Source organism: Hirundo rustica, chromosome 2, assembly GCF_015227805.2.
Source record: "Hirundo rustica isolate bHirRus1 chromosome 2, bHirRus1.pri.v3, whole genome shotgun sequence".
In the NCBI taxonomy this organism is placed as follows: Eukaryota; Metazoa; Chordata; class Aves; order Passeriformes; family Hirundinidae; genus Hirundo; species Hirundo rustica.
The window spans coordinates 23,149,795-23,387,662 of record NC_053451.1 but is presented as its reverse complement, the minus strand read 5'-3'; the positions used below and the strand labels follow the sequence as shown (position 1 = coordinate 23,387,662).

Sequence of the window (237,868 nt, the reverse complement as noted above, 5' to 3'; positions counted from 1 at the left end):
CATAATATTGCTTTAATCCACTATTCATGCAGCAACTGGTAACTTCAACTAAAGAGTTTCTAGGTTTATTTTAAAATTAAAGGAGTCAAATATATTCAACACATCATTCTAGCAAAGTCATATCAGGAGAAAAGTAAGTCATGTTTTTAAAATGCCAATTCCCCTAGAATTATTCATTAATAGCTTTTAAAATAAAAGAGGCCAGTTCAAGATAAGCAGAACCCTGCTACTATAACACTGTTCTTCATGTTGCACATGATCATAATTTCTACTACCAGACCTACATGAGCTTCACTGACTTTCCCTGAAGTCAGTGAACTGAAATTTTTGTGCACAGCCACATATGCCCAAAGAAACTTTTCATGTTTCCTGTAGGAAAAGGGGTGTAGCCCTGAGGTAAGCAAACCAGTCATAGAACCATAGAATTGTTAATGTTGGAAAAGGACTCTGAGATCATCGAGTCCGATCATTAATCCAGCTCTGCTAAGCCCACCACTCAACCATGTCCCCAAGTGCTACATCTGCACATGTCTTGAACACAACCAGGGCAGTAATTCCACCACTTCCCTGAGCAGCCTGTTCCAGTTTTGCCTCCCTTTTAGTCAAGAAGTTTTTCCTAATATCTAATCTAACCCTCCCCTGGTACAACTTCTGGCCAGATTCTCTCATCCAGTCACTTGTTACCTGGGAGAAGAGACTGATCCCCACCTGGCTACAATCTCCTTTCCGATAGTTTTAGAGAGCTATGAGGTTCCCCTTCAACCCCCTTTTTTTCTAGATCCCTCTGCTGAGCCTTCTAAATACTTTGTTAACCGTATTTTAACACCCCAATTTACACATTTGTCCTCGACTATTTTTCAAAAAGCAAAGAACATTAAGATACTTTCCTTGGGAAGTAAATACACTACAGCCTTGAATATACTACAGCCTCATAGACAAATGCTTTAAAACAGAAATACATCTGAGCAATGTGAAGTGTGCTTTAGTTTGGTATCTGTAGCAAAGTTTCATCTAAAACATTCCCTTCTTACAAAATATGTTGTGTTTTCCTCTTTGAAAGGGTAGGGAAGAAGGAATATTAGTGAGGCATAGTTGTCTCTTCATATTGGATGTTGCTTTTCTGCTGTTTCCTACCTTCAGTTACAGCTCCAAGTTTGTTCCTCTTCCAAAGTGATCTACTTTTGATTGGTTGGTTGGCATCAGCTCCCTGTAAAACGCTGGAGGGTAAATGCTCTTCCTAAATCAAATTAATAGTATGGGGGTAAGGTTATATGATTTGACTCCAGCATCTCCAACGCCAGTGAAATTCATGAGAGAAAATCCAGTGAAAAGCTATTTTGAAGGGACAAATTCTGTTCTGAATTTCTATCAGTGCAACCTGTATTGGCACTTTTGGGATTGCATGCATGTTACTGCCCATCAGTATACTCCCTTTGAATAGTTTAGCTGGGATTCCTTTTAAGAAAAGCATATTCTAAAAATATCCTTTTGCTGCAGCAATACCATTACACAAACAAAAGAACTACCAATATCTCATCACATGTGAGAACTTCTACCCAGTTCAGCCCATAGGGACATTCTTGTTTTCACTCCTCATGCAAACTTTATTGGCACTTGAGCCCTCTTTCAGCTGTGAAATTTCCTTCACAGCCTTGCAGCCACACCCCAAGCCTCCCTTATAAATGCTCTCTGTCACGTTGGGCTTAGGTATTACAGTAACCCATATGCTTTCATGAGTTCCCCAGTGGAGCCTTTCCTGCTGGAAATTCTGGTGCCAGTGCAACAAAAGCATTGCTTGCTTTAGGTGTTTTCCAGACAGAACTGCAGACTTCTACAGTGTTCAGTCTTCCTACCATTGACTTGGTGATTTTTTGCCAAGTTCACAGTGGCACTTGAGGAATGTGCAGAGCTTAGTTAGGTACTTACTGTTGTGCTCAACTGTCTGATTCTTCAGTGTCCTGTTCCTACAAAACAGGCAGATATCTTTCTGAGGTCTTTTTCCTGCAGAATGGACAGATACCTTTCTGAGATCTATATGTTAAATAGGAACCTTTTCTATTTCACTTTGCTTCTTCTCTTTTTGCCACCTGGATATTGCCATATTCTTCATTAAAACATATAAAGCCCCTTAGAAGTTCAGCCCTCATTGTTGAATATATACTTGATTAGAGAGGATCGTTGCATTCAATAAATAGGATTAAATTTACCCAACTGCCCAACTTTCTTTTAATTCTTTCCATTTAGTCCTTAACTTTCATTTGTCACATAGGCTGTCATAGGCTGTTGGTGCCTATGGGATCTTTTGAGTGAAATCAAATTATATGGCATGTGTGTGTGTGTGTGCATGCAGGTGTGTCTGAGTGTGTATGTGGATGTGTGCACGTGCAGGGACAGCCAGATATCTCTTCCTGGCTTTACAGAGAGCCTGCTAACTGGGTGTGTGGACATGCATGGTTCAGATGCAGGGAAGGCTTTAGATGAAACAGGGATTACAGCATGAGCTGTGAAGCATTAGTACATGACTCTAATGACAAGCAAGTACACTACTCATTCACTGTATATGCACACATATATTCATTAAAAGCATTCTATTAGCCAGATGCTCTTAGTTAGACGTTTGTCCAAATTAGATGTTTGTCCTCACTGAAAATGTGACACCCAAATTTGGTCCGGGACATTTCTGCAAGGACCCATTCTGAAGGGAAAGCTGAAGTGTGCCTCCCAGAGCCTTGTGTGGTCTTTCAACCACAAAATAAACAAAACAGTCCATCTCAGCAGGCTTCACTAGCAGAGAGAGGCATCCATGGGGGATGACAGCCCTGAAACAGTACTGTTGAGTTCAGCCACTCATTTCCATTGAAATTCAACATGTTTACCTGGCAAAGGAATAAAATCCAAGCAAAATAACCCTCCTGTTTCCTCTCTTAAAAAGAACAGTAAAAAATTATCAAGCCTTTAAATAGTAGCACAATATATTGATAGGCTCTAAAATATTCCAGGCCTGGAGTGTCTAGTTTCCAAAATGCCATGTCAAACAGCTCTTTCCCCACCTCACGTACTCTGAAGCACTTTGGTTGAGTAATCCATTCCAAATGTGCAGTCACTAACAAATAACAAGTGACGTTCTCTCACTTGGTCTTTGCCAAAATCTTTTCAGGATCATGGTTAGTATGTCTAGATCAGTAGATATTCAGGAGGAGAAGAAATTGGTCAGTAAGATTATTCCGTATGTAATCTATGAGAGCTGCAGGATTTCTAGAACTCATTTTGTACCCATTTAGTTAGTGGGATGAATATGTTTAACTACAGCAGCCTATTTCGGTATCATGCTAGCCATGAAAGCAGCATTTTTTTCTTTTAAGTGTTTTGCCTGACTAGGGGGTTTTCCTTGTTTCAGAAAGGGTAATTAAAGATTTAGTAGGTGCCTTTTTCTTTCATTTTCAGTCATAAAAATGTGAGTAAATAGTCTTAGATTGGTGGCATATCCCTTCCCCTTTTGAATAAGACAATAATGCAACAGTTTTGGCTGGTTGATTTTCGGGTGAGATTTTTATTTTGGTTTGGGGTTTTCCTTTGGTTAAATGTACATTGTCTCTCTATAGTCAAAATGTCTGTGACTGTAACAGTATGTATTTCTTTTACTGGAGAAAATAGACTTTTTGGTTTTTGTTAACAGTACTAGTGACTTTGTGGAAAATGACAAGTTGCTATTTAGATCTACTTAGTTAAGTACAATACACTACAATACAGTATTTCTGAAAGCTAGAACATACAGTACACAATATATATAGCATTTCTATATCAATATATATACATAGTATAATCATTTAACTTTTGCATCTGCCTACAATCATAGAAAAATAATTTTTCACATGTATCATTCACAACCCAATCAACTGCTGCAGCTATTTGAAGCATTTACCAATAATTATTACAGCTCTATTGTGCTTTTTCATATTATTGGCTTCTTTATTGTCTTTACAAACATTTTTTCAGGCTTTTTTTAAATCTCTATGTAGTAAGATGTAGAAAAGTAATTTTTTTGAAGAAAAGGTAAAACAGTATTAGGCTCTACAAAAAATTAGAGATTGTTCCCTACTACCCTTTCATATCAGAAGAACAATTAATCGAGGCAAATATGACCGATATCTATTAGCTCTCTTCTAAAATGTCCTGCTATTTCATTTGTAAAAGTGTATGTCAGACTTTTCCATTCCTAGCATTGGAGAAAGATGCCAGAAGTTGTCTTTCACTCCTTCCAAATCATGTTTCTTTAAAGTTTTAAGATTTCCTAAAATTGTCCTCTGGGTGGGGTAGAAGAAACATGGTTCTCTGTATAGAATGAGGCCAGGAGTTGAATAAGAAATACCTCCATCCACCACTATTAATATATTCCAATTGGATCCTTACTTATCCACTTGATCACCCTTTTTTCAAATGAAAGCAACCTCTGAAAGTTTTAGTTTCAGTTCATAAGTTTTTCTAGGTGAGTGTTCCCTTTACCATCTTCATAATACATTCCTGTTGGTTTTGAATTTTGAGTTAGTCCCACTGGACTTTGTCACCACAGAACTGCTGAAAAAGATGTCACTAGGGATATGTCAACATCTAGATCCAAATAGCCTAGAAACAGCTGATTGACATCCAAGCCTCATGGCTTTGGGCGTCCTTTCTGTATTCTCACCTTGCAGCAGATGGCCCAGGCAGCAAGCCTTGGTTCAAAATTAGTAAGAGTGCAAACTTATGAGAGCATGGAAATTTATGTTTGCTTTTGTAATTCAGGTACATCTAATTCAGCTGACCTTCATTCCTTTGGTGGATAACATATCACTCCTAGATGAGAAAGTGCAAAATCGAGTGGATGAGGGTTGTGGAGGAGGTATTAATTTTGTCTTGTTTCTCCTAACTGTGAAGGCTGAAAGAAATGAGAGATGGTCACATCAGTTACAAACTATTTTCACTGAGAATGAGCAAATCTGTGTCACTGCAAATCAATTAAGTTATTTTGGAGTAAGAAGAGAGGGAAAGAGTTACCTATGCCACAGCTTGGGATATTAAAATGTGAACTTCAAGAATGGGAAATATCAAGTGCCGGTGTTGCTAACAGTCTCCTGTCATCTGCCATTTGCATGTACATGGAGGCCACTACAACTTTCTTTTTCTTTCTACTTGCAGTTTAAAAGTTATGGTCTTCCAGCAGTGATTTCTAAGTCTGGCTTTTCTTTACTCTGTATATACCCATTTGTAAGGGAAGGAGGAGACTATCCTCTCAATATTAGTTACACAGGTAACAAAACTAGATTATTACATGAAGGATGGGCTTTGTCCCATTAAGCCAAACAGGTGCCATTTCCCAGATTAATTCCAGTTAGCTGCTGCAACAGAGTGCTGATCCAGTGGTCCACATTTTCTGACCATGCTCCTTGCCTTTTCCTTTGACTGAATGCTGAAACATACATATTTTTGTAGAGTGTTTTCTCACTTGACTGAGAATACCAGATCATTTAAATGGCTGCATACCCATTCCACTCTTGCCCTGCTAATCCTTTGTAAGGTTCAGTAATTCATTTAGCATAAATACTAGTTTAATGTGTTTCTTGATTTAATTTCTTGGTTGCCTTTTATTTTTCCTAATGCTTTTTTAAACACCTCAATTCATTTTGCATGTTATACAGTTTACAGTTTATATTTTTAGGCTAAGAAGTGGTTTTACAAACAGGATGGTACCAAACAGGTAGATTATCCACACTAGAGATTGTACTTTTAGAACGCAGTGTGTACAGATACAATTGCCTACAGGAAAGTGAAACTAATAAAATAATCAGCTGGTGAACACTATTTTAACATATTTTCTACATAAAAGACAGTCAGTCATTTGTGATTCCAGAAATCTTGCTTTTTTTGAACATGTATCCTTTCTTTTTCATTCTCTGAAGAAATACTGATCTTGAGAATTGCAATGTTCTAAGAAACTTGTTTCATATGTGCGTATTTTCTGCTTATTTAAGGAGAGAGAAAACAGGAGGTGGTATCAGTTTTACAGATTGCATTGGTGACTTTCCTTGAATGATATAAACATCAAGGGAAGACTGTGTCCATATTAGCTTTATTCTAGTATATGGTTTTCATTATTACTTTCATTTTCCATCTCCTCGTTGACCAAGTAGACTTCCAGGGCTAATGCAAGCAACGGTCTTACATTTCTGTGGTCAGCAGCATTTATATTCAGCTCCTTTTTGCACTTCTTTTCTTTTTTGTACAGCTTTTGAGGAACACAGCAGTTGAAGTAGGTGACACTCACCACGAGAGGGAGAACCTTGTACTAAGAGAATGTTGCTCTGTGCTACTGTGCTGGGAGAGAAAGGGATTTTAAAGTTTTTTGCTGCAAGGTTAAATAAGAGGGGAGTCCCCAACTTTGGGGGTGTTTGCACCAAAGACAGGGGGCCTCCCAGCAGAGGGAGATTCTTGAACTCCATACAAGGGACTTGCTCTTCACCTGTGCCACTTAGAGGAAAAGACTGAATCTCCAGTATCTGCTGCTGCCTTTTTTTTTTTTTTTTTTTTTTTTTTTTTTTTTTTTTTTTTTTTTTTTTTTTTTTTTTTTTTTTTTTTAAGAATAACTTGTAAACAATTTATTGTTCCTATTTATTGGTGAAAGAAGTGTCACCACATTTATTGCAGTCAGAACTACTTCTTCACAAGTATCTTCAACAAGCTTTATTGTCTTTCGGGGTGTCCTGTTTCCATTGTCCTAATGCCAGGATGTAGCTTGGACTGCTGTGAAACTCATAGGAGTCCTTTAAATCTAGAATTTATTCCCAATTTCATATGTTCTGAACAATCAGTTCCCTAGATCCTTGCTCCAAAGTTTTTTCAAAGAAATCCTTGCAATGAGTTGAATTGGAAAATTGGTGGTTTCTCATTCACTCACCCATAATGAGCTTTTGTTTGTCAAACATAATATAAAAAGGCTTCTCAGTTCAGGCAGGATGTACTGCATGACTTTGCTTGTCAGCATCACTGAAGTCCATGCTTAATCCTGAAAACTGATTGGACCAATACTCTGTGGGCCAAAATCTGCAGGCAGGACTCGTCTGCCCTTTCGTTGACTTGAGTCCATTTTCTCTTACAGAGAAAGCATATGTAGTCCCACAGAAAGCTATAGTCCTAAAATATCATTTCATATGCATTATTTAAGATGCCACAGGAGTGTTCTCCAAAATTTAGCCTGTTTCTGCCCAAAGTTTTTACACCTCATAAAACTGACTCAAGATTTGATTTTACTCCACCAGGCAGATTTTGGCTGTGTTAAGGGCTATGTGATTACATAGTCTCTCCTTCTTGCTGGGAGACTTAATTCAAAAAAGTCCTACAAAGCATGACAGTTGCTTCCCTTTATACAATTCTTGGAACTTGCTTTGTTCAGAGAGTCCTAAGTAGCTTTGAGTCTTTCTTTGGGTTTGATTGGTGATCGTATATTTATCTTAAGTAATTAAATAGTGAGCCATAATAGGTAGCATAGATACATGATTCATAGCAATCCCTTTTCTGTAATTTACACCCTTGATGTGTCCCTTTTCTCTTGCCAGAACAGTGTAAAAGCATTTTGGCATTGGGTGTTTGGAGTTGTTTCCAGGTTTCTGACTGCTTTACCGAGAATTGCTCTGACCATACCTTTTCTGTTATGGTAGTCATACATTCATGTGGATAAAATAAGGTTGTTTCTTTATAATATCTGATTACATAATTGCAAATTCAGACTTACACATCAAACTTCTTGATGGAGTTTTTAGAACTGCTACTGCATTGGGTGTGTAGGAGAATAGATAACGTGAACAGCAATTCAGCAAAAAGGTAGGACCCCCTTGAAGTACATGCAGCTGAACAGCAAAAAAAAAAAATTCATTGCTGCTGATTATAGTGGCTAAATTGAAGTTTGTAGACTTTACAGGACAGCTGGCAAGTGTTACTCATTTTGTGTGTCATGTGTACTCGGGCATGGGATGCACTACAGTGGTGCTCTGCACCCAGAGGCAGTGGGTTTAGGTGCTGTCTCTTTGCTATGCCTAGGGACTCCATTATGTGCGCTTTATTTTTCATGATAGTCTCATTGGTGAAGATAAACAGCAAAAGTCCTTGAAGCATTTTTCTGTTTTAGAGGTAGATATTCAGAATCCCTGCACCCCTATTTAGATTCTTTCTGTGAGGTTCTTTCCTTGTTTCTGTGCATGTGGATGAAACACTGCACCTGCCTGGAGGGAAGGACACTATCTTTTCAAGAGAAAGAAAAATGAGAAAATTGCTTCTTGGTTGTCATATGGTTTATCTGTTGGTATTTGCTTTTGTTTACATTCTGGGGTGGGCTGCCATCTTCAACAAGGGACTGGGAGTGAGGGAAGAGGCAGAAGCTAAGAGGAAGCATGTGCCTGGGCCCAAGTGAAGCAGCATGCAGTATTCCTCCATATATTGAGCAATTACAGTGAGATTAGTATAGCGACAACAGCACTGCCCTGATGTGTTCCATTTTCCATACATTTCCCTTTCTTCCTCCTCCTTCCCTGTTATGGCCTCTTACGCTGTTTTAGTGGTTTCCCGCACTCCTTTCCAGTAGTTACAAGGGTTTGACGGAGGCTCTTGTGGCTGTCCAAATTGAAGTTATAACCTCCAAACTGGTGAATAACCCAAAGTCTTTGTTGTGTTTTCTCAAGTGATATCTTAACGACTGGCAAGCCCTGGCAGATGTTTTATTTTGGTAAAAGAGATGGATAGGCTAGGAGAGGTATGATCTGATTGGGATTCAGTAACCTGCTTGCCTTTGTAATTAGTGAGCTTTATTTTATTTTCCTTTTAAGTTTTCATTTTGAGGTACCTAAGAGCTTATATGCCTGTCATTAAAATTCCTGCTTTTTCCACCATAGCCCTAGATGGGCTGTGAAAAAAATACTTTAGAGATATATATCCCCAAGTATTTGCAGGATGGAGTAGGGAGTTGTTCATGCGCGTGTGTGCTTATGTGAATAGGAGAAAACTGAAGTTAGTGTTGATCTGTCCAATTGTATTAGGGTGGCCACAGACAGCTGCCACTTTGAAAAGTTAATTGCACTACAGAACCTTAGCTTGGGCACTGTTAAAATAGGGACTGTATATTTGGAAAATGGAAGCTTTTTTTTTTTTTTTTTTTTTTTTTTTTTAATCCACACACATGCCCTTTGCAAGGTGTACCCCTGCAAAGTTTGCGTCAGACAACTTTGTGTAAAACCACTACTGACCTTTTTCCTGTACCCATGTTGTTCTCTCTTGTTTCTGCAGCCCCCAAACAATGGCTTGTCTCCTTTCTGATTTCTGTCATTTGACTTTGTTTTGGATAAATGTCTTATCTGTTAATGAGTTCTCCACATCAACTGGGAGGAAAGCAGAGCATGCGAAAGTGTGGCTGGGAGACTGCAAATCCCCCCTTGTTTAGGGGCATTCATATACTTTTACTGAGAGCTGATTTCATGGGGGCTGGGTTGGGTGGGGAGGGAGTTTCTGCTTTTTTGGTCTGGAAAAGGCTTTTTATTTTTGCACTAAGTATGACTGCACTGCACTGCATTGCACTACTGAAATGTATTTACATGTGGTGGGATTGGAAGGGGCCAACTAAGCAGGAAAGGAGAAGAGAAAGGGATATGGACAGAAAACAGGATGTACCATAAACCTGACCAGGCTGAAAGAGAAGTGAGGTTACCTTAATTTTAAGCAACTAGTCAGACACTGAGACAGCTGTATTGGATACCATCTGTCAAAACAAATAAATAAAGCACTATCATAGAAACTGAAGAGGTATCACAAGTTTCTGGGTGCTACAGATCTTTTCTCCCCGTTTTGTAGAGAGTTTTCTTCAGGACTGTGAGAAAGTTAAGAGAACTGCTCATTGTGTAAACCAGCATAAGTACAGCATAAGGCTTCACCATAAATTCCCAGTTTCAAAGCCAAAACTTGCGATGTTGGATAAAATCTCTTCCAGAGGTTTGACTTTGATTAGCATCCCTTCAGTAAAAGCAGGATCTCTGAGCTCAAGAGGTGAAGTCACAAAGCAGACTTTACCAAAGGGGCAGGTCACTGAAATGAAGCACGTCTTTCTGAGGCTGTTATGGGAACAGTGCAATAAACAGTCATCCTGAACACTCAGTTACAGGTGTTCCAGTCAAGCCTTTGGCGTAGAGAAAACAGGAGGGACATTTGGGCAAAAAAAAAAAAAAAAAAAGGGTGGTGTGGAATTTAGTACATACAGAAATATTCCTGCTTAGGCAAAGGTGCTGTCTAGCATTTTAAGTTCTTCTGTCTGATTTCTTTCCTTAAACAGATGGTCTAGCATTGTGAAGGCTTTCAGCTGGAACCAAGTGGAATCCTAAGTTGGAAAATATTTTTACAGTCGAGATGCATTGGCCTATGCTTTAGTCATTAATTTTGTAGTAAGCATATTATGAGAAAAACTAAAACAGTAGCAATGTGTGGCAAGATCCATCTCTGCTGTAGCTCTTTGTGATCTATGAACTCTCAAAAGTTTGTGTTGAATCTCTTCCATAAGACTATAATTGCTACTTTAGCCAGATGGCAAAGCAGGATCCTGGAAAATGTTCTGTAGGGAAACTGGGAGAAGAATGTAAAACAGGAGTGCATCTGCTTTGGTCCTGTAGGGGAGAGATTGCCTGTCTAATGTACCACAGGGATTCATGGACAAAAAAGGGGAGGTACTCATCCAATTGCTAAGAAAAGGCTAGAGTAATTGGGGGACTAGAAATCTATTCATGCCCTGAATTTCAGCTTATATTTGAAACTAAGGTGTTTTGGCTTCATTAGTACCAAGACAGTAGTCTTGGGTAGTACTGACCTTTCACAGAGTGCACAATGCAAAGCAGATTGCTGCTGCTCCGTCTCTTAGGCTGCCTCATTTGACAGAAGTGTCAAGAACTAGAGAAGGAGTGGTATGCAAGAGGCAGGTGCTGGGTGGGAAGAAACAAGTCTAGGACCAGGAGAGACTTTGGAGTTAAGGATGTGTTGTTCTGGTGAGCTTTGAGATTTCCACTCTCAGATTCCAGCCATCCTATCTTGAAAGGACTGGAAGAGAAGAGCTGTTGTATGCCCTGATGTACTGTTAGATTAACTACTGAATGACTCTTTCCTGAAAGCAAGTGGGACAGTAGAACATGCAGCCTGTTTCTTTGCCATCTGCAGGAACCCTCTAAGATGAAAACCACTGGAAGGTCAACTTCGAGTAATGAGTCAGTGGATGCCCATCAAAAGCACAGTTCATTTGAGAACCAGCATAATACAGAGGCAGGAGAGCACCTTAATTTTGTAAAGTGGCATTTGCTTCCGTGAGAGTCGTGACAGCTACAGAGCTGTGATAGGGGTGGAAATGAAGTCTGTCTGCTGAAGTTAGTTCATGTAATGAGCCAATACGCCTGTGTTTTGCTTAAGTGAGTTTTTCTTCGTTTCCTGGTTTAAGGCAGCTGCATATATTGCTACTGTCAAAGTGGATTTGTGTTGTCATAGAGGAGTAGTGGTCTGCTCCAGAAAAAAAAGTGAAGCTGAGGGTTTACTGAGCCTGCTGTGTCCAGAGTGCCTTTCCTGCTGTGGTAAAATAAAGAACTTCTGTAGGTTGAGCTGTTCCAGCTGACTGATTGCTGCATATTCCTCCCTTCTGGTGTGACCTGATGGCAACCATATTTGGACAAGGAGAGGAACACTGCATGTTTGCAATGCTGTGATAAGATGCCATTTGCACTAGTTTTTTAGAAGTACTGCAAACTGAAGAAGTGGGCTTCAAGCCATGCTCTAAATCTGGGTTTGAATTCAGCCTGTTTAAACCTGATTCCAGCTGATTCAGTTTCAACAGAAGTCTAAAAATGTAAACAGGAACCAAACCGTTTTTTAAAAGCCGAATTCCAGCTTATGTTCCCACTCAGTTACAGTGCTCAACCACACCAGTTCCTGGGCATAAGTGTGATTGGATAGTTTCAATGGCTTTTAAGTAAGTTGTTCCTTTTCACATGGTCAGTTTGAAACTAGTTTAACTGGAACTACATTTAAATACAGCAGAGACTCTTTTCTTTTTTCCAGCATGGTACTATAGCCCCATGTAGACAGTGCTTGACTGAGAAACCAAGGATAACTTGAGGTCTATTTTAAGAAGCCAAAACATATGTTGCTGACTAGAGATGCCGCATAACTTAATGCCCTATTTTTTCTCCAGATGGAGAGACACTAACTTCGTAATTCTCCTCCATTTGTCAACCTGCTTCATTGTTGCACCTTTTCTCCTGAGCAAAAATCCCTTTGGCCAGTGGACTAGATCCAAACCAGAACTTCTCTGTACTGTTTGATCATCTTGTTTCTGTATGTTCTTTTCCTCAACATTGACAAGCACTACTGAGGATCAGCCGGAGTTTTTGCTGGTACTGTGACATAGTTATGATTCAAGAAAATGCTAGTGATATTTTCAGCATTATAGTAATTTCAGAGCTTACCCTTGAGGAAAATGTCACATTTCAGAAGTTCCACAGGAAAAAGAAAATGCCAGGATTCACGATGGAGCTTCAGTCACAGTGCTGTAGCCAAGTTTGTAGGGAATGCATTTCTGGTGGCTGGGGATGCTGATGTTTACAAAGGCAATTCAAAAGCAGCAGAGAACGTATGCTTTCTCATCCCTGCTGAACTAAGAGAATTTATACTAATGGAATGATCCCAGGGTAACCTGTCAGTGTTCATCACTTCTCCCCTAACGGAGGAGGTTAAGCAACTGTCACCTCACCTTAGATAGTCTGAGTTCGCTTCAAAACTGCTCCACAGCGACCTGCCAGCCACATGCCCTTCTCACAGTGATCCTGGTATCCCACTGGTGAGGACTTGTCCCATCAGCCAATGTGACCAAGAGAAACACTTGGCCTCAGCTAGGAGCCTTTTACTTTTTCTTTTCCTTTTGGTTTTCCATCGAACCAGGTGTGCATTTAGAGGTGAAGTAGATGTCAGGTTAGCTGTTGCTCCAGATGAGAGGATTGGCAAAGCCGCATGGCATCCTGAACACTCTTGAGCTACTGTTGTCCTCAAGGACATTGGTAAAGGTGAAGACCAGGCTCTGGCTGGTGGTGTTGTTGTAAATCTACAGCTTCTGCTGCTTGCCCCTCCAGACTTGTTTTGGTCAGCTGTGCTGTTGCCCTCGAATATGCTTTGTGTGTGAAAAACTGAATGCAGTTGTTCTGTTGTCTGTCTTCTTTCTTCTGCATCATGGATGTGGCACCAACTTACTCTCACAACAAGCTTGAGTTTTGTTTTGCTGTTGTTATTAACATGTAATTCTACTGTAGACCAAAAAATATGAAAAGGAAAAAAAATCAGTTTCAAGACATAAAAGACCAGTGAGTGAAAGGTGAAAAACTTAGGAAGTGAAGGTGTGAGAGAAGCAGTGGTTAACTGTGTTAAGTTAGAAATCTCAGAATAGCCTTACATATTTCTTAACCAATGCTTACCAATCATCCAGTAGTGGGGTTAGATAGCTTTCTTGGCCCATTCGTACCTGTATCCTAATATATATATATTTTTTATTATTTTTGTTTCTTTGGTATTGCTGTTGCACATCATGTTGTCTTTTATGATGCCTGATTTTTATTGTATTGTACTTTATTGGTTTGTTTTGGTTTTGTTTCCTTTTGAAGGATGGGAAAAGTAATGTTTCCTTTTTGTTTTGAATTTTTGAGAAAAAAATGCACTGGAAGTAAACACAAACACATTTTTTTCCATTTGATAAAAGGAAAACACACAGCCACACAGTGGAAAAGGCTAAGAAAAAGATCCCCTCTTCCTTCTTGTTATGGAAGCATCCTTTAAAAGATATAGAAAGAAAACAATCTCAAACAGAAGAAGAGAGAAGCCTTTTTGATCCTAGCTCTGACATCTGGAGTATTCTAGCACAGTGCTCTGGAGGGTTGGGCTCCTACATGGCCAACAGGCATAAAATCCAGACCCACATGGGACAAATTCATCCCTGGTGCAAGCAGATGTTTTTGCAGTGAAGTCAAAGGAGGTACACAGAGGATGGATTTAGCCACATGTGTGCAAAATACAGCTGCCTTCCCTGTAGTATCCAGCTCCCTGCTGCTAGAGATTTTTGCTGTCAAAACAGTTGGTCTTTTGGCTGTGTTAATCGCATAATATCTCTTGAACATTGTTCAAGGTAGGCAAAACACTTTCCCACTGAATAAACCAGTTCTGGATGCACCTTGGTGTGACACTTTTTGCCTGCCAGCTTTCAGCTGTTACCCACTCCCAGCCACGAACTGATGTGAGCTATCTCTGGCTTGCCCTTTGCCAGAAAAATGGACTTGACTATTAAGCAAAGTAAAACTTTTGCATATTTAACTACTATGATCCAGAAATGGCCCTTGCACTTTTAAGGCATATGGAAACATCCTCTCTGTCTTTCAAAATGGAAAGAGTTCTTTGCAAGTGAAACGCCACGTGCGCGCACACACCCACGTGTGGTCCCTGGGCTCCTGACCCCAAACTCTTCCCAGACCTTTCTATGCCCGGCGATGTCCTGTCTCCATAGTGCCTGGTCATTTGAGTACAGCGGGGCAGAGACTCGTGCTGAGATGAATGCAAAAAGCATACATTTTAAAAGACAGATGATTTTCCTGTTATGCCAGCATCTTTGAATCCCCATATCAGCTGATGGGTTTCCCTAACCTGACGACTTTCAATCAGTTGTTGAAACATTGGCTTTCTCTGTTTTGTTTTCTAAGGAGGGAATGTGGGGTGGGGAGAATAATGAGGTGTTGTTTGTAACTTCGCAGTCCTGATAGTTGGTTTTTATCTTCCATATTTTATGCAAAAACAGACATTATAAGTCAATAAATAATTGTGCCCTAGGTTGAAAGTTAAGTGTTCAGGAAAGGAAAAAAATGGTTGGCATTTTTCTACGTTTTTGTGAAGACTCTTTTGGAAAGGAAGGGTACATATTTTTGTTGTGTAGTATTTTCTATTTTTGAATGCATTTTCTTGGTACAAGACTGTTTTGTGGAATTTTTTTTCTTTTTGGTGAACACATTATTTAAAAAAAAAAAAATAAAAAAAGAAAAGAAAGAAAAAAACTAATTGAAAAGTTTGCCCTTAAGGATATGCTGCAGTTTTGAGGTTTAACATTAAAAAAACATTCAAGGCGCGTGTTAAAAGTTGGGGAATTGTATTGTTGGGAGTTTTTTTGTAATTGTTACAAGAAGAAGTTTGTAGCCACTGCTGTTTATTTTGTTTCAGATGAGTAAGTAAAGGGATTGTTCTTGTGTTATTCTTTTTTTAAAAAAAAAGTTATTTATGAAATGTCACAAACACTGGACTGTGAGTTTGTAGGGAAGCATTTTACCACCCTGTGTCTTCATAGAGCTGTTGGTGATCCTACTTCTCATTACTCTGCCTTATGATCTCCTGAGCAAATTTGGAGGGGATGGCAGGAGAGGGGGAGAGAAACTGAATGCCTTTTTGACTCAGAGACTTGGGGGGAAATTACGAAACAGTGTTTTGGAATTCTAAAGCTGGACCATCAGCTCTACTCCTTCTGCCATGTACCACAGGAATGAGAAAGGCTTGCAGTCACTGGGGGAGACAGAAAACTTATGGTCCCTAGACATGGCAACGTGCAAGGGAAAAGTGACCGAGAGACGTGATGCTCATCATGGCCTCTGTAAATGACATCTGTTTCTCAGTCAACAACTCCCTTGGTTTGCCCTCATTCTGACAGCGGCTTTTGTGAGCAGCTCACCAACCCCACTGAAACCATGAGGTTGGTTTGCATTCTCCATCGCTGATCAAGCCTTCTTGGGCACCCCAGCAGTGGGAGTGACCAGCAGGGAGCACTACTCAGTTTGATCACTGGTCTGGATTTGAGGAGGAGTAGAGGCTGAGGGTGGCCAAAGAGATAAGCCACGTTCTCAGTGTTTTAAGAACAGGCTTAAAAGACTAAGGCAGAGCTCCAAGTATTCATAGGACTGGAGAAAAGGGAAAGAGGAAGACACCAACAGCCATAACAGAAACTGGAGATATGTAACTGGGCTACATTTGAGACCAACCAGACTCTTTTCCTTCCTGGACAATAATGCAGCCAAATCTTGAGACTGTCAAGCAGACAGAAAGCTGAATGTGGCCTTCATTTCTCCTGCCTTTCCTTTTTATTCTCCCGCTTCCTTTGCCCTGAGATTTCTTCTCAGTGAGCACCCGCTCCACTGAGCACTTTTTTGCCCTCCACCTAAACTGCCCTTGCTTTCAAAATGTGGGTTCAGTCAGGACTGAGTAAAATCATGTGCCTTCTTTTTCCCCTTTTGTAATTATACCAGCCTCCTCCCCTTCCCCAACTTACGCACGTGAGAGACAACAGGAGGAGGCTCTTTAGAAGTGCTACTTGTCTGCAGGTGTCCAGCAAAACAGTAAGATGGTGGTGAGAGGAAGGGGAGCTGGGAGATACTAGGAGCTCCTTTCCCTTTCTACACGTAGCAGGTCTTCCCAAGGAGACACCCTCCACCACCACCTCCTCAGATGCTCCTCTCTCTTACAGTGCAGCCGTAGTGAGCATGTGGTGGCTCCTCTCCCGTTTCAATCCCAGCTTTGTGAAGCACTCACTCAATTTCAATTCACGCCATTTTCAAGCAGTCACATTGACAAGACAAATGCAGTTTGTGGCCTTACCAAGATGACTTAAACCGCTAAAAGAAAAAAAAAAAAAAAAAAAAGGCAACTCATTTCCCTCCCAAGGTTTGTGTCACTTCTAAAAACCCAGTCCATAGCAGTTTAGACTCCTTTAATCTCAGTCCATTTTGATAATGGTGGCTAAAGTGAATAGCCTAGAACTTAAATGCTGGACTGTCTGGTCTCACGTTTTCTTTGCTATTACCCCTACTTGTCTGCTTGCTTTTCTCATTGTCAACTATACTCTGCTTCGTGAGGCAGCCCTAGCCTTTGGTGAAAGGTGAGAAGAGCCAGTGGGATCCTGGCACAGGGAAGGTAGTTCAGGGACATTTTAGCAAGAAAAGGATATACTAGCTACCACAGCAAATGCACGTTATGATGGGCTGACTGCAGTGTTTTTAGGGCAAATGAACCCCACACAGTTACTGGAACATTGCTTGTTCCCAGGTCAGAACCATGGGGAGAAAAGAGCACATTGGCACAATGGAAAAGCAGCTTGCAATCCACAGCTGCTCACGGGGAAAGACAGGGATCCAACTCCCACCCAGCTTCTCTGCACACTTGCCCACTGCAGTCAGTGTCTCTGACTCCATGGAGGAGCTAAATTTGCTGGAGAAGCTTTTCTGATTGTAAGAATCAGCACCAAGCAGCCCTGAGAGGTGTCTGTCTGTCTGGCAGGCAAGGCTAAGTGTGAGTGCCCACCTGTACTGTTTCCCTGCAGAGCAGGAAGCTCCATGCAGGCCTTCCTGGAGCATGCCCTTCCAGAAATCCACCTGTAAAACCTGTAGCACCTGGGTGGTGGAATGAAAAAAATCCTCAGTTGCTTCTATAAATGATCCAGTTAATGTAAACCTTGTGGACGGGGTGTTGGAAGTTTATTTTTTAGGCTCGGCTCTAAAGCCCTTGAGGAGCAGCATGGGAATGGTGTCGTTATTCCCCCTCTCCCAGTTGATAAAACTGCATGTGTGCACATACATACAAAAGAAAAGGTGCATTCCTACCCATCTTTGGTGCTGATGGTCTTAAAACATTTGTCCAAAGCCTACTTTTGACACACTTAGAGAACATAAGAATAGACTCTTATCACATGCAATATTTCCCCCCAGAAAGGGGAAGGAGGGGGAGGAGAGCAGCATGGGCAGTTGGGATTGTTAGAGTTGGATTATTTTGCATCTTTTGTAAAACTGTAATTTTAACAGTGCCTTATTCCTAATAGATGCTGGCACTTGGGATACACACACACAATAAAAGACAGAACTAAGGAGAGTCAGATGGGTACATCCATAAGACAGAGGTCATTAATCATCATAAAGGAAGCTGTATTGGGAATGACACAGCTGTGTCAGAATTGGAAACAGTTCAAATATTCAACCTCTAAAGCAATTTCCCTCCCACCACCTCCTGCCTTCCCTCCTTGCCAATGGTGCTGCCCAAGAATAGCTGCCTACACCGAGGCTTGTCACTGCCCCATTTGCTTTTGGCGTTGTCAAGTCCAAGGAGTTTAGCATGGTCGTGCTTTCCACTGCAATCATGTTTTCCATGGGGTATGTGAATGCCAGTTATTTTGCTTTAAATGCACTTTAAAAAAAAAAAAAAAAATCAAATCAAAGCTCCAGACTGTTTCAAATACATAGGGGAAGACAGTGCATATGTGTTTGAACCCAGTTGACTTTATCTCCAGTTCCAATGTACTCCATGCAGTGTGTATGTATAGAACAATGTGTATGCATACAAACACACATGTCAACCTTAAATATCAGCAGACTAACCTTTCTCCTTAAGCTCATGAAACCAGATGCTACACAAACACAGCAGCAGCAGAGGAATTATGGTTGGGCTCTTGAAACAGATCACAAAAAATAAAAACAACTACTTGGTCCTTTCTGTATGTTCAGTAATTACAGGAGGAATTGGGTTGTAACCAGAATAAAAAGGAACGGTGCTAAACGAATGAATGGGCAAAAAAAAAAAAAAAAAAAAAAAAAAAAAAAAAAGAAAGAAAGAAAAACAAAAACTCAGCCCAAAAACACAGTTAAACTTTTATACTAATTCACACATTGGGTTGGTTTGTTACTTTTTTTTTGGTTTATGTGAAAATAAAATTGCATCTAAACCAATCTACCACAAAGATAACAACAAAACAACAAAGCAAGCAAACAAAAATGCATCCTGCCCTGAGGAAGAGCTTATTTATGGAGGATGCTAGAAATCTCAAAACTCTCGGCCTTGCTCTCACATACCACATGCTCAATCAGTCCTTTTTTTAAAATGTCTGAAACTGAAAAAAAAAAAAAAAAAAAAAAGGAAAAAAAAAAACTTTTTGAAGCACCTTATGTGGCTTCCCATTCCAGGAGTGGGAGCTGCCTTTTTTTCTTTGAGCACCTTACTGATGTGTTAATGCTATCTGCTGTCTTTTTGTTCCTCGTGGGCTGAGTGGCTGCCGTGAGCACGGGCAGGGCCATGCAGGGGCCGGGGGTGCTGCAGAACGCTGCACGGGCACACTTGGGCGCATCCACCCTCATTCCCGTTCCTCATGGTGCTGGCTGGGACCCAGACGGAAATTTCTCGGGTGGTCTTTGCTCTGTGGTGCGGATGGGAGCTAAATGGTGGAGGGGAGAGCACACGCTCTTGTGCGCGGATGTGAAAAGTCAAAATTGGACATTTTCTTCTTGGGGCCAAAGGAATTCCCAGCAGTCAATAGATGCCGAGCAAACGGGAAAATGCACCCAGGCCTAAATCCTAAAGTCTTTGTGCAGGCAGCCAGTGACGATGATCTCGGGCATTGTCCTGCTAAAGTGGAGACTTCAGGATTTGGCTGCAGCTGGCAGAGGTCCCCGCGCAGGGCATGGAGCTCTGCCCGTGCGATGAGACAGCCACCCGCCCGCACAGCCCTGCACGCACCGCTGTGCACACACACACACAGCACACACACCCCACAGCTGTACAGGCATCTCTCCAGAAACACGGTTTGTGATGATGTGAAGAGCAGGTCGAAAGTTTTGAGGGGTTAAGTTCCTTTTTTTTCTCTCATTATACTCTGTAAATGGTATGTCAGTTATCAAAAACAAGCAAATAGAAAATTGTTAAAAAAAAAAAAACTTGCATACGCCTTTTCTATCAAGTGCTTTAAAATATAGAATAAATAACACACATCCTGCCAGTTTTTTCTTACAGTGAGAGTATCCTTACCTGCCATTTAATATTAGCCTCGTATTTTTCTCACGTATATTTACCTGTGACTTGTATTTGTTATTTAAAACAGGAAAAAAAAATAAAAAAAGAAAATTAACTGTAGCGCTTCATTATACTATATTATTATTATTATTATTGTGACATTTTGGAATACTGTGAAGTTTTATCTCTTGCATATACTTTATACGGAAGTATTACGCCTTAAAAAAATACGGAAATAAATTTTACAAGGTTTCTGTTTTGTGTGGAAGAATAATTGATGTTGCTAAGAATGATGTTTGGGGTTTTTTTTGGTTTTTTTGTTTTTGTTTTTTTTTTTTTTTTTTAATGTTACCAGCACTTTTTTTGTAAGTTTCACTTTCTGAGGTATTGTACAAGTTCACACTGTTTGTGAAGTTTGAATATGAAGGAATAATTAAAAAAAAGCAAAAAAACAAAAGAACGTGGCAGGTGTCTTTGTGTGTTTCTTTGTGGAGAACATGGAAGGCGGATGGCCAGTGTCCTGTGGACCTCTCTTAGCTTTGACGGGGCGTGACAGGAGTCCTGCTGGCACCTGTCTGCAGGGTCAGCCGCAAATATTGCTGTGTTGGGATCATTGTCAAAGCTGAACGTCAGCAGTGGTTGGTGTTGGGGCCACACGGCTGCCACTCTGGGGTACTGGTGTCTGAGATACTGCTCAGACATAAGATTAGAGACTTCCCATTCTTCTGATTTTAAGCATCTCTGCACCAAGTCTATGAAAGCAGGACATTCCACTTGCTCAGCCCTTTCCAGCCGCCTCAGTACCAGAAATGTACTCTGCTGGTCAGTTCAGGCCCTGAAAGAGCAAAGTGCTCCTTGGGAGCACTGGGATCCACACTCACTTTAAGGGGTCTCACGTGCCCTGGATTTCAACTTCTTGACAATGACTAGTCCTCAATCTTCCAGTCTCAATATTTTTCTTTCCTCTATCATTGCATCAAATGCATTTAAAAAAAAGTTACAGCAGAAGTGATGTGTGATGTGAAAACCAGGGCACAGACACTGCTAAGCTTGGGTTGCTGAGGCTGAGAGTTAGTACTGTTGCACAAAACAGAACTGAAAATGCAGCTGAGCACCTGCTCACTTCCCAAACACTGCTCCCACTCAACCAAAACCATGTTCGGTCCAGAAAAGCCGCAGATTTTGTTTCCAGGTCATATACTACAAACAGGTTTACTTTAGGATAACCAGCTTTGAGCTTGGAGCAGGGTAAGACCCCTGAGAGGAAACCACAGTTTTCCTCTTAGCTCTTTCTCCCTGTGAAAATTAGGACCAAATTTGGCCTTTTGTTTGCACGGCATGCAAAACAATGATCTTAATTTTCCATAATGGATGAAGAACAACTATCCCAACAGTCCTCTGACCCTTGAGTGTTAGAAGGGAAGGAATCCTGAAAAGAAACCATGTTGGATAAACTGCTCCATCAACAGCTACAAGGGAAGTTTTAGCATGGAACTAAAATGCTGTTTGTCAGCCCCCTTTAGCAGAAATGCCAAGTTATCACAGGTCTAACTCCTCGCACCTCCCTCTGAGTCACAAATGCACAGAATTCAACTCTGGATACTGAGGTTTGCCGGGCTACCGGTGTCACAAACCACAGCCTTCCCAGGCACGTCCCCTCGTGTGTCCCTGGCAGTGGCCACCCTGGGTGAGCTGAGACATCGAGAACCCGGGCTCAGTCCTACCTGAGCTCTTAGGTGAGATACCTTGCTGTCACCTTCATTTGTGACAGACCTGGGAGGAGCCAGAGAGGCCGAGGCACAACTAGTGCCGGGAACAGCAGGGTCGATCTCACGTTCACACGCTGTGCCCTCTCAGCCTCACCTTCATCCCTCTTCAGCCCACTTTTGTTGCAGCATTCCCACTACTGACCAGAGTTTCAGTGGGCTTGGGAGATGGACTGGGATGACCACACCAGGGGTCTTACTGTCTCGGGGAGGTTTGGGATGGGAACTCAGCAGAGGAGTAAGATGGAACAGAGGTGATGTGGGATGTGCCTCTGTACCAACCCCACAGGCTGCAGTGCTCCTCAGGGGTGTCACACACAGCCGATGAGGGAGAAGCTCATGCAGGAAACCTGTCACCACTCAAGGAAGAAATAAAGTCTACCAGACTGTGCCCTCACATTTGGTAAGTGGAGGAAAGGTTGCTCCCGTCTGGCTTCTCTGGGACAGGGTCGTTGCAGCTGTAGGATATTCCAGCACACTTAGACACACAAGATAAGGCTAAAATGAGAATCCTGACATGAGCCTCTCCTCAGAATCACACCTGTAATAGCTGAGTGGGAGTGGGAAAACTGGGAAAATGCCTAGAAATAGGCTTCTGAAGAGCCACTGCATGTCCTCAGTAAACACTTAAAAGGACACAGGACATCTCACATGGCCACTTATGGGTGTGCACATGCGGACATTCATTTCTGCCACCACAGAGAGTCTTCCCCAGGGGACCCTGGGTCATGGCCTCAGTTCAGCGCTCTTGGAGACTTTGACCTCACACCCCAGATTGTATCTGAAGAAGAAGCTGAACACAAAAGCACAACATTAGGGTGGGTTCAATACCCTTCTTCAGAGTTGCTAAGGTCAGAAACTTCTGGCCAGGAGACATTTGTTTTAGTTTGAAATGCCCAGCCAAGAGCCTGCTGGCAGGGCTATGCACCGGCTGCCTGCCAAGAGCTGGGATGGCAAGGTGCCACCCCAGGGAGATCAGCCATGACCTGGGTGTGTTCCTTGGCCCAGCCCGGGATGCTGGATGTGCACCAGTTGTCCCCCAGCACGGTAAGAGCCATGTGGCTGCATGGTCTCCTCACCTCACCATGCACTTTGCTCACTCAGAAGCAGGTGGCAAACATTAGTGAGCCCTTTATTAGTGAGTTATTTCATGATTATAATAATCACAGATGGGCTGGGCCACAGCCAGAGCTCTCCCTTACCTGCTGGAATGACTTAGCAGCCTGAATCTACCAGCAGCGCATGTACTCCCTCTCCAGACTGCAAGACTGTCAAAGGAAGTGCAGGATTGCTTTCCTGAGCTAAACACGGCCCCAAGAGTGCTCCTTGCAGGCCTTTTCCCCCAACCCTCGAGCTCTTTGGAGCCATGGAACTGGGCAGTGGATGTTATTCGCAGTGGTAGCCTCCGTTCTTGAGAGCTCAGCTCCCCACGTGTGCCTGACACCAGACATGGCTTGAGAGCACGAGGCACGTGCAGGCGGCTCCGTGCAGGAGGGATGCGTGGCTCGGTGTGTTGGTGTGCAAGGGCTGTACATCAAGCCATGGGATAAGGCAGGGCCCACGACAAAAAAAACCCCTCCAGAGTGGCCACAAGCAGCCAAGAGCCTTTCCCAGCTCATCAGCAGGGAGGTGAGGCTGCACTGCCAACTGGCAGAGAGGCATCAGCTCTGTCAAGACCAGTCTCAAGTTGCTATTGTTGTGTTGTTGTTTGTTTTTTTCCTAAAGACCCTTTGCTGCAAGAGTCAATAGCTAAATTGCCCACACAAGAAAATGTTCAATCCCATTAATGTGCAATTGTTTACAACAATAAGAAAGTAATGCAAGGTTTGCACCTGGAGATTTGTGGCTCAGTGTTCAGGCAACAGCACCACTCCCAAATCGGGATTTTCAGGAATATTTATTTAATAAATATTAAATATTTATTAATCTATTTTATCTTATGCATATTTAAAGCTTCACACTTGCATATCTCACAGTATGGAAAACAGAACATATTTTTTTTTAAAAAAAGAACAGGAAACTCGAAGTTTTTTTGGGCCAATATTCTCAGAGAACTAGAAATGCCTCCTTGTGCCAAAACGAGGATGAATAATCCCTACAGAAAAATGTAGAAAGTTCAAGTAATTTTTATCAAACCTGCAACTTTTTGTAAGCGCTGATAAAGAAATTTAATTAAATTACAGTCAGATTTCATTAAAAATAGCTTGAGTTCTTCAGAAGGGCTGCAGTCCTAATGTTCCCAGCAGATACCCATGGGATGTGGAACATCTGCAAACAGTAACTCTGATTTCTGGAGCCCGCATAGATTTGTGAAGTGCTGCAAGGCCAGGTCCATGGGGATGATTCTGTGACTCTACCAGAGCTCTGTTTCAAAGGAGGCAAAACATCTACACAGCTCCCCAGAGCTGAGCTCCAACCCCTTTTGAAAGTGGGGTGTAGCTGCTTTTGCCTTGCTTGTCATTGCTCTCCCGCAGTTTTCCTTGGCTGACCTATTCACTGGTGAGTCTGCACTGAAACCCGAGGCTGAAGCACAGCAGGAGAACGAGATATCATTTCACCAAAGGAACAAAAAAATGTCATTTCCTTTGGGAGACACAGGAGGATGCCCTTACACAACTGTATGGAGAGAGACCAAATAAATACTGGCATCAGTGCCCCCACTGCACATCTTTTTGAGGGTCAGACATATTCCCTCTGGCCCTGGTGATGTGGGGTTGACTATGCTTCAAAGCCTTGGCATAGGTTCTTCCTTTAGCAATGATCATTATCCTTCTCCTCATCAACATCACCAATGACAACTGCAACTCATACAAACACTGTGCAATGTACCCTGCAGACCAAGTCCTTATATAAGAAGGGAGGGAAGACATAAATACCATTGATCCAAGGAATTAAAAGTATCTGTAGAAACTCAGCTGTACCAAAAAAAAAAGCTCTCTGTGCCTTACAAACCAGCAGACAAGGGACCCACATCCACCCCACTACAGGCTTCAAACTCCAGCGTGGGTGGAGGAAAGTATTCAGCTCACATGGCCCACTTGTGCCATTAGAAAATTGTAGGCAACAACATTTTAGCACCTCTTTCACCCAGGGACTGTCCTCACAGCACAGCCCTGATGAACCTCCCTCCCTCCACGGCTGAGCCTTTCCACGGCTTTAAATTCACTGGCTGTTTCACAGGGATTTCACGCCAGGCTTTTCTGCCCAAGCCAGAAGAAATGCATGATAACAGCACTGGCAGTATTGCTGACCACAGTCCCATCTCTCTCATCTTGTCTCATTAAAATAAGCAAGCGAAGAAGAATCCTGCTATTCACACAAATTCTATTTTCCATATAGCCACGTTGTCCATCATCAATTAGCCTGATGAATGAGGCAGAGCCAGCTGTCTGGAAAAGACTAAAAACAAAGCAATCAAAGGAAAGAAAGAAAACAAACAAACAATCAAACAACAGGAGCCAAACTTCCCCAGACAACAGCACAACTCTCCTTTTTGTTGGGTTTTTTGGTTTTTTTTTTTTTTTCTTGCATGATTTTGAGGGCCTGTAGCATTAAGGGACAAAGTGAGTGATAAAAGCAGCTTCCCCCCACTGCAGATGAATGGCAGTATTTCAGACCAACCCCAGGATTTCTCATTCCCTGTCTGAACCCCAGGAAAGCCATCATAACCCAGCGCCGTCCTAGGACCGTGCCTGGACCAGCAGGGATGGAGGTTCTGGTCACACACCAGCACAGCCCCCTTGGCAGGAGCAGCCAGGACACTCTGCCACCAAGCCATGAAAGCAACAGCTCTCACAACTCCCACTCCAGCAGACGTGGCTATCACAGAGAGAATTTAGGGAACTATTTTAAAAGCTATTCTCTGAAATGAGCATCAATAAGCATGCCACCAACCTGCAGTCAGCTGCATCTGTCTGCAAATGCATTTCTGGTCCCCAGTTCAGCAGCTACAGGGAGGGAGAAAACCCCTCCTGTATCCCCTGTGGTGGAAATAAGCCAGAAGGAGACCGCTATGATGTTTTGCTGGGGAAGGAAGAGTGGAAAAGCACCTGCAAGCTCATGGCTTTAATGATGACGGGAGGAAGAAAGTCTCTCAGCCCAACAGATCCTTGTGCTCTGAAGTTTATGACCTGCCACCCCATGTCACAAAGCTCTGAGTTTTGTGGCACCTCTATGCCCACGCCAGCTCCCAGCAGAGAGCAGCTCTGCAGCCCACAGGAGTTCAGCCTGCCCCAGGGATTTGGGCAGCAGGTGCTTTGTCTTTGCCTTAAGCAAGCTGGCAAGGCACCTCTAAAGTTTGCAGCTTCTTGTGTTTCCTTGGGTCTTGAAATTCCCTCAAAGCTTTACAGAAGTTGTTGGCACATCTCTGCTAAGTCAGTCGCACAGCTGAGCCCTGAACGCTTGTGGCAGCCCTGCCCAAGGCCTGTGCTTTGAGTCCTCCCTGGAAAGGCTTGCTCCAGGCTGCCCAAGGGCAGCTTTCCAAACTTTCAGAGAGTGACCACTGCCTTGGAGGATGGGCTTGCCAGCTGGGAGTTCTCCAGCATCAGTCAAATTATATTTTTTCTTCACTCCAATTCTCAATCTACATCTCCTTTGATGCATTCACCTCCTCATGCTGCCAAACAAGCTCCAGGACAGGAGCTTGGGCAAAGCCATGACAGGGGCTCCTTTGGTCCTGACAGCAAATGCAGCTTGTGCTGCTCACACCTCTCACCACCTCCTTCCCCAGGCTTAACAGAGCACCAAAACTTCACGTGCTCTTAATTTTCCTGCTCTTAAATTTTTACCTCTTGCCTGCACAAGCTCTTTTTAAAGCTAAGACAGTCTTGCCTCGAAGGGCATTTACAATCCAGCACACTGAGGTCAATAGCTTGACTTCAGAGCTGCTTCTGGCTTCCAGGATGGCCTTCACAAGCCATGGTGTGACAGCTCAGAGCTGAGGCCTCCCAAGTGCCCCTTGGCTCAGAACTGCATTAGCAACCTGAGCCGACCATAAATACAGGCTGCTGAGTTTTAGATCTCATGCATGCAAGGAACTTCAAGGCATTTAAATCCTGTTTCCTCTCCACGCTTCCCCGAGGTTTTAGATGACACCTACCAGAGTCCATGTATTTTCCCACCCACTCCTTTTCATCAGACCTTTCTTTGGTCCATTTTCAATCTCTTTACATGGCTTTTGGGAAGATATTTTAGTGGCTGTGTTTTATCACAGTGCCCAGGCTAATTTGGGTTTATGTCTTTGGACGGTCTCCAAAGGACTTCATTCAAGCAATTTAATTAGTAACCATTAATAAAATGTATAAACAGCTGCTTAGGAGAAAAATCAGATCATAAGCCCAAGTATTTTAACAAGGCCATTAGTCTGCAATTATATGTGAGACAGAAAAATGTTATGAAACCATCCTGCACCAGCCTGGGGTGATGTTTGAATAAACACCAAAGAAGTTTAGATCCTGACATCCTCCTAAGTTCCTGGCACTGATGGTGGTACTGCAGAGCTGCTGCTCTTCTTGGTGCCCTCTGCACCTTCTCTCTCTTGAGTGTCTGGAGTTGGGATGTCTGCAGGGACTCAAGGGTGGCAAGCACACATGTGTCAGCTACATGCATGGTTCATAACCCATGGACCCTGCGAGGCCTGATCTTGAAAACGTTCCTCTGAAAAATATGACTGAGTATGCTCTGGAGAGGACTCTTTGGGAAAGGCCACCGAGAAACACCTCTCCTTTTGCACCTACTCTTGAACTATCCTCCAGCTAAAACAGCTATAGACCTATCTGGCCAGCCCATGGGAGTGATCTCTCTTTGATGTGCACGTTAAAGTCAGAGCTTTCATTCCCCTGTTGCCCACTTGAAGTATGTGCTGGCTGGAGGTCTGGTGAGAGCCAGCAGCTTTCTCTTCCAGCAAAAGAACCCCAACAGGGCAGCAGCAAACTGCCATGAGTTCATGAGGCAAGCTCCATCTTGAGCCAGCTGGTGTGGAAAAGTCCAGCCTCACAGCCAGCACCGTCCCAGACAGGACCAAAGCACCAGCACCTTTTCCCAACTGCAACAGGAATGGGTCAGCAGCTGCTGCATGGCAGCTTAATCCCATTTTCCCCCTTTGAGGGGGAAAATATACATATTAGATTCTCCTGAATCTAATATATATTTGTTATCTTTATCAACTACATCTCCTGTGGTTTCTAAAAGTTCATGGTGAATTCTCTAAAGTATTATCTCCCCTTTTCTGTCATCACCGATCCAAGTCAGCAAAAGACAGGAGACCACCCCTCACTCCTATGCACCAAAGCATGTATTACCTTCACTGCAAATGTCCTGAGTGCTTGAAATCATTTGAACTTTCCCTCGGATATGTTGATGCACTTTCAGAATCCATAGGGAAGCATATACATGGCAAGAACTTTTATGGAAATATTGAGTATCCCAAGAAAGGCGTGGACAAGAAATTAATTACTGGGATTGGCCCAGAGTGACAAGCACTGACCCATCGAGACACAAGCAGCTGGCAAGTATGAGTAAGAGCAGTTTAGTTCTCTCCAGCCCTTCCCAGAATGAAGTCCAGTCTTGCACAGTGCGGCAATAAACTCTGGACATTTAGAAGTTTCACAGCCTTTTTTTTGCTGAAGGAACAGCTCATGTGAAACTTCCATTGTAGGGAAAAAAAAAAAGGAAAAAAAAGGAAAAAACAAAAGAAACCTACCCAAGAAATAAAGCACAGAGGATGAAGTCAGACCTCCTCTGGCATAGAGTAGGGACCTTGCTGAGCCCTGATGTGACAGTCCCAGGCTGGGCTGCAGGACACCCTTGGCCTTCCAGCCCAGCTGTGCCCCGAGTCTCCTGCACAGCTGCAGAGCGATGGTGGGACAGCGGTGTCACTGGTGTGAAGGAGCCCTGACCCCTCCCAGAAGGCACGCTGGAACAAACTCAGACACAGACACCTCTAATGAGGGACTGAGAAGATTAATGTTCTGCATTGAAAGGGAAAAGGTTAGAAAAACAACTAGTTCTCACACTGCATTTGGTGTCTTGCCTGGCTTTTGGGGATATATTTATAGTTAATTAATGTTGGAGCATTTCTTCTGCGTATCTGAAAGTTTCCTTCCTTTGGCTAACACGTTCATCCCATAAATGCAAAGCCCCCCCATGCAAACACACTGTGGCTGGTCCACGTCTTTCTTGGAACTGTAGCATAAGCACAAGGCCATGGGGCAGGCACCGAGAAGCATTAACATCATTTTGTGTCTCTCCTATGCCAAAGGCAAAGCCACACAGAACTAGGATTTTTATTTCCTTATTTTTGCCTTTTGGAGTGAAACTGTAATCACCCTGCTCCAGAGCAGGAATTGAAATTGGACATGGGGATTGAGCTTGCAGAGCTAGATAATCTTTAAGGCCCCTTCCAACCATTCTGTGATTTTTATGACTGCCTGGGAGGGCTGGCTGGGCTGCAGGCTGCTGGAGAAAGCCAAGTGGACAAGCCTCTGGGATGAGCAGTGCCTGAAACACTCTTCAGACCCTTCATGTTTACAGAGGGGGCTGGTTCTGGAAGCACCAAAAAAGCTTGAGGTTGTGTCCCCCAGAGGCTAGCACCAGGGAAAGTCTGTGAGTAGCCAGACCAACGCAGGAATATTCATTATGGCACGTGCTGCTTTTGACATTTGAAAATATGTCAATTTTCTTCACAGTAGCTGGTATGGAACTGTTTTTGGATTCGTGCTGGAAACAGCCTTGCTAACACTGGATGCTTAGGTTCTTGCTGAGCAGCTCTTACACAGAGTTGAGTCCTTCCCTGCCTCTCACACTGCCCCACCAGAGAGTGGGTTGGGAGGGGACACAGCGGGGACAGCTGACCCCAACTGAAGTGGTGAATTAATTCCTTGTTTTGTTTTGCTTGCATATGCAGCATTTGCTTTACCTATTAAACTGTCTTTATCTCAACCCATGGGTCTTCTTGCTGTTTTTTCTTCTGATTCTTTCCCCATTCCACTGGAGGGAAGAGAGTGGCTGGCTGTGTGGGATTTAGTTTAGGCTGGGGTTGAACCACAGCACAGCAGTGAAAAAGGGCCCCTAACCATAGTGCAGTGATGAGCTCTTGAGAGCTGTACACAGAGAACCCATTTCTGAGAAAGCCTCTCTTCAAGGATATTCAGTGGCATTAATCTTCCCTCATAAGAAGGCAGTGAAATTAAAAGGGAAAACAGCACTGGCAAAGATTGGTTTTTAAACACCATCATTATCCTGTGTGAGTCACCGCCACACCGTTATCATTGCCACCAAAGAAGTTAGATATTGATTTTTAACAAAAAAACCACGACGGTGTTTATATGAGTCAGAAGACAGTACACAGCTGTATTAGACAGGGAAACCAGTGCAGGATACCTCTTTCTTTCCTTGGGGCATTGGTCATGAGCAGGATTAGGAACCTTCTCTGTAATTCTGCATTTTCTGAGTTGCCTCTCTGGTTGAGCTACAGGGGTGCTCACCGTGCTCCCACCCAGAGGGCTGGGGTCTGCTCTAGGGCAGCTGCCAGGATACAGCAGAGGCTGTAGAGGGAGCACAGCCCTCGTGTGGGGCCAGGCTGCCCGTGGGCTGTGGGTCTAGGGTGCTCAGACCCTCCCGGTTTGCAGCTTTGTCCAGCACCACCAGGACCAGACAGAGGGGCTGCTCCAAGAGGGAATGGGGAGATGCTGCTCCAGGGCCACCCACTGCTGTGGGACACAATCCAGCCTCGCCACTGGCAGGAGGGATAAAAACAGGATATCAAACACCACAGAGCACCTGCTACACGGAAAATCTCTTTTCAAATACATTTCCAGAGCCATTGTGCATCCATTCTCACTCTGAGCAGCAACACCTTGTCCCCTAACATCCCACAGACAGGCCTGTGGGCTGTCATCCCTGCTCTGTCCCCTGTGCCATCACCCCATGTGCCCTGTGACAGCCTCCTGGGCCCCCCATCTCCCTTGCCATCCACAGGAACAAAGTCTCTGCCACTCCAGTCACAGTCATCCCGTGCTGTAGGTCTTGCCTGTGTACTGGGAAGTAGCTTCCTCTTATTCCAGGAAAGCCCAGTGCCCAGCTCAGGATGGTGCTCCTCTCAGCTGGCTCTCCTGGATGCTGAAATAATCCAAGTGACCTGTCCTGGTACTGCACAGGAGCTCAGCAGAACCCACAGACCCCCAGGGCTGGTCAGAGCACTCAGCCCCCAAACCTGCTCATGAGCTGTTACCTGTATGTGCAACCTCAGCTCTGGGTTGGGGCACATCAGACTAACCCCTACCTGAGCAGAAGAGGTCTCCTCCTGCAGGAATTCCTTGTCAAATCTTGAGTATGAGCTCTAAACCACAGGAGAGTTCCATTTTAAGGGGCAGGGCTTCAACGAAGGTATTTTGTTCCCCTGTGTTCTTGTTCCAGTTTAACACTTCTGAAAGTGTTCAGCAGGAATCAGGCCACTGGCATGGAAAGTTGCTGCGTGCAGCATAATTAAAAGGAGTGAAGAAGAAGGTCATACCTTCTGCAGTGGTGTTGGGCAAAGGATCGGTGAGGGTTGCTGCAGGACAGTGAAAGTATTACAGGCCTTCAGATGTTTGAAAGAATATCTGTTGTTCATCAGATCTAGCAAGCCAGATGCTCTGGGCTCTTGGCTTTCAGGAATTTTCCATGGTGAGACGTTCCCTCACAAACCCCCATTTGCTCCTCTTCACCAGACCCCAGCCACAAGGAACCACCCCGTGGCTCCAAGGAGCTGTGGTGGCCCACAGTACTCACTCCACAACTAAGTCCTGCGAGAAAATGGCCTCAAAGTTGAAAATAACTGCACACAGGAATTTCTAATTTCTGGCTTTCAGAGACTTGGCTTAATAGGATTAAATAAATTAGCCTGGAGCTACATAACACTTGTGCGACTGTGAGTGCACTGCAGATGACTCTGATGAAGCTGTTGTTTGCTTCTTCAGGAAAAAACACTTGGTGTGAGGTTTTAAAACCTGAGCAGCATGTAAATGGCAGTGAGACAGGAAGATGCTGTTCTGAGAGACACCTTACACTGCTACACGTCTTCTAGTGCGCTCCAGGGATGCAGGGGAGAAAACCAGGGAGGCAGCAGCAGTTCTCAGCATTTTCTGTCCCAGCAGACAGCCCAGAATAGAGGCTGGCTTTGAAAAGTTCACAAGAAACCATAGGTAAAGCCAAGTTCACTGAGGCAAGTGGATGAATAAGACTCAGGGCAGGTACTTGAGGGGGTGAAGGAGAGAAAGGGAAGGTCTGGAGGAGGTAAGAATTCCAGGCAGACAACAAGCAGAGAGACTTCAATTCACAGCCAAGGAAATGCATAAATGCTGCATCCACCCCAACAATTTTCACTTGATATCACTTCATGGTGTGTCTGTATATAGCAGTTGAAGTACCTCTGAAAGCTATAATGAAGAGTACCAGAATGCAGCCTAATTTCTTGGCTCACTGTTGGGGCTATAATTTTGTCGGTCTTGCCTCAGCTCAGCGTTCCAGTGCTTTTAAGTAAAAATGGTTGAGACGTTTTTAGCTTCGTCGCTCTTCGAAGGAAACGTGAACTCGTGCAACTGAAGCATCTCAATCGCACTGCAGAAAAGACTTTGACCCCAGTGACCTAAGTCTGACGGGGGGAGGAGCAGCAAACCTAAAGAGGAATACATTCCTCCAAGCCCCATGCAAGCCAGCAGCATGAGGAAGAAAAAGGCAACAGCCCAGGGTCCTGGAACAACTAATTTTTGAAAAAAAAAGGTGGAAATGGGATCTTCTGCTGTCTTTCTCAAAATAGAAGCTAAATCTCCTGGAGGGTTCTTGCATTGCTCCTGGGTCACGCCTCCAGGCTAAAAAGTCAAAATTTGGCAGAGGTAACACTCCTGGGTGAGACTTATGTGCTTGGGATGTGTGTTGTGGGATACACAGGCATCCCAGCCAGAGGCAATTAGGACTGTCCAAGTCCATTTAGGAATTTTTGGGTCTCCCCAGCGAGCATCCTCCCCGAGGACACAGATGTCTGCTGCTCAGTCACTCCGCAGCTGGAAAAGGAGAGGTGGCCGGTGCCACTGCCTGGTGAGAACAATCTGTGGGGTGACAGCACTGTGCCACACAAAGGGAGAGGTAACTGATGGACACTGGGACAGAGGCCAGTGAGTGACAGGAGGGAGCCACAAACAGCCCTATCAACTCACCCCCCTGCACATGTGTGCGAACATCCTCCTGCCCCAGACAGAAAAAGAGGATTAAAGACGCCTGCTAGCTGTGAGATGAGCGTGCTCCTGTCACCAGCTGCGAGAACAGCCCTGAGCCAGACAGCCAGCCAGCTTGGAGCAGGAATCCCAGACGCACGATGAAAAGCATCGGCACTGATGATGCCAAGACCACAAAAGCCCTTCGGGGTAGAGGTGGTGGGAGGGCAGAAGAGGGGCACAGACACCACAGAAAGGGCTGATGCTGCAGCAGGCTGTTGCTCAGGAGGGATCCTTTTTGCTGAGGATCCTCAGGCTGGGGCGGTGGGGAGAAATGGGAGAAGGGCGGGCACCGGCTTGAGAAGGTAATAGAGCGTTAGCATTTGGGTTTGGCTCGTAGAACCCCTCCTCCTGTTCGAATTGAGCAGCTGTTCCCGCAGCCAGCCTTGCCTCCAGGGCGCTTTGCTCCCTTCCAGTAGTGCAGAAGGAAAAGAACGCCCCCCTCCCTGCCCCAGAGGTGTCCGCGGCAGGCGCTGAACCATCACCAGCCCCTTTGATGAATGACTTTACAGCCACAGCTTCTGAAGGGCCGTGCCTCACGGGAGGGCACGGCAAGAGCCCCAGCAGCACAGCTCCTCACAGAGGAGACAGGGTCATTTTCTGGGAAAGGAAGGAGGGACAGAGGTAATGACAGCCCTGCTGCTCCATGGCTTCACAGCATGAAAATATGAATGGGTTACTCTGAAAAGCATAATGGCACTTTTGAAAATTGATGCCCTTTTTCTCACACGGATATTTTTCCTCTCTTATCTCCTGAAACTGCTCCACCCGGATGAGCCCTTTGGACTCCCTGTGCATGATGCAGTGTGAAGATTGTGGGGAGATACCACAAGGTGAGGTATGGCAGTATGATCCTCTGGCCCCCTTCCTCTGTCAGGCATCCCTGCAGAAGTCACCCTCCCCAGTTTAAAACCCCCATCTCCTCTCCTCATGAGCAGCACCAATTGCCCAATGCTGATGCAAAAGAAAAGGATCCGTCCATGTGGCAGGATCCATCCTTCCGGTGACACACTGCAAAACTTGTGTTCTAACATGACCAAAATGTAATGAAAGCAAAACAGGATCAAAACTGTAATTTTTGAGAGGAATTTGGCAGGATGCTGGCTTTATCCAATCAGCCTGCTTTATGGGATACGGTGCCTGAAGTCACAGTTCTGCCAAATAGAGAGAGCTCCTCTAAACCAGATTATGCCTGAGGTAAAGCAGAAGGAAGACTTGGACCTGAAAGTCCCGGTCTAATACCTAACCAGCAGATGAGAGAGTTATTATGCTACCACCCACCCTTGGAGTCAGGATGTTTTGCTGCATAAAATCCATTGCAGATGTGATTTGCATGGCAAAAATTCCCCGCGGACGAAGCTCACATCCTATGGACTGTGCAGGTTTTAGATGTGCCGCCTCTTCCCATACTTCTGGGAGAGGGAGCAGGGAAGGTAGAGGCTGGGCAGAAGGGAATCACTATCAGCAGGATCTGAATCTCACGTGAGCCTTGTCTGAAGGAGCTGTGGTCGCCTCTCCGAGGGGTCTGTACTGATTCTGCAAGCTGCTGTGCATAGGTAATCCTGAATCTGAGTTCCATTTTGGCCACCACTGTGAAAAGAGGTGAGTTTTGTAACAAATTAAAGCTACCGCGGCCAAGCAGGCATATCCTGCTTAGATGGTACGGGCATGAATTAAAGTTTTGTTGGAAGTTTGCAGGTTGTGCCAGCCAGAGAAGTTCCGTTTATTTCACATCCAGCAGGCAAGGTTATTTTTCACCTCAGTGTAGGATAAGTCAGCTTGGGAAGAGTCCCCAGGAGGTGTCTAGTCCAGCATCCTGCTCCAAACAGGGTCAGCCTGAGGTCAAATTAGCACTTTATTTTCAGGTATTGAAAACCCCCATGGATACAGAGTATTTTAACAATACCGACATGAGGATACCCTGGCTTGCAGGAAGCAGAATGGAAGATTTATTCCACCTGAGTGGCTCATTTGAGTGCACCTCAAATACTGGCACCTCAAATACTGGCTGTAGTGACAGCAACTGTGGTGTGAAAGCACAATAAATACCTTTTGCAAGCAATCCTTTAAGCCACAGGAGTGGAGGGCACAGTAAGCCAGCCAGAGATGGTAACGTGGAGAGTGAGGAGCTGAGGAATCAGCAGTAGTAGGGAAGGACAAACAGGTTTGAGAACTGGACAGGATGCTGGGACTGTGGCTGGAAACCTAAGGAAGAAACTCCAGTACAGGCTGGAGAGATGCATGAGGGAACATCAGGACTCATGGGCAAGGAAGTGGGGGGATATTAAGAGGAAACACTGGCATTTATCCAAGTTATTTGAAGATTTTTCCAAAGAGCTGGAGGACAAATAGGACCAAAAAGAAGAATTAAGGAGTTGGTGCTGGAGGCAAGGGCAAAGAAACAGGCTGGGAATGAATCAGGTTTGGGAACTTGGCACCTCTCCCCTTTCTGCTCGTGGGGCAGAAAGCCTGGGAAGGAGTGGGAGAAGCAGGAGTTTGAGCAATGCAATGTTGGCATATTCTTTGATTTTGATGTTCTAACAACTTACTGCTGACTTGCTTCTCTGCCTTGCTCCAGCGATACCGTGTCGTGACAACCAAGGCCTGCAACATGTCCAGTGTTTCACAAGGGCAAATATACACCACACACTTGATTTTGGGGTAGGAAGAAGGAGAGGATTTTGTGAGAGAGACATTGCATTAACCACTGTATTAAAGAAGTTGTACTGTTAATAAAACCCACTGCAAATATCACAATCTAGATTGCTTATGCAATTTTCATTCAGCCTTGCCTCTGTGTGTGGTGCAATCTATTCTAAATTAAATGATCACATGGATTATTATCTTGCTCCACAAGACCTCTGCTGCAAAGCAAACACAAGAAAGTCATTAAGTCCCTTCCCCGAAGAGCTTCCAGTCTTGAGAAAACCAGACAAGGGGGTGTGAAGGGAGCCATTCCAGGAATGAGGTGGGGGGGAGCACACAGGATAATGAGCTTCAATAGAGCAGAAGCATTCACAACTGGATTATTTTTGGAGAATTGCATTTGGACAAGAGAAGCTTCGATGAACACCCTATAGAAACCTTCCAGTGCCTAAGGGGGCCTACAAGGAAGACAGACAGACTTTTTACAAGGGCACATAGTGACAGGACAGGGAGGAATGGCTTTACACTGAAAGAGAGTAGGTTTAGATTAGCTAGTAGGAAGATATTGTAAGGGTGGTGAGGCACTGGAACAGGTTGCCCAGAAAAGCTGTGGATGACCAATCCCTGGAAGTGTTCAAGGCCAGATTAGAATTAGATGAGTTTTAAGGTCTCTCCAACCCAAACCATTCTATGATTCTGTGAGACTTTTTTTTTTTTTTTTCCCCCCCCCTCTGGAGTCAGAATAATGTCAAGAAATGAGATTAAAAATAATTAAAAGCCAGAAACAAGTTTCACAAGGGAGACACAGCCAGGGGATCCACTGACGCACAAGGCAAGGCAAAGGGAAGGTTTCAGCACTGGAAGATAAAAATGTGAAGCAAAACGACCGTGATTTTGTGGTTAAAGCAGTGCATTCCCCCTGCTGCATCTCCCTTACGTTCGAGGAGGCCAGGCAGTGTCTCTTTATCGATCTGTGGTTCGCTGCCACATGGAGCAGCTGACGGCAGCGCAGCCTCTTGCCATCGTGCCTTGTGGCCTCAACCCCCTCGAGCCAGTGCGAGCGCCTTGCCGGCCACAGCCCTTTGGGAATGGCACACGAACAAGCTGCATTTAAAAGCTGCTAAAAGGAAGTAAAAATGCCTCCACGCCTCTGCCAGCCCCCCTGTGAGGAGTCTGCACCCGGCCTGTGACCTGCACAGCCCTGGCTAGTCAGGACATCGCAGTGCGCGCTCTCCCCGCCGGCTGGAGCCACGCAAGTGCCGCGGGGTTGTTGGACTCTCTCCAAGCTCACAGCTAAAAAGCTTCTGCTGGACAGGGGCTTCCCCCTTCCTTGACTGCCCCAGGCACGTTTAGATAGTGCATCTCCCCAAAAGTGAGCAGTATGGTTCAGAAGATGGCAGAAGCACAAATCTAGCGTAAGCATGGTAAAGCATGTCACACCGTTTGGGGGCTCCCAAGGGAAGGAAGGAGCTGGAGAGCCCTTCACGGGTCATTTGGTCTCCTAGCCTGGCAGCTATATCCTCCAGCAGGACACAGATGTGTCACCCTGGGGACCGGGCAGTGACCCATCACACTCCTCCAGCGCCATCCACAGAGCTGCCGTGGGGCAGCCACAGCCTCGGGTACAGGCAGTGGCGCTCATCAGTGCCATCAGACTCTGTAGGGGCACCTTCACCATCCCCGGCCAGGCTAAAGGTGGCACTCTCACCCCTCGCACCCCATGGGTATGAGGGCTTTCTACAGCGCCTCTCCCTCCTGCCACTCTCACCCGCAAAGAGATCAGGCAGGAGAGATGATTCAGGCAGCCCAAGTCCTAACACATACTTCTGAAGTAAATTCTTAAAGATAGATGAGATAAACTCTGCTCTACGCGGGTTCTCCTCTTTTCCTTGCCCAGGTACAAGTCAGGCTGTGGCCACCCCGACCCGTGGGTGCGTAAAGAGGAAGGGTCACAAGTCACACGTGCAGTGAAGGGAAACCTCGGCTCTGCGGCTGAGCTTCCTGCACCCTCCTGACAGCTCCCTGCAAGCCCCATTTGCTGTGCCAGAGTGGGGGGTGGGCACAATCCCACCTCCAGAGAGAGGAGATCCACTGGCATCACTCGTACCCCAGCCAATACAGTCTGAGGAGAACTGAGCCTCAGAGACTTGGATCTCAGACCTCAAGAGAAGCCACATCGCAGAGATGTGGCAGAGATGTAGCCGTGCCCTGGCCCTCCGTGTTGTGCCTACTGGCAGTGGTCCCAGTGGAGAAGGACGCTTCCCAAAATTAGTCTCCTTTCCGGCTTCCTCCCCTCTTACCCGCACTCTTTCATCTCAGGTTTAAGGTAGTTCACTTAAACATATATATATATTTAAACGTCCCCCGTCTTAAAATCATCTCTGCTTTCATAATTTTTTTTCAACTGTTTTTTCGGGGAGGGGGTGGGGGGGTTTTGTTGTTGGTTTTGTTTGGGTTTTTTTGTTTGTTTGTTTGGTTGGGGGGGGGGGGGACGGGGGGGTTGGTTTTTTTTGTCTTTTTTTTTTTTTTTTTAGGTGACAACTTTCTATCTGCTGGTCAAGCAGCCCCGGCCGAGGCCGCAGCCCCGGCGCCCCGTCTCCCAGCGCCCCGGGTTCGCAGCTCCCCGCTTCGCGCCCAGGCAGGGGCAGGTCCATCCCTCAGCAAAGCGCGTCCTCGCTGCGGACCCCGGCTCCCCAGTTCGCCCGGACGCCTTCCGCTGCGTCCCTTTAGGAGAAGGGCAACCTCCCGGGCGGGCACCCGAGGAGGGATCGGCGAGCGCATCCCCGGGGCCTCTCCCCTCTCCGGGCACCGCGGGGTCCCGGGGCAGGGGGCGGGCGGGAGGCGGTGGCCAGCCCGGTCCCGCCCCGCGGCTCCGCGCCGGGAAGGCGGCGGGAGGGAGCGGGTCGGGCCGGGAGTCAGCGGGGCCGGGGACCGGGACCGGGAGCGGGCTCTGCTCGGCGGCGGCGGCGCGGCCCGACGGGCCGGGGGTAAGTCCTGGCTGCTGCCCCCCGCTCCCCTCCCGCCCGGTGCCGCCGGTCCCCCTTTCCCGCAGCCCCCCGCCTCCCTCCCTGCCCGGTTTTCCCCAGCCCCCGGAGCCCCGCGGCATGGCCGGGGCACACGGCAGCGGGACCGGGGGCACCGCGGGTGCGGGGGCAGCGGAACGGCGGGAGCGGAGCGGCACCCGCGGCTGGAGACGAACCCAAAGCCGCCGCCGCGCCTGGACCCTGCGCTCGGACCGCGAACCCTGCCCCGCATCTGGACCTGCCAGTGCGGGCCGGGACAGGCACCGCGCCCCTCCGAGGCGGAGACCCACGGGAGGAGCGTCCCTTTCCCTCCTTTCCCCTCCCTCTGCTCTTCCCCACGGCTGCGACCCTTGTCCCCATCGCAGTTTGTAATCATGTTACCCAGGGCGGTGGGCGTCCTGCCACCCCTCTGAGGGTATCCAGGTACACTGTACGTGCCTGGACTGGCAGCATCCTAGCCAGGTGCGGAGTGAGCAGGACTGGTTGGGGGGCGGGGGTGGAGGAGAGTCCAGGGATGAGGGATCTGGCAGGGCTGGGAGGCATCTTGGTAGGGAAGACTGACTTTGGGATGAGAGTCGAAAATAGTGCTCATGGATATAAGAAACAGAAGACTAGACAGGAAACCCACAGCCAAACTGTGTATTGGGATGCCTTATGCCTTCTGGTTATATATATATTATGTGCGATGTTTTGTTCATTCCCTGTTCTGGCCTTGCTTATCACCTAGGTAGCTGCTTTTTTCCAGCTCTACCGATCAGCCTTTCCTGGCTCTAGACAATCCAGAATTCCCAGAGTGGGAACTGTGCCCGGGCAAGGGACGCAGTAAAATGAATCCTGTCTTTGGGTGGCTGCATCTCAACTGTTTTGTTAACAGTCCTGGACTCGGCAGCAGCGCTTATGCTACAAGAGATCTTCGTGATCCAGTGGAAGGCTTAACTTCCTTGTCAGGGTCAGGCAGAAGAAAGATAGAGGAGACAAGCACAAGCCATAAGAGATTGTTTCACCCCTGTTCTGAGGGATCTGTGTTCACAGGACACGGGGAAGTTCAGTTTCCATCTCACCCTTGTCCTCTCCCAGCTACAAAACATCAGGAGAGGGTGGGACCGGTTTTAAGGATGCGTATATCCCAAGAGGCTGGATCAATTTACACCTATCTGCACAGTTACTCTTCCAGGAGTGTAGCTGTGCAGCAGCTGTGCATCACAGATGCTGCTGTTCAAGGGGTGAGGTGAAACAGTAATATTTATACCACTGGCACTGCAATGTTCTGTCCTTGCTTCTCATACCTGTCATACGGATGATGAGTTCAGCAACAGGGGCAGTAGCAAAGAAAAAAAGATACAAGACATTAAATGTCATAGAACAACCTTGGTACAGCAGCTTTCATATTTCTGGGGGAAAAAAAAAATCATCCTTTTAAATCAAGGAGGGGTAGGTTACTGAGAACAGACTTGAATCTATTGTAAGAAAAAGAAACGCAGAGCACCCTGCACGCATCTTTCCATTATTTCATCCCAAACATCAAGCTGGATTGCTTTTCAGCACAGGAAGCACATCTTCTGGCCAGGCGTGGAAAACACAGAGCACAGTATGGAGGGAATGGGAACAGCACCAGCAGTCAACCCTTTACAAGGCAAGCAGGGCTTGGGACATGCTGCAGGAAAGGAGGAATTCTGGAGGTGGTGCTTGCTGCCAGGCAGCCAGGGATCAAGAGGCGCTGCCAAGCGCTCGAGTGTGTGAAGTTATTGAAGACATTTTTTGATGAGAGAAGGAAGAGAATACTTCCCAGAAGAAAAGATATAAGTTCCGAGTTTTGGCCAAGCCCTAGTGTGTTTGAGTGGCTGTTTTGCGTCTTCCTCATCATTTCAAATTGTTGTCTTTCAGGCTGTACTCTTGCCCAGCTGACTTGTACTGTGGTGTGACTTTGGTGCTTATCAAAACCATTGCCCGCTTTCCAAACCGCTGTATTGGTTGCTAAGATCCACCTTTCACATGCACACAGGAGATGAAATCTTGCATTCTTCCCTTGGGTTAGATTCAGTGAAAAACAGAACAGACCAAGCAAGTCTTTAAGCAAAGCTCTGCCCATATATGAGCAGAAAAAAAAGACCTCTCTGATTGGCTTGAAGGAGAATTTATAGGGAAAGTATAAAAATCATACCAGTACCCAAAGGAGGTACTGTTCTCCACAGTTATTGCAGAGCTCTGATTTTCAGTCCTCTCTTTCCTTCCCTTTGCAGTGGCAGCCCCATGGCCCTCTTCGCCAGAGCCAGCAGCCATCCTAACACAACAGACCCCGTTCCCTGTGGGGCAAACAGCACCACAGAGCCCGAGCTGCCCCATTCGCACGCCTACTACGCCCTCTGCTACTGCATCTTGATTCTGGCCATCATCTTTGGGAATGTGCTGGTCTGCCTGGCTGTGCTGAGGGAACGCGCCTTGCAAACCACAACCAACTACCTCGTGGTGAGCCTGGCCGTGGCAGATTTGCTGGTGGCTACTTTGGTGATGCCGTGGATGGTGTACCTGGAGGTGAGTACCTCTCAGGAATGATGAGCAGAATCTGACCACACCACTGCCTGCGTGGTCCTGTTCCTAATGAAGGCAGTGGCAACATTTAGACTGATCTGTGTGGAAGAGCCCCGGAGCTGTCCTGCAGGCTGTGTACTGCTTGGGTGTGCTGCATGGAATGATTAAAAAGAAAAGGAATAAGTGTGTATGTGTGTGTGTGTGGGAAGCCATCCCAGCAAGATAGAATTAGACTCTTCAGTTTGATTGCAACTAAAAAATATTATTAAAAGTCGAGTTTTATTTCAGACTGGAATAGTCTATCAGCTCAAGTGCATTCCAATCCTTAATGAAATCACATTATGCTTTGCTTTAGAAAATGGTTGGCACTCGTTCTTGCTGTGGACAGGGTGGGACTGAGGCACTTCTGTGGAGCAGCCTCTGCCCCATGCAATGCCTTGGTCATGATTTGTGAGCACAACAGTAGGTCCATTTCCTAGTCACGTTTGTAGACCCATTCAAGACTAATTTCCATCCGTGGAGCTTGGATAATCAAAGCAGCTGATACGAGAGTCATCCAAACAACAGAGAAAAGAACTCACACACATCCCAAATCCTATCTACCAATCCTGGCATTGCACAGTACTTCCTATCAAACTGGACTGTCAGACTCCAGCAAGACTGAGATTTAAAAAACAGTCCAAAAAGCCCCAAAGTTTTTTCAATATTTGCTGCTGTTTATGGGTCAGCGATGCCATCAATGAAGCAGAAATGGCATCATGCTTCAATAACACCATGAGCCTGGAAATTGCCAAAAAATCAGTCAGTCCCTAAAGCCGTGTAGAATACCTATTCATTTACTGAAGGTTTGCCAAACCAGACTTCAGAACTGGCCCTTATTTATGGAGAAGCTTAAGGTGGATGAATGCCTCAGATTTAAATGCCGCTTGTGAAGTTTGTGCTTTACGCTCCCTTTTTAGAGTCATCAGTGGCCATGAAATGTGTTATTTTATCAATCATGCAGACCAGAACTGTCTCATTCTGAGAATGAGACTTCCTTTGGGGAAGGCTGTGACAGAACAGCAACAGGAACATTTTGTAGCCTCAAAATCCTCATCTCCACTTAAGGAGGTTTCTGGCACAGAAGTGCTATTCAGCAGTGTGTCTAGCAGCCTTCTGGGGGCCAGCGTGTAGGTCTGACACTGCAGTCCTGCTGCCCTCTTCTTTCCTGATCCCTGGTACTGCAGCTGCTGAAGCTCACCAAGGTTTCCAAGACAGTGGCATCAGGGTATCCTGCCCACTGGAGTTTGAGGGTGTTAAATACCATCATGCTTTGTAGTCATGGCATGGATGGAGGAGGACATGCATGGCTGGGAACACCCTTCTCAGTCTCCTCACAACATCCAGTTCTACCTCCAAAGGGGAAGAAAGCTCCAGGGGAAGGCTGTCACTGAGGTCTAATCAGCTGATACCATGCAGGAGTCACCCTGTCTCCTCCTCTTGTCTCTCACCTGGGAGCAGTGAGACCTAAGCTGCTCTGCGGGCTCCAGGAGCTCTACTGGACTGGTGTCAGAGGGAGGAGGGAGCTGAGTTTCTGCAGCTCAGCAGCCCTGGCTACGTGAGTGCTCTTTGTACTCCCACTTTGCAAACCCACGAGCAGCCATCTCACAGCTGCAGGAGCCAGCAGCAGCCCCAAGCACCAGCTCTCAAACACAAAACCCTTCAGGGAGCCTGCTTAGATGCACCACTACTTTCATGCCTGCCACTGCCTGGTGCAACTTGGCTTTCCATCCATGTACTCCTCAATGTGGCATCACCACTTGTATCTGAATTGTGGAGAGATTTTGTTGTTTATTTTAAGAATTCGAGAGAGTGGTGGATGTGCATAAGTTTAAAAAAAAAAATCATTGCACATTCATAAACTGGAAAGCTTCCTACAGAGTTTAGAAGTTAAAAAATAATAATGCCACAATTTTGTAGATAAAGCAGACTGGTCATCAAGGAAGATTAGGTGAAAAACTGACTATGCAACTGACCTGAATAGTCCACAGGGATTGTGTTTGATAGAGCCAGGATTTCACCCTGGACACCCTTCTGCTGCATAATCACTGAGTGGTAATGAGAGATTGTATCAGCTCATCTCTCTGTAGTTTGCTCTCAGCAGCTGTAAGATAATATTTGACCGTCCACCTCACCCAGGCAGATGTGAGAATTCGTTCAATTAATACCTGGGATATCCTTTGAGATTCCTGGACAAAAAGCACCAGAGGGATAAAGAGGTACCCTGCCAGCACATGAAAACCAGAAATGCAGACTAGCAGGTTCTAGCTGCTGTAGCAAAGATGATTAGAACAGAGCAATAAAAGGAAGAGCAGAAATAGAATTTTAAACATTTTGAACAAGGCATACAATAAAAAGATGCTTCTTCACTGTTAAATTATGGAATAAATTCTGGGTTCATATACCCCACAGGTAAATATTAACTACTTCACCAACTCCAGCAGAGCTACTCCCCATTTTAGAAGTGGCAGGTGAAAGTGAGAACGGGTTTTAAGCCCAAACATTTTGATCTGTCAAGCATCCTCTTAGACAAGCTACAGTCTAGTATGCAGGTGTTGTGATCTGATAGCGTCATCCTGAGAGGGCTCACTTCTGAGCCAACCTCACCAGCACCTTCTTCAGTTTTAATGGTTCACATTCTTGAGCTCAGCATTTTAATGTGCTCAGGACCTTGGAAACTCCCTCAGTTAAGTGCCTGTTCATCTGCTGGGTTAGCAGCAGCTGGCTTTCATGTGAACACCTGCCACTGGTTTGGTGAAATATTCTTCAGACCCCACTGCTCACACAGAAACTGCATTGCTCTTTGCTGCAAACTGCAGAAACATCCATTACTGTGTTCCACTGCAAAGGCTTCAGGCATTTTTTTTTAATATATTTTGAGGTGGTCAAGCAGATCTCAAAATATGAAACTAAAGTAAAACCAACGTAGTTTCTTTGGAAGCTGAACCTGCCTCTTAAGATCCCTAATCTCACATGGACAGCCTTCAGTTTGCATGTCTTGTAGCTCACCTAACTGCGCAAAAAACCTCAATGGTTTTGGATTGACTTCCTTTCCCCCTTTACAAAGGAGCACCACCATTATCAAGAGAACGGGAGAAGAAAGCACAGTTCCCTTCTGCAAGCCAATTCCCATTTCCCTCCCCTGCATTCATTCAGGGTCAGAGGGTCTAATGGAAGACTGCCTCATTCAATACCTGATTTCTGAAATGTAGCAGCTGGGTCCAGCAGAGAACATCTTAAAGACACAGCTCACCTCAGCAAGTTTCTGTGTGGGAATGCTGCCACTATCAAAACCACTTAAATTTCTCAGGATTATTTCTTTAACAATTCTCACTGAGTGAATTTTGTATTTATACAAGTGCTTCTCTGTGCAGGGAGCTGCATCCTTCCTAGGTGCCAACACTCAGGGTTGACCCACTGCCTAGCCAAGCTTACTTGTGGCACCCTCTCCAGTATGGTCTGGGATGGGTATTTTTGAATGGGTCTTGAAAACCTCCAAGGATGGATCCTGCACAGACTCACTGAGAAACTGGCTCCACTGTCCCTGCAGTCAGAAAAGAAACCTTCATAACCAGTTTGCACCATTCTTCCAGCTCATGCCTGTTGCCTCTTGTCCTCCCCACCACACCACTGCTGTGAAAAACCCAGCTCTATCTTCTTAGCTACTTGTATTCACCCTTTTCAGTGACCTCCCACTAGGTGCTCGAGGGTTGTTAAAAGCCGTCAAAGCCATCTCTTTTCCAGAGTGAAAAAGTCCTTCTCCCTTAGCTGGTCCTCACCTCTGCCCCAGCCCCTGTGGATTGTTTTGGTGGCTCTCCACCGGACTGACTCCTGTTTATCAATGTCTTTCCTCTACTGATGCCTCAAAAACAGGTGCAGTATTCCAGATGTTGTCTAAATGTAAGCAGAGAAATGAGTGGCAGTTTCTGACAGCTTCCCAGGATCCAGCTGAAACAGCAGGATCTACAGGGCTGAAGGCTACAGTCCAGGCTCTCTCCCAGGCATGGACTTTCCCCCTTTTCTCTCCTCCTCCCCCACTGGGCACGGCACTGGGTTTGTTTGCAGTTGAACAAGGAGGCCGGCTGCCTCCATCTCCTAGAAGGAGTGGGCACTGAGGCAGACCGCCTCCCTCGGGATCAGGCTGTCATGCCAACCCCACGGAGAGCAGGGCCACACCGTGCTTGGAGCGTGTTTGTCAATCAGAAAGGTCCTCGTCAAGAGCTTGGTGGCTGCTCCAAACCCCACTTTCCTCCGTCGCTGAGACTGGCTGCGGCTGAGCTTTCACAACCACACACTTCAGATTAAAGATTCCAAACAACCAGAACAACAGCTTGGTAGCAACTCAAGCCCCTTTATCTGGGTAGTCTGTGAGTTCTCACTCAGACCTAATAATCTAAATCTGTAGCTGAGATAAGAATTCAAATAAGGTTTTTGGGAAGCCTCAGTCTCAGATCTCAGTTTCATACATAAATGCAAAAAATTTGCAGCACTTTTCCAGCTTGCTGCCTGCAAGAGCACTCTGGCAGCTAAGCTGAGAAAGACTTTCAGCCCTTAGACTTCCTCAGATAACCATTAATCAAAGGATAAATACAGTGATATCAAATTTAAATCAGTTTATCATGCTAGGTCTTGAGAGAAAGGATAGCTGCTGTTTCTTCTCCCTCTCTCCTTCTGCAAGAGCAAATAAAGGATTGAAATTAAAGTGGGGCTCCTTCTCCACGACCTGCTGCTGTGTTATCTTGCACACAACACAGGTGCCTCACTTTCCCTCTGCCCATCACTGTGGACACGAACTCCTCCAGCTGCTGAGACACCTGGAGGGGAGCAGCTCCTTACACATAACTGGTCAGGACCCGGTGCAGAGCAAGGCTGACCGTTCTGTGTCACTGGTGCAGGTGACCGGAGGCGTCTGGACGTTCAGCCGTATCTGCTGCGATATCTTCGTCACCATGGACGTAATGATGTGCACAGCCAGCATTCTGAACCTCTGTGCCATCAGCATTGACAGGTGAGACGCAACAGCATCCAGGGGGGCAGCCTGGACATGGGGGCCAGCCCTGTGCCCCACTGGGGCAGGGACAAAGAAGAGGGGTGAGCACACACAGCATCGGTGTCTTTAGGACAGCAAGCCTCTGGAGGTCTGTCCCTGACATTACTGCTGTTAATGTGGCTCTGCTCACATTGTGCAAGAAGAGGTCTGCGCTGGAGGGCAGGGAGACACAAGCAATAAAACATCCCCAGGAGATGGTCAAACACGTCCTCGAGTTTTTTAAAGGCAGGAACCGCAATTGGTCATCCAACTCCCGCTGAGTGTCAAAGAGGGTTTCTCCTTCTGGAGATCTCACTCATGAAGCTTTAATAAACAAAATCCTGCCATATACAGAGGGAGAGATGAAGATTATTGCTGTGTAATCTTGAGCTTTGCTCTGGTTTTCCGCCTTTGAAAACTGAGCCTATTTTAAGCAATGCTGAGGGCTGGGAGCCAAGACCTTGGCACATGTGATCCTACTGGGACCAAGGAGTGGGAGAAGGGAAAAGTACTGCATGCTGTACCTTTGTAACGTGTAGCTCAAGGATAATAATGCAAGGCAGCTCTCAATGCTGCATTGGTCCGGTGTTCCTCCATGGGACTCTGTATCCCCGTTTCAGTTTGGCTCTGTCTGCAGGGAGCAGCACCCAGGCTCTCCTAAAGAAGAGACTTCTCCAAATTCTTGCCCTGCTGAGCTTCATCTCCTGGGGCACCCCAGCAACAGAAGGTCCTTGACACCAACCCCTGGGCAACCCTCTGCCTGTCAGGCTAACACCAGACCAGGCAGCTGAGACAGAGTTTAGTAGTCTGTGGTTGCTTCAGAGAGTGCCCTTTCACAGCATTGCCCATGTAACTGTAGGGGCTTGAGGGTCAGAGATTTCCTGGGGTCTCTTGATCCATCTGGTAGCCCAAACCTTGTAGCTTTGCATGCTGTGAGTTCTGCTGAGTGTTCCTCTGCACTGCCGCCAACTAACTGTGATTTCCTGTGTTCCTCCCCCCAATGCCCCACTTACCATTTCTACAAATTGCTGATCCCATCATCTGATTTTTTCCTCTACTTTCCTCTTCTATTTCTTCACCACATTCACCATCATGTTTCCCTGTGCTGCTTTCACTTCTCCTTTTAAAAACCTGGTCCTTTCCCTCCCTCCTTCTTCCTCTGTCTCCTCTTCCCGGCGCTGGTTTGCTCTGCAGGTACACCGCAGTGGTGAAACCAGTTCAGTACCAGTACAGCACTGGGCAGAGCTCCTGCAGGAGGGTCTCTCTCATGATTGTCATAGTCTGGATGCTGGCCTTCGCAGTGTCATGCCCTCTCCTCTTTGGCTTCAATACTACAGGTGGGTGATATCCTGAACAATAGCCCGCAGGAGGGCTTGGCAGAGGAACTGCCCTGTGTATGACCAGCTCATTTAGCAGGGGTCCTGCCCATTTGCCAAGGTACAGGAAATTTTAAGGAACTAGAAAGCACACTATGAAAGGAGAGAAAAATCCCCATGTGCTCTTGTCTATAAATTTGCCATTTGCTCAGGCAGACACTAACTGTTGCTCTAAAGGGCAAACCTTCCTGCTCTGCTGCCAGATCAATGCCCATCAAGGTGTCCAGGTCTTCAGATTCCCATCAAACAATCACTTTGAGCACACACAGCGAAACGTGCAGCACATACAGCACACACACACACCAGACTTAACCGCACCCTGTCGATATCAACAGGTTCAGAAGCACAGTTTTGACTCTGACACAGAACACATTTCTAAACAGCAAGGATTGCATATTAGCATTGCTTGTTAGAGACCTCCTTGCTATCCAACTGGCTGTCTGCTTCCCTAACTAATCCCTTGAGGAGGGCAAACAATTTAGCCTCCACCTTGGAAGCAGGTTGGTCTTTTTCCTCTCCCTCAGCTAGGGCAACACAGTTTCCCTGGAGGCAGAGGAGCAGGGGAGCCTTCCTTCCCTTCCCACTGAATCACGGGCAGAATCCTCTGCTCCCCATCCGTCCTCTCTGCAGTGCTTGAGGGAGGAAAGGGATGGAGTGGGAAATTCGGCTGCCCCCTCTGACTGGTTCAGACAGATAGGGGTGAAGGCACACTCTGCATCTAGACAGCTCAGAGGCTGTCAAAGGAATGGGAGAAAGGATGGGAATAGACATGAGAGAAGAGAACAGAGCTGTTGGCCAGAAAAGCAGGCAGACGCATGCTGGCTAATGCTAGATGGCCCTGTGCTGGGTTCATTTTAAGCATCACTTAGGTAATTGGGTAAGCCAGAGCATGATCTGCACTCCTTAGGCTGCCTTTGCCCCAGCCACCTTTTGTCTGGCTTTTCCAACACGCCACCAGAGCCTCCTCGTACTAAGCCGGTCAGCTCAGCCACTCCTCTCTCTTTCTCTCTTCTCCTCCCCAGGGGATCCCAGTGTCTGTTCCATATCCAACCCCAGTTTCATCATCTACTCCTCCTTGGTGTCCTTCTACCTCCCCTTCATGGTGACCCTGCTGCTCTATGTCCGGATTTACCTCGTGCTCAGACAGAGGCAAAAGAAGCGAACCCTCTCGCGGCAGGGCAGCCACAGCGCCAGCACCAAACCGTGTTATGCACACCAAGTAAGAGCCACATGAACCCAGCAGGGGCTGCCAAATAGGACAGGAATGCATCATCTCTTCTCCTCGAAGGGTTAAGACACAGAACAGAAAGCATAAGGAGGGGCGTGACATGCTTTCATCCCATCCCTCGCTCATACACCATGATATCTGAGGTGCAGAAGCTCCAGTTAAATCCTTTTCAGACCTCTAGAATGAGGATATTCCCTGTGTATCTCTGCCCTCTAGAAGTGGAAGTTGAAAAGAGCACAGCCTACTTCAATATTTCTTCAGAGCAGGGTTTTCTGAGCCGTGCATAAGTCTGGATAATTTCTTCATTTATTGATTTTAATGTCTTTATTGATTTTTGCTCTATGAAGCTTCATTCTCAGGGCTTCACAGGCTTTAGCCTCTGTTATTAAAATAAAAAACCCTCTTCATCTGACAGACTTAAGAGGTCAAAATACTCGTGGTGCATGCAACATTTGTTCCGCTGACCTTTCTAGATGAAATATCTGCAACCATGGGAACCAACACAACAGTTTGAAGAGAATTACCTGATCATGCATATCCACTCCTTTTACCCATTTTTGCACAGTGGAGCTGCTTTAAAAGGGTGGGGATGCTGAGGGGAGCGGGGCCAACACAAAAATAGAGATGGGAGGTTAGCAGAGCAGGTATTTCTGCTCTTGCTGCTCTCATGCTTCTCAGTGGTGGGACGGAGGCAAAGAGTTGTCAGTTTCTGGCTCACCCTTAGGTCAGTCCAGAGGACATGGTGCAGTGTAAGAGGCAAGTGAGGCTAAGGACAACTCCTACAACTTGCCTCATCATCCTCTGGCCCTGCGAGCAGTTTGGATGGTTTCCAGTTCCTCTGTGGCATCCTCTTTTGCAGGAACACATGGAGAGGAAAGCTTTGCCAAACAGATGCCGAGGCACGTTCTCCCCCTGTCTCTCGCTCAAATGCGCAGGCCAGGAGATGTCTACAAAAAGGAGGTTGCTGACTGTCTTCAGCCTGCAGCGGTACCGGAGCTTCTGCCACGAGGCATCCCTCACCAAGGCGCCAGGGAGCACCCACGAGAGCAGGTGGGAGGAGAGGAGGAGGAGCACGAAGCCAGCGGTGGAGGTACGGAGGCTCAGCAGTGGTAGAACCATCAGCAGCTTGAGGCCGGCACAGCAGCAGCCCCGGCTGATCCAGCTGCGGGAGAGGAAGGCTACACAGATGCTGGCGATCGTCCTGGGTGAGTGAGAGCCATTCTGCCTGTGGCGTGCAGGGGGTGATGGGTTGGGGCTGCCAGGAGCGCAGAGTCTCCTAATACAATATTGAGACCTTTTAAAAAATGCAAGCTGGGCCTTGGCCTCAGCTGTCAATGCTTCACAAACTCAGGAGAGACAGTAGTGGGACGTTTAGGGATCTAGAATAATGCTCCCAAATGTTGAGAGCCACGTACGTTGGTGTTGTATTTACCATGCTTTGTTACCCTTGTGTTTAAAATCAGTGGCCAACAGGCCCTACTAGAGGGAGCAATCCTCAGTTTCCATACATGCAGAAGCTCTTAGATCTGATTACAGAAGGGGAAACTGAGGCAAGGAGCTGCAGAGGAACCAGTTCATAGAGCTGTATAGAGAAGCCAGGAGACTGATGTCCCTGTCACCTGCTGTGGTCACCAGATGCACTGTTCCCCCCATTGACTCAGCAGTAGCATGGAAAGAAAGCAGCCCTCATCCTAACTGATTAAAGCAGCTGAGGCTTTCCCTCAAAGTTGTGGCCACTGGCTTTTGTCTGTCATCAGACCACTTCTGAAGCCCCATCCATTCACAAGGCTGGTCCCAAGGAGCCCAAGCTTTTGCCAGATCCCTCTGTGTCAGGAATAAATGTGGCCTTCAGTGTTTGTGAAATATAGGAACATCATGGAAATAGTGAGGGGGTGGAGGGAGGGCTCACCAGTGCAGGCCCCTTTCCAAATAGTTGCTGCTCTAAACTCACGGATTGTTTTCTGCCTCTCTCTAAACCCAGGGGCATTCATAGTCTGCTGGCTGCCCTTCTTCTTGATTCACATCCTGAATGCCCACTGCCCATCCTGCCACGTGCCTCCAGGGCTTTACAGTGCCAGCACCTGGCTCGGATATGTCAACAGTGCCCTCAACCCCATCATCTACACAACCTTCAACACCGACTTCCGCAAAGCCTTCCTCAAGATCCTCTGCTGCTGACTGCGGGGCCACACCGGGCTGCGCGGGTCTGCAGCAGCCCCCCGGGAGGAGAAAAGGACAGGGACAAGCCAGTGGGTCCCTCAGCTGGGCACAGCCCCGGGGGTGCAGCAGCTCAGCCACCACAGCGCGTCGCTCCTGGAGCTGACGGGCTTGCGGGGCACACGCCGCAGGCGGCATCTCTCATCTCGGCTGCCTGCATGATGCAAATGCATTTGCCCTGCCACAGCTGGAACCTCAGCCTGCAGAAGGCACCCAGCTCATGCACAGCAGTCCTAGTAAGAGGACGGAACTTGACCTCTTTGATAAGGACCCTGATCTCTTCAGTCAGGAGCCAAGAGTGAAAATTGGGCAAGGAAACTTAGAAAAGGAGCACTGATGGAGAAGTAACAACTTTCCTGTTGTTTCCATCAAAAGGTTTGCCCGAAAAACTGGGTCAGTCAAAGTGCTCGAGAAAATCGCCCTAGTTGCAAATGAAATCTTCCCTTGTGCTGCCAGCTTGTATTTTCCTGCTCCTTGCACGGCAGAGTGGTGGCTGCCCTCCCTCTGGTAGGTCAGCTCACACGAGAAGTGCGGCACAGCCCCGGGGTCCCCTCTCCTCCTGACCCAAGGACCTGTGACAGATTGGCCACTACTTCACTGCCACACGCCCCAGTGATCTACAGGGGCCACCAAGAGAACAAGGCTCTTGATTCAAACCTGTTTTTTCAGCTGGTTGCATGCTCCCTGTCTCGAAACTTGTTCACTATCCCTTTGGAACCAATCTTCACCTGTGCTCCTCTCCTGACAGGAGCCCTGCTGGATTTAGGGTCTGTACCACCTGGCTGCTGCAATCGCTCTGGTTACAGCCCATGCCTGAGGGAGAGCAGTTTCACAACATTCCTCCCAGTAAGGAGGGGCATTTGCCTTGGCCTCAGCCCCAGGACTCTCCCTAACATCCCTTTCCAATACTCTCGGCATCACATATGGCATCTGTGCATCCCAGCATCCAGGAGCTGGCCAAATACAGCGCGGCCATGGTCTCCTTTCCCAGCAGTATTCTACAAGGCCATCTCCAGTAGCTCCTGGATGAGGAAAACAGACAAGTCCTGATGTACCCTAAGCTGCTCTCACATCAGGACACTGTAATGCTCTTCCCCTCATACGGACAAACCTGGCACAGGCCAGAGAGCCTCAGCACAGTTCTCTCATTTTGCCCCCTTGCTGTGCTGGATCAGAGGCTTCTGCTCTCACTCCCAGGACGTGGCTTAGTGTGCTGCCAGCCGTGCTCGTTTGATAGCTTTGGGCATAACTCTGTGTGCTGCTCTTGCCTGTGTCCATGCCACAGCTTCTCCATCTGGGAAGGGCTTCCTTTCTTTCCGAATATGAAGCCAAAGCCATTGTCCTCTGCCTCCAGAGCACATAGCAGAGCTCTAGCTGCTGCTTTGGTTTGTCTGGGCTTTGGGAGGAGGATCTTGTGGGGAGCATGTGTCATTTGCCTGGGCAGGTGCCCTCCATACTGCATTGTAACTGCCTTAACCCAATAAAACACCAGTGTAATTGGAAGTTTTGGTATCTTTGTGGTGAATGTACCTCCTTCCATAAGCCTTTTGTCACCTGTAGCCCTCTTAACGCTTTCCCTGTAAAAAATTATCATCGACCTGAATGCTCACGAGAGGTCTTTATTATTACTTGCATTTTCCTTGCAACTGGGAAAGAAAACGAAGGCTGCTGTAAGCACTTCCAGCAGATGAATTCTGGAAATGCAGTCAATTAGTTTCCCAGCTATGCCAGGCAGACATGCAGCAGTGTTACTCCATCTGCGCAAAGATGCTGGATAGCACGGGAGGCACTCGGCACACAGGGTGGTGGAGGTATGAATCGAGTGAACCAGCCTGTGGTTCACTGCCACTCAAGGAATTCTCATTAAGATGCTTCATAATAGAGATCAACAGTCCAGTTGCTTTATATAACAATTGTCAGAAAGGAGGAAATTGAAAGATCTTTTAAAGAATGAGTAGGTCCATTTCAAGACCTGGCCTAGCATCTCTCGAGTCAGTTTGATCTTACTTGAATTTGAACAGGTTCTTCAAGGAGTGATCCCCACAATGATTTAGGATAGAGGTAAGAACAGGAGGTGTGGCAGACGACTAAGCAGCATTTTGGTGTCCACACAGCTATAAGGGATGGGGAAAATTCTGTATCTAAACATATGGTGCTTTCTTTACTAAGATCTGAACTATCAGATCACAGAACTGACGAGGGACAGGAAAAAAAAAAAAAAGAAAGACAGCACAAAACCCTGACACAATTACAAAAACTCAACTCCAAACAAAAACAATCTCTGTCTCCCCTTCCCTCAAGTGCTGCTTGAGCACCATGCCCAGTTTGACTCTGTCAATGTGAACATAGGTGACTCCATAGAAAATGCCATGGAACAGAAGCAATCAAAGGCACACAAGGTTGATGTCCCTCCGCCCTCTCCAGCAAGCCAGAGAGATTGCTGAGGGCTCCCCCAAGACACACCCCCACTCATTATTTACAGCAGAGTAATCCACATTCTCCTTTTCCAACTGCTCAATGTCTCCCACTAACCTTAATTTTCTGCCTTTCCCTCCTTGGTGTTTTGTTTTCCCTGACTCCACAACTGGCTGGGAGAGGTGAGCCGTGTGACGCCGTGCTCTGCATTCTGTGGGGATTCATTTACACACTGATATTCCCATTAGAAGAGCCTTTGGATAAGGCAGAAGCCTCCTCTCCTGCAGGGAGGAGAAGGGAGCTCGGCGACAGGCACAGGTGGCTCTGGCAGCAGGGCAGGGGCGCTGCAGTCTGTGCTCACCTCCAGGCAGCTGGAATGGCACACCTCAGCTCCCCTGTGCTGGGAGACATTTGTAAACGAGCCGGGGGAGACAGCAGCCAGGAAGCAGCTCCGCCGTGGCTGAGGAGAGCTAAGACTCTTTGGAGATGAAGGAGAGCTGGCAACACACGCGGGGAGGATCAGCCCCACCCCCCGCAAGGTACGAGGCAGCCATCCAAGTTCTGCCTGTCTAGACACATTTACAGCACGCCTGAGAAATGGACTGAAAAACACCATCTATCCCCTGCATCCACCAGCTCACAGAGCCATAGGCTCCGGCTCAGCTGCAGGAACCCAGATGAATGAGCCCCTGAGCCTACATAACCCACAGTTTGCTATTCCACCTGTACCTGGGGCTCCCCATCTGTAACAGATGTGTCACATGTGTTAAACTTCAGGAACAGGATGAAAAGCACAGGTTACCCGAGTTACTAAAGTCCTAAACGGTACCAGGCACTGAACTGAAGCCATCCAGGGTTAAAACCAAAAGCGCTTATGGTGAGTTTTTACACGGTAAAATATAAACAGAGAAGAAACCATAAAAAACTCTACCTTGTCAGAGGCAGCACCAGGCACAACAGGCACCAAATCATGCAAGAGTCTTTAAGCAGAAGAGCACAAAGGTCCATGGGGCAGAAGATAAAACAATCTTCCATGAGAAAAAAAGCTGATTCCTGGGAAGGCAAGGAAGATATGGAGGAGGTGGGCTTCACCTGCCATCACAGACCAACGCTCTGCAGGTGACACTGCCCTGTGAATATTCTGCAGGTACCTCGCAGCAGCTGTTGGACATGTTGTTTTAACAATCCCAGCTGCAGCCACACCTTAAAATCCACATTTGCCAGACTACAAGGACAAAGCAAAGTCTTACAGAAAAATCTCACTTCCCCAGGTAACCCCCCTTAGGGGCAGGCCTGGCCTGGCCAGATATTCAGCTGAGCTCAGCTCAGCTCTCCCAACTGTGGGGCTAAGCACAGGGAGCTTCCCCCTTGGGAAGAGGAGGGAGTACACCTGGAGTCTGCCTCTCTGAGGGAGCAACAGGGGGTTCTCTGTTCTCAGCTGGGGCCAGCACAACCTGCTCAGGATGGCAGCTTCCCTGGAAAACAGAGCTTATTGCTGCAGCTTATTGCTGTTCCTGATGTGATGTCTTCTGAAGAATGTCTAATCAATGCCAGCATTTCAAGGAAACATCAACAGCCTGCAGGCTGCTGATATGGAGACACTCAGAAAACTACAAATAGGAATTGTGGACAACCCAGAGGACACCGGTAGCAATCTGATTAGTTTCAGCTAAGTGTGGGATGGTTTGGTCACAAAGTGACAGACCCTGGCAGCCTTCAGTCTGCAAACACACCTGGCTGTGAGGTGTCTCACCAAACAAGAAGAATGGGCTCATCAGTTCTTTCTCTGACCAATGCCTGTGCCCCAAATCTGCATGAACCCTTGAATGAGCTGTTGAAGTGAGGTTTTCCTTATCTAAGGGTAATAAAGAATTAACATAACATTGTCATCTCCTGGCAGTATTTTGCCACCTGACCTATGAGCAAAGGAAGGCTCCCAAGACTGTAGGAATTTCAAGGTGTGAGGGATTCAAAGCTGTACTTCAAAGTCAGCATCAGTTGCTTTGTACCTCTTGCTGAATGACATTGAACAGGATGCAGAAGATGCACCCCAGACCAATGCTGCTTTCAATCTCAAAAGCCACTGATCCAGTTATTCTCTGTTACTCCCCAAACAATCAATCTTAAGACATAGCAGTGACCTTTCTTTCACGCCTTCCTGATATCACTCATGCCATCTTTCCTTGGTTCCTTGCTGCCTCAAGTATCAGATCAGGAGCCCACCAGCTCTGATGCCAACCACACCTCTCCACAACAGGGATCCATTTTCTCCCAAGCCAGGAATTCTCCTGAGCTTCCTTCATGGTTCTGGAAGTGAATCTCTGCCTGCCAGACACTGGTCACATCTTATCCCTGAATGCCTCTGGAAATGTGAGGTAAAGAAACCCCTGGGGCCAAAGACAAAAAAGAACATAATTAAAAATTAATTTCAGCATAATGATTTAAACGTCTCAGTGAGACAAGCATCAGGCTGTTGTATCTTTGGTGGTGTGGGGAAGAGCTTTCTGGCTTCCTGCCCTGGGGACTCTTGTCGGTTTTAACAAGTTTTACCGCACAGCTGTGAGCGTGGCAAATTAAACAGCCCAAATAAAGACCACTTTTCACCGGACAGAAGCACAAATACTCAGGGAATCACGTTGCCTTCTGCCACCCCGTGTCATGGCAGAAGGGCTGTGGTACAGGTGGACCTGTACAAGGTGTACCACCTCGCTGTGCCTCAGCTGAGAAGGCAGCAGCTCTCTCTGTGGGGGTCAGGTCAAGGCACATACGCAGCTGGTTGATGCTACAGCACTCCCTTGAATATTTGTGATGGCACTGGCTGTGGGCAGCAGGAGAGCCAGGGTTGAGTCCAGCAGTAAGTACTCCTGTGAGCCTCAGCTCTGAAGGCTACCAGCATTACTCTGTAGCCTTTTGCAGCCATTGCTGAATTCCCTGAACCACAACAGAGCGCTTCTTCCTCCTCAAGATGCGCACAAAACAAGGGATGGGAAAAGGCACGTGCCAGTGGCTTCTGCAACTTGATGTTGGCAGTGCTACCCATGGACATACTGCACAGCTCCCACTCCTTTTTTTCGCTGGCCTTGCCAAATCCTAATCATCCTGTTTGCCTGTGTTCCTTCCTCCCAGACGCTCCATCTCCTGTTCCCTTTCTTGAAGAGGCTGCATCTCTTTAAAGGCTTCAGCTGCCTGCCAGTTTGTTCTCTCTCATCCCAGTTCCCTCAGCTTTGTCTGAGGAAAGCATCTGGCTTTTCTAAGGGTTGGTTTCTTCAGCTGTTTTTAAGCACACAGTACCACTGAAGTTGACATTACTTTGTAGATGGTTCCATTCTGGCCCAGGAAGGGCGGTAGAAAAAAGCTCAAGACAGGTCTGTAGACTCTGCTGACTTCCTGCAAGATGCTGGCTGCATCAGTACCTCCTCTGATTACCTCATCAGAAGGCAAACCAGATGTTCTCTTGTGGAACGAGGGAGCAGTGAGCACAAAGCAAAGCCACCTTCATGTCATGGTGGCAACACATCCACCAGCTCAGGAAGGCAGCCAGCTCAAGAGCACAAGGTGTCACACACAGAGCACAGGAATGGGTCCAGGAACTCTGGCCAAGGACCCTGGAACCACTCCTTTCTTTGTGAAAGTCTGTGCCGGGCAATTGCATATAAGAGCCATAGTTTTCAGATCTTTTCTTGATCAGCACCCTGCAAGATACACCTTGTCCTGCAGAGCCTCTGGCATGAACCACTGCCATTGCCTTTCCTGTGCATTGGCCACTCCCTTGAGCCAGAAAATGCTTTACAGAGTAGCAGAAGGATAGGGACGACAGAAAGCTGGTTAATCCTGAGCTGTCTGGCAGATCCAAATGCCTTTATTTATAATTCCTTTACTTTTGATCCTCACTAAACAGATTTTTAGATTTTCAGGCTTCAGAAGTTTGCAATAATCCTGGTTAACCACATAACCCCTTCTCATCCAAGACTGCGCCCCAAAGACCTCTGCAAAATGTTCAGACACACAAATAGCAGTGAACAGGGCAGGCTTTCTCCAAACATTTTGTAATGATGGGGAGTAAGCAAGGCCAGGAGCTGGAGGAGCTGTGTCAGAAGCATGACAGAGCATCCCACTGTGCTGCACCTTCACCTGACCGATGTAATTAAAACATACAGGCAGCAGATGTAGATTAACCAGGCAGTCCATCATCACCTCATTGTGAGGCAGGAAAGGTGTTGCTTTTCCAAGTCAGTATGTTCCCAGGGAGGAGACTGTGTACTCTGACAGACACCGTTCATGTTGGCAACATCAACAGGGAAGCAAGAACATTTTGCCGCATCATTTTTGTGCCAGCACCAACTTTGCCAGCCTAGATCCAACTTCTCAAAGGGATTTAAATTCATTCTCTTTTTGTTTGAAAAGTCCTGTCATGCCTATAGAATGTGCATAAGAAAGGATGGTCATGTGCTTGTACATCTTCAAAAGTCTGAAGGAGTGCTGCTTTACCAGAAAAGAGATGAGGTCCCTAGCGAATTATGCAGATCACTCCAGAGCACTACAAATAAAACCATTAAACTATCCTGCACCATCATATATTTCATGCATGCCTTCCACATCACAGAGGAAACAGCTCTGAAATTACTGAGAGAAAGGTTTAAACGTTTCATTGGAACCCTTTGTCTGCCACCTCAGGTTATGAATCAAAAACCAACAGGGTTCGGGATGAAGAAAATTTAAAAAGCTGCTCAGTGCTTAAAAGCACCTCTGAAACCCACCTGGAACTCATTTTTTTATGCATAAAAATCCCATGGTCTGAAAACCCTCTGGACCTTAGAAACATAGAAATAAATTGAACACCCTGCTGGAACATTTCCAGTCCTGGGCAGCTCCTGTGATCCTGCAGAGCGACAGAGGAGCAGACCTAGAAACTGTCAGACAAGGCTGGATATACACTGTGTGTGTCGTGGACACTGTGTCCTAGTGATTTACAGGATGGGATGGATAAACAGCAGGAGGGAGGCGGGAAATTACAACCCTGAAGGAAAGGAGAAAAGTTTTTTGTGAAAAACCAGTTTGATTTTTTTCTTAATACATTTCAAAGCATACCTTTAAAACCGCTGAAGAGCCTGCAACATTAAAATAGCTCTGGAAGGAGGAAGTTACTGAGCAGAATACTGATTAAGTGGTCAGAAAGGCACAGGACTTAACACGAGGCCCTGACAGTTATTCTCATCAGCGTGAAAGGTTTTTCTTTATTAAGGGGAAGATTACACTGAGTTGCTAAGGAAAAGATATTTAAGGGTCTAATGTTTTTGTAACACACCATCACTTTTGTATTCTGCTCTGCTCTTTTATATTCTGCCCTGCTCTTCTATATTCTGCCCTTTGGGGATGGATGGCAGTCAAGGATGTTTTTGCAGTCTTCTGTGCTTAGTGAAGTTAATTTAGCACAGGCATTTTTCCACTCCTTATTAATTTCAATTTTCACTTCTCCATGGAAAGTTTAGCTTTCTTCATGCAGTTTTCATCCCCGTATTAGGGCAAGAACTCTGTTTTTAAAAGAAATTAGATCTCTGCCTGGAAATAAATTAAAAAACTTAAGTTAGCATGAAAAATGTTGCTGATTTTTTACAGTGTGAACGAAGAGGACTGACATGTTGAGAAGTTGCATAAATACAACACATTAAGATGGTTTCAGGGTTAGTGATGTTTTAACAGTGTTTGTTAGATACTGAATGATGTAACTGGTCAAGTTCTGCCCAGTATGAAATGGTTTACTTTGTGCAGCTGTGGTACACACACGTGCACACACATAAAAACTAAGCAGAGAACTGTAACAGGAAAGCCTAACGGGTAGGACTGGAAAGAGAAACATAACAGAGCAGTATGGAAGGACTGGAAAGCCAGAAGAGAAGGGTTATTGAGAATAGCATGTTACTGGCACTTAGCTTAGCAGGCCACTAAGATCCCAGTACAGCTACATTTATCTCCTGAGAACATCCAGGCTGGGAGATAAAGAAAAATTAATAAATCTGGATGATTCACAGAGGTGCCGCAGGACGGGGAGACTGACTGATCACAAGTAGCCCCCAAAAGGTATAAAACAGCAATTCCAAAACTAGCAGTAAGGGTACCGGCCTAAGAAGGATGCAGGAAATGTGAGGAGGACACAAGAAGACCAGCACCCTTTATCCTCCTGTGCCATCACAGAGCAACCCTGACTGACCTGTTGGACACAACCATCACGGTGCCCGATGGGCTGACCCAGGTATTTCGGTGATTCAATATGTGGATACGGGAGTGTCAGTGAAGCAGAAGATTGAAATCCCCTCCCAAAAGATTTTTTTGCACAGCACATTTTAGAAACAGGCACTGCAGAAACAAGCATTGCAAGGTCCCATGCTACCACTGCCTTCCTCTTGACAAAAGCATAAACCATTTTTGTTTCATTAGAATTCCTTTCCTTTAAGCTAGGCAGACCTTCTACCTCATGCTGTACACCCAGGACACCATGTCCAAGTTTCCCAGTGCTGCAACAGTTTTACCCACCACAAAGTACTTCTTGGAGTGAGGAAGATAATTCTGTATTTTATGTCTTTTCTGTGGCTGAATCACACCCTGTGATGTGTTTGAAGACAACAGTAGAGCAGTATTTCCACCATTTCTTTAGGATCCTGTGGAACAGAAGTGTAGTGAGTGGAACAGAGTGAATAAGGCTGGAATGGTGAAAAGGACTATGACAACTTTGTGCAGCTGCCCAAAGGGACAGGGAAACTAAACACCCCTTATACTCTATGGTAAAGTCATTCTGATGGGAGGTACTAAAATCTTAAAACATTGCAGAAATTGTGAATGGTTTTAAGGCCATTAAGTGTAGTATTTTTTCAGGCTTAATTAAGGTAGTAGAGTTCTTATGGGGAGAGGGACAGGCAGTTGTCTTCAACACTTCCAAGCTCACTATGACATTCTTTTGAAGCAAATTACTTGGAAACCTGCTCCGTGACAGGATCCTACTCCTAGATAATGTCTTCCATCAAGCTGCTGGGTCAAGTTTTCAGGAGACATCTTGAGCTCAGACTCTCTGGTACACCACCTCAGTCACACATTGAGGAGCCAGTGTAACAAACAATAAATTTCTTTTATTGTTGCTTTGTAATATAAAATGATTGAATCCATGGTTCCACAGTAAGGGACAGTAAAAAAACCCAACTGAATAAGAGGAATGTGACATAACTAAGTCATATTTTAAAACAAGGACCCACCAGAATGTTTTCTACAAGTCCTTTCCTATGACACTTTCCTTCCACAGCTCCATCTCACAGTGACATCTGTGTAGCCTGCTCTCTGACCAGTGCTTGGGTGGCTGGAAAGAATGGTACAGACATTGTCACCCATGTGCTAAAACGAGAGTGAAATCTAGGAAAAGTGCAGAGTTTAAAAGAACACCTAAAACCCTAAAAAAACACCTCTACAGCAGAACATGGATTAAACACGTTCTTTTCTCTCTGGCTGTAATGTCACTGAATGGGACTCCTGAGGCAGGGGTGTACAAGGCCAGGTCGAGGTGGGAAACATCTCCCAGGCCCAGAGAACATTCTGCATTGCAGGTGGCCTGAGAGAGGAGTAACACACAGTCCCTCGTACCACTGGACACAGCAGCGCTTCCAGTCAGTTCTTTCCAAGGACACAGATGCTGGCAATGGCTACAAGGACAATGTGTTAGACTGAGGTGGGATTTCTCACCAAGGAGATACATGATGAGAGACTAGCACACCACTAGGTTTTTCTAGAAAAATAATTACTGTCAGGTATGGAACAAGAGTCCCAAGCAGCTGCTGAGTCTCCAGGCAGCTGGATTAATTTAAAGTATACACCCTGCTTTATTTTATCCTCAATCACAAGTTCAATTACTCTGTCCTTGCACATGGGAAACCTGCAGTGAGTATCTGAAAACAAACCCATCCATACTGGTCTTACTGGTCTTCCAGGCTCTTCCATCCACCAAGAATGCACCAAACCAATCAACCAAAAGAGACATTTGAACAAGATTGTCCTTCCCCACCAGGAAGCGAGATCTTCTTCAAACGTCTCCCTCAGGTTCCTCCAGGAAAGATGGCATTTTACTACTGCCAGGCCCAGGTGATAGAGTCCCACTGGATGAGGATGCAGCCTGCAGCCTCCTCTGTCCTCTCTGAGCTCACAGTCTCAGCGTCGCGTTTGCCGGGCCTTGCGGCGCCTGCCTGAAGACAAGCTCCTTGAGTTGATCCAGTTTACTGTCCCTTAAGGCATCCCGAATGGCACTGAAGAAACCAAAGTAGTGCTGGAAGTTGTGCATCATGAGCAGGACACCGGCCAGCAGCTCGTTGGTCACCAGGAGGTGATGGACGTAGGCACGAGTGTGCCTCTGACAGCAGTAACAGCTGCATCCTTCCAGCAAAGGGCCAAAGTCATCGTGGTATCTAAGGAAGAAGCAATGGTGGGTAACGTCAGAGCTAAGAAGACCCATCCAAGCAATAAAGAGCACCCCTCCAACCACCTGGTCTGAGCTTTTAAGTCCTGAGGTCCTTAATCCAGATTTGCTGACAACTCAGACCAGCACCACTGGCACAAAGGACTTCAGATATCAGAGATGGTCTGGGTTGGAAGGGACCTTGAAGAACACGTAGCTCCCACACCCTGCTGTGTTGTGGGACCATGGCTGCTGAAAGCCCCAGGCCTCCTCATGCCAGAACTTGCTTCAGAGCCAAAAGCTGTACATTTAAGTGAGAATAACTCTGACTACACCACTGCTAACAGAAGAGACAGGCCTCATCTCTGCCTTCCCTGGCAGAAAAGCTGCAGTGCAAGGCAGCTATCACACAGTTTATGAAGAAGAAAAGTCATCAAAACCACAGATTTACTAATCCCACTATTCACAAAACAGATGCACCATTTCACAGAGAGAGCAAAGCAACACAATTGCCTACTCAGACAGCCTGGAAGTACCTGTGACAAAGAGAAGGAAGGACAAGTGGTAACAATAGCCAAAGTTTTTGTGAAGTACCCAGAAACGGCAACACTGCTCTGCAGCCGCCCAAACTGAGTCACAGAGTAGAGGGTCTCCATAGTTTAAATAAAATCTAATATCTCAAGATGACCCAAGTGAGACATGGAAGACCAAAGTGATTCCCAGACCACGTTCATGAACCTATGGTCTTTCAGCTAATTATGACCACAGAATGTTTGCTGGATAAATGATCAGAAAACCCCCGGCTTTAGGTCAGGCAAAAGATGACGCTTTCAGAGATAGGCTGTTGCCTGATAACAGGCTAGAATGCTTGTCCAACACTCTCCACTCAATGTCCAGAAGTACTCTCTTCAACAGCTTCATGTTTTAGGAAGTCTCTCCTCCAGATGCTGACCAGTTGCAAATAAATACAGAGGACAAACGCATCATATTGAGTCATACAGCTGCAAGTACCCTCCCCACAAACTCACATACTTTTTATCCTTCAGAGATATCTCAAATGGTGTCATTTCTGGATCAGCTTTGGAGATTTCCTCCTGGTTTTCTTGAGCACCATTCTTCTCCAGGTCTTGGGTCCCATTTTGTGTTAAAACTGATTAAATTAAAAAGAGGATAGCATTAGAACAGAGAGCAAGAGCAGAGGAAGGGTAGCAACCTTAGAGTAGATATTTCTGCTACTTTTTTTGCCAGCTGAAAACTGCCACAAGTTTCCACCTCTTTCTTCCAGAAAGCAGATATTTTACTTTAATAGCTGCAGGTTAGTTAACACAAATACACTTTTAGATGATCAAAACAGCAAGAGACAAGTGAAAACTAATCAACTAAAACTAATCAAAAGTTAGAGCTGAAATAACAGTATAACTTTTTGCTGCTCTACTGAGCTGAATTCTTTATAAAATGTCAAAAGTATTTTGTCTGAACTGCATGCTGAATAGAATGCAATCACCTGAACAAATGGATTTTATTGAGATTTTGTTAGAGTAGACAGGCAGCTCATCTGCATTCAGTCATTCTACTTTCCATACTGTGATCACTCAGGGATTTAGATGCCTCTTGGTTTGTTTTTTTTTTTAAACAACCCTGGAATCAAGAGGCTGGTAGCACTAATTCAGAAGAGGTAGGTTCCACATCTGCTTTTCAGCATCTATCTGAAAAATAAAGAACCATCCCATGATTTTATAGGTTTGCATTTTTAAGTTTGTTCTTAAGGAGAAGGAGATGTATCTGGAAATACTAATATTACTGTCTGCATAATCCATGCCTACCATGTTTAAAATAGACACAGGACAAAACCACTGCCATTACCCAGAGCCTTATCATTTAAGAATAAAGTAAGACAAGACAAAGAACAACAAACAAAGAAAAGGGTTAAAAAAATAGCAGCAAGCACAAAGAAACAAGATGTTCTGTTCTATTCAGTTGGCTCTACCCAGGCATGAAAAGCCACTATGATCTACCCAAGAGAAAAAACGTAAAATGTTTCCCTGTATTAAAAACATTTAATAGTCCAAAACAAAACAGCTGGTTGAAACACATTTGATAGGTGCTTTAATGGGTGATACACATTCCCATCTCACAGTGTAATGAGTTATGAACAAAGCATTTTGGTTTTGATATGAAACTACGAATACAAGGACTGAGAGGAAAACTGCCCAAATAAATGGGAAACTTCTGACAGCTAGAAAAAAATATATGTTACTGCAACAGACACATATTAATTTAATTCTAGAGATCACTTAATAGGTCCAGCCTTCACTGCCAACGGTAACAGAAAATTTGCCAATGGTGTCAAAACTAAAACCCCTCTATTCAGGACGTATTTAAGAAAAACTTAATCATCACATTTCGGCTAATGAGACATTCAGAGGCCTCAAGTTTTACTCAACCCATTTCACACCAAAGCACCCCGCCTCCAAAAGTAACATGTGGTAGTGGAACCCCCGTTTTTCCAGTGGTCACTGCATTTTATTTCAGGAACAAAGCCCTCAAGTACAGATTCCTCCCAAGTATGAATTATGCTTACCACAATACAAAATGTAAAAACTGTAGCAACCATCAAGAAGCTTACCTGTTGCTTCAGGATCTGGATGGTAGTTGTAACTGAAAACCAAGGCACAGCCTCGCTCTGTCACTTGGAAAGGAAAGAAGCTCTCAAAAATGTCCACTCCCCTTTCAATGCACTCAAGCACCTCATCTGGTTTGCCTACACCATGGATGATTCTGTAGGAGACACACAGGAAGACAAATCTACAATATTCTGAGTAGAAGCAAGCAGGTACCTGAAGGAAAAGACCTCCAGGTCATGTGCAGCACATGTAGCTTTTCTCTGCAATGGCTAACAGTCATTATTCAGAATTCCATGTGCTTCTGAGACATTAACTTTGAAGAATTAAGGATTTTTAGGAAAGTTAGGATAGTAGTTGCTGAATTAGCTGGAGTAGGTAGATAAGCTTTGCTTGCAGTTAACAGAAGCCGGATCTTAGATAAACTATCCCAGATTTAGTAACTCACTGCTTGTCAGCTTTATGTTTATGTAGCTGTGCTTGTAACGAAAAACAAATGTGGTAAATAAGATATAAGATAACTGCAGACTTCCTGCTTAAAGAACCCATTCAACACAGGAAATTATATGTTCTACCAAGGACTCATTTATCATGAATGCATTGAAAAGGTAGAAAGGTCAAGATGAGGAAGACTCATCTTACTTCCTCATTTTTGGTGACCCCTCCCCAGAACAGACCCCAGACTCATTTTAGGAAACAAACTACGCATGCTTAATAGCCTTTTTGCCAGTTAGCATATGAGGCAGGGAGTAAGAAGTAACAAGGGTATAAATATGCGTTTGTATAAATATACATTTGTATTTTGGGTATTCAACACTTTTGTAAATAAAAGGCTTTGTAATTACCTGTGAATTTCGCAGTGCGTATTAGGGAGCTATCCCAGGAGCTGCCCAGCCGTAATAAACATACACTTTCTAACTTTAAGCTGTTAGAGAGTTTTTGTCTGTCACAGTTGGGTATCGATACGAGATCAATACCCATATTTCTTTAATAAGTCACTTCCATTTCCCCACCTCCAACCTATCCAGTGCATAACAGGCTTTTCATTATTTGCCCTCTGGAAGACAGCAATAATCCCTGATTTACTGCAGAAAAACACCATTCTGTTCACTGTGTTTGAAACGATTTGCATGTGATTTCTTTCACATACACATAAATACAATTAGATTCATAACATCTGTGCCATAGAACAGATATTTTCCTCACTCATGTTTGCCCCCCAATGAACTACCAATTCCCAGACACATGGACACCCTTTTTGCTTGTAAGCTGTTTAAAAGACAGTCTAAAAAGAGTCTCAACAGAGACAGCAGTTGATGGCTGGTCCAAGATACAAGTCCTTCAGGTGACAGACACATTCCATTGCACTTGGGAAACTGCCTGGGAGAGAACACGCTAATGACAAACGTCATTAGAAAGAGAAAACCTCCTTGCAGGTAGAAAGAGAAAACCTTTGAGCAGATAGAGGGTAAAGAAAAGGGAAGAGTCTTCCCTTCCCTTTAATCTCTACCAGCTCAAATGATTTACCCAAAACCATGGGCTGTAACATCTCCTGAGACATGGCATTAAGAGCCAGGAAGAGCCTGGCTGGATTGCCATCAGTGGTAATCGAGATCCTGCTGGCAGCCAAATTCAGTTGGCAGCTTTGCTGGGAATGGGTGAAGTGTAAGAGAGTGGAGCAGTGCCTGCTCTCCTGCAGGTGCATGGCGGAGCTGACAGCAGTAGAAGTTAATGTAGGGCAATGAGCTAAACAGATAATTAGGAAAATACACAGGGGCTGATAAATGAAGTCACAAGGTGCCATTTTTAGTCACTTTTCTAAGTACTCCAATTAAACTGATGAGCACGGAATAAGGAGAAGTTTACAGCGCAAGTGTTTTATGTTTCAGGTTCCCATGACAGGCAGAAAATGATATGCAAAAGTCAAAACAGTAGCTCTGCATATATGATCAAAGCCTTGCTGAAACTCATCTCTGCACAGGTAAGGACAAACATTTGCTCTTGCGAGGGTTCCTACACTATTGGAAAGGAAAGCAAATTTTGTCAAGAGACTTCAGCCCCTGTAGGTACATGAAAGGACCCTTCATAAAAAGTACACTCCTAAGATCATTTTACCATCACATAAAAAGCAGCCACTACTTGAGTGAAGCACAGAAAGTGTTTGTCTCCTAGAGAATTTCATGCTGGGATAGAACAGAGCTGAAAAACTTCTCCAGCCAGAATGGCAAGGGTGATTCAGGAGCAAGGACTGCCTGAAATTCACTTGAGGTACCTTCAAGACTCCCAGCAGCTAACCAAGTCTCTTCCTATCAAGAGGTCAGAAACACTTGTCTTAACAAGACAAGCAAACTATTTGATAGATGAGGCAGATGCACTGGTAGCCACTGAGGCTGGCTGAGCAGATTGGATTCTAATGCTCCCAGGGGATCTTTTAAGTAGCTCAACCAGACAGGATAGCAACAACACAGCAAGCCTCCTAATGGTCAGGGAAATTCAAACCCCAGGCACCACTAAGCAAGAACAAGCTGCAACACCAGACACAGTGCTCTTGCATTTAATTTCCTTTTAAACACCATTAGGTCAGAGCAATGCTCTGCTAGCAGAGAGAAGCAGGAACACAATGGGGCCCCAGTCATTCTCTTCAGGAAATTATGAAAAAGGCAACATTATTATTTCTGTAGCAGTTGCTCTGGTAAGAGCAATCCAGCGAGCTCAACCCAGTAAAGAAACCCATACGCTTCTGAAGCGCTAGCAAATATTGGCACACATTTTCAAAAAGTCTTTAGTAACTGTTAGTCAGTTGTAAGGCTCAAGAAAGCTGCCACACCTGTCCAGTCCTTGGCATGGTTCTGATGGGCACAACTAACAACTCAGATATGCAATAAGCCCCGCACTGTCCAAGAAGAGAATACCACTGCTCTGGGCCAGCCTGTACCACCCCAGGTAGTGCACAGGCTCAGTGCCTCGGGCACTGGGACAGAGCTGACTACCGAGATTGTGTAGCAAGCACTGGCTGGTTCTGCCAGCACCCCTCTCTGCCATCCACCAGTTCAGGCCAAAGAGAACTGGAAACATGACAGCTTTACTGAGAAGAATACTGCAAAATACCTCGATAACAACGTTCTTGTTAGAGCTGAACCTCAAGTACGCCATGGCCTCCAAGACCAAATGCCAATAACCCTTACATATCCTACCTGTAACTCTTCCTAAAAACTCTTCCACAAACTCACAGCATGAGCAAAGCCTGGTACCAGCTGCAGGTAAAAAAGTGTTGAAAACTGCAGCCTGACAATGGTAAAATTTATGCAGCCTGGCACACACAGAGCTGTGCAATACAGCGATTATTTCCTACAGGGAAACTGCACAGCAGCCTGTAGATGCTCCTCATAATAGGACAGATGGATTTCTTGGGATATTGCCCACACAACTTACCTTGGTTTATCCTCTGGCAGCTCTGCTGTGACAGAAGCTATCAGTTTCAACTTGGTCTCCTTCGCCATGGCACTTCCCTGGAAGCCGTCTAGCAGAAAGCCACCCACGGGCCGCTTGGCAGTCTCCCTGGCTGATCTGAGCCTCTCTTCCAAGATATCTCCACCTTCAATTGCCCCAAACATTACACTTCCTTGTAGTTCCTGTCCCAGGAGAAAGCTACAAGTGTTAGAGCAAGCTCTGCCAAAGACATGAAAGACATCTCACAGCCCAGACTTCAGATGCCTGCTCCTTAAGCCCCACATTCCCAGGAACTGGCCAGAACCACAGAGTTTCATCTCATGTAAGACTATTCCCCACACAATGCCATGAAGTCCATGTGTAAGAAATGGGACTAGTAGAGACAAGATTCTATTACTTGCCTTGACACTAAACCACTGAGAATTTTGATGCCACTCTTCCCACCTCCCTACAGAAGGCAGTAACCACACACCATCTTTGTACATGGCTTTTTATAGAGGGAGTCTCAGCAATAGATGTTTTAGTGCAAAATACAAAGCAGGTGCCATTATCCTGGCTGTCACACAGCAGATGTCACAGGGAATTCCCTTTCAGGAGATACAAACACCAACTCCTGTCACCTGCTTCCCTTGTAGTGCAGACTCAGATAGTATATCTCCTTTCACTAAAAGGGAGGGAAGTTTCAAAGCTGCTGGAAGAAAAAAAGAATAGCACAGACTAATTCTATCAAATCCTCCTTCACTTGGAACCAAGGGGACTTCAGAGCAAAAAGATGGGTTTTCTCAATCTGAATAAGAAGATCCCACTTTGCCTATTCATCTAATAATAAAGTAAGTGAAAGAAATGCATCACAACCCAAAAGCAGAAAGAAAAATCCTAAAATGTAGTTCTCCTCAACTAGCAGAGATGAGGGGTGATGCCGGTGCAGAAGATAATTTACTAAAGGAAGGAAGGAAGGAAAACTCACTGTGCTACTGGTTATACCTCACCCTGGCCTGTAATTCTCTGATACACGTGTGACAATTTCCTACTAAACCACACCCTGGGGCTGGTCCAGGATGCAGCACAGACCAAGAAGCACATGCCGTGAAACTGCCTCAGTATCTTGGGGACCTTACCGGTGATTTTTCTTGCAGCTGAAGGCACATATCCAAGAAGGAAAGTGACCTATCCACAGATTTCTTGGCTCTTTTTCTGCCAGCTTCCCCAGAAATGGTGTCTCCATCAGAGATGCACTGGAACCAGTCTGGCTGGATGGCCCGCTGGATGTCCATGAACTTGGAAGCTGTCACCTCCATGCGCCCTGAGCTTCCCCACAGGGAAACCGTCTGTACAGGAAGAACAGGGATGAACAGCAGTTGCAAAGGACAGCAGATCTTAAGGGTGAAAGGAGAGAAGGAATTGAAACACCAGATACTTGAATGACAGCTCATTAGGTAAGTTCCCCATGAGCATGGCTCAGATAATCAGCTGCACTTGGCGCAATGAATGAAAGGAAATAAATGACCGAACCGGAATTTCTAAGACACTCTTTGGTGAAACCGTCCCACTTAACACTGACTTCTCCATGCTTAAAAATCTGAGATAGAGCAGCTGGCCTCTCATCAAACAAATTAGTGGCAGAATTGGGGGGGGAAAAAAAAAAGCTTGAATTCCCACCAAACATGTCTAGCAAGCAAAAGCTTATAAAAAGCAGCAAAGGCAGTAATGGCAAATACAATTCACTAGTTTTCTGTACAAAATGCAAACCAAAGAAGCTACTTCCTCTTCTGAGCACTCAACTCATACAACACACATGAATGTACGTGTTTATATAAACCATACAGACTGGGAAGAATATAAAAGCTTGTTAAGCACTCAATCTTAAAACCCAATGTTATTTTATGTCCCAAATCCAGCAACTTTAGAAGGCACTGAAGTAGCCAAACCGAACCCCTGTAAGGAAGAGCATATGCTCATCAGGATTCCACACACAATCTTCCCTGTCTCTTCACATGCTTCCCATACTGCCAGCACACAGAGGAGCTCATCTTCCATCGTTACTCCGTGATACCCTCAAAAGAATTTAAAGCAAGACAAAAGCACATGGACAGAGAGGTTATCTTACCTGAACACCTCCAGGCTAGCAGATGTCACCATTCAATTCACTAAACGTTCAGATTCATAAAATGTTCACATGTTAACCTATTTTACAGAATCTGTAATTAGCCTGTGAGCGCAGCTTGGCCATTGCTTTGGTTGTATTATTACTAGGCTTGTGAAACTGCTGCTCCAAAACTTTAAAGGGGTATTCAAGTAGGTTAAGTAAAGGCTCGAGCCCGTTGGAAGTCAGCTCTTTTCATCTGCAATTCTGTTCATGCTTTTTAAAATGAGAATGGGTTTTCAGCCATCAGAAATAGCATATAGCTTGGAGTGTTATGGGCACTTTTTGGGGCCTGAGGGCTTAAACACATTCTCCTAACCTAGGCCAGACAGACAGATTAAGCAGTGCAGTTCTCATGCATACTAATTTGCAAATAGAATTTCATCAGTGAAAGCAAAAAATATGAGCAGAAGCTTTTTTTTTTACCCAAAAGGATTGCACAACTATACCACGTGCCTGCTGACCAACCATCCATCCTGATTACTTCTGGCCTGATCAGCCAATTTCACCAAATTTGAATAAAACCAGAAGTCTCCAAAGCAATAAAATTTTTTGTAAATTTCCAGCTAAAAAATAGAGCAACTCCAAAAGGAGTTCCAAAATTTGTCTCTACAGAAGAACTGAAACACAGCAGCTGTATGTTATTCTGCAGCAGCATGTTGTTCAGACAGTACCGGCTGCCTCTTATTGTGAGAACATCAAGCAACAGCTGGTGAAGGCAGGCAGAGGAAAGTCAGAGTTGCCTGAGCCAGAGTGTAATCACATCTAGTTACCTTCATTCTGTTCTCGAGAGGAAAAAAGCTGCTTTAATAAATAAAATAGCCATGCAGCTTAGAGAGATAAGCATTATCCTGTGATTATTTAAATCCAGCCAGTGTCAGGCTTTCTGGCACAAAGCTTTCTGTCCCATTGCTTTCAAAACCCTTTCATAAGTATTTGTCAGCACAGATCCAGCTGCAGAAGGCCTTACAACAAGGTGACAAGTATCTTCACCAGCCTGTTTAAAAACCCAAGAAAGTCTGAATCAAACTCCCAACACCCAGGCTTAGATTGCTGCTCTCACCTCAAAGCTGCACAACAGTGGGACAAGCTTCAGCTAATTCCTTCCCTGCAGAGACAGGACTCAGCCTGGACCCCAGCAGCAAGGAATATACACAGATAGCGGTATGGCAGGAATTATCCTCCCTCACTCAGTGACCTTCCACCAAATGTGGCCATACCCCAACAGGCCTTGGGGCTGACAGTATCTGAGCAGGTGGCAGGAGCTCCAGCACGAAGCTGTGTCAGGCAGCAGGCACTGTGTGGATTGCACAGGCAGTGTGTGTTCCTGCAGGGCGGAACAAGCAAATGTCTGCAACTGTGAACTCCTGAACTGCTGAGCCACCACCCTGCAAAATTCTGATGTCCTTCCCCTTTGTTGGGGGGCTGCAGCAGGCTGTATGTAAACGCACACAGGAGTTCAGATTTACTATTTATCAGTGGCATAAGCATAAGCTTGTACAGCAAATATGGCAAAACACTGGTATTTTCTTTTACTGCCATTTAAACCACAACAAGGTGGTACTCCAGAGCTCTCCTTTCTACCTGAACTGCCACTTAACTGCTCAGGAACCATTCAGGGAACATGCTGCCAAGTAAGAACACATACAGCTTAATTTAGTTGGAGGTATGAGCATGTAAACGACAATCCTCTTCGTGCAAAGATATATTTTGCTAACCTTGTGGCTGTCTGAGCACACCCACAGAGAGGAAGGGAGGACTGGCAGATTTCCTTTGGGAACTTTAGGTGGGCCCTTTCAAGTCTTTACAGCTACTGTACCTTGTTAGTGTTGTAGCCAGAGGGGCAGGGAGTGACTGGGTCATGAAGGGAGCAGTAGAGCACAGCATCTGGCATACCTGAAAATAGAGACAGATCCAGAGCAGAGTCTCATGAACCAAAGCAAAGCTAATGCAAAGATGTAGCTTGCAGATCTGAAAGAAGGAACAAGCACATCTGATGAAGAAAATACTGTCCATCTATCTCTCAGCATCAAAGAAGGCAGACTTCTTCCCCAGCTTTACCATTTGCCTGGAGAAGAGTGCAGCAGCAGGACAAACCATGAAACAATACCCTTTGGTTCTGCAGCCTGCACAGCTCTTTTGGGATTTATTCATGTTTCTTCTTGATTAATACTCCACCTAATAAAATTTGCCAGACCCAATAGCTGCCTCACTTGACCACTCAACTGATATGTGATACACTGGAGACACCTGACACTTGACACAAACCAAACCAGCAACAATCCCAGGCCTAGGACTTTTAAGGAAGGACAAAGTAGAATCATAGAATAGGGTTTGAGTTGGAAGGAACCTTAGAGATCCATGCCCCATGGACAGGAACATCTTCCACTAGACTATGATGCTCAAAGCCCAATCCAACCTGGCCTTAAACATTCCCAGGGATGGGGCATCCACAACTTCTTTGGGCAACTTGTTTGAGTGGCTCAGCACCCTCACAGAAAAGGAGTGAGATAACGTATCAATTACACAAATGAGAAAGTTATCATCCCTGCTGGACTGGAGGTTTCAAATGTCAGAAATCTAGGCAGTATGTCTCAGCGACATACAGCCTTCTCTTCAGAGATAGTCACTGAAACGGGTAAAGCCTCCTGGAAGTTCCAGACAAAGGCATTTTTCAACTTTTCTTGAAGGAGTAAATTGCTCCAAACAGGTAAAGTTTATTGCAAGCTGGGTGCAAACTTCCCTTGGAAAGCCAAACCATAATTTTTTTTTTTTTTAATATAATGAAATGCATGTCACAAATTTCTATGTGTTTTTTAAAAAACCAAAACAAACAAAACAAGCTTTGGCAACTCATGTCTTTTTTCTTGCAAAATGTGCTAGATTCCATACACAAAGAACTGTCTGCAAATTATAGAAATTACAGATACATCATCACTTTGTAGCCTGACTGAAGGATTTTTGGCAATACCAGTGACAACATACTATTTCAAGTCTTCCCTAGTGCCACTCTGAGTGAGAAAATCTCTAAATGTGCAAAGCCTACATCTCTCTGCCTACTGTACTGCCTGAACATGCTCTAGTGGGATCCACCTTCATTATCTCTTGGATATACAAGCAAATCCTTGTACTTTACCCATAAATTTTGCAGCTCCTTCTTTATATTCTTCCAGGACGTCATGAATTTCTGCCCTGCAATCCAGATATAGGAACACATTAACTAAGCAGACAGCTAAAGAGACTGGTGGTTTCATGACTAAGGCTTTTTTTTCTCCATACTTATGCATTGTCTGACACTAAACTGGTATTTGCCATCCAGGCAGTGAAGCAGGGACAGACAGATGGAATGAAATGCCAGAGTCACAGAGCTCAAGAATCACAGCTCACAATCTGAGGCATTCATAATTCTGTGGCAAAAAAGTAAAGCACTGACCAGGGACCACTGACTTGATGGAGAGCACAAAGCTAGACTGTGACTTTTTTGAGGAGCATCACTAACGTGTTCACATCATTCAACAACTGCACAAGCTTTACCACGTTAATCTTTCCTTTTGGTTTCAACCTAACTAGTTTTGAGAGCGAACTGTTGCTCCAATTCTACCTTAAATGTTTTCAGGTATTGGGTACCTACCACCTCTCTGGGCAGCCTGGTCCAATGTTTCACCATCCTCATTACAAGATGTACCCTCTTATAGTTTAATAAACCCATTACTTCTTATCCTACCACAACAGGCTCGGTTAAAGATCTGTCCCCATCTCTCCTATAATCCCCCTTTAGGTACCAGAAGGCTGGTAAAAGGTCTCCCTGGAGCCTTCCCTTCCCCAGGCTGAACACCCCCAAATCTCATTGCCCGTTGTTACAGGAATGATGCTCCAGCCCTCTGAACATCTTTGTGGCGCTCCAAAGGACCCGGTCCAACAGGCCCACATCTTCGTTACGCTGCGGGCTCCAGAGCAGCATACAGCACTGTCAGAGGGGCGTCAGTAGAGCAGAGGGGCAGGATCAGCTCCCTCGCCCTGTTGCCCACCTCAGGAAGACGGCTGTGCAGTCACCACGATGGGTTTGGCCTAAACACGCTAAAATCACGCAGCCCCGCGGCTCCCCTCCCCTCACCCTTCCCAGCCCGGCGCCGCCGCTCCCTCGGCCGGGGCAGAGGGCCCCGCGGTACTCACAGGGCGGGCAGGGCGATGTGCGCCACGCCGGGCACGCCGCGCACCTCCCGCAGCGCGTCGTGGCTGAGGTGCGGCGCCGCGCCGGTCCGCGTGTACAGCAGGCAGCCGGGCAGCGCCAGCGCGCCCGCCCCGCCGCGGCCCAGCCCCGCCAGCGAGCCCAGCCGCCCGCCGCCCGCGCCGAGCAGCTTCAGCCTCATCCTCGCCCCGCGGCGCCGCCGAGGGAAGCGGGGAACGGAGACACGGGGAAAACGGGGACGCGGAGAACAGATCCGCCCCTTCCCGGCCCGGCTCCGCGCCCGGCGTCATCAGCGGGCGCCGGCGGGCGGGCTCCGCCCTTCCGTTGCCACGGCCGAGAGGGGCGGGCGGCGGTGCCCGGCGGGGCCGTGGCCCTCACGGGGCAGCGCCCGGGGCTGCGCCCCCCGCAGGTAACGGGGCACGCCGGGGGAGCGCGGCCCGCTCGCCCTCAGCGGCTCGGGGGGCGCCGGGGGAGGGACGCCTCCCTGGGATCCCGCTTCCTTGGGATCGCGGGCGCTTAGCGAGGCAGGGTCGGGATCGGGGGTGAGGTTTCCCAGGGCTGTGCGGTTTGCCGGCGGGTGGGAAGTGCGCGCCGCACTCGAGCGAACGGCGCTGGAGTTGCACTTGTGGAACTCGCGTTCGGGAAGAGGCACGGGAGGTCGGGACGCTGTGGTTTTCCTTAGTCCCTGCCCGGGTTTGGATCGGGTAGCTTGGAACAGTGGGCCAAGGCGAAATAACTCGCGCAGTGACGTTCAGGATCGGGTTAGACGGGGCTCTGGGTAACTTGAGGTGTTGAAGATCATAGAATCATTAAGGTTGGAAAAGACCTCTAAGATCATGAAGTCCAACCATTAATCCCAGCACCACCATGTTCACCACTGAACCATGTCCCCAAGTGCTACATCCACGGGTTGTTTGAACACTTCCAGAGATGGTGACTCAACCTCTTTCCTGAGCAGCCTGTTCTAATGCCTGATCTCCCTTTCAGTAAAGAGATTTTTCTAATATCCAGTCTAAATATCCCATAACAAAGCTTGAAGCTGTTCCTCCTTATCCTGTCACCTGTTACCTGGGAGGAGAGACCAGCCCCTGCTTGGCTACATCTTCCTTCCAGGTGGTTGTCGAGAGTGATAAGTTCACCTCTGAGCCTCCATTTCTCCACACTAAGAAATCCCAGTTCCCCCAGCCGCTCCTCTAGACCCTTCAGCAGCTTTCTCTATCTTTCTTGAATTCAGTGATCCAAAAGTGGACGCAGGATTCAAGGCAGCCTCACCAGTGCCAAGTACAGGGGGACAATCACTGCCCTGGTCCTGCTGGCCACACCATTGCTGATCCAGGCCAGGATGCCATTGGCATTCCTGGCCACCCGGGCACACACTGGCTCATGTTCAGCTGCTGTCAACCAGCACCCCCAGGCCCTTTTCTGCCAGGCAGCTTTCCAGCCACTCTTCCCCCAGCCTGTAGTGCTGCCTGGGGTAGTTGTGATGTAAAGGCAGGACCTGGCCCTTGACCTTGTTGAACTTCATGCAACTGGCCTCAGCCCATCAATCCAGCCTGTCCAGACCCCTCTGCAGAGCCTCCCTGCCCTCAAGTAGAGCAACACTGCCATCCAGCTTGGTGTTATCAAAGATGTCCCTGCTCATGGCAGGGACTAGAAGACCTGTAAAGGTCTCTTCCAATCCAAACTCTATGAAGAATAAGGTGGTTTGTTGCTGTGCATAAAACTCAGCACACAGAACCTGCTGTTGAGGAGCGCTGCAGGATTTTTGGGCAAGTAATACAAGAGATTTACCCCAAAGCACTGTGTCGTGCACCCACAACCACCTGACACCAAAGGAAATGAATTCTAGGGTGAGGTTCCCTTTGTTTTGCTTCCTTGGGCACACCCATGCTGCCACATTCAGCCTGCTTCTTGTGGCAGGTAGGAGTGTGTATCTGCTTCCTCAGGCAGCATCCCGGGCCTCTGGCAGCAGCAGAGGGATGGAGTTCAGAAATCCGGACTGTCTGGGGCACAGGTGTTACTTGTGAAAACATAGTGACACGTCAGGACCATTAACATTCCAGAGAGATGGATATGGGACAGGAAGTCTCTCAGCCTGGCTATGACAAAAAGCTGATATCAAATTTCCTAGTTGCTGGTTGCTGGGCACTAGCTCAGCAAGTCTCCATCCAGCCCCCAAGGGCTGGGTGTTCCCATTCTCTCTGTGTTCTCCAGTCTCTGTGTTTGGCACTAATTGCCAAATGAGTGTTTATTGCCTAATGACTTCTAAGTCTAGTTTATGCAATTAAGCAGTTGTAGAAATGCATTTTAAAAGAAGTCTATTCCTTATAACAGCCATGCTCTTTTGTGTTACATTCCCACTGATGTTTGCTCTCTGGAGGAGAAATGTGCATATAGGAAGTGTAAAAATGAATATCCTTAAAAATGTTTTCCTTTCTTTAATTTAAGAGAATGGACCAAGCCTCTGAGTATGCTGTCTCTGAGGCTTTTTCCCTTCAAAAGTCAAGATGTCCACAGAGGCCTTGGAGTCCTGTGACAAGTTTGGAAACTGCAGATCGGCTGCAAGTTCATCCTGAGGCCTGTGAGGAAGGTGAGGTGAAATTCTGCTTGCCACAAGGTGCCTAAAAGGAGCTGTTCTTGATCCAGCTTTGTGGTTCTGACCTGAACAGGCTCTTGCAAAACTTGAGTTCGCAAGAAACAGTAAGATGGATTTCACCTAATGGAGAAAGGCATGAGAAGGATCAGTTGCTGGACTTCAAGGCAGATCCTGAATGGCATACCTCAGAGAAGGATAAACTCTCTGTCTCCTGGTCAAGACAAGGATAAGAACTGCCCTTGAAGATACACTGTGTGGTCAAAACTAAGTTAGTGTGCTATAGGAGACCAGGTGAAATTACCTGACATATTTCTGATAGCAGATTAGTTGTGGAAAGGGAGTTGCTCTGTGTAAATTTCACATCTGTGAATAACAACGTGGTTTTGTTTTGATTCCCATACAAAATTTTCCTCACTAATTACCTAACTAAATATTTCTTTCGTAAAGCCTGCACCCAAAAGGGCTTGCTGAAGTTTGAAAGTAAAGCTGTGGTAGATTTAAAAAACAAAAAAGAGGGAAATTATCACCCATCAGTGCTAGAAATATATCTGCAGTGTAAAAAGCTGATAGGAGACGGGATTTTAAAAAGTCAGTTAACCATTCTTTTAAGAATCAGAAGTCAGCATTACAGAACAAGATGATGATGCATCTTAAGATCGTCTATTTCCATCCAGGAAGTCAGCTTTTTTACTTGTAATCATCAAGGTTCAGCTAACAGCGAGGAATACACTTACCTGCTTACAGTCCACTGTCTGTATGCATTATACAGCCCATGGCTCCAAAGGAGCTGTCTTTGCTGTGCTGGAAAGCCTTGTCTTTTCCTTTGGTGGAAAGGTTGCTTGCATTCCTCATGTTTCTTTATTATTTTTGTCTGCCCTTCTCTGCTAGGATTTTCCTTTTTATAGCTCCCAGTCCCTCAGAATTGTTCCTACTCGACTGAATATTTCTCACCTGGAATCCATTACTACAATACTTAATGGTAGTGACTAAACAAAGCCCACTTTGTAAAAAAAGATATCGATAAGAGAAGTGCCAGAAATCTTTTACTCTAGTTACGAGAATATCACAAATCCCAGTCAAAAAAGTAACTCTTCCCCAAGTGGCACATTGTTTTCTGCTCTTCTTCCTATTATCAGGTATATTTCCCCAGGTATATATCTGGCTGGAGAGATTATGAAAGAGAATAAAAGTGATTGGAAGGAAAACAAACATTAGATTTATGTTTTCTTCAACAAACTCACTGTTTTCAAAGGAAGTTTGAAAAAGACTTTATTTCCTTAGAAATACCAGGGAGCATCTTCACTTTGTGTTAGGAGTAGATTTGGGAGCAGCTGTTTGCTCCTGTCCATTGACTGTGTGTCTTGCACTGTGTAATGACTCCCGCTGGAGTGACTGCTGAGATCCCAGCTCTTTGTCCATCCTCACCGCACGGATGGCTGAGGATGGCTCCACTTCTCGTGGGGCTGCTTCTGATGCCTTGCAGTTTACAGCCCTGTGTCCAGCTTCAGGAGCAGCTTGGCCACCCATGCAGCAAGGCCCGCTGGTTTGGTGAGGCAGCAGACACATGAGCTGACCTTGCTTTTGAGAAGAAACTCTGAAAAAAGAATTTTTTTCGTTTTTCCACCAAAGAATGGAGATGCCAACAGTCCACTGAAGGACTTCATACCCAGTTCATAGGCATTTGAGCTTACTGAGGAGTACCACATCCATCATCGGTACATTTCTGTAGCTGTAGTCTTTAACCTGAGTCCCAGGTGAAGTTTGCCACCTGACAGATTTGTAATTAGACTCACCAGTTGTTTCTGTGGTACTTGCAAAGGGTTACCCTGTACACATGAAGCAGAAGTTTGTCCCAACAGTGGTTCTTTTGAATTCAGCACATGACAGCCTTGGCTGCATATGTGAAAACCATCTAAGTGTCTGCAAGTGCAGTGGTAAAACTTATGAAAGCTATCTAAATTATTAATTACCTCATGTGAATTCCATCTCCTTGATAAATGCTAGAAAATAATCACAAGTGATCCAAATGCCTGCAGAATCATAGTAAAAATGAGGTGGAGAAGAATTAATTTCTGATGTACGTGATAGGGAAAGTTTGCCACCTTCTCTTCCTGTTCTTTTACAGATCAAGAAGATAAGAACAGGACTACTAGCTTTGTTTCATTTTCTGTTGCAGATCAGGTTTAAGTCATTCTTAGCATGTGATATAACTATCCCAGACTATTGCTAGTTTACACTTAGCCATGTATTTTTTTTAAGCAAGTGAAGTCATCAGTCTCTTTCTTCATGGTAGCCCGGGAGCTGCTCAGTAACTGGATGAAATCCCAACTGCAACTGGAGCTGAGCGATGGAGAAGAGGACGCTGACTCTGTCCTTCAGGAAAAGCCTTCTGCAGCCCCTCCAAAGTATGAGCGCTTTGATGGTGAGAGCACTGCAAAGCAGGTCCTGGTTTCCTCTCTGAGGCCGTGCTGGGGAAGGAAGTCAGGCCTTATGGTTTGCCAGACTGAATGATAACAGTTTTTTGAGGTCAGGACAGTGGACTCAGTAGGAACAAGATTATATGTGATGATTTTTGTCCCCCAGATCTTAGAGCATCTTGTTGTAAGGCTGCATAAATGCACCTCATTAACATTCAATGTCTCCCTTTGTAAAAGAGAATTTGGTTTTTTCTTTTGTGAACAGGTATTTTTGAGGTCTGTCAAGTTTATACAGCCGTTTGAGGTGCTCAGAGGCAAGCCAGTAAAAAATGGATGAAACATTGTTACTGCTCTAGCGTGTTCAATGGGGGACTGATTAAGGCTCTGGGGATAAATGGAGTGCAAGTCAGTGTGTCCACGCTCATCAGAAATGCATTCACAGTCTGGGAAAGTGATCCCTTTAATTACATTAGGCTTTCTGGTCTGAGACAGAAGGGTTTATTCATTTCAGACTAGCCTGAGATAATCTGAATTTCTCATTTCAGACTTGTGCAGCTATCTGGAATGTGAAATGGAAAGTTCCTCTGTCCAAAAATACCTGCAGCATCTTTTGCAGAGTGAAGCTGTGAACTGTGGGATAGTGAAACACCTTAGACTTGAAGAGATCAAGGAAAAAAAACAACTTGCAGATCCACGAATAATCATGGAGCTCAGACACAAGCAGGTGAGCAGGCAAGGCAGCTCAATTAAAAGGAATAAGGTGGAGGATTATAGGATTAGAGTAAATGCTCAGTGATGCCTCCCCAGTATTCTCTCAGAGCCTGCAGTAATATCTGACTTGGAAGCAACTATCCAAAGATACTCTTGCACAGGTCAGCTGAAATTTTACTGCATTTCCATGGGCACATCAGCCATTCAGCAGTAGCTTGCACAGTCAACTTTCACTAAAACTGTTCAGGTGTTTCCCCTTTTTCTGAAGACTGACAAGAAGAGCTGCAGTCAGTTCTGAGTTTGTTCCCATTAAGGAATATTGATTTAATTTCACTCTCTCACATGGGGTGTTTTGCTGGTCAAGAGCACAGGCTCTCCAGTCAATGCCCACTATGGATGGGGTTTCTTGCTTAAAGGTGGATTGTGACTCACCCTGGCAGTGTACAGTGAACTTCAAATTCTTCAGCCTTTGGTGTTTGCTTTGACTTTTGCCAATTTTCTCTTGCCTAGGTGAAAGAAAACCGAATGAGGCATCAGAAGGCTTTAGAGCTTCAGAGACAAGAAGAGTCCCTGAAGAAAGCAATTCTGGCTGAGGCCAGGCTCCGAGCAAAGGAGGAGGACAGAATGAAGGCCCTGCAGGCTAAGAAGGAGGAGGAGGAGATCCAGAGGGAAATAGTGAAGCTGCGAAAGGAAATGGCTGAGAAGAAGCACACTGTGGCAAAAGTTTGGAGAATGTAAGGAAGGGCGTGGGGGGTGTGGAGAGATGAAAACCACTTAAAAGGTCCTTTTGTTAAATATAAGAGCGGTGGTGACAAAACAGCTGTTACTGACTTTGACCTCTCCCAAAACCTTTTAGCCCTCTGTTACCAACATCAGTGGCAAAGTTTTTCCTGAGTGGGAAGGTGGGCTAAGAACACTGTTATCCTCCCCTCAGCCATTACAGTATTTGCACTGAATCACTAAGTAGCAGTGTGTTTGCACCACTGTGCATTCTCTCCATCAACTCCCTGGCTCCATCCAGCCTTCCTAGCATCTAATGCCACATGAAAGCCAGGACACAGAAAAAAATGAAAGAAAAAAGTCTGTGTTGAAAGTCTAGCACTTGCAGTACTTTCCTACTATGAGAGAATAAAGAGCATTCTTGGCTGAGAATTCTGCAAACATCATTTTTTTCTTCTGCTGAGCTTGTATTGTTACAGAGATGCCACTTTTAGGGATGCCATTTATTTACTTAAGCAGCCCTGAGATTGCAAATCTTCTTATACAAGTGCTTTAATGAAATATTTACTGAAATAATTTCCTGTTTTCTTCTCCCTTCTATGTTTAGGAAATGCACCACACTGGGTAATCTCTGGGGTCCCAAACCATTACAGAGGTGGTTTTTAAGAAAGCTGAGTTAAACTAATCCTCAAATTTCTAAGCTGTACAGGTGGTTCTCTTACAATTGGCCAAAAAGAGAAGGTATTAGATTGGATATCATGATATTAGATCTGTGTGTTTGTTCACTTTGCATGCAGGGAGGGGAAGAGACAAGAAGAAACAAAGAAGCTGTCAATGCAGGAGGTGTCTGCTGTGTCACCACCCCTTGTCCTGAAGAGAGAAGACCAAAGAGAGGAGAAACAGAGAAAGACTCAGGAGTTGCAGCGCAGGATTCACACCAGTAAGCAGAGAGTGAGCATCACCTTTCTTTATCTGAGACTCTGAGCTATCTGCCCTTGGCTACCACTTGCAAACCTGAAGTAAAAAATCCTGGTTATGCAGAATTTTTTACTTTTTTGAAGACCTCCTGATACCAGGAAAGTAGGAAAGCAGGGCCAAAAGTGTCTTGTAAGACTAGGAGCAAGAAATCCTGAGGTGCCAACCCCACTGGGCCTGTGCCTCAAGTGTATTCAGTGGGACTTTTCACTTATAATTGTGGAAAAATCATGGCTCTCAAGACAGACGAGACCATAAAGGCTTCGGCAATCAAAAATAAGGAGAGGTACAGGAGGAAGTGGAGTGAGGTTTGTTTTCCCTCAAGGAAGGAAATAAAGGGGGAAAGTGTCAGAAAAAAGGCCTGAGAAGCCCCTATTGTGTGCATGGGAAGGCATTTTAAAGATTGCCTTGCACAGTCTAGTTCAGGAACAGGGAGAGGAAAGAGAAATCCTGCAGCCTGGGATGAATTTTGAGCTGTGGCTCTGAGAGTTGATGCATGCCAGTAGGATATTCTGTGTTACTGCAATAGCTCTTTCAAGGCAAACAAACTTTAATAATTCCTAGCAGGAACCTTTCTGTTTCACCTTCATTTTTCTGGTACATGGTCAGCTCTGGGTTAAATGTGTATCAAATATTCACAACTAAAGAGTAATCTTTTAGTACTGAATAATTTTATATGGGCAGTCTCAACAAAGGAAATAAATTTCCTGAGTGCAGGTATGAATGCCATCCATCACATAATGTTCTTAATTAATAGAGCAGTCATCATCATTGATGTCTATAGATCTACATCTAGGGTTTCTTTCAGCAGAAGAATCCTGTAGATTTTATGGTGACTCTCCTCACAGCTCAATCCATCTGCCCATCTTCTGGATTTGGGCTTGGCTGCTGTTTAGCAGTACACAACCTCTCTCCAGCACAGTCTAAGCTGTGGAGATAAGCCTGAATGAAACCACAGAACAATTCAGGACTGGCATAATGTGAAAAGACACAGCTTGGCTGAGCTAAGCAGTAGTGACATTTTGATTACTTTCCTAAAGCAGAAAGAAACAGCTAATGCATTGACTTTTTGTAAGTCGCCATTTGAAGATTTCAGCGAGAGAGGAATGCAATTAACACAAGGCACTATGACAAAAGGGGAACAGCAGAGTCCTGTAAGTTTGACCTACTTGGAGGATCAAAATGAACAGTGTCTACAGTGACAGGGCTAGAATTATGGGGTAGATTAGATAGCAAATTGCTGCTCTGTACAATGTAATTTACTCCCAAAGGCAGCAAGTCTGATTACACAATAGGGGAAAGGTTTGGCTTCCTGCTGGAACAAGGATGAGCTAAGGCCATGTCATAAATTCACTCTAGGAAATGTCTTGATTTATGTCTAAGTTAGGGTTTTTTTTAAGCAGCAGTTATTCACAGATGTGTTCTTACCTGTCGTATCTTAGATATTTCTAGATTTGAAAATATTTTCCCTATCTCTAGAAATTGTATGTTCCTCACCCATTTCATTCCTTTATACTTGGTGAACTAAGTGTATTTCACTCCAAAGCATAGAGCCCCTTGATATGATGTCTCTTTCTAGACCCTTTCTTCTTTTCGTAGACCTGCACATGGTTCTGCAGTATTTCTTTTTTAATCCTGAAGATAATTGTTGAAAATGAGGATTCTGAAAAGAATCTCCAAAAAAGCCAGGATAGGCAAAGGGCAGAGAGCATCAGTATTTGTGTGACAGGCCATACCTTGCTCATTGGTTTTCTGGAACTCTCCCGTGCAGTGCTTGCAACGACATTTCTCTGCTTGGCTGAAAGTCATTCTGGAGCACAGAATTAAAATGGGAAAAGCCAGAGCCCTTGCTGACTGGAGATGCCAACTGAAGGCCCTGCGAGCTTGGAGAAACTATACTTGGGCCCAGAAAGTAGAGCAGGAGACACAGCAATTGGAAGTTCATCTCCAAGATCAAAACAGGTAGTGCCCCTTTACTGTGGAATTCCTGCTACTGCAGCCGTCCTTGGGCAGAGCAGAAATCAGGGACTGTAAAAGGAGCTTGTCAGTTATCCAGCAGGAGGGAAACAGCAGCTTTTTGAGAAAATTGCTACACTGCCTGCAGTCTGCCGGAGGCGTTGTGGCACAGATGAAAAGGAGCACAGATACAAACAAGAGCTTTAGCACTTTCCAACAAGCCTGTGTCTCAGTCTCTGTAGGTATCTTTCCTAGAAAACTCACCCTGGCTCGCTTTGGACTCCAGAGAATATGAGTTGCCAAATTTATTCCTGATTAATATATTTGCTGTTTCAGTAGAAGTATAGCTGAGAACATTTTGGCCAGTGCATTTCATTAAGGAGGCTGTTGGATGAATTCCCTATCATCCAGAAGAAATACTTCCCTTCACAGGTGTCTGGCAGGCTACAGTGGTGAGACACTGTCACTTCCCCATATGCAGCTGGCCAGGGAACACGATACCTCTTCTGCAGCTATCCTGCATCCCAGAGATGCCACAGGAAATGGCAAAGTGTGAACTAGTGAAATGTAATTCAGAATAGCAGGCAACCTTTCAGCCCTCCCACTCCTCCTTGGAGGAGCTCTGTGCAGCTTCAGAGGGCCTTCAGAGTTAAGCAGCAAAAAGACTCAGGCATCGATGTGGCTTCGTGCCTGGGCAGAAGCCTCACTCCTGCCATAACACAAACGCTTTCTCATTCAGGAAAACCCAACTGGCTGTGGAACACAACCAGCGACGCCTCCTGCGCTGCTGCTTTCTGGCCTGGCAGTGCTGGAGCCGAGCGGAGACGGAAAAGCGAGAGCTGCAGATGAAAAGGGAGCAGACAAAGAGAAAGATGGAACAGCTGCTAGAGGCTGTGGCGCTGGGGAAAGGTGGGGACAGGCCACTGGAGCCTAACAAGCCTGGGACAGCAGAAGTAAACCATCATCAAGATTTACAGCAAGACAAGGTAAATCCTTCTCATATAGTTTTGCCTGTTGGCATAGCAGAACTCTCTTAGAAAGTATGTAGTTCATGCAGTCTGAAATTAAAGAGTACATTGTCCCAGAGGAAAGCTGCTTTCCCAGGATGACCCTCAAATCCCTGCCTGCAGCTGTTCAGGAGAGAAGTCTAAAAATCAGAGGCAAATGTGAAGGACAATGGATGAGTTTTAAAAATAATCTCTAGTGCTGCCAAAGAACAACCCTTCATGTACTCTGAGTTGCAGTGAGCATCCCACCCCCAGATCACTTTTACTGAGAGATTAGTTACAACTTTGATGCCAGCTTAGACTTAAAAAGAATAACTTGACTGTGTGACAAGAGATAGTTTTCATGCCAGTGCAGCTTTCCTGCTTTTAACTATGGGGGGAAAAAAAAAGGTTGTCACTGCCTGTTTCAGGGTATTGCATATCACAGGGAGGTAAGAGAGGAGCATCAGAGATTGCTTCCTTAAATTGTCATTTGTCAGGTTGGATCCCCACCTTCCCTTCTGTCTATAAAACCTGTACCACATCAGTGCCCTAATGTCAGTATTAGAGCTCACACACACATATTACAAGTCAAGCTTTCTGTTTAAGTGTAAGCGTTCATTTCTTTCAGTGCTTATACTGTCCTAGTAGGCCCATATTTTTCCTCTACTGCACTGGTAAAATTTATGCTCAAGGAATGGGACTGAATTTAGGGTTTGACCTAGGAATCAGAACGCAGACCTTATAGCTGATGGCTCTTCAGAGAATGACCATGTGTCAGAAAGGTGCAGCCTCATTCCCCACTGTGCACCTGTTTTGTGGTAACATTTATCAAAGCTGGAAAAGAGGCATGAAGAAGCAGCACCTTGTAGACTTCTGTTCCATCTAAAAGGGGACTGTTCAGAAGATCAGCTGTGTAGATCACTTCAACAACTGTTTTTAATTTTGTTCTCCACCTGACTGCTGAGCAGGGACAACACAGTTCAAAAGGGAGTGTGCTAATCCCTGAGACACGAACTGTCCTAAGATGTGCTCCCTGACAAAATAGTCAGAATGTATTCCTGCCAAAGCTCTTGCCTAATCAGGATTCCTTCCTCCTGGTGAAATGGCACTCAGCTCCTTAAGAGTTCTTTTCAACAGCCTCCATTTTGTGCATAATGGGGCCCCTCTCGCCTGACTGGATAAAGATTGCATAGCTTTGCAAGCATCTCACTAGATTTGCATTAAAAAAAACTCACTATGCAGGAAGGGCAGAAGAGTGCTTGGTTTCAATCAATGCCAAATTTCCCTCATTTCTTTTTGTTTTTCTCCTAGCCAACTGAAACTCGCCTCATACAGAAAGAACCTGATCAGACCAGAGAGCAGTCTTGTTGGGATGTTGTTCACACATCTCATTTCTGCAGAAACCCCCAATTTGCCTGGGAGATTACCATTAAACATGCAGCTCTGAGCACCCAGGACCAGGCTATGTGCAGGAATCAAATAGCCACAGTCCTCCAACATTTACAGGCACCTAGTCCAAAGACATCTCCTGCTTATGGGAGTCGTTTTGAGCACCGTCACGCCTTCCAGCAGCGTGTGATTGAGGAGCAGAGGCTGCAGCTTCAGAAACAGCAAGAGCTGATCCTTAAACTGCAGGAAAATCAGAAGCTGAACAGAGATAAAGAAGAGACAGCAAAAGCTGTGGCTGTAACCCAGATGTTTAACAATTCTGTTTCTCAAACCAGGGAGGAAAAACTATCCAGATGGAAGAATACAACCCCTTTGAGGTATATGCCCTCAATAAAGCAGGGGCAGTTAGTCATCATGTCTCGTTCCCACTCAAGTTGAGCCAGAATTTGACAGGCACATTTCAATCACGCTAGTGCTATCTGCTGTTCCTCTCAGCTGTGACTTAGCCTCAAAGGAACTGGCCGCACTCCCTCCCTGCACTGGCTCAACACCAGGTGTTCCATGTAGGATCTACTTAGAAACAGCAACACCGGTGTCCCCCATAGTAGCAGCAGGGGTCTGTTTAGTTATGAAAAGAGAGAGCATCATCCTCTGCATTTCAGACCATGCAGGAGCCCTGGAACTCAGTTCCTGTGCAAGGATGCATCATCAGTCCCATTTGAAGCAGAAGAAAGGTGTATCAGGGATAATGCAGCACCATGGAGAACAGAAACTACAAGCCCATAGGTGGTAGGTGTGAGATGTAGCTTGACTACATTTACTGAAGAATTTCCTTACTCTTTTCTTCCGTAGCCCACCTGATTCTCGTGGGCCAGAAAACACAAGGACAGCAATGCAAGGCAGGAGGCCCTCCAGCCGGCTGACCTCACCTCATCCTATACTGAAAGGTATTGTTCTAGATAGCAAACACCATTCCAGACAACTTTTTCTCCACAGCTTGTATGGAAATGTCTGTCTTTGCCTCAGCTTTGCTGGTTGATGATATTGTGCAAGTGAAATTCTGCACTTTCTTTCCCAGTCTGACAAGCACTGTGAGAGGAGAGGGTGAGCTTTTTTCCTTTCTGAGTCAGGCATCTGTAAAACCTGGGACACTGCTGTCCCACTTAGTACACTGTCCACACTTAGTACACTCTTGTGGCAGTTACTCCTAACACCTGTGGTTGTCTCTGCTGTGACAAGACTCGGAGAAGCTGTACAGGGGTTTTTGCCATCAGTTTCGTTCCCTTCATTATGCATCCAAGTAACACTTAAACTTGCCAGTCATTTTCATTCAGCTTTGACAGAGGTGTTGAGATTTCAGAGGGACTTAAGTGCCTAGCCAAGGTTTTGTGAGACAACAATAGCCAGGCTGGGGAAGGAACTCCAGATCCCTGCCTTTTGTAAGATATCTCCCCTTCTCTGGCCACACTGGAACACAATAAACATGAATATAGCCTTTTCATCAGTCAACTAGGATCAGGGTTCTGTTATTTTTCTAGGTCAAGTTCTTCTGTATCAATGCAGGGTAGTGACAGTCTGCATGAAAGGTTGTCTGAAATATAATCATTGTGATGTTTCAATAGTTTTGGGATCAGCAGACCCTTTTGGCCATGACAGTTGGGCATTAAGAGTCATAATTCACTACCTGTGTTCAGCTCCAATGCTACATAGTCCAAGCCATCATTTACCCTGATTTGCCTGAACTTTGTGCACCTTAGAGACAGCTAGCATATTTTTCAGAGCATTCAAGTACTTGTGTTTAAAGACCCCAAAAAAATCAGTGAAGAAATTATCACTGAATGGTTTTCCCTTGGCAGAGAATCCTGGGACAGCTGAGAGGAGAAAAGAATCTGAGGAAACATGCTGAGGTCAAAGCACTTCAATGCCTCCCAGTTCTTGATTGCTTCAGGCTGTACTTTGTTTGCAACTGCAGAGGAAGCAAGCCCAGGTTCCCAGCTCCTCTGCATGTGCTGTGTGTAACACCTTCGCTGATAGCCAGCCAAGATCACTCCATTGCAATTTATCTTCCAAAAGAAGCATTAAGCAGTGATTTCTTACTAGCAGGACCAAGAACCTGTATGTCACTGTGACAATGATGCTGTCATGAAATTGCTTTTAAATAAGCAGAGCTTATTGGATACCTCAGAGCTATTGCTGCTGAATCACGTGCTCTGAGCCTCAGCCCTCAATCAGGAATGGCAGGGAGGGACAAACCCTCTGAACACAGCTTCATTCATAACTGAGCCTTATGGTTGTGCCTGTCAACCAAGGAGAGTGGAGAGAACGTAATTGCCAAGGGCCTGAGTCATCTCACAAATATTTGCGTGTTCCTTGTTCGTGACACTGCCAGCTGTAAGGGGCACTAGGAAGCAAGTCTCTTTGTGTTGGCATTGCCAGGGCAGTGGGAGCCTGGCATAGAGTGATGCATCCTTGTTCACTAAACTTCAGCCATTACGCCATAGCTCATTTCCACTAAGCCTTATGTCCTTTGTTTCCGTAGGGATGGAGGAGAGAGCGATTCAGCGGGCAGAACAGAAGAAGAAAATAGAGGAAGCCAAACAGCGAAAAGCAGAGGAAAAATTGGTAAGGGAAGCAGAAAGTGAAATACAGTGTCTTTCACATCATTCCAGTTATAAGAAAAGCTGGTTTAACCCCAGAGTCAGGGACTGAGAAAAGGCCCTTTATCCAAAGCAGGAATTTATGACTTGTGAGAAAGCAAATGTCCATTGCACATCAAAAGAAGTAGTTACTGCTGCTTTTGCAGTACCAGCCCTGCTGTATCATAGGCAGACACTTCATCTTGAAGTTGCAGTTCTAGAAACAGCCTCCCTTAACACCCCCAACACTTCTTTCATGCCTACCCCATGACTGTCGCTTGTCTTTGCTGAGAATGGTATGGGTGGAAGCACACACAGAGATCTACTTGATGGGACCTGCCAGCGGTGGGGTTCCCCTCCCTGCCTTTCCTCTCTGGTCACCTGCAGCTTGAGGATATGCAGTCTCACCTAGTAAAAATCTGCAGCTTTCTAGCAAATCTCTGCTGAAGAGGGAAGATACTGACAATGTTTGTATAGTTAATACACAAATTCTGTAATACACATCCAACAGAGGAGCCTTCTTCAAGTCAGGGTATTAAACTAACTGAAAACATTGCTAGTAAATTGCATTAGGATTAGAAAGTGTGACCTTCTGATCAGAAAGTATCTGGTGAAAGAAAGTTTGGGTACCTGTAATGCTGCTTTGCATGTGGAAATGAAACTTGAGAGCAATGCATAGGGATTCAGAACTGACTTCAGTAATCAAGTTCTCAGTAAATGAATTGGTATATGGTTTACATTTTTTTAGAGGAAGAGTGGACAAATACTGTAACTTAGGGCAAAGAAAGATATACATGTACATACATAGAAAAATAGATAGACAGAGATATGTATGTAGGTCGTAAAAAGAACAGTCCCTCCTCCCTGTCCCTTCCACAGTTCACTCTTGAGCACAGAGCATGTCTAGTATGTGAAACTTCCCCTCTGAAGTTTCAGGTGCTGGTCAATATCAGAGGAATACTAGGAAAGTTTAAAGATCTGTGGTCTTGTAAAACATCAGGTGAAACAAATTGAATTTCACCTTTCTCCATTTCAAGGCTCAGCTGAAGGCTGAAGAGGAAGCACGACAGAGGAAGGAAGCCGAGGAAAAGGAAGCACAGCAAGAAAAGCGCCGGGAGGAGAGAAGGCAGCAGAAGCTGGTGACCAAATGCCTCACCTGTTCCTTCCCCTTTAGCAGGGATAGGGAGGAAGGTCCTTTGCCCATTGGTACTCATTCAACAGCCAGAGTAATGTGAACTGAAGGTCTTCATTGGTAGAGCAGAGTTGCACAGCACAGCACCCACAATACAGACTCACAATCTGCCCCCTTTCTAGCAGTGTTTGGGGAAGGGCTTTGTCCCAAACATCCTGTGAGGTATATGTTGTCTGTCTCCTCAGCACGACTAGAGGCCCCAGCTGCTGGACATTCACTGCTGAGGTACAGCCACATAAGCCCCTCACAGTGGCAGCATGTTCAGTCTACTCTCAGATTCCTTCCACTCTTGTCACCCCTCCAATGTAAACAGTGATACCAGTCACAAACACATGATTCAGAAAGAAGTAAACAAGCAGGCCAGTTATATCAAGGGCACCTTTTCCTCTTGGAGCTAACTTAGGAATATCTGCACTTCATTATTGTTACTTGGAAATGAGTTGTCCTAATAACCCAAATAGCGCATTTAAAATCCTACAGGAATTCAACCTACAACTACTGTTCTACTTGGATTGAGTGTCTTACAATGTTTGACATTCATCCCTGAGTATCAGTCATAAGTAGTGTTAGACAGTTACAAAATACCTACATCCCTCCCCTGCTGTTTAGGCTAGATTAAGTGACAGGGTCCATGCATAAACTCAGAATGATTTCTGGACATGTTTTGGACATCAAAGAAGGTTCCTGCTACATCTGCACTTGTGGTAGGCACAGGTGTCATGTCTGTTAGAGTAACTCCAAACTGCAGTGCTGATACACAGCTCAAGGGAGTGTCCAGGAATACCTTCATCTCCCAGGAGAAGACAGTTTGCTTTAGGACACAGGTTCTACTGCGTGGAGTCATGTCTGGTCTGCAGTGCTAAAGATGATGCAGATCCCCATTTCCAATATGAAATGCAGATAGCATAACTCTGCAAAGGTTGTACTAGAGGTGAGTGATTTTGCTGATTTTCCCCCACTCCTGTGCCCAGGTCAGAACCTCCACTCCAATATGATAATCTATTGGCATCGCTTAATATGCTCTTCATCCTGAGGGAATTAAAACTACTGCTTTTTGTATTGCAGAAAGAACTGGAGAAGCAGAGGAGGCTGGAGAAAGAGCAGCAGCTCCAGAAAAAGGCTAGAGATCACTATGAGAAGGTCCTTCTCAGAAAGCTGGGAATAGTGCCATGGAAAAGGCTGTGGGAGCAAGCCAAGGAAAATCTAGTAGTAAGTGCTGAGGGTAAAGGAAATGACTGGTGCCATAGGAGGAAGGGAGAAAGTAGATGCAGCACTTAGCGGAAGCCTTAATAGGCTTTTAGGCCAGGTAGAGATGGAAAAAGCAAAAATTCTCCCTGCATACCCTTCCTTATATTACTTCTTTAAATCAGCCCATCTGACAATAATCATGAAAAGCCATTAAAACCCTGCAGGGTTGGCATCCTCATTTATAGCTGATTAAATGGGATTAAACAGGAAAAAGAAAAATTAAAGGTATATGACATGTGCCTGCCAGTTCTCTTACTCCACAGCAATGCTTATCAGTGAGATACAACCAAGTAACTTTAGCTGCAGGAGTTAACCCTGGCCTATCACCAGGGCTTTCACTCTCTCTGAAGTTGCTGGTACAGAGTTGGCCACTGCTAGTGGCAGGACACTACAAGTGATAAACCAACAATCTATTCTATCCTGGCCCTGTCCTCAATGCAGAACAGCAAGTGGCAGCTTCCAAGACCTCAATGCAGGAATATTGCTAATGAAACATTTCCACTTGACTGAGTTGGCATCCCTTATCAGGGAGAGACTGATAACACTCGGCTGTATCCTGAAGATCTAGCCAGAGCCCAGGGCTAAATTGGAAAGCTTCCATTTAAGTCACTGGAACTGGAGCTACTCACAGTACTTCACCAAATGCACACAGGCCTCCAGCTGGGAGAAAGTAGATGGATACAAGCTGTTCCATATGTCCACCCTGCTGGTCAGCATTATGGACAGGCTTGGACTAAGCTGTTACAGGACATGCCTCTGCCCCATTCTCAATCAGTTAAACTGAGCATCTCATTCAAAAGGGTTTTCTCTAGAAGTGATGCAGCAGTGGCCTAGTAGAGAGACTGGTCTTGTTTCTTATGCTGATCCCTCTTTGTGGGATCCTGTAAGTTATTCTAGCTGTCAGAAGTCTGGATTTGAGCAGCCCCAAAAAGCTGAGATTATTTTCGAGTGCACCCAGTTTTCTGTGGCTTTATACTTAGGTAGTCACCAGTTCAGGTAACCAGCTGCTGTCTCTGCTGTCTTCACTCAGGTGGCACAAAGGCACCACAGCTTGGGCTTGCAGAGGAAATGCCTGATGACTTGGCTGCAGAATGCCCAGCAGAGCCTCAGGGAGAAGATGTCTCGAGCTGAGGACTTCTATTCCCATATGTTACTGAGATGGGGTTTCAGGAACTGGCTAAAGGTTGGCCTGCATCACAGTGGAGAACTAATACCAAGAGAGCTGGCTGCTGCCACGCCTTCCCCTCACCACAGTGCAAATTCACTCACCTCTAGTACAACCTTTGCAGAGTTACGCTATCTGCATTCCAGCCACATTATTCCCTTTTTCAGAGACCTTCTCTCAGCTTCTCACTCTCCATCACTTTCTTCCACACAGAATTTTCTCTCACACACTGCTTCTCCACCATCCACCCTCTCATCCTGCTCCCTGCTGATTTTCCTCCACTCCTGTGCCCAGTACCCTTCACTGCCACAGTCTCAGCACTGTTTTATTTATTAGGCCAGAGGTTAGGAGAGAAAAGAAGAAAAAAATGCATTCTCACCTGTTTCTTTGTCCTCCCCAGTACAAGGATTATCTCTCTGCTCAGGAGGAGAGATCCAGTACCTTCCACACAGTCTGCCTCATGAGGAAGTGTTTCTGGGCATGGTTTGATCACATCATGGAGGAAAAAAGGGCTTTATGGGAGAGGCTGAAGATTGCTACTGAACACAGTAACAAGTAAGTGTTCTAGCAGTTCTAGCACTTACTCCTGTTCCCTTGCTATCAGTTCTTTGTACTTTAGTTTAATATACCCTGGAGATTATTTCAGGGACTACTTTTGACAGGTCAGCTGTTCCCCAGGAACACATGAAACAGGTTCTGTACTGCTGGTGTTTTGCTTCTGTGATATGCACAGAGGGCATCAGCAGAGGTTTATGCTAAGTTTCCATGCAGCCTGGAAAAGAAAGTGTAATGGCACTCTTCACAGGACTTCTAAATCTGAAAAAAAAAAAAGAGATACGGTGAAAAAAACATACAGTGAAAGCCTAAGTAAGGATAAGAAGCTGAAACTTTCTAAGCTGATTAGCAGATCTGGCCATGCAGCTTCTGCTAAAAGCTGCCTTAGGAAAATCTTTAAGTACAATAACAAGCCAAATGATTGTGTAGGAATTACATAGTACTTTTTTGTCCACAGCAGATGATTTAGTTCACAAATCCAAAGTTGATCAACTAGAAATCCGACTTAAGGAGTCTTTACATTTATGCCATCACCAGCCTAACTTGGCAGCAAAAACTAGAGCACTCAGTTCTACCAGTCATGACTGGAGCTCGACACACCCAGTCCACTCTTTGTCCCATAAAATACATTCTGGCAGGAAGAAAAAAACTTTTGTCAAAGTTCAGCAGAAAAGAGAAGTCTGTTTACCTGCCTCATCATGGAAGCATGGTAGCTGCATACAGTCACAAATAGGCTGTGCCTGTGCACAGTCCCAACAGGATCTGTAGCACCTTGGAGGAAGAATGAAATTAAATTCACCTCTTATGTGGTAGAGCAAACCTGTTCTAGTGTGCTGTGTCAGTAAGATCTGAATAGTTTTAACATTAACAAGCCAGCAAACTGGAGGAACCGAGGAAAGAGACTGGTCATGCGTATGACCTCCTATTAGGAGCATAATCACCTGACATTCTTCCTTATCTCTTTCCTCACTTGCAAAAGACAGTTCAGACCTTGCCATAACAAACTCTTTAGACAAGACTGTGGTTCCCTATTGCCCATATAGGAACCCAGGGCAAGGGCACATTTGATAGGGTAGTTAAAATCAGTTAAGAATTGGAGCCCAGCTGCCTGCACTTCCAAGGTTTGGACCAAATGAGCCTGCATTTTTCCTAAAGAAACTTCTTTGAGAGGCCCTGCTTATTCTTCAGAAAACCTCTTTCATCTTTAGAGTGCTAAGCCAACACCAGCTAATGAATCCTGTCAGAGAAAAGAGCAGAATTCTTGGTGGAGAGGAATAGAAAAGGGCAATATGTTATTTTTCCCCAGCATGACTGACATACCAATGAAATGGTCTACACATAGATGCTTAACATGTGACAGCCCTAACTGACAGCAAAGGACAAATCCTCAAGATCTGAATTCCCCCTTTGAACAGGAGTTCTCTTTTGATTGCCTGTTATGTCATGTACACATCTGCATGTTGTCACTTTGTTCCTTGTGTCCCTCATTTCTTTCAGGAGACTTACACTGAATGCATTTAAGGCATGGAAGCAGTACCCATTACTGATGAAGAAGGAAAGGGAAAGAGAAGAAAGAAGGAACCAGCTACGCAGGAGAGTAGCTGAAATTCTCCCCAACTTCCAAACGTGACAGAAGAGAGTCAGGGATGGGAAGGGACAAGATCAATTCTGTTCAGTGCTATCTCCCCGCTGCTTGAAATAAGTTCAGGGAGAAGGGACTTACAAAGTGCAGAGGGTCTTAGAGCCAAAGGGAGCTCCCTGTGGTCACTGTTGTTGTAAACGAAGCATAGATGGAAGCTTATCTGACAGTTTCACCTTGCACTTCATGCAGTCATTCCCCTCAAGCCTCTGTAGGTGGCTGGTGGCTATGAAGCCCAGATAACCAAAGCCTAGCACAGGGTGTCTTTGAGGCCAAGGCCATTTCCACCTGCACAGCTGCAGGAATGACATGAATCCCCCTCCATCCAAGGAAGTACAGAAACGAACTGTTTCTTTTTGCCTTAGCAGTAACCTGGTGCTTTTTTGCTGGCAGTACTCTATGGGGTGACAGCTTGTCCAGAGGGCAGACAGACCTGACTGTCAGCTGACCCCTAACCACTGCTGTGAACTTGGCCACCCAGAGAACAGTTTCTGGCTAACTGTGCCAGGAAAGTTTGGATGGGAGGAGGAAAAGGAAGAGCTATTTATGCAAACCATATTTGCTAATGATCCAGATCACATCATTCCATATGGAAAGTCTAAAACCTGGGTTCTTCTGCAAGGGCCTGCCTTGTTTGCAGCACTGGCCAGTTCACAAGCACAGTGTTTTGATTTTGGTACCAAGCAGTTATCCCAAGTTTACGAGCCTCAATTGTCATTTAAACACTTCCCAAGCTGTTTAATATTTCAGGGTGTATTGTGTAAGTCTGGGCTGTTTCAGTTGATCCAGTACTTAAAAGAAAAAAAGATGAAACTCCAAGAAAAAGGCAGACTGTAGCTTTTACAGAAGCTAAAGCAGACATGATTAAAATGAGTTTCATACTACTGTTTAACCTTCACCTGCAGCATAAGGCAGACAGGGTAATTCCATTCAGGTACACTATGTCTTAGCCACAACATAAGGCAGGAAGCTGGAATCACTTCCCTCTCACAGCCAGATAGGCAAAGCTCTCCAAAAGCATTTGGCAGTACAGGAAGTACTTGAGTAACACCAGAAAGACAACAGTTTACTGTTACCTTGTAACAGATCATTAGTAAAACCCATATATGCACTGAAAGTTTCCAATAAACCCAAATCTGAAATGAATACAAGTGAGCTGTTGGTGCAGATTGCGTCAAGCCAACTCAATGGTGCTGGACAGAAGGCCAGCACCCAGGGACCCAGACCAGCACTAAGTACTGCAGACAAAGTGGCATAGCATGGGGTGGGTGCCCAAGCACAGCAGCACACTCCAGAGCTTTAGTACTGGGAGCTTGTCCATGTGGACACAAGGATGTGGTCAAAAGAAAAAAGAACCCTGGGAAAAAGAACTCTGCCCACAAAACCAGGCTGTTGGTGCAGGGCTGAAGACAGCTGTCACTCCCAGGTACCTCCCACAGCCATCCTCTGCAACACCCGAACATTCCCCGTCTCCCACAGGCGCAGTGCAGACCTGAGCAGGAGCAGGTCAGACCAGAGCTTTCTCCAGGCGCAGGGAGCTGAAGGTGCCTGCATGGAGTGTGGGCGAGCTCAGACCATCTGGTTGCATTAAGAGGCAGATTGCGAGAGGAAGCACAAGCTGGGAGAGGCTGGATAACTCGTGTTGCAGGGAAGAGCGGGGAGGGTTTTTTGCAGAGGACTGAGCTAAAGAGACAGGGAAGAGCAGAGAGCTGGGGCTGAGCTCCCAAAGTAATGCCCCAGTGCAGCCAGCAGCCACACTTAGTGCTAACAGCAATCCACTTGCTCTTAACCACATTCTTCCCCCTTGGAAGTCTCTGCCACGTAGTGGCCAACAAGCTCCTGGAACTCCTGAACCAGCCCTTATACTCCCATTTTCCTCCTGAATTTTCTTCCCTACTGAGGCTTGACAATGAACACAGCAAGGAAGGTCTCCGGCCCACCCTCCACCTGGATTTATAGTGTAAGGACAATAGTGACACAGAGGACAAAAAAAAGGTAAGAGAGAAAAAGCATCTCCATCTGGAGAGAAGGCAGCATTCCAGTCTGCCAGAGGCAGGAAATGCTGTAGCTGTAGCGGGAGGAACAGGGATTTGTAGCATTCAAGTGGATGTGCCCACATGCAGCCTGGAATTGACCCTAGTAGCAGGCTAGCTATGTATTGAATTTGCATCTTGCACAGGTAAAAAGGTGCCCCAAACTACTGGCTACTCGGGGGCATATCCAGTTCACTAAACTGCAGATTCTTTCCCCAGCAATGCACATTTCATCCTCAAAGCCCATTGCTGTCACTCGTCTCGGTGCCCCTCACCATCCATGAAAATTATGCTGCTTATGTGGAGCTCAGTTGCCTCCAAAGAACTTGAAGTACAGTCAGCACTTTGGAAACTGTCCTTTGCCTCCAATACTCTCACCTTCCAGGTTTCCCTTCTGTTCCTAGTAGCTTTGAAAGATTCTCCTGACAAGACGCTCTTTGGTTGGACTGTGCAGCAGCAAGAAGCCAAAAGAAGATCCTGGAGCTGAGCTTTGACAGCCCTGGCCTACTGCCAGTGCAAGCATGGCACTGAAGCCTCAGCTAGACCCAGTGGAGAGATAGGGAAGATGTCCAGGCAAATTCATACTGAACATGGTTTAAATCAAGAGGGAGATGAGAAGCCCTTTGGCTTCCCTACTGACCCACACTTGGCTGAAAAAACTCCTACCTCCTTGGCAGAAGCAAGGCCATGCCATGATGCACAGGATACTCCTCAAAACCCTGGCACAATGTTGGTGTTTTGCAAATTGAGGCTCCCACAGGAGGGTGATGTGAGAGGGCTTGTCAGACCAAGGAAACAGCTTCAGCTTGCAGCTGTGCCAGAGCATTCTTCCTGCTCCAACACTTGGCTAGATGCAGATGTCAGTGCCTTAATGCTGGTCATCAGCCCACACTCACAGCTCAGGCACACTCCTGCCTGTCAGCTCCTTGCTTTTCTTAGCTAGAGAGGGAGGTGGCTGCACAGCCAGGCTTTCATTCTCCTACAAAGGGGTGGGGGGAGGACTGTTACTGCAGTACAACAGCAAATACAGAACCTTGAAGTGATTGCAAACTCCCCATCCTCTATCCACACCCCTGCCCTACACAGTTCTTACAGGGTTTCCCAAAATCCCAATACCATCTTCTCATTAAATCTGTACACTTGTCACTTCTAAGAGCCCCAGGCCTGGCACAAACTGGATCTGAAAGAGTGCTTGAAATATTAAACTATTTCCTCTGCTCCCCCTAGGCTGAGAGAGACAACAGTTAGCTTGAGAAATGTCCATGGACCACTGCAGTATGATCCACAGCCCACATCTCTGCAGGTCTGTTATCCATCATGGGCACCTGCCCCAGCAGTGCACCTTGGCCTTCTCAGCACAGAAGCTGCCACTCCAGGCATGGCCCTGCTCTGCAGGGCCAGCACAGCAAGCCACAACAGGGGAAAAAAAAAAAGCTAGGGAGAGACAGAATTTCTTGTGTTCCCATCAATAGCACTGGAGTTAACAAAGCTGGTCATGCTTGGGTGCCCAAGTCTGACACCCTTCTGCAAACTCCAGTCTCATCCAACTAAAACCCTGCTGGAAGATCCTTATTGTCAGCAGTGCAAAGTTATCTTCAAACAGCAGACAGAAATACTACCCAGGCAAATCAAAGCAGAGCTCTGGAACAATCAAAGGCACCTGTGATTCTACTTATTTAAAGTTATCTTGCCTTTCAGCAGCTGTACCAAGATACCAACAGAATTAAAGGCTACATGTCTTCCCACTATCTACAAGGAGAACATCCATGTCATTTCCAAACATGGCTTAGAAAAGGGTTTAAAGCAAGAGATTGTTCCTTTTTGGGGTTCTGGGTGTATTATGTGGGCAGCTGTCAGTGGGAAAGCAAGACACAGGATAAAAAGGCCAGGAACCTGCTCAGATACTGATATATTGCTCATAAGATGCAATATCCCCATTCAAATTCCTACCATGAGGGAATATCCCTAGTTTCTAGGATGCTGAGAACTGCCAGCAGGTCTCTCATCTCAGTAACAACAAGCCCAAAGGCCAACTTTTGCAGAACTAGAAGAACATTTGGAAGGACATTTTTTCCCCAAGCTTTCCTTAGCCTGTTGCTCCTTTATTCCCAAGTCCAGCTCACAGCTGAATAGCCATGAGATAGTGGCAGCTTCTGGTTATTTGGCTTGCCTGCCTGTATTGACATAAATCAACAGGCCACTCCACAGATCATTTCCATTAATTTATTTTGATTCTATATCCATTTGGAAACACTGAATATGATGCAAAATAGACAGAAACATACACACACAGTCTCTTCAAATAAGCTTACGAATGTTTCACAAAGTTTCTTCCTAAAGCTCAGGTTTAAAAAAAATACTTTCAGCTTTCTTCCAGAGCCAATCACTCTTCACGTTATCATTAGAGGAATTTCATAAAGACAAGATCTTGGGAAACTAAATTTCCACGTAAGAACCTCACCTGCCTGCAGACAGATTTTTTGCTGCACAAACATCCTGGGAGTGGCAAAAAAAACCCAAAACAAAACAAAAAAACTCCACCTAGGTAACTGTAGAATTTTTCACTGAAAGGAATACAGGGAAACACATTTGTAATCACACACGCTTCCTGCCCTAATGAGGCAATATACATTCATATAGGAGGAAAAAACCAAGCACATTATTAAGACATTAGGCAGTGAGGCAGTATCCATTTTATCTTCAGAAGAAATTTTACAGCAAATGGTTTCATTAAGACACTTGAAAGCAACCTACTTTGAAGGCAAAAAAAAGCACCATCATAGCATGAAGGCTGAAATGTGATTAGGAGTCACAAGCAGCACCAGCTCAGGCTCACCAGTGACTTTTGTCATTTAAGGACAAGTTAAATGAAGAAACAGTCAAATGGAGAAACAGTCAACGTGGGGACCTGTGACTTGCCTACAAAAAAGCACAATGCAGGAAGACACAGTTACAGAGTGCCAAGCCACCACTTACAAGGTGTAATCTAATGGTGCACTGCTCCTACTACAGACACCAAATAGTGGGGTGATGGCATTTGGACACAGAGGGCGTAACACTACAACACCAGCAACACGAGAACCCTGGTCCCCTAAGAGCTGCCTGGTCTGCAGAAGTCCACGCTATTTGTGAAAAGACAAATGCCTCTTAAAAGGTCATGGGGAAAGAAGGATAAACTTCCAAAGTCTGGGTGGGAAAAAATCAAGGCTGGCTATTACAAAAATCCTTCCCTGCTCTTGATCAGCTTAAAGTCCTCTCTTCACACACAGGGAAACTTTCAAGAGCCATCAGGGTACTGTTTTCTGCACTGCCAGGCACACAGCTTTACAGGTGAGACACTGGCCCTTGCATGAAAGCCACACACCACCCACAAGTCCCCTGTGACATGCAGGCTGACCCCACTGCTCCAACCCCCAGGCAGCACTCTACTAACACAGGGAGCCTGAGGACCGACTGTATGCCTAGATTTTACCATTTCTCTCCCAGCATGGTCAATACCAAGCTCAGCAGGAAATTACTCAGAAAATAAACTGCTCCTGGGCACACCAGACCACAACAGTTTGCCCTTGCAGTAACTGCAAAGGCAGCATTGCCCTCCAAGGGTTTGCTGCTAATTCTCAGGGATGCTAAAAGGAGAGTTCCCAAGTATGCATCTGAAGGGACTGAAACTCTTCTGCCCATTTAGATGCCTTCTAAATATCCTATTATTTTATGCTTCTCATCTCCCAACATTCACAAAGCAAATCCTATCAGGAAGAAGAGGTAAACCAATGCCATGCCGTTAAAGAAACAGTCACCATTACTATGCAGATTACAGCCACCTGAACTTTCTATTTATTCACTGAGGAACAAGCACTGCATTTTCCTCCTAGAAAAAAAATCCCATCCTTACAACCCTTTAGTGCCCTGAATGATTTCAATTCCCCATGGAGCCTGTGCAAAGATATGAAATTTACTTTAGCACTTCAAGCCCGCTCTACTGGGGCACGTTTGACCAAAGTATGGAATGGTTACATTAATCTCAGGTCCTTTGCTCCTAATCTTCACTCCAAATTCCACACTGCCTGGGAGAACGGCCCAGAGTGAGTCTCGGTGTAAGCAATTCAGATGAAGCCTCCCACTCACTAAGAGCTCACTGAGAGACAAGGGAAAATGCTACAGTGACAGTCAGGCTGCAAGGGTGCAACCAACCTCTGCCTGTGGGAGCAAGTGAGCACCACAGGGTCAGCTCTGCCAGGGAAATGCCCTGCCATCGGCTCTGCTTTCTCCCAGCCAGGAGTAGCAGGACTCTGAGAAATCACTTCTCTCAAACCGACAAAAGCTGCTAGAGCTTGTTCAGCTCGTGGGTGCACGACTGATTCCTGTGCATGCAGCACACAGGGGATGGACACATTGGCTGTCTCCACTGCAGAGGTTTGTTTAGCCCAGGAGGTCCTTCTGCCACATTCTCCCTCAGTGCCAGCAGGATAAGATGCAAGAAGATCCTGCTACCCCAAAGCATCCTTTATCTCCAGGGTTGCCAAACTCGACATCATCTCAGCAGGCATCACAAAATACGTATGTGCCATAGAAACATATACAGACAACTCAAGTGGAAGCAACTTTGTCTCAATTTGAACACCTAGGATCAGGCTTCAAGCTCCAAACAGAAGGTCATAAAGGAACACTTTGCATTGTCCAGCTGGGTACCTTTTTATTCACATTAGGGTCAGGAAAGAGGTCAGAACCTCCTCCTGTACTTGGTTAGAGGTAGGAAGCAAACGAGCCGTCCCTTTACCTCCTTATAAAGAACTGCTCACTCAGTGAAAAGAGGCAAGGGGAAATAAGGGAAATTCAGTAACTGTACAAATGGAGCTGCTCCTTAATTATCTGCTGGTTATAAAAAGTGCCACTTGAACAAACCAAACAGTGCAAAGAGGGACACAGTCTTTACCTTAAACTGGGACATGTCATGAGGAGCACTCACAAAAAATATGGCAAGGATCCCAAGGGACAGTCCCAACCCTGCTTTCTTTTGGCACCACGCACCATCCCTCCATTCTTCAAAGCTACTGCACAGCAGCACAGTGAATGTGCATCACGTGCCCAACGTACCCCAGCTGCCTGCCATGCCCATGCACTCAGGGACGGCCATGACCCACATGTGCTGCACACATCTGAAAGCACCACAGCTAGGACAAAGCCCTTATCTCTGCTTTTCCACCTTAGGCCCAACCTGTAATTCTTGTGCCATGGTCCCCAGCTCTTCCAGCCAGACCTTTCCTATTACGGCAGGGCCAACAGCATACACAAAGGGTTTAAAACAAAAAGCAACAAAAAATCCCACCTATGAAATCCAGAAACCACTGGACAATAACAAAAAAACTTGCTATTTTGGCTGAAGCTCAAGTCCAAGCCATAATACACTTACAGGCTGATGAGGAAGAAATAGCACTCTTGCAGAGCACATTTTAACTGGTTCATTCACCTGGCAGTACAGGTCATCTATCCCAAAAACAACCACCTCCAACACATCCTCTGCCTCTCCCTATGTACTTTAGGGTTTATCTGTTCCTTGGCTTCTTGACTTGAGAAAACAGATCTACAGTCAGGCAGCTCCACAGTCACCGCGTTCAGAGGAGACAAGATCACTGTGTTAACAGCAACACAACCAAGATGCTACCTACCAAACGTGCTGCTAGCAGAATTGCCTGCTCTCCCTTCTCCCACAGACACAGGGTGAAGCTAATTTCCATAAAGGGACAGTAATTCCAGACAGACAGCACTCTTGTTTTGCCCTCAGAGTTCACTGTTACGTGTTGCTTCAAAACTCTTTACTTGATGTATTTACCTACTGTCACGTTTCACAACCCATAATCAGAGCAGAAACACTTTGAGGGAGACGAGCAAAGCCTTCAAATCAATACAGCTTGCAGAAAGAACAATGGGATCTCTTTTCACTCATTTAGACAGACAGGGGTGGAATAACAACTTTAGGGGCCCAGAGGTGAAAGGATCTTACAAAGTCCTACAGGAACGTAGCTCACAAAGGCACTTAATAGAAGCATGTACACAGCTGGATGGAATCAGAAATAGTAAAAATAGATAGATAAATAAATAAATGCACCAGAGAGGAAAGCACTGCCCAGTGACTGCCTAGACAGTCTCTTGTAGCCAAAGAGCCTGATTTTGGCAGGCGTCCATCTGTATCCAAAGTTCACTCTTCTGACATCTCCAAAATGCCTCACGTAGGTACAAATCCAGGGATTCCTTAACCTTTGCAGGAACCAGTGCACTCTCTGAAGCCCAGTAGCAGGTTCCTCCTGATGCCAGCATTCACATCTAAGGGAAACTCAAGTTCTCAAAACCTTGTGCTCTTCTTGCTGTTTCCCACAGTGGAAAAAGGAAGGAGGCTCCTCCTCTCCCCATCTGCACATATGGCTTACTGCTTTCTGCATCCTATTGCTGGCTGACAGCACACAAAGAACCATTCCACCAGGGAAAACATCTGGTGTTGTCAGTGAGGGGATAGCCCACTCGCTGACCACAAGGAAAGGTTGTGCGAGGAAGGAGTCCTGGTGGGAGGGGCTGCTGCCCTGCTAAACAAAGTCAGTGAGCCATGACAGCGCCATCCGCGGAAAGAGGGGTGTCACACGATGTCCTCGGCAGAGCGCTGTGGAGGAGAAGACCCCAGGCTCAGGAAGTGGCCCCAGTTGCACAGGAGTCCCCTGTTATACTGGCCAGTGTCTATCACTAACCCGCCCAGCAGCCTGCGCCCGGTGTTGTCCCGCAGAGCCAGCCGAGCTTCCCTCTCAGTCACGTTGTAGCTGATGTTCAACAGCTGGATAAGGAGGATGTATCCCATGCCAGCTGTTACAATGGCACAGTACCATACGCAGGTGAACGACAGAGCAGAGCTGGCAGCAGGGAAAAAGATGGGAAGGAAGCCATTTAGTACCGGAGCAGCTGCTTTAAAGGGACTTTCCCTGGTAATCACTATCCTTTCAAATCCCTGTATACATCTGCCACAGTGATCTCACTTTGCTGCTTTCATCAGATAATCCTTAAAGGCTTTCTCAAAATTAAAGCTTCAGGGCTTACTTAATGAGAGCTTTTACCGGAGCTACTTTTGAACGTTGCTGTCACACAACCTAGCTCTTTACTCCTCCTGTTGAAATGGTGCTTGGGCCTTATTTAAGGACCCCAGGATGCTCTTGCTCTACAGGTCATGAGACGAGGAAGGGTCACTTGTGTGCTAGCAGTACTCTGCCCATCTGTGGTAGTTCTGGTCTCTGAACTCAAGTCCAATGGCTCCCACCACCTTCCCCGCCAGACAAGGCATGTTCTAGGCAGATAACTTGGAGGACAGTCCCTAGATAAATAGTGAGGAATGCGAGGGAGCGAGAACGTGTGGATTCCAGGCTGTCAGACCATTACCTGCATCGGGGGGCATACGTATTTAAAAGCACATCTATACATAACACAATAAATACTTCAAATCCTAGCTCCTTCCACTTCTTCCAAATAAAGAGCATGCTCTCTCCAAGTCTCAGGCTGTCCACCTTGGCAAAAGCAAAGACACATCTTTGCTTTCCAGAGGTTTTTAAGGAGCGCTTTGTTTTCAGGTCTGACAGCCAGCAGAACAAGGAACGGGAGCTAAGCTGCCTAAGCAAGGCTGCTCCCAGCCCAGCTCTCTCCCAGACAGACATCTCACCTGTAGTCAGAATAGGCCCCGGGGCAGTAGAGCAACGCCACAAACGGACTTCGGCCCCTACAGATGGTATGCAGGGTCAAGGTAATCCCATACACAGAGGTGAGCATGAAGAAGGAGAGTGCAAGGATGAAAGCTTGGTGGTTCTGCTCCCCTACACAGCTGTTAATCCTCCAAAAGGAAAGAAGAGATTACTTTGCTTAAAAAAAGAAAAGAAGCCATCTTCTATTTCTTCTCCCTCCCCCAGCTGTCAGAGAGCCTGATTTCCAGGGGGCTTCCAGTTGACACAGCCTAAGAACTTTGAAAAAAACATTGAAAGAAGACTTATAACTTTATATAGAAAAGTTACAAACACAAGACAATAGACCTGAGGGGTAACAGAAGTAGACTGTTTGCCTCAAATTTTTACCAAGGGTAGTATCCTTTGCTAAGACACACTACACCCTACGGCCCCTTAGTTCCAGCACTGCATGCACACCCAAAAGGCAGCTTTGGGTTCCCTTGCCCCAGGAGAGCACTAATGCAACTTAACCGCAGGATCGCTAGTGCTCCACAGACTAAGCCTAAAGAAAAAAAAAAACCAAATCCAAGAAAATCCACACCAAAAGCAACCCCAAACTGATGAAAAACAGTAGAGAAGTAAAGACAGTTCTGAAGTATGCTGTAGAAGCTTTCAGCTATCAGGTCAACCCACTTAGAATAAACAGTTAATTCTAACTGTTCTTTTAAAGGGTAAATACAAAGCTTTTTATATTTAGAGAGTGTCATGAGGTCTTGCACATAGCAAAAGCAACTCTATTTGCCAGGGACTGGAAAAAAAAAAAAGCTCAGTTTAAAAAGGAGGGAACTCAGAGAGAGAACACAGGGAGCCTCAGCAGTGCAAAACCTACCAGACACAGTGATGGTCCAGTCTCCTCACACATCTGCCACAAAGCCGGCAGTGTCCTGCTCGGGCTGGCCTGACCAGCTGGCATTTAGTGCACCAGTCCTTTTTCACACCTTCTGGCTGCTCAGCTGACATCCTGCAATAACCTTTAGCCTCCCCATTCACAGCGCGACTGCTGGCAGCGCCTGAGATGCCGTGGAGCCCGCCGGAGCTCCCTCTAACACTCTTGCTGGGCAAACCCTGGTGCGATGGCTTCTCGTTGCCTGTCAGGATGGGAAGGTAGCCAGGGTCCTTCTTAGCTCGGGACAGGGCTGCAAGCATAAGAATTAACCCGCACGTGAGAGCGACCACTTGGGAATGCTCCACGTGGCCACGGGGAACCACCTCCCGAAGAAACACATAGTACATATATCCCAAGGAGAAAAGCCCAAGGCTCAAGAAGAAGAGAGTCCGTTCCTTCCTCCGGTGGGTGAGGTAGTAATACCACAGCACCACGACGGGCAGGGACGTCAGGATGATGAGCCCCAGCAGGAAGTGCAGGGCGGCAACGTGCAGGAAGACGGGCAGCAGGACGAGCGGCGGCACGAGGCTGACGTTGATCTTCACGGCCCCCGAGAACCAGGGGACCCGCAGCCGGTCCGCGACGGTGTCGGCGATCCTCTCCAGCGCTCCCGGGGGCAGGGATCTGCACGTCAGCCACCTGCGGGCACAGCGCCGGCTGGCACCGGGACAACCGCGCTGCCGCCCCCTGCCTCTGCCCCGTCCCGCTCCCGCCGCCCCCCTTTTCCTCTCTCCCGACAAGTTTCCCGGAAAGCGGGACGCGGCTCCCCCGCCCTCAGGGCGGCGGCCCCGCGGGGACGCGGCCGTCGGGAGGGCGTCCCGCAGTCGGGCGGCCCCCGGGGGTCTCGGAGCCGGTACCTGTCGCAGCCGTCGTCCAGGTCCTCGCAGTCGCAGCAGCACGCCGCTAGGTGGTTGCGCCGGCCGCGCCGGTCCACGTACTCGCAGCAGCAGAGCGGCTCCTCCATCGCCGCCGCCCGCCCCGTCCCTCCCCGCGGGGCCGGGAGCGGCTCCCGCCGGCGGCGCCGCCTCAGGTGCCCCGCGCGCGCCGCCGCCCCCGCCCCGCGGCCCCGCCCCCGCCGCGGCGCCCGCCCGCCATTGGCCGCGCGCGCCCCGAGGTGTGCGGGGGGCGGCGCCCCCGCCCGGACCGTCCACCTGACGGCGGCGCGCGCCAATGGGCGCGCGGGGGGCGGCGCCGCCGTCACGCGGGGGCACCTGCCTTAAAGGGGCAGCGCAACAGGTGGCGGCCGCGGGGCCCGGCCCCTCACGCCCCCGGCCCCGGGGAGGGGGAAAGCTTCCCCCCGCACACCTCTAAACAGAGCCCGCACCCCCCTCCCTACCCCGCACCCTCTGTTTGCACCGCTGCCCGACGGGCTGAGCGCTGCCCGAGCCTGCGCTGCCCTCCAAACACGCCCCAGCCTCGAGCGAGGGGGCCCTTGCGTGCTCTTGGATTTTCTATGTTCATCATCTTCTTTCCCTCAACCTGCTTGGAAAACGCTTGAAGCACATGAAAAGGTGTTTCAGCATCAGTGGGCACGCCACGCTGAAGCGCTGAAACACAGCCCTCGATGGAGGGAAAACACCGAGGGCTGAAATTTCTCTGGGAGAGCTGGAAACATATGGCAGAAGGCAGCGTGCCAAAGCTTGCAGTATGCAAGCGATATCAACCCCTTTCCTGTTAATTAATCTTAGGCATACTCATCCTTGAGATGGTGACTTGTTTCACGAGGTCCCCATGGCTAAAAAAAGCCTATGAAGATCCTGTGGCTGTGAATCCACCAACATGCTTTTTTTCTCCAAAACACTCTTCACTTTTGGTCATTTTCTACGTTGACAGAAAAAGCTGCAATTTCATACAAGACAAGCCCACTTCTCTGCTGAGAGTGTTTTTCCCCATCTGAAATGTTCAGATCCGTTCGTCGGCAGCGCAGAACTGCCCTCACTCACTCACCACGGGATGGATCCAAGAGCTCTGCACTGTTTGGAATCGAGAATCCCCAGGGTAGGAGGCTGGCAGGAGAGACAAGACTGCCAAGCTATGGCAATGCAGAACCCGACTTACTTCTTCCACAAACCTTTATTCTGTACAGCTTTTGAGCTAAACAGTAAAGAGTCCAGGAGACAGTTACAATCCCTACCCCACAAGTCCTCACACACACATCTGTTCTTCCAATGTCTTGAATGAAAAGCTGATGTGGCTATTAACTCTCAGTCTTGCTGCTCTGTGTCCTGTTCAAGTGGTCAAAGCTTCTTTGGAGCATGGAAAGGGAAATCTTCAGCTGTGAAGATACAATTATCACCCCCCCGCCAATTACTTAAGTCAGTCTCCTGCATGGGTGAGTGATATCAGGAAAATAAAGTCTCCCTCCTTCTTTTCTTTTAAAGATTTCATGTGATTTCCTCCTCCCTGTTTCCATAAACAGTTGGCTTACTGTGCTCTCCTAACAGCTACACTCTGCAGAGTTTATAAATACTAACAGTCCAGGATGATAAAGTCTTAACACCTCACCAGACAACAGCACAGAAGATAAACCACCCCACTCATTTTTAGCCACAGATAATGTTCAGTGCAAATACTATAAGGAACATGGCAGCGTAACATGAATTTTCTTTTAATACCTGGCCCTCCTAATGCATTTTGGTGCACAAAATGTGTTTAGATTATTGACAACCCAAAGAAAACACCAGGTAGCAAGCACTAAGATGTGTCAGGACTTCCAGACAAAAAAGTGTTATTCTGAAGAAAAAGGTGGCTAAATTCTCACTTTTCTTTTTTTTACGCTGTGTGTTCAAAAAGCACTTAACACTTCAAACTTAGGAATTGTTTGGATAGTAAGCAGAGAAAATATAAAGGGCATAGAAACCAGAAAACTTTGTCACTAAAGTGAAACTTCTAGCACTCAGGCTTTTTCAAGCTGTGATCAGAGTGGTTAATTAACAGATTAATAGCAGTTGTGGGTACAGAGATACCTAAACAAGGAGTATAAAAAATGGATCCTTTTTCTAACCTCATTTAGTGTGTGGAAGAACAAAGAGCAAACAATGAAGAAAGGTACATGTGAGCTCCCCCTTCAGCTCTCCTAAACTAATAATTTATTCTATCACATTTTAAGATTTAATAAACAAAGTTAAAAACATAACATTCCTGAGTAGTATGTAAAAACAAAAGCATGAATTTACTGTCCTTCAGCTACTGAGTCAAAATTTCAGCCTAGGGATTGTAAGGATTTAACAGTCATGGACTTCAGGATCAGAAAGACACAACATCAGTATTCAACATCTTTTTGTGTGTGTGCATGTAGTATACAAGAGCCTGAAATTTTAAGTTACTGTGAAGAAGGATTATCTTCTATGGAGTCTCTCAGAAACATATGGTCTGCAGAAATTATTTATTTTTCACTGGAGATTAGGTGGCCCCTTGATACCAACACTAAGTGAAGCTCTTGCCAATATCTAGAAGAGTAGAGGGGAACAAATGCCAGGATAAATCTGAATGAAGGAACCCCATAATAAGATGGGAAAACACTTCACAAATCTTAATATGAGTGTTCTTAGAAAAGGGAATCTGTTTTGAAATACTCCAGTCTTTGCTTTGTCATGATTCAGAATGGCATTAACACATCTTAAGCACTTGACAAGTTAAAGAAAATTGACATGAGTACTTACATCTTCATCAAATAAAAAAACCCACAAACTAACAAAAAAAAAACCACCCCAAACAAAGAAACAAACAAAAAAAAAAATCAAACAAACAAACCCCAACCCTCCAAGAAACAAATTCAAAACCAAAGCAAACCCAAAACATCAGAAATATAAGCACCGCCTAATAACTAAATCCTGGGGCAAAACAGATCAAGAAAACTTTATCTAGCACCAGACCACATCAAACAGCAGCTATAACACAAGGGAGAAAACCTGAGTTGTTGAGAAACAAGAACATCACCAGGAAAGATTTTCAGACCTACCTGCTCAAGCATTTCAATTGAGTCTCTTAAAACTCCCTTCACATGTTTAACCTGCTCCTTGTCATACTGAGGTATCTCCTCTTTTGATACAATTTCTGGGGATATGCTGAAAAAGATTGAGATTACATCAGAAACATGAAACAAGCACCTCAATGCCTTTTCAAAAGCAACTGTTCCCTGTCACCATTGCTCTGCCCTAGCTAAAAGCATCCTCTTACAAAAGCCACATTAAAAGCTGCCTGCTCCCTGTTCTCTTGAAGCTAGTACCTCGGGAACAGCCACCAAGAAAGAACTGGGCTCATATTACATTTACGATGCAAGGTCCACACTTCAGGGAGCAAGATCTTTCTCATGAAGGAAGTTACTCTAACCAGTTCTGAGATGGTCACCATGGGAGGTCCCCACACCCCTTCCAGACTCAACATCAGGATGGGTTTCTAACTTTCTTGTTGATACTGTATTTAAGAGGAAGCAACAACTTTGTCTGAGTACAAAAGGCACCTAACATGGAAGTTTGTGAAGGAGAGATTTAGTAGGAGACTCACAGAGAGAAGCTAAAGAGCTAAATGAATCTTTAACATTCCATTTGAGAACACACAGGATGAACACTTCGGTTCTGTGATCAGCACTATGATATTCACAGAAGATGAGTCACAGCAGGCTGATAAATGCAAACTAAGGTCAACATTTCTCCCAAAACAGCTTGTCAAAGGATAAATTTATTACCGCAAGATGCAGTCAGACATGTTACTGGATTTCAGCATAGAACACTGAAGTACAGCAAGCCCCAGCCGCTTCTGGAAACTTGCCACTGAATTTCATTGTTTATAATTTCTTTAGATCAGGTTCTCACATTAGCTGAAGAAGAAAGCAAACAAAGATTGTGACTTCAACTTACTTCAAAGAGCTTTCCTCCTGAAGCTGGACATGATAAAGGGACTGAGCTGCATGCTCTATCTTTGACAATTTGAGGAACAGTGTTATATTCAGCAAGACTAAGAGCAGCAAACTGTAGTGAGAAAAGAACAAAAATCAAGTTGCAATGCTACAAACACAAGATCATGGCTAAAGGGAGACAAGAAAACAGAATCCTCCCAGAGTCCTGGGAGAAAAAAAGTGTGGGGCAGCACTACACTGAAAATTAATATCTATATGAACAATTCTTAGCAGTTACCATTAAGCTGGGTAATAGCAAACAAATAACAGTATCTCTTTCTGGAACTTCTAAAATTAGGAATTAGTGGATTCTAGACTTTTTTTTTTTTTTTAAACAGGATCAGACCAAAGAAAACCTGTAAAGTAGGCTAGTTTGACAAGTCAGTATTTTCATCCTGCATGTCATTTCCAAGTCAATCCATTCCCCCTTTTATACCCACATGTTCCACTCAAAGTAGTTTACCATACTACATGCAATCTTAACATGCAAATGAGGAACAAATACAGGTAAAAACCAATATGAGCTTGAGTCAAGCAACATTTGAATGCAAGTGAGTACTTACAAGACACTCATTACTACAATGATGGTGGTGGTCCTACTTACTGCATCTCTTTTCCTTCCTATAGGGCATAGAAGAGAAAGAGGTTAAAAAGTATTAAAGAACATTCCTAAAGAATGTCTGCAGATAGGTACATGTCAGTTCCCAGCACTTTACACAGAATAGCTCAACAACTACTGATGGAAAAAAAAAAAAACAGGTCATGTAAGCGCACAGGGTCACCTCCAACATTCACCAAGGCATTTTTGCAGTCATCTCTGAGGAGCTGGCTGAACAGTCAGGCTCTTCCATCAGAATTCCCACTACCTACAGTGCTGGAGCATGGTCACATTAAACCTGGATAGCCTGAGAAGGTTGCAGTCCATCCATTACTAACATGCATGTGCTGCTAGTCACACAGGAGAGACAGGCTGCCAAGTGGCTCTCTCCTGCTTGTTCTGCTCACATTCATCTTTCTGACAACCAGTGTCAGTCACATTTTCTTGTAACTTGTCCCATCCTTACCCACTCAGTTTATCTATTGTCCTGAAAACAGCCTTTCGAGAGGCCAGCTGCTCCTCATCAGGGATCAGACACTGAGGGACAGAGTGTGCATGTTCTCTCCAAACTGAGCACTTATCACTGTGGGCACACTGATCTTTAAATACAATTACTTTTGCACATCCTGCCCTGGACAAAAGACATACATAAAAGCTGTAGTGTAAACAGAGACAAGCTCATCGGAAAAAGTGGAGCAACAGTAGCAAAATTAAGTAATTAGGAAGCAATTTCACATTGGTAATGAGTCCTTTACACATGCTGCTGATCTAAATATTCTCTCAGTGCTATCTATACTCAGTGTTGTCTCCCTCTTTAGGGAAGTGTACTTGCTTCTACCTCACTGTTTACAATTCAACTTCTGTCATGGAATCCATCATTCCCTGGTGTAAACTAGTGCACAGATGTTCCTCATCTCTCTAGGTGAGGCTAATGTTGTACATGCTGGTGGCCAAGTCTGTCATCCCTGAGGGCAGCAGAACTGCAAGAAATGCTTCAGTAACCCAGAAATTACAGAAGCATATAGGAAACAGACTTCTTAACATTAAAAATAAATAACCAAAACTGAGATGACAGGGCCAAGAGGCACGTGGCAAAGTTTAATCCACTCATGACCTGTGTGCACAGTTATTTGAAGAAAAAAAGTAATTTTTCAGAAACTTTATAACAATCAGGTTTGGCTTGGTTTTTTTCCCCTGATCAAATCTCATTTTCAATCCTTTGCAGATACAGAGCAGTATTTAAGATTTTGGGTGATTTTTGTTTGTTTTAAAACTGAAGGTGATTAGGCTTAATTTCATGAGATACTCATGATAAAAGTGATCATGCATGCTCCAAATCTACTTTGTGCAAGCCTAAAGAAGCTTGAACTTGTTAAAACATTTGCTATCACAGACAAGGGTAATCTAAACACAAGTGCTACTCTTGCATTATTTTAAGAGTTATGCTTTCTTGAACATACCTTTTGAAAACCACTTGATATTAAAAAAATCCTACCTATTAAGCTGCCCTGGGACTCTACTCCCATGTCACCAGAGGAATGTTGGGAAGAGCGTTTGGGAAGTGATTCTGCCAAACCCCGGTGTAAAGTGCGTCGCCTCCGTCTCAGAGCAAGTAATTTCCCAGAGTCTTCTATAGACTGATTAATTGCATATTCCTCCATTAGGAGATCTGATTCTGCAGTGGAAAAATATAAGGTTACTGAACTGTCAAAAAGAAAGCTGAAGACAAATTGTGTGATAAGCAAGGTCATAGCGAGAGGAACAAGCACACCACCTTTCAGTACATGAACTTAAAGCAGGTAATTGGCAAAATACACCCTGACCTCCATGCCTGTTCTATTTGCTAGAGGGCACTTGGAACACTCTGCAGAGGTGGTACACACTCAGCCCAGGCAGGATTGTTCAATGCTATGCCAGACAGCAGTTGGAAGAGCACTGCAAGACACTGTTAGACTGAGACTAGGAATTGTGTTAGACTGTGAGCCCGCAGCACTGGCACTGGCTGGCCAGGCTGTGAACAGACATCCATGGAGCCTGCCAAGTGCCACTGCTTCTCTTCTCATATGCACCATCAAGGAAATTCTTAGAGATAAGCACATGCAGTTGAGAATAACAGCTTTCCTGCTGCTCCTCGTGTTTCCTCCTGAAAGCAAGTATGGCCAAGTATACAAGAGCCCCTTGTTAGCTACAAGGCTTCTTTCATACCCTGGAACTGGCAGATACATTGATGACAGCAAGTTCTGTCTTCAAGACTGCTTAGGAGTTGCCTTTTTTTCAAGCTATTCTTCGAGGAGCCAGGTTTGACAGACACAAAGACATACACAGCAAAGGCAGCCTCCTTACTCCAGCACAAAGAACAAGATGCCTTACCAAGTTGTTTGAAGTTTTCCTGTATTCCTCCCCAGGTATTCTTCTCAATTACAGACTTGACAAGGCCCCAAGGCTGTTTTTTGTACTTCACTTCTGCAGAAACCCTAGCAAACAGAATGTAATAATGGAAGAGTGCTCTTCTAGGCAGCACAGTGATAGCAGAAATCTCTTATCAGAAGCAGGCATCCAGCTTATGTCTAAAATCTGAAATACCAACTGGAACTGCCGTCACTCTCCAGCTGGGCAGCACTTTCACTGAAAGAACACAAGAGACAGACAGGAGCAAAGACAACATCTCTAGCTAAAGCATTAAAATCTAAGTGTCCAAATTATGGGAAACATTTTGAAACATTTTCCTTCAGACTCAGACTACCAAATGATTTCTATCCTCTGAAGCATTCTCATTTTAACACACATTTAAAATGGAATTCAGGCTTCCAGATAATAAAGTTGTGGTTTTTACTTTGTATGTGTACACAGGATATATTACATGGGCACTACAATAGCAGAAGGTGAAATTCTTTTATCACAACTCCTACATTCAAGTGCTCACATTGTACCCCAAGTAGACAGAAATTAAAATCTGTCTTTCTGTGAGCATGACAGAGGGGAAAATGACATTCCTGCCATGCATTCCTCAGGTCAAGCTAATCAATACTGCTTCCAGAATAAAAATGAATTGGACTAGAATCCTTCAGAGGGATTCTTCTAACAACTGAGTGAATCCCAAAGCTATCCATAAAGTAAAAAGTCCTTGATTTCAGTCAAGAACACTGACCATCCTAGAATACACCTTTTTAAGTAATCTTCCAAATCAACATAAGCCCACTGTGTATGGTACAACAAAATAACTCCTTTCAAATAGAGTTTCTGAGCCATTTTAAGTAAAGTTTAGTAAGCCCAGCTGTAACATCACCATGTGCCTTCTGTTCTACACATGCATGCCCTGTGCACCATGTATACCTAGGTTTTTGCTCTTGTCCTAGGGCTGTTGTACGTCTCAGCAAAGAAACAACTCTAGGTCTCAAAGAAGAACAGTGATTCACTAAAAAAACCAAAACAAAACACCAAAAACACCCAACCAAACAAACAACAAAACCCAAAACCAAACAAAAACAAAAAAGCAAACAAACAAACAACCAAACCACAACAACCCCCCCCCCAAAAAAAAAAAAAAACAACCCAAAGCAGTCTTTCATTCCTTTTCCCAGAAGAGAGGGAGTTTTCAGTAGTTTTATAAGCTGATATTAACCAGAGTAGATTCCAGGCTTGCTAACCTTTCCTGAATACTGATTAAGTTTGAGATAAAAGCTCTTTAGTAAAGACAGCACCACTTCCAATGTTTTCAACAAATGGGAGAGGAAATTCCATATCTAGACAGAGTTCACTTGAGTACCCTCTTTGCAAAATTATGTACATTCTATCTTTCCTGCACATTCCTGAGAAACCATTCTCCTCTGCAGGCCCTTAGCAAGAATGTCTGGGAAACCTCCTAATAAAACATCTCAATATTTTCCAATTTCTCCCACTCACACAGCAGCACTCAAAAACACAAAGCTGGTCAGGTCCCAGCTCAGTCTTGGAGATGAGTTCTGTACCTCAGAGTCAACATCTCAGTTAATTTCTCACTGCATTAATGAGACCCAAGCACAGCACACATGTGACAAGAAATAAACCGAGCTTGTTTTTCAGAAGAGAACCCAACATTCTCTGTGCTGCTGGCAGATCTTTAACTCTTCAACAACTCAGAACATCCCCGCCTTGGCCTCTGCCCTCCCTCCGTGCACTACCCGGGCTCACCGTAACCGGCACTTGTGACTGGACGTGCGGCTGATGCAGTATCTGTTCACAGTGTAGAAATAATCATGGTAGGGCACGTCATGGGTCAGGACCTCGGCATCCACCTGATAAGACTGACCTTTCTGGCTCTGCTTATGCAGGATCTATCAGGAAAGAAAAGAAAATTAAGAAGGTATATTGACGGTACACAAATTTTGCCCGCCCCCTTTCAGCCTGAGTTCTTTAGGCTGGATCAACCAACTCCAAGTGAACTCAAGGAGAGAGAAAGCCTGAAGAGCCACTAAAAAAAACAGTTAAGAAGAGCAAGTATAGGTGGGGTGGGAGATGAGAAGATGCCCTCTGCTAGAGCCAACACTGGCAGCAGCAGGACATCCCCACTGCCACCTCAAGTACCAGATGCAAAGCTGGCCACTCTCATGATCACAGCTCCTCTTTGAGACCCTTCCCAATGCAGAACTACAAAAGGGTTGAGATTGGAAGGCACCTCTGGCGCTTGTCTTGTCCAAGAACTCAGGCAGGACTATCTAGAGCTGGTTGCCCAGGACCATGTCCAGGTGGCTTTCCAATAGCTCCAAGAAAGGAGGTAGCACAGCCTCTGTGGACAGTCTGTTCCACTGCTCAGTCATCCTCACAGTGAAAAAGTGTTTCCTGATGTTCAAAAGGAATCATCTGCATTTCAATTTGTCTCCATCACCTCTGGTCCTGTCACTGGGCACCACTGAAATCTGTGGCCTTTGATGGTGAGGGCCTGACTCCAAATTTTTTGCACCCTCCCTTCAGATACTTTTATAAATTTTAAGATGCCCATGAGTCCTCTCTGGGCTGAACATTTCCAGCTCTCAGCCATTTCTCACATAGGGTGCTCCAGTCCCTTCATCATCTTAGTGTCTCTTTGTTAGGCTCTTTACCTCTCATACTGGGGAGCCCAGAAATGGACAATGAAAGCCTTTAATTGCACCTTTTCACCCCCCAGTTCCTAAGAGATGTTAATACATTTTCCCACAAGTTTTGTGGGAGCTTACAGCCAAAAGCGAAGGTAGAAAGCCTCTCTCATTCAATAAGCATTGGCTCAGCAATGGTGAGAGAGACAGCAAGCCACCCTCAGAGATGCTCTGTTCAAACTGCAGACGCACACTCAGTTCACTGAACTTTAATCCACAGTCAGAACTCTGACAGATCTGCTGATAGAGCTGACCTGCCCCTTGCTTTAAAGGGCACCACACACACACACACAGTACCTGCTTCTCAGTTGCAGTTGTGAACTTCCCACAGAGTGGATTGTTAATAGTTACAGTGTACGTCAAAGTCCTCAACTGATTGCCATTGGAGTCTCTATTCCAAGGGGTTGATACAGCATCTAGATGAGAAGTTGTGCAAAATCTCACATAAAAGTTACCTGAAGGGCGTTATCTCTGCCCTATCATGTCTTAACAGTTTGAGAACAGGAGTAGGGGGAAAGAGAAAACTCCTAATAGTTGTGGGGTTTTTCCAGGAAAAAGCATATCCATGTAGTCTGCTAATAAACAAAGGTGAGGCTCTGAATAGATGAGCCTAAATCTACTGAAAAAGACTTGAGGGTGGAGAAAAAAAGTAAGCAATTAAATGAAAATATGTAAGTTCCCATTTGCTTAAAGTTGAATAGATTCACTTAGCATTATCAAAAGCTTTTGCCACTCTGCCTTTTAAGCTGACACTGAATAAATATTACCCTTTTTGACTTAATTTTCTGTTCCTATGGTCTCAGTGAATAAAATTTACTCATCCAGAAAATTAAAGCCTGTGAGTATCGTTTAGGAGGATGCAATGATTTTTGCCTCTGTACCAGCCATACAAATTACACTATTTCTGGGACACAGTGTAATCAGAAATACTCCATAGAAGGCATCAACTTAATAACCTACTCAAAATTCAGGCATTAAGGTGCAGTTTTGTGGTGCATTGAAATTATGTTTTCACTCCAAAATGTACATACCTAGAGAAACAATAGTCTAGCTTTAAATATCCTCTCTCCTAGTGAAATTTTTAAGCTTAGAAAAAATTTTTAAATCAAGGTGAAACTTAAAATTCAACTTAACCCTATTTAGCAATTCTCAAAGGTAAAAATTTTCAGGGCAGCTTGTAACAGACAGAAGGGAGAAGAGTTTATTACCTACTATACTCCTGGAATTAAGAAACCTCTGCATGAAGTGAGAATTGGTGAAAAGGATTTCAAACATCTTGTCTGCAGTGATGTGGAAAACTCTGTTTATAAAAAGTCTCCCATAGAGATCATTGTCAGAGACAGTCTCCTTCACTGCTAAGAAAGACAGAGAGATCAGGTTAAAAACAGTATTATAAAGAAGCTTTAGAGCATTCTAAGCATTATTACAGCTTAAATCCTTCCCAAGCTTGCATCAGCATTTGTTTCTTGCTCTCAGAAACCCAGTAGCAGCAAGCGATTTGGTAGGTAGGTTGCCTTCAGGAATGAAGTCCAGAGCTGATTTTCAAATACACACCACTACCATCACTTCCCTGTGCAAATTGATAAATTAACAGCAAAAGGTACCAACCCTTTAATTTTGCCTTCAATATTCTACTGATCCTGCAAGAAAGACAAAGCTGGCATAATTTTCATTAATATGTGTGTCTATTGTACAAAATCCAAGCAAGAAGGACAGTAAGACTGCAACAGTTTTCTTCTTGAGGCTGGTTTCAGAATCCTACTTTTAACATTTGTAATACTGGTAATGCCCACAGTCTAAGGGACCAGGCAGGCTCCCAAACAGTTCTTCCCTCCATACCTATTGAGCAGGAACACAAGGGATACCCTTCTCCATTTTGCAGTCCCCAAAAATGCAGAGAGGCTCAAATGCCATCACCTATTTCAAAGCCACCGAGCACCCCAGTGGCATTCTGTGGCTGCAGCACTCATCTCTGCTATTTCAGCTTCTTGGTGGTTGCTGGCATGACTCAGCTTTGTGGTTGTCTCAGCCACACTTGCAAGAGATAAGGGATAGAATTATAATCCTGGAGGGCAAGCAGTTTCCTGTGCCAACCCCGACTCAATCTGCTTATGCTTTAGAAACAAGTCAATCCTGAACTACAATTACCAGCAAGACAAACAAGCTCCCCCACCACCACACATCACTGAAATGCAACAAGAAGCCCAAAAGCAAATCTTGCAGCAGACAGACACAAGTCAGGGTGGCCAACCTTTCAACCAATACAAATGAATGCTCAAGGCTAGGAAAGGTCAGTGCCAGCCACGAATGCAAAGGTGGCCTGAATATCACGCTGTAGTTCACAAGCTGCCTGCAGGCTAAGGTTACAGCGCTTAAACCATTACTGGCTCGATAGCAGTCAGTATGGATGAGGCAGATGCACCAACTGAACAACCACGGCAGTCCCCAGTGAAACCAGCTCTGACTGAGCAGACTTCCTCTCTAGCGCTGCTCCTAGCTTGCTACAAGCCTGCTAGAACATCTGCCTCCAAAAAAGCTCTCCTTGATCTCTTCAGGCTTCAAAGTAGGACCCCAAAAGTGAAGCACGAGTGCCATATTTTTGTGCTTGCACAAGAGAATGACTTCCTCTCCATGCCATGTTCTGCTTATGCAATTGTAATTCCACACAATTATGAGATGGGACAGAAAGCAAACACACATTTCAAGAGGCCTATTTAACCAGTCAATATGCAGTCATTACATGTAGAATATGAATTGTGCTGTGCTGAAACATTCTGCAGGAAGCCAGAAATTCTGCCTGAGTTTTTCAGCTTACGCTCACTGTATTTCCTCTCCCAGCTGAATCTAACTCCAACAAAAAGCAGGCTAAGTGAACTGTAAGTTTGACCTCATTTAACAAGACCTCAACATTACAGATCACTCCTTTCAGAGTGCACTCCCCACATCCTCTCCTTTGCTAAGAGCCAGGAAGTTTCAGATACTGATGCTGACACCCCCTCCACATGCATCAGCTAGCATGGCCTCAGATACCATGCAATTCTAACCCAGTTACTGTGGCTGAGTGTTACTCAGCTGGATGTTGACATGCCCAAGGACTCTGCTACCACAGGAAAAAAAAAAATAAAAAAAAAATTACCCAGACACATGATGAAGCCACCAGATAATCACCAGATCATTTGTCATCTATTTGTATATGTCTTAGCAAACACGAGATAACACAAGTTACCTCTGCCCCAGTAAGCCTGAGCTAAACAACTCAACTCCACGTTCACCTGAAATGCCTGAGGACAGCTACTATTTTTCTGCTGATGACAAGTAATTCGATAAGCCAGGGCAACCTGGGATATGTACAAAGCCCATACCTTATTACCTTAACGTGCAGATCTTGCTACCAAGCTCTGTTACTCTGTCCTTGTTCTAGTAAGTCTGAAGAAAGAGCACCTACAGGTGCTCTTTCCATAAAACTTCCACAAAATTTCCATAAGTTAATTTATCTATACTGTCTCTGGATGATCACATCTCTAATAGTCAATGAAGTGCCAAGTGCATGAGTATCTATCGAGAAATATGTTTTTTACTTACAATTCTTTTCAGGTCTTGGAAGAAACAGTTTTGGGGTTTTTTTTTGTTTGTTTGTTTTAATGTTGTTAGCATATCATTTTCAGAAAATCCAAGCTAAACCTGGGTTTACATATCAGACCTATCAGCTACTTTAGATGCTAGTGTTCAAACAGCTTTTCTCCTGAAAACCTGTAATCTTTTTGGACAATGGGTCTGGAAGGTGCATGTATGCATAAATGCTGCTGTGAGTTCCACATCTGTGGAACCAAGTAGCAGGATACACCAAGAGCTTGACATGCTTTGAGTCACTTCCATCTGGGCTTCTCAAAATTCATCTGTAGAAATCCTAGATGAAGCAGTGAGCACGAACAGCAGCATAGCAATGAATAAGTGTGCCCTTTAGACACCTGAAATTTGAACAGAACAGGCAGCTTTAACCACTTATCTCTGCAACAAGATGCACGTTTGTCTCCTGTTACATTTGTTTTAACTCACCCAGGTAAACTTGTATCTGCCTCTGTTTTTGGTAACAGCAGGGCAACATGAAGCATTTTACCCAAGCCCTGCTCAGACTGCTCTTTATTAACAGAATGTTTTGTGCAAATACAGAGATGTTAGTCTAATTCCTTCACTTTCAGTGCCTTTCTAACCCCTCTGCAGCATACAATTATCAACACTAACTCTCTTAATCTGAATACATTTAGAGCTGAATTGGAGCTGTCTGCTAAAAGAACACGAGATTATCCTTACTTCAGGTAAGGATCCCTAGGGACCCAAAAACACAGATGTAAACATACTACCTAGAGTGTCCTGGTCTATTCCCTCCCCCACTACTGCCTTGCTCTTCATAAGGTCATCTTCATCAAGGCAAGGCAATCTGTGAAATAATGTTTGAATATAATACCATTATGCAGCAGGGACAGCAGAGGTTTAAAGATGTCTGCAGTGCAAAAAAAAAAAAAAAAAAAAAAAAAAAAAAAAGAGAGAGAGAGAGAGAAAGAAACTGGAGGAGGAAGGGGCAGTAAGAAAAACATCGTTATTAAAATTCCCATCAACAACCAACTGCAAAAAGCTAAACACATACCACAATCAAATTAAGAAAGCTAAACTGATAAGAGCAGAGACTATCAAACAAATTAGTAAGAAGGCTGGTTTTTCCTCTCCACAGAGCTGGGGGAGGATCAGGATTTTTAAAGAGTATGTATGCACATCTTGGCACTTCCTATACCACTGGGGATAGGGAAAAAATTACATGCTGCATGAATAATTTGTAGGTAGAAGCTTTTAACCAAATACACCTAAAATCAAGTGAATAAAGCCAGTTCCTGGAAGTGAACATGTTCCAGACATCATCTATTTAAAGATTGTATCAGCAGTATTAACCATTTTCAGAGAACTCTCCTATATTTTAAAGACTAAGTACAGAATTATCTTGGGGAGCTACTAAGTATTGTCACAATGCTAGCTTTTTTCTAGTTCACAAGATAAAAAATCCCCACACAACCTTTTGCCTTCAGGTGACTCAAACATATATCCTCCAAACATGAAAGTAAATAATTTTTTTTCAACAAAATACATCCTTTCAGTATTTTGGTTAAAATGCCAATAAGTTAACCAGACTACTCTTCCTTACATACACTGCTTATCCAAAAGTTTGTTTTGGACAGAGGGAGGGAGACAACTAACACAGGGCTGAACTTAATTTCAACTAGCCTGTACTTCAGAGACTGTATGCCCTATATACCACTATCTGCAAGCAGTCAAGCCTCTGCTGTGCCCATATTACAGCACCACAGTTATGCTTCCCTGCAGATCACACATTTGAGGTGGTTATTAGTACTCACAGAAACAACACAGTAAGTCTGTCATGTTACACAAGGAGAACAGAAATGTGTGATCTCCCTGTATACAGTTAGAGCCTTCTAACAGAAAATACTGGTTTCTGATATCCTGCTTCCCCCCCTTCTTTCTTTGAAGTAGTTCATGTTGCTGAACACCATCATTAAAAACCAACAAACTACCCTATATACTAAAGAGTCTTGAGGAAACTATAAAAATCTCTTGGCCCTGTGGTGGAAACATGTATTCTATGCTTGAACTAAAATCTGTTTTCTGAAACTCAGAATTAGGGCCAGAGATATTAATGTTTAGCTTAGCCAAAAGTTTGTCATGGCTCAGGATTTATACTCTGATTTATGAAATTGGACAAAAAACACCAAGATGCCGGTCAATAGGCCAGTGGTGCCCAGTGGGATGCAGACCCCTCCCCATCCCCAAGGTGAGAACTGTTTAGGACAAGGGAATTGTTACAAAGAACAACAGTTTTGAGCTTGGCCCCTCACCTTATTTGCCAGGACACCTCCATGGGCAGCCTAAGTATGAGTCAGAGGACACAAGAGAAATTAATCGCATGGGTAAACCTTTGCCATGTAGGAAAGCTAGTTTCGTTTGCGTGAAGGAATTCACCTTGTAAGAGTGTGGGGCAACTGCAACAGAAAACAGACAGAGAAACAGAAGAAAAAAATTCTAAGCATGAAGATTCTGAGAGAAAAGATTAATGTTGTGAGTCTAGAAAATCCTGCTCTGAATTAAAAAAAAAAAGAGACTAGTCTTGGGGAAGGGAAGAGAAGTAAGAAAAGCAGCATGAAGTCAGTTGTCATTTTATTAGAGACATTTCCAGTTTAATATGTTTTTTTTATTCAACATCACTAATGCAGGCATGACAGCGAATATTTACTGCTACAGTTTTGGCAACTAGCAGCAGGAAAGACAACAGGACTACGTTTTAATCAGTTTCACTGGAGACCTTTACCACAAAAAATAAAATCCAGAGACTGAAGAGAGATGTAGTAACAGGAAGACAGGAAAGCTGCAAAATATCTAAAACATCCAAAGGCCAAAACTTTCTGCTGCGCTAAAAGATACACCTGTGAAAGAATAAATTAATTTGCGAAGCTTGTTAAGTGTGTAGGAGTATGGCATAAACAACAGCCTGTTCAAGTAGGTATAATCACAAAAATGATAATGCCTGACACACATTGAGTTGAATCTGAACTCAAGCCAACACAGAAGTAGTATGGGGAGCAACAGCAAAATTAATTGAATATAAGCATATCCCCAGGCAAAAAATCACAACTTGAAGGCAGCCAACTCAATCCATAACTCTGAAAGCTTTCCTGGATACCTCAACAACCCCCCTGTAATGACACCTGCAAACAGCTTCAGCTGTCAACTCTGAAATGACAAGACACAAAATTTCTGTGAGATTAAGAACTGGCCTCAATTAAGTAAACGGTTCTATACCTGCCAACAAGAGATAAAGTAAGTTCTCTTTGCACATGAAAGAAATATACAGCTGCTACTGAGCACAGTACTACTGTTTGGGTCTTGTGTCTTATTTGTTCACCACCATACAACCTTGGAACCAATACATGTTGCGCACACTTCGCTTTAAAGGCATTTACAGAATCCAAGATTTGAATATTACAGAATATCCACCAAAGTTCAATGAGCTGCCTGAACAACTCCAGCCCTCGGCACAGAAAACTTTCCCAGGGTAAGTGAAAATCTCACCACAGGAAGTGAGAACTTGTCAGGGGCTACTGTAGGATCACAGGACAAGCACCCACAGACCTCAGCACAAGTCTATCACCCAGGTATCCGAGTTTCTTCTATCTCGCACTGGGTAATGAGATACGAGTTATGTGGTTGGTATATTAGGATCCGTTAAGATACTGTTTGCACAGAGAGTGTGATCTGCTGCAAAATGTCCATTAAGTTTTTCATCTTCAGATTATGCACAATACTCTCCTGAGAGCTGGGAAGTTGTCTTCCCTGGGCTTTCAGTAAGTTCCTCAGCTTACTCCATCAATAACAATGAAACTCATAAGCCTTAAGAAAGTATAAGTGTAAAGAAGAGCGGGGGTTGGGGGAATCTTTCAGAAGCTTAAGCCTGAAATGTTTTCCCCTTGTTTCCAAGAAATGCAAACAAAGGAAAGAAACATCTTTGAAATTAACACCACCGCATCGTAAACAAACTTTTAGTTTAAGCTGTTGGCAACTCTCTACCCACCAAAAGAGAGAAAGAAAACCACAAAAAAAAAAAAAAAAAAAAACCCACACAAAAAAACCCAAACCAAACCAAACAGCAACCCGCCCCCCCCCCCCCCCAAAAAAAAAAAAACAATGGTTTTGCTGCAATTCTGTGAAACAAATAAGCAAACAAGTTTCATAAGATCAGAAAGTTCTCTAACTTTCTCCACAAGTGAGATGGAACACCAAAGTTATGTCACCTTACAGATCCCAACTGTTAAGATATTTACCTTCTTCGCTATCTGAAGCACTGCTCCTCTCTGGAAGATTTTCATTCTCATTAAGGTCCAAGGACTTTTCTAAAGACCTGCTCCTAACTAGTTTAGCAGGTTTTCTTTCTGAAGATGGAAGAGGACTCTTTATTTGCTTCTCACTTGGGGACTCCTCCACCTGAAACAAGCAAGAAAAGAAAAAACATCAGTAATCAGAGACCATTAAAAAAATGAAGAGAAAGTTACTTTAGCAAAAGACAGCCATACACAGTAAGCCACAAGTTCTATCTGCTCAATTACCACACAGTCAAGTGCTAATTTCCTCCTTGTTCCTCTACCCCAGAAAACCTCTCTTCCCTTTAGTTAAATATTTTACTAAACCCTAGTAACAAGGAACAGATTTATTTGTATGTACTTGTGGTACCAAGAGCTCCCTTAAATGGGACAGGCACCTTGCACCCATCTGCACAGTCTGGGCCCCTTGCCTGCTTTGACATAGCATTTGTAAATTCATCAAGTTTGCAAAGATTTACTTTGTATTCTTCAGGTTAGTTTTTCCTAACAGTTTAGCAAGGGTCCAACAACCCAGAGGGGAAGCACGTTGAAACAGGCAGGGTGCCCTTCTCTTTCAACAAGATTAGATTACCCCAATTACACATTTGAAAAGTTCTTATCTTGTAGGACACCACCACGCTTTGAAAAAAGAAGTTTTAAAATACTGTCTAGAGCCACCCTACCTGCAAAATGTTACTTCTCACAAACAAAGCAATGGAGTATCATTTGCCATCTCCAATAGACAAACAGGAAGGAAATTCCCCTGAACATCAGTCACCAAATCAATGATGCAGCTCTTAACCTTAAACAAGAACTGTCAGCTAAGCATATATGCCATTGCACACTTAAAGAAGTAAATCTCCAGGGAAAATGTATGGACAAAGTTGTATCTAAAAATGCCACCCAAAAACCTTGGCTACCAGCTTTGAACGAGTTTTCATTCTAAACCTCTCCTCAAGGCCCCACTGCCACCAGTGGAATATCTGGGATCAAGAGCAGCACAGCCCCCAGAAGAGCAGTGCGTGGACCATAGTAAATATGATCAGGCCTCATCTGAGTTGTTCTGGTTCATCTGCAAAACCATCATCCCCTAAAGATTATTCAGCATTGACTCAAGAAAGCAAAAGCATCCACTGCTTTAACAGTCATCATGTACTTCCTGTACTTCTTGGGTTTTTTCAAAATAAAAATCGGTTACTTTTTTGTGCAACCAAGGGCCATTGGGAGGTGGGTGGCTGTAAAACAGAAGCAGGCATAAATCTGACTGCAGAAAAGCAGACAGAAGTACTCCTTCAGGGTCAAAAAACTAAAAAGGAAGACTGAATCAGAAAAACAGATCAGTTAACAAATACTTCTATTGAGAGAAGGTGCCATGTAAGTTACACTCAGTCACATAACAAGACCTAGGATAGAACCAACATTAAATGTCAAAATACCAATACAGATGGAAGTCAAAACAGAGCTAGTTGTGACAGAACAGCCTAAAAATTGACACACTGATCCCACACAAACCCAAGGAACTCCCATAGCATTTTGACAACAATCTGGGATCTAGTGAAATGGGGTTCCCACCAGTAGCATAAGAGCAGCCCACCATGCCATGAGCAGAGCAGGAAATCCAGGCTCAAGTCAGAAGACAAAAGCAGCACCTTCTAGAAAAAAAAGCTTTTCATGATGTCATGGAAGAAGAGATTCAAGCTGGGGCTTTTGAAATAACTGATCAAGTTTAACACAGATTTTATGGGGTTTTGGGTTGGTTTGCATTTGTTCGGATTTTTTCCACACTAAAGAGTAAAGATGCTAAGACCTGTCAGCTAGAATTAAAGATGCATAATTTATTCCCTATTGTGCATTTATCTGCTGAGTTAGTCCAGTACTGCTAAGCTCTGTGCCAAGGCTTTTTTGGTTTTCCGCCTGTGAGCAGCAAGATCTGGGCCTGGAAGGCCTCCCTGCAAGGGGTGGAGGGAAGATGGTGGTTGCAAAAACAGGCAACAAGGTGGCTCCCACATTCACACGTACTGAGAGGCAGATGAGCCATGACTGGTGTTCCACAGACTTTCCTCAATCGATTACAGACAGCCAGTAACAATATTTTTTTCAAGATGGGCCAAATACTAGAAGCCAACCCCTCCAGTATTCAGATCTTCCTCTTATGAGAGCTTTGGGACTTACCCTGTCTATCAGGGCAGTAAAGGGGAGTTTAAGCCTGTTTCCCTCCAGTCTTTGGAAGGTGGTTAAGTGTGCTTTGTGTCATCACTGTGATGGCGTCTGATAAATACATTCTAAGCACTACTGCCTCCTCCTACTGCCCTTGTGGCTCTACAAAATATGCTGCAATCCTGGGGCTGTGGAGAGAGCATGGACATTCTTGAGTAATGCCAAGTGACACACATACAGCTAAACAAAATCACCGTGCATTTTAGGTGCCCTGAAACAGTAATATATTTATCAAGACTGCACTTTTACACTATAATTAAAAGACTTTTCAGAGGCAATTTATTTGAGGCAGAATCCTGGCATTTTTACAGGCCAAATCCCCAGGCATTCCTCCTTACCAAGATGTCCAATTAGATTTAGCACCTGCAAGAGACATCTCTGGGTGTGGCTTTTTTCCAGGCACAGCAATTATTTTTAAATGGCTTGCTCTTGCGCAAATAAGATTTACCCAAACTAAGGCTAGCTGTGTAGATTTTTAGTTATCCCAAACAGCCCAAATTCCAGCAGCATCCCTAGTCCTCTCAGGCCTCCCTTACAACTCCCTGAAAATCTTGTTTTATACTGCTAGGGTTTCCATAAGGAATACCCATCACTCAAGCATCTAAGCTTTTAACATCTGAGAAACACCAATATCGTTTGCTGGATATGAGTCTCTAGCCATTAACTAGGATTTTGGCATAACTATTTAAATCCTACTTAACCTCCAGATCAGTTTTAGCAAGTGACAGAAGCCAGAAGATTTACAGGGTAGTAAAAACTATTTAAAATAATCTCCCTCCTTCCTTCCCCAAATTCTCCGAAGTAAAACTGGCAATTAAGTACCCAGCCCTAGTGAAGCTTATAAAAAATGCATTAGTGGTTTATTTTCTTTTCTAAGATCTTTGGGATATCTATTAGCCAAGAGAAAATACCTGCAACTTTTTAGGACTGCAGCTGCACACAGGAGCCCCAGTAACTGTGCAGTAACTGTAGATATCACTACTAATGCACTTGCTGCTCACACCAGCCAAACATGTTCACAAATTCATACAACATGAATGAACACGAGTGAGGCATTCATGCTTGCTCGGTTGTACTAACCCAAGGCATCAAGGTAAAATTAATTCTTATTATAGCAAGTGTAGGGGTTTCCACCTTCCCTCTGAATCGTTAAAAAAAGGTTTCACATACTGACAACAGCAGACTAACTGACCTTTGAAAGCAAGGATGACAAAGTATAACTGCCCTTTAATAAGCCTTATGTATAGGAGAGACAGTAATATAAGAGGAGATACCTATTTAAATGACACATAGCACAAGCAAGAAAGCATTGGAAGTGAAAAAGGTATTACTTTCAAAAAGCACTTGGATAAAACACAAATATGGTCCCCTTGGGAATTGGATAAGAAAACCCAAGAAGTTTTGTTTTTAAAGGAAAAACAAAAAGCAGACCAGGGCATGAGCCTCAGGATTGTAGCCAAGCTGTGCAGCAAATTAGTGACAGACCACTGCTGAAGCTCACACCAACAATATTCTCTTATTCAGAATTCTGCTCATTTTCAAGTTTAAGAAACATTCTTAACTCCTCAAAGCCTTCTTTGGAAGTTACATCTCCATTCATCCTATGCTTACAGATGTACAAGTTAAGCACATATGCTTATCTTAGCTACAAACAGCAAGAAAGGCTCTGTCAGCACTTACTCCTGGCAACATGTGTCTGTTGAGTGATTCTCCTTCTGTTTGAAGCGCGGGCTCACGAACTAAACCAATCATTTTGGGTAGTTTTTCATCCCTTTCTCCAGAATCATCACAAATGCTGGATCTGTCCAAACCAAAAAAGAAGGTATCTTTGGAGATATAAGCACTGAGAAATCCGAGAAAGCATCTCATGTGATTTTTGCATTGAAAATGTGGCTGTTCAGATAACATTATAAACTACCAAGCCATTCTTCCCCTATACAGCTCATTAATATAGAGACATTTTCCTCATTCCAGCCACCTCTCAGAAGTGATCAGCTTCAGATCATAAGGCTAATAAAATCAAGAAAGTGAGTGCTGTGGGAAATGCGGAAACAGATGCAGCTTATAATTAATTTGGAAAGAAAATGTTTTAAGAAAGTGACAGAATATAATTTTTCCTGCATTGCTTGTAACAAAGTTGCAAAGCTGTGACTTCTTAACAGAAAAAACCCCAACACATTAAAAAAACCCAAGCAAAACCAAAACAAAATCCAAATCAATCAATCAAAAAAATCACAAACTATTTAATATAGCATCTTTTAAAGCCTGTTATGAACTCAAGACACTTTTCTCAAAGACATACTCAGATAACACAGGACTGAAGGGACATAAATTACACTGTTCACTTCTGTAGAGTCATGCTTATTTACGCAGAGATATGTAAAGTGCTGTTATTAGATTGACACTGGCAGGTCATTATTCAGTTCATATTTGTTAAAAAAAAAATCAAGGCAACACTTTCAAAAAACCACATCATTATTATCACAATTATTCCAGCTTATTATATTATTATTCCTGTTTCTCAATTCAAGCTGAGGACAATACAAAAATAAGCTAAGACCTCAGATATCAGGAGAACAAGGTAAAACAAGTATTTCAGTCTCCACAGAGGAAGGGAAGAAAAAAGTGTCTGAACCATAGCACAGCTCCCTTCTATTCATACCTTCCAAACTATGTTGGAGGGCATATAGGTGCTGACTAGGTACCATCATGTGAAAAAGCTGCTATTTAAGTTCCCCTATGCCGGTCCCCAAGCAGATCCAGGTCTTCCTCTCTCCTCTTCTAAGGGGCCTCAGCTACACTGCTACTATTTTAGAAAATTCACACAGTTAAGTTTTTACGCACACTCAGTCTATGCAGTTCAGACCTTTGCATCCTTTTACTACAGGCTCAACCTTTCTGGTAAGGCTACAGCAGTTCTTTAGTTTCTAAGAAAAAGGTCACTGCTTCTCCCCAGGCATTTCAATAGGCTGTACAGCCTCTCCTTACCGAGACTGCCCGTTGTCCTCAGACGACGAGTGGAAGCTCTCCATCTCCTCGCTGTTCAGGCCCAGCTCAGAGCCATAGCTCTGGTGCACCAGCTGCCAGAATTCCTGCTTGGTCAGCCTCTGAAACAAAGCAAGCTGGTCAAGAACCACGGTACGGGACAGTAAGGCACTGGAGGAAAAACAGCAACAAGTTTGAATTACGCCACAGCCTTTAACCTCAATTCTGACAAGGACCGAACGCATTCAGGTGTCACGTTCCAAGATCGAGTTTCAGCATTTTGGGCAACTGTACTCCTGTCTACTCCGTACTCCCATCGCTGCTCAACCAATAACATCAGGCGCAAGAAAAAACATAATTTTAAGAAAACACGAGCTTGTAGCCACTACTTGCTTCTTCACATGTCACCAATATTTTCACAGATACCTTCAAGGTACCTCCTCTTGTACTTCACTCGACAGGGCACAAGGTAAGTAAGGACCTCTTGGATTCTGAACAAAGTGCTTAACAGATACCCACCTGTTTCCCGAGGATGCTCTGAGTACTTTACAAATTGTGGGAGGCTAGCATTTCAGTGACTACACTGGTGTCAAGGTCAGCCAACTGCCCACTTTGCCAAGGTGGGACAGGAGGTACTCACTTCATACCACCAGCATCCTCTTTATGAAAAATAGTTGCTTTTCTTCAGGACTACCTTGACTCACCACTAGCTAAGTCTTCTCCTTCTCTACAATATCCCTATCCCGTTCCACAAATTCCCACAGCTACTAAGACATATTTAAGTTCTCTCAAATCGTCAGGAAAGCTTGGAGGCAAAAGTGGTATGATACACTCATATCTGCAAAGTAAGCAATGAGTTTCAAAGTCCACCTCAGCTGTAAAGGGCTGGAAAGGTGGGGGGGGGGGGGGCGAAAAAAAAAAAATAGAAAGAAAGAATAAAAAAGGTTTTGATATTTAACAGAGCTCAGAGAGCAATACCAGTGGTCTTAAAACAGGAGACACCACACTGGAAAATGCGCCTCGGCCACCATCCATATTGATCAAGGGAACAAGACTGTGCTAATGAGGCAGTAACACAAGTAGCGCTTACTATTTGCATGAAATGATGACATTAAGTACCCATGCATTATTTAAAGGGCCTTTAAATGATCCTCTCCACCCGCCCGCTTCACCTGTAGAGTGTTAGTTACAGCACCGCAACTTTAGACAGACGCGGAGGAGCCGACCCGCACGCAGGATGGAAGCGCGCGCCCGCAGCCGCCCCGGCTCTCCCCGGGCTGCCGGCGCTCCCCGTCCCGGCTCCGCGACCCACCTGGCGCGTCCCTCCGCGCAGCGCCGCTCCCGCCGGGACAGCGCCGCTCCCGCCGGGAGCCGCCGCCGGCGCCGCCGCGCTCCCACTTCCTGCTGGGCGGCGGCGCCGGGGCCCGGCCGGGGCCGCCCCCCCGCCCGCGCCGGGGCCCGGGCAGCGCCTTCCCCGGCTGCCGCCGCCGGGCCGGGCCGGGACACAGCCGGGGCCGGCCGTGGCCGCCGGGCCGGGATGCGCGGGGGTCCCGCTGCCCCCGCGCCGCACCGCACGGCACGGGAGCCGCTGTCCCCGAGGGTCGGGGCGCACGGCCCGGCTCGGGGGACGAGGAAGGGCTTTTCCCTAAGGTGTTTTCCAGAGCAACGCGGTTTCGGGCTTTTCAGAAAGCAGCTGGCAACGAACGCCCTTATTGGCAGAGATCAGTTTCAAGGTATTTAATCCTAGCGAGGGCAAAGTAAACATTAAAACACAAACCACGCGGCTATAAAGCAAGGGTCATAGCGGCTAATGCCGGCCTTCCTCGGCAGGTAGGTTTGTTCTACAGAGCAATGCAGCGCTGAAACACGTGCATCCACTTACAGCCGGCCTTACTTTCCCCAGGCATTCTGTCTTCTGGAGCAATAAACTCACAACCACAAACAACCACCTACAGCTGTTCTCATTAAATGGTCAGAAAAAACAGGTGGGCATTGCACGGTTTCAAAATACAACTGAGGTGGATCTTCAGCTAGCACACCTTTCAACCAGGAATCAAAGGACAGAAATGAAGCGATTTTCATTTCTGTTGCCCAATATTGCCAATGCCTTGATTCCCAGTCATAATGGCACAGAGCTAATGTTGCTAATTCACTGGTATGCTCTGTCTGTGGGCAAATCAGTCTGCCCTTACACAGTCAGCTCAATAGTTCGAGGAAAGCAAAGGAGCTTTTCAGCTTCTATAAATGAATCTATAAAGCTGTTTCCTGTTGTTTTGTAAAAGCAATGTTACCAACTTCTCCTTCTAAAACAGGATTCTTGCACTCTGCACAATTATCCCTAGCTCAGCTAGATATAATAAGTTCTTAATGGTCACAAGACAAGATCAAACGAGACTTGCTTTATTGTATCAGAAAGAGTCAGTTCTGAAAGCAAAGAAGGGCATAAATTTTCTGGGTCAGCCTTCTGCTTCTGAGAGGACAGATCAGAGAAGCTCTGAAGCTTGAAAGGCAAAATCTAAACATGAATTACTTTGCCCATTCAAGGTGATGGTCTACACTGGGTTTTTCCTCCGTTCTCTTTGTATACAAAAACAAAGGCTACAAGAAGCAGCTAGGACACACTTTTGTCTTTTCAAGCAGAGCCTAGCTCGTCAATACTTTGCTTCACGGCAGACAAAGTGGTGTCATGGCACAAGCAGTACTAGAGTACCAGCGACAGAAGCAAAGCTGACAAATTTTACCCTCTATGGACAAATGCAGAAATAAGAACAAGACATGCCACACAGGTTGCCCAAAAAAACAACCTTCACCATACACCACATTCCTGCCAGGCAACTCTGATACAGAACTCTGTTTGCAGAACAGGGGAGGGAAACAGCAAACTCTCCTTCTAATTGCCCTAAACATGAAGCTCAGAATCAAACCAAGCCTTCTTTCATCTCTTAAATTAATCCTGTTGTACACAAAGGTGCAAATAAACATCGCTCTTTTCACAACCTTCCCTGAGAAACTTCCGGGGAAGGCAGAACTGCTGTCCAGAGAGATGCTTGCCTCAAGAAGCCCAGCTGATCAGAAATTCTGGTCCCTTCTCACACCTCTAGACTTACCTGGTACAGTATCTCTGGAGACAGGTGCAAATCTCTACCCAGCAAAGCATAAGAGGAACAATAGGAAAATAAATCCAACTCTAAGGCAGAGGACTCATGGGAATCGAGACTGATTAAGTTAAGATCTTGTTCCATTAGAAATAAGGAGCGCTGTGTTTGTTTGGGATTTGAATGACCTGCCTAATTACATTTTAATTTGTTCCTTCTCCCTTAAACTTGAGGGATATTTGACACCCATAAGGTTTAAGAAAATAAAGCAAAACTGTGAATGGCCCTATTCTTATTTACAATAGCAGCCATGAAGAAACTTCTTGTACCAATCTGCAAAACAGAATTTTTGGCTGATTTTATAAGCTGAAGCGTTACTGAAAGTTGTAGTGGATATGGAAGCAGCTATCTGTCTTATCAAGACCGGTGTCATGTCTCTTCCAGACCTGCATTAATGATTCCTTATTTTCCATGATGCTGGATCATTTAAAAAGCAATGGCAAGGTAAAAGTCTACAAAGACTCACTCTGCACACATTTTGCAACAGGGATGGGGGGGGGGGGGGGGGGGGAAGTGGAATTTTTCTTCTTCAAAAAAAAACCTCTTTGCATGGACATTTAAAGAATAAAATTTCTAAGAAATGCCCATGATAAGAGGAAAGTACCCACTGATTCACAGAGGAACTGAAGTTGAAGGGCACCAAACACACTACAGTGTGTATTATGAGCAAGGTCTGAAGAAGTTATGAGCTACAGAGTTGTAACTGAGCTAAAGGGGACTAGGAGTCCTGTCAGAGCAGTGGTGCAAAGCTGGGGGAAAGCATCTTGATGGATGAACTAAGTCTGGGCACAGAAGCGCATGTAACCACTTGCTGGTTTTCTCGCACAGTGCAAGTCACTTCTAATAGGAAGGCAGACTTGTCAAAGGACTCAACCACCTCGGACACACAACACTTGGGAAGTACAAGGCAGAACGGCCACCAGATGGAGATCTGGGAAAGGGTATGAGGCTGACCCCACCGAGAAGTTCTGCAGGTGCTGAAAGCTTAGGGTACATCACGTAAAGCAGACAGGTCACTTCTCAGAGGTGAGACTTCATAGCACGAAACCTATGCCCAGAAGTGCTGAAGAGGCCAGGGACTGAAAATTATCTGCACAGATGTGATTTGAAGTAAATGTAATTCCAGTCCCTTGGATCCAAATGCTGAATATTGGGGATTATTCACCGTCAGGTGGCTCAAGCCAGCACCGTGACACCCATAGTCAGAGTTACACCTCTGATGACAACTTTCTTTCATAGTTTAAGAGTTGGATGTCAACTCCAGGTCTAGCAGATGTGCTCCAGAATATAACCAAGCTATTCACAGGCTTTAAAACATTTTGCTATTTGCAGAGGAAACATTAAAACCAGTTCCTTTTGGAACTGGTTCCAGAGTGAGATTTGTTTTTTGTCAAAAGCCTTAAAATTCTGATGGCATTCCTTTGATCACTGAAGCCAGGAACACCAAACTGCACATACTCAGGCTTTGCATACCATGGCAGGGCCTCAGGTGTACAAGACATTTTCCAAATGGATGCTGTTCCTGACATTGGAGTGGTGGGGAGAAAAGAGCAAAACTGCTTGAAAACACCAAGGGCTCTCTTTTAGTATTAGTTCAGCAGACAGCTGCCATTCTGGTAGTGTCAGTGGACCCAGCAACTTCAATTTCTACTTTCAACTCCACAGCCCCTCTATAGTTTTGTCTAGTAAAGAATACCATAAAGAAGGCTGGCAGGTGACTCAAACACATTCTAGCAGAGAACCAGAAGTCATTACTACGTTTCAGAAGTAGGAGCTCAACCTACAGGAGTCCTGTTTCAATAATAGTTCCAAACATACTACATTAAAAAGCCCCACATACACCTCATGACCGTGCTCCATTTTACAACTGAGAACCCCAAGCAGAAATTCTCATAAACAGATTTATCTTTTAACATACTTCAGTGAGGATGCAAGCAAGCTAACAGCAAGAGTTGATAGAAATAATAAGGATAGTTCCCAAGCTACTCAAATGCAGTGGTTCCTAAAACCTGCTGGCTCAATTTATCTCATCTTACATTCAGTCCATACCTCCTGCTTTCTTATCTATCCTTTAGCTACTGCTCTAAACTGAAAAATTGATCCTAATGTGACACTCAAGTCAGTATCACAGAGAAGAAACACACAAGAAAAACTAATACTGAACAGTACAAAGTTCACTACCTCTTTTGCAGCCCTAAGATAGGTTTGTATACCTGAATGTCCATACATTGACCCTCCAGCACCACAAACTAACCAACTGAATAACATAAGTGCCATTTCTGACAAACTCTGCACAGTGAAAGAAAGCAAGATTACTTCCAGTTGCACATTCCAGCCAAAAGGTGACATAGTACATTATGGTTCGATTCAAGACAAGATGGTTATGAAGTTACAATTAAATAGTATTCGATTTAAGGGACAAGAGATTTGTAAGAAGTACTGGTTTTGCCTTAAATAGCAGTTCCCTTTACTTTCAGCTTCTGTTTTGACAAAGTGTCCCTAGTCTGCCCTAAAATTCATCTAACAAGTAGAAAAAAGTGCAGCTACCACGTGTAAGTAGCGCAGCTTTAAATCTTTGGGGATCATTGCAGTGCTATATATGGATACTTCAGTGTGTAATGGCAACTGTGTTAAAATATTTAAACAATGAGAGACAGGCAGGAATTGGTTTACAAAAAATATCTTTCTTACAGTGATGTTCTGCAAAAGTGTCAGTCCATTTTTAGAAAGATTAGCTTAAGTAGCCACAAATTGCAATATAAATCAAGCTATCTAGCCAAAATTGCCAAAATACACTTCCATATCATACTGCCTGCCCTTGTTGCATTTATTCAAGGTCAGCAGAGTTGTTATGAGTTGGCTGGCAGAGGTTCAACTAACTTATCTGGGAAGGAGTTTTGGCCTTTTTCCTTGAAAGTTTTCACTGAGAAAACCTCTTGCCTTTTTGATCACAAATCAGGCATAGAAAATGTGAAGCAAATGCATATCAATTTAGTAACATATGCTTGAGCTCATAGTGAAGAGAAGCATGCAACCTATATGCAAAGAGAAAATGCTCCTTCAACAGCAGAGTTGTAGGTGGCAGTCTGAGAAGGAAAAGATGAGAATTTCATCAATGATCTAAAGTACAAGGAACCAAAGCAGAACATCAGATGAGAACTCTAAGTCAGAAAGGAAAAGCTAACTTCAAGTCTCTTATTCTCCAGAGGCACATCTGTCTACATAAGAGAAAGATTATTTGGCTGCTTAACCACAGGTACTGATGCAGACAAGCTCACCTTATCCAGCAACACATTCTGCCACAAACGGAAGATACTGAGGTAGCTTCTGTCTCTCGCACTGAACGACGTGAAGAAAAACTGCAGGAAAAAAAATAACAAGGTGAAAAATAAGCTCAGATGTAGCTATTTTCAAGAATCCCAGGATGCTTCCTTGTATCTCAAATACCCAAGGTTAGCAGTAACAGTTTGCCTCATTTCACATTCAACGAAGCTGGAGGGTCGTATTTCTCAGGTTCCACAGTTTGTATCACTTTCAGTGATTACCAGTATGTTCCCCAATGTCCACACAGCATATGAAGACACTTGCTGTTCTGGCCATGTGACTACCCTTGGCATAGGAAGAGCTCCTCCTTAATTTAAACACACTTAAATTTTTCCCACAGGAGGTTGAACAAATCAGAAATAAATATGCCTATTTCTTCCAGGCCACAGCTGTTTCTATTCTTCTGCCACATAAGCTTTTAACTAACATATTCACACAAGATGATGTGAAATTAAAATAATTAAAATAGGAGATTAAATTATATGCATAACTTCAAGTATTAAAATCTTTCCCATTGGAAAGTTAGGGTTTTTTTTTAGCAAAGAGGTCTATCTTCCTTGTCACTGAAAGTTAATACTGGATGAACTGAGAGGGAACAGCCAAATATGGTGAATCACAGTTGCTTCCCAAAGAACAGCTCCAGGTTCACTGTGGAAAGCTCTGTTCTTTGCCAAGAATAATTATTTTCAAGGCATTTACAGAAGAACTAATCACAAAGTGTACTGCACTTAAGACTTTGCATCATGCTTTTCAGTTTTTCAAATATGCACTCAAAAACTTCATTTCCCAGCACATGTTCTGGGGTAAATTTCTCCATTACTCAAAACCCATGAAATCACAATCCTTTTCTTTTCAGTAGTTTTCTCCAAGGAGCACCTGAAATCCAGTGACTTAGATATTTTTTCCAGTATGAAGAAAACACATTCTGAATTCACTCTTTGAATTTGAGTTTTCCTTTGAATAGGTGAGACAAACTCTTACTTTCTGGTTACTGTATCAACACCACTAAGGGATTCTGCAGTCAAACTGGAGTTGAATTATCAAGCAAACATGCACAGGGACCAAACCTAAATCTGCTTTCTAATCCCAATCACATTTAAAAATTTGACAGGGAAATTACTTATACAAATATAGACTAGAACAAGTACTGTGTTCTGGACTATCATTTAGCAAGAACATATTTAAAAACCAGATTTTCACCTTCTCTCCTTTTGTTGCTATTTGTATGGCATTTGGAATGAGACGAGCAGTCTTCTCCTTTGTCATGAAAGTGATATCCTTCAAAGCAATAGAAATCTAAGCAGAAACACATTTAATAAGACATACTAGAAATAACTTATGGCTAAAAAGTTAGAAGTTACAGAATATGCAAGAGGAACTCAAACTAACCCCAAACCCTGGATTGCAATTCAGATAAGATCATAAAGGCAATTACTGTCTTCACTTGCTTCTTTAACAGCAAGCATTTCAAGGTAGAAGCCGAGGTGACTTAAGAGTTAATTTCCTCTTTCACATTAGGACTAGGGAAGTAAGAGGTTCTTACTGCTTTTCTTCCACTCCTCCAGCCACAATCCCAACCAAACACAAATCACAGATCTGAAAGTCAATCCCAATCAGAATGCTATACATAGAGCAGGAGGTAGATGAGAGAGATAACAGACTGTGTTATCCCACAGAAGTTTACAGTACAGCCCATTCTCAAAATTTTATTTGCAATGTAATCACTACAAGAAATTCTTCCTGCCTAGGCACGTTTGACTTGTATTTTAGGAGTTGAAATGTTTCTGTTTAGAAGAACATGGTCTGACTGGCAGCAAGAAGCCATTTCCTTCCAGCCTAGCCTCTCTTCTCTTCAATATAAGGCTGTGCTGCCATCCAGCTTAGAGAGAGGAGGAACATACAGCTCTAACTTGTTCCTTTCCTGTGTGAGCAGAACGTTCTCCACTTACTTCCTCTCTCTTTGCAACAACATGCCTGCTAATGAGGTCCCAAACTTGGCTCTACCATTGTAGCTGATGAGCTCAGATTGCCTAAAGGTATTGCTGAAGATATCACTCTGCTAGACAGGCAGAAACAGGTTACTGGGATGTATGGTGTTTTGGTGAAAAAAAAAAAAAAAAACAACAAAACCAAAACACCCAGTCTTTGAATAGTTTATATATTCAAGGGTATAATTCCAAAGGGTTTATATTTTAATTAATTTCACATCTAAAATAAGAAATATTCAAATCATCAAATCCATCTGATGAAAGTAAGCTTGGTTTTCAGTTAAGTACTTCTCCAGCCCCTCACGGTCTTAAATATACCAGCTATTTGTTGTTTGTCCTGTGTATTTCAGAGCATTCAAACATGAGATACTATTAAGTTACAAGCAGTCTCAGAGTTCACAGAACATTTTGACATGTCCATCCTCTGTTTGCTAGGTTATCTTCCTTTTCTTATTCACTGCTTCATGCAAGTTCTATAGCAGATGCAACAACTGAATGAAAAATTTTAACTCATTAACCTAATCTGACAGAAATAAAGGGTCAATGCATCACAAATATCTACCTTTGCTCGTACTGTTCAAAAGTCACAGACCACAACATGAGAACTTGCAGAAGTCATTTATCAATTCCCTTCAGCTGTTCTTGGATGCTGATATTTGCATGTGAGGCTAAGTCAAGTAAGGGTCAATGCTGGAGAGTTCTTGAACAGGGCACCGCCACGTACCATGCCATGCCCCAGGACTTAGAGTAGGAGATTATGTGTTACATTACTTTATAGGACAACTCTGCATGGTAAGGAAAGGCAAATTGTCATGCAGAAATGTAAAAAAGCCAGCTTTGGCATAATTCCTAAACTTCTTATGCTGAATACTGACTAAGCAGGCTTACTTCAGCACTCAAATGCCTCCATTGCCATTCTTATTTTACAGAGAACAGATCTGCACTTCCACTCAGGCATTCAGCCTTTCTTCACAGCCCAGAGTTACCAGTACAAGACTGACAGGATGAGATCTGAGAGACTCTAATCCTATACCCTGATAGGATAGGACAAAGAAAAGGTGGAATTCAAGTCAGCTAAGGGATCTTACTGTGGTCTCCCATCGGAAAATGTTGCTGTGGAAACAGAGCCAGTTCTCAGAGAGATACAAGCGTCCTTGCAGCAGGATATCCTTCTGGAGCGCACAGGCGTAATCTGCGTACAGAGAGCGAGAGCAAGAGCAAGTTACTCACAGTTGACCCAAACCTGTTAACTAAAATGAGATGGGGTATTACAATACAATAAAAAGACATTTCTTTCACTTCTAAGAAGTCTACACAGACAGACTTGCACTGGCTTGCATTCAGACCATTGCTCTGGGAACAGCCCAAAGCCAGAGTTGATGGTACATCCGTGTGAGGACAGCACTCCATCTATCAACCCCTGTGCACTAGCTTAGGTTTTCAGAGAAGAGGTCTCAGGCAAGACCAGGAGTACATGAGAGAAGTGTTAATGAGTCAGACTTCAAAGCACCTAAACAACAGAATACACAAACATTTTATAGTACAACAGATTATACTGTCGACTCCTACGGAACAGTAGTTCACATGTTGTAGTGAGATAATAGTTTTCTACTGAACAGATCCTATCACTAGCTAAAACTATCTGCAGAGTGAGACACTAGCAGGCAGATTGAAGCTATCCAGTTCTTGAGGCAGGGGATATTTCCTGATGTTGACTGTCATTGTTATGATACTGTCTCTGACTGAAACAAACCCATTGAGAAACAGATTTCATCTACAATGCAATTACCCATCATCAGATACCTGCTAATTAAGAACAAGAGCAGAGGATTTAGTCACACTTCTTAAAAAAATCTCAGAGAGCTTTCCCAATTTCAGAGCCTGAAGATTCAAACAAAAGGAATTTTTAGAAGTACTGCTGCTAGATAATTAAGACAGACCTCTTTTGGGAGTTCCAGCTTAAGGAAAGCTACCTAATGTATAGAAAATATGCAGAATGCATGTACTGATGCAATATATATTAGTTATTTTACCCTTTAAGGTATCTAATAGCTTTGTATCTGGTATTGTCTGACCCAGAATTTTGATTTTGTGCACTACAAGAACATAATAAATACAGTTCTTGTTCAAATATCAAGACGTTCAGGAGTCCCCAACATCCTAACTTCAAGCTATATCTGCATTTACAGAAGGTTTTATTACAATTTTTTAAATTCACTAGCATTCTCCCCCTCAAATAATCAAGTGGAAATAAATTTTCTGGTAACAAGAATGAGGCATTGGAGATGTAACTACAAATAGAACTACAGAAGGGTAAATCTAAAGCAGTTAGTTGTAAGTGCATGTTTAAGAACAGTCAGATACCAGAATGCTGACAGAGGAAGGCAACAGGAGTTTGAAGTTAAGGACTGAGGAAAGCATTATGAAGAAGCTTGCATCTGACGTCTGTGTTTTTTAAGAGAGGGATGCAGACCTATAAAGGTTACATCTGGGCAAGTGATGAGCAACCCCACTCTGACCTACCTACACAAAACAGAGTATCAAAACAAACAGAAGAGATTAGCATTTCTCCTTTTAAGTTTTCAGAACCAGTAACTTAATATGTTGCTTGAAAACAACATTTTCAGGCAAATCACAGCGGCACTCCTTTAAGCTCCCATTTAGACAGTCTAAGTAACTCCTTTCATTTTAAGAAAATGTTTTATATAGTCTTTACATACAGTGTTCATTACAGTGGAATCGTTGCTTATTTTTAACAGATGATTTAAAACCAGAAGCAGTAACAATTTCTTTAATGAACAGCAGCCAGCAATGGCTTCTTGGAGCACTGTAAAGCCTGGACCAAGTTTCTCTACACCAAGCAAAGGAAGAGCTCTTTGCTTGGAGGATGCAAAAAGTCCTTTCAAGGAAACACTGCTTTTTATGGGGTAAATATAAATATATATATATATATAAGTAGTAGCTTTGCTTCTGATGGAACAAATTGAGATTAACCCATCCTCTAAATCCTACACAGTCTCTTCTTTGAAACTGTGGTTCAGAGTTTGCTCCATGGCATTCTGCATCAATCAAGTGTAAGGAGAAACATCAAAACAATGCTTTGAAGTAATATCCTTTCCTTCTGTTTCACATCCCTACTGAAGTGTTTTAAAAATGCAGAAGGCATTTCAGAGGATAACTGCCTCCTGAGGCTGGAAAAAGACACAGAGATTTAACTGCTTCAGAGCTGTTGCTGGCATACTGCAAGCATAGACTAAACAGTTTGTCAATATTTGCTTTCTCAGAAGTTGCATAAAATGAGAGATGAACTTTAAACAGTCACAATGCCACTTTTGTACGAAAATGTACAGTGTATTTGTTGCACAAATATAACACAGGCAGGTGATAAAGGAGGGAATAGTGTAAAGGAGGTAGGGTTACATGCTGGCCTTCTTTGGATTCTGCAATGGAGTGAAACAGAGCTGGAAAAGGAATATTTCAGTGCTGAGAAAAGTTATGCATCAAATTGATATTCTCTGATACCTGCTTCTTTCCTCTCCCATTCATCTGAAAAATAGTCTTTTAAATTACAACCACCCACTGTGTCACTCAGCCCCAGGAGTCACATTAATCAAGGTGTTTTGGGCAAGGATACTAGTTCCAGGGAGCAAGGGGAAAGTTTTTGCTGAGGATGATCTACCAAGTTAACAGGGTCTCAAAAACAATATTTTTCCCCCCCCACAAAGCAGGCAGTATAGGAGAGGAGTATGCATCTAGCTTTCCTTGAAGGTATCTCATGCTAGTACAAAGACAGGAGAATAGAGAGTTATCAGCTGTAGTTAGAATTTGCCATAAAGAACCCAAAATGCTTTGACATGACTGCGATCTGAAGTCATCAAACAGAAGACAAGGGCTTTTGCTGTGACTTCTTACCTACAATGAGTCTCTCTGAGTCTGGCAGATGAGAAAACTGTCTCTTGAATTCCTCACTCCTATATTTGTAAGTGGAACTTGAGAGCTGCAACAAAGAACAGTAAAAGGTTATGCAAACAGATTTATTTTCAGCCATCAACTCTCTTCATACTGGATGCGTAATTTTATCTTGAAGAACAAATGAACCTCAGAAGAGCAATAAAGAATAGGTGGTATCTAAATGTGATCCCCACTGTAACTTTATGCTTACTTATGTAAGAGTATTTATTTGGCATGGGCCAAACTATTCCCTGTATCAGGCCAGATTCCAGTCACAAGGCATTACAGCGCTATGACAGCAACCTGCTCCACCCATTAGGAGATGAGAGCCCTTCTGGGACTAAACATTCTAGCACAGACTAAGTGAAGAGGCAGCAAGGCCACAACACAGAGGTGACAGAGAAAAATCAAGCCCTCAAGGAGGCCAACACAACACAAGGACACAACCTAGAACATCAATGTCTACTTGGAGTACCACTTCAGGAATACTGCAGTGCACTGGATTTTTCACCAGTTGCTGTAACTAGACCTGTAGGAATAAAGGTAATAGTTTCCTCCAGTAAGAATGAATAGCAGCACCACCATCACTTCTTGATTTTCTGTCATGTTCTATAGTTCACCCCATTTTAAAGATCATAGTCTATGATTTTCTTAAGGTTTAAGTTGGGCAGTAAACTCACAGCAAAGAGGACTATCTCAATGGACTTTAACTCCCTACCCTTATAAACAAATGTGCCTGCACCATTCAAATGAAGAGCTTCAGCACATTCTCCAGAAAATATTCCATGCAAGAGTCCCACTTCTCGTTTTCAGTTGTAGGAGGATCTTATTTTTTTCCTAACAGATATTGGACACTTATTTTAGAGGCAGTCTCAACTAAATGCTGTATAAAGCCATGACTCAGGTTGGCTAAAGCTATTACAGGAAGAAATCACATTTAAAAGTTCCTAGAACCAGGTATAAATATACAACAAAAGCCTCTTTCACACTTTTTGTTTTAAGCCTTTCTAAAGATCTTAAGCACATGGATGCTATTCTTTACTTGAGCACCTGTATTACTTGACATTCACCATTAAACCCATCTCCACCATAAGATTAGTTGCTATTTATATTTAGGTGGGAGAAAAAAGGAGGCAAAGAACCACTTCTGACTGTATGACCTTGCATCGTGGTTACTTTTGACACACTCCTGTAGCATGTAAATTTGCCACTACCCTTTCACTAGGTTTGTGCTTGCTCAAAATCCCAGCATAAAGACAGATTTATCTTCAGCTTGATGGTCTTTTAACAAACTAGAGCCAGCAGTGTTCCCACCTCCTCAAGATCCCCATATATTTTGCTCATTTTCACTGAGGACATTCCTTGTTCTTGCAGTTCAGAAGTTGCCTGGACACCAGCCCACACCCACATCCTATGATGGTCTGGTATCTTATACTTGAGAATCGAGCTCTTAGGCCTCAAGAACACAAGGGCAACCTCAAAGTCAAGTGTTTAAGTGCATGTAACACAAGAGAGCAAAGCTACCCTGACACAGATCAGCTTTTAAAAAAATAAGTCAATTTACCTTCTAGTAACCATGAATAAAATAAAAGAATAAGAAGAATGTCTTGATGTTTGACCTCTGAGTACATATTTGCTGTCCACTGATATGCTGAGTATTGTAAGGCAAAAAGGCAGCAAGGGATGGAGACAGAAAATTCCCCTTCCAAGAAGAGTAAACATGAAAGTTTTGGGTGTAGCTAAAGAAGAACGTGTTAGACATGGCTCTTCTAAGCTGTAATGCCTCCAGTTATATTTCAGTTATTTCTGTGATTATAAAAATAACATTCTTGGAAAGCATGTAATCTGCTGAAGTAGGTGGGCTATGGTTTCCTGCCTTGCAACATCCAGCCCTGAAATGCACACTTGCAATTGATCATCCAGGAAAGGCATCCAATATCTGCACTGCTTTGAAGAAACCGAGTCCTTTGCAATTACTCTGGAAAGAGACATAGGGAAAAATGAAAAACTAATTCACATCTGTCAAGTTTCCACCTGTAGTTCCAGAGTCCCTACGCTTTACACACAGTCCTAACTCAGCTGACTGAAGCCTGGGCTTGTGTTGCCAAGGGCAGCATACAGGGAATAAAAGAACTGGTCTGCCATGAGAGGAAAGTGAAAGTCACCATTTGTGAAATCATGGTTTAGGAAGCAATGATTTCGGGGACAAATGTAGTTTCTCAAACGTGCTGTATACAAGAGATAAGAGCTAGACTGAAGTTCAGCATTTTTGTGTTTGTAAGACAAAAGCAATCAAAGAAAAAAGGAGCATCACAGCTTCACAGACACATTTATATTAGTGCCTCAATCAGTCAGTTCAACAGGGCCAAGAATCCAGACTCAGGATACTGAGTTTTACTTAGAACTGAATTTTTTCTAGAGCATAAAACCTGCTACAGCTTGTCTTAGAAACCCTTGCTGGCATTTAGAAGTGTTGTCATGAGTGACTGGACTATAAGAAATCCTTATTAATTGTAGATTTCTACTGAGCTCTTAGGACATTTAGGCAGAGTCTGCTCTGAATATTTAATCAGCAGAAAAGTGTGAGTACATTGAAGCTTTTGAACCTTATCTTTTCCCTACTTTGCATGAAAACTAGCTCACTTGAATCTGTACTTTTTACCTACTCACTAGGTGTCTTGGTGATTGAGAAGAGAACCCTCAGCAGACTTGGGAAACAAGAGGGGCAATTTCAACACTATTGGCAATTTCAGCTTCCTTAAAGTGAAGAAAACAAGGCATTTCTATGAATACAGCCCCTCTCCTAATCACTACTACAATGTCCAACACATGGCAGCATTTGAAGCTGGTTGCCACCTCTGAGTTACAAAATCTAGCACCAAATATTAAAAAAGGAAAGGCATAAAACAGGTTGTAGCATGGCACTCACGAGATGGAAACAGCAACTTGGTTTTAATACACACACATTTCTAAGTTTAATTATAAGTCATCAGGCAAACACTTGGCCTGAGGATAATCTTAGGCATTTATGGTTATGCTATATTTAATCACCAAAGAAATTATTAAGTACAGCCAACAACTTATTAGCATTTTTCATCTGAAGCCACAAAATACACCAGAAACCTGTAAAATATCATAAACAGAAAACCATTCTCAGTGAATGACCAGTGAAACCAGAAAGTTTTAGAGAAGATAGTTATGTAAGAACCAGATACTGGAGACACATAACCAAATGATTCTCATACCTTGTTTAGAAATGGACCAGTTCAACTACATAAAGTCATGTTCCAGAAAAAAATATGTAAACTTAAATAGAACTAAGATGAGTTATTTATAGGATAGAAGCCTGTTAAAAAAAAAAAAGTGTTTCCCTTCGCATTTACATCTTCAAAGAGCAGCCACTGCAAACAATTTGAGCCATTTGGCAAACTGCAGAAGAAAATGAAGCAACACCTTCTCCCGGGAGTACAGCAAAATTCCTAATCATTAGGAAATTACTTGATTGCAGATATCACTAAGCATACAAATAAGCAATCAACTTCAGCAGAATGGTGTGCACATTTTCTAACAATCACTAATGACAGCAATGATTCTGCATTTGTTCTGTTAGTGTTTTCCCTTTGTTTTGAGACACCACAAAACCCCGGTTACCTGACAATTTGCATTCCACAGTTGTGACATGCAGCTATGAATGCAACAGCTGAGATCACAGGTAAGTTGACCTCACCAGTAGGGCAATAACCCTCCTATCACCTCATTTCAAGAGACGCCTCCCACTGAGCTTCAGTCTCCCTATCAGTTACCACCACAGGCTCGGGGTCCCAGAATCAAACAAGCCAATCAGCAAGCTGCCCAAACTACCATTTCTTTTATGCTCAGAAGCCTCACTTAACCATCAAAATATGGCCCATGGAACTTCTACCTTTCCTCCTCTGTCTAACAACATGTAAATCCAGGCCACTAACTCTAAACCCCACTTAAAAGAACACCTGACTATTCCCCAAAGACCTATACTTTCCTATAAGTTTCCAGACATGGTCAAAAACAAATTTGGAGGTATTAGTAAGTTTAGGATAAAAATACATCTTAACCTTACATTAGCATATTAAAACAAACTTTAAGTATTCTGGCAAAAGCTGTTGCATTTCTAGTGAATAATGATTCCTTCCTTATTCAGTTCATCACCTTCTTCACATCAGGAAAAAGAAAAAGAACACAGCCTCCAGAACAACAACCAGAGAGAAGCCTGGATTTTATACAAGACTCCTCCATACTGCAAATATTCTTTAAACTTATCTAATACAATAGGGAAAAATATCAACCCAATATCAACCCAAAACTTACCAAAAAAAACCCCAAAACAACCCAACAAACAAACACCCACTAAAACAAACAAACAAAAAAACCCCACCAAAAATATCCACCAGCAAGATCCCACTTTAGTGAGGTTAAAGCCTCACTAGGGGAGATAAGAACCAAGTTAACAGCCCAGAACAAAAGGCTCATTAAACGGTGTAAGGCAGACAAGACTTCACATACTCCAAGACAGATTCAGGCAGACTCCCTTATTAACACAGGAACACTTCCCCTGGCACACTGAGATGATCTCTCTTCTGTAAAAGGTGCCAGGTCTGACAAGCCTTTCCATCACAGAAATGTTAATCCCACTGCAGCCATTTCTTCAGTCCACAAAAGTTCATTAATCATCCTCTCCAGTCTGTAACACACAAGCCACAGCTCTCCGGCCTTAAAACTAGAGCTGCAATGACCAAATTTCCCTTTAGAAAAGAATGAAATATATATTTTACCTTTTTAAATTAAAACTCCCCCTGGATGTAAAAATCCATCCTACCTATGGACAGCTCTTCTACTAGTACATTTGGTTAACTTTGTCTTTACTCTGTGAATTATTTTTGGATTGTAAGCAAGTTACTCCACATCTCCTTCTAGAACTATGGGATTAAGATTCTTAAGTGTATTAGCAAAAAAAGATGTTTCTTTTCCAGACTTTTCTGAATCCTCTCACTTTCAGTGTCTTTCTTGAAAGCCAGATATAGCATTGCAGGAGTTACCACAAACAGATAAACCTGAATCACAGAGTGCTTTTAGGCACAGAATCACAGTGAAAGCTCACATTCACATGACTACCAGTCTGCCTTATCTTTTTGCAGTTACAAGGCACAGTTTCCCACTTCTGACAACAAGCACTAGGCTGCATGTGTTGGAAGTGCCAGACTTGTTCAGTTTACCTTGCCACACGTAAACAGTCCAGATCCACTCTGTTACAGACATCTATTTTCACTAACCACTTCTTTACAAAAATCACAGGGAAAAAAAAAAAAAGGTTTACGAACAACTTTCAATCATTGAGTACACAAAAGCTTAACTAGCAGTGACTTATGCTCTTTCCTCTCTTGAAGGACAAAAGCATTTAACTTACACAGGGAAAGAACCACTCACAGCACCTGAAGATTAACAGTAGTCAGGGTGACTTACTGTGTGGTGTACAGCATACTGAGCACCTTGGTTCACTGTTGTTGGTTTGAGGAGGGGTGTTGTGTGTGTTTGGGCATTTTTGTTGGTTTGTTTTTTGGGGTGGTTTTTTTGTTTGTTTTTGTGGGGGTTTGTTTGTTTTGGTGGGTTTTGGTGTTTTTTGGGGGGAGGTGGGGGTTTTTTTTGTGTGTGTGTGTTTGGGTTTTTGTGTGTGTGTTTTTGTTTATTTGTTTTTAATAAGGAGGTATTTGATCACATCTGCTTATCCACACAGTTGTATTTAATTGATAGGTCATGAGAGGCATGTCAACCAATTAAAAAAAAAAAAAAAGAAACCAAGCAACTGTTGCCAGGGTTTGCTCAACCATTGTATTCCTTAGGAGCCTGCTTTCCAAAAGTTCCCATGCTCTCAAGGAAATGTGAACGAGCTCCTAGCCACAGTGGGAGGGGGCAATGTTTAGGGAGCTACAGCTATTTTCCTTACATCCATTATATGCTTTTTTTCCCTTCACCCTTACCTGTGGAGAGGGGAGTCTCACAAGCACAGGGCCACTGGCAGGCACAGTCCCCACTCCTGTGTCCCAGCCCCCCATTTCTTTGTGGAAGCTGAAGAAGGAAGGAAGTCTAACGTTTCTTAGCGAGTGAGCAGAAAACAAACAACAGAATTCTCCTACAGTGGCACCCAGTAGAACTACGGCAAAAGTATGTCTTTCTTCTGTTGGAAATAGAGTATGCATAATTTAAAGAAAGGGATATTAAAATACAGGTCATTGGCAAATACCCCAGCTACTGTATCTTCCAGTTTGGTTGGGGGTGGGAAGATTGGGGTGGATAAGGGAGTGAGGGGTGGTGGCTGCAGTTTTTTAAGCCTACAAGAGCCCATAAACAAGGCTAAAGACGGAGTCCCTAGTTCTCCCAAAATGAACTATTAACTAGTTCTCACATAGGCACAGGCAGGCACACTGAAAGTGTCAGACACTATGATCTACCACTAACACCAGGAGCTCCCAAAAATCCACATAGAAAGAAACTCCTCTGAACTATTTCATTATGGAGAGCTGCTGAAATATTGGACACCCATTTGACGCCCAGCGCCATAAAAGTGACTGTATGAGGTGCTTCTGAAAGGGAGACTCTTTCGATTTCCTTTGAAGACTGGGTACAGCACATCAAAGCACTGTGTGCCAGCTCTTACCCACTGAGATGGACTTCAGCTTCACCAAGCCATCATTAATCTGACACATGGTGAAAAAGCCTGTGTGAAAGCCTGTTCTCCTCAAAAGCAGTCCTGGTCAGCTACTGACCAGGGAGACCTGATCACAGGTGTTTCCCCATATGGAACATTGACTTGGCTGAACTGGAGTACTGCTCACAGAAGGCCTGGTCATCTCCTGCACCTCACCAGTCACAGTGTCCTTCCAAGAGCAGAAATGAAGGTCTCATGCTTCAGCCTCTCCTATATAAATACAGATATCAAGACATGGTAGAGCATGGCTTGAAAATAGCCTAGAAAATCCACAACCAAAGTTGCTACAATTATGATTTTGACAGACAAGAAAATTTAACATCCTATGTAATACTATGCTGCTAACATCAGGTTATATAATTATGACAAAGGTAACATTTTCGTGAAGAATTTTAAAATCTGGCATCCTTCCCAAGAAGGAAAGTAGAAGACTTAGAGTTGAAAATATAAAGGTATTTCTTCAGAGAGCTTTGAGTTGCATAACCAGTTAGAGATTACATTTTTAACGTTCTCAAAAAAACACCCAACCAGTAGAAAAGACCTGGAAGAATTTTGTAACAGAGTATTTATTTCAGTTTAGAACATGTGAGGAACTCTCATAAATTTCCCCTTCAAGGTCACACTAGGATGAGCTCATTTTCACATTTCACTGAAATAGGGTTCAGCTGGAGGTGCTTGTTTCCAACAAGGTGCTTGGGAAACAAGCTGGTAACCTTCTTATCAATTATAAGAAAGCCTCTTGCCAATACTAGTACTACATATTTTTTCCTGAAAAACAAGACATTGGATTGAGAATATCCTCTTCTTATTCTGAGGCAATGGTTTTGGTTTTGTAGTATTCAGTATGTTGGTTTTTTTTTAATCCCCCTGCAAGTAAGTGTTTTAAAGCATTTTAACAGCCAAGCCAATGTACTTTCATACCAACTCTGATTTGGAGATAAAAATCTCAAGCTTGCCACGTACAATGCAGAGCAAAGCATATGTTCCATTTCAGAATAAAACTGACTGAGGCATGAAGCTAATGTAAAGTCAGAAGACACACACACCCCCTACACATACCTCCTCTAGCTGCCTGCAGCCTGTTCCAAATCATACAGATCCATGGCCAAAGCCTCTACAGCTCCCCCCTCTCACCCACTTGCTCAGAGCTGGTGCTGGCCACCCTCCAGCAGCGCTAGCTAGCGTTCTGCCAGCCCCTGCTTGCACGCCAGCTTGGGAAAGGCTGAACACACTAGCCTTGCAGAACAGGCACACAAACGCTGCAGCAGCTGGGCAAAGAAAACTCATGCAGGGGTTGGCGTTTAAGAACTGCCCAGCTCCAACCTAAAACCACCATCACCAAAACTGATTTTGGGAAGCAGACTGCAGTAGCATAAATCACTTTAAGTTCACATAAGTCCCAAAGGGAATAGCAGAGGAAAGTACTATCTATCACCAGGGAAACACCAGCCTGGAGAGAAGCACTTAATGCCTAGCACCCTCCTCTCTGCATCGCTGAAGGCTCCAATCCATGAACCAGCCTTAAGAGTACATCTGCACCTGGCAACTCGGCACAGAGACAAATTGACTCTCACACAAAACCCAGCCACTGCCCCCTGTTTTAAGCCAAGCCCTCAATGAAACACCTTTTCAGTCTGCGCTCAGGACATCAGGGCATGCTTCACATACACCCAAATTCCCCAAGATGTGCGTGTTACCAGCCACCCAGAGCTCACCTCTCCATAGGCACTTTGAGGCAAGGGATACAGGGCTCTGCATGCCCAACAGACCTCTGCCTGCCCTGAGAGGGGAACAGCAGGCATGCACCTACTCTGCTTTCCTTATGCTGGCTCTCCCTTTCCACCTCCCTTACCTAGGACCTGTCTGCTACATTTCCACAACTAACTACATGGAACCAGCAGCAGAGAGCCCTCTCCCAGCACAGCCCTACTGAGGAAACTGACAGAAGAAACAGAAAAACGCGTGTCAAGGTATTTTAATCACTCAGATTTAAACCTGAAAGTCCAAAAGGAAAGGATAATGGAACACAAAGAGGCTGTATTTAGTCATTTTGCAGCCCGGGCTGCTGGCTAGGATAAGTGGCCGTCTCTGCGCACCTAGCTGGGTGGTGGCTTTGGACAGCCTGCAGCTCTGCTCTCAAGATCAGCTACATATGTAAATAGCAGGAACTGGTTTCACCAGAAAAACAAGGCAACTCTCCTGCTTTCCCAAAGCAAAGACGGGGATACATCACGGGAATCTCCCTGTGCTGAAAGAGCAGCAAGATACTGGGAAGTATATCCGCACAGAAAAATATTCACTGGCAATTTATTTCCATCAGAAAGCCAGTGAGAGGATTCCAAGTGATCTCAGAAAGGTCTTACCAGAGCCAGGGTACCAGTGTGACTCAGGTCTCAAAAACAGCAGTAGCATAGATTGTTTTATAAGTGCATTTCCTGTTTATAACACCATCTGCAGCTGATTGAACACCTGAATGTGGACATTTGCAATTAGCAATGAGGCTGATTATTTCAGTTTCAAATATAATTATTGATATAACTGCCACCAAGCACCTCTGAGTTTGCCTGAAACAAACACTTAGATTTTAAATACAAAAGTTACGTAAAAAATTCTAGAGCTTTGGACGCTTCCATGGACAAACATCTTCCTCAGTTCTGAATTAATAATTAAGGTGCTTTTAGCTTTTAAGAGCCAAGATGTCCCAATCCCAGATTTATTCAGCAATGCCTTCCTAGCTGGCAATAACATCTTCGATGAACCTGGTGGTAAAACAATTCCTACAATGCCCCTGACCAGAAACCGTACCTCCTGTTGCCTCCCCAGAACACTACTTGCACAAGCCAAGTTCACAAGGCTCTTAACTGCCCAACTCCTTCTCATTTTAAGGAAAAGTTGTAGATGTGTACCTACTTTTTTGACTTCATAAATGCAGCATTTATTTTGTTTTATTTTAGTAATTTTGTCTACCCCATGAAGATTTAACAAAAAGGAAAATCAAAATATAACAAAGTCCTGTGATACATTAACTTCTAAAACAAACTTAATACAAATACATCAAGTGTGTTTGGATGAACACTGCACTTTATATCTTAACACTGGACTTGAGGTGAGTTTGTCCTCCTCCAGCACAAAATTACCCTTTAGCTCAAATCAATTTGTCTACTCCCCCGGCTAATTTTGAGTCTTGTAACAATGTTGTCCAGGTTTCAACAGCCATAAATGTAGTAAGTATTATGATGCAATGGCAATTAAAAGCTCAACCCAGATTATTTCCTTTCGGGTAACAAAATACATTCCTTTCTGAACAGCAGTTTCATCTGACTCACATTTGTTTTTACAGCACGTGTGTGAAACAAGTAGCCAATGTTATTGGTTATGAACAGCTGTTTTTTCACCTGATCTTTCACTTGCAGGCTGCCCAAGTAATACAAAACAATTCAAACTGCCTGGCTTTAGACTTGTTTGATCCCTTTAACAAACACGGGGAAAATCCACGTTTTCAGTGTGGTGAAAAATGCCTTATACGATAAAGAAACTACGTGACATAACTTCTCAACTCATCTTCCTTACCGGCAACAAAGATTATCTGATGCCAAAGCAGCCAAATACAGAAGCAAATGAACAGTTGGACATTTCCCTCCTTACCCTGCCAGTAAAATCTGTCTCTGTAACTGCACCTCTGATCTGTATTTAAGTTTAGTAACAGCGCTCACACAAGGATAAGAAAACAACATCATGAAGGAAACAGTCACCAGGGTGGTAATTCCCCTTGGTGCCGTTTAGTTTTCAGCAACTCATAAAAGGATACATAAATACTTTCGATCAGGAAAGACTACAGTGAAAACCTGGAGGAGCATACTAAACCACAATACTGCATAGTTAATAAGGCAGGAGTGACTGTGGCCAATTACATAAACTGCTTGGCTATAAATTACGCTGGTCATCTCATTAAAGCCTGCCAGTAGCCCCACTGCACTCGAAATTCCATGGAAAGTGGCACTCAACAAGCAATTGCCCCAAAACTTCTTCTCCTGGATGCTGTTAATGACTTAGTATACCACAAAACAATCATATCTTGCACAGTTTTATCTACCTGTCTTCTTTCCCTCTCCTTATATACAAGTGGTTCACCCGTAGCAGACCTGAAAAAGACCACCACTACCTGTTTGCAGAAATACAAGCTGCAAACAAACAACAAAAGGAAAAAAAATAAAATTCATATTCCCATATCCTAGAGCTCTCATCCTGCAACTTAGAGAGTTCCCTTTCATTAAAAGGATATCACTATTCCAACTCCATGCAGATTTCCTGAACCATGTCACATTTTTAATGGTTTTGCTCTCAGTGACTAGAAAAAAATAAGTAAATCACACAAATCTGAAGTGGTTTTATTTCTGACCTATTAATCTTCAGGTTCTAGACTAATTTATATGTGTATAGTAATAATTCATGTTATATAGAACTACCCACTGCTGCAGCTGGCAAAAGCTTATTTTGACAGGGCACCACTGCCAGTCTTTGTTCAGAACTGGTGAAATTTTATGACAACCAGATCTACCTCAGTGCTCAGTCTGGAGCTGCACCAACAGCTGTAAAGATATTCCCAGCATGAAAATTAGGGAGAAAAACCCCTTTAGCCTAATCACCCATGTTCAAGGGTTGGTTAGAACTGCAGCTTGGCTTCCCACCAGGTTAAAATACTGCTGCTGTATCATCAGTGCTATCACAGGGTTGACAAAAGGCACCTGCTTCTGGAGATTCCAGGTAGGTAAACAAACAACATGCCAGTCCTAAAACTATAGCAAAAGCTATCTGTACTAAAGTTAGGGCATTTAAAAAAACCAAACCAAATAAGCAAAAGCCCAACCACCAAAACGCAGCATTAATGTGCTTTAAGGCTTTTATTCTCTTTGTAGACATATAGCAATTAATTTGACCAATTCTCATCCTCCTTAGCAGACTGCTTCATATCAGGAAATAAAAAGGAGGCTAAAAATCCTCCTCCGATGTCAAGAGAATTGATGTATCGCCTCCACATCCCAAACATTTGGAGGCACAGATAAGAAGAAGCAACATACCAAGTATACAAGCTACTGTCACAGGGCCTTAAGTACCAGCCCCCAAAAGAATTGCCACTTCAACCAGCCCAGTAAGCCATTCCAAAAGTGGTGTGAGTCTTCAGAGAAAGGTGGAAGGAGGATTCAAACAGCTATAGATACAAGAAATATTTCATTTAACCCTACCAGTCTTAGGCCTCGAAGTGCCTCAGTGCCTTTGTATCTGTGCTTCAATAACTTTTCTTCCAATTGTGATACATATCTGCATCCCTCCTTGTGGAGGTTTCAGTCATATATGCTTACTGTATCCTTGCCATACATATTGTCACACACTCCCAGACTAGTTCTTTCTTGTAGAAAGCAGATCCATGCATGCAAAAATTCAAAATACTTTCTCGATCTTGTGCAACCTCAGTTTCTCTTATACTGTGAAAATTAAAAGGCTTATTTTCACTTTTCACTGTATCAATTCTTTGCTTCTATTTTCAAACTCCTTCACACTGACCAAGTCTTTAAACTGGCATTATGCTCCAATCAACTGCCTTTTTAAAGCCTTCTTTATTATTTTCTTTCCAACACCTCCTTGACACCTCACATTTTGAAATTCTTAAAGAAGCCTCCCAGATACAAGCAATTTTCTGAGATGCTCATTTGATTTCCACTCATTCTACCTACCTTTTCGTTCCAAGGGAAGGACTTGTTTTTTTGTTGGGGTTTTTTTTCCCCACAGGCATTCTTCTTATTGTAGACATACATGAACTTTCGTTGACTGTTCATTAATATAAACTAGAGTTGCCAGACACAACACCCTCACTTTTGATGCAAGGATCCTTTTCATTAGCTTCCTCATTCATCTTTACCTGCTTCACTATGGTAGGAAAATACTTAAGGCTTTCATATGTTTCTTCTTCCAAGGATATTAAACTGACCCATATTTCAGTATAAAAGGCATAAAAAAGGATAAAAAGGTGCATTCAGAATGCTGAGATGGGGCTTCCAGATATAAATTCCAATTATCTTTGACTTTCATCATCTATTTGCAGTTGTCAAAACTGGGACTAATTAATCAACTGGAGATAAAAGCTTTAAAGATTCCAGTGGAGCGAGAAAGCCCCAAGATTAAGTTTGTAAGCAATCTTTTTTCCTTCTTCCAGTGAGTTTAGAGAAGTCCAGCTTTGTCCACCTCCAGGTGGAGGGGGGAGGAAAAAACCCAAAAACAAAAACCAAAAAATATCCCACGACACACCATCAACCTTAAAAATAGCAGTTAGTAATAAGATCAGTTTAAAATTGCTTACAGTAACAGAAAACTAATTATTTCTCAAAATTTTTCAATATAGATATCCAAAGTGTTATTTTTTTAAGAGATAAGAAAAATTCCACACAGTAGGATACTCTTCTTCCCTTCCTGATAAATTTTTGGCTACCCTTCCTTCTCCCCACTCACCATAGCCAGCAGAGAGATTGTGTCCCAGAGGCTGCCAGCCCCAGCCTGCTGCTAATTACTTGTGCTCACAGCACCTATTGAGCATTCATGATACCTGGCCTGACTTCCAGAGGCATGGCACAACTGCCTACTCCCACTCAATCCATGAAAAATTGAAGTCAAACCAGTCAGGCACTAACATCCACATCTGGCTTCTGTCATCAGCAAGAGTACATCACCCTCAGAAGAAATGAACCCTTGGAGCAAACTGAAGTTGCTGGAAACACGTAGCCTCTCCAAGCAAATAACCCTGGCAACGAAGCTGATTCCTGGATGCTTCCACAGGCCAGTCCTGCTGTTGTAGCAATTCCTCCATTCCGCTGACTCAAGAGCGGGAACGAGCAGAACAGGTCCCCACCTGCCACAGGACGCTAAGATCATCTCTGTCAAATGTTAGTGACACATGCTTCACACACTGCAACGAGCTGCCTTCCTCGCTATCACCTACACATTTACCATGACTCAGAATTTAGGGAGTTTTAACGATTTGTTTTTAATAGTCAGCAGCTGATCATCAACCGTGCAAATTACTGAAACATTTTCTGTCAACAGGAGCAAGGAGAGATGCCAATGACATAGCATAAAAAAACCAAAAAAAAAATCTTAATTTTCACCTCAAATTTGTGACTTCTTCTTGCTGCTTTACAATTCAGTTACCTTGAAGCTGAGAAAATAAACACCATGGCTTCCTACAACCAGACTGGTACAGGCTTTTAATACTAATCAGTGACAGATGGCAAGGCTACAACATTTCCAGCCACAGCATTATCTTACAAGAGGGAAGTATTTACACAATTACTTCGCTTTAACTGCAAGGTCATATTTGCAGAACCAGATAAACACGAACATCAAACACATACTAAGGTCTTGGAGTATAAATCAGACAGAAGACAATCATTTAATGATACTGGAAGACACCTCACACAGCAGCTGCCACCGCACTGAAGAATCCCACTCCCCTGAAGTTACAGGCACACATTACCGCAGGAAGCAGAGAGTGGCACTGTGAGGACACACAATATCCTGCACCGTGCAGGCTCAAAGCTCTACTCAAAGAAACTTCAAGCCTTCAGCACGTGTCTCAAACCTAAGAGTGCAAGGCCAATAGCACAGCCACATTCTCCATATAGAATACTTTAGTCACTTAATTTCCAGTCACCAGGCCTTATCAAGGAAACACTGAGTTGTTAACTGCAGGTCCAACGACCTCACACTGAGACCTGAACAGGATTATTCCTTGCAGAAAATACCACCTGAAGTAGTGGTTGTATACAAACCATCGAGCATTAGTTTACACAACCTAATTTGCCACCTAACAAGAGCATAGCTGGCAGTCACAACGTCTGCACAGCACAACTTCCTATTGCCTCCAGTACAGAGACACAGCTGGGCACTGGCAGGACAGACCTGGCCCATCCTTATTCCTGCAGGGATGGTGAAGAAAATACTGAACGCCCCAAGAACTCACTCTAGCAACACAAGTCTATGACCTGCTGGGATTTTATTAGGTCTGTCCCATTTCCGCTGGTCCGTTTAAGAGTGCACGTGCATTTGGAGGGGATTTACCTCACGGCCTGAGAGATGAAAAAAGAGACATCCTGACCATTAGGACATCTGTTTGTGAGGAGGAGTGATGAAAACCTACAACCTAGATTTATAAATAAGGACTTGGGGAATCTGACACACACCCCTCCCACTTCTGCTCACAGCTCTGCCATGGATTCCTTCTGGCCTTCACTAGTCCCTCAATTTTTCACCTGCTAAGCACAATGAGCACTGTGACAACCTCATCAGGAGAAGGACACAGCAGACCAGATGATGTTCCTAAGAGCTGAAGCACACGGATGTCCCGAGGACACCTGAGTCAGATTCCCTTCCTCACAGCTCTGGCACTCTGTCTCCCACAAGATCAGCTGTTACAAGATGCCTGCGGCTCCATGCACACGTGGTCTCCTTCCTTATCAAACAATAACAATCCGTGCACCAAATTAACAGCAAAACATACACTCTGACTCTACACACACACATTCACCTTCTCTTAAGGCACTTCAAAAAAAATCTACCAAAAGAAAAGTAGGGAAATAAGCACTAATTATTATACATTCTGCTTTCAGTCAGGCATTTCCTCAGAAAGGAAAAAAAAAATAAAGTCAGAAATTTGTTTCTGCCTTTCTTATTCACAAATTCAATTTTTACAGAAAACATGGGAAGCTTATTTACTCTTGTGGAAAACAAATGTGTTTATTTGACAAAAAATGAACACTAGGAACACAACCCAGAACCACCAAGCACCACCAAGAATCAAAATTCAGCCCTTATGATTTAAAGGCACCAGAGCATCAAAAATGTCTTTCTATAAGCATAAGAAACACTGGATGGGTTCATGGCAGGAACTGGGAGATAGGACTGGGCACTGGAGCCACAAGTTCTGTCACTAACTTAATCCTTGACATCAGATAAACAACTTCACCCCCTCTCAGTCTCACCTTACACTTTAGTAAGCCAGTAATGATAAAATTACCTGCCTCACTACATGGGTGGGGAACACTTTACTAATTCATGACTACAAAGCAACTTGAGAACTGTGGATATAAACCTCGCACATATACACACATATGCAAATTAAAATAGACATGTATTATATTTATAAATTAAAACCAAATTAGGAGAGAGCTAAAACATTTACCCAAAAGCTCCAGTCAGCACTCCAGCTATACTGAGAAGGACTCTGCATTTTCTCTGTGCATGAATTAAGAGTCTCTTCTGAATCAGCAAGTAGCTGGTTAATAAGACCATGATCCACTTCATGAACTTCCTGTGAACAAAGAAGTAAGGTATGTAATCCAGCAGTGGTGGAGAAAGGTGAAGCAAGATGGTCAGTCCATTTAACAGCTGTATATTAAATGAAACCCGACATGGTAGTTTCACCAAAGAGAGTGGCATGGAAAAAATTCCCACTGATGCTTTTTCATTGGTTTTAATTTTTTTCCCCTAGACTATAATATATTTAATTACGTTTTACACTTTTTATCAAGGTATTTTATTTCCACCGCAGCCCCCCCTCCAACCCACACGTTGAAGCTGCACAGCTACTTAGAACTGAAATAATATCAATGCTAGACACCAGTGCCTAACATGCAGCACGTCTCAGGAACCTCTGAGACCTTTCAGAACTTGAGAAAGGTCATACAGGTGCAGCATTTTTACTAGAGGACTGACATATGTTGCTATAATACCAATACATCGAGTGCTTATACTTACTGTTAGTTACACTACGAATTGTATATAAATATACAATTATATGCAATTGCATATAGGTGTTATATTTATATACGATTTATTTGTACAATTATATACAAAATATCTAAGCACTTCAGAGACAAATAATTTGACTCATATCACTTACTATTAAGATAACAACCAGCGCTGTTTGCTAATTCTGTAGCGCTCTCCCTTGTCATCAGTATTCTTCGCTTTGGAAGTCAGTTTTACTTTATAAAGGGAAACTGAGCCACAGAACGCCTCTTGTGCCATCCCACCCAGCAAACGGTACAAGAGCAGCCCCGGGCCCTAACGAGTAACCCCGCCTGTACTACCGGATCCGGCGGGATGAGGCAACGCTGGGTTTCAGCTCCAAACCAGCTCAGAACCGAGACGGCGCTGGGCCACCCCGGGGCGCGCACCCCCGGGGCCCGGGCTGGGGACAGGCTGCGGAGGGGACGGCGGGGCGAGGCAAAGGCACAGCCCCCGCGGGCTACGTGCCGGGAGAGCAGAGCTGCCCCCGCGGGGCTCCTCCACGCCAACACCCGCACTCGCTGCCACCTCCACCAGTTGCTGCTCGCCCGCCCCCTCCCCTCCGAAACGCCGCGGTTCGGCGGCTGCCCGGCAACCCGCGGAGCCCAGACCGGCCCTGCGGGCACCCCTCATGAGGGGGAGCCCCGCGGGCCACGGCGCCCGCGGCCCCGCCTCGCCCCAAAAACTTTCGGGGAGGTGCGTGGGGACGGCGGAGCTCCTCAGCGCTGCCCGCGGGGCCCGCCCGGGAAGGGAGCGGGGCTGCCGCCCCCCCGCACCTACCTGCGCGGCCCTGGGGGCGGCGGCCGGGGGCGCGGAGCCCGCCGGAGGGGCGGGCGGGGAGGGGAGCGCGGCTCTTACCATGGAGGGGGGCGAGGGCCGCGCGTTGCCCGCCAGCTGCCTCCGCGGGGCGCACGGCGGGGCCGCGGCCGCCATTTAAAGGGGCCGGCGCCGGCCGCGCCGCCGGCCCGCGGCGGGAGGAGGGGGCCGGGGGCGAGCGGCGCCGCTGCTCCCGGGGAGGGGGAGCCGTCATGGGGGGCGGAGAGCGCTCCTCAGCCTCCCGTGCTCTCCTCGTCCGGAACGGCGGCCCCTCTGCGGCTTCCGCAAGGGTTAACTGGGAAGCCTCCGCGCCGGTGGAAAGTTTGATGGCTGTAGGAGGAAAAAACTCCCGGCCGCGGCCAGCGGGGAGCGGCGTTCGCTGCCGCCTGCCCGAGGGGGAGCCCCGCGCCCGCCGCCCTCCGTGAGCGCGGCCGGTTAAACAGCGCCCGGGCAGCAGAACGGCTCCCAGAGCCCGAGTTCGTGGCGTTCGAGGGGAAACGCTGCCGGCAGGCCGCTCCGGGGGGAACCCCAGGGGGAGAGGGGGAAGGCTGGCTGCGGGCCGAGCGGAGGGTGACGTGACATAAAGGAAGTCAGTGAGGGGGGCTCCATCCCAGCAAACCCTGGGTCTCAGTCTTGAGGCTGCTGCGCGGCGCCGAGCGGTTTCTGCCCCAAAATCTGAGCACCCGGAGGGCTCCTCGAATCAGGGGACCCAGCCAGAGCGATGATGGCTCGCAGATTTGTGCCCTCGGCTCACCTCACAGGAGAAAGAAGAGCCCTATGAGGTGCAAAGAAATCACATAGCTGGGTAGTTGGCTGGTAGATGATGAAAAGCGATGGATGGATGGATGGATACATGGGTAAAGCGATCAGTTGTGAAAGCGCTATTTCCTCCTGTTGTCCCCTTTCCCTCTACCTCTTCCCCGGGAAATGTGTGGAGGCTCCTCCTGGACATCTCAGGGCCCCCGTGATACCTGCTCACTGCTCACATTAGGAAAAGTGCCCGAAGTCCCCATGGGTGACACCCCCTCCCAACTGTTGGCCCAGACAGGACAGCGTAAATACGAGCAACTGCAAGTCTCCAAAATTTGCAAGAGAGTGTAAAAAAGAATGTGTGTTTTGTTTCATTTTTGTTCCTCGCTTTCTCGATTTGCACCTGAAACTTGAATTTCGAGGGCTTTTTTCACCAACACTCAGGGTACCAGCTTGTTTTTCTTTTTGTCCAAAAACTGGATCATATTGGGTTATCCAAGTGGGGGAAGCTTTGTGTTCAGCTACTGGCTGCCAGCAGCACTAACCAACCCCCTTTGTATTCCCTCAGCTGAAAGCTGGCTGACCTGGCACTTTGGCTCAGGCATGACCTACTTAATGGAGGATTCACAAGAGAATTGCTAGTTCCAGATGACATGAACATAAATAGCATTTGCAGGGACAATGGTGGTATGTCCATCACAACACACCTGAAAGGGTTTTTTTGAAGCACACCAAATACTTGGGTTTAAATCAGAGAGTGTTTGGATCGCCTTTGGTTCAGATCTGTCTTTGCACACTGACTCCTCTGACACACAGTCACAATCAGCATTCTAATCCAGCAACTCAGTCCAAAATCATCTTGATCTGCTAGGTGCCTTCGGCTCTACTGGTTATTCCCTTCTCAAAGACTTCATTGTTTTTGTCTCCTCTAACGTTTTCCTTTCATGGATATTTTGTCTTTGCTCACCAACACTTTGGCAGTACTTCCTTCAGAAGACCCTCATAAACTTCCATCTTCCTTCAGAAATGCTCTGTTGCTCTTCACTTGGTCCCAGTTCCCTTCCTAGTATGATTCCAGCCTGCTAATCACAGGTATTCCCACTCTCCCAAACCATTTCAGAAAAGTATTTGCCTCCCAAGTTCCTTTAACCATACTCCCTCTGTGTAACCCAGACTGTGGTTCCTTTGACCATAACCTATCCTGCTTTCACTGCTTCCACTGCTTTGGGATCTGCACACCAAAGCTAAAGTGACAACTGGTGACTCCAGGAGTGGCTGTTCCTCTCGACATTATTTGGTCAGCCAATTTTTGTGAATCAACTATGGATCCTTTTTGCTTTCAAATGCAAAGAAAAGCAGAAATGCTCATGCCTCTCTCACCACATTATGCTTCAAGAGTTATGGAACTGTGTTTTTACTGGATGCTCAACACACAATTCCATTATCTGGGGAGTTTTGAGGATATGCAAGATCATTAGATAAAGTGTGCAGTAGTCCCTAATGCTGTAGTTGAGGGAAGAGGCGTCAGCCAAACAGTGACAGTAGCCCATGCTTGGTACAGACGTGGGACATCTGGCAGGGCTGGGTGGTACAGGTGAGGCTTGGAGTGCTCTAGCTCCTCTCACAGAGTCCTGCTCTGTGTGGGCCTTGTATAAACACAGACTAATTCAGAGCACACCTGCTGGTTTTGCAGATAGGCCGCCCTCTCCAGCAGTTTTGCCCTCCACCCAGGCTGCATAGACAAGCTCTACTTAAATATAAGTAGAGTTTAAGTAGTCAACTTTTGATGAAAAAGGATTTATTCTGCACTGGGGAAAAAAAAAAAAAAAAAAAAAAAGGCACCAAAAAACAACAAACCACTTTGGGGAATACAGCTTATGTGTAAACATCATGTGCATATAGCCATAAAGATACTGAGTTCCTGAAATTTCCTTTTGCGGTGCATTGGGGTGGTATTGTGGTGCATTAGAGTCTGGCTATTCAGAAAATTAAGTTAATGCTCTTCGTGTTCTCACCATCACTCGGAAAGGGTTCAGCAGAAGAGAGGTCTCATTTGGAGTATCTGGATATTCTATACTCAGCCCAGAGTTGTGGTTTATACGATCCTAAAGTGAAAAACAATGTAATATCTTCCCTCTGCTCTCAGAGCATTTTTGACGTGTTCTCAGAGAGAGAGAGAGCAGAACAGCCACCAGGGAAGTAATTGTTGTCACTTGCAACGAGGCTCTCATCCAGGGAGCAGGCAGAGCGCTGTGAGCTCAAAGCTGTGGTAACTTTAGTAAGTGTGACATTCACTAGGCAGAATGTGAGGTCCTGTTGCTATAATACACACATAGTTTTTACCCGTACTACCAGAGGGAGAGATGGTGAGGCCATGTACTTCAGCAACCATGAGCCAGCACATTGGGAAACTCTGTAGATCTGCAGTGTCTTCATTCATCTTCTTCTTAGTGGTGGGTGAGTACCAAACCACCTTCCTTAATTAGAAGAAATATAGGTTGTTTGTGGAGCTGGGCTTCAGAAGTTCTCTTTGTTTTGTTTTGTTTTTTTTTCAAAATGTGTCTTTCAACTGAGGGCTTCCTCAGGGTGCAGGGAAATCGTATTTAATGTTGTGTGTTGCATACAAAACATGCTTTTCTCTTTAGATACATTCCTGTTTATCTAGTATAAATGCTCAGAAAGAGTGCATTTGTCTTTTCCCAGATGTGTATCATCATCCCTAGAAGCTTCATTTCTATTTTGTTTCTCCGATATATTAACCACCAGTTATTGTCACAAGGCAGTTATTCATATGCATTTGTGAAAGCCAACCTCAGCCCAGGGCAAAAGTCATATAAATTAAGAGCAACAATGTGCAGTCATTGTTCACTTAATCATAGATGTTTGGGAGATGGATGCAGCTTGTAAAGTACCTTCATGGCACCAGCGTGGTATGAGTGTGAAGCTGAGCTCTAAAGCAAACAAAACCATCTGAAAGACAGTCATTTCATCACAAGAGGGGTTTTTTGTGGGTTGGAAATTGAGCCCTCTTTGCCCTCAACTCCTCCTCCAGCTACTGAGTGTGAGTAAAGGAGAGGAGGCTAAACTGGAAAGGTAGAATTCTGCACCGACCTCCACACCCCAGCATTTTGGTTCCCCATGCCTTTGGCAGCTGGCAGAAGAAACTTGCCGGGTGTTCGGAATTACTCCAGGCACCAAAGTAAGGCTCCAGGACAGGAAGAGAGTGCAGCTGTGTTTTATTCTTTCCTTTTGTCTCCCCAGCTCCTCTAGCCTGCCTTGCATATTTGTATTTCTCGCTTACAGGTCTGATATGGCCTTGCATGGGGAAATATCAACCTGCAGATTACAGAAAGGGGAGACTGAGGCTTCTGTAGGTGCCCTTTTAGTACTGCTGATTGTGGAGCACATTGCCGTGTTACAGAGAATCCCAGAGAGCTTTCTCCATTCGCGGCTGAAAACTGGACATGAACTAAGGACTTCACGTGACAATGACCTATTAGATCATCTAATCCTTTGTCCAGGTCGAGACAAGATCATCCCTGCTGTATTTCTCTGTACCCTGCCTAGCCCAAGTGCTTTCACCACAAAGCCTTGCATTCCTCTCCAGGGGCTTGAGCCCCACAATCCAAATGACAAGGGACCTACACATCACGCCGCTAATGAAGCAATTGACTTAAAAAGAGCTTTGAAGCAGAGTCAGCAAAGCATTTGGCATGGTATGCCCCCAGATGCCAAAACGATAAGGGCATTGTGTAACTGAATACCAGTGAACTAATATGTTCCAGTTTTGCAGCCTTAAAAAAATAAAAAGAAAGAAAAGAAAGGAAGAAAAATAGAGGTAGCTTTAATCTTCCCAGTGAAACCCCCAAAGAGAGTTGGGACAAAACAAGGTAGCCTACTCCTCTCCTGTTTTAATTTTCCTAATTAAGTTAAATGATTTGTATTGAATCAAAGATGTGGAATAAAACAGATGCCAAGGCCAGGTATTTCATAATAGGAGATGCATATAAAACTCATGATGAACAGAGGCAACATCAAAGTACATTGCTCCTACTCAGTTACATTCGATATGCCGCTAAGTGTCTGTGTAAAAAGTATATCTTTTGCACCACTGAAGGAAATAAAAATTGCAGTTGTGTTACAGAGGTGCCTATGGCAAGACTGGAATACTTGTAGCAGAGAAGAAATTTTGTTGCCATTCCATGAAAACAACGTAGCAGTAGCACACGCTAGCTAAAGCAGGAGTTATCCAGAGGAGAAAATGGTTAATAAACTGAGATTTTAAAAGAGTGCTCATTATGAAACTGCTCCAATTCACTCTAATAAATAACCAAATAGATCACTTCAGAATATTTGATGCACAAACCTGTAATACGTCAAGCTTTGTCAGTTATTTCAATTATACTTTGTATTTCTTCAAAGTATATTGTCAAGATACTTCAACTTTTATGACTTCTGCCTCGATACATGTATCTAACTGGACAGGGAAGATCTGGACCTGAGATTTCCCCAGGAAGCTCCAGTGGGCTCATTGGTCAGATTACATGTGAACAGAAGGGTAATATCTCACCTGGTACCTTTAATAAGAACTACTAATTTTAGGGGACCGGATTGAAAACTATATTTGGGAACCTAATTCTCAGGCATCCAATTCCCATGGGTTGGTGTTCCAGTTCTAAGTCAAAAATTTTCACTTTGAGGTAAAAGCAGAGAGTGCCAAACAGCTTGTAAAGTGTTTCACATGCTCTGCTGTTGCCTAGTTTCACAGCCAGTTTATGGTTCCTGCATTTTTGCATCCAGGAGTTCTCTCTTGTCTCATATTAAACTGTAAGCTCCATATCCCAGTCTTTTGTAAGGTGCCCAGAACAACAGGGCCCTGCTGGCTGACAGAAATCCTCTACTCCCATATGAGTCATAAATAATAATAACTATGAATACAACTGTGATTTTTTGTGTACAAGCATGCCTGGAGGAGCCATTCAAGTAACTCTCGAACTGATCATAAAGGGGTTTGGTTTTCCATTGCCAGGAGACGTTTGTCCCTGAGCAGAGAGTGTCTATTGTCATTGTGATGCTTTACCAGACCCACACAATAGAGTTTCACACTCTGTGGATGGCAATGAGAGAATCAAGACAATGGAAAATCAGGACCTTCACTCTGGAATGGTCTGCAGTCCTTGAGAGGACACCAACTAGCTGGAAGGGAGACTATTTCACTTGAAGAAAATAAAACAATAGAAGAGCCTTTTCCAAAAATTGGTCTGAACTCTTTCTTAGCAAAAGCTTATTTTTAGGTTTGCTTTTCCCTCTTTTTGAGAGAGCAACTATTCCCCTCATTTTCTGTGCCCAGGCTGGTGTTTCCAGAGATGAGATCCACTCTTACTACTCTTAGCTCTAGGATATGATACTATGATCAGTGCCTGAGTATGAGAAGGGAGGTTGAAATGTATGCTACAGACATGTTCATGTTTTTCTAACAAAAGTTAGCGGGAGATGGTCCCTTCACTGAGAATGGCTGTCACCCTCAGCTTCAGTACAGGCATAAGGCTGATGTTCTGTCCCCCAGACTGCTGATAGGATCTGCTAGGGATTCAGTCTCTGGTAATGGAGAGTCTTCCCATAATTTCAAGATTTCCTCTCCTGTAACTGAAAGTGCATGCTGAAAATCCTAAGAATCACGTTGGGGTTTGGCATGCAGGCAGTTGCATTAGATGCACACTCATTCACTGTACTTACCAAAACAGAAATGCCAGTGTAAAACTGTACGTGCATATTTTGCTTTGCCTCAAAAGCAGTTGAGGTTGAGGCAGGAACATCAGGCCCTGAGACTTTTCGGGGGTGGGAAGAAAGAGGTTAGTGTTGCAGATGGAAATAGGGCTGGCTGGACTCCAAATTTCACCCAAAGCCACTAGACAATGGCACTAATCTTCCTTCCTCCAGTATGGCAGTAGAAAGGAGCTCATGTTCAAGAAAAGATCTCTCTGTACACAAGGACATAATCTAAGCAGGACCTAGGAATAAAATCCCTATCATCACATCAGTGACTGTCCTCACGTGCTAATTCCAGGGGCCATTCTCTGTGCTGGTTAGAGGTCAGGAGCAGCAGGGACATTTATCATCCTATCACCCTCAGCTGTCCTCTTCTCTCTCTTCCCTGGTACAGATGTAGGAGTTACCGGTGGAGGTGCAGACAAGGTGAATGCAGCTGCTGCGACTCCTGTAACAGCACAGCCTTTGTTGTTGACACCTGAGCCTTGGAACCTTTTGGTGACTCAAACACCAGCCAAGGAGAAAGCCAAAGAGGGTGAAACTGTGGTCTTGAACTGTCATCTTAACAGTCCACAGCATCCCTCCCTGACTGACCTGGTGGTGAAGTGGTACAAGGAAGACGAAAAGGGGCAGATGGACCTGCTAGAGAAGAATGTCACTATCTTGCCAAATAACTCCAGGATCTTCATGAGTGGAGACTTGTCCCAAGGGGATGTTTCCCTGATTATCCTCAATGTGACAATCAGTGACCATGGGATTTATTTCTGTGAGGTGACGCTTCCGGATGGGAAGGTGGTGACAGGAGATGGCACAAAGCTCAGGATCAGGAGGGCTCTGGGTAATGCTTGGAGTTATTTACCTTTTTTCTCCTTGTTTTTCCTCCAAAGCTGGTCTGCACACTAGCAGAAACAGAGAAGTTGTCCTGTTTGGCCTCTGGCAGTAATGGCCTGGTGTCATGGACTGTAACTGTAATAGCATTTCTCATTATTTTTGTAAGGCCAGCTAAAATACATTAGCTTGTCTCTATAAACAATCAGAGGTATTATTATAAGGAGGAGCATTTACACCACAAAAAGGAGGAATAAGGTTATCCATAAAAATACAGTCACTGCAAAGAATGAAACAGTCAGAGAAGTTCCCCCTTGTACTCACAGCTCTGGCAAAAACCCCACGAGCGACAGGTGACAAGGTACCATCTCAAGGAACAGCTGTAGACCTCTTTCTTTTAGATGTTATTTCTCTCCAACCCACTAACTTGCATAGTTAGTGTAAGATTACTTAACTCTGAATGACTTAAGTAATCCCATGATAATCATGAGGATCATATATAGCATGATCGTTACATAATTTCTGATTAACTTCATTCACATTAAAATGAAAGCAGCATTAAAAGTGCCGTGCTATGTTTTCTTAGCCTCACAGATAGACACTTAGGCATATTAAGTAAAGAGGTAACTTGCGGTATCTGTAGCAGCTGGAAATGTCAAACTTTCCTTTTCTGTAAGCTAGACAGATTCCAGTCCCAAAAAGTCAACACATTAGGAGGGTTATTATTACCTAATTAACAAAAAATACCTCCCTCTGTGTCAACAGTAAATTATGCAAGTGCCATTTTCCTCTTTTTCATCACCAAAGCTTCTATCTCACCAAGCTTCACTAAGCCTTTGGCCTTTTGAGCCCGAGTTACTAATTTTTATAACACTACTCAGTTTAAACTGTAACACTAAGGCAAGCAAACTGTGCCCCTCTGCAAGGGCTTGGTCGTGGTTTCTAATGAGGCCTCCTGTTGGCTTGATCTCATAGTCTCAGTAGCACACAGGTTACTCTTGAAATGTCTGCACTCTGGCCAGCATAATTGCCTTTCTGTGTTCCTGAGATGATGAAATGTGTAATTTCAGCACTATTCCATCTCTGCCGTGCAACAGTCCCAAGAGCAACCAGTCAAAGAAAGGACTTCAGTGGAACTCTGCTCTCTGGTGCTGTCCCCCTTGGAAGTGGATAGGCTTTCTCAAAGTTGTCAGAGTAATTTTTTTTCCTTTCAAAAATGAAGTATTCAGGCCTAAGTCCCATTAATTCAAGCAGCAGCTTCTTTTGCCATGCCATAGTGTCTAGCTGTTGAGGGAGATTTTCTGGGGCAGTGGGGCTGCCCTGTCTCTAAAGCACCAGACAGCACAGCAGCTTAGGAATGCTCCTTAGGAGTTCCTACATAGGAATGAAAAAAAATCAGTAGCTCTGTAGTGCCAGTCACTCTCCTGCATAGAAGGGATTTCATGTCAGACAAGACATCAGCATGATCATAGTAGGCAGCTTCCTCTGCAGCCAGTGCAGGAAAGATGCTGGCTGCATTGCACATACTTGTCTGGAAAACATCTCTTATGTTACTCTCTCTGCCTTCCTTTCTCCCCCAGGCTTGTTTGGTATAGAAGAATCCATTGGAACAATCATTGGGGTTGTGGCAGCTGGTGTTGGAGGCATAGTGGTTCTGGTCGTTGTTTTAACCCCACAGCTGAGGAAGTGCATCCTCTGCATGAGACAGGAGTCTCGCCAAAGGTACCCGTGTTTTAACTGAAAGACAAATTTACTTACCTCTGGTCAGACGTGGGATCTGGTTCAGGAAATAAGCAGTGTGAAGGGATCTCTAACACAGCTGGTTCTATGTTCCATCACTTTTTCGAATTTTTGTATATTTCGAATTTTTGTATATTTTTTGTATATGTTGTAGAGCTTCAGCAGTGGGCCTAATGAGTTACTTATAAAGAAAATAATATTTATTTGCCACTTTGGACTAAGTTTTGCAATGAGATGCTGCAGCTTCTTTTAACAAAGACCAAGGACTCATTCAGTTCTTTTAGGTTTATTCTGAAGGATGGTTCTTCCTCCTGCCAACTTTTGTACTCTTGCAATTCTTGTGTACAGAAAGCCTGTGATGGCTTAGGTGTGTGAGGTGTGGTTTCTAAAGCCCAGCTTAAAGATCTGTCTTCTATTAGATCAGCTGATAACGTTGGGAAGACCAGACATTTTCACCACACATGAGCCAAAGAAATGCCCCAATAAGAGGCTGATGTGCCTAAAAGCTCACCTGATTTTTTTTTCTGTTCTGTCAATTGGTCTAATTTGAGGAGGCTGTCATTGCATTCTGAAACGAGTTTAGTTCCCATCTTGAGCAACCCAAGATGCGGTACGCGTTTTAGAGCGAGTTCAGCTGACTTTTTGCGTCCATTGACGAGACGCGTGATTTTACACCTCTTCTGGGGCTCAAAAATCTCGCTCAGCCTGATGAAAAAGTCCCCTCCCCGAAGGTCGGAAGGAAGAGCTGCTCTTGCCATTCGCTGGAGCGCTGCCGCCACCTGATGGACAGCGTGGCGGGGACAGGGACACGCCGGGAGCTCTGCCTCTCTCACCGGGGAGCTCTTCCAGCCCTTGCTGGAAGCGCGCTCCCTTCCATAGGCTGATGCTGCCCACACAGCATCACCCCTCTGCAAACGCTCTACCTTAAGGGTTCACAACTTCTCCTTTTGCCAGAAAGCCTCGGAGGAGTTTATTGTGTTGTCCTGACTCTGTGTTGCTCACTCATTCTCTCTCCTTTCCTTCTTGTTCAGCATAGCTTGAGATGCAGGATTACAGGAGCCGCTGGGATATGCAAAGCATGCAGGTGGAACAATTTCTGATGCCACTTAAACCAAAAAAAATGGAGTTCCAGATGGAATAAAAGCTTTGCTTCTACATGTTGTCTTTGGCATTTTTATTTTTGTTAGCAAGCTTCTTTTTCCTGCAGCTTTGACAGCCGCAGTAGCATATTCACCATCCTCTTGCAGCAAGGAGAAAAGCAACTTTTTGTGAAGAAATTTGTATTATCACCCGCCGAAACTCCACTTAGTTTGGCCACATATCTCTGACTTAGACTCTGATGAGGCACCCTGGGCCTTTCTGTGCCATTAGTTCATATTTTAAAGGTGCAGTTCAAAGTCTGTCAGCTGAGCCTCAGCAGAGACAGAAGGAGCCCAGCCCACCCTGGTGCTCCAGGTACCCATGCAGTGCTAGCACCTACCCAAGGAAATAAAAAGCATTGCTTCTGGGGAAACAGGTGTGGCTCCCACCTGTCTGTACCTCCTGCCAAAGAGGCTCTTGTCACTGATGTTCTCCACAGCCACTGTTTCCTGATGTGACAATAACTGCTTCCCAGGCAGTCAATGACTGGGGGACGTGCCAGTATAGGAGACCATCCTCTGTATGTATCAGAGAGCAGCCCATTGGCTCTGAAGCCTGTGGAGCAGGGAGTATATTCTTTTGCAAAGTGTGGGTATGCCTGCTAGTAAGTAGAAGTCAGAAATCCTTTCTGGCCTTGCAACTGCAACCCTTGAATACAGCTCAGAAGTGTCTCCAGTGCTGTGGCGCAGGAGCATGGGGGCTAAGACAACTGGGCTCTAAGCAACCTGGTCTGATTAAGGGTGTCCGTGCTCATTGCACAGGGATTGGAACTAAATGACCTTTAAAGGCTCCTTCCAATCCAAACTACCCTCTTTGTATTGTGTGATTGAGAAAAACAAAAAACAAACAAAAAAGGGCACTATTTGGTGACAGGAGATGTGTTCCCGCTACACCACAGACCAAACCATCTTTTTCTGCAAAGGCAGATCTTGATCATGATCAGAGCAAGAACTTCCATTTGCTTCAGCATGTATGTTGCCCTGTCACAGAATCCCAGACTGGGTAGGCTGGAAGGGGCCACAGTGGAACATCTGATTCAACCTCCCTGCTCAAGCAGGGTCCTCCCAGAGCACATGGCACAGGGTTGTGTCTAGACAGGTGTGGAATATCTCCAGTGAGGGAGGCATCACAACCTCTCTGAACAGCCTGTTCCAGTACTCAGTCACCTGCACAAAAAAATTCTTCCTCCTGTTCAGGTAATACTTCTTGTCTATCAGTTTCTACTCGATGCCTTCTTGTCCCATTGCTTGGCAGCACCGAGCACAGCCTGCCACCCTCCCGTCACTAATTCACAGACACCAGTGAGGTCCCCTCTCAGTCACCTCTTCTCAAGGCTGAACAGACCCAGCTCCCTCAGCCTTTCCTCACAGGAAACACTCCAGTGCAGTCCCTCAATCACTTTTGTCACCTGTTGTTTCTCCAGCCAGTGTCTGGGTAGTTAAAGTCCCCCACCAGAACTGGGAACTCTGACTGTGAGACTGCCTCAAGCTGCCTGAAGAAGGCCTCACCCACTTTCTCGTGCTCAGGTGGCCTGTAGAAAACACCCAAAACAGTGTCACCCCTATTAGTCTGCCCTTTTTTCCTAACCCATGAGCTCTTGACTTGTTTGTTGTCTGCCCAAAGGCAGAGCTGAATACATCCCAAGTGTGTCTCACAGAGAGGGCAACTCCACCACTGCGCTTTCCTGGTCTGTCTCTCACCCCCATAAATCCTGGCCTGATAGAAATTCTGTCACACCATTGTTAGATCTGGAAAACTAGGAAAAAAAATTTATTCCACCGCCTTCAGGTTCAAATTGTTAGAAGAAAGGTCCTAAAAAGACTATTCTGGCCCCCCATATCTGACATGGCAGGTGGGATGAGTCTGTCCACATAAAAAGTCTGGCCAGAGGATGAAGTGTGGATTGTATGGGGCTTCTCCCCAGCACTTGGCTGCTTCTTGGTCACACAGGCACACCATTTTTTCACATCGGTCTGTCAGGTTATCTGCAAAAGAAAATGTGAGCCGAGGATGAGAGATTCTGTATCAAAGGCAAGAAACAGTTTTAGGAGGAAATATTCCCTAAGAAAGCAGCCCTTAGGGATCAAAGACTGTGGCAGCAGGACCAACATGTTGTGTTGTGAGTGGATCTGACCCTCCCCTGCCCTCTCTCTGTCAACAGGTCTGACCTTAACTGTGACAAAGAGCATCAGAAAGTAGCAGCTAAATGTAAATTGGCTATGCTTATAAAAATCTGCTCAGAGCACTCCCTGCTTCTAGAACTGTGTGAACTATGAGGGCTTAATTCAGCAGTCAAAGCTAAAAAGGAAAATTTTTTTATCTTAGCATGAGGCAAAAACATTCCACCACTCCTCAGTCGGTGAATTTCCCTTCCAACTCCTCCCTCTGCAAAATAGACTGATTTCAAAAGAAAAAAAAAACTACTTGGAAAGGAGGAGCCTCCCAGAGGGGTATTCAGAAACCTGAAGGCATCAGAGGACTCACCAGGCCTCCTTCACTCTTGCTTTATCAGTTGCTGTTGTATCTCTCTGATCACAGCAGAGGAGCCAAGGAACTTTGCAGCAGGGCCAGGTACCTGACTTTTATGAGCCAGCTGCTAACAAAGTCATCAAAGTCATACATGGAACTATACAGAATGCAACTATGTGACAACGTCATCATAAATAACATCAAAGCCACTAGCTTAGAAGGCTACATTGCAAATGACTGAGTTTGGGTTAATGAGCCTCATCCCACCTATAGGTGGGTTAATATTATTCCAAAGCACAGTGCCTTGTTTATTTGAGGCTGCTACCATGGGTCATCTAACAACCACAAAACCCTGCACTAGGCAAAGTTTAACATGCCAGTGCACATGGGCCTCACTCCAAAACCAACTGCAATGAGTATAGGAATGTTTTCAGATTTCACTGGACTTCGATGGATCAACCCTGTGTCTGAAAAATAAGAAAAGCCTGTGTTTCCTTAGCTGGTCTGAATAATCATGTATTTACTGGTGAAAGTGTTTTAAGGGTCAATGAGGACTTAAGGCCACTTCTTTCTTAGCTACCAGTCTTGCCTGATACTCTCCTTGCCCTTCTGTTCCTTGAGCCCTTCCTATGCTGTGCCAGCAACTGTTCATCGAATGTGAGTACAAAAATTCAGCTTAGTAATATTTCTGTTACAGAGGAATGAGTTTTTTGACCAGACCCCACAACTAACAGCCTTTTTCTGTATTCCAGATATCTATTAAATGGGATTTGCCTGGAGGCAATGGCAAATCTAGGCTGAAGAATATGGTTTCACCAGGTTTTTTTAATTTCACGAACAAAACTACCTAATGGTAGCCAAACTAGGAGAAATACCAAGTAAAATCAGTTGCTGCTTATTTGACATGATTTATGATACAGTGTCAGGCAGCAGACATCTAATTCCTGTTGCATTGAAATGACAGTGAAAATAGTTCTGCTTCCAGTACTTCTGGACATCATCACCCTGAGCTCAGCAAGCATGCCTGGAAATTTAATTCTTCACCTCCTTTGTTTGAATGGGATCAGACATTATACCTTCACATCCCAGTAAGACCTGCTGTGCTGTAACCTGGGGTAGGAAATATGCCTTCAGAACACATTTCTATGGTTCCTCCTCACCAGGGACATCAGGGGGAGTGAAGCCTGCTGAGAGCTTGTGGAGAACAGTTGATGGATGCATCAGGTTAACTGGATATCAGTTAAGGAATTAATTAAAATAGTTTAACTCCTGCTTGTTGGCCAAGTCAGAACCACTACAGCCCGCTGCACTCCTATGTCCACTCCCATGAACACAATGATACATCTCATATCTGCAACTTGGATTGTTCCTACACAGCAAAAAGAAACAGGACTTTTTTCCCTGTAAAATGACTAGCAGAAAATATCAGTCAAGTATGGAAATACAGGTAGGCAGGAGGGAGAGCAGTTGTGCATTAAAGTGACACATTCCTTTGCCAGCAGTTTGTATTTAATAGATTGTTCTGGAACTTGGAAAAGAACAACTGCAGATGTGCTGTGTCCCATCCCCTATCTGCTGGCAGATCTTCAACTACTGGTGAGGCTGAGGATTGCACCAGTTCACTGTGGTTTTCTGATGAGGTAGAAATAGTCTTTTAATGTTCTAGCAAGTAACTTTGATGGTTATGGGGATAAGTTTTACTCTCACAATTTCTTTCCAAACTTTCAAAGTGATCTACAATGGATCTTAACACCAGGAGCTTCCTGGAGACTTAGAAATACAAGTGACAAATTCTAAGACTCGAGTCATCTGGTGTGTGTCAAAACAAACTGTGCGAGACACTGATGGGCTGTGACTGTGCAATTCAAACCTTCTTGACTGGGTACCAGCTGTAGAGCTGAGCACAGCCCACACTTGCTGTCTGCCTGAGGCACTTGAGAGCATTTGATTCTGCATGGTTCAAAAATCCCCCAGGACTTCAGGCTGGAGCCCCACACGGGCAGACTGGCATCCTGTTTAACCTCTCTTGCAGCCATGCTAAGTAGCCTGGATCTTCACTAATGGTGCCTAAGGGTAGTAAAAAATGTGGACAGTCCTGCTGGAGGGAGGGCCAGAATTGCAATGGAAAGAGCACCCCTGAAGACCCACAGCTGTGGGAAGAGGCACGCTTAGTGCCAGTGAGCAGAAAGTCTCCAGAGTCATCTGCATCCCTGCCAAGCTAAGATGGCTTGTGGGCTCCATGGCCCCCACTCCTGCTCTTCAGCCTGGGAAGATCTCAGGTGACCCGGAATGGGTCGTACGGGGCCTCCAGCTTTCCTCCCAGCTCCTGGCAAGGAATGGGCCGGGAGCTTGGAAGAGAACAGACACTGCCTAAAGCAGCTTTGAAACCAGCTTGGCAAACACAAACCTGCCTCTGGGGCCCCCAAAGCTCTTTGGCCAGCCCGGTGCCTGCAGAGGAAGGAGGAGGGAGGGATGGAAACGCAGGCGAGGCGAGCCAGCCGTTCCTTACCGCACCGCACGATGTTCTGCTCGCACGCCCACTGGTAGCGCTGCACCTTGGGGTTGCAGCCTTCCTTCTCTGCCGTGTCATAGCAGCAGTCGTGCCTGTGGCAGCACCTGGGAGATGGAAAAAGAGAGAGTTTGGGTGTCCTCCTGCGTCCTGCCCGTTGGCACGGGTTCCAGGGTGCTTTGCTCACACCCAGCTCACGACAGCAATGTTCACCCAGCCTGTCAGTACATCATCTGTTGATGAAGGAAGTATCCTGGCATCTCTGGGAAAGCTCGCATGCCTCAGGAGCTCATTAATGCCATGTTTGCTTCCATGACCGTTGTGCTTCTTCCTCTGAGCTTTTGCCCTCATGAAAGCATGTGTGGTCAAGACATGGTAAACTGGCTGAAAGGGAGCAGAAGTGTTCCTACAGGTTGTGCTATTGTGGCTCACTGGCTTAGGCTTAGACTCATTCCAAAACTTGCAGTTGGGATGTTTCTTGCCTTACTCAGCATCACCAAGCAGCTTAATCTCTTCAGTTCACCTGGACCTGCCATGTGTTCCTTGGCCCATAAAAGTTCTGAGGGCAGGCTACAAATTAATCACTCTTAATGGTGAAGTTCATACCAGTTAACCTGAGAACCTTAAAAACCATCTACATCTAAGGCATTCACCTATCTCCCCACTATGCACATCTGCACCATAATTCACATTTTTGTGCTGCGGAGATCTAACATGGGGTGAAAAGCATCAGATTGGAAAGTGCAGTTGTGTTTCACTGACCACAGAGGGAATGAGGTAGCTCAGCTGATGACATCTCTCCTATGGACTAGTCGGTGAGATAATTCTCACTGTCAATTACTTCCAAATTTATAGAAAACTTGACCTCACTTGAATTTTATTCTGGTAGTTTAGGGACTCGAATTCCACTGAGAAAATATTGAGCACTTAAAAGACACTCTCTGTTGAATATCAAGGGTTGTTTCAGCAAGGATGCAAGGTCAGAGGCTGGAGCCAGAGAGCAGTGATCTCCTGTATTTCCAGAAGGCATCCCTGCAAGTTCAGTGTGACTCTACAGAGAAATACTCTGCTAACTGGGAAAAATTGAGGCAGGCTGATTTTGCATAAAAAACCTGAAGCTCCAGCAAAGCCTAATCCATCCTCAGGGGAATGATAGGTAGCAGAGCAGGCCCATCCCTAGTGTCTCATATATGGGACACTGAGCACTGGAGGCTGTGTTGGAGAGCCACAAATCAGGCTGAGCTGAGAGGAGTGCCAGCTATAGACACCAAAGGTTTGTGAGGTCTGGGGAGTGAGTCAGTAGCCAAATTGGTAAAGTTGCTGTCAGTGATGGGGGAGCGTGGGGAAGAAGAGCAATGTGAAGGTAGGTGGACAAAGGGAGGTGTTAGGAGCCTCTGTTCTGAGGGAAAGAAATTGCACTTTATGGAGAGCCAGAGGGAACAGAAAGAGAGGTAGAAGTGAGGACAGATACTGTGGGGACAAAAGATGTTCTGTACATCAGGCAAGGACAAGCAAATGAGCACTGAATTTGCACAAGCAAATGGCATTCTAGCTAGCTGTGAGAGCTCGCTGCTCCTTATCTGGCTTGGCAAAACCGGGGGAAGTTGCATAAACTCTGCAGGACCGCAGGATTTGGGACACAATTCTGCTTCCCTTTACAGCAGCTCCTCCTGATGATCCCCACAGCTGCAGCAGGGTGACAGGTGGCTTTCCTCCAACACAAAGCAAGAAGAATTTCGGCTCCTATTTTACAAATGTGAAAGAACTGCCAAGGGACAAAGACTAAAGAATCCTATTGTCGTCCTTTGCCACCTTCAGATGGTCCCCTCCTGTCTGGAAATGCCCTTTGCTGCACCTGGGTCAGAGTGATGCTAAGCTTTTAATAATCTGCTAACAATCGGTTCCACCAACACAAACAGAGGCAGCCAGCACCAGTGGCAGAGCGCCGGTCATCAGCGACGGCAAACAAACACAACTGTGACACCCGGGCGGTAAACATCAAGGCTGGGCTACCAGATAGCCCTAATGGCTACAGACAGCTCCGGCTGGTCCGCAGGGATGGGCTGGCCAGACCCCTGCTGTTGAGCAAATGCCAGGAAGGCAAGAGTTTGTCACGTTGTGTTTGTCACATCAGCAGCACCCTCATTGCTGTGTGTCTTTTCCTTTTGCTTTAACGTTTCGACACAGGGGAAATCTTACTCTTGGCTATGAGTTTGCCAGGATTTAACAGTTGGACGCAATGATCTTAGAGATCTTTTCCAATCTTAATGATCCTGTGACTCTTCTGAGTCATAGATGCACCCTGCCTTTCATGGTGTTTTCAGGGAAGTGCTCAGCACCCTCAGGTCCTACTCTATAACATAGGTGCTGCAGCAATCCAGGGAAACAGAGAGGAGGAGAAACAAAACTGTTGACTCTCTGTGAAAGAAATGTCATTATGCCTTGAAGTGATGGAACCGCAGAGTGGAACCAAAGGGAAAAAGGTAATTACTGACACCACATCAAAGTCAGTATGTGGAATAAACCTTATAAAAGGATTACCCACTCAATGGCTTTTTTTCTTTTGCACATAAAAGAGAGGTGCTTAGAAGCACTCTAGCCCTGTCTAGACAGATCGACTGAATTACACACAAGAAAATTACTCCTTTTGTAAGGGTCTCTGTAACAAACCTAGAAGGTCAAGGGGGTGAATAATTTCTAACAGTATTTGTCACTCACAGACAGTATCCTGCCACTCTCCTTTTTTTTTTTTAGAAAAATATGGGAAATAATGTGGTCACTTTGACAGGCGTGGGGTACCCAACCAGGCTGATCATTGCAGTAGTTCTTAGTAACAGATATCATTATTTCTCTAGCAACAGAAAATGGAATTTTTTGGGGCTGGATCTAGTGTGACATTGCTGATTCTTCCTAGCTAAGAACCTAAATAAAACTTTTATGTTTTTCTACAGCAGCCAAGAATTGCAGCTAAGGAATGATAATGAATGTACTTAGAGGATCAAGCTTCCCTTTCACAAACTATCTGATATTTTAAGGCATTTCCACTTGCAAAGTCTCATTTTCTGCCTTTAGGATAAAATCTTAAAATACTCTGTGGAATTTAAACAACAGCAGAAACACTGGCTGATGAACACGTGGCCATTTTTACTCTCTTTTTCAGGAGAGCTGACTACTTGCATATCCCTGGGTCATATAAATTTGGTTGTCACTCAGCCTCTGTGGAAAACAGCTTTTAGGTCACTCTGCTCAGCCATGCAATAAAAGCAGTACTCCAAATTAGTGAAGTTATATTTTACTTTCAAGGCTTTATTATGAAATTTGTTAAAGGATAACAAAAAATATTAAACACCTTACATGTATTGCTGTAGATAAGCACTGTGAGAGGCATGCTGTGATGAGCAGGTCAAGAGATATTACTGCAGTTACTCATCATTTGTGAGGCCCACATTGACTGTTTCATAGATGAAATATTTCAGAGACAAATAAAGGAACATGATGAGAGGGCTTTGGGAGTGAAACATCTCGCTGCTGTAATGAAGACAGCTCCATTAGTCTTAAGGGACAGACAACTTCTCTTTCATGCCCACAGAGATCTTTAACCTTGACATCTTCTCTTCCTCAGCACCTCCCCCGTGCCCTTTTCTGTCATTCTAATTCAGCAAAATCTGGTTTTGTAGCAACCTGCAATGTGTCCAGCAGTAAGGTATTCTGGAAAGCTCAGTCTCCTTCCCAGTGAGCTGCAGACTACCTTCACCCCTGCTAAAAGCAGAACTTGCTTACTAGTAGCACCTGGTTTGTTGACTGTAGATAGACTTGTGTGCTTTGACTTTGACATTTCAAACCTGGCAAGATTGCAAATACCAGGCCCAGAGTGCACAAGAGTCCACTATTCTCAGCTTTACTCTCATGTACTCTCTTTATGCTCATTGCACAGTACAGGAGAGAAGCCTTTGACTGCAATACCTCCGACACTTGTGGGGAATAACAAGCCCAGCATCTTCCCTGCTAACAAAGAAAAGGGGAAATAACACCATGCTCTCCCTTATTGTTCCACCTTGACTCAGTGTGGACTAGCGGCCAATGCAGGCAACAGGTTTGGTTACTCCTTGCAACGATACAGATTTCCTCAAGAGGATAAACAGTGATATTTGCATTGCTTCCGTTTTAAGGACCTGGGTGAAATAACCCTCCAAATACTTTGGATTACACTCTTTTTGTCAGGCAGGGTGTGATCTCTATGAAAAAAAAATCATCCATTTCAAGAAATTACATCCTGGTTTCTCCTTTGCCCTCTACCCCACACAGTACAAGGTCCTAAGAGCTTTGGTGTCAACCAGAAGGAGGTTAAGCTCTCATTCAAATCCCAAGTGATATGTGGGTCATCACTCACAAATCCCCAGTATGTTCATATATACTGAGTTCCCTGCCCACAAGGCAACAAATGAGTCAGTGGAGTCACAGCAGCACAAACAGAAAAAAGCAGGGAGATCTGCACTGCTTCTGGACACACAGCTGAGGTTTCTCTTACCAGTCTGTTTTATCTTTAGGCCAGCCTCGTCCTCCCAGTCCACAGTAGCACCCGTAGCCAATATATGCCAAGGGAGACCGTCCCGTGCCACACGTTATGGCTCCAGCCAGTTCGATGATTCCTCGAGTGTGCAGTGAATGGGACTTTCCCAGAGCACCTTTCCAAACTGCAAAGACAGGACACGGTTACACACAAGGATTAAACACGCCTGCTACTGATTTTCCTACCGTCCTTAAAGGGAGATGGTTTTGATTTTGACTGGTTAGTTGGGTGCAGCCCTGACTTGTCATGACATTTAGCTGGCAAAGGGTACTCTGCAGGGAGCTTTGCCTGAGGTCTGGGGTAATAAAAAGGTGGATTCAGAAACAACCAAGCATACAGTTTCTTCCACAGGAGGTCAGTTCAAGCAGGACTAAATAGTTCTGGTGTACTAGTGTGTGATTGCAGCTGTGTTGCACCCGGGAGCAGTGTGCCTGGTCTTGCACATCACGGAGCCCAGGCTGTTAAACTTTGCAGGGTCTGTGCCAGCACCATGCAGGGCCACCTGGGCTTCACCGCACCCCAGAGCTTCCAAACCTGGGACAGTTTTCCAGCTATGCTATGGTCCTGACTGGGACATGAAGCAGGAGGGTACAGCCAGGCAACCAGACCTAACCAGGGCTCTGTGGAAAGAAATGAAGTTTCTGTGTTGTTCAAGATTTCTTACGTTATCCAAGTTTCCCCTACTATTCAGGATCTTTTAACCCATTTTCCAGGTGGCAAAACATACTGATAGTCCTATTAACGTGCATAGAGGACAGCTACATGACCCTGAGCCTGTAGAGTACATACTTTGTCAAGGACAAAGTGCCTCCATTAGCCAAGATTCATGTGTGGCCGCTTTCTTTTGAGACTCGGGAGGTGCTGGCAACACTTTCATCCGCTTCCATTATTATGTTCCACCTAAGCCATAACAGGTGGGCCGCACCAATTTGGGGGAAAAAAAGAAGAAAGGAGCTCTGTGTCAGCTGCAGTGTGTGGATGGCCACCCAAACCACTCTGGAGATTTTTGAGTTACAAGTCTTTCGAACAGTCTCGTGATTTCGCATGTTAATTTGGAACTTGTTTAGAAACCGCAGGCTCAGTCTTGCAGTAACTGTTATGGAAACCGAGAGTACCCTGCCCCTAACGCTCAAACCACTGTGATGCTCAGTTGTAAACATTGCTGCTTCTTGTGCTATAGTGACAAATAGGAACATTTCATGCCTGGATTTATTGTGAAGAACCGAATGCGCTTTGCACTGCTCTGTTGGCAGGATGAAAATCCTCAGCCCGGAAGCCTAACCCATCTGCTCATCCCACCCATGCACAGCCACCTCAAAATAAAGCAGGGGGACTTGCCAGCGTGCTTGGATGGAGAGGGAGGTGATGCCTGGGAGCTGGGAACTCACCACTGAAGTTGCTTTGCCACCTGCCCCTGGCTCTTGCAGCACGCTTGACCTCTTTGAAGTGTTGTGCAAACACGGGCTAATTAATCCCCTAAACCACCCAAGGACTCAATACTATTATAAAACTGTTGCTTTCCTTTTAAAACCTAGCCTCTAATCCCCTTGCTTGGGCCTCTTCCTGCATCTCCTGGGCTACCTTGCCTTCCAAGCCCAATCCAAATGCCAGTGAAGACAAGGAGGGTCTCTCCCCATGAAGGACAAGGCAGGGCTTTGCTCCCTCTCCCAACCTGACCCCCCCCAGCAGGAGCGGGTGTTACCCCAGGGATCGACACCTCAGGCTGTCCCGACACAGCCTCTGTCTGCTTCCTGGGGCATTCCTCGGGGATTAAATGCACATTCCTGAAAAAGTAAGCAGCCGCTCACCTAAACACTACTTGAGTGTTCAGGTTTCATGCTAAAAACACATTGGATGGGTTTTACTGAGAACTAAAGAGACCACTTATTTTCCTTGTCTAAACAGCAATGCTCCAGAGTTAGAAGGGGACTCCGCTCTCAGGGGAAATCACAAGTAGTGAGCCGCTTTGCATTTGGGGGTATAAATCATGCTTTTTCAACCTGTTGCATTTGCAGACCCTGAAAATGTTCCAGTGGAGACAAAACCTTCTTTGTAGTAATCCCAGCCTTCTGACAAGCAGCTTGAATTTTATTTTCTTTTTTTCTTTCTTTTTTTCTTTCTTTTTTCCACTAGACTCTTAAGCCAGGACTGCTGGGCTTGGTCTGTTGGCCACTGGCTGAAAATGGCTGAGGCTGGTGAAAGGTGACTGTACCTTACCCACAAGAAGAAAGGCCATTCTTCTTTCGGGGATATCTCTGGGGATCAAGGAACTGTAATTACAGTGCAGAGCTGCTATGAAAGTGGAGAGAAAGCCCCAAAGGAAATTGAGTCCAAAAGACTCAATTAGTGTGCTTAGGGCTGTGTGTTCTGCAAGAGGCATCCAGGCAGCCTCTGATGTTCCTGTTCTTTGAAAGCTTTCTGGGTTTTGAGCCAGCGGCGCTCTGCTGCAGCTGAGAGGTCAACCCCAGCAAGTACATTTTTAATATTCAGGTGCACAGTTAATAACTTGACCAAGAACTAAAATTGCTTTCTCTATGCTAGGCAGCCGAGCCAACACAGTCAGGAAAGCCTTGAAAAAGTCTGAGTCTCCACAGCAGCCTTCTCAGAGCCAAATGTCCCATTAACAGCATGTCCAATCATTAGTTAAACTACTAATGGAGCACCTTAGAGAAGAACATACCCGCAGAGAGGTGAGCGGGGGTGAATCTGACAACTTCACGCTATTTCCTGCTTAAACTGGCAGTCTTTGCTGTAAATGAAGGCAGGGGGTTGTTTTTCTCTTTTAAAACTCCGCTGCAGGTATAACCCCAGACGTGCCAGTTTAGCGTTTTGTTGCCTCTGTGTGTAGGGGCTTTATGTTAGCAGTCATTTTATAAACAGCTTTTATGAACAGAATTTTTAAAAATTATTTTAAATTCAGATGTGTTGCAAACTGCTCCCTCCATGGCCACTGGTATAAAAAGAAGGTATTTCTATGAAACTCGGACGCTAACAACACTGTAGCAGAAAACAATTAAAAAAGAAAAAGACCCGTGTTTATACAGTTTATGCAAACCATAGCTGGGGCTGGGAAGTGAGGCGGGCAGGCAGCTCATTTACACAGTCCCTCACTGCAAAGTCGAGCACTGTCTAGTGACACTTCTTTTCCTCACTTGGCCAGATCACACGGAGGTGGCGGCGCGAAGCTGATGGCAAGGGGAGAGGCCGTCCCTGGACAGGGGGAGGCACGGCAGGGCGGAGGGACCGAGAGGTGGTACTCACCTGCCTGAAGCAGCATCAGTGTCAGCAGCAGGCGGGGGCCCATGGGCAGATCGCTCGGGTACGTCGGGGTTCGGCTGCCGGCGCTCCGGCAGCGCCTCGCCGCGCCGCCAAGTCAGCCGAGGTGTGGTCGTGCTAAACAATCCTCCCGGAGTGCTGCCCCAGGCTTTATATACGCCTGGCTCTGCGCCTGTCCCGAGTGAAACTCCCTCTCCGGCGGTGCCCCCGGGCCCGGCGCGGGCCCGCTCTGTCCCGGGAGAAGGCTCCGGGCTGCCTGAGGAGAGGGCGAGGGCCGGCTCTGTTTGCCCAGCATCGCCTTTGGGAGGGAGGGGCTGCTGGCAGGGCATTAGGCCGGTAGGCTCCGGGGCAGCCCAAGAACCAGGCACTAAGCCGGGCTCCTTCTTTAAGCTGTTTGCTTACAGACCCTGGTTAACCTCTGAGAAGCTGCGGCAAAGTGAAGCCTTCAACCGGGCTTTCTGTGGCTCGGGCTCGCTGCTGTGGCGTTCCCTTGGCAAGGATTTTCTCCTTTTATAGATCGCTTCCCAGGGTATTTATTTTTTAATTATTTTATTTTAAGACTGATTATTTTCGTGTCTAAAAAGAGAAAAGACAAAACTATAAAAATCCAACAGAAAGAATACTGTTAAGTGCAAGTACCTAATTATAAACTGACCGAAAGAGCTAATTCGGCACCCCTCTGAGGGATAAATACCCTCTTGGCCCGTTGCTGCACCTGACTAACACCAAGAGATTTCTTGAAGACTCCTCTGTGTGCGGGCACCAGCCACGGTAGAGGAGCAGCAGCTGGGGCTCAGGTCACAGCAGGCAGCCAGATCCAGAGCTGGCCTCCCTGTCACACAGCCTCTGCTTGTATGGGGTCACAGGCAATGTGGGCAGGAGGAATGGCCACAGCTGTTTTGTCTTTGGGCTCGAAATAGCTTTAAAACTCCTGCCTTCCTTGGCACAGCGGCCGCCCAACTTGTCGGGTTGTGAGCACCTGCCCCTTCCCTGCTGTGACGGGCAAGGTGGGCTGCTCTGGTGCAGTGGAAGAGGAGGGGAAGAGAGCTGCTTGCCCCTTCCCAGACACAGCTCAATACCATCATAGCAGCACCCCTTGCCTCAGTTCTACGTGCTAAAGCTGTACTTCCCTCCTGAATGGCATGGATTTAAATATTTGCTTGCTACACATTGCCAGTCAAATCAAAGGTCATCAGCAAGTCATTTATGGGGCTGCCTTCTGCTGAGACCTGCCCCAGTGCAGCTGCCATCATGCTTTGCCAAGCAAGTTTTCAAGTTACAGTACATCCTGGGTGTCTGTGATACAGGGCAAACGAGACAGCAGGACTGAGTAAATCTCATTACAATTACCAGCCTGAAATTTCCTGCCCACCATCACCCCAGTGGGGCCATGTGCTGGCAGTAGGAGAGGGGGGAGGACAACCTGAGCACACCACTCAGCCAGCTGGTCCCTGCCCTGCACTACCTCTGAGGGGCTCAGGAAGAGCTGCAAAGCTTCTGCCCTTGGAAACACCCTTCAGTAATTTTTTGTTTATTCAAGTCATAATGCCAAATCACACAGAATCATAGAATGGTTTGGGTTGGAAAGGAACTTAAAAATCCTTTGAAACCCCTGCCATGGGCAGGGACACCTTCCACTCAAACAGGTTGCTTCTAATGCCATCCAGTCTCACCTTGAATACTTCTGTGAATGGGGCATCCACAACATCTCTGGGATGCAAAACAGCAAACCTGTCCCAGTGCCTCAGCGCCCTCACAGTAAAGGATTTCTTCTTAATATCTAATCCACACCTACTCTTTTCCATTTAAAAGCCATTCCCCCTTGTCCTGTCACTACAAGCCCTTGTAAAGAGTCCCTTTCCAGTCCTCTTGTAGCCCTCTTTAGGTACTGGAAGGCTGCTATAGGCTCTTCCTGGAGCCTTTTTTTTCCCCATGATGAACAGCCCCAGCAGGGTGTCTTCACAGGAGGAGTGCTCCTCCCCTCAGATCACATTCACGGCCCTCCCCTGGCCTCAGTCCAGCAGGTTCACATCATTCTTGTGCTGGATGCAAAACCTCATGTGGGGTCTCACCAGATCCTCCCCTGGCCTCGCTCCAGTAGGCTCACATCATTCTTGTGCTGGATGCAAAACCTCATGTGGGGTCTTGCCAGATCAGAGCAGAGGGGGAAACTCACCTGCCCCAGGCTGCTGGCCACACTGCTTTGGATGCAGCCCAGGATGCAGCTGGGACTGTGAGTGCTCATTGCCATGTCATGTTGAGCTTCTGGTCCACCAATGGCCCCAGAGCCTTCTCAGGGCTCCTCCTGACCCATTCTCCACCCAGCCTGAGTTTGTGCTCGGGGCTGCTACGTGTGTCAGCTGTTGCTGGCAAGTGTCTGACCTTGAGAATGTAAGTTTGCAGGAAGAGGATGCTGGGGGACCGATGTGCTGTGATCAAAGGCTCTATGGACACAGGACCTGTGAGAAGTGCAACAAAGAAGGCAGGCTTTGAAACACCGTGTGGGGTATAGCTGAACTACACTCTGTTACAGTAAACCCCACCCCTGATAGGACTTGGCTGGCCCAGTTCTTAACTGGGGACCAAGAGGGAGTTGTGAGGAACCTCTGCAGATGTTTTACGGGATTCCTGGGGTCCCCCAAATCCAGAGGAACTGTCTCCAAAAATATCTACTCTGATTTGGATTTATCAGAATAATTTGGATTTGAAAACAGACACTCAATCTTGTTCTTCCAAAGCCTTGCTGATTTATAAACCTGATCGATAAAGACATTATAAAGCTTCAGATCACAAATTAATTCTATTATTCCCATTCTCACAGCACCCGAAATTGCAGATTAGTTTTTTGCCCCCCATTCAGCGACAAATACAAAATAAAGAAACAGAGACTCCTGTCATAGCCAAATGTATCTTCAGTTGTGGAAGAAGACTTCTTCAGGATATTAGGAAGGGATGCCCAAATTCAACCTTAAAATGCAAAGCAGAGTTAATATATCATATCCTCATGATTGTTTCACTCCACTGACTGGTCAAGTTTGTTAATCTGTGCAAGTACTGATTACTGTTGCCTAAGTTAATCAGCCTATTTATTAAATAGTATTAAATGCTAATCATGTTCTTACTATGTTACAACAAATGCACTGGGATCATGAGGGCATTTCTAGTACCATTTAGGGAAAGAAAATTAATTTTCTCTGATCCCACCCATTCACATGAATTTTGCATGTTACCTGTTTGAGCTCCACTCTCACTAGTAGCAAGAGGCAGCACATGAGAGTGTTGGATGTCATCTCATCAAACTCGGACTCACACCACTGTCTGTCCAAAAATGCAGGCAAAATAAACTTACTTTCAGCCTCAGGTCACTTGTGTGGGGCAATCGACCCGTACTGTTGGGGGACTGTTCCTTCAGATAAACTGGCTCTGCTGAAAACACCTCCCTTGGCGTGTACCACCAAACCAGCTGCTCCTCAGGGGAGGTAGCACTTCATACCCTTGGGCTTGTTGTTGAAAAAGAGTATTTGGGAAAAGTCTTCAGCTGAAGGGGAGAAAAAATTTGTAAGGAATCCACAGTTTTTAACTTGGCTTGCCCAACAGCATTCAAGATGTTCAGGAAGTTGCAGAAGGTGGGCTGTCCTTCATCTCCTAGAGGCTGCGCTTCCTCAAATGAAATACCCAGCCACCACGGTGGATGTTGCCACCAGCCTCAGGAAGAAATCTCTGTTCAGCACCAGCAGAATCGATGGTGCCTTTGCTGTCCAGGCCAAGAGGTTTTCCTATGGGAGGCAGAGGAAGATTCCTTGCAATACCATGAGCATTAGAGATTCCCTAAAGGATCTGCCCCTCCAAAGACCAGCAGACTGGAGACTGAAGGATACAGATGGACTGTTTGGGTAGTCAGAATTAGAAGAGAAAATCAGTTCTAAAGAGAAGCAAACTTCACATTACCTGTCTGGAGGAAGAAAAGTAAGTCTAAGACTGCCACATGATTTCTGGTGACATTACCAGTTATAGAGTTAACACAGTAATATAATAAGTAAATAGTCTTGCTTAATATTGTCTTGCATGGAAGGCCTGCATGTATCTTAGTGCTGATAATGCCCAGTCAGTCTTTAATGAGGAAAGACAATATTATTATTGTTGTTGTTGTTATTGTTGTTTCTAAGTCAGCCCCAAAACAAGTTCGAAAAGTTCCTCCTGGTTTGAGGGTGTCTGGTATGCATCTCCTTGAGATTCACTGCTGCTGTGTGCTGGTCTCATCTTGATGGTAGCATTTCTGAATAGTGGAGCTGGATGGCTCCTGCCTGCAGCAGCAGCACCCTCTCAAAGTCAGTGCCTGCTTTTGTCTGTAGTCACACACCCCCCCTCAGGTGATAAAGGCGAAAGGCCACCTCACTCAAGATTTCAGTCACAGTTTTCCCCCAGCAGTCTCAGAAGGCGCTGTCTCCTGAGCTGACTGTGGGGGCCCTTCTCCTCTGAAGTCATTTCTACATATGTTGTTCCCCTTCTGGACATTTTCTTGCACTGCTCTCCTGAGGGAGTGGACCTCATGGTCTGCATGAAAAACCTGCTGGAGGGAAGGCAGGCGGAGCCGATAGGAGTCAGGAAATGATATGGAGTTGAAGCAGGAAGGTAATATGATATGCTGAGGGAGCAGCAGGTTCTTTATCAGTGTTGCTGAATGTGGGGTAAACACTGTGGGCTGTGAGCTAGAGAAGAGCTGCACCACCCCATCACGGCTGCCTCCATCCAGCCCTCACGGGGGTCTGTAACCGTGCAAGGTCCGCTCATTTCACATGAAAACCAGAGCTGCATCCCTTCACACACTCCTTCCACAGGCCATGGAGAGAGGAGATGCAATCTACAGAAGAGAGATTGGGTGCAGGTGTCCCATTGCTGTGCAGTCACTGCAGATGGTGATGGGCCACAGCTGCCTTCTTTTGTCACTGGGAGCATCAAGACTTTCCCAGCCTTCTTCTCCCAAGTGTTAGTGACACTCTTATGCTGAGGCCTTCAGAAGCATCCATTTCCTTGTTTGTTCTGCCCTTTAGCTGTAGAGCAAGCAGCCTGCTGGCCACCTGAGAGACAGGATCGCTCAGGAACAGAGAGGTTGTGTCCTCCAGGAACTGCTGGGCTTTGGAGGAACTCACACATCCCACTGCAACACTCAGGACAAGGGGGCCATGACTCCAGAAAGGTTTTCAAGACTGCAGTCAATGTCCCTTGGCCATAGACAGTCAGAAATCAGAAACACAGAATTCCCTGGCAAAGCAGAACCTGCTGCCATCGCTGCCTGGGGACACTGCTGTCGGTAAGGACAAGAGCATCTCCTTGGAACCACTGTTCAGCGTGGCCTGTAACAAAAGCCAGGAATGCATGATCAGCTGAGCACCCTGAGACAGCTTCTTTCACTTTAGAGCCCTGGTGACGTTTCTTACTTAAAAGAAAAAGTAAATGGGTACAGGTTGAATAAAGGGGTCTTCCTTCAATACTGGCACCCCCTCAAGCTGCTTTAGCCTGTGAGATCCACCAAGGGGTTTGGCTGCTTCACCCAGCAGACCAGGGAACACATACACACACAGAGATGAACATACAGTCCAAAACAAGTTTCTGGAACACCTCTGAGTTCCCTGAAAAAGAATGACTAACATAAATGTCCTCATTTAACAGGAACCCCTCTTAGAGACAAAGCTGAAAGACCCATGACACAAATTCATACCAATGACACCAAGATCCATGACACTAATCCAGACTCGGAATACTTGGTTTGATGTGTCAGTGTTTTGAAGTCTGTTGTTTAAATTCACGGGCAGTTCTCAACAGAGCAAAATGGTACTCTCTTTCTTTTCGGGTTGTAAAGTTAATGTAAACTGAGGTGTGTTCATAGAACCTCCTGGGAGACAGAGGAAGGGATGGCCTGGGTGGGGACGGTGTAATACCACTCAGCACATAAAATTCTTATTCCACCTTTGCAAGTACATTTCCACCCTGACAACTCTAGATCACTATTCTCACTCAACTTGCCAGTGTATTCCAATGCTGCCTATCTATGCAGTCTGCTGTGTGCTGTCTGTTTCTCATTTGCTCACTGTTCAGGCTTCATTTTCCTTTTTTTCAATTGCTAAAAGTTTTCCTGCTTGTACACTTCCTATCTCATATCTCTCTCCTGCCTTTTGTCCCGACCTACCCCTTTCACCTACAATGTCATAAACAATTTGGCGGCTCACGTTGGTAACTGTCTCCAGCCTCAGGTAGCAAGAGACACAGAAAAGTGCTTTTTTACTGAAGGCTCCCATTCATAACAGCAGTTGGTCCTGTTTAAATCAGGGAGCACTTGGGAGCTCTGACTCCTCCACTTCTAAGAGGCAGGACAATTAGAGAGTTCCTGAAGAAAAGAGGATGTTATGTTGCACTATCTCTGCTCCATTATTCAGATTGCTAAATTAGGATGTATCGAGTGTACATACTAATGTCTCCTATGTTTGATATCTGAGTATATAAAGAATAAGTCAATAATGGGCTAAATTTTAGGTGGTGTTGCTACTCCTACAGGAAATGTGAAATCATTCCCTGAAGATACTACTATGATGATTTGCAATCAGCTTTCCTAATAGCCCTTCTGAACGCTGGCCATGAGCTCAAAGTAACCGCTACGGACTTATCAGAAGAAACACAGGATAGTAAAGGCTTAACTGCTCTCTTTTCTTGACATCAACCAATACTGCATATGGCAAGTGAAACCATGACAACAAGCTTTAAAGCATTCCTAGAATCCCCCTGCAGTTCATCAGACCAGGATTTTGTTAACTTACATGGAGACACACAATTAAGCTTATATTGATTAAAGTACCCTAGAAACTCATCCTCGCAATTCCCACACTCACAGTCTGAATTATCAAGTCCAAGTTCAAATACTGCACTTCACACAGTGGATATCCTTCCACAGGCCCTTCAAAACCTCTCTCTTTCTCTAGATATATACACATCTGCACCAACATTCATATTCACTACTACTACCTTGTTTTATTACGTGACTCACCACTTCTGCTGCTTTGGAAATGGTTGTTTTCTGAGTTCCTTATTGGGTATATTAAAAGATTTGGGGAAAAAAAAAAAAAAAGACAAGGACAAAATGTCAGGCCAATGAAAAGAGCTCCACTCTTCAGAAGGAAGAGAGAAGATGGCTCTGCAATTTGTTCTGCTGGCACACAATGCTCTGGGCTGGTCACTGTGGTCACCTACTAGGTTTGTGGGTTTTTTCTGTCTGGCCAGCCCCTAGATGAGGCCATGCTGCCTGTATTACATCTCCTCTTCAGGCTTCGTGCTTGTAGCAGGTAAATGACCACCTTTGCAGTCCCAGGGCCAGTTCTCTCCTCCCTTACATGACAAAGGTTTGCTGAATCAAAGCCCGTATCCCTGTGCCCAAGGAGAGGTTTGGTGAGGGCTGGATGCTGCTGTGCTCTTGACTGCTGAAGAGCTTAGTGCCTTGTGCCCTGAGACACAGCAAGGAACTGGCAACACAGGAAGCCCCCAGCCCCACGGAGATCTCAATTCTCAGTCAAGCTGCCTCTTTTATATTCATCAAATTATTCAGGTGGGGCATTTTGATTGTGACTTCAGGTAGCCTTTTGCTTACAGGTATAGGAAATTTTCAACCTCTACCTTGCTCTCTTGCCTGTTTCTCATACCAAACATGGTACTTACAGAAAATTTAAGACTGTGCTGAAGGACACAGTGTATTTATCATTTTAAGTGCTAATGTATGATTAGAATGCTGTTGGTTGTGAGGTGGTGGAATAACAGGCTGTGCCTGATGAAATGTCTTATCACTTCATAGGTGCCAGTCATCACTTGGGGGTTCATGAGTTCACCCAGTTCCCAGCACACCAAGAAACTGCCTGCACTAAGCATGTTTGAATAGTTGGCAGAAAAAAGATCTGCAATGATAAATTGGGTAAATTGATATAGGGTATGTGGCCTTCAAGGCTGGGCAGCAAAGAGTAGGTCACCTCCAGGTAGCCCTAGTTAAAATGGTTATGTTCTACTTCAGTGCATTTTCTCACAGTCTAGACACTCACCCTTCCCACTTTGCTCCATTATATGTTTGGAACTTGTGTATTTTGTCTCTTTTTGCATCTTGTTCCTATCCATGTATATCCCACTGGACATCAAGTCCCTGATCTCTATCACTGCCTTATTTGCACAGTAAGCAGCATCCATCTCTGCCTGAGGGCATTCTTGTCATTCTGAACAGCTCTGATACATGTTGCAATCAGCTCCTGAACTTTCTGACATAAGACTTATTGAAGGTTTCAGTATCTTCATAATCAAAACTATATTGGATACTCGATCCATTTGGGATGTATGAGAAGATGAAGCTTCTTTTTTCTCCAGGCAGAAGAATGACTGTGAACACTGGTAAAGCTTGTGCCCCTTCTTTGCCTGCTCACAGTTTCTCTCTGGTTTCTGCCTGGAAATTAGTTCAGGAGCAACTCCATCGATATTTACTCCTACTTCTGTTGAATTGAGAGTACAGATTTTTTTGGTTCTCAAATTCCTCTGCCGGGCAGGCAGCGTATTACAGTATGGCAGGAGCTCCAAACATGGGCTTTTTTGTGGGGACTTTCTGCCTATCACTCCAGCCTATCGAGGTCTGCACAGCCCTCTGGGGTCTCGGCCACTCCTCCCAGCCTTGTGTCATCAGTGAACCTGTTGAGGAGGCCTCTGCCCCTTCACCCAAGTCATCGACAGAGAAGTCAAACAATACTGGGCCCAGTATTGGGGGACACCACTAGTGATCTCCAGTTAGACCCTGTGCCACTCATTACGACCCTCTGGGATCTGCTGTTCATCCAGTTCCATCCACCTCACTGTCCCCTCATCCACTGCACACTCCCTGAGTTTGCCTATGAGGATGCTGTGAGAGACAGTGTCAAAAGCCTTGCTGAAGTCAAGGTGGACAATATCCACTGCTCCCCCCTCCTCCACCCAGGTGATTGCTTCATTGTAGAACACAATCAGGTTGGTGAAGCACGATTTACTTTTAGTGAATCCATGCTGACTACTCCTGATCTTCTCATCCAAGTGAATAGAAATGTCTCCAGAGTGAGGCGCTCCATTACCTTGCCGGGGATCGAGGCACTGGTCCTTGGCTTCACGTACTTCAGTACAAGGTTTCTGCCTATTTGCCAATTTCTTCTCTTACTTGAGAAACACAGCTTATTGTAGGGCTTTTTCCTTCAAACAGAATTCCATCAAGCTCTGCTGGGCTGAGTGACAGAAGAAGTCTAATTCTTGGAGTAACTTATCCAGAAGATGTTATTTGTTTTGTTTCCAAAACATTAAATTTTTCTGCAGTTTTGTTAGAGAAAAGCCAAAATCACATGCATGCTCTTCCACTAGCAATTGTTTTGCCTGTAGATCTACTGAGGGCATCACTTGCCACTTGTTTAGCAAGTTTAACTGTAAATATATACATCCATCAATCAAAACATATTTCTCAGTAATCACTATATTCCCTGATATTTTAGCCTTTATATTTTCCTTGGCATTGCAGTTTGGCTTTCCCTGGCAGACTGATAGTTAGGCCACCATTTAGCTTAAATTTGGCTTGGCAAGTTTGCTATCCTCTCTTGCACGGCGCTGAGCACGTCTTCACACATTCCAACCACTGCCAAGTTATGCGTTTGCTGCTTTGTTTACTGTTCGTACAGAGAGTATTTTTCCTGAGACTACTGCTGAAATAATTTTTGCTTATCAGCTTATGTTAATGCCAGATATGACCAAAATACTGTTTTCTGAGTCACATCTTATTTCCTTTGAAAGAAAACATTTCTCTCATTTTCTTCTCTGCAGACCTTTTCTGGCAACAATTACTGTACTTGGCTAGTAAAAGAAGATTTCAGAATTTGCATTTCTTACTACCTACATGTGGTGAGAAGTGCCAAGACCGATATTTTGCCCATGGCTGTAATTGTGTACTTGTGCATTTACTTTAACATGTGTATTTAGGGCTCGGTTGTGCTATTTGCTTACTTGTCTCTGTGCCATCCTACAGAGCTTTAACTGGAAGCCTGATATCAACAGGCTTTGTGGAAAAGTAGGAGTTGGAAATGTTCAACTGGCTGACACTTTCCTTTCACCTTTCACCTAATATTTTTGTAGGTCTTCATAGGATAATGCCTCAGACAAAGTAAATTTGTTGACCTTGAAGCAGTCTGACATTCTACAAAGCAGTATAATCCTAGAGATTAAAAGTGTTGATGCAGTGATCTCTGGGGAGACAGTTTTCTTACTAAGATTTTCTTTGACTCAAAACCAAAGAAAACCTCAAAGCAAAGAAAACCCCATGAGCTGAAAGCCACAAATTCCCTATACCACAGAGTCTAAGCAAGCAACAAAGTCCCAAAGTCTCTCCTTATTTTTTATGTAAGTGTAGGGCAATGTGTTGAAACAAAATTAACACCTAACACTAAAGTCTTAAAATTTTATTTAAAACCCTTAAGTGCGTGATCAACTGTGGTTTTATCAGAGTTGAACTCACAGCATTTCCTTCGAAGTTTTGAATATGAGACCTATCACATCAGCATCACAGACCCAAAGTGCCCAACAGTTTGTGGCTTTGAGATGCTAGAAACTCTCTTCAAATTTGATTATTTCCAGTTGGACCAGCTCTCCTCTCCATGGGCTTACCTGCTCATGATTTTAATGTTTTCCTCTTGTTTGTTAATTTTTGTCACTATAAGGAGATTTGTGCAGCTTTCAATAACAGAGCTGGAAACAGTTCAAAGGAGTCATCTGAGAGAAGTCAGTCACACATTAGAAAGAATTTTCATTAAAAAATAAAGACACAGAGAACAAAGGCGAGCTCAAAGAGAGAATCCTGTCTTAGAAATCTGTGAAAAGGAAGAGAAATATGTAACAAAGAAACCTTGCTTACAACCCATCATTTTCAGAGGTAAATTCCAAATAAGTTTATGGGGAAACTGCTGATGAGTACTTTTTGTATGAATAAGCTGAAGAATTTTGTATGAATAAGCTGAAGAAGAACACTATCTCAGAACAGATATGACTGTGTAACTAGTATGAAGCTGTCTACTTTCCTGCAAGGCCAGAAGAAATATCAGCTTTATTATTTACAGTTCAGACTTATTTTCCAAATTTTGCTTTTGTCTAGTTCTCTGTCACCTCTAATGTCTGATGCTTTCCTTTGATCACTTTCAGCCTGACTCAGCATAACAAACACTAAAAAGACATCTCACTGCATATCTAACACCTGCCCTTATTCTCCTGTTTAATGTAACTCCCTATGAACTACTCCAGCAATGCCTAAGAGAGCTGTTCTGGGCTACAAATAATGTGTGTGGTCTCATTCCAACCCTACAGGAAATGCCATAAATGGGACAGGAATATGGTGAGATCTATCATGTAGAGTCAAAAAGAGCTGCTTCATTTATAGCAAGTGACAGATTTCTTAGAATGCTGCACCAAGGTTCCAAACAGTTACTGTGACTTTTACAGGCCAGACCTGCATGGCATAACTCAAATCTCTGCAGGATTTCACGGCTAGTCTTTTGTTTGTTCTAAATCCAGGACAGCAAAACCCCAGTGCATTTCTTCCATGTTTTGCAAAGTCACCTAAAAAAGTCTAGATACCTAATACCTCTCATTCATCGAATGACAGTGACATCAGGGATTAAAGAAGAAAGAACTGTCATCTAAGCAAAGGATTATTCTGCTTAGAACATCTCCATAAGCACTCAGATGGCACCTCCAACAGAGGCACCAACAGTGTCCCTCTCCTCCATGAGGTTCCTTTAGGAGGAACAGAACCAGTATTTCAGCATCTCTGGCTTGAACTGGCCAATAAATTCTAAAGGGGAAGGAAGGACAACATCATAAATACATAGACATCATAGTTTCCTCAGGTTTGTCTCACTGAGCAACTAGATTAAATAAGCCCCAAATCAAAAACATCTCAAACAAATGCAACAAACTAAGATTTTAAGAAACACCTATATTTGTGACTTTTTGGAACATATCTTGAGACAGTGTCTCAGGTGAAATAAGTAACTGAATCTTCATGAAATTTCACAACACTCATCTGAGAGTCCATGTTCAATTTGCAGTTTTGGTGTTTCTATTTCACAAATAATTCTGTGGCAGAATAAAGCAAGTCCCACAGAAATGGTGTCTTTCTCTCTAACACTCCGTTAGAGCTCTTGAGTAGGTGACACATCTTCCTGAAGATGGCTTGGTGAGGGACAATGTAGGGCTGAAAGGACAAATATTCATCCACCCAGAACAAAGCATGCTGAGACTGAGATTTTTTTCTGTCCATCAGCTCAGTGCTCCTCTACTACAGACTGGCTACCTCCCATCTCCTCACCAGTGGATGTGGACAACTACCAGCAATTATCTCTATTCATGTCCTTTGTAAAAAATGTCACCTGGCCCACCCAAAAACTCCTTCCTTCCCTGTCTTGTAGGTAATGGTTTCTAAAAGTTCTAGAGGTGCTGTTCACTCCTCTTAGGACACCCCCAGCTATTTACAGCTTCAACACACAATGCCAGTTAAGGCTGAACATTGCCAAGTGAAGAACAATTATTTCTTGCATTTTCTACAGGTGTCCCAATTTACTATGCCCCAGAATAGGAAACCCACAGGAACCATCATCTTTGTCTGAAATTCAACTTCCCGAATCTTCTTTTTCAGTGTCTTTCTTTGTCCACTTCTCACTGCTTCAGCTAACCCTCATAATTATTCATTAGGCTGGGAGCTTGAAATCACTGACATCTTGTTGAAAATACACCTTTCCAATGAGAAGACAAACTTGACTCCTATAATTTCTAGAAATTCTATCAGTAAACCTAAAAATTACCTGCAATAGAGGAAAAAACTAAGCTGAACATATGATGTAGCCACTGAAAAATCAGGGGGCGGGGAGGGGAATCCCTACTGTCTTTATCTGTAAACCAGAATCTTTGCATCTTTGCATTATGTATGACACCACCATGGCAATTTTTTCTAGTGGTCCATCAGCTGATCTCTGTTTCCTGGAAAGCCTGTTGAACACCAACAATGTCCATGGATCAAGACGCTATCAGCTGCCTGCTGGCATCTCCTGGGGTGAAGATGACCCAGGGCAGGGAGCGTAACAGAAGCAGAGAGCGCAGAGTGTACAATGCAAACATTTTACTGCAAATTAAGCTCTTATTTCTCATTGTGTAAACGCTGGATGCAGAGAGTTTAAACTCTAAACTGAGCACCTGGCAGAGCAGAGCCGACAGCATCCAGGCCATGTTAAACTGAGTGTCAGAGGCTGTAGCTGCCTACCCTAACGTGTCCCTCTGCCTCACATTTCCAATTAGCTGGTTTAAGGCTTCCAGATGCACCCAGCTGGGTGTGGAATGGGGATGCGGACAGATTTAAGGTCCCACAATGATGGCCTAAAGTGCCTCTGAAGTGAGTAGCTGGTTTATTTATTGCGGTGAAAGAGAGAGAACAGGGAGGGAAGAATCAGTGCAGGGACATTCAGGAGCTGGGAGAGGGAAGCAAGGAGACGCAGAAGAGGATCAGCGAGTTTGTCACCGGGATGACGCCACTCCTGACGGCTCACAGAGGCGGCTGAAGGTAAAGCACACTTATCTGCTTTAAAACACGTCTGGCGTCCTCTCCGCACGCTTCCTTGTGCTCCCGGCAGAGGACAGCCCTGGCTGCTCCAGCCTCCCCCTCAACCCCCGGCGGGTGTGCAGGGAAATCCCCGAGCGGGGCCCACGCCGTCCGTCCCTCACAGCGCCGACACAGCTGCGCCGGTGCCGCTCTGCAGCGGCTCCAGCGGAACGGAGAAGCTGCTCCAGAACCTGGGACACACTCCCCGTGCCCGACCGCTTCCCGCTGCAGCCTGAGCCAGTTCACTGCCTCACCTCCCAGCTCTGCGCTGGGACACGGGGGTGCCTCCGCCGGCAGCATCGTGCTACGGACACCGCGGGTGGCATCCTCCTTATCTGTGGATGGGGAAGCACCTCCCAGAACTCCAAGACCTTTAGTGAACCCGAGCAGTCCCAGCACCGCGCAGACAGCATGGCTCTACACCGCTGCTGCTGTTGTTTTGCGTGGAAGCAAAGCTCAAAACGCAAATCAAGGCTGGCTGGTTGAATGGGTCACTTCAGCACAAGACAAAAGGGATCTGTTTGGAAAAGAAACTGCTGCTACAGCCGCAGAAAGCATTCGGAAAGCAGACGTGATTTGTGGGCAAGAACTCCACCCCTTTCTTAATCAAAGCAATTTTATGAGGGCTGGAGAAATGACTTAAGTCACTGGGACCAGAGAATCACCCACGCAAGCAGTTTGTTTAAATTAGGGAATTAGCAGTGGGTAAGGGAGCACTGTCCAGTGCAGGGCTGAGACCCAGGAAGGATTTGGAAAGGCTGTGGAACCAGCTCCCTAAATCACCAGCGTGCAGAGGGGCTCTGGCAGAGTTGAGGCACCACAGAAGATTAGCACCCACTTTTGCTCTCATCCAGCCAGTGCTCCAAAACCCACCAGCTCGGTGATCAACTGCTGGATTCAGTCAACCATGGAATCAACATCAGTGCAAACACTTCAGATGGCCACCTTTGGTGCTCTCATGTGTGTTTGTCACAGGCAAATCCTCCGAAAATGAGAAAGGTTCTCAGGGAATTCACATGGAAATCATTTAATGTAAAAAGATGTTGTCACGGTCACTCAGCCAACAGTGTCAGCTGCCTGGCTCTCTAGAGAAATTTCCCAAAAAATCCAGTCACCTGAAGGTGCAAGCTGTACTTGGCCTCAGAGGATGAAAAAAGCCCCAAATTCACTGCAGTGCTGACTCTGTAGTTCAGTCCAAGAGTACAAATACTGATGGCACGTGGTGGTCAGACACTGCTGGGACAGGCTCTCATCACACTTACACAGAGCAAAGGACATTTTATACTAACATAGCCAATGCAACTCCCTATGGCTGAGCTTCCAGGGACAAGGAAGATATAAAAAATATAATATTCTAAAACACTTTAATGTAAGAGAGACTTTAAAAGAGACACATGAAAGATGTGAGAAAGGTGGGGGGAACAAAAGACTATTAAAAAAATCCCTAACTTTTTAAAAAGAGGATTCTGATTAAGTAACAATTCTCCTTAAACAAAAGGTTCCAGCTTTCTTGAAGATTTCCAATCTTCACCTCAGGAAACCCAATGTGAAAGAGATGCCTGGATCCCCTACAAAAATCAGCCATCACCTTTACCCTTGTCTATACACAGAAACCATGGAGCAGAGACATCTGACACTCATGGCTCTAACCTGTGGAATAAATAAAACACTGTCCCAGTGGCTATTTTAAAAAGAGGTAAATTTAGAAGGAAGGAGGAGACAAAGGAGCAGATATATCATTACTTTGAGGGTTTTTTTCAGAGCTTATTGCTTTGTACAAAGACTTGGCACGTATCAGTAGGCAGACAAGTGTTTTAAGTGTTAATTTTGCATATGGCTGTTATTGCCATAATTCAGACACTTATGCAATCTTCCATTTATGGAGGATCCACTCTCCCACTGCCATATATCTGAACCGTGACCTGAACAAAGGCTTCACTTGGCCCTCTGTTGTCCTGAAAGCCACAGTTTAAAAACATAGGGCAATATTCTACAGCAATAGGGAAGTTAAGAGCAAGCGTGCACACTTTTGATCCTTTCCTATTCAAAACCAGTTTATAAAGTTCTATAACACCAACTCTAGCTATTCCTGAGGAAATGAGAAAAAAAAGCAGCTTCAAGATGTTATCCTCTCAGCTGAGACACACAATCCACTCTAGCAGGAAGTACACACAAATAGGGGTGGATAGTCAGTCTGAGATGTACAGATAACAAGCTGCTGACATTTCAGAATTTTCCTTTGAATAACAGGTGCTGGCTGAGTACACACAATGCTAGAAAGTGGGAAAGAGCTTTTCAGAAGTCATTGCCATAAATCACAGAACAACACTGCAAGAGACTGACAGCAAGCTGGTACATAACTTGGTGCCAGCCCTACATGGCAAAAATCAGGACAAAACCCCAATCAAAATCCAAACACCTTTCTCGAAAATACTTCAGAGCATTTTAGATTAGGAGAGAGGAAGCATTCATTATCACCATAGCAAAAAGACTGCAACAGACTTGCTCTGAGAAAAGGCTCACCAGGCCAGCATGATCCAGAAGGAAAACCAGATAAAGACACGTATTCTGGCATGACAAGATTTAGAAGGGCCTCTTGGGTTGTCCCAGACTCTCCTATCATTTGCACCCCAAATATATCATTACTTTTGTATGTGGAAAACTGTCCTCTTTAAACAGCAAGCCAGTATTTGGTGCCTGCTCTGTACTGCTTTTTATTGTCTTTTTTATTTAAGTAAGGAAATGGGATTGACTATTCTGTTTTCAGCTATCACTAATACCAGCAGGAGCTGTCCTTACAGACACAGTGATAAATAATAAATAATAAACCCCCTCTTTGCAGCTTCATTCATCAGTCCCTTCTCAGAACTGCTGGAGCATGGGGAAAGAATGGGGAAGACATCCATTCGAAGAAAAAAAAAATAAGAGGCTGCTACCTACACAAAAAACTTTATTGATCTGTGAAGCTTTCTGCTAGTCCTGCTTTCCTAGAGGTTTCAGAGTTGGCAGGAAAACAAACACAAGCCTGTGAGGAAGAAACGACATCATACAGTGGCATGTTTGAAATGAAGCTTGCTGACCTCAGATTTTGGGGGACAGAACCTTTAGGTGCTTCTCGTAAGTACAAGAGGATGATTCACCCACTTAAGTCACCACCGTGACAGAGCTGTGAGTGGTGCAGGAGCAGCAGCTGGACTTTGCTACCCTGACTACACAATACCACACGGGGAGTTCATGCTGGAGTCCTGGGACCTTGCTCCCATGTACTGCCAAGAGTCCTCAAGAGTTCTTCTGCTCTATTCCAGATTCCTCCTTGTTTCTCCTTTTCCTTTGACATCCCTTCTATGCACTTTCACCAGCCCAAACAACAGTGTTAGAGGTGTGGGCCATTTTCCCTGTGCACACAGACACACAATAGCCCCTTTTTTCACCTGTTTTCATCTGACTGTATCTACCCCATCCCTACCTTCAGCACTGAACCACTACCAACAAACATATTCCATGGTCAGACCACGAAACACTAAGTACAAATACAGCCTGGTGTATTTTTATCCTCCTGAGTTGAAGCCTTTCTTGCCGTTTTGACCAAGGGTGTCCGCATCTGCACATGTGTATGTGACCACAAACATACACACAAGCCTCAAGTTCCTCTTGAATGCAGCCTCTGAACAAGGCATGAGGCTCTGTCAGTGTGAAGGGTCTGTGTCACACACTCTGGGTCTCTCATTGTTAGTTAGTGCGCTTAATCACCTCTTTTACAGAATTACTCCATCCTCAGTATCTCCTCTGTTGTTCTGCCCTGCAATGCCATTTACTGGATCCAAGCCAGCAGTCCAAGAACTCTTCTTGCTCCCTTTTGCTCACCTTGAGCAAGACACACTCAAAGCAAGATAGCGATACACAGATCCACCACCCCAGAGAGGGCCAGTCCTCTTTCTGGGCAAGATGTGCCTCACCAAGATCCACTCTGATGAAGAAAACTTTACACGAGGACAAAACAGAAAATAATCCCCACCAAATCTGAAAGGCAACCCTCATTTTAGTTAAAATGATCCAAATCAAGGCTCAATTAAAGCCTCTTTTCTTCATTTCTGGGCAGAGAAAACCAGAAACATTTGTCTCAGGCACAGACAAAAGCAGGCAGTCTTAGTTTTGCTGGTATTTAAAACGATGAAGAAAGAACTGACAGCACCTCTAACATCCCCTTTTCTCCCTGTAACAATTCTTTTGGAAGCAAGAAAGCCAACATTTGAAAACTGAGATTTACACTTCAGAAAAGTAAGTGTCCCATACAAGAGGAGAGTGAGGGCACAGGATTTCCACTGCTCAGATTAAAATCACACAATACAATTATTCTGCCAGATCCTGAAAAAAAAAAAAGAAGAACAAAAAACCACCATACACTGATAAAATCAGCAGCAGTGTTTCCTCTCAAACTGCGGAGTGGCAACTTCAGTCCTTTTGACCCAAGCTGAGGCTTGCGTGCCCTGCTAATTCTGTATGAGGAACATGACAAGCTGAGCAGTTAGTCCTTATCTAAGTAAGTCAGGATAATTACCCTGAAAGAGCACTCTATCAGTACAGATCAGGCAGCACAGATTTTCACTTACTCTCAGATACTGCACAAAAGTACCACACCTCCCCTCATGAGGTTACAACTGGCCCAGACATTTGTAGGGAAGGAAAGAGACTGTTTAAGGAAGAAAAATAAAAAATAACAGCGGGAGAAAGAAGATCATCTTGAATGGCCTGCCACTGCTTTTTCAGTGATTCCGGTTTTCATCATCATCTTTTACTTTGTAAAGGCTTCAACGATGATAATAAAAGAACCCTATCACACAATTGAGAAAAAAAAATAAATTACACAAGTAGTTACACCTGATCTTCAAAAAATCATGACTAGGGCTGTTTGCTGACCCAGCAAACATAGCTCAGGTAGAAACGCCTACTAGGAAAAAAAAAAGCAAAGAGACACAATAGAAAAACAGCCATGAGATAAAAATGCCTCTTTCTGTGTCATTCTCATCATCCAGTATCCTACAGAATCCTTGCCATCACTCAAGTTTTGTAAGGAATTATTTCTTCTAAGGCATACATCTCTTACTAAGCCTGGAGTAAGGAAACAAGGTAAGTTAAAGCCTCAGAATTAAATGGGTCAGTCTTGGAACATTTTTTTCTAGATATGACATGTCACCCAGTCTGGCTAGAGTTGCAGTGATTTACAGTAAATATAACATCTCTGAACTAATTAGAAATTATGGGATGTGACCACCAATGATGAGCAGGAGAAAATGTAAAAATTAGCAGGAGCTCAAGAATTTAATTTAAAAATCCGATCTAACCTCACTGTTTCTGGTGACATTTCCATGAAAACAGAGAATGATCTAGACACTGTTTCTTCTTTCCCCAAGTAAAATCCACTCTAAATCACCCTCCCATCAGATTCATGCAATGCTGAAAATTTTTGAGTCTTTATTCTTATTATTTAATTTAAACAAGATGGGAAAAGAGCAGCACCTTTTAAAAAAACCCTGTTGTGTGCTATACAGGATAAACAGGTGAGGTTTAAAAAAAGTTTATATATGTACATATACACACATACACTAAACCAAATTAAAACCAAAAAAACTTGTGAGGAGGTCATTTTCAACAAAGAAGAAAGCCTTATTCCACATCAAGCAAAAGCACCACAAATTAAGATTAGAGTGCACAATCACATGTAGTGCAGATACCAAAACTAGCCTGGGTCCTGGAAGCAGTGGAGCTACAGCAGGACAGAGCTCCATGAGGGCCATCTCATCCCACTCCTTGGCACAAGCAAGTGCCTTCAGGAAGGTGAGCTACACAGGCACTGCCACTGCCTGCTTTGCCTCCGGCAGTTTTGGCAGATGCCACAAAACGGAGCAAACTGGTGATGATAGGAGACCCAGAGCTGAGCTACAGACTGATTTAGCTACAGTATTTCCGTAACAGAGGCTTCTGAATTCCCCCATTTCTCTTGGGTGCTCCCTGTTGCTACTGCCTGCTTCAGTCACAGAGCAGACAGCTCCTGATTACGTATTTGTGCACTGAGGTTCCCATTCTTGCGTACCTGCACCTTTTCTTGTCTCTCTTCCACCCCACAACCCACTTCTGTTTCTTCCAGGCTGAGAGGGTAATAAAATTAGGAAGGGGCACATATAACTAACTAAGGGAAACTGTCAATAACCAAATGCAGCTTAAAAAATAAAAACAATTCTTAAAAAAAAAAAAAACAAAACAAACAAACAAAAAAACAAACCAAAAAACAACAACAATTAAAAAACCTGTTCAAGTTCTGCAGACTTCTGGCGGGCTTTGGTCGTTTAGCCCAGAGGTCTTTGTCTTCAGGACCTTCAGGCTAAACTGTCTCGACTGGCAAGAAGCACGCAGTACATGATAAAATTCTGACTAAAAGAAAAAAGTAGTAAGGGCTGGGGGAGAAGAGGCCCTAACACGGAAAGCCCAGAGCCCAGCAGCAGCGCTCATGCCACACGGTAGGCTTTGAGGAGGGTGAATTCCTTCCTGTTGGTGCGAGCTGCCCAGATGAAAAGAGCAGCTGCCATGAACTGCAAAGGCGCCGACACGCAGGCGAGGCAGAAGGACCAGCCGAATTCGCCCCTCACATCCTCCGGCAGAGGCAGCTTCCTGTGGAGCAGCTCAATCCCAGCCACGTAGCAGCCAACGAGGCCCAGCGTACACAGCCCTGGGGAAGGAAGCGGCAAAGCACAGTGAGCTCACCCAGGGGCACTCCTGAGCCTCTGGAGGAGGATGGCAGGACGCTCACCTGCTAGGAAATGCAGGACCCCGGTGGCAATGGCCGGGTAAAGGCTGCGACAGGCACAAGCACAGAGCCCGATCAGAGCCCCGAAGCACATGAGGCCGATGCTGACAAAGGGCAGGAGAAACTGCAATCGCCAGAGATCTGCACGTGAAAGAAACACACGAGTCAAGTTTGCTGAAGATAGGCTAGAAAAAGATCTTCTCCCACCATCTCACGTTCCCTTCTACCCTGCTCTTCCTGTTCCATCAGACATTCTACATTCATAGTCAAAAAGGACCAAAGATTCCACTGAAACAGAAAGAACCTAATTTGTTAACTCACAAATCCCTGTACAGCAGTCATAGCCAAACCCCTCCTAACACATCTATGTTTTCCTTTTAAACTTTGACCTACTGCCTTGTGCAACTGTAAAAAAAACAGTAAATGGTGAGCAAGACCAAGAAAGACAGAGGCTTTTCTCACTAGTGACTGAAGTTGAGAAACAACTTGTTTTAATTCTACTTGTTTATCTGCCAGAAGTGAAAGACACTTACAAGTCCGATTCAAATCCGTGCCACTGTTGTGATTTCCAGGCTCTATGTACTTTTCTACAAACTGATCGGAGAGGGAGAAACTGATGCAATTTGTAGTCATATCAGTTTCTGGAGGGTGGAAAAAAAGAAAAAGTTGCCATTAGGTTGTCTCCCCTCAACCCTTCTTCCCCTCTTCTTCCCTCCTTTCCCAATGATTTGAGCTAGTAAGTTCCTCAGAGTTCCGTTTATAAAAAAAAAAAACAAAACTCTCCAAACAGATCTGTAGATGCTTTCCTACCATGTAGTTGGCACAATGTATCTGTTATGAGGTACTGCACTAAGGGATAGCATTCCAACACGCAGAATCTTTAAGCCTCCCTGGATTATCCAGAGAATTGTATCATGTGTAACAGATTGGCAAAGTAATGTGGTGGTATATGATGCTCAACTATGTTGCGTCATACTCTAGAGCTCAGGGTCCCTTAACTAAGGTTTGCTTATCTCCACACGCTGAACGTGGTCTCGTACTACCAGTTAAATCAAAAATGGGACAGGAAGGCCTATTTAAAGAACATGAAGGATGTGCTTCTTTACACTAAGTTTCTACCTCAGATTTTACTTTGAGAATACTATTGAGCAGAACTGGTTTAAGTGTCTTCCAAAATAAGTATTTTCATGAGAGGGAAAAAAAAAAAAAAAAGGTCTTTCACATATGTTTTTTTCTCCACAAATTGTAGTTGAAAGTACATCTTTAAGAGGGTTCAAAATGAAGGAGGGAGGTCACAGATACAGCAAGTACCCAAAACTGACTTTGAAGCATTTAAAATTATTGTTTACCACACATTTTATCCCTCAACGATTTAAAAAAATTATACAAATATTTCACTCTATGTCCATTCAAGGGGTCCAAGGTGTGCTGATGCAATGGTGGGATATTTGTGACGTGAACAAAGTGAATGACTAGCGAAAAGGAATGAGAGCCTCCTTGATAAAGTAGTGTCTTTATTCCATTGCTGGACCCCAGGATCTGTCCTAAAAAGACAGTAACTGGTAGAGCAACTATATATGTATGCCCAACTGGACAGCAGAGGCAAAAATAAAAATCAAGCTTGTAAGACTAAATTTAGATCAAGTGTCATATGTCAAAACCAGAAACTGCAGCACTGACAGCCACAGACCATTTTGCCCTTTGCTTCTTCAAAAAGCTGAACTGCCTTTATTAAACATCCAACCAACAAAACCAAAGAGCTAGAAATAAGCCTCTTGGAGGAACAAAGCGGCACGAATCTGTTCTGAGGAAGTCAGCGCACCGCACCCCAGGGAAGCCAGGGAAGGAGATACCTGGTGGGCTGTACCAGTGAGAGTTCTTGGGTACAGTGATGCACCTCCGCCACAATCCAACCGTGCCGTTGCAGCGGAAGAGCGCATCCGTGTACGTCTTCTCATCAGCATCTTTGCTGACAAACTCCTCCCAGATGCTTCTACCGGCTTCGCTAACGTTCTCGGCTGGGGACAGGGTGTGGTACTCGTACCAGAAGTCGGTGCCGATGGAGGCTGCCATGTAGATGGTGGAGATGAGGCTGAGCACGCAGGCGATCACCAGCGCTGTGGCAAACCGGTTATCCATCATGGCGCCCTGCGTGGGAACACGGGGACAGGTGAGCAACGCTCCTGGAGGCACAACCTCATCCCGTACTCGAGACATCGGCCCCCTCCTGCAAGGTCCCCTCAGGATCTGCACGCGTCCCTTTTCCTACCTGCTATAATCCAAGGAACACTGAGCAAACGTACAGCGCTGGCCGGCATGCGCCAGATCTGCGAGTTCCAAGCAGGGATAATATCCCGCCGAGTATGCTCTCCAGCCACACCGCACTGCCTGCAACCGACAGAACAACACCAACTCGTGCCCAAAGCAGATGCCACAGCTCGCTGCCATTTGTGATCCTGACTGTAGGGAACGTCAGAGACTCCATCCACAACGCCCTGGAAGAAGACTTAGCTTTCCTTAAGAGATTATCAAGGGTAGAAGCTATTTTTAGCCTGCCACCCCATACGGCTTTCACAGCTTGTGTTTACAGCAAAACCAAGAACCATAGGCACGCCAAAAAAGCCCTTCCAGGCTGCTCACAAAAGGCAGCCATGCCAAGGTGCTGGAATGCCTTTAGGGAAGAGAGAAATCTATCTAGGCGCTAGAGACAGAACATGAAGGAAGCACTGGATGACAAGTTTGGAAATTATGATAAATGCTGCAAAAATACCACAATATATACTGTGGTATTTCTGAAGACCTAGAACAATGCAGGGGGGTGCCCTGTTCCATGGGAAAAATGGGACAACACTGAAAGGCCTTCATGTGCTCCCACAAGGCCTTTGCTCTGTGTCCCTCTCTTAGGGGTCATCTATGCCCTTCTTTGTGGGGTCATGCTCCCAAATGGCATAGATTCAGGGTCAAAGGAGGCAGGGGGAAAATACAAATACCACACATGCTTATGACAATACCATGACTTTAATGAGTACTGATTGGTAATACAAGAAATGCTTTGTGGCTGCAATACACCAGAGGAGTCCTCTCAGATGCCAGTTGTTCTCATGCGCTTTCTGTGCTTGATTAAATTTAGGGATAATTATGAATCAGTCTTGAGGCACTTGCCAGAAAAAAAAAAAAATTGAAACTAGCTCAGCAGCTAGAGGTAGGCTGGTGGCAGGAGCTACTATCTAATCAGCTCTTGTCTACTGCTTGCTCTACCTCCCTTCTCCCACACACTTTGATCAAAATATTTTGGTCTACTTTCTTTGCAACTGAAGGAACCGCAACTGGAAACAGCAAGTGCCTTAAACCTCAACATTCACAAGGAAAAAACAGTGAAGTGCCTCGAGTCAGACTTGTCAGTACGAAATTATGAACTAAGAAACAAGCTGCAAATTAAAGAAGGAAATATCAAAGACACCAATGTTTGCTGTGAACAATACCACTCATTTCTTTTCCTCTCCATCTGCTCCTCTGTTTGTCTGAAACTGGCTAACAAGGGGGAGAAATTATGTGTTCCCATATAATTTCCTATGCTTCATTTCCATATTAAATGAGGCACACTCTCTGCAATATCCATCCTTGAACTGCATCCTTAGCGATGAGAAAGAATAGAACTGATTTGTGGTGAACTGACAAGAAACACCCATTTGAAATACTGCAAAGTTTGCACACCACAACTGTACTTATAGAATAATCAACAAGCTGTGAACTTCTTAAGATAATAGAAATATTGACAGGGAGAACACATCGTATCCAGGTTTATTTATGGGGAAAACATAGAATCAAGCCCAGACTTGGAAGCAAATCCTCTGTGCAGTGGTTATGTACTTCCACTCTCCTTCGATATCCCAGCATCTTGCTCCAGGTACACGGGATAGGGCCAGCAGGTTGCTGTATAGCTCTGACCTCACCATTCAGCCATACTGAGCTGACTGAGGGATCCCCGCCCTCTCATTCAGCACCCCGAAGCAAACAGGGCAAGTGGCACCTGCAGGGCCAAAGCTCCTGCCCAGCTGATCCTGAGCAGATCACTCTCAGAGCAAGCAGCAGAACAGGCTGCTGAGCAGGCTGGTCTGGATTTTCCACTACATTGCAATCACATCTACTGCAAGAGGAACCCTCTGCAACAGACTCCTCTCTTTACAAAGGACTTTGTCTGGGTGGAAGGATCACAACAATCCACGAACTCCATCCTCAGAGCAGAGTCTGGTGAAAAAGAATATAACCAGGGCATTATTGGGCCACTGATGTGCTGTCACTACCTTTCCATAGAAATGCTGACAATGACAAAGCCCTATCAAATTTATACCTAACACAAAGAAAAGAACTGGCCCAAAAGTCTTACTTTCAGTTACATATCCCTGCTGCCACGTGCAGAACACTGGTGCTGGCAGGATCCCTAAGAGATCACCATTAAAAAACAACCACACACTTCTGGACCAGCCTTCTGTGTGCTGGTGTGCTGTGAACATGGCAGAGCTGATGTCAGCTGGCAACCAAGGGCAGTTCATAGGCAAAATGAAGGCTTAATCACCAAGCAGCAAATTAAAGCATTGCCCAATGTTCTTTAACCACTTGGTAAAAGGGACATGGCAATCTACTGCCACTTGTCATGGAACTGCAGGCATAGCTAGAGAGCAGCCAAGGGGGCTACAGACCCCAAAATCTAGAGGGTGGCTTTGTGCGGCATTTGTCCCAAAATGACTTTCAGTATGGACAGGACAGTGACAAGGCAAGAATGGACCCCAAACTCCTTACAGTAAAGCCCCCCGCTCAGTGCTTCTGCCTAACACTTCAGCTACTTACAAAGAAGATGAAGAACTCTACAACACTTCATGCAAAGTTTGAACCAGTTTTTCCTGCCAGTGGAGAGGACTTGACTACCCTGCCCATTCACTGTGCATCTTCATTTACAGGAGACACACTCCTCCTTAAATGAGGTGTCCCTTCAAAAGAGAGAACCATCCTGACAGCCCCAGGCTGAGCTCAAAGGGAGCAGCGAGCTCAGTCAATAAGAAATAGTTACCAGAGAAGTCCACGAGGAAACACACTGCGTGTTTATGGGATTAATGCCACGCTTTACAAAAGATTCTGTGCAGAACAGCGTGTAGGAAGTGCTTTAGAATAAACTTACTTATGAAAAAAATAACATTACTACTACCAAAGACGACACTAATTATAGAGACATAAAGATTGATAACAAATAAAAATGCTTGTTATCCACAGGCTGTCAACAAGAGCCTTCATTGTTTTAATAGGTTTGTTCACATAGCTCTGACAGCATGTTTTTGTCTAACAGGAGAAGTTATTTCAAAGAAGTTACAGCTGAAACTAAGCTATGCAACGAATTTAAGATAACACTGGGTGGTTGTAAACAGGCAAAAGTGTTTAATGAGATACTGCAATTATATTCCTTTTCTAAAAGGAGTAAGAAACATAAAAAATTTTAAATTTTCAAACAATAGAATTTTTGGAAAAAAGCTCAAAAAAGAGATGGTAAGGGCCAAACTGGAAGCAATACTCAACAGGATGGCTAGATTGCATGCACTTCAAAGAAGGGGAAAACAAAGAGGACAAGTCAGCAGAGTTGGGAAAGAAAAAACAGAGAACAGAACGAAAACAAATTATTCTGGCAAAAAATCAACTCTAAGACTGATGACTGGACAGTCTTTGTAAGAAGTTACTGTACCATGACAGAAGAGAATACAAAAACACGCAGATTTTTATCTTGTTGCTGCGGTCACTCCTTTCGGCCAACTGTGGGTCACCACATTTAAGAAACTCCTTTTACATGACATCACAAAAGAGTCCCTGCTGCATTCGCTGGCATTCTCTCAGGAAACATCCTAGCAATCAAGAAGGGATTAGACAGAAGGCCTACAAGAGGGTGCAAATACGGGGAGAGGGCTGGAAACTGCACCAAGCTGGACTATCCGTCCTATATTCAGGGCAACAAAAGGTTAGGAAAGATCATTACCAAACACGTTCTTACCTTCGGAAATGCTCAGAGTCCCTCAGGACACACAGCTCCGAGGATTCCAGGTCTCTTCAGAGGCACAGTGTTGTTTGGGTCCTGTGGCCAGCGCAGAGCATGAAACGCGAACTTCCCTTCTGCCCTGACTGTTCCATTCATTCAGCTTCTCCCACACCACCAGTTCACAAGTGATCTACAAGAGAAGAGCAAACCGAATAGTAAGCCGACATCATCATTTTACTCTGAAATTACTTCACAGACATCTCCCAGCGCGATCACTAACAAAAAAAAAAAAAAAAAAAAAAAAAAAAAAAAAAAAAATTAGATGGACAGGGGAAATTACTTGAAAAGCCCTCAGGCCAAGACCACCTGTCCCTGCAGGACCGGCCCAGCACCGGGCCGGGCCGACCGCGCATCCCCACGGAGCGCGACCGCCCCCGGGGGTCTCGGGCCTCCCAGGCGTCAGCCCCGCGTGGGGAGCGACAGCCGCAGGCCGACAGCAAAGCCAAGGGGAACACTCCGAGCCCTCAGCCCCGTCCCCCGCCTCAGCCCAATATCCCCTCACCGCCCGGCCCTACCCGGCCCGGCACCCCGCACCCACCGCCCATCGCCGCCGCCTCGCACCCGGCCCGGCCGCGCTTCCGCCCGCCGCGCCCGCCCGCGCGGGGCACGCTGGGAGATGTAGTTCTGCCGCGCCCTGCCGGAGGCGCCGGCCCCAGCAGCGCTGGCGGCTCCTCGCGATGGCTCATCACCCTGCCTGTGGGGAAATTCCTGCTCGGGTCCAGCCTGGACCTCCCCGGCACCGCGTCCTCTCCTCCTGTCGCTGTTTCTCCACAGCTGACCTCCACCCTCCTTTCGAGTTCTTTCTGTTTCTCTTGATTGCTTGTAAAAAATGGTGATGTGACGGCCTGGCTGAATGCCTTGAGAAAACGCCAAGTAAGAAGGAATAAAAAAAAATCAGGAAAAATTGTCCCTCCATCCCAGGTATACGAAACCACGGGGATTAAGAGGGCTCTTAAAAGTGGTTAACAACTCCCCCGGCTGAGCGACCAGCCCAGCCAGCCTTGGTTTTGCAAAACTCCAAACAAGCAAATATTCAGAAAAAAACCCTCAAAACACCCGAGGCTTTCACACCTCTGAGGACTTCGGGGGAATTATCCTGACCAACTCCTCTGCCAAACAGTCCGGAAGCATTTTTGTAGCAAGGTCAGAAACTAGGATGTAAGGGTGAAAGCAGTCATAGTAGAAACTTCTTGGGTTTGATGCAACATTAATTTTTAATTAAAAAAAATATTAGAAATTACATTTAATTTTAAAAATTTCCGGAGCATGGAGCTGTCTCACCACCACCTCATAATGTGACTGTCTACAATGACACATTTTGGGGTCTGTCTGCGATTTATCCTGAACTCTAAAATACTTGGCACCTTTCTCAATGGCCTGGAAGAAAGCAGAGTATTGCTGATAAACCTCACAGATGACACGAGAGAAGGGTAAATAATGACAGGGAGAAGGCACTGGGACAGGGTGACCTGATCATGTCGAAGCCAGGGCAAGCAAATATGCATTTCAATAAGGTCATTGATGAGCTCATTAATTTAAAAGCAAAGACTGGAGGCTATACTTACTCACAACTTTATAATAGAAAACACAAAATGAAAAGGAAAAATGTTGGTGGAGTACCAACCAACTGCCAAGACCTGGCCCCCTCAAAACCCCCCAAGTTTCCTGTAACCTCGGATGTACAAACTGAGAAATCACAAGGAAGAAAGAGGTGGTATCACATCTAGAATGGCTGCTGGCTCTGAAATAGCGTGTCTAGTTTTGATACATCAACACAGTAGAAATAAACCTAAAAAGGGATATGAAAATCACTGAGCAATTAGAAAACCTCTCTCAATGAAATATATCACAGAAGGTCAGTCAATTTAATTTACAGGAGAGGAGTTTATTTAAGGAGTTAATTTATTGAACTAAGGACTTGCAAGACTATAAAATACATGTAGTAGCAATAGGGAAGAAAAAAATTCAGGAACTTTTTTTCTGTCTATCTGGAAAGCTATGAAAGGTTGAAGCCAGAAAACATTACAAGAAAAAAGTCAACAAAACCCCCATGTATTCTAAGCCATGGTAAAAGCAGAATCTGAACCGTTTACTGTAAAGTGCAGTGAATTATCTAATACTGGCACGTTTTCAGTTTTTCTCCTAAAGATCTAATTTCATAAAAATGAAAATCAATTCTGAAAAACTTTGCAGTTTTTAACCATTTAATAATGGAAGTAGCAAACCATTGCTACTTCCATTATTAAATTAGGATACAGTGGCCTCTTCTTTTTCCTAATCTGCCCTGATCAATATGAAATGTACAGCTGCTCAAAAGCATCCAGAGTAAAGAGCTGCATTTTTATTTATTTAAAATCATATACTCTCTACAGATTTCACCTGGATTTTTTTTTTTTCCTGGAAAAATACCCTTCCATATAGTAAGAGTAACCCAATAAAAACATTACAAGTGAATGCACAGGGTCATTCCTTGCCAACAACTGTCTTTTTTCTTTTTTCTCTTCCTTTCACACCTCCTCACAACGTGCCTCAGCAGAACTGCTGGTTGATCAGTTTAGTTACAGAACAGGATCAGTTGGGAAGGTTTTAAAAGTAAAAGTTTGCTTTACTGTGCACAGGAAAGCACAAAGGGTATAATGCTGGGGGCTATGGCATAAATGCTGTTCCTGCTTTTTGCAAAAGTGACACTTCTTTAATTGCAGACCTGGATCACGAGCATTACTAACTTCTCAGTGAGTTTAACATCAGTGTGCTGCAAACAAAACAAACAAAACCAAACCCCCAATATGTTGCAAAAATAATTAAATTGTTTAGTACAAAATGTCTGTAACTTTAGTTCTCACAGTCTAAGGAAATAAGTAAGCATTTGTAGGAGGTGGCACCATCTATATGAAATGAATCTGATACAGGACAAAAAAAGAACAAAGCCTTCTTCATGTATCACATTCACATCAGGAGTTATTGATTCAGACCTGAAAAAGGTATTCAAAAATCTGCCTTTTTTTTCCCAAAACTACTGGTTGATTTACCCTCCCCCAACAAATATTCTCTTTGCAATAATAAAAGTGGCAGTTTTAGTTTTAGGCACCATCTATGAGCATTTTACACAGCCTGAGTGAGCAGAAAATCCCTTTGATTCCCCTCAGACCTCTTCACACAGTTTTCCTGGTTTTATTTCTGCCTTCTTTATTTTTCTTTAATATTTTTGTGGCATAGGACACAGTGGTATCATTTTCACAGACAGAAAACCTTCTAGATGTGCTTCTCCCAAATAGCATGACTAGCACTGGCGCATTATAATGATACCCATCCTCTATGCCAGTGGTCTCCAAACCTTTTTATCATGTACCTTGTCAGTGAAAACTTTTTGAGTAGGCACCCCTAATAAATGTAAATATTTTTTTAGAATTATACACATCTAGTACAGCACCAATAAATAATGTACATTATAAAACATAGACAAAAAATATACATTAAAAGAGGATGAGATAAATGGCAAGAAACAATAATCGATATTTAAAAATTAAGTGTACAAAAATATTTTCTTCCTGCACTGCATTTTGTAGACCGCTGCTCTCAGCATGAAACTATTTCAGTCTCTTCTGATGCATTGCCTCAGTGTCCATAATTTTACCTGAATAGATTCCACCCTTTCCTCTTTGTTCAGGGATGAAACATCCATTGGTTTGCCTTCATGTGGTTTCTTCTGAGCCTGCCTTCGACTAGCCATAGCATAGTAGGACAGTTTCAGCCAATTTAGTGTGAGTTTTCTGGTTTTTTTCTTTTTTAATTAGGTCTGTTTCTTACATGCTTTTTAAGTAAAATCATTCAGAAACGACTACACTTTATTTTATAGCCAAATGAACCTCTGTACTTTTCAGCATTTATCACTATTAATAATTTACAGATAGGCAGCTTATTTTATCTAGATGCCTGTGTTTATATAAAAGTCTATGTACGAGCTGAAATAAAATGACATTTAAACTAAGTGAGGGTGAAACAGAGGGTGTAAAACAACCACAGAAGAACAAAAAACCAAAAAATGCAAAAAACCAAGCCCCAAAGCCAACCACCTTGCAACCTGAAATGCTTCCATTGCAGAAATTTGTAAGGGGGAGATAGTGTGTTATACAAAGAAAATCAGCAAAACTGCCTGCTTCCTGTGCAGATATTTTTCCCACGAATTACATGACTACCTACCACTACCTACCACTACCTACCATACTTGTATCACAGGCAGTACAGAAGTCTGAACAAAGACATGAAAGCTTTTCCCTTGCTGCTGCTGGAAATACCTCCTCATTCCTATGAGGAAGATATAAGGAGTGATGCATACTCTGACCTGGCAGATGTCACAGGTGCATCTGAGAGAGGCAGAACCATCAGAGAAACACACAATTTAAAGCAGATCCGGCCAAATGCAGTGCCACCATCACAGTACCTGCTCTGAATGCCTGGTTACGAAAGTTAGGTTGGTTCTCAGGTTCAGCACTACTCAGCACACAGAAGCTTCATTCGTTCAGAGCTTTGTCAAGAGCTGGACAAGATGGGTATCCCAAATGGAAGAACATACATCTGAGCTAAACCAGCAGCTGGTTGCTTCAGCAGAAAATTTTTTTGGGAAAAGGGTTTGCATGTAACTGGTGAAGCCTGGGAGGAGGAAAATGCTGTGGCAATATAGGAGCAGGATGAGGAGAGGATGGAGACTGTCCTCCCGAGCTTTATGGAATATCTATGCAGGAGTGTTATGAGAGGAATTTCCATGTACTCAGTATTTTTGATAGCTTGGCTCTGTCTCAGGAAAGAGAGCCGTGGGAAGTGTGAGACCCTGCATGATGCCCTAAGTGAATCACTATCACATAAAAACACCCCAGACTACTGAAAAATATGCCTGCTGCTGCTCCACTCAGCTAATTACAGATCACTTTATTATTCATGACAACGCTTTAGATTATCTTCGCAAATCTGCCCAGATAACGAAGTGTCACGTGTGGATTATGGCAACGTACAGTGATACCATGAGTTGGCACAATTTTGTTTTCTGGTTATAGAGAAATGTGAGATGTTTTTCCCTGCCCTGACCGTGCAGTGGTCTGGGGGGGACAACAGGGACCTATCAAAAAGCTGGCCGGGATATTGGCAGATAAGTTGACCAATGGGAAATGTTGATGCGACTTTGGAAAGGACATTTAAAACTAAGCTGTGGCTCATCATCTCTCTCTGGCTTTGGAATCAGCCATGAGGTAACATCGTGGGTGGCGGCTGGGCCCGTGTTGGGCCCTGCTGCCCCTCTGTGCGGCCGGGCCGGGCCTCTGAGGGCCGCTGCCCGCACAGGGAGACCCTGGGCCGGCTGAGCCCCTTTCTCCTGCTGCTGGCAGGGAAGAGAGGCGGCTGCAGCTCGGCAGTGCGGGGCCATGTGCTCAGACCACGGCAGAAGGGGCCAAAACATGGCCCAGCTTAATCACCGCTGGCAGCAGAGAAAGAAAACCTGCAGCTCCATAACAACTCTGAGCTGAGCCGCCCTGGGTGAGACCGAGGAGTGGAAAAAAGGACATCTACCAGCTTCCTCCATCAACACAGCTTTGCGTTTTCTTCAACCTCATGCAGCTTCAGCGCTTGCACATGGCCCTTGCAGGCCCGGGCAGATTTAACCCTTTCCTAGTAACACGGAACTTTTAAAGCACAATTCTTCCTTGAGAGAAAGAAGAAAAGAAACAGAGACCAGAATGTATGTAGAACAGACACCGAATGAAGTCAGTTAGATTAGAAGTGAAAGAACTAATAATATTGGAATAGGATTGAAGAAGTGGACATTTTTAACTGGACTTTTCAAGGCAAATCATGGAGAAATGAACTGTTCTTTGCAGCATCTTAGTGTCATTGGGTAGAATGCTATTCTAATCAAAATTAAGGACTGATGTAATTGAGACTTAATTGAGAACTTTAAAGCCCCCACTCCTGGGTTAAAAGGAGGTCTCAGCCTTTGAGACAAAGATGATTTTAGACTAGAAGAAGTATTCGTAAATAATACCCCAGATACACTGAGAAGCTTTGCTGAGGGAACCTCACACTCTGAAAAAACTCCAGGCGGCAGCAGATGTGTGACATTGGGAGCACTGGATTGTTTTGTCTTATAGCAAATGTCTTCATAAAAGATCTTAGAAAGACTCTTCTCCTAAAGTAATGAGTGATTATGTCTAAATAGTGAAAAACTGACTGAAAAAATCCCAAGTTGTGTTTTTCTATGTTGTTCAATAAGAAAGTCAATAGTTTGTAAGAGGAGAGAAGTGTGTTTTAAAGTGTCATTCTGTTTTAGTTTAAGTTTTCTTTTTCTGAACTTTTTTTTTTTCCTTTCATTCTTTTAGTGTATGTTAATAAAATATTTTTGTTCATTTTTAAGCTTAAGCCTGCTTTAGTTTTTTTTCTCCTAATCTCTCCCTACCATAAAAAGAAAATTAATACTAGAACCCCTACATTAATGAGTGTTTCCACCCAGCTTTATTAAATCAAAACCATTACAAGAGACATCCCTAAGTCTGCTTAGAGCATTCAAGAAATACAGAGCAATTTCAGTAGAGCAGAGTTGGTCCCTGTTGGGAAAAGTTTACTATTTAATTTTTTATTTTAGTGGACATGGTTATTAATCTAAAGTAAGACAACATAGTGAGGAACCACAAACACAAGAATACATGGACATGAACTTATCTTTATGATGTAAACAATTTTTTATGTTTGCTCTGAGATAGAGAGGGAAGGAGTGAATTTCAAGGAGTATGAAGTAGTGTGCAATGGAGGGAAGAGAAGTTTGTGACTGATTTCTACAGCTTGTAACTGCTTGTAAGCTGTTATTTTCTAACTGCATGATAAAATAACATGTAGATCCACCTTTGCAAGAGAGGCAGAACTAGTGTAGAACTGACTGTAGAGTTCAGCTGGTCTCCTGCTCTAGTACTAATGGAAAGAGGAGGTCTCTATTTCCCACTGTTTCTTGGGGCAAAAAAAACCCCCAAAACCCAAAAGACAAAACCACCAAAAAAACCACCCCCTAAAACACATTCCTTGAAGCAGCAATAAGCAAAGATCACACAAAATTCACCTCTGCACTGAATTTATCAAACTTTTTTTTTGTAAAGTATAAGCTACTTGGGCACTTTTACACAAGTCTTGGCTGAAAACTCAGTATATTCTTTGCACTCTTCAGACGGTGAAAGGATGATTTTTAGCCTGTGTTTTCTTGCAGGTTTACACTTGATGTCGCTTGCATGCCAATTGCAATGTCCTCAATGCAACCTGATTTTAAGGGTTTCAGGGGTTTTGTTCTGTGCTTCCGTCTCCCATCTTTGCCAGGGAAGAAATAAACTGGCACACAAATCCATACTGTAACTGACCAGTGACAAGTCTCTTATAAAGAAAAACACTTCCAGCAGCAGTACCTACTCACTTTAAGCACCACAGAAGGGACTTTTACATTGAAAATAAGAATTGTGTTTTAGGCAATCAGGTGCAGGAGATTACTTCTAGAATAACAAAGAGGTATTTTACAAATATGTGGAGATTTTTTACTCTGATTCATGAGTGAATGAACTAAACAGAGTGACTGTCTCTTACTTAGAAGAGGATGTAATGATTTCTAGGGTGAATGCTTACAACTCACTTTGAGATGGCAGGAAGATGATTTTTAGCCTGTTATTCATTACAGGTTCGCATTTACATCTGTGGCATCCAAATCAATCATCTTAGCCGGGGTGTTTTGATACACCTTAATCCTTTTTCAGAGTTTGTGATGGCTGAATTACACACGCTAAGTTAATGCTTACACATTCCATAAAAATAGTCAGCCAGAGTCCATTTGTGCCCTACAGACAGGAAGGCAGTTGTGTATAAGTGGGTACTTATTAGACACCAGAATATCTACACATGAGCCAGTGCCCAGCTAAATACCCTTGCATCCAGCAGACAGTAATTTTACAGCAGCTTCTGCTTTTCCAGGTCTCTGGAAGTCTACCAGGCACCTGCTGCACAGGAGCACATAACCTGAGCAGTGGGGGAGTGAATCTGAATGCATCCAGAGTGCACTGGAGGGGCTAACTGGCTGTGCATGAAATCTGGAGTTGCTCTTTGCATGTGGAGACACATTTAGATGCAATCTGTCTGCCCGGGGACGCAGCACGCACCAGGAGGCGATTTCCTCAAAGCTTTGAGAATCCTGGAGGCCCGCCTGGTCTGTGAACATGCTGGTGGGAGGGAGAGGAAGGAGAAAATGAATTTATTTTTAGAAGAGAGGAAGGATGATGAAGACCAATAGTGCAGGTTTCAAATCAGTATGCACTGACAAAACCACAGTGAATTCAGTAGTTTTAGAAATGGGAATGTCTGTTTGATTTATGCGACGCTGAAAGGGGTGTCTGTAAGGTAAGCCACAGCTGGAGCAATACCGATACTGCAGATGAAAGATGAAGGAAAGCAGAGCTCGTTAAGACAAGTGAGTGGTGTATATAAGGAGAGCTCAAGAGCCCCGCAGGCTGTGCAACCAGAAGGAGAAGGAACAAACCACTGCTCTGGAGTCAAGGACTCTGGCTGATGTGGAAGGCTGTGCGGGGGATGAGAGCATCAAGTCAAGTTTCAAATAGCAGAAGACCATAAAACAGATTGGAAAACTGTTCTCAAAGTTTCTAATACATTCCTAAAGTTGGGTGTGGAGAATCCAGATGTAGGGGAATTGGAGGGGCTGCAGGGCAGGAGGGGCGCACTGGAAGAGCAGCCAAGAACCTGGGACCAACAAAGAACAACAGAGCCGAATGGACACAGGAGTTTTAAATGTTTCTCCCTATATATATTTATATGAGAGAATTACTTTCAAACAGAAAGCAACAATCTTAAACAGTCAAGTAAAGTAAAAACCTCCAAGCCTCACGAAAGCCAGACTTGCCCTGATGAACAATTTATACACAATGTTTTGAATATAGACAAAGGTTGGGACACCTGAATTCACTCTTCATGGGGTTCTTATAAACTGGTACAATCTCAAATGTCTTCAAACTACCAATATACTTTCCTTTAAAAAAAAAAAAAAAAAAAAAAGTTCAGAATCTCAATAACTACCTTCCCTCCACTTGAAAGAAAAGCAAAACCTGAAGCTGAAAAATGCAAAATAGAATCAGTAAAACTAAACCTGATTTTTAAAAAAGCCACATGCATTTATTCGGAAGGCAGGGTTTCGACTAATCAGATACTCTTGTTGCTTGTACATTGCCTATGTAGCTGGTTAAAAGTATAAAAATTACCTACCCACAAAACCGCTTTTCTCCTCCTCCCCCATCTCACCCTCATCTCTGCTCACTGATAAATGTTTCTAAAGAAGATCTGGAAGGGAAGGGTAGGGGAAGCTCAGAGGCTCTCACAGAGAGAGGATGAGGACAGCTGGGCCAGAAATGGAATTCCCCCAGCTGTCATCCACGGCTACAGTCACCTCCAACTACGACTACTACTATGATGACCAGTGCCAGAACCAGCACCTGCAACATATGTCTACTTTCCTCCCTATCCTTTATAGTGCCGTGTTCCTGGTGGGCATCATCGGCAACTCAGTCCTGATAGCGGCCTTGGTCTTCAAGCGACGGGTCCAGAGGCTGATTGACATCTTTATCATCAACCTTGCTACATCTGACTTCATCTTCCTCATCACGCTGCCTTTCTGGGTGGACATGGAGGTGTCGGACGAGGGCTGGAGGGTAGGATCTTTCCTCTGCAAAGCTAGTTCCTATGTCATCTCAGTCAACATGTACTGCAGCATCCTGCTCCTCACCTGCATGAGTGCCGACCGGTACCTCGCTATCATGCACCCCTCTATCGCGCGACGGGTCAGGAGGAGGTCCTATTCCACAGCCCTCTGCATCTGTGTCTGGTTGTTATCCTGCTGCTTAGGGATGCCAACTCTTTTGTCCAGAGAACTGAAGAAGCACTCTGGAAAGACTTACTGCGGAGACAAAGCCGTGACAGAAGGCAAACAGATCATGTCACTGATGCTTTTAATCCTGGCCTTCTTCTTCCCACTGTTGAGTATCTTAACCTTTTACTGCTCCATCACCAAGAGACTCTGTGTGCACTATCAAAAGGCTGGGAAACATGATAAGAAACTGAGAAAATCCATCAAGATCGTCTTCGTTGTAGTGGCAGCTTTTGTTGTCTCCTGGGTTCCTTTCAATCTTTTCAAGCTTATGGCCATTCTTTTGCAACTCCTAAAGCAGCCCGACTGTGTTTCTGGCACAGTTGCTCAGCTGGGCATAAAGGTGAGCAGTCCTTTTGCTTTTGCCAATAGCTGTGCCAACCCTTTCATTTATTTTTGTTTTGACAACTACATCCGCAGAGCCATGCTCCAGTGCCTCTGCCCACGGGTGAAAATCAGCAGCAACAGCTCTGATACCCTGGACACTCACCTGAGCCATTCCTTATCCAATTTTGTGGCAGGGGAGTGTGCCACCAGAAAGAGGAAGCGCTCTGTGTCCCTCTGACTGTGAGCTGGGACTGCGGAGGAGGGAACTTCTTTCCCCAAAGACAGCAGGAAAAGAAAAAGAGAGACCAGCAACAGAGGCAGATGCAAGAGTAATGCAACCAGTGCTTCAGGTGGGAGAGATGTTGCTTCCTTTTAAATGCAAATAAATGGAATATGAAACCTTAACTACTTTACAATGATTGCTGTTACGATGAACTGTGTAAATGTGAAACCATCATACCAAGAAATGGCTACAAATGCTTATGCTGGAACCACAGTACAAGTGTTACAAGCTACAGAGAAGAACCGCGTTATTCAATCAATGCCTCTCGGAGACAAGCTTTGAATTTATGTGTATATGGGTTTTTATTCTGTGCAAGAAAAGCAACCCGAGTGTTTCTTTTTGGTTCCTAGCTTGCCCACAAATAATTTGCAATGTCCTCAAAACAACCTGATCAATTCTGGGGTTTTTGGAGGTTTTTTGAACTTAGAAATCCAATATTTTAATGAATTTGTGTGTTACCAGTTGTCATAACTCGAGTCTTGTGCATTTTAAGTATCAGCTTCTTATTACAGCATTAAATCTTTAGTTTTAATCGTAATAATTAAAGTGTTTAGTCCCTCGGATTTCAGAAAAAAACCCGTAACTTGAAGGCAGAGAAACCAGGAGACAAGCAAAACCTTGCATTTAACCTTTCTCTTAAAGAAAAGAAGACAAACAAAAGCACACTTGTGCTTTTTAAGACTTTTTGGAGGACCTGACACAATTTCCAATCGCTTGGGTCAGAACTAAAGAGTTACTGCCTTCTACTAAGGAAAAGGAGAGAGTGAGTTCTAGAGTGCAAGGTTACACACCTGCAAACCTGCTAGAAGGCTTCAAAGGGAAGAGAGCTATGTCAGCTAACCCAGCTCATGAAAAAACTGTCTGGACAGCAGGGAAAGTCCAGTCCTGGAGACTGGACGATGGAAGCGGTATCCCTCCGATGTAACTGCAGCATGTGTACATTCACTATGCCTTCTCACACCTCTGTATTTTCTAAACATCTGTATGTAAATGGGAATAACTCTTTCGGGTGTTACAAATAAATCCTGGTGTTTGCATTTGGTATCGAACCTGGTTGAATGATTGAGCTGTTTAATGTCCGCAGAGAAGCAAGAGCAAGGGCAGCGCAAACCCAGAAACCAAGGTGTGCACATCCTGCCCAGCTCCCCAGCCAGTTCCACACTGGACCACTGGCTAGCAGAGCAGGTGGAGAGCTGGCTCTGCAGGTTCAGGGCAGGCAGAAGTATCTTTCAGCAACTGCTGCTGGCAGAGTGCTCTCTGGGATACACACCTGAGCTAAAATGGGGGTATCACAGAGATACACACAAGCTTTTTGCTTTCCCCTCCCTTCACTGCATTTGTATGTTTCCTCCCTCATTACCACTTCTAAAGGATTTTGTTTTTCTTACTCCACATGATAGACTTCCCCTCCCACCCCCACCTAACTGCCAAACTCCTTTTTCAGACTTACAGCTGCATGAACATCAGCTGTTCTCAGACCTGCCAGTGTTTGAGACCACTGTCAGTTCCATTTTTAGAGTTATAAAGTTTTAAATTTATTTGCAGTGACCCTCAGAAACTGCTGATCTCTTCTCAATCTCTTATCTTCTTTCTACATTTACAAGTATATGAGAGACCTTTTTAAGAAAAATAAGCCTAAGATTTGCCTTTCAACCAAGATATGATGTTTATTATAGAAGAAATCAGTAAAACAGACTTTTTCATTATTCCTCAGTCCCCACCCAAAGCACTACAATCCTTCAGAATACATCCAATCTACAAGACTTTAAATACTTCTAGTTGGAATTGAATAATTCCAGTTAGAAACTGCTGGTTTCTTTCTTTCTTTTTAATGCTTCAAAATACCAGATCAAATAGGAAAAATTACTAAGAAGTAAATTACATTTACTCATGCCTATAGCTTCAGTTTCTAGACAATAAACTTGATAAACATTGCCAGGCTTGAGGAGAATCACATAAAAATGCCACAGCAAAAGCTGCGCATGCGTAAAGAAATAAAATGTACAAGAGGCAGCTAATTTAGCAATGGAAAACTCATCAGATTCTTTCAGACTTTCATCCAAATTAGTGTAACTTATTTTCTTGTGAGCTGCAAGTCATTCAACACTTTCATGGCATGGTAAATATTATTTTCAATCTTGTTGTTGTTTTAAAGAAAAAACAACCTGCGCTTGAACTGCTTTACTTCAGGAACTTTTACTATTCCACATTAACATTTATTATTTGTTTGTTGGCACTAACTTATTTTAGGATGATACCAAAATTATTGTGATTGAAAGTATTTAATGTGATAGACTTGAATAATGTAAGAGGATGCCTATTTTATCTATGTTAAAAGAATTGAATGACAATAAATTGGTTTGCTATGTAAAATGGAAATAGTGCAGTTCTGACATGACACCTGACAAGTAAACTTACCTTGGCAAGTAAATTGAATTGGGCTTTTGCCCCACAATATTTATTATTTTAAAATAAATCCAGTATGATTGCAGTTAATAAATATAAATATGGTTTGGCTTTTTACAATCTAACTTCTGCTTTCATTGTCATGAAAAAGTAGCAAGGCATATACTAGAAAATCTGTCAGTGAGTCTGGATGGGAACATTCATCTGGCCATTCCACAAATGTTTTCATTATTTCAGAGATGCTTTTATATTCCCTTAGAATTTAATCAAGACTCTTAGAGGTTTTTAATGAAAACAACTATGTCACCAGTACCACCCCCAATCTAGAGCCTGATGCACTTTCTTGAGGTGTGCACAATCAAAGTTGAAGTGTCTTTGCTTCTTGATACAAATCAGGATCCTGTTAGATACATCTCCTGGTCTCCATTTTGGCTTGAATGAACTGGCAGTTCTCAGAAATAAAGTATTTCATCTCAACGCAAAGAAAAATTGTACCCAGACCTGATGCTTGCTTAAATAAGCAAAGAATTTTTGCAACCTTAATTTCAGCAGCAGATGTGATAACACTGACAACTACTCCACAGCTAGATGGAACTTTGAGTTGCAAGGACTGAGGAGAAAGTTACACAGGGAATAGCTTCAGACCCAGAATAAGCAGGGCAAACTTGCAACCCTCAGAACAAGAAGAGTGGAGCAGTCACTGTGTGGACTGACCCTGCACAAGTACTGCAGTAAGACTGACTCTTGGAAGCCAAGAGGAGAACTTCCACTGCCTTAGATGCTTCCAGATTTCATCTGCAGTTTCTTGTCCTTTCTGCTCCAGACCTGTGGGATGAAAAGCCCTGAACAGCATGTCTGTGCCTCTAATAGGGTTTCTAATAGGGTGGACTACAAAAAGAGCATTTCCTGACTTTGCAACGATATTGCAACGATGTATTTGTCGACTGCTACACGAGAACAGTAAGGTCGTTGACAAGAGAAGATTGGGGTTTTTTTCCCTTTGGTGCTTGGCAGGGCACATTGTACAGAGGTGTCATCTCATGGGTGGGAACACTTGCACACATTCCTAACAGCTACACTGTGTCTACTGGAATGCTAATTTGTTATTCCTGTAGGAGCACTTACATTCCTGAGGTCAGCAGGAACTTGTGAGTAGATCTCCAAACTGTAAGCACGAATCATTACACATCCCAAAATGTCAAACTGAAACACTTGGACTCAGTGCCCTTACAGGTCTTTCGCAGTCAAAATGATTCTGTGATTCTTTCTGGCTTAAAAGGCTTCACCCCGTTAAGGGGCACATTTCATAGTACATAAAGAGCAGAAAGCAGAGAGCCGCAATCCTGCAATGGCAAATCCATCACCTCAGGCTATTACCAAATACTGCATTCTGCATATTGTCAGAGAAAGGGTGATCAGTTCACGAACAGGAAGAAAGAACGAGCTACCTAAATCCACGAAGGATGGAAACATGCACTGGCGATGTGTTAAAAGGCCTCAGAAGTAATTGCAGTGTTCCCAAATGTCACACTCAGAGGTAGCTGGGAGCCCCTAGAAAACCAGAAAGGGCCCATGGTATCTCATCTAACATTTTAATATTTTACCACAAAGCCTGCGATTAGTGCACTCTAGGTCTCAATAACAACCCGAGCAGCTGCTCAGTTTGCAGGTGCAGGTGTTCAGGAAGCTGCTGGAGTCTTGCTGCAAGTAAAAGGAGCTTTTGGAATAGTCCAGTCTCACTAGATGACAGAAGGGGTTTGGCCCCAAGCATTTGGGCAGCTAAGACCTGAGCTCATAGCGCAGTAAAAGAATGCAAAATATGGGAGATGAGAAAGCAAGTGTATTGGGAACCAACAGCCTTCAAGAAGAAAGGCAGTCTTCCACCTCTGGGTTGGTAAAAAATTCCTGCCAAAGGCCAGGCTGCTTGTGTTGATTTTTTTTTTTTTTTTTTTTTTTTTTTTTTTTTTTTTTTTTTTTTTTAATCCCAATTCACCTCATTTATGTTTCAGGAACAGATTGCAGCAGCTTTGGAAATTGAGGCCACTTGTTATGGTTCGAGACAACCCAACATAATCAATATCAATCATCTAAAGATTGCATCGTGACCAAAATACATCTTTTCAAATTTCAAAACAGTTTCATAATTAATCAGAGGCCACATTCTTAGTCAGACTCTCCTGCTAAGTTTAGTAAGTAGACACATATCCTCTGCTGTTTACTTGTCACATTTTCTAGACGACAAGGGATTTTACAAGAGGCATCTCAGCAACAGAGCTGAAAAAGAACAGGCAAATGTTTCTCTTCAAATTTGGACTGCATTTAGCTGCTTTGGGGACTAGAGTGGCTCACAGGGAAGGTGAGGTGAGAATCCTATCTCAAAGAAGATGTTTCCCACAAGGAGAATTCAGAGGCTTTCATTTGTATTAGCGTCAGACCCTTGCAAAGCACTGATATCCAGAAAAGGTGAATTCTCACTTTCTAAACAGCAGATCCTTCAAAAGTGAAGTGGATTCAATAATATCAGGAAATAACTGGATGCATCCAAAGGTTGCTAGTCAATTCTGAAAAAAACCCCCCCTCAAACAACCCTCTGTCTTTCACTGTGCAGTGGAGTCCCCGGAATCTGATGCCCTCTTTCTTTCTTCACAGATAAAACTAGTTAATATGAATATAAAAGAACAGCTGTTTCTCAAAGGATGCCCTTTCTTTAACCCTCAATTTGAGGCAAAGAAAACCAGATTGTGAAACTGTGTGGCATCTGCTCAGAGAATGAAACTTGGTCAGTGGTTTTAAAATCCATCCAAATTTTCAGCCTCGCTTTAAAACTGTTACACAAAATGTCCAAAAAGTCAGACTTGAAATGCAAAGGGCAGCTTTTGCACTGAGAAACACCACGTATAAGTAAATACAGCACAAATGTTTGCCATATATAGTACCATGCCCCTGACTCGACCACTCAGGTGAGTTCTGTCTATACACTCACTGCCTAAAAAACTCTGTGACTACAACCACCATTTCCCCTGTCCCCATCCTCACTGCCCCTCCTCTGGGAACCACAGCAATTTGGAGAAAGTGTAGGGTAAGGCCACGATGATTTAGGCTTCTGTGTTCTCTGCTTTAGGCATCTCTGTTCCCTGCACTTCTCCCGTGGCTGTAAGGACAGGATAAACTGTGGTGGAAAAACACAACGGCTGAAGTGTCTGCTAACAGCTGTAGGATAACTGCCGGGGTCTGACAGAGTGCCTCATGCTCATGGAGAGGACAAATAGTGACATGCACCTTCTTCCTTTCTATCTGAAAAAAAAGCAAGCCTGTGTTCTGACTTATGCTCTAACAAGTGGCATTACCAGCACAGCTGGAGAAGACTGCAGGCAGTCGTCTGGCTCGCTAAGAGCAAACACTAAACAGGTTATTTCTCACGTGTATCTGTCAAAACCTGTATGGGAAGGCAGCTGTCCTTTATCCTCAGAACTCACAAAATTTACTGAAAATCAGGAGATGCCATGAAAATCTATTCAGGGATTCCTTTTACTTGCTTTTGAACCTGTAGGTTTACCCTTTAACCACATGCTTTCCTTGTACACACTGGATGGAAAACAAATATTCCTCTAAAAGGAAAGCTGAAGGGTTTTGAGGATATAACCACCTATTAGCATCACACATAGTCCACTCAGGGAATAGACATGCTGCCACATACCAGTTTAGGTGCTTCAAAACCAGGTGTTTTTTTTTGTGTGTGTGTGTGTGTGTTTTTTTTTTTTTTTTTTTTTTTTTTTTAATTGACTCAGTTATTTAAGTCAAGTTTGAGATTTGCTTCATCAAGGGAGTTATAAACCCCGGTACCCTGTGGCAGCAAATGCATGTACTGAAGTACTTTCTGCATTCATGCTCCATATTTTGATTTTATGTGTTATGACATGAGTCTGCAATGTCTGCATTTCCTGCCACCCCTCTTTGGTGGATACCTGCCAGTGAGCTGCCCGAAACACTTTAACAGTGCCTACTGTTCTTGTCTTTTGTCTTTTGATACAAGACTTTTTCTCTAGGTTTACAGAAAACAGTTGCCTGCACCATATTTCTAACACTGCACATGAGCTGGTGAAAATTACTGAGCTATGGGGAGTCAGTTCAACAGAGAAACATTTCTTTTCCTCTCTCCTTCACCCCCAAAGTGAACCCTCCACTATAATATGTGATGGAGCAAAAGGCGCTTACAAGTGAAGTGGAAAATTTTTAAACCTAACCGCTATTAAGAAGTCCTCAGAAGAAGGATGGGGTTTATATGAACAAAGGACATTTTTAGAAACACAGTTAGTCAGATTAACGACTGTTTCAGATGAAGCATTGCTTCTCAATAAATTGTAAAGCATTATATGTCATGTGCACGTATGTTGGTTTTATGTAGTAGATCTTTGTTTTTCTGGGGTACCAAAGTACTATTTGGAAAAACAAGTAACTACAAATAAAATTATCATTTCTCTCCCTCGAGCAAAATCTATCTGCTGTTTTTACAAACTAGGACTTCTATCAAGTCAGCCTCATCATTAGAATAATAAATGCCCTTTTGCAATATAAAAGCCACAAGCCTTTTCCTGACCAGAAAAGGCTTAATTAGTTACTTAGATTGCTAAAATAATTTATGTAGCTCCAAGAAGAAATAAGATATTTCCCACTTTCATGCTGAGCAAAGCAGCTCAGAAGTACAGGCAACCTAAAAGGCTGAATTAGCCAACAGCCACAGTGGCTGTTTAACTGACAAAAACAGCCCCAAGTCAAGGACAAAACAGCCTGTGACCATTAACGAGGTTTGATTTATGTGGGTTTCCTTCCTTAAACCCCCCCTGCCCAAACCCAAAAACAAAACGATAAAACTTTGGATTTAATTGGCCACAACTGAAAATAGATTACTCCTGCAGGTCACACAGCCAGGTTGGCTGTTTTACAGTTCTGTGCCCTCCAAATATCAAAGCCCATCTGAACACAGCTTTAGGGAGATGCTGCTGAAGGGAAGGTTACCTGGGAGGGTCTGTGCTCCGCTCGAAAGGGAGCAATCCGTCACTGGCAGGGCTTGTAACATCAGGCACCTCAGAGAAATGCAGGAGACAATGAGGCCTTTGGGAAGAAGAGAAAATGTTACAATCAGGAAGAAAAAATAACCATCTTGAAGTGTTTCTTCTAAGCTGGGAATTTAATTCACTTGTTTTCAAGCACTGGGTCACTCACACATTTCCCCTTACTCTGAAGTTTTTGTCTCTCAAGTGAACTGAGAATAAAACAGCCCCAATCCAACACTTGAACCCATTTAACAAGGATGTTACGGTAAACATGTATGGCAGCTGCACTTGTAAATATCTCTTCTATTGTTTATACAGTACTTGTAATATTTCAGCTGTTGTTGAGACCTTCAACAATCGGTGCAACTCGGGGTTGATAGCAAATCTTCTCTAAACCATTTCCGGATTCACGCCCGTATGGCAGCGAGCAGGTTAATGCTTCTCCCAACGAGGTACGGGGTGTACCTGATGCTGCGGGGTACATCTGAACATCACCATCTTATGGCACCGAGAAACTTTAATAAAGCAGTCTTGTCACAACTGCTGTCAAAACAGCTAGCTTGGACTTGTGCTGCAATTTTCTAGGTTTTTGAATAGCAAGGCCAGAAACACTTTAAGAAACATTTCACAAAGAAACACTTTGAGAAGTGGCCTGATACGGTAACGTGAGGGGTCACATATCACCCCTGCATCTAAATATAAATAAATCTGCAACGGGGCATCATCTGACTCGGCACACCCTTTCTCCACCACAAAAAAACCCCCTGTGTCTGCAAAGCACAGCGTGGTCACTGCACACCCAGACGAAAGGAGTCCCCACCTCTCTGGTGACCACGCAGGTAAGCGAGCAAACACATGCGAAAAACTTACAGCGTCTTACGGAAACAACATTCAAACACTCCCCACCCAACGCCGGCCCAGCTGCAGCCTCTCAGCCATAACCCTAACCCATGACTAAACACGCTTCCCATTCCGCGGGGCCAGGCGGCCAGCAGCGGGGAATTTACCTGTCCCAGCCTCACCAAAGAGCGGGATTGTGGCTGTAAAACTGCTCCTCCCTTCCTCCAGCCGCTCCTGCCCGCCTCCCAGAGCATTCCCCGCTGGGCTGGGCACCCCCCGTCCTCCCCGGGCGGCTGCTGCTGCCCGAGCGTGCCTGCGCTCCGTGTGCCGGAGGGCGCGGGGGATGGATGGGGGGAGCCCAGCCGGGCCCAGCCGGGCATCGCGTGCGAAGCGGCGGCGGCGGCGGTGCCGCTCTGAGTCAGCTCCCGCCCTGGGGCCGGCCCCGAGAGCGAAAGAGAGCGAAAGAGAGCGAAAGCGAGCGGGCGCTGACTGATCCCGGCCGCCCGCCCGGCACGCAAGGCTGCCGGTGTGCCGGCCGCTGCCTTCCTTGTGCCTTTTGTCCCCGACTGACTGTCACCACGTACCCGGGCACACGCGAGCGCCCCGTTCGTGATTTTGGCGTTTACGTTTAAGATCTGGAAAAGCCTCTTTGCCGAAAGTCCGCGGGGAAGGGCGGAACGGCAGAACCCTCCGAGGGACGGCCGAGTCTGCTCTGCGCCTTCGTGCGCGTCCAGCATCGCGGCCTGCTCCTTCCCCTGGCTGTGCCTGCCCGCACGGCCCTCACCAGAGGACAAAAACTGCGGTACGCTGAGATATAAGTTTCAAACATTTTACAAGACTTTTTCCAGTCCTTGCCTTCTCGAACATCCCGCGCTGGATTTTACGCTGCTGGAGGACTTGGGCCGTTCATCGACGAGGGCAGCAACCACTGCTCAGAGCAGCACGGAGCCCGAGGCGTGCGTTCTCTCAGCATTAATTAGTGATTTTTCCTAGTATTAAAGAGCAGAGAGGAGCTAGGAAGTGTAAAAGCCATCAACACTCTGAGCCACTGAAAATGGTGTAAAGTACCCACCGTAATAAATATTTCTAAAGAAAGGGCGTTTTTGCAGAAATCATGAACACCTGAGGGATTATTCCCCTATCTCAGGAACATCAGAAACCTGACATTTCTTAAAATTTCATTTTAATTGACTCAGCTGAACCAGTTACACCACAAGGTTTTCCAAATCTGAGAAGTGAAGGAAAATTAGTCAACAAGAAAGTTTCTGACATGAATCTCACGAATGCTTCACTCACGAAGCCTCTCCAAGAATCTTGAAGCACTCAGTGAACTCTGCAACAGACATCACTTGAAAAGTGATTTTTGTACATATTTTAAAAAGAAATTACAGATTAACCTGTTTATTCCAATTGAAAATTGAGAGTAGACATGAAATATTTACACACTGAAATATAGCCCTTTCATTACATGTCCCATTAATTTGTCCCAGGGTCCTTTTTGGGATAAAAATCTTTTTTCCCTCTACCCAATCCCAGCCCGAATGCTGTCCCAGCTGCTAGTTTCTGTATTAAAGAATGCCAGTAACATCAGGGGCAGAAGTGGCCATGGAAGGTTGTCTACTTTGATATTCATCAGTTACCCCATGTTTTAGATTGTACAAGAGATTAACTACCTAGAGGTTTTCAACTTATTTTTTTTTCAAGTGTAAAAATGCATAGCATAGATAACTAACTATGTGATCAGGAGATTGAGTACAAACAAACACAGAGATCTACGATCTGATTCTGTTTTGCCCATCTGCTAAAATCAGACATCAAACTGCTAAGCAGAATTCATCTGGCTTGGATTTTCTTCAGGTTACATTACAAAGAAGCAAAAGGATATAATTAGGTGCACTTGACAAAATGTCAACTTAGTTAAGTTTCAGCCCAGAATCCATACCAGCTACTGCGCTGCTCCAGCTGTGCAGTGATGCAATACAGAAATGCCACTGGGTTGCACTGGTGAAGTCACACAACAGGCTCAAAATGCGACACGAGGACCCCTATAATTTCCAAATCCTTTTCTACTCTTTTTGGCAGTGCATATGAGTAGATTGAAAAGGCCGAAGCACAGATTTCCAGGACACCAAATTCTTAAGAACACATTCAGGCTCTTTCATATGACTCATGACTTTCACTCTTTCAGAAAGAGATAGTTTTGAAATGCCAGAAGAACAAACTCTATTCTGAGAAAATTATTCCTTGGGATAAGAGGGGATTTCATTTGCAGGGCTTTTCTTTATAAGTGTTATATTTGCGGGAGAAAAAAAGAAATTGAACAGACATATGCAGAACAAACAGGAAGGAAATTATTCCTGCAGCAAAAGAGCTAAAGGTCCTGACTTTTTCATGTGGTAAATGTTCTTATCAGCCAAAACTTCTGCTTTTCTGAATCTCCTCCTAAATACTGGTGTATTCACATAATATATATGCATGTTCGTTCATTGTGGCTGGAGAAGCACATACTGGCTAAGGAAAATAAGCAGCAACAAATAAACCTGCAAAACAGCTCTGCAGAAGTGGTGAAGTCACCTGAGATGGAAGAACTCGCTGCTCTCCATGGGGACACTGATTTCATTGTGATTGCACATGGTAAAAAGGAGCTGCTGGGACAAAGAAAATGGAAGATGAGGGGATTTTATTCCAGGCAAGTGATTGAGTCCAAGCTTATAGCTGATGTGGCTAATAATTAAAGAAACAAAACAAAATAACAAAATAATGGGCTCACTTTAGCCTATGCCACAGTGTCCCACTGTGGTTTCAGAAAAATTACCTACTTGTTTCTGGTTGCTTAATGAGAAAGAAGATGGATTTCTTTATCCAGTGGGGGCGTCTGGGCTGACACAGTTACACAGGACTGATGAGGACCTGCCAGGTCTTCATACACAGTGCTGGGCATAGGCTTCCCACTCATAAACTGGTCAAGATAGTAAGAAATTTTCCACGCATTTCTCCTTTGGAAAAGCTCATTCACTAGCCTCTTTGTGTGCCCAATGAAACACGCTTCTAAAGTCCTGTTTAAGTTGATGGACAGTTCAATTTACTGGCACTTGTTTTCCCAAATTATCTGAAATCTTCAGACAGGTGGTACAGGTGCCCCTACTTGCTTCCCACCTAACCAAGGAGCACAATCGGTTGTGGCTACTCTGAAAGATGCTCAGGTAGTGCCTCCTCCACCCAAGAAGAATCTGAGCTTAGTTAAAAGTGCCTGAACAGTCAGAGTTTGTTAGCACTGCCTACAAAAACTTCTTGTGAATCACAGCTACATTCTCAGCAGAATGGGTGGCCAAGGTGAGTCAGATTCTGTAGAGGTCAATACAAACAAGAAACTTAAGGAAGTGTAACAACCGACATTTTTTTATTAGAGAGGCAATGCCCAAGCCATTTGGGAGGAATTAATTTTCAAGATTTGGCTACAGAAGAACTCTACAATCTCTGTATTGCCTTCCCCATGCCCAGCCGCCTGATTTTTTTCTGGGGAAGCTTCAGCAGATGCCTTCAGCAGATGCCTTCCATTTTTTGGTCTTTGAAGGTGGGTTCCCTCTAGTGGCATTAAGATGAGCATGGATTCTGTCTTATTGACTGATCTTGGTCCGTAGGAGGGGTAGGGGGGAAGAGGACACTGCAGGGTGTTACACATTCACATTAGGAAACACTGGCTTCTCTTCATTTGGCTAATAGCCTAGGATTCTTGTGTACCACAGGTTCTTTATTTTTTCAATCAGCTGTTCAAACATTATACTGACTTTAGTTGCTTCTTTGGCGAGTCTCTGTCTGCAGGAGACAACAGAACATGTGGTAAGATACACAAGTATGTGAAGCTAATTCCCATCTGCTGTTGTTACCACTCTGCCTGACACTGAGAGTGCAGAGCTCCTCGGCAGTCCTAGAGGGGCTTTCCTCAGAAGAGAGGAATAGGCAGTACCTGTGTGCCATGAGTTACATGAAACTGTCTCTAGGGTGATGATGCTTTTCCTTTTGTGAGGAAACTCATTCCCCCACCTGCAGTAAGACATATGCACAGCTAGAGCCAGTTCTGTGATTTGCATCAAGTGATCCTGGCCACTGAGAACCCAGCCCCTCACAGCACTGCAGCATCCTTCCAGAGGAGCTGATTGCCCACCAGCCAGCAGCCTCCTCCCTTATTACCCATGGACAAAGAGCAGTACCTGCCATCCCTGTGAACACTGTCACGTACAATGTGCCTCCTTGAGAAGGGCTTGTTCTTTCACAGGAGACCACACCCCCTCACCCCACTTTCCAGCACCTCACTCCCTTGGTACATCAGGCTTTGGTTCCTGATTAATTTCCCCTCGGATCTCCCCATATAGACAGTTGATTAACCTATTCTTTTTTCCCACACCTCCCTCTCCCTTTTCACTCATGGCCGTTGGAGCGTCAGTGCAGAGAAGCTTTCCATACCTGGCCGCAATAACTGTTGGACTCTGGACAGTATCCAGAAAGAACTGACTGACTTTAGGGTACACCTTGTTCACAGCTTCATAGAAGTAAGATGCAATTTGCTCAGGGATAGCCAGCAACTCACGTCGGTCTTTCTCAAAGATGGACTTTGACTGCACTTCTGAGGAAAAAAGGCAAAACCCCATGAGACTTCTCATGTCACTTGTATCTCTGGTATCTTCACCCAGGTGCGGGGGAAAAGATTTGAAATTCTGAGATTCAGAACCTCTCCCAGAATTTGCTCTACAGCATTCAGCACCCCCTCTTCCCAGAGTCATGGGTATCTAAGTCATAGACCTTCCATGCCAGAGTATTTGCACCAAATATGGGCTGCTTTTGTGCCAGGTCTCTACTGACTTGTTCCACGCTGCTAAGCACTGTGTATTCATGGTCTTCAACTGAATTATTTGGCTTCAGTTCTTCTTCATGGTGTGTGAGAACCTGTAGAGCTGAGCTTTGTCTCAGGCAAACAGCAAAGCTTTTCAGACTTACCGGGGAGAGTGGTGCCAAGGAGCAGAATCAGAGCTATCACCAATGCCCTGGACTGCAGCATGGTTTGAGTACCAGTTCTGCTGTCTACACAAGAGAGACCTGCAGGAATCAGCATACAATGTTTGGGTTGTTTTCAGAGAACTAAAATCTGTTGGTTAAACACCCAGTTTTTGCAACAAACCTAACCAATAAACAAAGACAAGAACAGAAAACTCATGGTGCATTTCCTCTGAAGCAGTGAGGAAAAGGCAGTAGAAAATTTAAGGTGTCCTTTTATTTGTATAATCACAAATATCCACAATAATAACTTTTAGAATTCAAAGAAATATGGGCAGTTAAAGCTAGTTCTTTTATATGAGAGCTAAAATCCCATTTCAGCACCCATGAGCAAACCAGTAAAAGTGCCAGAGGTCAGAACAGGTTTCCTACATGCTTAAGTACAACAGAAAAATTCATATTTTGTGATTTCTTAATGTGATTTTTTTGGTAAATTGCTCTAAAGAACATTGTGCTAGTTAGTACATCACATACAATGATCATTTTAGTGACCCATTGATCTGAGTACTTTGTCTTGCTTCAGTTGAGGAAAGTCCCGAGGAGCTAACTAGGTTCCTTTCTTTTTCATTCTGATTGATGCAGCAGAGAGTAACCAAAGCAGAACAAGTTCCCAAAAGTGAGTGAGTGAATGCAAAATTTATCTTCACCTGACTTCCTTTACTTTTGTCTTTTAAAAAAGTCAAATTGGAGAATTGGAAAATTGCTACTTGGTACACTGAGAATAAGACATTACATCTAAACAAGCTTTCAAACATGCTGCATTTAAAAAGGTGTTTAGAAATGAAAATCAATTTATGCCCCCAATTAGAGGGCTGCATCACTCAGAGCAACATGAAAAAAACATTGAATGCGGGAACTGCAATGGCAAAATAGGCTGAAAGTCTATTGTATGTGAATGCTTTGCTAAATCCTGTACCAGGTGGTTACAAGTCAGTGTTCCGTATTATCCCACAGTAAGGAGATTTCCATCCATTTTTATTTCCTTCTGTGTACAGATTACCTCCAAAAGCTACCACCCAGATCCCTAGATGTTTGCATAGTTGCTCTTTATTACCCTTCCTTGATTTTTAATCCCAGAGCCAGTTTCTGTCTGCGTACACAAAAGGCAGAAATTTGCTTCCCAGGAGCATGAACAGGTGCTCTTACCCACTTTAGAACCTGCAGTCCCCGTGGTGAAGGCACTGGGAAAGGGTAATGTATCTCCCAACACTGAATTTCTGCAATTCCCACCATAGGCTTGACCCTCCTATGAGTCTCTTATGGAGCATCCATCACTCAGCTTCAGAGCAGGTGACCCCAGGTACTCCCACCCTCCTCTATTTCAGCACCATTCCTGGCTATGGAGAGTGAGCAGGGCTCACACTTTGGAGTAGGAGATGGAGCAAAATAGAAGGCTGCCTCCACTCACTTGTCTATTGTCCAGATACACCAGTCACAAAGTCCATGCCACCCAGAACAGAATTCAGCTCTTACCTGTCCTGCTTTCTCTTTCTCAGGCCCAAGCTGAGGTAGGTGCTCATCTGAGACCCCGGCATTTATGCAGGGCTAATATAGTGGTAGCAAGGGGTCAAAGGTCCAGCTTTGTTTCCCCATTTGCTCTTTTGCAAGCACATCCAGCTCAGTGGGACAGTCAAGAAGCTGTGGAGGACTCTGGACCTGTTATTGAGATTTGGAAATGGAGGGTCAGTCTGACCTGAGCCCAAGAGATGCAGAAGTCAGCTCCTGGGTCACTGAGTCCCCTACTTTTGCAGGCAACCATGTCATAGAGACCCCTTCCATAAACTGACCAAACTCCACACTAATAGCAGCTAGAGCTGGGCTCAATTTTGCTCCCACTCTTCCTGTGCACTAACCCCACGGCTCTGACAGCTGGCACTTACCTGCAGCTGTTACTCCAGTTTCCTCTCCATTTACAGCAAATGCATTAACCAAATGGTGCACCAAGGTGTGCACCCCCCTCACACTTCTTTCCCTGAGACCAACTCTTTTTGCACAGGATGACTAGATGAGAACACACCTGAGACAGCTGTCAAAACGCACCAGGAGGAACATCCAGCTATGGGATCCCCAGCCCAAGAAACACAGATCTGTTAGAGTGGATCCAGAGGGGCATGATCATGGGGTTGGAACCATCTCTCCCATGGGGAAAGGCTGAAAGAACTGTGGCTGTTCAGCCTGGAGAGAAGGCTCCAGGGAGAACTTCTGCAGTTTTTAATACTTAAAAGGTTCTTATAAGAAACACAAAGGCTTAACCAAGGCTTGTATAGACAGGAGAAAGGCAATTGGGTTTTAATTGAAAGAGGGTAGATTTAGATTGGATGCAAGGAAGAATTCTTTACTGTGAGGCTGGTGAGACGCTTGAACAGGTTGCTCAGAGAAGTTGTGGACACTGGAAGTATTCAAGGCCAGGTTGGATGGGTATTTGAGCAACCTGGTCTAGTGGAAGGAATCCCTGCCTAAGGCAAGGGCAGAGTGGATGAGATGATCTTGTAAGGTCTCTTCCAATGCAAACCATTCTCAGGTTTCTCTGGTAATATCTCCCGAGGCTCCCCAGGCCCAGTAAGAAAGTGGCTGCATTGCTGCTGTAGGGAATGTTTTCCCATAGCTCTTGCTCCAAGTGCCCCTTGGGTCTCCAGTAGGTCCTGTCACCCGTGTTCGGCACATGCAGCCAGCGGCAAGAGACAGAAAGGCTGCAACACTGAACTATGAAGGGCATCACCTGGGGGCATGGGAGGAGAGAAATTAGGCCTACTGTGTGAGACCCAACAGATTTCCATTCTTATGTCGACCACTTGTTTATTAGGTGACTCTCACACGTGGGAAGTGAAAAAAGCTCAACCAGTACCTTTATACATCAACCAAACAAGATTTCTAGAGGACTTTTCCTCTCATGGTGCTCCAAGTGCTTTAGAACCAAACAGTAAGTGTTCTCATTTTACAGACACAGCAGCCAAGCTACAATGAGTCACATCATTGAAGATGGCTGCCAGTGCTTTCTAGACATTTCTCCACTCTCTAGGTATTTATCCAAATTATCTTTTTTCTTAGAAAAACAAAGGAAAAAAAGTCTCCCAAAATAACAACAACAACAACAAAATGCCACATACAAGCAAACCATTTTACATTTTTGTCCAAAAAAAAAAACAACAGAAGATTCTTACAGATGTGTAAAAAAGGTTAACTCAAGAAATAAGAACAGAGATTTTTCAGTTCCACTTCTGGTGCAAACACTAAAAGGCAATTTATGGCCTAGGAAGAACACACTAGAGCAATTGGTTGAAAGTTCTCTTATATTTCAATTATACATTTGACAGTCATTGAAGGGAATCTACACATCTATCATCTTTTACAGCTGGAATAACATTCAGAAGACCAGCACAAGGCACATCACAGGCATTTAACTTAGCAGAAACAGGAATGAGCAGTCATTACTTGGAGGGGTTAATTTAAGATAACCATAAGTGTCATTTCTTTCTTAAGTCAGGTCAACAAATGGGATGCTCTAAGTGGATGTTTTAAACTGATGTGCTGCAGGAGGTAGTAAGAGAAGGGACTTAGCTGCCCTGTGTGGTAATTCATACTGCCAAAGAGCTTTGCATTGTGGCTGTTACCACACAAGGCAAGCACCCCAGCCCTGAAGTCAGCCTAACTTTAGGCAGTGCTATCATGAATACAATCCCAGAGATAGCAACTGGGCGTTTCAGCACTTTCTAACGCCAAATGGGCATTTTCCAAGACCAGATCAATGATTGCACAGAAACAGCCCTTGCCCACGATTCCTGGAATGGCATTCCAGAATGGCAGGGCACTCTGCAATAAGCAAGAAAGCCAGATATTGCAAATACTTTCTTAATCAAAGAAAAATCAGACGATTCTTTATCTCTCTTATGCATCTCTGGCCTGAGGTAGAAAGCAGCTGACTGTAGCATGGGTGACCTTATCTGGCCCTGCATGGCATGGTCACTTACTCATTACATTATTTTAAAATAGGGTAATGCTGGCTATGAAGGCACTTTATCTGAGACAGAAGATTCGTTCTTTGGGAGTAAGGTATAATCCTTGTTCTTCCAGCATGAATGGAAGAACAAAAGTCTGGAATAGCAATAACTTCATATGTGAAATATTCAACTTTTTCCATCACAGACGGGCTGACATGTGAACATCAGCTCTCCGGAATGGCTAAAAAATTAAGCATGAATAAATTGCAACGTAGAAAGAATGAGGCTAGGAAATTTCCTACTGTTATTTCTTTTAGTGTGCTGTGTTGGAGCTGCTCAGTTCTCCCTCTCTCTTAAAAAGTCAAAGACACTGTGATCTTACTGGAAAAGGGTCCACGTTGTATTGTGCAATGCTGCCACAATGGGTTTCATTTAAAGCCAATTAAAATCAGAAATAAGCATCTAAAGCAGAGCCTATTTCCTTCCCACTTTCCTGTCTGCGTGCAGTTGTAAAGCACGCAAAGATAGATTTCCTTTGTCGTTATTTTACAGCCCACCAACTGGTGCTTTATGAACCGCAGAGGTCTGCAGACCAGTAAGCCTGGTATCATTTCTGCTTCCCTGCTGGATCACCCAATCTACTTCTGTCACAATTTAAGAAGTTACAGAATTAACACGGAGATACAATCATTTTTCCCTGAAGAGTTTTGTTTAATGTTTCTATAAACATGAACAAAGTGACTGAAGAGGAAAACAAGTACGATATAGATAAAAACCCTTCAGATTTCAAAATTTGTGAATTGTGTTCACAAATCTACAATTAGTCACCCGAGCTCAATTACGGGGACCACAGGAACAAAGAAAGATGGAGAGATCCTCCATAGGTGTAGATAAAAAGCACCACCTCTGCTGTTCGCGTGCTCATACCCCAGCAGTTCCAACAGCTGCTCCCATTACAGAGAGAGTCTTCTTGGTTTTCTTGAACTGTGAGTGGCTTCTTGCTCTTGAGAAAACTTGCTGGGTACGTGTTGGCTTGTATACACTTGAATGTGAAGGAAAATGAACTCTTTCCATGCAGCTGTCTTGGGATCTCACCACATCTCAAATAGCCTCTACTCTTTGATGGAGAAAGGGGCAGCTCTTTGCTGAAACCCGGACATTTGGGCTAGGACAGCAAGAAGTTCTCTTGCATGACGCTATTCAAGGCAGAAGGAAACAGTCAAATTCCAAGCTACCAATTCAGCTTCCAAGGGTAGAATCTGTAGGGCTCTGGTTATCTGCTAAAAGTCAGCAGAGGGCAAAGCTAATGTCTAAACTGGTTGCTAGTTTTGGAAGAAGCAGCCTCATATAATTTTCTGTCACTGCAGTCATCATAAATGCCTCTTAACTAATAAAAATAGTCCATCATACAAAAAGGTGGTTCATAAAATCCTAAGCATGTCATAAAATCAGAAAAAAAGATCCACAGACAGCGGCTGATAGATTCAAGGGTGATCCTAGCTTTGCAAGTTCAGCAAACACAGTTCCCTATATTTCAAATGTGACTCATGAGTCAATTCACAATGTTCAGTCTGGGCCTAATGCAGACAAGCACTATGCTAATTACAATCCTCCTTCCTTGAATTCAAACATTGGAGTTAGTCTCTTAGTTCTTTCTTTTATTTTTGTGATAGCCATCAACTGTGGGAAAGAGACCCTCTGTCTTCAAAAAGTAGGTCTCCAGCACTGAAACAGTCAACCAGAGAAGCTCCTTGGTTCTCCTGTTTTATCTCCATAGGTAGG

At 44.6% G+C, this 237,868-nt stretch overlaps 11 protein-coding genes across 25 annotated transcripts; 4 read left to right on the top strand and 7 right to left on the bottom strand.

The window, feature by feature from the left end:
• Positions 1–38,489: 38,489 nt before the first annotated feature.
• On the top strand, positions 38,490–52,458 carry DRD3 (dopamine receptor D3). The gene is made up of 7 exons (XM_040057055.1): positions 38,490–38,538; positions 40,815–41,106; positions 46,038–46,150; positions 47,366–47,508; positions 48,570–48,766; positions 49,635–49,980; positions 50,757–52,458. The coding sequence occupies exons 2-7, from the start codon at positions 40,825–40,827 to the stop codon at positions 50,951–50,953; spliced, it is 1,278 nt and encodes a 425-aa protein (XP_039912989.1). The 5' UTR covers positions 38,490–38,538; positions 40,815–40,824; the 3' UTR covers positions 50,954–52,458.
• An 8,050-nt stretch (positions 52,459–60,508) lies between these two features.
• On the bottom strand, positions 60,509–74,422 carry QTRT2 (queuine tRNA-ribosyltransferase accessory subunit 2). Of its 2 annotated transcripts, XM_040056949.1 has the most exons (8): positions 74,226–74,422; positions 73,189–73,244; positions 71,872–71,948; positions 69,028–69,237; positions 67,892–68,091; positions 64,465–64,616; positions 62,871–62,988; positions 60,509–61,848 (listed from the first exon to the last, which is right to left on the bottom strand). In XM_040056949.1, the coding sequence occupies exons 1-8, from the start codon at positions 74,420–74,422 to the stop codon at positions 61,587–61,589; spliced, it is 1,272 nt and encodes a 423-aa protein (XP_039912883.1). In that variant the 3' UTR covers positions 60,509–61,586. The 2 variants fall into 2 exon arrangements, with proteins under 2 accessions (XP_039912883.1, XP_039912884.1); XM_040056950.1 differs by lacking the exons at positions 71,872–71,948; positions 73,189–73,244; positions 74,226–74,422 and adding an exon at positions 70,017–70,829.
• Positions 74,423–74,530: 108 nt separating this feature from the next.
• Positions 74,531–76,130, bottom strand: LOC120747849 (acidic proline-rich protein PRP25-like). Its single transcript, XM_040053888.1, has 2 exons — positions 76,127–76,130; positions 74,531–74,949 (listed from the first exon to the last, which is right to left on the bottom strand). Exons 1-2 carry the CDS (start codon positions 76,128–76,130, stop codon positions 74,531–74,533), a joined length of 423 nt encoding a protein of 140 aa, XP_039909822.1.
• Positions 74,577–95,580, top strand: CCDC191 (coiled-coil domain containing 191). Of its 4 annotated transcripts, none has more exons than XM_040054551.2 (16): positions 74,577–74,650; positions 76,690–76,831; positions 79,131–79,259; positions 79,800–79,978; positions 80,476–80,699; positions 81,483–81,636; positions 83,432–83,622; positions 84,356–84,602; positions 85,917–86,371; positions 86,847–86,941; positions 88,534–88,616; positions 89,668–89,769; positions 90,888–91,031; positions 92,101–92,253; positions 92,636–92,790; positions 94,288–95,580. In XM_040054551.2, the coding sequence occupies exons 2-16, from the start codon at positions 76,693–76,695 to the stop codon at positions 94,418–94,420; spliced, it is 2,583 nt and encodes an 860-aa protein (XP_039910485.1). In that variant the 5' UTR covers positions 74,577–74,650; positions 76,690–76,692; the 3' UTR covers positions 94,421–95,580. The 4 variants fall into 4 exon arrangements, with proteins under 4 accessions (XP_039910485.1, XP_058275184.1, XP_058275186.1 ...); XM_058419201.1 differs by having other exon boundaries at positions 86,844–86,941; XM_058419202.1 differs by lacking the exon at positions 74,577–74,650 and having other exon boundaries at positions 76,694–76,831; positions 79,131–79,242; positions 86,844–86,941.
• A 3,119-nt stretch (positions 95,581–98,699) lies between these two features.
• ZDHHC23 (zinc finger DHHC-type palmitoyltransferase 23) lies at positions 98,700–106,063 on the bottom strand. Its single transcript, XM_040054554.2, has 4 exons — positions 105,957–106,063; positions 105,043–105,738; positions 104,156–104,323; positions 98,700–103,358 (listed from the first exon to the last, which is right to left on the bottom strand). The coding sequence occupies exons 1-4, from the start codon at positions 106,061–106,063 to the stop codon at positions 103,091–103,093; spliced, it is 1,239 nt and encodes a 412-aa protein (XP_039910488.1). The 3' UTR covers positions 98,700–103,090.
• A 1,089-nt stretch (positions 106,064–107,152) lies between these two features.
• Positions 107,153–158,753, bottom strand: GRAMD1C (GRAM domain containing 1C). 5 transcript variants are annotated; one of them, XM_040057015.1, is made up of 18 exons: positions 158,679–158,753; positions 157,213–157,341; positions 141,206–141,290; positions 138,382–138,485; positions 136,506–136,601; positions 135,260–135,340; positions 128,830–128,948; positions 127,522–127,642; positions 123,589–123,748; positions 116,914–117,060; positions 116,003–116,121; positions 114,765–114,907; positions 112,965–113,068; positions 112,090–112,269; positions 110,560–110,617; positions 109,959–110,069; positions 109,061–109,166; positions 107,153–107,374 (listed from the first exon to the last, which is right to left on the bottom strand). In XM_040057015.1, exons 1-18 carry the CDS (start codon positions 158,751–158,753, stop codon positions 107,297–107,299), a joined length of 2,016 nt encoding a protein of 671 aa, XP_039912949.1. In that variant the 3' UTR covers positions 107,153–107,296. The 5 variants fall into 5 exon arrangements, with proteins under 5 accessions (XP_039912949.1, XP_039912950.1, XP_039912952.1 ...); XM_040057016.2 differs by having other exon boundaries at positions 116,914–117,057; XM_040057018.2 differs by lacking the exon at positions 158,679–158,753 and adding an exon at positions 158,601–158,643.
• Positions 158,754–161,748: 2,995 nt separating this feature from the next.
• Positions 161,749–168,849, top strand: LOC120749525 (uncharacterized). The gene is made up of 4 exons (XM_040057021.2): positions 161,749–161,843; positions 165,550–165,993; positions 167,564–167,705; positions 168,755–168,849. Exons 1-4 carry the CDS (start codon positions 161,750–161,752, stop codon positions 168,762–168,764), a joined length of 690 nt encoding a protein of 229 aa, XP_039912955.1. The 5' UTR covers position 161,749; the 3' UTR covers positions 168,765–168,849.
• A 1,763-nt stretch (positions 168,850–170,612) lies between these two features.
• LOC120749203 (phospholipase A2-like) lies at positions 170,613–181,716 on the bottom strand. The gene is made up of 4 exons (XM_040056396.1): positions 181,673–181,716; positions 178,370–178,535; positions 173,842–173,948; positions 170,613–170,848 (listed from the first exon to the last, which is right to left on the bottom strand). Exons 1-4 carry the CDS (start codon positions 181,713–181,715, stop codon positions 170,685–170,687), a joined length of 480 nt encoding a protein of 159 aa, XP_039912330.1. The 5' UTR covers position 181,716; the 3' UTR covers positions 170,613–170,684.
• An 18,939-nt stretch (positions 181,717–200,655) lies between these two features.
• CLDND1 (claudin domain containing 1) lies at positions 200,656–226,312 on the bottom strand. 7 transcript variants are annotated; one of them, XM_040056138.1, is made up of 7 exons: positions 208,779–208,833; positions 208,196–208,370; positions 204,431–204,549; positions 204,015–204,309; positions 202,695–202,802; positions 202,165–202,302; positions 200,656–202,083 (listed from the first exon to the last, which is right to left on the bottom strand). In XM_040056138.1, the coding sequence occupies exons 4-7, from the start codon at positions 204,301–204,303 to the stop codon at positions 201,863–201,865; spliced, it is 756 nt and encodes a 251-aa protein (XP_039912072.1). In that variant the 5' UTR covers positions 204,304–204,309; positions 204,431–204,549; positions 208,196–208,370; positions 208,779–208,833; the 3' UTR covers positions 200,656–201,862. The 7 variants fall into 7 exon arrangements, with proteins under 7 accessions (XP_039912072.1, XP_039912074.1, XP_039912075.1 ...); XM_040056140.2 differs by lacking the exons at positions 204,431–204,549; positions 208,779–208,833 and adding an exon at positions 226,219–226,312; XM_040056141.2 differs by lacking the exons at positions 204,431–204,549; positions 208,779–208,833 and adding an exon at positions 216,415–216,432.
• GPR15 (G protein-coupled receptor 15) lies at positions 217,651–218,751 on the top strand. The gene has a single exon (XM_040056136.1). It carries the CDS (start codon positions 217,651–217,653, stop codon positions 218,749–218,751), a length of 1,101 nt encoding a protein of 366 aa, XP_039912070.1.
• A 4,500-nt stretch (positions 226,313–230,812) lies between the features above and the next one.
• Positions 230,813–232,152, bottom strand: LOC120749398 (apovitellenin-1-like). The gene is made up of 3 exons (XM_040056762.1): positions 232,092–232,152; positions 231,561–231,720; positions 230,813–230,912 (listed from the first exon to the last, which is right to left on the bottom strand). The coding sequence occupies exons 1-3, from the start codon at positions 232,150–232,152 to the stop codon at positions 230,813–230,815; spliced, it is 321 nt and encodes a 106-aa protein (XP_039912696.1).
• Between the last annotated feature and the right edge of the window lie 5,716 nt (positions 232,153–237,868).

Coding starts and splice junctions, on each gene's coding strand:
- CLDND1 (XM_040056140.2), bottom strand. CDS start 204,303: ATGATGGATAACCGGTTTGCCACAGCGCTGGTGATCGCCTGCGTGCTC. Junction 202,303..202,694: donor CACGGATTTGAATCGGACTT/GTAAGTGTCTTT, acceptor TTTCACGTGCAG/ATCTCTGGCGATTGCAGTTT. Junction 202,084..202,164: donor GGTCCTGCATTTCCTAGCAG/GTGAGCGTCCTG, acceptor TTCCTTCCCCAG/GGCTGTGTACGCTGGGCCTC.
- GPR15 (XM_040056136.1), top strand. CDS start 217,651: ATGAGGACAGCTGGGCCAGAAATGGAATTCCCCCAGCTGTCATCCACG.
- LOC120749203 (XM_040056396.1), bottom strand. CDS start 181,715: ATGGGCCCCCGCCTGCTGCTGACACTGATGCTGCTTCAGGCAG. Junction 178,536..181,672: donor ACTGATGCTGCTTCAGGCAG/GTGAGTACCACC, acceptor CTGTCTTTGCAG/TTTGGAAAGGTGCTCTGGGA. Junction 173,949..178,369: donor CCTAAAGATAAAACAGACTG/GTAAGAGAAACC, acceptor TCCATCTCCCAG/GTGCTGCCACAGGCACGACT.
- QTRT2 (XM_040056949.1), bottom strand. CDS start 74,422: ATGAGGCTGAAGCTGCTCGGCGCGGGCGGCGGGCGGCTGGGCTCGCTG. Junction 68,092..69,027: donor AGCTGCAAGAAAAATCACCG/GTAAGGTCCCCA, acceptor CTCCTGGGACAG/GAACTACAAGGAAGTGTAAT. Junction 61,849..62,870: donor ATATCTCTGAAGGATAAAAA/GTATGTGAGTTT, acceptor CTTCTTCCTTAG/ATACCACGATGACTTTGGCC.
- CCDC191 (XM_058419201.1), top strand. CDS start 76,693: ATGGACCAAGCCTCTGAGTATGCTGTCTCTGAGGCTTTTTCCCTTCAA. Junction 81,637..83,431: donor TTCACACCAGTAAGCAGAGA/GTGAGCATCACC, acceptor TCTCCCGTGCAG/TGCTTGCAACGACATTTCTC. Junction 86,942..88,533: donor ACCTCATCCTATACTGAAAG/GTATTGTTCTAG, acceptor TTGTTTCCGTAG/GGATGGAGGAGAGAGCGATT.
- GRAMD1C (XM_040057015.1), bottom strand. CDS start 158,753: ATGGCGGCCGCGGCCCCGCCGTGCGCCCCGCGGAGGCAGCTGGCGGGC. Junction 127,643..128,829: donor GAGGACAACGGGCAGTCTCG/GTAAGGAGAGGC, acceptor TGGTTTGGACAG/ATCCAGCATTTGTGATGATT. Junction 116,122..116,913: donor TAATTCCAGGAGTATAGTAG/GTAATAAACTCT, acceptor CTTCTCATCTAG/ATGCTGTATCAACCCCTTGG.
- LOC120749398 (XM_040056762.1), bottom strand. CDS start 232,152: ATGCTGCAGTCCAGGGCATTGGTGATAGCTCTGATTCTGCTCCTTGGC. Junction 231,721..232,091: donor CCTTGGCACCACTCTCCCCG/GTAAGTCTGAAA, acceptor TTTTTTCCTCAG/AAGTGCAGTCAAAGTCCATC. Junction 230,913..231,560: donor CCAACAGTTATTGCGGCCAG/GTATGGAAAGCT, acceptor TGTCTCCTGCAG/ACAGAGACTCGCCAAAGAAG.
- ZDHHC23 (XM_040054554.2), bottom strand. CDS start 106,063: ATGGAGGAGCCGCTCTGCTGCTGCGAGTACGTGGACCGGCGCGGCCGG. Junction 105,739..105,956: donor CTGGACGACGGCTGCGACAG/GTACCGGCTCCG, acceptor CTGTGCCCGCAG/GTGGCTGACGTGCAGATCCC. Junction 103,359..104,155: donor GGGGCCTATTCTGACTACAG/GTGAGATGTCTG, acceptor CCCTGCTGCCAG/CTCTGCTCTGTCGTTCACCT.
- DRD3 (XM_040057055.1), top strand. CDS start 40,825: ATGGCCCTCTTCGCCAGAGCCAGCAGCCATCCTAACACAACAGACCCC. Junction 46,151..47,365: donor TGTGCCATCAGCATTGACAG/GTGAGACGCAAC, acceptor TTTGCTCTGCAG/GTACACCGCAGTGGTGAAAC. Junction 49,981..50,756: donor GATGCTGGCGATCGTCCTGG/GTGAGTGAGAGC, acceptor CTCTAAACCCAG/GGGCATTCATAGTCTGCTGG.
- LOC120749525 (XM_040057021.2), top strand. CDS start 161,750: ATGGTGAGGCCATGTACTTCAGCAACCATGAGCCAGCACATTGGGAAA. Junction 161,844..165,549: donor CATCTTCTTCTTAGTGGTGG/GTGAGTACCAAA, acceptor TCCCTGGTACAG/ATGTAGGAGTTACCGGTGGA. Junction 165,994..167,563: donor CAGGATCAGGAGGGCTCTGG/GTAATGCTTGGA, acceptor TTTCTCCCCCAG/GCTTGTTTGGTATAGAAGAA.